This window comes from Necator americanus, chromosome II (genome assembly GCF_031761385.1).
Source record: "Necator americanus strain Aroian chromosome II, whole genome shotgun sequence".
Lineage (NCBI taxonomy): Eukaryota > Metazoa > Nematoda > Chromadorea > Rhabditida > Ancylostomatidae > Necator > Necator americanus.
In genome coordinates this window covers 9,641,010-9,915,631 of record NC_087372.1, presented here as the reverse complement: position 1 = coordinate 9,915,631, position 274,622 = coordinate 9,641,010, and the positions used below count along the sequence as shown (strand labels likewise).

The following is a 274,622-nucleotide window of genomic DNA, read 5'->3' as shown; positions in this document are numbered from 1 at the left end:
TTCCATTATCGTCACGTTACCCGTTTATCGGTAGATTTTCGCTGAATTCACGTTCACGTTGCAATGATAGTCATTTTGCGTTATTCGTTCTGGCAAAATGATTCATCATGGAATTCGTCCACATTATCAGTAGAAGTTATTTTCGTTGATAACTTCCCAGAAAAAAAAAAAACAGATACTCGATTTATGATCCTCTCATGAGGTTTAGTGATTTTGGTGAGAGCGGATCTTTTAAGATGAACGCAAACGAATTTGTGGATGAGTGTTGAAACCACTACAAAAAGATTTTTGGAGTAGGGTTCTCGTTAAGTGTTTCTCGGGAGATTTTTCCATTTGAAAACGAAAAATTAAATCCATTAGGAAAATACTAACGAAGGAGAGTTTTCGAGATGGTGGCACAGTGGAGAATGACATGAATGAACAGAGAATTAGGAGTATGAGGTAATGTTTCAAATGACCTAGAAATTGCTATAAACTACTGACACCAAGTTCCTGTGTGTAGAGGAAATCGAGGAAAGGGTCTCCACTAAACGTTCGCTTATTAGTATTATTATTCGCATTACCATAGCACATAAGAAGTTGAGATAACAAATGAGTTTCTTCTTTTATTTGAGGTTGCCGCATGAAAACACATAGACGATTTTGAGGAAGGAAAACGAGCGTGGAGAACGATGAGATACTTCATTAGAAAATTTAGATACGTTAATCAAATTTCATCGTTCCTTTGATAAAGTTAAAGTTAAAATTTCTGGCGTTAATCAATCCGCTTGGGATGCGCCCCCACATTCACTTCAATTCAGAATCGTTTGAGGTTCACGAACGTGTAACTGGCCACTACAATGACTTGCCGTGGCTAGCCGATGTGTCAAGTCAGTGTTTTTATCCTTCCAGACAAGTCTGGTACCAATTTATCGACCACGGAGGGATGAGAGGCTCAGTGAACACTACGGCGGATTCGAACCTCCGATCGATCGTGCAGGAAGCGGAACTTCTAACCGCTACACTACACCCGCACCCGTTTCCTTGATAGAATGAGTAATTCTAAATTGGCCTATTCCTGGAGAGGAACGTTAGTAGTATGCCAACGTACTTTATTAACACGGTATTTGTGTTTTTTAGTATCGAGGTACACTCTTTTTTTTGTATTTTTTTTTTGCATTTTAAATGTCCTCCGCTCACGCTGGCCTCTGTGCGACCGGCTAGAACGCAGAAATTTATGAATTCTCCGAAAAATCGCGATTCTAATGGACTCGACAACTGGAGAAAAACATCTTAGGTAGCATGCGAGGTCCCATTAAGAAGCAGATCTTGAGGTACAGACGTTTCTGCCCTATCAGTTGTTGCCAGGTTCTTCCAGTGTTTATTTGACTACGTAAATTTTGCAGGTTTTTTCTACTTTAAATTATTTTTGCTTCTATTTCTTGATCTGAGTAGAGTCTTAGGTGATTTTATAAATAACTTTTTCGCGCCTTGTGAAAAGTTTCTACCAGAATTTTTCTGTTCGTTTTGAATTTAAGTTTAAATTAGATTTGTTTGAAAATAATAATTCTGTCTTATGGGTTTCAAGAGGTATTTCCTAAACATGAAGTGATACTGGAAACTTTTCAAATGAATGAAACAAATGTAAGGCTTTAAATGTAGATCTGAAAAGAAAAAAAAGTACTGTAACAATTTTTGACGAAATCGTCGAAACAAGCACCACCTGTTACAAACTATTCGGATCATATGGTTTTTTTACGGATTAGCTGACATCATCTAATTTTTGGCTTTTTGATGGGGCACGTCTCAGCGGTAGTCAACGAAATTTTTGACAGTATTACTTCGTTGGCCGCATCAAACAGAACTCCTACTAATCCGATTATTTTCCATAAATAATTGGCTAGGGGAGCAAAAATATTTCTAGTTAAGCAATTTTCGTAAGAATTATATGTAGGAAGATCGCGGAGTAAACGGAGGGACAAATCGAATGTTTTACCATTAAAAAAAGTTACTATAGCTTCCTTTAAATTTATCTTCCTCGTATTCTATCAGGGTTATGTTTCCAATCAGCATAAACCATTTTCGTGGATTTTGTGACTTTACACAACCCTAATGTACACACTTATTTCCCTTTTTTTTCTCTTTTTTTTTGGCAGCATTGTGTGCTTTCAGGGCGGTCACATTTTTCTATGTAGTCAATTGATCTTTGGAAGTCTTCGAGTCTTGGAAATGTCTTTCAGGAAAACATGGCTCGTTTTCTAGACTTATGTCTTCATGTGGCAAACATAGGCTTAAAATTGGGATTTACTTCTTTTCTTATTTATCACTCTACCGAGCAAAAATAGAATTTTAGGAGAGATGTTTGGATTGTGTTTTGTTAAGCTTTCCCTTTCGGAATTAACTTTGGTGTCTTTAAATTTTTGCTTTTAGTCTCAGTCGCTAGTAATCGAGTTAAAACGTCCTGAAGCGCGATGGGATTGCGCATTTGCTCGATTTGGTGTGCTAGCGATTGTGGTCGAAGTGGGACCCTTAATCATTCTGTAATCCGATTTCGGGAGAAAAGGTCCCACCTCTATCACCTCTAACTCCAGCGCGCAGCTCCGAGCGCAGTCGCTTACGCGCGTGCACCAGACTTCAAATCGTTTCGAACGGACTATATGTTGCACCGCCGTCCGCGCTCGATTCGCTGTGCGCCTTAGGCGCGGACTCTGAACGTAGTGGCTGACAGCAGATATTCACAGTCAACACAGTTCTGAGCTGCAGAACGCGTTATGGTCTTCTTGTGCAACTAAGACATCCCGCACAGTCATCCACAGGATTTCTCGATAAAAATAATGGCAAGGGTAAAAAAAAAGAAAAAAAAGAAATAGTGTGTAGTTCAGAAGAATAAGAAGTGATGTGAAATCTATATTAATTTTTTTTCTCTAAACAAATAACGTGTCATTCGTTTGGAGAAAAAAAAAAGAAAATTCAATTCATGTAGATCAAATTACTCATATAGATATTTTACCAACATTTATTTAGTAAATTTCACAAATAGTTATTCCTGTCATTTGTTTACGGAGAAGAAATTATCTATACAGACAAATATATCATATCATGTTCATACTACGACCATACATTCTTTCTAATCTATACTACGTTCTTTTCATTATTCAGATTTTTCTGGAATAAAATGCGACATCGTACGAACGAAAGTAGAAGTAGTTAGCACCTTTCTGACCCATCCCCTTTTTGGTCAAAGATCAAAAAGCGCGATTTCGAAGCGAGAAATAGTTTTGGATTCAAAAAAAAACTTTGTGGATACTAACATCTGAGGGCTGAGGAACAATCACATTGAATAATCTCAATAAAACTGCGACGGATAAATTATTTGCTCGACATGAACTTCAATCTTAGTTTTTTAGACCAAAAATAAGAGGAATCACATGACTTGACGGAGCGATCTGAGAAGTCACGACGTCAAAGTTGTGGAATGAGTGAGGCCTAAGCGCGGGATTAACTGATAACGTGCTGCACAATGGGCGGGCGGAGTTCCGCTTCAGCGATTTTTTAGACGAAAAGCGAGGGGGAAAAAATACGGCGACACCACTACACACCCACTTGGTTAACGTGGACACACACAAGAACAAGGATGTAAACAGTTGCTATAAGAGTGTCGAATGAGGATTATTGACTGTCCTCCTACGCGAAAACGAGTTATTTTTTCGCTTACAAGAGAAAAAAAAAAAACGAAAGTGCAAAGCTTTTCTCAGAAAGCTTTCTGTCTTTGGCCTTTGAAAACTAGTTGTATTTCAGTGAGTTTTCTTTACAAATACATCTAGCATCAGAGTTGTACAAAAACATAGCGTGAAAACGATAATTTTTGCCAGATTTTTACTGGAAACTTTGGAGCGTCGTTTCAAGTTCTCAATAAGGAAGAACCATCCTGTAATATCGCTGAATTCTCAAGTCCAAAACAAAGGAAGAAATGAAGTGTGTGCAGTAGCTGTTTCTGTAGAAAATTGAATGTTTGTATGAGGACATTGTATGAGAGCATCCAAAATGTGTGCAAAACAACGTTGACAGACAAAATTGCGGTAAACGCGTCGCGGTCGCCTTGAGCAACACAGGTGCGCGTGTTCCTGTAACTTCTTCTCTCGGGTGTTAGGTGGGCGAGAATATGTGTGATTACAGGCACGCAATCGCTTGGCCAGAAGGTGAAATAAAATAATGTGTTGAAAAATACGAGTAGATAGGCAATTTTTCTCCTGAAAAAAAAATGCAGGATCGCAGATTGCAGAAAAGCACGGGCTATTCTTTTCTTATCCTTCCAGTCTATTTTGTCGTTAAAAAGGATTTGAAGGTTTTTATAATTATGGGAGGTTTTTTTTTTCTGAAGTAGCTCTTTTCATGCAAAACCCGTACCCATTACGTGTAATTAAAGAACAGCACGATGAAGTCCCCTTCGTAATTATAAAGTTTCTACCGAATATCACTTTTGGCTCTACACACAGCTACTGGTTTGGATTCACTAAAGGCATCACTCCACGAATCTGAGGTGGTACGGATTTGGAGTGGAGTATTCATATACGGGATCGTGGATTATGGAGAGGAGGTGATTCCGTCCATTTCTTCGTAATTGCCGTAAGAACGGCCCGGAAGATACGGCTCCGGGCGTTCTGCCACACTATTTTCTGCAAGGAGTTCGACTGGAGCGCGCCAGCCATGTGCACGCACCCCATCTTCCAAGCCGTTTTATACGGCAATTAGCAAGAAATGGACGGAATCACCCTCCTCTCCATAATCTACCATCCCTTATAAGAATACTCCACTTGAAATCTGCACCACCTCAGATTCGTGGGGTGATACCTTATATGTGTAAATCATAATTTCCGACTTTGTCTTTGATCTCCAGCCATAATCGTACTGAAACAACTATCACTTGACATTGTAACACTGTACATTATACACCACCACCACCACCACCAACAATTTCGATAAGTGACCTTTCTGTGCCGGCTGGTACCGAAAGCCCGCTGATTTTTTTTTTCAATTGCAGGGACTGTGAAATGATTGCAGATTCGTTAAACTAGTCCGTAATTGCAGAATGAGACAGTAGTATTAAGTGAGTAGTAAAGTGGAATTTGAGCGTACCAAATCTATCCGGATCAGGAATGAAAAGCTCCATGTATGCTGCTGATTTCTATTTCTTACTAAAGCCTCCACTCCCCCATAGCATACACTTTAATAGCTTCCCCTTCGACTTAAGAGAGAACATTTTATTTATTCACTCAACGTACTAGTCATGAAACTAAATCAGTATAGTTTTAAGCTTTCTTTTTAGTTCGTTCTAATTTTTTTAGCAGTTAGTTTTTTTGCAGTTTTTTCCCCTCTATTTTTTTTAAAATCAATTTTGAGAGACTAGGAATCTGAGTGAATCAGTTAAGGTCGGACTAATTGATAAACTCAGCAACACTAAACGAAGAGCAGCCTTAGAATGATTTTGAAGGATTTGAGCAAAGTTTCTAGATTGAAAACACCCAAAGGTTACATGACTTGATTCAGAGACAGATAGATTTTGGAAGAATTACAAAGCAAGAAGATTTGAACAATCTAGAGGAGAAACCTCTCAAATTTCGATTTATCAATCACAGAAGACGCGCACGTTGAGAAATTAGATTAGATCGTCTCCTTGAGAAACTTAAATAAGTCAACGCTGTTTGGTTTGCACCGTAACGGTAAGAAAAATGTAGAAATGTTGACGAAATTGTGTGATGTTTTTGCCCATGATTCACTAATTAAACAGAAATTTTATCGGAGAAATTGGGTTTGAAACGTTTTTGTTGGAGTCGAATACGTACGTCAACAAAGTATTTTTTTTTGTTATCTACATATTCTGCAGAATTGCACTTTTTCCCGTATGTTTTGTAATGCGTACGATGAGTAACCATTTCGACGCACAACGGCATCTCTTTGCGTTGAGTTGAGCTAGTCCTTTCGCTTTTAGGTGACGGCGGAGCTTCCCACTTGCTCTGCGGCTGCGCAGACGTACTACGCGTCGATGTCGCGTAAAGGTTGACGCATGATCAGAAATTTCCAACGATGTTCACAGTACAATCTTCATCGCGGCATTTCTCAGCGATTGGAGGCAACGCATCACGAAACAGCCGATTTGAAGAGTTCTCCACAAATAGGTAGAAAAAGAGGTGTATTTTACATATTTTTTATTATGAGCATAATTGCGATTGCGTCCATTTCTCGCTATCAATGCAAAAAAAAGCGTGTGGAGCAGCATTGTGTGATCCAGTCTTCCCAACGATGCAACATATTACAAGTAATAGAATAGTGGCATTATGCAACGTGTTTACAACTCTGCAGATGAGCAGCTCCTGCCGTTTTTTTTTGAGTTACATGGTTGCGGACAGTGGACGACGACGGACTCGCCCACTTTCTAACACGTAATAAGTTGCATCGTTGGAGATATTGGATCACACCAAGCTGCATTGAACACCTTTTTCTGGGTTACAAGGGTAAATTGATCGTGGCAACAATAATACTCGTGCAACACATATACTTTTACCCTTATCGTGGTGGAGAGGTCTCACATGGTCAACATTTCGCGATAAACGACAATTTTTTGCCTACTATGTCTGGACTCTTTTTTGTTTTTGTTTTTTTTTTTGAGTCCAGGTTTTGTGACAACTTCTACCATTCGGCTCCTGGAGTCTTTCAATTACAAATTGTCATTTTATTATTAAATTCCATTATTTAAACATGAACTCGTGACCAACTTTTACTATATTTCCTGAGAAAAATTTCGATAGCTTTAAATAATAGATGTTATTTCAAGAAGTAGAACATAATTCAAGAGAATACTCAAGAATTGATTCAAATGTTATGTAGGAACGTTTCTCTCCGCGCAAAATTGAGGTACGAGGACTATTCATCAGCATAAAAGCCTCTTACATTCACTAGCACATTCATCACGACGATAAATGCCCTTTTGAAGAAAAAGAACTAAACATCTATGAAGATGTGCGTTGGGCGCGGCTACCCTGCAAAATTATGTCCCGATTTTACATGTCCAGTGAATTTCAATTTTTAGTAAATAATAGCTTTCGCACCCCCTCCATTTCCAAGCGCTGGTATGGTCCATATTATTCTCTTTCTGTATTCGAGCAAAGCTTGTAGCAATACTCTTATTGTAAGCCGAATAAAAACCAGGAAAACTCAGAAAATGGAATATACTTTCATTGCAATATATACATCCACCCAAATAGATGGATGAAATTTCAGACAGAATTTTCTAATGGAATTTCTGAGTGACTAGAGGTTTCCGTTGCATTATAGACTTTCGCCGAATTCTCAGCGGTGATGGAAAAACTGACAACCGATAAGATAGTATTATGATGAAGATAGATTCTCGCTGAAAGCTACTCAGCTTTCCCAGCGGATCTATCACGTTTTTGCGAATCCACAGCATCACTTTTCGTTGAAAATGATGCTCAAATGTTCTGCAAAGCACAGTAGAGGAAATCATTGTTATTACAGCAGAAAACATTATGGGGGTGAAACGATGGAAATTCCGAGATAGTCATTTTTGTATGTTATTTCATATATACTTCCTTACAAAAGTGAAACATTTTAGAACAAAGGAAAACGCTTGTTCTAAATTTATCTAGAGTTTTCAGATTTTTAGGAGTTTTCAGGAGAAAAAAGAAAAGATCCTCTAGAAAAAGTTGATTTTAGGGCTCCAATTGTCGGGATTCGTCATCAAAGGAACCTCTTTTAAATATATCCAGTTAAATATCTGCTTTAGTTGGTTAAAAATCAAAGTAACATTAAGGGTATTGAAGGTGGGGGAAGGGGAGAGGGGGGAGGGGGTTCTTGAAAAGGTGGTGCAGAATTTCGCATACGCGGTCTTTCTAAAACGAAACAAGTTAGAAAACTTTGGGAAAAACATCGGAATGCATTCACAGATGTCAACTATTGTTTAGTTGACTATGATAGCTTGTTCCATTCCTACAATATCCTGATTCTGAATATCAATTCTCTCGATCTCTTGATAACTCCGATTTATCTTTCAAAGGAAGGAAATTGTTGCAGAGATGAAAGCGACTTTGTGTAAATGATGTTCTGCATCTTGACAATTCCCATGAACCTGACTGATATCCAGCTTTCATTACTGGAATAGGATTTAATGCGATCTTGCCTTACAAACAATTTACACGCGTCTCCATCTGTCTTCAACCGCTGAATCGCCAAGCGCCGTCGCTACGCACAGAATTGTGCACTACACACGGAGGATGCACAGACAGAGAGAAATGCGGCAGTGCGCTGCGTTGGCGTCTTCTTGGCATTAAAACCAACAAATTACTCTCCCACGACATTGATACAGTACAGAAAATGATTTTGATCGTAGTATCCGAAAGCAATTGGGCCGCCAATAAACGTAACATTCCACAAATTTGCAGAAGTGCACATTCCACCGGAGCCGAGAAAGATGACAGAATTTTTACAACCTACTGATATTGTAGGTTTTGCGTGAGAAATTTGAAAAAAAGCTATCAGATTACGAGAAGGATAGGTCCATAAAATGGTAGAATTTGCTTCGAAAAAAAAAAATGACAACCACACCAACCCCTCACGGTGAGGAGATATCGGAAGGTGATTTGATGAGTTTGCGATAAGAAATGACTCGAAATAGAACAACATGCAACCCGGCGGTCCCGATAAGGCAAAACAATGAGGAAATGTGCGGTAGTAAAACTCTTAAAACCAAGAGATTTGTCATATGACATGTTGACCAGGTGGATGCTGTGATTTTCGTTTCAGGCCCACTTGAGTCATGGGAAAAGTAGCAAGTGAAACCTGTACCTGTGATGAATGGAGCAACGAAGAACGAACAGACTGATTCCGTTTCTCCGAAATTTTTTAATGGATTTTGCCACGAAATATGATCAAACACTTTCTTTTCCAACGATACGGCTATAGGGGGAACTTAATTGGAACAGAAATAGTTTTTTCACGGTTACGAAAGATAAATTATTGTGTTTTGAGAAAATTCTGAGCCGGTTCTATGCCGTACAGTTTAGTTCACTCGCACCAATAACCCAGCCATTGGAAAAATTACGTATCTTTTCTCTTCTTATTTTTCTTTGATTTTTATTTTCCTTTTTTTCTCCATGTGATGCTCTGTAAATATGAAAGAACTGAGAAACGTAAAATTATCCAGAATAGTTACTATGGAGCATGAGTATATTGTCAGAAGAAAAAAAAGAAAAAGAAAAACTGTTTAAATTTCGCATAAGTGCTATTGTCCAAAGCCACGTTTTTTTGAACTTTTTTTTTTTTTGAAATAACCTTATTTTTCCACGAGCGCGGGGGAGAAAGTGCTGACCTGTGTAAGTAGGTAGATATTGTAGATATGACGTATCTTCTTGGGTATTGTGTTAAAGCCAAAAATTCTGGAAATCTCGTCGTAAATATGCATTTTTTTTGTCTAAAAACGCTTAAAAACATAAAATTCCACTCGAAACGGGAATTAGAACAGTTCAGCGCAGTGCAGTTTTATATATTCGAAGCAAAGATCACAAACATATGTTCGATAATTTTTCCACTCGGGGATTCTTTTCTTGATTAATTCACATAGTTTTCATTTAAAAAAATCAAACATCAGGTGATTTTTTTTGTGTAAATGGTCCGATTACAAACTGATGTATGATCAGTCCAATCTATTAAAAATAGAAGAATCCCATCAGCGGTGAAATGCATCCGAGAAAATTAGGAAATCCACACAGCAACAGCAGTAAATCTAGAAACTTCTTCATGCAATCGCCGTGAATGGAAGGTTTTTCATGATGACAAATGTGGCTGGCTATTCCATCACCGAGCCTGCGGCTTTATGGTGTTCGTCCCCCTAATTTCCATGTTTGCTTCCGTAGGAAATCGGAAAAACGAAAAGGAAGAGGAAATAAGCAAAAGTGCAGACGATTGCTGAGATGTGCGTGATTCCGAAGAAACTGCACATGTATGCAAATGGAAAGAAGGCAAAGGGCCACAGCGTGATCCGTCGAAAACGGAATCGCCGATGCAACGGATGACCTGTTTTGCTGTTACAAACGTTAGTCCATACGTTTTTTTTTGCAGATCCATGAAATCCTGATTTCTTTCTAGAATCACGACATGATTAAGAGAATTCCATCTCTTAATGTTTGATTGAAAGTTAAGCGAGAAATGAGTTAGGTTAAATAGGATAAGTCAGATGATCCGGAAGGTGAGAAATCTGGATTGAAGAGCCAAATGATGTGGTATTCGGCATTGCAACATTGGTTTTCAAGCCGTGCAACTTAAAATCAGAGTAACCGCCCAAGGGCAATGATTTAAGCGAGAACAAAAACGGATTTTAAGCATCCAAAGTAAGCTCTTTAAAGAAAACGATTCTTCCACGTTAAGCTAGCTTTTATCATACCTAAAATATCGATCTGCTAAAAAAGACCCATGCGACTACTATGGGAGCAATTTTTGAGTTGATACAGGACAAATAAATTACGATTTGGTAAAATTGCTCAAATGCGGAAAACGTTTCACGGATTACGCTGGTCTCTGGAACAAAGGCAAAAATGCACCGGCTATGATTACGTTTTAAACCTTAACGAATCATAACTTCATTGGTGAGCAGTTTCCGACAGAGAAAAGTTCGCCATTTTTCTGAATGTCTGCTTTCGTTGATAGTTAGGGAAGGTAGCTAAGCTGGTAATCAATCATAATAGGAGGTGAATCAACATCAATGGCATTTCACTCGTTACTCGTTGGGTTTTCAACACTGTTAAAGGTCGTGTCAAGTTTTTTTCGCTCTTCTTTGAAGGCATCACCCCACGAATTGGGTTGGTGCGGATTTCAGGTGGAGAGTTCCTAAGAGGGGTAGTAGATTATGGAGAGGAGGGTGATTTCGTCTATTTCTTCCTCGTTGCCGTAAAGAACGGCCCGGAAGATGCGCCGCGTGCACAAGGCTGGCGCGCCCCAATCGAACTCGTTGTAGAAAATAGCGCGCCGGAACGCTCGAAGCCGTATCTTCTAAGTCGTTTTTTGCGGCAATGAGGAAAAAATAGACGGAATCACTCTTCTCACCACAATCTACGATCGCGTATACGAATACTCCACCTGAAATCCGTACCACCTCAGATTTGTCGTTCACCTTCTTTCAATCGCAGTCCTGCATGGTTAGTGAAAGAGGAGGACAGTAGGTTATCTTTAACATTGCATGTTGGAAAAATTTCAAACTTTACGTCGAAATATAACCAAGAAGGGAGAGAAATAGATCAATAATCCTTGTGCTTGTTGGAAAATACATAACAGATTTAGAGACTCCACCTGAAATCCGTACCACCTCAGGTTCATGCCTTTGATGATCAAATTTCAAATATCTGCTTGCGATAGATGCATCTCCATTGATTAGTTTATTTGATCATGTTGATGTGATCCGAAGCTTGTCCATAATTGCTGACTAACGGTACGATTCCGTTGTGTTAAATGCCCGAAGGGCTCATTTAAGAACACGCTTTCTCGTTGTCTTTTTGTCGTGACTGCGAAGGCGCTGAAAAACATCTACTGGTAGGACTCCCCAGTGTATATGTTGACACAGTTAACGAATGCTTCTTCTTGTTTGGGTACGCTAAGTAAATCTCTTTTGTTGAGTGAAAAAGCCATTAGGATAGGATAAACTGTCTTAACGAGACAATAATCGACGAAAATTAGTGTAAACGATAGAATCTTCGAATCTTTTCACAACGATAATTTTCAAAAAAATGGGCAATTTCTAAATGGAAATATTTATGAATAAATATGGAATATAGATTTACTACAAGTGGATTTGCAACGGTATTGAGATAAGAAGCATAGCGCTTTCATCCGGGATTGTCCACACGGAGGCACTAAGAGACAGACAAGGGAGACAACTAATTAATCTTTCCTACGGTTGTATCTCCGTCAAAAGCATTTAGTACAAATTATTGAAAGGTAATAAAGTGAACGAGTTGAGAATGAATGTCCACAAACCAAATATACAGAAAAAAAATATTTACAAAGGAAATGAGGATCAACAGCATTGCGTAGCTTGTTCAACACAATAACACCCGCGTTTAGACCGAAATACTCACGTCTTGGTGATCCACGGACCGTTTGCTTTTCACTCGAATGGGCGGAGCACCCCGTTGGCCACACCCAGGGGAGAGTGTGAAATTTGACCGTATAGCAGTGCAATGCATGAATTTTCACACTTTTTTTTAGGGAAGGGAAATACGACCGCGGACGTTTTTTTAGCGCCATGAAGCAATTTCCCGGAGATAATTATCCTTGAACTTTGTGTAGCTGTTCTGAAACCGCTTTGAAAGCGGTCACAATCGCTTATCGGAGATCTCTGAGTTATTGGTTATGAAGAAAATCGGGAAAAAAAGGAATCTGAATCTGCCTGCTGATCCAAAACAATGTGAACAAAAATTTTGAGGAACCACTAAGCTGCGATTTGAATCGAATAACACGTGAATCTAGTGAAAATATGAGAAACAAAGAAAATTTGAAGAGAAATCGGAGAGAATCCACTTTTATGTATTTTAATATATTATACGATATGTTAAATATATTATATTGTATTTAAATTAAATAATAATATGAAAATAAGGGATCTGGCACTATCTACCCTATCCTTTCCCGGACTCCTATCCGATATCACTTATCCATCTGGATAAACGCACTCTGAAGGATAAATGGACCTGGATTGGGTACATTGCTTTAGACATGTATTCGTTCGTGGCTAATTTCTTCGAGCAGCATAAGTACATATCCATTCGTTTTACCATTGGAAATGTCTGACCAACAAAGAGATAGGTCCCGCAGCGAGTTGCCGCTGTACAGAGAAGCTAATAATATTGAGCAAAACGGTAGGAGAGGGACAAAATAGAAGAAGAAAATGATGGTAGAAGTGGCTTCATTTCTATCCTAATTATTTTCCCAAAGACATATGGTGGATACGAAATATGAAAAGAAAACCAAGTTAAGAACTCTTGAGAAAGAGTATATGATCGTCTCAAGTTAACAAAAAGAAGGAATGATCAGACTTCCGGAATTATCCGGAAGGAGCGTAGTAGTAGGCAATGACCAAAACATATGCTTATATACTGGTAGAGCAAATCTTTTGAAAGAATAGAATCGAGAGAAGTAGGATGAGGCCCAGTCTACATATCAATTTCATTTGGTCGCTCGAGTAGTTTTTAATAATTGTTTTCAAAATTTAGCACTTTTTTGTATAGCACAGTCTAATTGATAGAAAAGAATTTTGATGAACAACTTTTATCAAAAACATTTTAAAAAGTTTATGTTATAGCCAAGGTCGAATTTCGAAGGTCTAAACCACAGTATAAGAATTATGCAAAGACTGGCCTCGAACATCTGAAAGGGGTGACGTTGGTTAGCAGTTGATGGCTTGGAAAATATGTACCAATGGATAATTTTGAAGTGTACAAAATAACAAAAAGAAATGTATGGTATGTAGCGAAATAGCATACCATAACGATTACTTCAAAGAAGTCAGTAAAGGTCGGTCGGTTAGTTTTTTTCCGATCGCTTTCAGTCTGGTTATCGAAACTCCCTTTCCCATTACTCATCTTTTTTGGCAAATTCAGAACTAGTTTTGTAATGAGCGTCCCAGTTATTAACTCACTAACTTTTTGCAAGTAATTTTCAGGAAAAAGGGAAATTCTATCAAATGAGGTGTAAATACGAATAAAATACCTTCAAATATTTCCCGTTAGTTGTTTGAATTCATTTCATTTTATTATTTATTTATTTTTTAATTTTTTTCATTGAGATTATTCAGAGCACTTTTTTTTTCCTCAGCTCTGAGGAGAACTTTTTTTTTGCGAACGTCGCTGATGGTCACGGATATGTAGCAGAAGCAACATTACGTCCAAGACAGGTATTTTTTGTTTATAATCTATTAATTAATGTTTTATTGGAAAATTTCACCAAAATTTTGAGCGAATTTTTTCAAAAAAAATTTATTATATTTTATTGTATTTCTTTTTTTTTTTTGTTTAAAAAAACGACTCTTTATCCTTCCTATATTATTTTTAAACTGGGTGTCTTGCAAGGATTAGTATGTTTATAAGTAATTTTGGTTGAAGCGTCTTGGGGAACGTTATTTTCTAATCAGTGAAGATTTCAAAATCGACAGGAAGTTGCACACACAGCACTAATGCTGGAAGAGGGGAAATTTCCCGAATATTGTGGTAGAGATTATGTGGGAAGCGGATATCTGTTTCCCTCATATATGCTGAGACCACTCTGCAACATAGCAAGAACTCCTTTGCACACTTGCAGAATGTAGAAGTTCACAAGTACTTCCAGAAAAACGTATAAGCTACTCTTGGATTCAGCGTTTTCCTATTGATCCTCTGAAGAATTAGCTTCTTTTGACGAATATTATTTATGAATGCCATAAAATTTTAGGTAATCTTTTGTAAGCCAAAATGCCGTTCATTTTTTTCTGCTGAAAATGTTATTTTCCAACCGTGGTGGGCTTTGGAGGATCTGTTCTCGCACTAATGTTTACGGGGAAAAAAAATCGCGCGGCGCTGTAAATAAAACTCCAATTCTCCTCATAACGTCGCACAATCACTAATCTGCTACAGACTGCTTAAAGATAAGAGAAAATGCTAAGATTATGAGAGCGTTCCTCACCGTGGACACCCTTATTCGCATCCATTCATTCGCATTCACGGCACCATCACTGCTTATGACTCAAACATTATATCAGCTCTCATACAATAGATTTAGTGAACTGCTACCATTTATGCTGTTTTATTTTCCTGCGTCGTTTCCGAAAAAAAAAGTTGCGACAGATCGGCTGGGCCTCATCGTGAGCAGCGAAGTCAACTGTCACTATCGCTTAATGTCAAATGAACCACGTAAACTAGTTGACAACGTTTAATCATCAAGTTTCTAGAAGCTCTACAACGTCAATTACGTACTTATTCCGGTGGTAAAACTAGAAAAGAGGAAACTACAGTCATCTGCCGTCTTTCAATCGTAATCGTGCATGGTTAGTGAAAAAGTTGGCCAGTAGGTTATCTTTAACATTGCATTTCAGGAAAATTTCAAATTTTACATTGAAATATGACGAAGAAAGGCGAGAAAGAAATCAATAATCCTTGGAGTTCTTGGAAAATAAATAACAGATTTACAGACGTTGATACCTATTTTATACAATGCGTTGCCGTCACGCTGTGAAATGCAAAGTGCTGCGTTCGAAAGGGAATGGCGCTTATGCTATCAGCTATAGTTATAGAAAAATGTAAAAGTATATATATATATTTATAAATTAGGAAAATAGAAAAGATTCCGAATAAAGTACAAAGTCTCTAACGTACAAATCCAACGCTTCGGATGCGCAAACGCGTTCTTCCGCAATTCAGAATCGTTGGGATTTATGGACGTGTGTTGCCTTTACAATGGCTTCTGGGGGCCAGACTTATCAGTGCTTTTATCCTCCCAGACAAGTCTGGCACCAATTTATCGACCCCACTTGGATGGAAGCCTCTGTTGGCACTACACTGGTTTTGAACCATCGACGGTGCAACCATAGCGGACCTCTTGCCGACTGAGCCACATCCGCCTCGGGAAATAGAAAATAGATAACAAGTAGTCATAGGAAGTAACTCAAAACCATATATCTCACAATTTAAAGGCTTGGATCTGATTGTTGGTGCTCTGTGGGAGAAATCTAAAGTTCTTTGAAACACCAATACAAATAAAAATAAAAATAAAAAATAAAAAAAGATTAAAAGCATCAACGAATTAATCAAAATATGACTCAGAAAAAGTTTGAGAAATTCCTTGTCAAAATCTTGCGGCTGTACGGCAGAAGAGGACTTTTGTTAGCTGGACCAAACCCTGGCACCGATTTCTCAAGGGAGAATTATTTTTTGTTCCTAGGCGTGAACTTTAGTACAAGAGAGACTTCAGTGCTGTTATCACCTTATAAAATAACTTTAACAATAACAAAATTAAATTAATTGAATAGTTTTTTTTGGGGATTGGGAAGAGTGCAGTATGCAGTAGCCACGGCGTTTGTGGAAACGCCGCTGAGTCTGCTAATTTGTGTTTTTTCTTCATCACTTACTCATGAATTTCTCCAATTCTATTCCTCTGTCGATAGTAATAGCACATATTTGAGATATTTTAATTTTTTCTCTAACCTAGTTTTTTTTAATAGAACTCTATAGTTCATAACAACGAACACATACCGAGCAGGGATTATGCACTGGAAATTTCAAGGAAATTTAGATGCTGAGCTTGCGGTTTCAGGTTAGAAAAGAGGATTTATTTAAAGTGTGGTGGTAGTACCGATGCTTTAGGTTACCCCTTATATATGCATCTAAAAGGCTCTAGGGAATCAGAGAGTGGTCAAGGAGTAGTCTATCGCTTCTTTTTGCTGCTATGTAAAGCAGTCATGGAATTGTCCTACTTTTGGGACATTAGTAGATTCATCTCAAAACGTGTAAATTGAAATTTCGTTAGATTTTAATAAGCTTAGAGATGTCTGAATTAAGTGTGAACGAATATTTTCATTCGGATCCGTAGTGAAAGAAAACTCTTTTCTTGGATCCATTAGTGCTGCTAAGGCGGTCCTTATTTTCTTTTCTTAGATTTCAAGGATTGGTGATTAGGTTATAGGAAGTTCTGCAAAAGTTGCAAGATTTTTGCTCAGTCTCGACGAAGAATGAACGCTATTTCCCCAGGCATTCCTAGACGGACACAACTTTCTAACAAAGATAATGGTAATACAAGTAATATATAAGATGATAATATAGATAAATAGTAGTACAGTATAAGGTATAGTAAAGGATTTTTATTCGTAAAAGAAGAAAATTTTGACGCAGTTATATTCTGCAGAAAAAAAAGTAGTAAAAAAGTTCTTAGAAATGCAACGGAACATCTGAGAAAATTTGCAACGAAACAGCACGCAGTGCAGCACTTAGCAAAGATTGCTTCAATAGGGTGCACTTATATCAAAAACTGTGCCGGAAAATCGATTAACAGCCCTCATATATCTCTCCTTATATGCTCTAACTGCGCTAGAAAAGTAAAAAGATTTTTCTAGAATGAGAACGCAAAACTCATCAACTGAAAACTTTCCTTAAAGGCATCACCCCACGAATCTGGAGAGGTGCAGATTTCCGGTGGAGTATTTGCATGCGAGATTGTAGATTATTGAGAGAAGGTTGATTCCGTCCATTTCTTCCTAATTGCCGTAGAAAACGGCACGGCTTCGAGCGTTCCGGCGCACTATTTTCCACAAGGAGTTCGATTGGAGCGCGCCAGCTCTGTCCGGCGCTGTATCTTCCGGGCCGTCTTTTACAGCAATTGCGAAGAAATGGACGGAATCACCCACCTCTCCATAATCTACTATCCCGTGTACAAACACTCCACCTGAAATCCGTACCATCTCAGATTCGTGGGGTGATGCCTTTAAACAAGTGTTATTTTAATAGATTGGAGATGATTTCTATAGATTTTTGAGCAGGTAGCTTTCGACAAATTCAATTTTTTTAAATCACTACTTGAAGCACAACACTGTCTCTAGCAAATCTAACAGTTTCAATTAAGCAGGTGCCAATATCTATACGGTTTTACGACCAATAAACACTGCGATAAGGAATGAGTTTGAGGTCATGGTTCAGCGTAACAGAAAAAAAAAACCAGAAAAATCTATTGAACAGAAAAAGAATGAGAAAAAAAACTGACTGAGTGTACTTTTTATCGGATGGGTTGGAATAGTTCTCAAAATCTTTCAAGTTTTCAAAAGTTTAACCTTGATTATAGTGCTGATGTTTTATTTATGATTGACTCGAAAATCAAACTTCCTTTTTTCGAATATTCGAACTACTTACGAACTCAAATTTTCCCAAATGATCAAGTGATGGATTGTCGAGTGAACTGAATGAATTCGAATCGATTTCTTGTTGATCACTCAACCGATAACAACGATAACTCAAATCCATCTCCGATTAACTGAATTATCTGATCAAGATTGAAATGTTCAAATAGAGGTGAATTTTTTGAGTCAATGGACAGGGGTTTAATTTTACTCGAATTTGTCGAATGTATTCGATTCAGTAACATTCAACTAAGCTCGAAAGTCTTTTCTGGTTGTCACTCCATTGCACTACGTTTCCGACCTCCGGGATTACGTTTTTTTTTTGGATAAATCTGACACTCACCAAAGCTGACTACGAATACGACTGTCCTCACATCAAAAATCGAAACTAGAAACTGCTCTACTCTTATTCGTCGATTCTACAAAAGCCACGCCCCTTCCCCCTCTACGCGCCGCCCCTTTTTGTCGCATGCCATACACGAGTAAGATTCCTGAGACTGCTACAAATGTACGTGTAGTTTTCCTCGTTTCCGATTTCGACGCTGAACTGGATCGATAATAGGGGTTCCCCTATGTTCATAGTTTTATAACCTTTTCTGTGAAGGACACTCATTTTCTAACGTCATTCTTTTTACTTCAATTGCCACCAGTAACAGGAACAAGTAGTTGAACGAGTCACAGAGTTAATTATCTGCAAAAAAAATCTGGACCCAATCGTCAGTGAGTCAACGGTGAAGGAAGTTTTTCCTCCGTTAACATAAATTCGTTCGATTCTTAACCTAGACTTATGAAGGCTACCAACATCGATGTTGATGTTATGACAGTCGAGGGATATTCGACAATTTAACACGATACAGACTGAATGACGGCGTAGAGATTCCAGAAATTTGATCGATGATCTACGATCTTCCGATAGATGTGTCCGCTTCCGTCTTATCTAATGTATAAATAAGGAATTCGAGCAATTTCGGCAATCCGTCCACCGGCAATTTCTCCTTAATCTAGTCGTAATTCTCAAGATAGAAAAAAGCTGTTGACTCATTCTTCGGCTATTTCCAAAAGATTACAGTTCCTGTTGACGATGTTTCGTCGGCAGCTGATAAAAACTATTTCACAGGCTGTCTGCTATCTATTAAGGGATCTAGGCCATTTTGGGGATTCATGCATACAAAATGATGTTTTTGGCAGGCAATTTCTTCCTTGAAATAGTTCAAAAATTTGCATATGTCAACATTTGCAGGAAATCACTGCGATTCGGGTCGCTTCACGAGCGGGATGCGAAAGAATTATATAAGTCGGTGTTTGCGAGAGAATTAGTTGTGCTTAAAGAAGAAGAACCTCACGGAAATGTCCTAAGATTCTTGTGGATACCAATAATTAGGGATATATATATATAAGCTGCAAATTACTCAAAGGTCATGGCAACGATTGAAAATCAATGTAAAATTAGCACCAGAATTGTCAGTTGTAAATTGTGTTGACGGGTTTGTGGCATTCCTCTTGTAGTTTCACATACACGTCAATGCTTCCGTGGAAAACATATCAGTCAGTGGGTCCTGAGGCGATAGTGCTCGCCTACGCTCAGTGATTGCCTTGCCGGTATTTTTCGATTTTTTTCCATTTAAATTCGCCCAGAATGAGGTTTTGTATGGCACAATTTTGTACTTCTGCAGTATTGCATAAGATAACTCGTCCATACTTATGGTAGACTTCACTTTTAATTCTATGGGGAGTGCTGACTTTAGTACTGGAATTGTATTTCAATCCAGGAGAGTAAAATGAGGCGAAAACGATGCGGAGCTCCAGCAGAAGTTGTTAGGAATGTTCGGGTGAGGTGCACTGTAGTGAGGGCACCCCGAATCGCTTAAAGGCATCACCCCACGAATCTGAGGTGGTACGAATTTCAGGCGGAGTATTCGTATACGGGATGGGAGACTATGTACTATGTAGAGGGGGGTGATTCCGTCCATTTCTTCCTAATTGCCGTAAAAAACGGTCCGGAAGATCTGGCGTCGCACAGGGCTGGCGCTCTCCAATCGAACTCCTTGTAGAAAATACTGCGCCGGAACGCTCGAAGCTGTATCTTCCGGCCAGTTTTCTACGGCAATTAGGAAGAAATGGACGGAATCACCCTTCTCTCAATAATCTACAATCCTGCATACGAATACTCCACCGGAAATCTGTACCACTCCAGATTCGTGGTGTGATGCCTTTAATACTACTTCGTATATTGATAAGAAGAGTTGTTGAGAATGAAAGACGCTTCATACGGTAATTGGTTTAATCATCCGGTATTACATGGAAGGATTTTTTCTTAATTGACGGAATATGTTAGAAAAAAACCATTATATTCATGTTGTAGTTTTTGTCATAGTCTTGAAACGCGTTGGAAAAATTTAAAATTATCCAGTAATACGTTCGACATTCTTTAAATCTTGGCATCGTAGAGCTTGATTGTGTACTAACTTTTAAACAGAACCAAGATTGTTATTGATCTTTATTTATTCTGGCTAACGTTTCGGGGTCGTCGCCTTCTTCAGGGCTTTGTTAGCCACGAGATCGTGATGTTAGCGGACCACCAGTTGTTAGAGTTGCGCCCCTGGGTGTTGTTTACCCAGTGATAAAACAATTTTTTGACTCTAACTTCTAGTTGTAGAAGAAAACAAGAAAATATTTGAGATTTTATGGATTCTTTCTCTTTCTATTCATCGATCATTGTTTCCTAGAATAAGTTAATAGACCATTAAAAAGCAATTAATAGCTATCACTTCACATGGCTTCACTTCATAGTGTGACCGGAGGTGAGGTGACACGGATAACGGCTGCGATTTATAGCTTTTTTGGCGCCTTTAGAACAATTAAAGTGATATGGTGCAAGGTACCACCTTGAAGTATACGGGGGTTTTGTCGAAATAGCGCCAGACTGTAAACAGGAGCTGCGTTACTCCATCACATGTCCAGGAAAAACGAGTGGCAGCGAGGGATTAACTTTTGGTCAGGTGACCTCATAAGAAGAGGAAGGAGATTGTGCTTTATTTTCCTCTCAAGTGCACTAAATTTACTTTTTATGGGCAAATCTTTAATATCTTGCATATTTTGATATTGATTCAGGAACAAGGACTCAGGAAAGAGGAGGCATATGTAGTTTGACAAAAATCATAGTGAAGAAGTTAAATGTAACTCCATATTCTTTTCGAAAAAAACCAGCCAGAAGGATATATATTATATACTATATATTATATATTATATATATTATATATACATTAGTTTACTATGTATTATTTTGAGTGCACTAAGTCAGAGCAGCTATTAATCACTCAGTCAAGAATAAATTGTTTAGATTTCTCAATAAAACATTTCACGAATGAAATCTTGAAGTGTTTATAGAGAAATTGCTAAGCCATGCAGTAAAAAAAGACAAAACTAAACACAAAATGACAGCGAATACACGGAGAGAAAAAAATTGCGAGGGGAAAAAAATGAAAAACGACTATCGCTTTTAGGAGGGACGCTCCTCTCTCCGAATGTCATCTTCGCTCTGAGATATAATGAATCCTGTGAAATTCGTTCAAAGTGCGGCACAAATTGATATTAGTCAGAAATACGTGAAACCAGAATGTGACAGAACGTAAAAGAGAACAGCAGAAGCGCTCACGGCTGAGTATATGCTGAATTTTTTTTAATACCTGTACAACAATGAATGAATTCTTACCACCTTACAGATAGCTAAATCTTTGATTCCATTCTTTTGTTAACATTTTTCAAACATTAGTTTCTGATTATTAGGATTTGTTCCTTATTTTATTCGCCAAATTTTTAAGTACAATACGAGCATTCCGCTTTTAATCGTTCCCTGCGTACTTTCCGAGCTTTTTTTTTAGATGAGCTTCATTACCTGTAACACTTCTGGCTGTTTTCTTTGGGTAAGCAGTGAATCCTCAAAACCAGGATGATGAAATGTTAGCCAAACATGGCCAGGTCCACAAATTAGAGATGTTGGTTAGGATCAGCGCTAGCAGTTTCGTTGTGATTCAGGGGAACACAACCACCCATAGAAATGGCTCTAGCTTTCACATGCATCTCGACAGCATTCAGAAAAGCTGTAGTTGAAGATTTCAAACTCCAACTGTAGCTCTTATGAATGCAAAATCGGGAGTATCCAAGAAAGCTATACTTAACCGCTTTGGATAATCTTGAAAGCGTTAAAAAACGGAACTGTATTCTTTCATATGATCACAGAAAAAACAAATCTTCCAACTCTTAAGTGCTGGCCTACAATCCGGGGAATTATTAAACGGTTGAAGGAACTGAACTGAAGGCTAGGCTTAGCTGGTTTAGGTAAGGCTGAATAAATAAAAGTTCCAAACCAGAGACTGCAAAAACGTTTTCTTGGTTTCACTTTCTTGCTGCAATTTTTAGCTGTTTTATTTTCCTAGATGACTTAAAAACGTCACTAAGAAAAAGGATAGAGGCAAAAATCGAAAAGTTGGATCGTTTCGCCTCTACCTAGACAACCCACTTTAGATTAGCCTCCTTTGAGATGTGATGAAAAAAGCTGGATTCGCGGAACTCGTACCATTTACTTACACACAGCACTTAGCGGTAGCCGATACCTTCCCTGGTGAGGTCCTCGAAATTCGTCGCAAGACCATCGGGTTGCATTTTGTATCGAAACGATAAAATCGGCTTTTTTTTTATTAGCAAAGGAATGGAAGGAAATTTCAAAGGTTAAACCGAAAACCTGAGCTCGTACTTAGAGCATCAAATAAATAAATCAACATGAATATCAACCCCAACTTACTATTCGTGAAGAAAAAGGAGTTTATTAGCTTCAAACCGAAAAAGAATCAGGGTAGATGATGAATTTTAATCCAGTTATTTTTTTTTTCGTGGAAGCATTTCTAAGAAACATTTTTAAAATCTTATTAGAACTCAAACCTGTGTTCATTTACAAAAATCTTTTTAAACTCTGTTTACCAAGTGGTCTTAAAAATCCAGCGTTATCGATTGAGGAACCACCGACGGTTTTCGCTTCACTTCTTGACTCAACGAAACACTAAGAAGGAGAAAAAACGTCACATCAAAGAGACCGTGTGCCATCGTGGCAGGTAGTTTTTTATTGTGCCTCAGACAGTTTTATTCCTTCATTAAAAACTAACCACCCAACCGCTGAATATCTGGTTACGATATGGGTTTTTTTGTTGACGATTTTTGAACTCGCCGTATTTGATGGGTTTACACATGAATGCGTAGAATGACTCTGTAACAATATAATATTCGCATTGGCGATGTATTCTACTGTGTTGTTTCCGGAAATTTCTTTCCGAAGAAAAAATCTGGAAATACTGACAGTTCATCTATGGTTTTCGACTTATTTGTCTTATCCCGTCGATTAAGGAATCAGAAAAATCGATGAATTGTATTGATTAGTGTTCATCCGTTTAGAAACACCCATAGCTGTTATGCCTATATGGGGTTGTAGATTGTGGGTAGGGGAAGTGATTCCGTCCATTTCTTCCTATTCGCCGTAAAAAACGGCCCGGAAGATGCGGCTTCGAGCGACCCGCGGCGCTATTTTCTACAACGAGTTCGATTGGAGCGCGCCAGCGTTGTGCTCTCACCGCATCTTCCGGGCCGTTTTTTTTTACAGCGATTAGGAAGAGATGAACAGAATCACCCTTCTCTCCATAATCTACTATCCCGTATAAGAATACTCCATCTGAAATCTGCACCACCTCAGATTCGTGGGGTGATGCCTTTAACCTAAAACGGTCGAGTCCTTCAAAAACCGCGCGAACGGGTACGGGGATGCCAAGCGAAAGTGCTCACTGATTTTGCTATCCTTGAACGCCTAACCTCTACTTGGAGAGAATGAGGACCAATCATAGGGAAGAAGTTTAAAAAGGAGTTTATCAAGGCAGAATTCCAGCTAGCTAGTTTCATGAAAGAGCGACAGGGGAAAAAAAACTAAGACTGTGGGCTAAAAAAAGGTGTTAAGATCAAGGCATTTGTATATGTATGTTTTTTTTTATTCCTCAAAGGGAATATTTCTAGTGCCATTGATTTTCTTCAAAGTTTTCATACAGTGGTATACTTTGGATACTATCTGAGGCGCTGACAGAACGGCACAATATATATGAGAAGGGCGAACCTACACTACACTGCTTATCATGGTATTCGCTTTTTCGAAATTTCGAGTGGTCAAGCTTTTCGAAGTAGTCGAATATTTGGATGACCAATTATCCAACTTACTTCGAATTACTTAAATGACCGGATTTCTGAAGTTTTCCGAACTGCTTGAATATACAATTTGCGCGAACTCCTCGGTATAATTCACCCACGTACGCTCGTAGGAAAAGGAGATACTAGGGTCCGATTGTTGGAGTTTTTACATGAGTAAATGTTTAAGTCTTCCGTAAAACGTTATAGAAACTCTAAAGACAAAGGTGAAGTGCACCGGCACTGCGTCCAACGGGATGCGTCAACGAGTTTGAAATCAATCGTTTAATATTCATGAACGCTTCTTTGATGTATCCACTTCCTTCCGAGGGCCAAGGATCAAGTCAGTTTTTTTCGTCCTCTCAGACAGGTCTGATTCCAACTCGTCGGTTCTGGAGGGATGATTAGCAGGCTTTATCGCGGTTTTGAAGCGTTCAAAGCGCAGTCGCGTGTGACCAACTGCGTTCTCCTCGTCGATCAAAAAACTAAGCTTTTCAGCTTCATAGTTGCCTTAACCGGTGTTTTCCCGCACGCCTTAGCTAGGGTGGTGATAGCGGCAAGAGATAACCAAACCAAAACCAAAATTGGGTTATTTCACCACTTAGGTTGTGCCTAGTTATGGTTTCATGTAAAGTTTTGGATAAATCAGCTATCTGCCAGACCACTATATTTCATTAATTTTCAAAGCAAAATTGTTTAACTACGTTAAAGGCATCACTCCGCGAATCTGGAGTGGTACGGATTTCCGGTGGAGTATTCGTATACGGAGTCGTATATTATGGGGAGAAGGGTGATTCCGTTCATTTCTTCCTAATTTCCGTAGAAAATGGCCCGGAAGATACGGCTTCGAGCGTTCCGGCGCACTATTTTCTACAAGGAGTTCGATTGTAGCGCGCCTGTCCCGTGCGGCGCCGCATCTTCTTAAGCCTTTAAGAAATCACAAGACATGTACAGTCGTTAAAAATCTGATTGTACGTCAGCCTCTTTGCTAAGGAGGATATCTCTAACGTAAAGCGACATCGACATCAACGAAACACGAATTTCAGAAGTTTTCCTGAAGAGATGCTACAAAACGCGGAAAATAGAAAAAAGAAGGTATAACCGTGTTCAACAGTGTTCACCAACAGTACTATTCGATGAAATTTCTAGAAAGAAGCAAAACAATTCCATTGGGAAAACAAAACGCCTTTTTATTTGTGAACGGGCACAATGCGTTTGAGCGGTTTTTCGCTTACAGCGTTACGCCGACAAGTGTATTCCCCGGGGTGCCCTTATGGAGTGACAAGAATGGAAGAATACGAATTTCTTCTAACATCTAAGAGATGCTGGTGTGCACGCGTATGCGAAAAATTGCATGTGCTTCAAAATTTTTCTTGGAAAAAATGTTTTAGAAAAAAGAAGAAAATCTCGGGATCCACGTGACTTGCAAACTTAAACATGTCTTGAAAAAACGAAAACTTGTGGATCTTATAGGAAAAAAAATCGCAAACGGTGGGAATGAACAATTGTGTACGTATGGTGAGCTCTTGTAGAATTCCGGTAAATGTTCGCGTGTCGCCAATGTCTAACGTGATAAATGAAGCCGTTACGAATGAGTAATGGCAAGACAAGCAGTAAAGTGGAATTACTCAGCTGTTCAAGTTTTTTGCGTAAATGCTGGGGACACTTCGGCTTACCAAGGGCAGACACCAAGGGGAACTGAACCCAACCTCCGCATTGCTCAGAGCGCTAACAAAAAGGGATTTTTCTTAAGTTGTGCTCTACTTCTTTTTCTTCCGGGGATGTGCTTGCGAATACTGAATGGAGAACAAAATTAATTCCGAAAGAGAACTCTAATTAGGCAAAGAAAGAATTATTCTATGTTAATGCTGATTTTTTCTGTTCTAAAAAAAATAAAAACAATAATAATAAATAAAATAATAAAAGTAATAAAAAATACAGCTTTTCTCTTTCCCTTTCCAGTGTTTCATTCAAAGTTACTCACCTTAATCGATTATAGATTTCTATGTAACAGATACTTGAAATGCTCTCACTTCAGCACTGATTTCATTTTCTCAATGTTACACTGGGATGGGTACAAATGCCTCAAATAAACACTATTTCATTTTTTTTAAATCTAAGTGTTCGAAAAACCTAGTATTTTTTTTGCTGTCGTGAGAATAAGACCTGAAACACTGCGCTCCAAAGATTTTTTCCTGAACTATGCAAAAGTTTTCCTCGCAGACATACTTTTTGCTCACGGGAAATGACATAGTGGTTTTCCTGGCTTCTCCAAGGAGAGAGAGACAAATGGAGGGAGATTTTCCTGTTCTCTAAATTATTGTCATTTTCTCATTTGTCGTCATCGACATCAGTGCCTTGCAAAACATCCCTACATTGTTAGAAAGCTAGTCCATAGCTATTAAAACTGATAGATAATTCAATTAAATTTCGATTACTTTTATTTAGTTCCTCGGTGGAAAAATTGGCAGAATGGTTGGGTGGTCCCAAAGGGCGTAAGAATGGTGCAGAAGGTGGAGGAGGAGGAGGAGGATTGTGGAGATTGTTTTGAGGTTGACGGAGCAGCAGTCTCTGACAATAAATCCCTTGTCAGATGTAATCGTAGATCAACGTTCCTTATTATCAGGCCTTGTTCCTCAATCAATTTTAGCCCGCCAAAAGGTATATATGCCTATGTACACACAAATACCATACCATTCCCCGAGGTTCCCAAATCCCCCGCTTCCTAGCCATCTATTGAAAAGCGTTTTCTTCTTCGTTTTCTTTTTTTTTTCTCTTTGTCATTCCTCTCCTAATGCGAAATGTGAAGTGATGTTTCGCCGGAAATGCTACTGATGCAACGAATCATTAACGAATGATCATGTGTAACTAAGTTAACAAAGCAACATTAACGTTCTGTGACTTCCTGCGTGGAATTTTCTCGTACTTTCTGAAGCGACTTTTTAACGATTGTTGACGCTAATGTTCTAAGATCTTTGAGATAAACATTTCCGGTTCAAATTGCTTTGCACTTTTTTTTGAGGATTTTTAAAACAACATTAAAGAACCGAATAGACTAACTTCATTATCACCATTTAAATTTGAGGTAAAATTTGAGAAATAGTTGTCCGTGAATAATTTTTATATGGAACGAAGATTTTTTTTCTAAAATTTCTTTTTGATCTTTTCCGTTTAACATCCGTTTGATATTTCTCTGAAGAAATGGCAACGCCATGAACGGTGGAGATATCCTTTTGAAAAATCTCAAAACATCACATTTGCTCACCAGATGAATCACATCAGAAGTGCAATTCTTATGAAGCTTAGGCACGTTATTTGATCTGTTGCGTTTGATTGATTTCTCTGCAGTTTCTGTACAATTGTCGTATTGTTGAAGTGAAGAACGCCCACACACACACACATATCCACAAACACCCTACCCAACGCAATTCCGACCTCCCACGATCGTAAAATACGTCGAGATTGGTCAAAAATGGGTGCTGAGTCACGTTTATTGCTGCCATGAAACATGTGTTGTGGACATTTCGGGTATTGAAAGCGGTAATGGCGGTGAAAATTGGAACAAGAATTGTTGAAATCATGAAGAAACGCGGGCACGGTCCTAGGGAACCCACCGTTTGTGAAAGTTGTCAAAGATCACTTCTTTTTTAAAACTTTACTTCTAATATGGATTTCTTGGGGCGTTTTGTTTTGCGATTCATAAATTTTGAATACGTAAGTACCGGTGAGAAGGAAGAAATGTCCCAGATAACATTTTTTTGTTAAAAATTTTTGTAAAATTAATTAGCTGGAGAATACTGCGGGTGTAAGAAAACAGGTGTGAGAAACAAGTAGGAGTAATGTTGAAGCAATCTCAAATACACATCGATTATGCACAATGAAAATTTTCCTTCTCATATTGTTTTCTAGAAAAGTTAAGAAGTTTATTTTGTTTTTACAAATCTTCACATCTTGAATTCTAATCCTTCATACTAAAATAACCATATATTATATTTGAGAAAAAAAAAACAGATTTTGTCCATCCTGACTTTTTCTATACAGTTCAAGAGAAGAGATTCCAGAACTGTTCGTGTATCCTTATGTTTATATTTATATTTCTTGTTTAGTACATATTTTTGTATTTTTGCTTGTTAGATATTTCGAATACTAATGTTTAGTTTTTCTGCAAGTTTCTCTAAAAAATCCGACGCAGGAGTTTGTGAATTTACGAAAAGATAATGTTGAAGATGAAATGATGCAAGCATTGCACTAATGCAGCTTTGTGTCGAAAAGTTATATAGAATTAAAAAATATAGGTGATATATTAGATAAGATGCAAAAAGATAAGGATATTTATGAAGCTTATCCAATAATCACTTCGGAAAATCTTTTGTCAATGAGAGCGGAAAAAGTTCGCGGGGTGAAGATAAAGAATTCGAGAAGGAATTAATGAAACTTTATAGTATCTGAAATTTCATGGAGAAACTGAGGGAAAAAAGAGGAACAAAAGAAAAAAGATAAAAGAAACGGAATAAGCGGGGATCAACTCTCGTGCAGAATATACATGATCATTTTCTGCAATATATGGATTGGATAATGATGATTATCTGAATTTTGGACCTGTGGACAACGATTTACATGTTCGCAGCTTTTCCAGGAGAAAAGGGAACGACGAGACTTTAAGGTGATAACAGGGAAATGGGTAGGGAAAGCAATAAGAAAGTTGCTAGCAAATTGCACAGAAACTAGTTTACAGAAGCACAAAACGTCGACTTTCCTTGAATCTTTGCATGATGATTGTCGATTATCAGTGATAATCACTTACTGATAATCAACAAACTAATTTACATCAGTAGAATCCTACGAAAAGCTCAACGGGACAGAACTAGACAGACAAAGTATCATCAAGGACTAGGCAATATGGCGGAAAGAACCAGAATTCAGTCAAGTACCGTTCTATTTTTTGTCGAACAACGATTTTCTACTTTGAACAGTTTTGATATGTATGTGTCTATTCCAATTCTATTAGATAGTTTAAGAGTTATTGTTATGAAACGTTGAAAGGAGAACAGAAAAGTTTAGAATTGACGTGGTTTAGGAGAATTCCCGGATAAATACAAATCCTCAGCGGAGCATTAGTAGATTTTTGTTAGGTATGATTCACTTAAGTATGATGTATTGTCGTTCCTATGCAATAATTAACATGTCAAGTTGGTGACTAAACCACTTACGAAAAATTCAAAACACTCTCGTTATGACTCATAGGAAACGTGATGTTATAACGTACTTAAAGGCATCACCCCATGAATCTGAGGTGGTACGGATTTCAGGTGGAGCATTCGTATACGAGATGGGAGACTATGGAGAGGTGGTGCGGCGCGTGCACAAGGCTGGTGCGCTCCAATCGAACTCGTTGTAGAAAATAGCGCGCCGGATCGCTCGAAACCGTATCGTCTGGGCCGTTTTTTACGGCAATTAGCAAGAAATGGATGGAATCACCCTTCTCTCCACAATCTACGATCTCGTATACGAATACTCCACCTGAAATCCGTACCACCTCAGATTTGTGGGGTGATGCCTTTAAAGACAGCGTAACTGTGGGTGTTCGGAACCGTCCACGAAGACAAGGTTAGGAGTGTAGTCCATCAATATGAACGCGATCACACTCAGTTCCCTCTAATTATCCAGAAAAGCGCCGCGGGAGACGGCCTTATAAAACCGAATCCTCTTACGATGCACCTGACAACGTTTCATCTCGACGTGAGGAGGAATACACATTGCGTCCGCGAAAGAGCGAACAATCAGTCTTATTCGGTTACAGAGACGACGTGTATGCTTCCCGTCGCCGACGTAGTATATTGATTATTGATATTTATTTACTGATTGTCTCGTAAAAGATCTGCTGTGACAAGACTGTTTCTCGCCAAATTTTTTCTGGATGAATGGCAAAAAATAAACATGATCGTAGCCACACTCATGAGCTCCATAGCCAATTCTATACATTATATTTGTGGGGATATCCCACAAATTTAGTATATACATAGTTTAGCCTTTACAGGCAGTATACCACGAATCTGAGAGGCGAGTGTACTGTAGCGGCTAAAGATTCCACTACCTGCACGATCGATAGGAGGTTCGAATCCGCCCTAGTGCTTACCAAGCCCTTCATATCTCTGGTGTCGATAAATTGGTACCAGACTTGTCTGAGAGGATAAAAGCACTGACTTGACACATCGGCTAGCCATCGCAAGTCATAGGCTAAGAGACGTTCCAAAACCTCAACGATTCTGAAACGAAGTGAACATGGTGGCGCATCCGAAGCGGACTGATCAACGCCAGACACTTTACACACATACTTCATACCGCGAATCTGACGTGTGAGAGAATCCGCTGGAAAAAGTAGAGGTTGGGTTATAAACTGTGGGATCAGCGTGATTTCGCTCATCACTCCCTCGTGAAAAACACCGTTTTTAGGATGATTTCAGTTGCCACGCGCCAACCATGCGTCCACGTCCTAGCGGTCAAAGATCAATGACTTCTATTCACCAGTCTATTCAAGTGAAACTAATGAACACTATTGAGGGGAGCGGCAAGTCTGCAAGGGTGCGCGTTCTAACGTGCCTAGTAGGAATTAATTCACTTCCCACGTTCAATTGATTTTTTTTAACTTTAGTCAAGATTGGTACTGATCTTCCTTTATTAAACAACAGTTAACGTTTCGGCGTTATCGCCTTCCTCAAAGTCTGGAAAAATCAAAACCATCAGTGATTTATCCTCTCAAGCGCCTCATTACCCTACAGAAAGCATTCAGACGACAGGTAAACTAAAACAGCAACACATTGGCTAGTGCTTACCTCATTAGCTAGACTTGTTAACGCAGCAGACCACCACGTACCACAACTATCGAAATCAAGGCAAAATCGTAGGCACTTCCTCAACGAATTGATCAACGCCGCGCACTTTATGTGTCCTCTTCCTTTGTGGCAGCAAGAAAAGACTAAATCATAAAAAATGGTGGATGGTCTCATCAATCATGAGTACATACCAGTTGTTAACCAATTTTTGCTGAACAAGTTCCTGTGAAGGATAAAGTTTCTGGCGTATCAATCCGTTTGAGAAGCGCCTGCGCTTTTAGCTGCAATTTGGAATCGTTGAGGCTTGTTGAACGGGTATCTGCCTTGACCTGCGTCGGCCAGCCGACGTATCAAGTGAGTGTTTTGTGTCTTCCAGGCACTTCTAGCGCCAATTTATCACCTCTGAGGAATGAAAAGATTAGTTAGCACCAGAGCGGCATCGAACGATCGACCGATCGTTTAATTAGCTGGGGTTTTGCCGACTGCGCCGCACAAGACCCACTGTTCCTAACTGTTATTTAGTTCGACTCTCGTTATGAAATTATAGACCACATATGAATATTGTTCAATAGATGACCAGTAAACTTTTGGATGGTTTACAAAAGACTTCGGATTGTTCTTTCTGTGAACTAATGCTTTTCTTTTTCATTACCTTCCCTTCGTCATTCCGCTAGCAATGTACGCAGATTAGTGTTGTCGGTGAGAGAAAGCGGTCTCTGCAGCTTGGGAAAAGATTGGAACTTGGTAAAACTAAACATGTAACTTTTTTTCTGAATCTTGGAAGGAATATTTCTTTATCTCGTCTCATCTAACAATAATGTCTCAATAGGAAAACTTGAAGAAGCGAAAATATGCAACTGGAGTTACCATGGCTTGTAGAATGTCTAGAAAGTACAGCAGGTTTTCTGAAGAAAATTTTTTAAAATAGTCCTGGAGGATAACTAAACAGCGAAAAAGAAAAGCCGACGATTAAGTACGACACAAGACTCGATAGTGAGCGATGGTTTTAATGATCTCCTATCTAGATCCTGTTTTGTGGTTGTTAAGGAAATCACAGTGACAAATCTACATTACCTTTACGACCTCCGATTACTTTTATAGCTCCTTAACTTAACTAGTGTTTCGGTAGTTCGGTAAGTGCCGTTTGGAAGGAGTAATCAAGATAGAAAACTACGACTGACAGAAAAGTCCCTAGTCTCTATGATCAGCACTTAAAATCCTGTAACTTGTAGTGTCCTGGAACTCGTTAACTCTAACTTCATCATGTGTCATTTTTCTATAGCGGACCTTTGATACTATATAATACTAATATTTAAATGAATAGTAGTATTTAATTATCGCAAGAGTTAATTGTCAAATATGTCAAAATTATAAGAAAAATTCTCGGATGATTTTCGTTCCGTTAGTCTCCGCACTACGACTATCGCTTGTAGCGCAGTCGAGCAGAACTTGTATGAGCAATTCATGCAGAGGTGATTTTTTTCAAATCTCTAAAATTTACAAAGTCGTAAGTGGCAACACAACTAAGTCTAGCATCTGGTTAAAGAGAACACAACGATAAGACGTTATCGAACGAGGCGCTAGTTGGTCGACGTTAAAACCGCGTGTGATGGTCGTAATGCAACGAGCTAAAGAACGAAAACAACAGCAAGAACTGTGTCATCTCTGAACGAGCCTGAAAGCATTTCCATCACTTCAACAAAATAAATAACACAGAGCTGTTAAAAGAAAATAATCACATCTGAGTTCGTGTTAAGGCTTGCGTGGCATGGTGGCAGGAGAGGAACCAGCTCAGTGTAATTGTTAACATACACTTTGAAGAGCCTTTTATACTCTATCAAACTGTGGCTAACACATCCATTTTTGTCGGCTCTTTGCTGAGTGATGATCTCTAGAAATCATCACTACCACATTGTCCGAAAACTTTCGACTCAACCTAATAAAATTGATCTCAAGGACCTGGAAGAAGTTGTGGAATTTTCTCTCATTATAATCAAGAAGCAGTTACTTCGCAGTAAAGTGGACATCAAATTCAGCAACGGAGGCAACTGCATTGTCTGTGGTGTAACCTGTTCAATTCCGTGCCTAATATTTAGATAGAAATATGATGTCAAATTGGGACAACCGCTTTGTGTTGGGATAAAAGAACATCTAAACAGACAGGTGGCACTCGAAGCTCGCATCGGGCGACTATTCCATTGAAGATGAAGACCGTTCGGGACGCCCGATGGAGTTGGATTTGGTCTTGCTGCGGAGATAGGTGGAAGCCGATCCGTTTCAAACCACTCGCGAACTGACAGTCGCTCTTGGGATGAGTCAAACCACAGTTGTTCGCAGATTGAAGTCAATAGGCAAGGTGCGAAAACTAGGTCGATGAGTACCACATGCTCTGACACAGTATAACATAACTGCCGGCATACGGCACATTCTCTCCTCACGCTCAAGCGCACTCACACCTGGCTTGGGCACATAGCCACCTGGGATGAGAAGTGAATTTCCTATTCTAACATTCGCCGGCGTGCCCAATGGGTTGAAAAAGGTACGGATGCAGAAGACGTCCCTAAACTCAACGTACACGCCGAAAAGGTATGCTCTGCATCTGGTGGAGCGTACACGGCGTCGAATATTGGAAGCTGCTTGCTCAGTGATGCAAAGTGACCGCAGACGTCTACATTGAGAAACTAAAGAATTTGAAGACAAATTTCGAAAGTGCACGCTCGCAGCAGCGCGAAGTCTACTTCCAGCACGACAATGTTCGACCGCACATTGCAAGAACAACCAAAGCCAAACTGATGAACTTCGGTTGGACCATATTACCACACCCACCGTTTTCCCCAGACCTGGCTCCCTCGGATTACCATCTTTTTTCCTATCTTCAACATCATCTGGTTGGTCAAGACTTCCAAACTCGCGACGACATCAAAAAGGCAGTTCTTCAAGGAGCAGCCCCCAGCGTTCTGGAGCAAGGGCATCTATGATCTGCCTAAAAGTTGACAGAAGATCATCGATGCCAATGGAGCATTCTTCAAATGACTTACAGTTATCGTTTAAAAATTGTAAAATAAATAAAAATATTGTCAATTTGTCCGAGAACCTTTGACGCAACCTAATACCAAACTATTCCGCATTTCATCCACAATGAATTACCGCCTCATAGTGGAGGCGACTCTGGGCGTCAAACCACAATGCACCGCGGAGGTACTTCTTCTGGCTGCGTCTCCCAGGCTGGAAAGGAGTTCGACGCCTCCGACATTCCGAATTCTTGGAATCGAAAGCCTAGCTAAGAGTAAACCACTGCCAAGATTCACTGCCGTCTTGCAAAATGTCGCAAGGTACATATAGGTTGGGCGACGAAGGTTGGGCGACGACTTGTAGTGAAAGCTAAGCTCGTCATGGCAGGGCTGCATAGAATGGGAAAAAGTCTGTCGGCTACTGCAGCATATTCCTTATTACTCTGCATAAAGGACCTTGCCTTCTCAGACTTTGGCCGGTAGGGTGACCGCTGAGATGCATTGAAATTTCATGTTGTTCAGGACGTCTTCGACTCTGGACCAGAGCGACACGGGGAAAACTCGCCAGGCGCTAAAGGCTACCTCAGATTTTATTCTTACAACATGAGAACAGTGTCCACAGACGCTGACTTACATCCCCTTCTCAGAGCTGCAGAGCGTATCAAATTTCACGTGATTGTTCTGCAAGATACCAAGAGCAGAAGGAGCGACGTACGACAGATGAATGACAGCACGCCCATCATTCGCGGAGAAAAGGTTCCGTCGTAAAATGTCGGCGGTGTTGGTTTTGTTGTGCACCTATCTGTCGTCCATCCTGTTGATTCTCACAAGATCCAGTTACCTCGTTTGGCCATTCATCACCTCCACTCTCAGCGCCAAAACCCCTTCAACATCATCAACGGCTACTCACCAACACCATCAGCTTATAAGTTCGAAATGTACGCGTTTTCTGAGGAGCTTCAAGAAGTGATAGGCAACAAGACTTCTCTAAAGCAGTCCTTCTATAAAATCGGAAAGTTCAACGCAAAACTAAAAAAGGCAACAGAAGAGGAATACAGGATTGGAAAATTTGGACTAGATTACCGAAATGGCTGTTGTTTGCCGCTCGCCTTTTCCATAGAAATTCATCATGAGAAATTTTTTAGTGGTTCTAGTCCATCTCCTTCGTGCGAAAACAAGACTTAACCACGCGATGAAGAAGAACATCAGATGTCGGCAACGAAGGAGGAAGGAAGTCGTATATATGGATTGCATAGTGAGGACTCCTTATACCAATGTGACTGGCACGTCGAGGAGGACTCGAAAGTGGCCTAGGAGCTGCTGCTCAGAAGACTGCGAGCCTGTGCTGAACTTGTCTTGAACGCACGACAAACTTGGATCGAATTTCAAAGACCACCCAAAAAATGTTGGAAAGAAGGACTTGGAGGCTTTTTTCAAATGTATCGCACATTGAGCGCTTGCTAGCAAACACTAGTTGCAGAAGGCCGTTGCAGGAGGATTTTTCAAAACACCAGCAGAAGAAGGTCCTGGAAGCAGCCAAAAGAAGGACGAAACTGAAAAAGTTTCACAGGGACCTCCACGAATATAATACTCCACTTACAGCATTGCTGAGCGAAGACGGGTTTCGCACCTCTTCTCGTCGTGAGAGAAGAATAATTACGAAGAGATTCTACTTGAACTTTCTCCTCTCGTCAGTTCCTGTGTTAACCCCGATCTTTTTCAAGGGTTAAGCTCCACCACAAAATTTCTCTTTGGAAGTACGAGTAGCTATCAACAGCATAACACCTAGCACAGCCTCCAGACCCGATTTTATAGTAGCAGACTTTCTTCTGGCTGGTGCCCATCCGCTTCATGTAGTTCTAGACATGACATTCTATCTTCTTAAAGAAAGGATCCCAGACCAGTGGAAGAACTGGCGAATCGTTTCTATGCATAAGAAAGTGACCGAGAGGGCCCTAGGAACTACCGCCCGAATATGCTTGCTGAGTGTGTTATACAAAGTATTCACCAAGATCATCCTCATTCGCACATTTAGGACGCTGATTGAAGCTAAACCTCAAGACAAGCTAGATTCCGTCAAGTGTGCAGCTGCATAGACCAGATCCAGACCATGTTGATGGTCGTAGAGGTTTGGCGCGAATACTCCTACCCCTTGTACTAACGTTAATCGACTATAAATGAGCCTTCTGTCATCAAGGTGCGGACGCGTCGTATATGAAGACATTAGTCAATTGCTACGACAGATGCAGAACTAGGATACAGCTTTTCCACCGCCCCCTCACCAAACCCTCTGGAAAGGCGCTACGACAAGGCAATAATATATTGTCGAAGCTATTCACGGCTGCGTTGCAATGGGTAATGAAATCACTTGCTCGAGAAAAAAAGGGACATACACTCGTTTCTTTCCCTCGCCATTGTCATCCAAAATGTTCTCAAATTTCGTGAGCGACGTTGACGAGGTCCTTGAGTCGTATCCAGCTGATGCGAAGACGGGAAATTGCTCTTAAGCTGGAGCTGCGAAGACCGACTAGGTGTTGTGTGCACCGGTTAAACTTCAGAAGACATCTCCCAAGGGTTCTGTGGGTAATGAGTAACTTCCTGGACGTGGCGGCGATATCTGCCCATGTCTCCGCTGTGTAACAGAGCGCTAGAAGAACTGCGAAGTCGAAAAGCTGGGCGTGAAGATCTTCTTCTGTTATTTGGTCCGTACCTTACCTGACGGTGTGAATACCGCCAATGCTGCTACCATCTTTCCATTCAGTTCTTCCTTCTAATCGTTTTCCATGTTTATCGAACATCCAAGGTATACGTATGACGAAGTTTCCACGATTTGGGAGCCTTCAATTTGTACCCCTCCGTCCTCGCAGTAAACGTTCTTTATAAACTGTGCCTTCCTTCTGTTTATCTGCAATTTTGTTCTGTTCCCTGCTTCATTGATTCCTCTAAGGATCATCTCCGCTTCAATTGCAAAGAGAACTATTGTCGACCGCAAAAGGAAGGCTCGAGAAAAATATTCCGTCCTTCGCCCTATGGGCAAACATCCGACCTGCCTATAACAGGAAACCAAGCAATGGAATATAGAACACTTTAAGCATTCATTCAGGAGCATCATGATCTGCCTTATAGAAACTCCGTAAAGCTTTAGAGTTAGTATAATCTATCACATGGGATAGAAGGCAGAATTTTTAAGAAGTAATGCTTGGTTGTTGATATTGTCCTTTCTCTTTCCCCATGATGTGTCAGACTGTTATAACATAAACAACGGCTGAAAACTTAGTTATTGTGACAAAATGAGGAGAAAAACATAACTTAATCAGTTGAGAGTTACCCACAACAACACCTGAAAATTGTTTAACCTGCCCATATGCTTGTAAACAAGGAAGCAATTCTAACGCAAACCACTATCACTCACGGTAACTGGTCCCGAGATTGCCCAGTAAATTGCCGTTGATTGGCCTTACTACATCCCTAGTCCAACATATAAGGGTACTTACTGTGCAGATGCATTTACTTGGAATAAAAGGATGCTTGTTGTGGAGCGAGCGGATGTACGTTAGGATTTTTTTTGAAGTCAACTTCCAAATAAAGATCGAGGTGCCCTTCTTCTCCAGCGCATTAGAACAGAACATGTAAGTATAACACTTCTTAAAACCCCGTAATAATACAAAAAACATTCAAGCTGATTTCATACTTATCAAATAAAACATTATGGAGCTAACGCATAGGTACGGGAATACGGTAGCGTAACAGGTTCCTTCAAACCACAATAGCTGACGTTCTATAAGGGACCTTTGCATTTGTTGTTTGTCAGCTACAAAATGGATCCAGATCGTTCGAAAAGGCGATGAAATCATCCCTTCTGGTAATTATTGAACTTTTAACAGTTCTCGAAATCACATGTCGTTCCTTCTGATTGAAGTAGTGAAGACTACTCATCTTTAGCTGACGTAATTCCTTTGCATACTTTCTCAAGTTATTAAATTCTCAGTTCTAACCTCGCAGGAGTCGTATGATAATAAGGATCATCTATTGCATTCCTTCTATGGTTTTGTACGTCTTGGTGTTGGTGGCACTGTTCAAAGAAGTTAAAGCATCAAAAGGACACTTCTACTACTTACTCATGACTCAAGCAGTTCTGGTACTATTTTTCTACTTTATGTGATCATTCCAGCTTGCGTTTTTATAGAGAGATGAATTTCAGAATATTGCTGTATTTCTAAATTCGTTTTATGCAGTCCAACTTGCCAACGTGACGGAGGTAAAAGACTGGTGGAGCGTTATGTATACAAAAGCTCCTACTTTTATAATTTCTATTGTAAGTGAACTAACTTTTGAAAATCTATGAAACTATGACCCAGCTAGTTTGAGGAAGACTGAAACTTGACTTAGTCAAGAAAACAAAAGTTGAAATTACATAAGACACATTTTCAGAGCAGATGCCTGGTGTCGCACTTTGCATATGTGCAAACCTACATGATTTTTTTTATATGCCTCTATCGAACGACTATTATTACGCATCCAACAAAACACGAAGAGGTACACTGGCCAACTCAAAATAAAAATAAATTAGGTATAAAATTATTAATTCGAGTACTCAACTAAAGAAACCGGATTCATCACTTCTGAGATGTGACTACTCAAATTCCGTGCATTTTCACAAATTTCATTGAAACAATTTAAAATTAGTGAAATAATTACAAGAGCAGCCGGGGTTTTTTTTTCAATAGGCTTTTTCTAAAACTGCATCTTCTATGGTAAATGGGTGGTAGTTTAATTTTAGTGGTTTTTTTTAGTGATTTAATTTTGAAAATATCACTTAATCAAGTTTCAAGTTTTTAGTTTTTTTTTCAAGTTTTTTTTTTAGTTTTTTTTTCAAGTTTTATTCCTGATAAAGATATCTGGAGACTACTTTTGCAGGGCTTCCTTCTATTCCATTGAGTAATTTCAGATCCTGTTTTATTCTCATACACCATTTTACTATTATTCAGATGTGGAGCTACGGTTTTCCAGCGGCGATAGTCATCACCCTGTTCACTCCGTTCTTTGCAACATATCAATTTTTAGTTTTTAAGAGTTGGTTCGAAGAGGACAAGGAATCCAAGCATTTCATTTTAAAAACAAATGCAGTAGGTTCCATGGTAATCAAATTATGCGATGCCTATGAAGAGCGATTCCACGATTTTAGAATCTCTACGTTGTCCTGACCGAGCTCTTAATCTTCATGTGTTTATTTTTGGTTCTGACGTGCAGTGTGAATGCCATCTCAGTATTCTTTCTCTGCTGTCGCCGTGCCAAGAATCGAAGTCGAGTTGAACGAAATATGTTCTTACTAGCACTGTTGGATTTGTTGATCGAGGCCGCTTTCTTCATATTGTTTGTATGTTTCTCAGTTTTTTCGTTATGAGAAAACATCAAAGAGACACTAATTTTCCTCTCTCTTAATTTGGATTTTTCTTGTCACACAAAGAAAATATCTGCCAGGCGAGATTTTAGATGAGTGGAGATAAATTCTAAATAAGATTCCTGAGAATCCTATTTAGGGTAGTGGATGCAGAAAAGTTCGCAAAGTGAGCCATTTTACCCGCCCTGGTAAAATAACGAATTTTGTGACAGATAGTCGTCAGTTATCAAGTCCTGCTTTTTTTAAGAAATCTGGCACCATTCCAGTAGCGCACATTTTGCGATTAATACAACTAGGAGCGCAAATTATTAACAACACCTGTACAAATAGAAAAACTACGTCATTCTTCAATAAGGCAAAATAACAGCGGCCTTTCAATTTCACCATTTCTTGCACTCCGACCTTTGCGACTCCGGGGAAGCCTTAGATCAGATATATCTCTGCCAATTGACAGTGGACCACAATGCGAGGTTTTAAATAAAAATGCTATGGTGTTGATGTGGGTACAATCCTTTATCTGCCCCTTCTACGCCTTAGAAATATACTACGATACTTGCAGGCTATCCCTTCACTGCAGGTTCAAAAACTCATCCATTCTCTCATCTCATCCAAGAGAGTACCAATACAAAGTAAACCTTTCCTTACGATAGCGAAAGAATGAACCTCTTTCATGCTTTTATGAATCTGCTCGAATCGTGAGAAGCGGCAAGATTCATCACACAACCAGAGGGGTTTATTAAGCTAAATTGTAACTGTTAGCAAATAAGAAAGAAATTCTTCAATAGACTACAATAAACACAATCAAAGGAATTAAAATTTTCAGGTTATTATTTACCGTCAGTCCCCTGGTAGTGCAGCAGCGCAGCAACTCATCCCTTATGCTTCCGATATCCTTACCTTTTCTAATGCATATCTTCTTCTCTTCCTAAACAAACGGATTCGTAAACGAATCATGAATATTCTACGATGTTCACGTAAGTTTGCATTCATTTAAGGGAAGTTCATTGCTCTCCATCAATTTTCAAGTGCGTATCTTAATGCAACTTCAGCCAAATAATACTATGTGACTAATTTTTTTACTTTAAATGAACAGAATTTGAACAGCAGTGCAGTTGAAATTCCTACTTTAATGGACGGAACGTATACAACATCTACCTAAGTTCTTCCCCTTTTTCTTTTGCTCTCTCCCCTTTTATCCTTCCCTTTATCCAAAAAGTCTGAAGTCCGGCTAAAGACGGACTTCAGACTTTTTGTAGTGTTCGCTTCGCTCGCCTTACCAATCAATAGGAAATAACAGTAGTGACTTTTTTGTAAAATTATAATTGTTTTTTATCAACCCTTTCTTCAATTTTTTCCTCAAAAATTTAAGCATAGATGATGGATTTCACGACTTTCTTCCTGAAGGCTTCAATACTATATTTGGAGAACAATTAAACTTGATTTTACACCTATGTTCCTCTGAAACCTCCACATTTTGGAAGCATTATTCGAAGTATGACTTTCCTCTGCTCTCAACTATTAGCACAGAATGATATGCTTACATGAAGTGAGTGAATATCATCATCGTAATGATGAAGATAAAACTCTACGTCAGATTACGTGAACGTGTGCTAGCTTGTATTGTATCTAAGCAGCCGTTTGTATGTGTGTTTTTGAAGAAAGGATGTTAGCAGCATCAGGGAAACATGCTTTGAAATAGATACGCGAACGCGTCATAGAAACCCATTCTACCGTTGGGGCTCCCGCGCACCAATCCGACGCAGTGTGACCCACCTCACCCCACTCTATGGCTTTCTGGCTCCGGGACACGAATTCGACGTCGTAGGATCAGTGTCACCCAATTTTACCGCGCTGGGTCTTCAGCGCACGAAACCGACTCCATGTTATCCGCTCCGCCTCTTTTTGGAATTTCGTGGCTGAGACACACACATACGCACAGATACAGAATGAGCCCGTTATTATATAGCATGATAGTTTGCAAATTTGGAAGTGTACATTTACATAAAGGTGCATTAACCCTCACTAACATATGACAGAAACTAACTTGGTGCAGAGTTTTGCATCATTATGGAGTATCTTCGTGACACACACACCAACACATACATACATACATACACAAGGACTAAGCGCGTTATTATTTATAGCATGATTTTCCTCCATAAATAATTCGGATACAGAAGTGCGGCATGACTGAGGGTATACAAAGGTAAGTTTTGAGTTCCTCAAAGATGTAGGTGAGATGAAGATGCAAGATGCGCACAGTTAGTCGCCACTTTCATTATGTGAATACATTCCAGACTCAAATAAGCTCAATAACATTCTTAGTTCTTCCTCCAATTTGAGTAATTCTTCTCTTTATTGACTAGTCGTTTGATTTCAGGATCTACCACAAATAACCTGTTCAGTAACCGCACCTCAAACGTCACCATTAGCGTCACTTCACGGAAAACAATGTAGAACTTAGTAAGATCTCATATCTCGCAGAGTCGATACTCCTAGGGACGGTTCTGCTCTGAAAAGACACTCGATCGTACCTCACTCCTTCTGCGCTCTCTAGCTCCTATCGTTATCATCCAACCTACGCTTTTGGCAGTAAATTATTTTTTAATCTTCTATGCTGCATTATCGTGTTTTTGCTGTAGTTATTTGTGAATCATCTAGTCCGCCGTTGAGTTCTCGAATAGCTCCACGTTTTTCTTAAATTTGCAGTTTCTAGCTTCCTTTATGTTTATGCCGTTCATCAAAAGTATCTACATAGCTTGACGCTTTGCCAAGTTTTTAGTTTTTTTTTTCTGCAGAGTATCTGTGCAAATAAAATTTCTCCGTCTATGGCCGCAAGTGAAATACAGTGTTATGATTATTGAAATCACTGAGATAATAGAAACAAATGAGTAAGTAATTTAGTGCCGAAGCTATCTCACAAAAGGTTTCCGAGAAAAGTGAACCTTTTTTACTTTTCTCAGTAGAGCTCATAGCTTAGATCATACCCAAGGAGTGCAGAATTTTCCTTCGAGCCAAAGTTATGATGTACATCTCTACTTGTAGCTGCAGCGTTGAGATCCGAAAGCAAACGTAGGAATTTTCTGCTGGCCAGTTAGGGTGTTTATTTGAATGAACCATGTTCGACTTCATCCTTTTGGACTCTAAAGAAGAGCGAGCTCACCGATATGTGAGCCAAGAATTAAGGATTATAAAGATCTCGAGGCTCAACTTGAGGAGATAAGTACTAAATCATCATCATACCTAGATTTCCACATTTGCTCTCTTCAATAGAGATGGACACCCTAACATTTCGGCAATATCGCTCTGTTCAGGGCCTGAAGGGATGCTTGATCGTACGTGATTTATCCAATCAAACGCCCTATCCGCTTAACAAAGAAACTCTTAAGTTTACTGTTGGGTCTGTTGGGTACAAATAGAAGAGAATATCGTACGTTAGGATCCTAAGGTACGATATTCTTTTCTACTTGTAGCTAAAAAGGACAAGAAGGATAAGCTGAATAAAGGATAATAACAACCTCGTCGCCGCCTCAATTAAAGAAAGCAAATACTGAATTATAACCATGACGAGATTGATTGAAAGTCGTAGATGGAGATTCTGAGGTTTACTGGAAATCGTACATAGACCATAGACTAGTTATTTTTAGGACGTATCGCAAAGAACTTGTTGCTGTTGAAGGAACATCCTCCTCTCATTGCCGTCATTGGGTTCATAGTAAACCAACTTCATTTAATGACCAATAACTGACTGTGATGATTCTGACATTAAAGTGACATATTACTATTGTACACGAGTCGGCAATGGCTACACAGTTGTTTCAGTTAAAATGTGTGGACAATAAGGGTATGTTTGAATAAACAAATTTATAGTTGGTATTCAGTTGAAAGTCTGGATCTCGAACGAGATTGAACCGACTGTCACAGCACGTTGTTCCGACAGGAACAAATAATCCATTTAATAGTGCCCTACAATTTTACACTGAATGTTCGTAAATGTTTGTCGTCAGCACGCTCGCTCCAATCAAAAATGCAGCCTCTTCTTTGGCAGTGTGACTGTTGCAAGATTACTGCGACCATGTTTAAGTTCGTCACGGGCTACCGCATGTAAATATAAGCTTTGGCGTTGCAACTCAGCTACGTTCTGTTGAGCAGCCACCAGAGTTTAGTTCTATAAAGAAAGGTTTCTGATCTTTTTCCTGGATTTGATTCAAAGGCAGCATTCTGCAATACTTACTGGTACGATCTTTCCACGAAAAGATAAGGTTGTATGTCGGGTCTAGGGTCGCAGTTATACTCATATTTCATCTCTTACCCCACAATCCCGTCAATCCTAACATCTTCAATTTCATGGTATGCTATTCTGAAAGCAAAGCAATCCATCGGGTGTTAGTAACTTCAACACTGACTCATTATTATAAATATGTCCTTTCTTATACTTTCATATTTTCATGCGCTCGGATTTTTTTTAAATATATCTATTGTTTTTTATGTTTGATAAACGGTTTACTTCCAGTAACTTAGTATATGTTAAGCAACACCGACTACTCGCATTCCCATTTCTTTGAAATCAGTGATCAAATCAGGCGCCGATCTGTCAAGGTGAAGAAAAATATTAAAAACAAGTTGAACTGAATCAACCGAACACTTCAGATGCAAAGCAAAGAAGATGTGTAGAACACAGAAAATTGTAAGTAATGCATATTATCTTTCCTCTTAAAATTGTAGAAGTTCGACTTTTATTTAATCTTGGCATACAAATGACAAACATCGCAGAATATTGCAAATTCTAATAGTTACATTGCTAATGTATCGCATAGGCCAGGTCTTGTTTCGGTACGAGAATGTGCTACAGCAGATGGCTCGAAAAAGTTCACTTTCTCCTCGTCTTACATAACCGACAATTTGAGTGCGGGGTAATTTGCTGAGATTGCTTTTGAGCACCAAGTGAGAGTTGTGGAATCTCTCACAAATTTCAAGAAGCAATTACTTCAAAACAGGATGCACCATTGCTTCTGCCCGACTTCAAATCGTGCAATATACACATTCGGTAAGGCAGGCGACTGCGTGGTTTCTGGTGTCAGTGGCACCGATCAATACATTGGTGAAGGACAGCCCTTTGTGTTTGTATTGAAGAACATATAAATGTGATGAAATACTCCAAAGCAACCCGTCTCGAAGCTTATCGCAGACAATATAATGAGAATGCTCCTAACTATAAAACTGCCACGTCCTATCGTACGAGCTCGAATTATGGCTTGCAGAACTTTAAATAATCGCTAAAGGTCCAAAAATGAATAAGAGGAAAGAGTGTATGGCCGTGACCAACGAGTCTGCTCTGTACCTAGACCTTTGCGGTTTTGATCTACGGGGTTGCGTGCGGAATGGATTTCATCCCGTATCAGCGGAGCGATTCTATCACGCTGAGATCCGCCAAAATCACTTCAACGCGATGACATAGGTAAGTAGGTAGGTACAACAATCTGGGTTCTTCTGGGTTACAAACAGTCTGACTCTGGCGAAGACGGCAACGTCGAAATATTGCTCGTAAAGAGTTTTAGTATTTTGGCTCTTGCTTTACATTTATAATATATAACAAGCTGCAGTAATCCTTTCTCTATTTGTGCGATGTGTCACAGTGTTGTTAGCATAAACATTACAGCTGAAAATTCGGTTTTGTGACAAAATGAGGAGAAAAGCAGAACTGATCAGTTTAGAGTCATCCACAACAACACCTGAAAAGATTTTAAGCTGCCCTCCACCCTGTAAACAACGAAGGAATTTAAATGCAGTCTACCGTCGTCAACGTTAACCGGCGTAGAGGTTGTCCAGCAAATTGTTCATGATTAACCTTTCCCTTTTCCCAGCTTAACAAATCACGTCATTCACTGCACAGATCCATTTGCTTAGAATGAAAAGATGTAGGTTCTTGAGTTAAACGTTAAGATTGTTCCGTACATGCCTAATGTAAATTTTACATTTTAGAACGAGCAAGTTATGGATGTGCCTGAGCGTTTCTATTTCTCTTTTTTTTTTCTAAACCTGTTGAAATAATTACATTTAAGGAACTTGGACCATCGCTTTCGTGGGAAGCCTGAAACGAGTCACTTTTCTTGACATGAAGAGGAAAAAAAAGAATAGAGATAATAATTGACAGAAAATGACACGGGACAAAATGCTTGTTCGATAACAGGTATGCTCCTCACACAAAATAAACGTCACCCAACACAGGATAACTGAAACGGGAGTGATCCGGATGATTTTCGTGAGACATCATCGACCAAAAATCAATGTACGGTAATGTTGGATCACCGTCAACCACGATTTCCACATAGCCCTTCCTGTTGGGCATCACAGTAAATACGGACAACTTGTACCTGGAAAACAGCATTTTCATGGTTTTGTCTGATATTGCTACAGCATATTACGGTTTGTGATGGCCGATAGGGAAAAATAGAGACGGTGGCGGAAATGGAGGTTAACGCACAGCTGAAACTTCAACCAATTATACTTCGCCTCATTTTTCAAGAAAAAAAAGCGAGAGGAGAGTATGAAGATATTCTCTCATTTTAGGCAGAAATGAAACTTTGAACACGTCTAGAGTTTGTTCTAAGGTTTCAAAATCTATGGAAAATAAAAAAGGAAAGAAGAAGTAAAAAACTAAGATAAAAAGTGGAGATGAAAAAAAAAAGATGAAAACGAAAAATAAATTAAAAAAAACAGATAAGAGTAAAAGAAAAATGATAGAAAGCAAATAATGCCTGAGTTGATAAACGTTGAAAATTATCGGAAAATGATGGTAGGAAAAAATTTCAATATTGCCTTTTTTCGCAGACATCATGGCAAACCACGGATCTCCCTCACTAGAGGGATCACAGCCGGTTAGTCGCGAGGCTACGTGGCGCGTCCCCGGGTGGCGGATAGGGGGCTAATCGCGGACCAAAAACGACCTTGCGCTTGCCCAGAGACGCAGGTGGATTCAGGGGATGGACTCCCTGTTTCTGCTGAGCCAGGACTGACTCATGACATCCTTGTATCCCGCACGTCGGTCCGGCCAAAAGCCTGCAATCAAATGACTGGGAGGTGCAAGGGAGGCGGTTTGGAGTCGCCTCCAACAAATAAGCTCCACATGTCCACACCGGGAGAACGAAAGTTCTCCCAGAAACTCATGGGACTAGAGGCTTGCAACCTGCCCATGGGTTTTAAAATTTTTAAGCAAAACACAGTAATAGAAAAGAGTCTCTTGATTCCGGAGGAAAGCCTGGTACGGTAGCGCCAGGTAGGACGGGGTTGCAGGAGTCATGTAGGCTACCAAAACGGAAAAGGACTAGGATGGCGATCTGTACTTATAACGCACGTACGCTTGCATCGGAAGCGGCCATCGAAGATCTGATGATGCAAGCCAAGAAGATCAAGTACGACGTCATCGGACTGACCGAGACTAGACGACGTCACCCTCTCAACGCCGTATATGAAACTGGAGAAGAACTGTTCTTAGGAACATGCGACAGTAGAGGTGTTGGTGGAGTTGGCGTCCTCGTCAACACGAGTATGGCAAAGAACATCGACTCTTTTGAACAACTTACGACCCGAATCGGACGTCTGCGGATGAGAAGATGTGGCCCAATACCAGCTTTGACTATCTTCGTCGTTTACGCTCCAACATCAAGCTACAAAGAAGAAGAAGTCGAAGCTTTCTATATGGACCTGGAGAAGTTCTACCAAGAAGATCATGCCTTCTACAAGGTCATAGTTGGCGACTTCAACGCTAAGGTTGGCCCAAGAAGAACGCCGGAGGAACTTCACATCGGGACCCACGGCCTACAATGGAATGACCAGGGAGAGAGGCTCGCCGACTTCATCATGACGACTAAGACCATCCATGGGAACTCGCAATTTCAGAAACCCTCTTCTTTACGCTGGACGTGGGAGTCACCCGGTGGAGGGTACCGTAATGAAATAGACCACATCATCGTCAATAAAAGGTTCTGCCTGACGGACGTCGGTGTTGTACCAAAGTTCTATACGGGATCGGACCATCGCCTCCTCCGAGGAAGATTTTCCTTCACAAGGAGAGCAGAGAAAGCCGCCAAGTTCAGAGAGAGAAATCCCAGGACTACCATCAACTGGGATCTCTTCGCTACGCTGGCCGGCTTTTGGGAAGATTCTGCAATGGACAACATCGACGAGGAATATGACCGGCTTGTCGAACACCTTCACGACTGCGCGAAGAAGGCTGAGAGTTTTAAAACCACCAGGAGGCGCCTGTCTCTTGAAACTTTTGAGCTGATACGCCAGCGTGGAGCAGCACGAGCCGCAGGGAACCAAGAACTCACGTCCGAGCTCGCAAGGCTTTGCCGAGAGGCGATAAAGGAAGACCTTAAAGAGAGAAGAGCAGAAGTGCTGGCTGAAGCTGCAGAGGCGGGGAAAAACATCAGCTATGCCCGTCGAAACTTCGCCAGTCGCAAGACGAGGATGACTGCTCTCCGGAGCCCAAAGGGAACAGCCATTGCATCGAGAAGGAGGATGGAGAAAATCATCTACGACTTCTACTCTGATCTCTTCGACAGCCATGTCCACTTGCCTCCTCACCATCTGAGGGAAGATGGACAAGTCATTCCAGAGGTTCTCCCGTCCGAAATACGACATGCTATCATGTCGGTAAGAAATCGTACGGCACCCGGTCCCGACAGAATAAGACCAGAACACCTGAAGAGCCTTCCGCCAGTACTCATCAACACCCTGGCGAGGCTCTTTACACGTTATCTGTCGGAATGCAAGGTTCCTAAACAGTGGAAGACCAGCAAGACCGTGTTGTTGTATAAAAAGGGAGATCCACATGACATCGGCAACTATCGCCCAATCTGCCTACTGTCCGTCATCTACAAGCTCTTTACAAGAGTAATCCTTAATAGGATTGAAAAAGTCTTGGATGAAGGACAGCCATGCGAGCAAGCAGGGTTTCGAAAAGGATTCAGCACGATTGACCACATTCACACTGTTTCGAAACTCATCGAGGTATCACGAGAGTACAAGATGCCGCTCTGTCTCACCTTCATCGACTTAAAGAAGGCTTTCGACTCGGTTGAGACGGAAGCGGTCGTGGAAGCCTTGGACAACCAAGGCGTCCCTACTCAGTATATTAAGGTACTTCGAGAGTTGTACAGTAACTTCACGACCGGAATTTCGCCATTCTACAAGAACATCATCATTGACGTGAAGAGGGGGGTCCGACAGAGTGATACAATTTCACCCAAAATATTCACAGCCACCCTCGAGAACGCAATGCGAAAGTTGGAATGGGACGACATGGGAGTGAAGGTTGATGGTCGGCAGCTACACCATTTGCGCTTTGCTGATGACATCGTACTGGTAACACCTAGCATCAGCCAAGCGGAACGAATGCTGACCGAATTCGACGAAACATGTGGATGCATCGGTCTTCAGCTGAATCTACAAAAGACGATGTTCATGCGGAACGGATGGGTCTCGGATGCCCCATTCACCCTCAACGGAACGAACATATCCGAATGCACCAGCTACGTTTATCTGGGTCGAAAACTGAACATGATGAACGACCTAACCCCCGAGCTGGAGACGAGCGGCTTGGGGAGCGTACAAGAGCATCGAGGATGTAGTGAAGAAGACCAGGAACACCCGGCTCCGTGCTCACCTCTTCAACACCACCGTACTTCCTGCTTTGACCTATGCTTCGGGAACCCGGGCATTTCGCAAGCAAGAAGAAAACGCGGTGAGCGTCATTTGAACGTGCAATGGAGAAAGTTATGCTAAGAGTATCCTGCTTCACGCAAGTGAGGGACGGGATTTGAAGCTCTCTCCTACGTCAACGATCGAAGATTAGAGACGCCGCCGCATTTGCCAAGGAAAGTAAAATAAGGTGGGCCGGACACGTGATGCGCTTTAATGACAACCGTTGGATCAGAGCCGTGAGCGACTGGGTTCCCCGCGATATTAAGCGCACTACAGGAAGACCGCCGACCCGATGGTCAGATTTCTTCACGAAGTCCTTGAAAGAAAAATATGATGCTCTTCGTGTCCCACGCGAAAGGAGGAACCACTGGGCTACTCTGGCACGCGATCGGGACAAATGGAAGAATTACTGGCGCCCGCTCGACCAGTTCGAAGATCAGCGGGAGTCAAGGTGATCAAGGTGATCATGGCAAAGGAGAAAAAAGAACAGTCAAACGAAGCGAAGCAAATTGGAAACAAACAAAACTTTATATATGAAAAACCGTAATCAACAATGATTTTACGGATGAAATCTCCTTTCAAACCTTGCTATGTTCTCGATTTCCATGGCCAAAAATCAGAAAGCACTATCTCTTTACACAACGACCACCTTTGTCGTCGAGAAATAATCACGACAGAAAGAAGCTGGGAGAGTGCATCCTTGACCTACACCCATCGTTCCTTAATATGGTCAGAATAGTTTTATCCTCGAAAATCATGCGAGCACCAACAAAAGTTTGCCGAAAGCTCGAGCATTCAGTCGACGTCGCGACGGTAACAATAGTATGATTGCTCGCCCGATATCTCTTGTATTTCCTCCATCATTCACCACAGTCACATCTTTTCTAGCCACAGAGTCTCGGAACAAGAAAAAATTATGTGGTCACACTAAGTTACTGTATTCCAACGCAATCAATGAACAAAAAAAGGGAAATGTCTCTTGTAGGTGTGTATGGTGCACAGTAACTGAACGGAATGGAATGATCAGCAGCATTTTCCTTTAAAACGACTCTTGAAAAAAGACTTTTGTGCGGAAAAAAAGCATATCTAGAGTTATCCAGGTATACTTAGGAATTAAATAATTTGGAACTTAAAATAACTAAAAATTCGGAATGCTTTTATGTGCGCTATACAAAGGGTCAGTCATCAGTTTCTCCTTCTCAGAATACCTCAGGTCGTTCACTTTCGAGATCACCTCCAACAGAACACAAGAAATTTCACAAACACAGAAAAAAGACACAAAACTTCATAGGCACAAAAAAAAACAAAAAGATCAATTTTGAACTTGTCAGTCTTATGGATTTTGTTTCAGATGCCAAACATGTCAATAAGTGATTAAATATCGGATTCTATGTGCCTCTACAGGAGCCCTGCCCTCTTCCCCTCGTCCTCCTCGTGAATGGTTAAAAACGGTATTAGATTGTGATTGCATTCCGACTTTTGTTTCCTGAGAGCATTTGGTCATTTCGGCATTGGTGATGCATATTTGAATGAATTGATCTTGTCCACCCTGATGAAGAGGAAGCGCACCTAATCGGTGATAAATTCGCCCGTGAATTGCGCAAAATAATAATACACTCCTCTTCTGAACAACCCATCAACTTGAGGATCCGTCAGTGCTATTGTCAGGACATGTGCAAAACTTCTTTTATTTTCTGGACAATTGCTTTGAAGATAATAAATTTGATTTCATTCGTTTGAGGCACTAAGAAGTGCGCAGTGTTCCAAAACAGCACAGATGCGCGTTCCGAGAGTCCAGTGCTGAACCCTAACTTCATAAGCGGCACTGCGTGCACTTTCGTCAATATATATCACCGTAGGATATATCCAAACCTCACCCACATAGAGCACAATCTAAAGGAACGCGGTTGTTCACCAATTCCGCTGCGAGTGAAACCGGTTAGCTTGTTTCGCTGTTCGGAATTTTTGAGTGTATAACTGGAACGATATCGAAGGTTGTTAAGGGTAGAGGAGGATTTTGTTGGGATGCGGGTAGAATTAGAAATGTCAAACCATTTCTAGTTCTGCAGCAGCCTCATCATCACTACTAAACGGAGAAAACAAAGGTCTCTCTCTCTGAAAGGTTCAACAATATCGCCAAACGTTATGACATTTTTCATAACTTCTGCAATAGTGCTTCTTTTCATGTTCTATACGGAACTGTCTGTGACTTATGCAAAATCTTTTTACTGCAAAATATTATGTTTGGACGCATTGCTTCAATGTCATCTGTTCACTGAACCTGGTTTCGGAGTAGCTCGCAAAGTAGAAGAATCTGATGAAGAGAAGTTCTATCGGTTCCTATTTGGGAAGGAACTTTCAATGCGATCTATAATTCTAAATCCGATTTCAGTGTTATCAGCAACTCTGGAGGCTTGTTATCAAATATCCGACATTCGATTGTCCAAGACTCTGTAAATTCACGGCAACCCACTTCAAGAGAGACGGCATCGCTGGTTCTTCAGAATGAAGCTGCGGGGTTCATGAAATTTGTTCTGATCCCTGTTGGATTTCTTCTACTTCTGCTACTCCAACAACAGAAACACCAACGTGGTTGAAAAAACCGCAGTTACGGATTACTTCAGTTGTACAAGCCTATGCAAATACTCATTTTCTGAAATTTATAAACGTAGTAGTTGTATGGATTATGGTCATGCATATTCAGTGAGTGCCAACTTAACTATCAACTTTCTGTGCTGTTTATAAATCCACTTTCAGTGGTATCATAATGATTGCAATATACTCTCTGATCGATGACTTATGGTGAATTTTCCAGAGGTTCTTGAAACCAAATCTGTGTATATCCATGGTAGATTCAATACATCGTCTCGAAACGGTTGGAAGAATGAAGCGGAAATTCCTATATTTTGTTTAAATATTGAATGGACACCAAAGACGACTACAACGCGGTGCGACCAATTATCCTCGTTGTACTTATAGTGAAAAAGATCAAGTGAGTTTTCAGCTAACTATCGACTTTGAAATCCACTTTGAGGGTTGTTATGACAGTTACGTTAAACTTCTTCATAGCGGAGTGACGGTCGCTAGCGGAGATGGCAAAGAGGAATGTCCCAAAATAAGCGGATCCATGGCACGTGAAATACCTCGCATTAACTTAGCTAGAGATATGAATAGGATGGAAGTTTTTGAACTTTGCTCTAGTATTGATCCGTTGTCAAAGAAGACTGTAAATCCTCCAGCAACTGCCTCGCTGACTTATCCAAACAAAGAATTTTCAAAATGCAAAGAACTATGCTGCCACCTGTACTAAAACCCCTAAACCGTAAAAGTTTCTTTGTTGGGATGGAGTAAAAAAATCAATCCTACGAGTTCACACTTGACTAGCTGCTTCCCGTGCTGTTTACGAATCCAGCATCAGTGTGTTCCTAGTTCTTGTATAAAACTTATAAGCCGAACTCGTATGGACAATGCATGCCCCAAAATGTGCTCGTCCATGGCAATTGCGGTGTTTGACGGCGAAATGAATAGACGAACGTTTGGTAGAGAAAAGATTGGTGAATTTTGTTCGGGTATTAAAGAGACGTCAAAGGCACTACAAATGCTCTAACAACAACAGCAACGACCTGTCCATATGAGGAATTTTCCTACTGCAAAGAATTATGCGAATACACATTATGTGAAGCCCTTCGTGATCATCCTCTTCTCTGTTGGAAAGAAAAACCCCAACCAGTCTTGTAAGTTTGCTCGTTGCTCGCAGCATTCATTGTTGTCTATGAATCCACTTTCAGTGTACTCATAATGTTTGCGAGATAGTTGTTCGCCAAAATCTGATGCACGAACATTTTTGTCTTGAACTGTGCCTATCCACGATAGCTGCAGTGCGTGGAGAGAAAAGAATCTCCTGAGGAAATCGGGATTCTTTAGCTTTGTTCAATTGTTAGCTTAAAGCATGCGATATTTTCAAGTTCTCCAGCCACAACCACCGTACAGTCCGGAAGAGCAGTGATATGGTAGCTAGAAGAACAGGTCCCTCATCTAACAAGCAAGAGGAATTAAATCATTCCACTTTGTGATACGTTGCCTTCTTTGGTTAATTTCAGGCTTATAACTACACTGGTGCAGTTGCAACTAAAAAAGACTAATTCTAACTATAAAAATCTAAAATTAAAAAAATGAAAAATAACCTCAACAAACCAACTAAAAAAGAATTGCGTACAGGTATCGCAAACACATTGCCCTATCAGATACTGGTTATAATAGTTGCTTAGTTTTGCACGTTTTGCAACTTGCACCTTATTTTCAGCATTCGATGATGTAATTCAAAGATGTGAAGAGATGGTAGTTATTGGTCGGTTTTGTGTTCCGTCCGGTGTACGTCATAATGCATCAGCACTATTCTCAGGTAGAACGACGAATTCCTTGTTCGCAAGTTTTCGCATTTGACACCATATTGTGAGACGTCGTGCGTATCATGGTTGACGCGTCCACCTTTTTAACTTTTTCGCTTTATGGTGGTAGGACGAATAATCGTCGTGTTTAACAATCGAGGCTTGTAATCCGCGCCATTTTCCGTTGCCTTCATTTTATAATAGATCTCTGAGTAATACAACTTACAGAGGCTAGACGAGTGTCTGTGTTTTAATCCTTCAGGACAAGCCTGATACTAGTACACCGACTCAGGTTTAGTTGACACAAGAGCGTTTCGGACCATCGATGAACCGTGCAGTTACGGCCGAACCTCTTACCGACTCCATCGACTCTTACTCCTTACCGACTACACCCGCCCAACTGTGGGTGATGAAAACTAATACTGAGTTCACAAGAACTGAATATGGGGAAAGGTTATCGGCAACGATCAAACGAGTCTTGTGAAGGTCCCGCTGATAGTAGTTATGGAATAAAGTGGATAAAGGGTCTGGCGTTAATCAATCCGCTTGGGATGCTCCACCACGTTTACTTCAATTCAAATCGTTTGAAGTTTAAGAACGTGCAACTGGCCTATGCAATGACTTGCGGTGGATAGCCTATGTGTTTTGTTTAGCATTTTAGTCAAGTCAGTGTTTTTATCCTCCCAGACAAGTCTGGCACCAATTTATCGGCCCACTTGGTGAGCACCAGGGCGAATTCAAACCTCCGATCCATCGTGCAGGAAGCGGAACCTCTGACCGCTACACTACACCCGCCCCAGTTATGAAATGAATGGAGATAAACTCGCTACTGTGAACAAAGAGAGGACCGTTTCGTTGCGCCGGCAACTACTATAGACAGGTCAGGGGATTGGCCATGGGACAAAGACTAGCTCCCACACTAGCCATTGCATTCATGTCCAAAATAGAACAACCCATTCTGGAACGGAATCCTTTCCTGTATTGCCGTTATATTGGTGACTGTTGCATTATATGCCCCACTCAAGACGAGATGGACACTTGTTTCGAGCTTCTAAACCAACAGTCCCCTTACATACGGTTCACAAAGGAGAAACCCAAAGAAAATTGGCTGTCCTTCCTCAATGTAGAAATACAGTGGTCCAATGGTGAATGGAAGTCACGATGGTTCCGAAAACCTAGCAGCAAAAACATTTTAGTTCATTGTCTTTCCGCTCACCCTTGGAAAACTAAGAAATCTGTGGTTAAAAACATGTTTAGGACAGCCGTAAGGGTGACATCAAATGTCCAGGAGCGGATCGATGCGATCAACCTAGCGCAACGCATCGCGAATTCTAACGGTTACATTGGTAATGTAGCAGGTAGGCCAGATCTTGGTGCGCAGCAAGAATATGCCACACGGGTTGAGTCGAATAAGATCAATTTCTGCCTGCCCTTCATAACCGACGACCTGAGTAAAGCTATACGGGCTAGTCTGGTGAAATGCGGTCTCGAGGACCAGGTGAGAGTTGTGGAAATACCTCCAACAAATCTCAAAAAACAACTAGTTCGAAACAGAATGTACGACCGCTTCTGTCTCACTCCAGACTGTGTAATATGCCCATTCGGGAAAGAAGGGGACTGCATGGTCTCTGGTGTAGTCTATCTAATTTCGTGCAAAACATGTGGGGACCAATACATTGGCGAAACAGGGCGCCCCTTTTGTATTCGCATTGAAGAACATCTAAGGGGGATGAAACAATCGAATGCAGCAACTCCCCTCGGAGTTCACCGCAGACAATGTCATGAAAACGTTCCTTTCTGCGTAGCTGTCACAATTCTATCGTACGAAGCCGAAATTATAGCTCGCAGAACTTTAGAAGCGTTTTGGATAAATGCAAAAGGTCCAAAAATGAATAGAAAGGAAGAGTGCTTAGCCGTGACCAACGAGCTGGCTCTGTATCAAGACCTTTGCGGGTTTGACCTACGGGGTCATATGCGGGTCGCATCCTAATTAGTATCAGCGGAGCGATAGCACCACGCGGATATCCGCTAACATCACGGCAACGCGGCTACTAAGGTAGGCACAACGATTTGGGCTTTTTTGGTTTTTGTTTCCGGGTGTAATATCCTAGGGGATGATGACTTGTTCTGGATGAGGCATTTGAGAGGATATATTGCAAATGTTCTTACTTTCCAGGCTCTGACGAAGGCGACAACGCCGAAACGTTAGCCATAATAAATTTTGTTAACAATCTTGGCTGTTGCTTAAATTCGACTATCAACAAAGAGAGAACCGACATCATATCTTGTCAGTGTGAAAAAATGGGTAAACAACCACGTCTGACGGGAATAATTGACAACGAATGTTGTCCGTTCACTGATTCTTCAGTTCCTAGTATATCCTTCATACTGAGCGGTTGCTCAAGATGATCACTGTCAGTTACATCGTCTTAAAGGTGAGAGTTCTTCGTAGAAAATTGCCAAAAATCCAGCATGTTATGTCTGAAGAGTATTCCATCTCATCGAAGAATTTTCAGATAATTATTATATCGTTAGTTTACATATGGATACTTATACAATGCTCACGTTCTGCCAAGAAGAAGGACTCATCTTCTAAATCAGTAGCGTCCAGTTATATCGAAGAAACAAAATTAGAAGAAAAGTATGTGAGACCGGCTTGGGACAAGCTATTCCCAAAAATTCTACCTCCACCGGTCAGTACCCTTAATAGAGCCTATTTCGAAAATGTATTTTTGCACAAGCAATGAGAATGATCCATTCAGGAATGCTAAAGGCATCACTCCACGAGTTTGATGTGGTACGGATTTCAGGTGGAGAATTAGAACACGGGGTCGTAGATTATGGAGAGAGGGTGATTCGGTCCATTTCTCCTTGTATCACCGGAAACGGACAACTCCGGAACGCAGTTTCTAACGACGTCCTCAATTGCGGCGCCACTCTTGCGCCGCTCCCAGTCTGTGATTCGCCCGAATGGATTTTCGCGAATCGCAGGCGAGGCGGGAGGTGGACGGAGTGCCGTCGTAAGAAACAGCATCTTGGGGTCGTCCGTTTCCACTGACACAGGGAGATGAAATTACTCTCTTCCACACACTGAACCAGGGAGATGAAATTACTCTCTGCAACCCCGTACAGGCATAACCCAAGTGAAACCCGTACCACCCCAGATTCGTGGGGTGATCCTTTTAAAGGCGAGGTTGCAAAAATTTGAAATGAGGTCTGCATGAGGTGGAACGATGAAGACTTAGTCGGGCCCGAACGATATGAAGCTCCTTCCAGCATGCGTGAGCGGCTGCGCTCGAAGCGGGACGGCGTAGATGGTGTTTGGGATCGAGGCGGGATCACCACGAATTGCAGCGATCGGTGGCGCTCGTCCTTCCAACCAGCCGCTAACGTAATGGGATTCATGTCGTTTTGAATCGACTACAAATGGGCTAACTTGTGGCGCAAAATGTGAGTATGGATATGGGTTGCCGCACGTGGGCGGGCCGCGCTGCGCCTGATTCGTGCGAACAGTGTTGTTGCTAGAGCGCGCTCAGCTTACTTCGGGCAGGCAATGGAGATGCTGAAACACTCCGCAAACACGTACTTTCAACGCTTTTGAGTCATACTTCGTTATATTGTTATATCCAGTTTGAAGTTTTTGTTCCAGTTTTGCTATATTTGTGAATGTAATATTACCTGTGCTGTTTTTTTTTGTGGAAGACGTTGAATATTGTTGAAATCCTCGATGTACTTCATTTCTTACATATTGTTTTCAGCCCTATCGACATGAAGGTCTTGTATTGGCTGGATATTTCACCTTGGCAAAACGCTACCCACAAATACGTGTTTCTAAGCTGCTTTTAACAAAATATTGAAAAATCCCACGGATGAAGTGCTTTGACGTGCGCATTTTGCTAGAAGGATAGTCACGCAAACTACTGGAGTGGGACTAAAGCCCATTCAGGTCCAACACCAAACTAAGTGGATGCATGCACACAGTAATTATCTACTCCGTTTGGTATGCTTATTTCAAGAGTTTTTAGAGATATCGAATAAGGAGAAAAAAAATAGGGAACGGAAATTTATTGACAACTATAGTGATATGGAAGAGCAAGCAGAAATATTTTGCGGACCGCCGGCTCCTCTGAACATGTTTCATCTGCGGTGGAAGCAACCCAGTTGGAAACGAAGAGGATCAACGAACACTGAATGATATTCGCAATACAGTGATGTTAATAATGTTGTGTTGATAATAATCATTATTTGTGTTTGCCATATGTTTACGTTTTTAAACGTGATAAGTATATACTGCACATCATTCGTGAAGAGTTATAACAATAATAATAATGTTTGTTACGTGTCTGCGTTTTCAAACGTTTACAGCATTTAGTGCACCTAATCCGTGAAAAGCTAATAAATAGTAGTATTAATTGCAATTGTGAAAACTTTTTTATCGTTGTGCTAATACTACTTGAAGAGCCGAAGTGGAACTCTCCTCCGAATGTGTGGGTATTGCGCGCTCTAGCAACATGATTGCACTCGCCCAAACCATGTGCGGCGCGGCTCCTGCGCGCGGTTGTCCCAAATGATGGTACGTATACCGGCATTCGAACCTCGCGCTTGCGTCCGTGAAGCTAGCGATAGGTTTACGCCATATTACACCATAAAATAATCATGGTGCACTCGGGGAACGGTCAAGAGGTACCCGTATGATGTGCCGCCGCGTATCCCGGAGGCTAATGAGCGTCGTTAATTGCACCTCGCGTCTCCTGACACCGTCATAATCGCTACAGTAGCCTGATTGCTCCTCTTGTGCTACGTCTTCAAGACGCCCCGCCCACTCCCCCCTCCCCTCCCATTCCGCCGCGTCTACCGCTATTACAACGATTTTTTTTTTCGCTGCGCCCACAGCTTTTATAATGCGCTTTTAAAATCGAACAAAAAGGAAAGTACCTGGTATTAGATGTTGTTCGAAGGTCTACATAAAGTGTGCTTGTAAGTTAATATAAAAGAAGGAAAGAATGAAATAGGTTTGTATAAGTGACATGCCATTTAGAAATGCGAGTGAAAAAGAAATTATCCTGTCTCGACTTGTTAGGTGAAAAACACTCATTCATCCCTGGGAGTGCAAGAGATGTTTCAAAAAATGTCCCACTGATCGGTGTTATGCTATCTTCTTTACCTTTTTTCCCTTTCTAAGGATTTCTTTTTGTTCATCTAGCTGGGTAAAACTGGCATCCAACGATTAACGAGGCGCGAATAATGCCTCGCAGACATACACTGTACCTAAAGGTATATCTCGAAAATACAAAGCTCTCTGTTCGCCACTAACACACCTAACCTCTCGTATTGATTTTATGTAGAGAATAGATAAAAATGAAGCGATAAAGCGGTGTTGAAAGAAGTTTGAAGAACCATACAAAGTTCTATTATATAAAACTGTATAAAACGTACAAGCAAGTATTGAAGTACTTGACAGACGCTCGATATAAACATTATATCTAAGTAAAATTTTGAAAAGGTAAAATGTAGAAAGAGAAGATGTAGAAAGAAGTTTAAGGAATGTATACAAAGTAATTAGCGCATAAATTTACTGTTATTATAGGTGCTGCAGTTGAGGTTGAACACGAATTCGCTGAATGACATCGTGACAAACACATACTTATGCACTACTAGTTTATATAGAAAACTTGGGGCATGAAATGTGTTAAATTATGAGATCTTTGAAAATATATGCATGTTATTCTTTTTCCTGGAGCATCTTTTTGAGATAATTTTTACTTATGTAAAGTTACATTGGATAGAAGGATCCAATTCTTCTCCTTTATTCCCAATAATATGCGCTTGGTTTACTATCTCCGTACATCAGAATTCGCTGCGGCAATTCGTTTTTCACTCCCATTCCTTCAAAATTCGCACTATCCGCCGCTTCATCGCGACGCGAACGTCGCGCGCGGCGTTGATCAGAGAGCAATAGGGAGGCGGGGTGTAGGTGATCTCAGACGGTCGTGGAGGATGCCTAACTGGTGGAGCGGCAGCCGTAATTACGCGGAGGAGCGCGGTGCTGAAGGGAGGACATGAGCGGTCAGCCGGTTTTCACGGGTACCTCTTGTCCCGCACCCGGTGCACTCAGGTCATTTCGGCTCTACCCGCTGAGCTAGTAGGTGCTGTGATTAGCAATTTATGACAAATAAACTTTGTTTAGTGTGTCATGAACTATTTTGTGGGAAAGCTAACAGTAGGGACAAAACGAAATAATGCTCGGTGCATTTGCTCGAGCTGTTGCGCCCGAAACGGAGCGGTGAAGCGTAGCGATTAGCATCGTGGTGGAACCCCTGTTAACACCACCCATCTTGCATTTGGATGGACCGACCTCGATTCCAGCCGCTGTCTACACCACGTCGCTTCAAGCGCAGTCACTTTATTTGACCTGACTATATAATATTCTGAATCAGGGAGCAAACTGGATAAATTGTTTTTTTAAAGGTACGTGTTCCTGAGAAAGAAAATAAGGAAGTGGATGTCGAACCAGACTTCATGATAATGAGTGCTCCAAGACTTGATAAAGGTTCGAATCTTGAAAGTGACAAGCACGTAGAACCGGAAGGAAGAAGGTCAGAGATTCTCGAACAAGTTTTCTGTGACCGAACACAGACCAGTCCAGACCCAAGACTCGAAGACGCTGAAGAATCGCGGAAGAAAATGGGAACATCGAAACAACAGCGACGTGATCCAAATCAGAATAAAAAGAATGGAGCTGAGGGAGAGTCAATAAAGTTAGATGAAGGAGAGCCTATAAAGAGTGGCAGGAACGGGTCAGGTGTAGGTGGAACAAAAGGAATATATGGGTCATCAGTCTCTGATACACCTGGCAAATCAGCTCATAATTCTGTTCTGGAAGGAATTAAAAAGAAGAGCAAAGAAACCACACAAAAAATGAAGGAAAACATAAGGGGAAGATCCAAGGAACTCATAAGAACAGATAGAACTATCGATTCGAAGGAGAAGATTGAAAGACGCAGACCCTAGATTGCAAATGATTATTTAATAAATATGTTGCACTAAGTTTTTTCTCAACGGTATGCAAAGGTTGTCAACAACAAACTAGAACAATTGCAAGAAAGATCTAAAGCTCAAAGCAATTTTAGTAGGGAAATTTTTGTTTTTTGTTTTAAAAAGAAGAAATCCTAATAAACTAGTATTGCGAATCAAATAAAAGTCGACAAATTATTTTGGTTTTGACTACTAACAGACTCTGGAGTATTTTCCAGTGCACAACAATGTAAAAGCAGTCATCACCTGTGCTCCCGCTGTTCATCAATTTGCTCGAGCGGACACCAACAATACTTCAATATGTCCCGATCGCCGCAAAGGTTGTGACCCAGTGGCTTCTCTTGTCGCGAGAGACTTTAAGAGCATCGTAATTTTTTTGAAGGAATTCATAAAGAGGTCTGATCATCAGGTAGGCGGTCTTTTTGCGGATAACGTATTCCTCGTCGATGTTGTCCATTGCGGAATCTCCCCACGAGCAGTCCTGTATAGCGAGAAGATCCCAGTTAAAGGCATCACCCCACGAATCTGAGGTGGTACGGATTGTAGGTGGAATGTTCGTATACGGGATCGTAGATTAAGGGGAGGGGTGATTCCGTCCATTTCTTGCTAATCGACGTAAAAAGTGGCCCGGAAGATGCGGCGTGTGCACACAGCTAGCGCGCTCCAGTCGAACTCGTAGAAGATAGCGCGCCGAAAAGCTCGAAGCCGTATCTTCCGGGCCGTTTTTCGCGTCAGTTAGGTAGAAATGGACGGAATCACCCTCCTCCCCTTAATCTACGATCCGTATATAAATACTTCACCTGAAATCCGTACAACCTCAGATTCGTGGGGTGATGCCTTCAATGATAGTTCTAGGAATTCGCTCTCCGAAATTCTCGGCTTTATCATCTCTCCGTGTGAAGAAAAATCTTCTCCAGAGGAGGCAGTGACCTGATCCTGTATACAACTTTGTTTTAACAGGAACATGAGTCAGGCAAAACCTTTTACTGACGATGACGTGGTTAATTTCATTATGGTACCCTCCGGTGATTTCCACGTCCGGGGTAGAGTGGAGGGCTTCTGGAACGAAATTTTAGGTTAAATGCCATTATGTATAGTGTCTTTCTAAAATGCAATTCTTGTGAAAGGGTTGCAAACAAGTCAAAAAGAGAAGCTCCTACGTAACAAACATACATTCACTCACGAAAAAAAGGTCTGCTCTGTCTGAAGACCTTTGAATGGGTTTCTGCTAGTCTGCAAACTATGGTGGAATAAAGTGCGCAGTTTCTTTTTCCGAATGTCGAACTTCTAAACGTCTGAGCGATGACCACACTCTACCACTCTTGAGCCCTTTTTTGGCTCAATAGTTACTGAAAACATGAATTAGCCGTCCCGCTCGAGATATCTACACCTAATAACCATGGCTGCTTACTGACTCGTTCGTTCGGACCTAAGTTGATCACCTAAACCCTGTTGCTCTAATGCAGGAGTTGGGAGAAGGATCTCACATAAACATTTTTCACCTTCTGTAGCAAGAGAATGACCTGTTAACTCACCACAGGAAGGTGCAAAAAAGGCCAACTTTTCTCTACAATGTCTTGGCGGAATTCTGGTGAACTCTGCCGTTTCTTATTGCCGTTTCCAACACACTTATGAGTGTTTCCAAATAAATAAATGAATAAATAATTAAAGTGATAACTAACGATGTGATGAGGGCAGAGCCCTCTTTAAAGCTTGGAATAGTTCATTTCCATTCGCCATAGCTAATAACGTTTCTAAAGGAACTGTTGTGAAAAAATGCATGTGCGGTCTTTCGAAATTTCCCGTACATTAGGTACGTTTTAATTTAGAACTGTGCCTCGTTTTTTTTTTTGAAAAAAGGCAAAAAAGCACACAAAATCAATACCACAACAATTTAAGGTTCAAGAATCAACTATAAGTTGTCTTTGTGGAAGTGCGTGATTTCTATTAAGTCTATTATTCAATCATAAAATTTCCCTAGCGTCATCTAATGATGCTAATGGAGATAATTCTGCAATGCATCGCCTAGTTTTTCTCTCGAGGAGAGTTTCTGATTTTTCAGCTCTTGCTTGTTGTGTTTACTCATCTTAGAAGATTCACATTAAAAAAAGCTTTGAGTTTCACCAAAATAATCATTAATTTTCACTCATTTTCAAAGGAAAGATAATAGTACACATTTTAAAGTATTTTAAATATGTTGAAATAAGAGTTTCGGCTCTTTTTTTCCAAAGTATTTAAGATTGTTTCATTGGAGCATTTTCTTGTTGTTGCTGCGGTTTATTTACGTGCTGGACCTTGCATATTTCATAAACAGTCACTGGATCTAATGGGTACGAGTAGTTGATATAATGACGTAAACCTGACATGTACACGAGAACTCTTTACAGATACTGTTTTTCTTTAGTATTAGATATGTGTTACTAAGCTATAGGTGAAGGATGCTTATGCTTTCCACAAGACTCGGATACTGTATACCTTCAATCGTATTATATATTGTTGTAACGGTGTTACTGTATAAGGAGAGGCGACGACTTTTTGGATCATTCTATTTCCTATTTTTGACACAAGCAATCACTGTAAGTTGTAAGCCAGACCTTCTTCTATTTTTTTTTCGAAGAAATGAGTAAAATTAATAAAACAATCTTTACGATACTCTATTTGATATAGTTTTGATGATGTTCCAGATGATGCAAAAGATGTGATGTCAGAAAATTGCCTTGGTCAGAAAACACTAAAACAAAACACAACAAAACAAAATTGTTCACGTATTTATTTGAAAACATCTATAGGCGTGCCATAAAAAAGAAACAAGAAGAAACAGTTCTCACTAGAATATGACTGAGTTTCAGGGATTTCTTTTCCTTCTCAGCACAAGATAGGTTGGCAGGTCATTTCCTGCCACAGAAGATGAGATATCCTCACGAGAGATCCTTTTTTCCACAGTACGCTACAGTAGACAAACTCACTAGCTTTCTAGTGTACTTCATTGCATTGTATTAATGCTTGTGGTAATATTGTGTATTTTTTTAGAATATTTTCGTCTTCACCAACAGCTTGTATGTGGTTCAATTAGCCAACGAGACTAATGAAAGCAGTTGGTGGAAATTTATTTATACAGAAGCACCTGAATTTATCGTCCGGATTGTAAGTCGTGTCTTATGGCCATGGTCATGATCATAATGAGCTAAGATTTTTATTGTTTGTCTATCGCACTGTTGAAAGATGTATTAAAATTTCAACCCATTTCTATCTTTTCGATAAAATTTAAATTTACACTTCAGTCTATCATTGAGGTTTCGTTTAGGTAATAATAGGATACTAAAAACAGTAACTGAGAATTACCGAAAATCACGGCACATCCATGATCACATCAATCAGTCGTGTGCAGGCTCTCATTTTATGTTCAGGACTATCCGACGGAGAAACTTTCTGAATGTTTCGTGGAAGCGAAGCAAACAGCTGCTTTCTGTTTCTTCGTCCTGTTCTTCCTTCTTATAACTCTCACTTCTTATCGATCTCACTTTATGAGTATCTTCCTTTTTTTTATTCTTGTGTACCGTGATCCCCTTCCATTCTTACGTCCTGCTCTTTTCCTCTTTTTTTTTTGGTTTTCCTCTTTTTCAAGGAAAATCTATGACATCATAATTTGTACGAACAATATTACGACTCGGGTTTTTTTTTAGACTGGATGTCTAGGGAATCATTTTGCTTTCGTGCAAACCTACATGACACTCTTTATTTCGATCAATCGAATGACCTTCATCGTTAGTCCTGGAGCAGATGAGAAAGTGAGATATTTAAAAAACCTTCTTCCTGGCTTTTATTTTTTTTATAGTGATAAGAGCGAATGCATTCGGTTTTTCTTTTTTGAACGATATTCACTGTAGAAATTCGAAGCAATGACTAGCTCCTACCGTTTTTGAAGGAGCATTTCTTATTTAGATTTGGAAAATAGTCGCACCAGTTTGTGTAGCGATAGCTTACTTGTCGCCTTTCATTGCAACATATTCGCACTTGACGAACAAAGCTTCATGGAAGTTTCGTCCTGAATCACGCTGTTTTGTATCATTTTCCGAAGCGGTAAGTTTTAAGGAATTACTTTCAGTGGGCTTTATTCATTCGTATACTGAAGCACGTATCGTACGCGTGAACAAAAATATGCACTTTATATGATGCGATAAAACTAATTAAAACTAATTACGGTGCTCAAAATCATCTTTTTTGCGGTTTATGGTTACACATTCCTATCTTTACTATTAGAACGTAAAATGGTGGAAAATGATTGGATGAAAAACTGTTCCGTGTCTCCGAGAATATTGTCAACTTTAATGTAGAACTTTTGTTAAAATTCTACATTAAAGTGAGTTAACAAGCTAAAGTGTTAAAGTTTTACAAATGTTTACGTATATCCTGAGGGAAACCTTATTATGGTGCTTTCAGTAAGGTTAGCCATAGAATATGTCCTACTTGTGTTATACAGCATTGAGTGAAATGGGTTCTCTTCACGAAGAAAAAGTATTAGATGTTTAAATCACGACTATGAGCGCGATCTCTCTCATTGTCCCAGAAAACAGCGTGGGAAATAGCATTGTCGACCGAATTTCCCTACGAGGCACCCACAATGTGCTGCGCTTGGGAGCGCAGGCGTACGCACCGCGTTCGTCAATAAACCGAAGGGACAATGTCAGCGACTCATTGATTGTCTGCTCGCACGGCACGTGTGGCTGCACGTGCCGCGTACACGTGGGACGTTGTTGGGTGTCTCGTATGAAACTTTTTCTGACAATTCCTCCTCCCACGCCGTTCTTATGACATCTAGGGAGAATTAGGGATGATCACGCGGCATGATACTCCTATACCTCTAGCCCCTGCTTTTTGTGGAGGGATCCCTATATGGTCAATTTCGTGGTGCTATGCTGCCTTCATAGTTCTCGATACTCGAACAGCACCAGTTACAGTTTGTTGTTTTAGAACCTTGGAAGGATTTGGAAGCAACTTCTTATTTTTCTGTGCATATCTTTTGCCGTATCCTCTGCAGTCAACATTACTTTAGTTGTTTTCATGTGCAAGAGATCAAAGCGTATAAAATCTACCAACATGGAACGCAGTTTGATTATCTTAGCTCTGCTAAACTTTCTGATCGAATGCAGCTTTTTCGTGTTGTTTGTAAGTATCAATCGCTTATTATCATTTGTTTTTTTTTCTTTTCGAGTGTGTGCCAGAATGCCAGTACATTCGAGTACACAAATATCCCGAGTGATTCGTAAGATCGTTGAACAGTACCTTTTCCGAATAGTCAAAAACTTAAACTGGCGCACTTTTTGATTTCTTGCGAATAGTTGATGGTTATAATGACTTAAAATTCGAAACTTTTTTGACTCATTTAGATTTGACGTATATTGCTCATCGCAAATTTTTCAGCTCCCAAAAAAAAGATTTTTTCAGCTTAGTTCTTTCCAGCAGTAAACTGAAGCCAGAGGGTTTTTCTCAAATGTCACAGTGAATCCCCGTTACTCCTCACAATTCGAGAGAAGAAAAACACAAAATAGCAGTCCTCAGAGAATCTTTCTTACACTTTACTTTCTTTCCCCATCATGAGGAAGAATGCAGTCAGATGAATGAAAAGAAAAGGAAGATAAGAATTCGTCGGAAAGATTGTAAGGCGTCAACAGGCATTAGTTGAGTCATCAAATTCAAAACTTACTTCTACCCCTCTTCCTGTGAAAAAAGCGACTAATTAGGTTGGTTCTTCACAACGTTTATAACCTCACAAATCATCAAATCATCTTTCCATAACGTTCCCTTTGAAATTTTGTCTGGTGTACAAAGTTAGGAATTTCCCAAGAACAGCGATCTTACGAAATCTTATAAATTTGTGGATATTTCAGAGTCTGATCTTCACCTCTCCATATATCGGAATCGACTCTTCGGTATCCTTAGCGCTTATTCCATATGCATCCGATATACTGACATTATCCAACCCTTATTTGCTTATCGCTCTCAATAGAAGCATTCGAAGTCGTTTATTCCGCCTGCTCAAGTGTAAAAATACCGTTCCGTCCTAATAATCGTGGGAAAAAGTAGTGGATGCCGTAAGAGGGAATATTCCCGAGTTAGTACTGTGGATTCATTGTAATACTAAGGTTTGTTAAAAAATCAAATGATGGCTACATTTAAGTATTAATAGATTTATTTTAAAGAATTCCGTGGAAATCCATAAATAATAAAGATTTCTGGATTTACCCTCGCATTCAGCTTTGCATTCTGCCAACTCCATCCAAATTTACAGAACTAGCGCTGTGTAAGGTACTAGCATGACATTTTTGATAAAATTTTACCTAAAACAAATGATGCCAGAAGCCTCGATCATAAAAAGATGATGTACACAGTTTTCGCAAGAAGAATAGGGAATAGTCAATAATCAATCGACAATCAAACATAAACGTTCTTGGTTGTTTACAACGTATAGCAATTAGGTAATCCAAATCGTATTTTCTGCTGTGTTCCACACAACAACAATGTTCTGGCGGTAATAACTACACTACTTATAAAGAACAGGTATGTACCAGATTACCAGGACAGATAGGGAATGGCTTTATATTAGACTTCATTAAATTCTTTGCTCTAATTAAGAGAAAAGCTAAAATTTCTCTCTTGTAATAGCGTGCCTGCAAGGTTTTTTTTTTAAATGATGATGTGAAATGCGTTATACTGGCTCACGAAACAGAAATATCGGCAAGGAAGACGTTGGAGGCGTTTTGGATTCTTAAAAAAACCATTCAATGAATAATAGGAATGAATGCTTGTCGATAACGAATGAGTTCTTGCCACTTGCACCGCTCTGTGACCTATAACCGCCTGATATTCTGTGTGTAGATCAAATCATCCACATCGCCGCTGGTGATCTACACCCAGCAATACTCATTCGCTGGTACACTGAGTGACAAGTGCGTGCTACCAGCCGCGCCATATCCGGTGGTGCAACACGTAAGACCATTTTCCATATAGATGGATTTCTGTTTTCACTACCCTGAACGATTATCGGAACACTCACCCAGCATAGTGTGGTACTTGACGGGATAAACATAGCATTACTCCAATCATCTCCTATTTACGCCTCTAAAGACGGCGAAAAAGCCGACAAATAAAGAGTTCCAGCTGAAAAACCTCGCAGGCACTCTCTTACAAGATATAGACAGAATATGCCTGAATTTCAAGACAAGAGAACGTTTCAATTGCTAACATTTTTGTTCAATTGCTAAAATTTTCGCAGCAGTTCACAATTTCGCTGTGCATTACTAACCTACTCCTAACTCTTCGATACGTATTTTAGCTTGTTTTTTTTTCTCGATTTCTACCAGATCTCATCTATTTTGCTAGTTTTTTTTTGCTGTTGTTAAAGTTGATGTGAATCTAGAAACCGGTAGATTGCCATTGTTTTGGAAGTAGAGAACTGACTTCGTATTAATGAGACAGATGTTATTAAGCAGGTGATATAAGTGGTCGAGAAACTGTTTGCGGTGCACAGACTCACAACATAGTACAAAATTTAAAACAACTGGAAGAGGGCAGATTTTTTTTTCGTAGAGCTAAACTAAAAGATCTTCTATCGCTTCTCGAATGACTCTTGTACGTGCTTGCGATATTTCCAAATATGAAACATTTTTTTTGTTCCTCAAAGCATTGAATTGCCAATATTGCAGTTGAGAAATCATTGAAATCAGTAAATTAAAAAACAAATTAGTTAGTGTCGTTGGGTCGAACCTGTCCGAAAAGCGTTCTTCCAATCTTTTTTTTTTCTTTTTAGAGTAACTAAGCTAATACTAACTACACTAAAGAGGTCTTGCCTTATCTTACATCATCATAGAAACACTAAGAGCCCTCTCCCAGATTTTACCAATTCTTGACTATGTGGACGTGAAGAATTGTTTAGATTACTTATTTTCTATTTCAGTGATTTTTATTCCATTTGATCGGGCCCTTCAGAGCAGCATGTTTTTATATTTCTGCGAATAAATAAATAAATAAATAAATAAATAAATAAATAAATAAATATTTCTGCATCATTTTCACAGCCTAGCGATCTTCGGAACTATGACGTTCTTTTCTCTGCCTTTTGTTTTTACGTGTCTATCTAAATTGCTAACGTGACGAACAAAAACTCTTTTAGTATCACACCGACGTTGTCGTCGGATATAAGTTGAGCTTTAAAATACCCATTTCTTTCGCTTCTTTTAGATATGAAATGCTGAGGCCACCTCGAATCGCTTATTACCACTTCGCATATTGATGAATAGAGTTGTTGAGAATGAAGGAGAACCCATGCGGTAGTTGGTTTGCCTTTGGTTTATTGTCTGGAATACCATGTGGAAGGAGGTTTTTTAACGAGTTACCCAGTTGACGAAGCGATTTTATGACTCCAACATCTAGCAGTAGAGGAGAACAAGTAAACGTAAATTATTTTAGGTTATTTAGTTATTTATTTTAGGTTATTTTTACTTATTTTCAAAAGTTTCTGCCTTTTCTGTTCACCTACAATTGTTTCCTGAATAAATTAATACGAACATTAAAAAGCAATTAATAGCTACCACTTCGTGACACGGATAACGGCTGCGATTCATAGTTTCTTTGGCGCCTTTAGAACAATTAAAGTGATATGGTGCACGGTACCATCTAGGAGTATAGGGGGGGGGGGGCTTGTCGAACTAAGGCCAGACTGTAAACAGAAGCTACGCTACTGCATCACATGTCCAGGAAAAACGAGTGGCAGCGAGGGATTACCTTTTGGTCAAGTGACCTCACAAGAAGAGGAGATTGCGTTTTATTTTTCCGTCAAGTGCACTAAAGTGACCTTTTATAGACACTTCTTTAATATCTTGCATATTTTGATATTGATTCAGGAACGGAGACTCAGGAAAGAGGAGGCAGATGTAGTTTGACAAAAATCATGGTAAAGAAGTTAAATGTAACTCCATATTCTTTTCGAAAAAAAACCAGCTAAAAAGATATATATATATATATATATATAAATTTTGTACTATACATTATTGTGAGTGCACAAAGTCAGAGCAGTTATTAATCAATCAGTCAAGAGTAAATTGCTCAGATTTCTCAATAAAACTTTTCACGAATGAAGTCTTGAAGTGTTTATAGAGAAATTGCTAAGCCATGCAGTACAAAAAAGACAAAAGTAAACAGATTCTCATCGAATGCACGGAGAGAAAAAAATTGCGACGAAAAAAATGAAAAACGGCTATCGCTCTTAGGAGGCGCTCCTCCTTCCGAATGTCACCTTCACTCTGAGATTTGATGAATCCTGTGAAATTCGATCAAAGTGCGGCACAGATTGGTCTTAGTCGAAAATATTTCAAATTAAAAGGTGACGGATCGAAGAAGAGAACAGCAGAAGTACCCGCGGCTGAGTATGTACTGAATTTTTTTTCTCAAACAACTTTGCAAGAATTAGTGAACTGTTACTGATTTATAGATCGATATGTATTTGAATCTACACTTTTGTCAACATTTTCCAAAGAACCAATTTCTCATTAATTTTTTCCAATTTTTATCACCGAAATTTCAAATGCCATATCACCATTCCGCCTTTAATCGTTCCTTTCTTATGTACCGAGTTTTCTTTTTTTAAATCAGAAGTCGTCGTCCCACTAACGGGTTGAATTTTACATCGCAACAATGAAATCGGCTTCTTTCTAAATAGAAAAGCAATGGAAGAAAATTTCAAAGGTTAAAGGCATCATCCCACGAAGCTGTGCGGGTGGTGCGGGTTTCAGGTGAGTTATGCTTATACGGGGTCGCAGATTATAAGGAAGAAGGTGATTCCGTCCATTTCTTCCTAATTAACGTAAAAACAGCCCGAAAGATGCGGCGAGTATGCAAGGCTGGCGCGCTCCAATCGAACACGTCGTAGAAAATAGTGCGCCGGAACGCTCGAAGCCATATCTTCCGGACCGTTTTTTGCAGCAATTAGGAAGAAATGGACGGAATCACCCTTCTCTCCATAACCTACGATTCCGTATACGAATACCCCACTTGAAATCCGTACCACCTCATATTCGTGGGGTAATGCCTTTAAGCCGAAGACCTGAGCTCGTGCCTTGAGCAGCAGCAGCAACGTACGATTTCGTTTCAGCATCAACTCACGTGAGTTAAGACGAGTTTATAAGCTTCAAACTGAAAAAGGATAGAGGTAATGAAGTTTATCGCAGTTCTTCTACGTGCTTTTCTTCGTTCCTCTAAAAAAGGTCAAGCTTTTTTGAACTCCTAACCTATATTCACTTACGAAAATCATTCAAACTCTATTTGCCAAGTGATCTTAGAAATCCAGGTTTATCGATCGAGGAACCACCGACAGTTTTCGCTTCACTTCTTGAAAAGATGTCGCATCAAAGAGACCGTGTGCCATCGTGGCAGGTAGTTTTTAAAAAATAACCACCTAACTACTGAATATCTGGTTACGATATGGGTTTCTCATTGGCAATTTTTGAACTCGCCATATTTGATTGATTTACACATGAATGCGTAGAATGACTCTGTAACAATATAATATTCGCATTGGCGATGTATTCTACTCTGTTTTTTCCGGAAATTTCTTTCCGAAAAAAAATTTGGAAGTTCTGGCAGTTCATCTATGGTTTTCGACTTATTAATCTTATCCCGTCAAGTAATCAAAAAAATCAGCGAATTGTAACAAAGAAGTAGGAGTAGTGGTGAAGACTGGTAGTAACTCCCGTCGTTTAAGGAATCAGAAAAATCAGTGAATTGTAACAAACAGTCTCGTAGGAACTAAAGGTGTTCCCATGCCGTTTTTCTACGATAAATAGGGAGACATGAGCGGAACCACGCCGGATCTCCAAGCCACAACTCCATCGCTAGCTTTTCGCGCGGATTCCCTCACCATGTTACATTCGTGCTGGCTTTCAGAAAAAGGGAAGCTGTTGTTTTTCTGAACCTTCAGAGTCTCTGCCTGCAGGATTTTTGTCGCTTTACTCACTGGATTGCGATCACTACATGACTGTGGTCGCCGATGATGGATAGAATGCAATTCTATGGCTATGAGGTAACTGAGCCGTACCTCAACTGCTCGCTGACAATTGTAATTTCTTGATCAATGAAACCGAAATTTTGACCGAATCTGGGTTTTCCCCCCAATGTCTGTGAAATTACTCATTCTTCCTTTACATTACATTACGTTACATTTTTACCGTCTTCGAGATTTCAGTGCGAGACAAATTCTAAAGCGCCTCTTCATAGCTCAAATTTGGCGCAGTCGATAGAAGGTTCAGCTGCGACTACCGAATCGCCGTAGCCGTTTTAAAGTCAACTAAGCTTTTCATCTTTCCGTAGAAGGTAAATTGGTGCCAGACTCGTCTGTGAGGAAGGAGTGATTGAGCTGACACTTCGACTATCCCGGAAGTCTTTGTAAAGTCTAAACACGCGTTCATTCACCTCAAACGATTCTGAATTGATGTTGAAATCGTAGGCACTTCCTCAACGAATTGATCAACGCCGTGCACTTTATGTTTTATCCTTTATGGCAACAAGAAAAGACCAAATCATAAAAAATGGTGGATGATCACATCAATTATGTGTACGTGTACCAATTGTTAGCCAATTTGCATATGTTCAGCAATTTTCTATGAAAGATAAAGTCTCCGGCTTATCAATCCGTTTGAGACGCGCCTGCGCTTTTGGCTGCAATTTAGAATCGTTGAGGCCTGTTCAACGGTGTTTGCCTTGACCGGCGGTGGCCAGCCGACGTATCAAGTCAGTGTTTTGTGTCTTCCAGGCACGTCTAGTACCAATTTATCACCTCGGAGGAATGAAAGAGCTGGTTGGCACTGAGGCGGCTTCAAACAACAATCAACAGTGTAGCCACCGGGGGGTTTTGCCGACTGCGCCGCAGGCGACCCGTAATTACCAAATATTATTTAATTCGACTCTCGCTATAAAATTACAGACCACAGATGAATATTCTTCGATAAATAATTGGCGGACTTTTGTGTGGTTTACAAAAGACATTGAATTATTTCTTCTGTAAACTAATGGTTTTATCTTTCATTTCCTTTCCTTCGTAGTTTCGCTAGCAATGTACGCAGGTTACTGTTGCGGGTAAGAAAAAACACCTTGAGAAAAAATCGGAAATAGGTAAACCTAAACATTTAACTCTTCTTCTAGATCCTGAAAGAAACATTTCTTCATCTTATCTCATCTCATCTCACAAACAATGTTTCAATATAAAAAGTTGAAGAAGTACAAAGATGCAACTGAAGTTAGCAGGACTTAAAAGATGTCGTTTGTTAAAAATTTTTTTTACCCATTCTAGAGGATGAACGGCGAAAAAGAAAAGCCGACGATTAAGTACGACACAAGACTCGATATTGAGCGATGGTTTTAACGGTCTCCTACCTAGATCCTGTTTTGTGGTTGTTAAGGAAATCACAGACAAATTAAAAAAGGTGGCTCTGCTTTCATTTTTGGTTCAAAATTTTTTATGTTAGTCGAGATGTTCTGGGCGTAGTCGACCACTGCGATGGACTGATGAGAACGAGCGAGGTATTTGCAACACATGATCATGGTCAAACTTCTTCACCCCTAAAAAAAGCTGCTAAATACATGCAAGGAGGACAGTCAGTTGTATGCGCATTGAACGGCTTATTATTTAAAGGCATCACCCCATGACTCTGAGGTGGTACAGATTTCAGATGCAGTATTCGTAAACAACACAGTAGACTATGGAGAGGGGGGAGAGGAATTCCGTCCATTTCTTCCTAATTTACTTGAAATTTAAAAAAATTTAAAGTCTAAAAAAAACTGCCAGCAAGACATGGCTCGTGCACAGGGCTGGCGCGCTCTAATCGAACTCCTTGTAGAAAATAGCGCCCCGGAACGCTCAAAGCAGTATCTTCTGGGCCGTTTTTACTGCAATTAGGAAGAAATGGACGGAATCCTACTTTTCTCCATAATCTACGGTCCCGTATACGATTACTCCACCTGAAAGCCGTACCACCTCAGATCCGTGGGGTGATGCCTTCAAGAACCACGAATTTTCACGCAAAAACGAAATACTCTCTATGATCGAAAACATTCGCTTTAGAGACTCATTTCACAAGTTTGTATTCACATGGTGCAGTCAGCTATTCGCTGTTGCTGTTTGCGTTAGAAGTTTTTTTTTTTTTTTATCAACTGCGTCCGCCTACGCACACATCTCTGTGTTGGCAGATTCGTTGAACAAACTGACGCATGCTCGGCACGCCCACGAAAGGAAATCGATAATAGAATTTCGTCCTCACAAGGTAACTGCTGAACACTTCGTGAAACTTGTAAAAACGAAGCTAGTTTCAACTTATTCAGAATGAAATTTTTCTGGAGACCGCGGAGAAAAAATACTTAAAACCACCGATCTGCAATGAGTAAACGTTGGCTGATTAGGTCTTGTTTGCTTTATGCCTTTCACTAAATGATCTCATTGAGAAAGACTAAGAGTATCTCCGTTACCTGTTTGGTCTGCTCCTCCTGTCTTCAAATAGTTGGTGGAAAGGTAGAAAACAAAATTCATTATTATGTTATAAAACACCTTCCACATGCAATTGAAATTCAGAGAAGACGATTTTTCCTGAATTTCTATATTACATGCTACGTGTACACATGCTTCAAAATGGAGAATGAGAATCGACTGAAGATTGAAACTTACTTTCCTCGCTATCAGTTTCTTACTTCCACTAACTGTTATGGATAAAGAAAATGATTTTGCTACACTGAAAACACTTTGAATATAAAAGGCGAGTGAAGCGGTGTGTACTTCCATTCTGTTGTCTCTACTTCGCACGTAATCAAGCAGCAATGGGTGACAAGTCGTGCTACATGGGCGCTGGAGGCTACTCGGGCTACATGGGATCAGGAACTCAAGGAACTGGTTATGCTAGAGAAGAATACGCTGGAAACATAGGAAGTAGTTGTGGAGGTGGCGGTGGAGGTGGCGGTGGAGGTGGCCCTGAACGTGGCCCATATTTAGGATGTACCGGTGCATATGGTGGACCATATGGTTCAGCACCATCACAAGATAGTAAGTTTCACATCTTTTGAGAGTCTTTGACATTTCTATGAAGTGTGGTGATTGTATTTCTCATCATCTTCGATCATTGTTTCAGCGACACCCAAACCGCAAAGCAACTACGCAGGAAACGTGTCCGGTTCAGACGCACAAGCATCGTGCTATTTTGCACCAAAATGATCAGTGTTCCTAGCGCAATAAAAATGATTCTAATAATTCTGATCTTCGGATCACGAATGAATCTTTTTTAGCTGGATATTTGTATTAACGATTTTTCTACTGCATTTTTTTCAATGTGTTTCATAGCAAGATAGTGTTCTGAATATAAAATTCTTAGGATTAAAACAGAAAGACGAAAAGGAATTTGAACACTCGCAACAACAGCTCTCAATCTTTGCGCAAGCCTACTCAGAAAAAGCTGCATTTTTAGGAAGAAGGAAGAAGAAGCACGAGATGAGTGCGCAGTTTTTTGAACATATTTAGAAGGACCGCATGTTCATCACTAAACTCATTGAAAACAATTTTGCTACAATAAGCATTTATGCGATGGAAACGCCAAAATCTGTGAATCGTAAAAGTGGACCAGAAATATTTGTTGCCATCTTCCCAAAAGTGAATCTACGACCGCATTCTAACTAAGTACAGGCGCTATGACTTCTTCCGTAGATGGTGGCCACGGCGAGGGTTTGGCCTAAAGTGCGCAAGTCAGACCGAGATGCGGCGCGCTCTTACCATCATGTACTATAGGATACGTCATTCCGCGCATAAACAAAATTAATACTGATTTCCAATCGTTACCGACATGGAAAGTCAAATGATGTTGTCACTTGTGCTGCAGCGCGACGAATTGAAAGGAAACCGTAATCGTGAGGTCAGCACAAAATTTGGACTAACGTGAAGGTCTTACTTGTGTGTCTCTCTCTTCATCAGTCTTAGCATGTCCATCGAGATTGGAGTGGGTGCATAAGTTTCCTTTTACGGGATTTGATGATCGTTTGTCATCATCAACTTGTCGCCACTTCTTCTTTGGCAAAACTAACACTAGAGCGGTGTGGGCTCAGGAAGAGAGATTTTTTTGCTCGAAACATAATGTATCCATGCAGTGCATATATGGACATGATATCATTGCCAAGGGGTTTGTGTAGCGCATCTGGTAAGAGCTTCGAACGCGTTTGTATGCTTAACGGTTCGGAACTTTCCTCCAAACAGGCCTTACATCCCACAATGGTCGATAAATTGGTGCTAGACCTTCGATGAGGGATGGATACGGTGACTTAAAGGCATCACCCCAAGAATCTGGAGTGGTACGGATTTCCGGTGGAGTACTCGTATACAGGATCGTAGATTATTGACAGAAGGGTGATTCCATCTATTTCTTCTAACTGCGGTAGACAACGGCCCGGAAGATACGGCTTCAAGCGTTCCGGCGGCACTATTTTCCACAAGGAGTTCGATTGGAGCGCGCCAGCCTTGTGCACGCACGCATCTTCCGGGCCGTTTTTTTACGGCAATTAGGAAGAAATGAACGGAATCACCCTTCTCTCCATAGTCTACTATCCCGTATAAGAATACTCCACCTGAAATCTGCACCACCTCAGATTCGTGGGGTGATGCCTTTTGGCCATGACCACAGCTAATAACTATCCTCTATGTAAATCTGTATGCGCTTCGAAAACTTGTACAGTACCCTCATTCTATTTATTTTCCCCTTCTATCATTGCAACCTATTTCAACATCTTTAACGTAAGTGGTGCCTTGTTCGTTCTTACTGACACATTGAAGGTAGTATGTTCACTGCCACCACTGATTATGGCCTTAACGAAGTCGCAGAATTGTACTCATCATACCGTTTTGAGTTTGAATGTCCAGGCTAAAGATTTAATTCGAAGCAGTCAAGAAACGTTCACTGAAGCCTCGGAGACGCTTTCAAATATGAATGCAATGGCAACTACTAATTAACTCCTAACAGCTATGCAGGAAAGGTATGCTAATGTATAACGTAAGAATATCACAGGTTACTACTGTGCATATTCATTCAGGGTGAAGTAGACACCCAAAAAAACGTAGAGACTTATCCATGGGCATCGATAAGGAACACTGGCAAACATGATCGGTTCATCCTTGGGTTACACCGTACTTCTTCCATTTCTTTAGCATTTTATAAGACCCCTTTATGCTGCAATTCCCAGATATCTGATCCTACTCCTGAGTACTTACTTTTGGCTACGGGGTGTGAGTTTTTCGTCTTTTTACATTGTGGTACACGTGTGAGTCTGTCTGTTGCCAGCGCCAACGAAGAAATCACAATGAAACGGGAACAGTCCCGAAAATACTTGCTTGAATGTGTTTTATGTATGTTAGCATTTTTGAGTGTACACGAAGACAAATTCTAAACCTGGAAACCAGCCATGGAGATCCTACGAAACATTCGTAATTAAAGGCAGCATACCACGAATCTGATCCTCGTAGGAAATGGTATGGGAATCGCTGTAGTTCCTGTGAGGTGCCTTGCCTAAAGAACGCATCTTTATGTACACGTTCCGCTCTCCTCGGCAGTATATTCATTAGTGTAACCTGAATAGGCTGTCGAAAACACCTTCTTAATCCTTGAAAGCTTCCTCGTTGATGCGAGGTGTGCACAAGGGTGGCGGACCACGGAGTAAGCCGTCGTAAAAAAAAACGGCGGCTTCCGAGCCGTCTTTTGCAGCTACTACGGAGAGATGAACGGAACCACCTGGTTTTCCGCAATCTACGATCCTGTATAGAAGCTTTCCATGGGAAGTCCATACCACGTCAGTTTTGTAGCATGCTGCCTTCAATATAGTTCCTTGAACTTCTGTCTCTACAGTATAGGTCGGGGGATCATTCCCTGTGCATTCTTGTATACGCACGAAGAAGCAACTACCTAGCTAATAACTCAAAGCATCATGTCACGAAATAGACAATCTTTGAAAAAGGCAGGATTAGCTGTGCAGATCGCGAGTATCACCCCCAAAGTCGGTTAATTGCCTTGGAAAACAAAGAGAGAAAGGGTCTCATTGATAGCATTTTCCAACTGGGCATTTAACAACGCAGCAACTACGAACTTGAGAGACATCATCAGCAGCCCGTTGATTATCGGCTCGAAGACGCTGCTCGCGTGACTGCACTCGCATACGTTACACATCTTTAGGTGCTTTGTAAGAGAATTCGATCGATGAGACTGTTTCCCATGCCGTTTTTTTTTCAGGATACGTGGAGTAAATGGAGCGTGACTGCATCTATACTCATGATCTGTATACATAACCCTATCTTCTCTTGGAGAGATCCCGACAGCGTCAATTTCTTGTGATATGTTGCCTTCCACACGAGAGGGATACTAAGGTACAATGGTGTCCGCGTGTAGGACGCTGCACATACTCAGCCATGACGAAAGAAGTTGATCACAGACATCACATGAGTAGTGTAGGCATCATTTAGATTAATTTAGGTACAACTAAAGTTATCTGCAGTGAAATAATTTGAAAAATCGGTGTGTGTGCGGAAGATTTACATGTTAGAGCCTATTGAGAAATAGATTCCATCTAGTGAGAAATAGATTGTTAAATGGACAGTTGTAGAGTAAATATGGGTCCCGTTGCAATTATACGGACTGCTCAGCGAATCGAACTTTTCGATAATCATATCTCGAAGCAAGCTGAATCATATAATTTCTCGATGATGATCCGCGTTACCCGGACCGTTAAAGTGACTCGAATCTTCATTACATCATCACTCGAATTATGCGTTTTAAAAGGGATCCTTAACGGTTACACTATCCACCATCTAAAGATTTCGCCGCAGCCAATCCCTTCGTCACTTCTGCTACAGTGCTATTACATGCTGTTTTGCGGTAAAGATTAATTTCATAAAACAATGATATTTCTTGCCAACTGGACCATTCTTTTTTCAGTACATGCTAGAAGAAACAGGTATTGCACAATTGTTCTTATCCTTAGGCTACGCTTTGGCAGCAAATACCGTTACTGGAGTAGACGGGATCTTTGACATTGTCATATTATCTGCTATCGTTAGCATATTGCTCAGTTGCCGACATCACAATGCATATCGTGTTTAAAAATGTTCACAAATAGATCGGTATTCAAGTAGGGAGATTTTTTTCATTGGTTCAGCATTTCTAGCTTTAGCTGACTATGGCTTCATTAGGATCACTCTAGCTCTATGATTTACTGCCTGTCAATCCAGTCCTTTTGGTGTTATTATTTTGGTGTTCATCATAGATATTTTAACCAACGTTATTCCGCAACACGTCTATAATTTTCCAGATCGCTTACGCTTGAGGAGTTCCATCAATAACGCTTTGATAAGGTCCCATTTATCGATGGAATCACTGAGAACCTGCGAGGACTAGAACCAGTTTGATATGTCAATGCGTTCGACTGAAAATCAGAATCGTTTGAGGTTTATGAGCCTCGTATGTACAATGACTTGCGATTGCCAGTGCATGTACCAGGTTAGTGCTCCTATCCTCTCAGGCAACTCTGGTGCCTCTTTGTCTATACCTGAAGCAAGGAAGGTAATGGCCTTGGTTGGCTTGGAATCGTTTCAGATCATCGATTGTGCAGTATTAATACTGAACGGAAGAAAATGATCGGAAACTGGTCGAATTGCTGTGAACTGGGTGCTTGAACTATCACTACGCACTCTCGTTATCTAACTGTGGGGTTTTTGCATCTCTTTGGCGAAGAGACCAACTAGGATGGCTGTCTGTATTTCAATGAACGTTGAAGCGTGGCTTCGTCGAGTCATGTTTCGACTCCACAGACATATTTGGAGGGGAACGCTCTTCGAAAGAAAGACAGAGTGCGGCGACAAAAAATAGAAATATGTCCAGCTATGTCCACATTCGAGGACACCATCCGAGGACCGCAAAGTGCAAGCGTCGCCGAAGTTCGAAGATATAGTCGCAAGATGTCACGTTACGCGTCTGACAAAGCTGTATAGATCTGATATTGTATGTAAAAATATATATGTATGTTGAGATGTTCTGTAGATTCTATATATTGTAAATAACTGTATTGAAAAGAATAAACACTACACTCAAGCTCTCTCGTGTCCAGAAATAGAACAGCTGAACCTCCGTTTCTGGATTTCCATAAGCAATACATTAAACTCCAATTTCTCCACTTCCTCCAACCCCTCCCCACCTCCTTCCCGTCTCCTACCCCCTTTGAACATTTATTCACATTAGAAGTATTTCAACATATTAGTCTGAAGTCTGAACAAAATCTTTGTCTCCTGCTTCTTTTGTGTCTATCATCACCGTGAACTATGCGACCGACGCCTCCCACCCATAAAGGTCATGTCATCGCCTATCGATTAGCATTACGTTCAATAACAATCTTATATTGTCACTTGATAACGCAAAGAAAATATCTCTAATGACAACACAGCTTTTGGGAGAAAAGAACGCATTAAAGAAAGAAAACAGTATTGTTCTGGATGAATATTAATAGTAGAAATTCTAAGTGGAGTATGAAGAAATTTGATTAAGGATAGAGGAGATGACGCTGATCACCAAAAGGCGCATTGCAGCAGAAGCTGTCGTAAAAGACAGCGTTCCTGTCTTCTGTTTACACTGATACAGGGAGTGGTGAGCGGAATCACCTCCTTCCCCACAATCTACGGCCTTGTATAGGCATTATCCGCCTGAAATCCGTACTCCCAAAATTAGTGGGATGAGGCTTTTAAATGAGCTCACTGATCATGCGATTGCGGAACCATATTCTCAGCTGCGACAGGAATAAAACTTGTTTTATTTCCATCAAACAGAGATTCTCCCTTGACTTTTCGAAAGCTTCTCGAAGGCGTATCAGTAGGAATAGCGGAACCAGAGGCCTCGCAGCTCTCCGGCAGCCAAAACATACCACATCTCAAAGATTCAAGATGGGTCCTGGTCAAGGTTAACCTTCAAGCGAGAGTATGTAGCATGTGCAAATTCAAGAATGAATCGATGATAAGCATGAGATCATTCTTTCTTTTAGCAAGTACATCCTCTCCGCATTAGAAAATGTCAGTCATTTATCCTACTTACTTCAAATTTACTCCAAACCAATGAAGGACTGATATGCGCTCTTCACGATGAAGTCATTTGGATTTTACTTGTGTACAGTTTAAGATAAACCGCCTTATTGGCAGCGTTTCACGGATCCGACGATGTTGACATTATTCTTCTAGAACAAAACGTGTGAAACAGCATTATGTGATCTCGTCTTCCCATTGATGCAACCTATTATCGGATACTAATACCGATGAAAAATGGAACGAGAAGAGACAACGTGTGTCAATCAGTGAGTAGTTACAGTGCACTCTGGTGTTCTTCATTACAACATGAGACCACTTTTGGATGACTTCAGATGTGGAAGAACCATCACTAATCTGGAAGGACAAAGTGTAGCGAGTGTAGCCAAGGAGTTTTCTTACTGTTCACAGCCTTGTTTCACGTGTATGTTGGACTTTGAGAAGCGCAGGAACAGCTGCTCGAAGCAGGTAGACCACGGTTAACTACAGCAACAGAGGACAACTACATTCCGCAAAGGGCAAGAAAAAACCAACGCCAACCAACGGGTGCAATTGTTACTTCATTTAACAGAAGTGCAAGGCACGCAATCGAACGCTCAACAGTGGCACGGCGACTGCATGGAGGTGCTGTCCTTGCCCGGCAACCAGAATGTTGTGTTTCGTTGGCAGTCGCACATCAAGGGGACCGTTTGCGATGGTACCAAGAGAATAGAGACTAGACTAACGAGTGGAGTCTCGTGCTACTCTCGAATGAGAGCAGGTTCATTCTGAACAGTGATTCTGGACGTACCCTCATATAACGAGAGGTGGGAAGACGTCATGGACTCAGAAACGTTATCGGACGTGCATTCATGGTTCAGATGGTAATTTGTGTCTGCGCGCGTCTTTTCATCGGTGCATTCAGCCCTAACTCTATTTTCATGGATGGAAGTGAGGCCGCAGCGAACAGCTTTAAGAGGCGTTGACACCTTTCTGCTTGTTGCAGAACGTGCATTTGCTGCTGCAGTTGATCACCTCCTCTCCTTTGGTCAGCGAAACGCATTGCTCGGAAATCTCCACGCACGTCAAAAATGCTGTTGGTAGTACCAAACTCCTGGGATATTTGACTAGTCAGACCCCGTTTTTCTTCTAGCTTCTCGATGATTCTTCCCTGTTAAAAGTGTCTCAAGCTCATGTTGTAATGAAGAACACCACAGTGCACCGTAACTGCACCTGATTGAAAGTTTTTTTCGTTCCTCCTACTGCCTCGTGTCGCGAGACCAGCTAATTTTAGTGCCACAGTCATACTGACCTCAAGCCATGTGACACTCATCTTGGAAGGACTGGGAGACCGCTGTCAACGCACTTCCGCACTTTCATTCATTTCCACCGAGTTGTTAATATGTTATGTTACTTTACCGCCTACCAGTGTATTTCAGTTAACGAAATCGGCATTTTATATCTGGTGATTTTTTCCAATCCATCAAAAATTAACTTTATAGTTATGGTTAATTCGAATTATTTGCAGTTGGCATTCCGCTGCCTTATATATGGAAGGATGTTAGGTGGAGGACTATTTCTCTCCCAATTCGACTTCTTAAGCGCTCTCAATTACGAAAAGTGGTCGAATATGCGGGCGTACGAGTTTCGTTTCTGATCTTGTTTGTTGGTCTTGATTACCAACGCATAGATTCACGTAAAGGTAAGTTTAATCTCACCAGTTTATTCCTGCAGACTCATTAACATGGATATATAGTTGTGATGTTGTGAACGAATGTGATGTTTCACTAAATACCTGCTTAGAGGCAGCATACTACGAATCTGATGTAATGAGGGAATCGTAATGAGGGATGTAGATTCCAGGCTCATCTCTCCCTAATCATAGTAAAAAAAACGGCAGGGGAAAGCTTTAGTTCTTATGAAGTAAGTTAGAAGTGCACCCTTGTACGCTCTCCTGTTCCTTAAGTAGCCTAGACCCGCATTTATTACGCCCTATTATTTTTTTATAGTTCCAAAGTTTCACCTTACCGTAAGTAAAAATCCGTCTGTTATTCGTCTTGGGTTGGAAATTAGTGATTTTTCAAGGTCAGTGGTTGTTTTTAGTTACATTCCTCCTTTCCATTCATGCCAATGTAATATCCCAGTTTGTTGGAGATCTCAACGTCCAATAGTGACACATGGGTAATTGAATGGGCTGTACTTCTCAAATGCACATCGTGGAACCGGAGAACATGTGTCCATCTTTCATTTTGTCACTTTTGGATGTGAAAGATTTTAACATAGCTTTTTCCCGAACACGGTTTCTTTGGATTTTGCATATCATTTATGGGATCTAATTATTTTGACTTTTTTGAATGGAATCCATCAGTGAAGCATCTGTGAAGGCACCGCAAGTATCAGAGTATGCAGTGTAGGTATGCAAAGCATCTACGCAAGCACGTAAGGTATGGAAGGTTTGGTATTAAGGCATGCATTTTGGCACTCCTTCAAACACTCGAAGTTGTTATCGTTTCCACCACATCCCCCGTAGATAAACGGCACACATTTTCCGAGGTGCTCGTTAAAGGTATATTTGTCCACAAAATTTCATTTATTAAAAAAACAAGAGGAGGCTAATAAGATGTATTGGAATTGGATACTCACCAAGGGACTACTGCACGGCACATGCCATATCGGAAGAGGACATGATGAAGATCGATCTATGAACGGGCACGTTAATGATTACGTATTTAGACAGTATCATCTGTATAGCTAACATGTGACCTTATGATGGTCACATGTTAGCTATACAGATGATAAAAATTATTTCTTTACTCGCTTTCATTGATGGAAGAGTGAACGTAGTACCTTATTCACGAGCCCAGTGAATAAGGTACTACGTTCACTCGATATTAATGAAATCGTCTAATCCATGCAAGTGGAACGTAATTGTGTTTGGTAGAACTGCTCTCGTGATAAGCCCTGCTGAAGCAATGAAAGAACAGTGAGAAGAAGCATGAAATCATACAGAAAGTGATAAGGACTGAACGGTTGCGTTTGGTCAAGAGCTGATGTATTGTGCATGAGAACTAGTACAACACCCTCCAAAACTCCCCAACATCATGATTCATCCATTTTATTATCTTTTTGTGTTGCTCTAAAAAAATGAAAATAAGTAAAAAGAGGACGAGATTGTCTCTCTTTGGAAGCCCACGATCTCGTTCCTAGCGCATCTGATAGCAGGAAAAACTGTGTATTTTGCCTCTTTAAAGCAGTCATTTGTTCTTGACTACTTCAGCAGTACACTTACAAACTATGATTTGATCCTACACTTCACTTAACATCTGTATAGCTAACATATGACGAACATAAGGTTGCAAATGCTGATCCAGCTAAACTCTTTCACAACTATATTTGTGATTTATGTCCATAAAAGGCGAGAGTAACGCAGCCGGTAAAACGTTCCGCTGTTTGCACGATAGATCGGAGGATCGGATCCGTCTTGGTGCTCACCAAGCCCTTCATTCCTCTGGGATCGCCAAGTAAGTACCAGATCTGTCCGGGACGACAAAAACATTGACTTGACCCAACGCCCTCAACATAGGTAATTGTATAGACCGGTTACGCTTTCAAAAAGTCCGAACGAATCTAAATTGAAGGGAACGTGGAGACGCAACTCTAGTGGAATAATTAATCCCAGCCATATTATCTTTATGACTATAAAACTATAAAATATGTCGAACACATTTTCAATAAGCAACTCAAAACACTAAGGAAACCTCTCTAACAAAGAAAGAAGATTTTTCCTACAACAACATTGTTTAACCCATCTCTTCATCCCTTTACTCTGTTCACTAAGATTTGTTAACAAAACCATGTAAAGAAGTGATTCCCATGCAGATCGTTTTCTTTGTACACGTAACCATTAAAGTGTCTGCTAACAGATCGATCAACAACATGCACTCTTCCAATATAAACCGGTGTATGTCGTTCACTAATCCTTCGGTGAGTGCACAGATCCGTTACTTCCTATGAACTCAATGTTGGTTCTTTCGTCTAATTTATGGATTTTGTGGACAGATATGTATTATGAATAGCGATCGTAGTTGAATTACTAACTATAAGGGATAGGAGGATAAAGTGTATGTCCTTAACCAAACCTCTTCGGATGCGAAACCGCGTCCATTTTAATTTAGAATCGTTTGAGGTTACCTAAGCAGTGGAACCTTTAAGTTATCCCTATACAACGACTTGGAGATGTTGGCCGATGTGTAAAGTCGTGTTTTCATCATCCAAGGCAAGTCGGTATCAATTTATTGACTACGGAGAGATGAAAGTCTTAGTTGAACTAGGACTATTTCAAACCAACGATTGCTGGTGCAGACACAGCGGGACCTTTAAGTTACTCCGATCTTGGAAAGAGTGTAATTGTCTAAGTCCAATAGTATACTAATACTCTGGTCTAATAACCCCAGTCGCACATTGTGGCATCTTCATTTCTATGGCTTCAAGACGGCGTTCCACTTCATTGGTTCACGCACAACACTCGACATCATGAAACCCAAGAGGTCGAATGACATTTCCACATACTTTGCTCGCGACTTCAGCAATGTAAAGGTTTCGCGGCAATTACAATGCTACCGTTGGATGCGACCATGAAACAAAGGCATTCAAAACCGTCGGAAGATGTACGCCATCAGCCCTGGTGATGCCTGTGTCGTTTACGAAATCAGTTATGTACTCAGTCTTCTTGAAGTTGAGACGTAAACCACACCTTGCTACTCTATCACTTCAAACTTCAACTTAAGTCACCTAGATTCACCTACATGCTTGGATGGTCCGTCTTCACTGGACGTACGGGCCCCAGCATCTCTTCCACTTGTTTCGTTCCCTCGCAGTTGTCATCCAAGATGTTCTCAAGCTTCGTGAGTGACGTTGACGAGGTGCTTGAGCGATATCCAGCTGAGCTCAGCTTGTCCATCCGTGTAGCGAACACATCACCCCATCTTGTCGGCGGTCTCCGTCAAGGGCGCTTAGCATCTTTTGGGAACCACTCTAGCGCTCTTTTAGTCCATTCAATGCCGATTCTTCTCATAATACGACCGGCCCATCTATGCTTTGTTTTCGATATATATTCCGCAGGATCAGGGCTGCGAAGAACGGCTAGGAGTTGTGTGCGCCGGTTAAATTCCAGGAGACATCTCGTAGGGGCTCAGTGAGTAGTGAGCCCTTTTACAAATCGTTTTCATTATTCACAGAACCTCCTAGGCATAGGTATGACAAAGTTTCCAGGACTTGGAATCTTTGAAGTTGTACTCATCCGTCCTCGCGGAGGGCGTTCTTCATGAACTGTGTCTTCTTTCTGTTTATTCGCAGTCCTATTCTCTTCGCTGCTTCATTCTGTTTCTTGAGCAACGTTTCTGCTTCACTGGTACTTCTCGGATGGAGAAAAATGTACGCAAAACGAAGGTTGGAGAGGAATCTTCAGTCAACACGTATCTCCCGTTCTTCCCAAGGAGGTAATTTCATTTTCCACTGCAATGCTGCCATGAACAGCTTCGGCGATATAGTACCACCTTGTCGTACCCCCCTTCCCAATGGGTAGGTGAGAGGGCGGTGGAAAAGCTGTATCCTTGTGGTGGCTCGATCGTAGCAATTGGATAAGGTTTTCTCATAGTCGACAAAGGTTAGAACGGCGGGTAGGCGGTATTCCTAGCAAACCTCTATGACCCCCGAAAGGGTCTGGATGTGGTTCAAGGGCTTGAACCCTTGACGGAATCTAACTTGTTTGTGAGATTTGGCTTCACTCAGCGTCCTAGATATGCACTTGAGGATGATCTTGCTGAACAATGTGTATAACACGCTCCGCAAGCAGTTTCGAAGGTCTTCTCAGTCATCTTTCTCATAAATAAGAACGATTGGCGAAGTCTTCCATTGGTCTGGGATTCCTAGTTTGAAGATGTCATGTACGCTGCTAAGATTACATGAAGTAGATGGCTTGCATGAATATATGATGATACTTCATTCACTTCATGATTACATGAAGTAGATGGAGTAGATGGCTACCTGCTCGAAGAAAGTCTGTTGATATAAAATAAGGTCCGGAGCTTGTGCCAGGTTTAATGCTCGTGATAGCGATTCATACTTTCAAAGGGAGAATCCGTGGTGGAGGTTCACAAGTGGGGATGATCGGGCTTGACACAGGTATTGATGAAGGTCCGAATACATCCCCTCTTTGATGACTTCCATTTCACGACGAGAAGAGATGCGAATCCCGTCTTAAGTGCCAGTCACCTTGAGACAAGAAGTTCTCGAGTACGCAATCGTCGTAGACGACCTCTTTTCTCTTTCATTTCCGATAGCAGATGTTCTTTTTCATCTTGTGGCTAAGTCGTATTTTAGCGCAAAGGAGACGGTCAGAAACACTACAAGAGAATGGTACTACCAATACGTCAAGTAAACACCATCTTGTTGGGTTGGTGAGTATATGGTCGATCTTCGCACGAGTCGTGGCATTGGGCGATTCCCATGTCCATCGATGATCTTTCTTCATGCAAAAAGAATTTCCGTGAAAGAGGCTTGCGGCGGACAACAGCCCGGCGAGACCATTGCCCTTTTCATTCCGATCCCCCATTTCAAATCCTCCGAACTTGTATTCCTTCTCTGCAGCCTTTTCTAGTTTTGCGTTGAAGTCTCCGACAACAAGTCTGTTGAAGGATTCATGAAGAACCGCCTACATTTCTTGACGGAACCTTCTGCTGGTTTTGTGTAACGCTGAAATACGAGGAACGGAGTCGAACATTTGTAAAAGTGAACGGCTTTGGCAAAACAGTGAATCTGAGATAAAGTATCCACTATCTTCTTTAAAGGCAGCATACCACGAATTTGCGGTGGTGCGGATTTTAGGTAGAGTATTCGTATACGGGATAGTAGATTATGGAGAGGGGTGCGGTTCCGTTCATTCCTTCCTAATTGCCGTGAAAAACGGCCCAGAAGATGTAGCGCCGCACAGGGCTGGCGCGCTCCAATCGAACTCCATGTAGAAATTAGTGCTCGAACAAGTATCTTCCGGGCCGTTTTCTACGCCAAATAGGAAGAAATGAACGGAATCACCCTCTTCCCCATAATCTACGAGCCCGTATACGAATACTCCACCGGGAATCCGTACCACTCCAGATTCGTGGGGTGATGCCTTTAAAAGTTGCTGTTGTAGATATGGTCACTTAATGTTTGGAAATATTCTACCTTACTATGGATCGAGGAGTTTTCAGCATCTACATGCACCAGTAGCAGTGTAAAAAAGACTGAAGGGGCGAGAGTAGAGCAGCCGGTAATAGGCTCCGCTTCCTGTAAGATCGATCGGAAGTCCGAAACCCCGCCCTAGTGCTCAGCAAGCCTTTCATCCTTCCGGGGTCTATAAATTGTTGCCAGGTTTGTCTGGGAGGATAAAAACGCTGACCTGACAGATCGGCTAGCCACCACAATTCATTGTACAGGCTAGCCACACGTATGTGAACTTCAAACGATTTTGAATTGAATTGGACGTGGGATCGCATCCCAAGAAGATTGATTAATGCCTGACACTTTATTCTTTATCCTTGAGACGGAAGGACACCCAAAAATAATTAGTACAATGCCTCTATGCAAATCTTTCACGTCTTTGCCGTATGTTTGTTATGCTTTTCTTCTTTAAAATGCACGTTTTCATATGAAATCAATTCTCACACAAATTCAAGATCCGAAATGATACCAATAAGTTAAGCGTTAACTGCTGTTCAAATCGTTACTAAAAAATATTGAGTAGTGTTGTAAAATTTTGTGCATATACCAGCCACACAAACGATCAACCAAGTCGTCGCACTTGTGGCGTGAAACATTGTGTGAGCCGATGAGTGAATTCTTCGAGCTTGCAACAGAATTGGACAGAGCTTGACTCTCAGAAGTAATCGATGATGCTGATGAATAATCCTAGCTCGTAGATCATGGTCCTATGCAAACGTAGGTCCTATCAGTTTCTTTAGACTTCGCTGCAAATCTTCCACAACGGAAACAGAGCAAAATTTCAGGAACAACATGAGCGTAGACCTTCCGAAATACGTTAAAAACTTACTTGCGCCGGTATATTAACGAGGTGTTAAGCAGTCATGAGAGGGAGACTGTGGAAGAAGGAAAATATATGTGCAAAATAAAAGAAAATAAAAATAAAAACAAAAAATGAAGGAAATATTTGACGAGAAATTCAAATTACACCTCATGGGAAATGATTGAAAAAACAGTTCACGGCAAATAACAAAAAATCTGTTTCGTAAGAATTCTGATAATTTGACTGTGCAAACACAACAGACTGTAATTTTCCTCAATTCGGGAGTGTATTGGAATGCTCGGGTTATATTTCTCACTAAGCGGTGACGGCATCTTCTGCTCACGATCAGCCTCTCAGAATATAAGCCCGCGTCAAGATCCTTCAAAATCCACGATCTCAAGAGAGGAGCTCCGAGCCAGACGAAGAAAATCCCTCGAGGCAAACTCCAGGTGCCTACGACCGAAGAGCATCATCCAAACGCCACGGATATTCTTGATCAGCACAGCAAAAAAAAACTCCGATGCCAATACTTGCTCAATTTCAGATACTCGACGATCCTCTTATTTTTTCCTTTCTTTTTCCTCGTCTTCCTCTCCTTTTCTCGATCTTAAGTCTACACTCTTTGTTACAGCGCTAGCCAACATGTTGTTTCCACGGCTGTTTTAATGTGCTCTCACAGGATATTTTGCACACTTTACCTCAAGACCCAGCCAGTGATGTAGGACTCAAGGTTACGAAGACAAATGAGTGAAAACCATTCAAAGCTGTATGGTGATGGGATTCTTCGAAAACAAAGGTAACAGCAAGGTGATACATATAAGAGGATAATTCCACGAAGTAGTCATACTGAGATCAAACCGGCTGCTTTTTCCACTTTGATTAACCTTTTTGTGCGCAGATGTGATGTAGGGCTGAAAAGGATTAGGTCGTTGTTTGACGCAGATACTAGAAATCTCCAGTACATCAATCTGCTTTGGAAGCGCCAACGCAATCGAGTACAATTCAGAATCTTGGAAATTTAATGAACGAATTTTGGTCCACATGTGCAATTGTTTGTGTGGGGCCCGTGCAAAATGTCAGTTTTTTAACCTCCCACACCATTTTGGCATCAATTCATCGACCCCGGAAGAATAAAAGGCTTTGTTAGGATCCGACTCCGCTACACCCGTCCTAGTTTGGCAACTGAAATTAGAAAGAACGCGACCATGTTTGCATTTGGTTTTTGGTGTATTGAAAAAGCGCGCACGTTGCAATAGCATGATATTCTAATCTGCCGATATTTGAGCGAGATTTATTGGCAGTATATCGGCTCTTAAACCGCCTAACGAAAGCGAAATTTATTTCAAAAACATACATAACGGTGCGAAAGAAAAACTATATAAGACAATACGTTACTTTCAGCTCTAGAATTACTATCAGCACACAAGCATGATGCAATCGGTCATTGCCATTGTGCTCTTCGCAGCTACAGGTATCTAGTGAGCTTCTATTTGGTTAAATATCAAATCAGAAATTTAGCTAGTGCCATTCCCAGTCGTTGTTATGAGGGGATAGTCACTGGTCCCTGCAGGGCAATGCACGAGAGGTAAATTAGAGTTAGGATGTTACAGTAAATTGTTGGTAGCAAACAACGATTCTTACAGATACGCCTACGACCCAGCCAAAGGTGAATGTGTTCGCTTCAATTACGGCGGTTGCGCTGGAAATAACAACAACTTCATGTCAAAACTCGAATGTCAGCTAGTGTGTAAGGAGGCAAGTACTAGTAGAATACATGGTTGCGCTCACACCATAATCACTCCTATATAAGATATTTAATTTTTGACCCGCCATTGTGGACAACTTTAACAAGCTTCTCTTGCAGCAAGATTCCACTTTTCCGGAACACAACGACTTCATTATCCCAGGTAAGCGTTCAATTTAGAAGAAAGAACAAAAGATTTATTCAATCTGAGGTCTAATCCGCCGTCCAACTGTAATAATGACAATGGCACCGATCAGATTACCTAAATACTCTATGGAAATCGAACCAAATCTCAACGTACCTAGCTCCTCAGGTAAGTACTACGATCACACGACAACACGAACACGAACTGTGCTTAGCTAAACTACCCTCATTATCATTATTCCTAGGTCAGTATGTCGGTGGTGAACAGAAATATGAAACTATATAGGGTCATTGTTCCGGTTGCATCCGTTACGGATCTCTTGCGGCCGTAGTGGAATGTGCCACCTGCACCTTATGTGCGATATGTTAGCTCTTTCCTTTAAAATCCACATTCTAGCGCATTTGATAACTGAATTAACTGTGAAATCCTCCACGTAAAAAAGCCAGTCTTTTTAATTCTATCAATCTCATGGTTAATTTTTGCAATATAATCCTATACCTCATTTGGCATTTGAATACCTAAAATCTAACCACCTTTTCGTAACTCCCCGAAGAATATCTTTCTTCTGTAGGTATCTACGTCCAGTTACAAGGTAGGGTAGTTCTGGGTCGGCCTGACGCAATGAGTCGTCCACTCAGCCGGGTACGACAAGCAAAATAACGATAATCTACGCACGATTATGCGTAAGTGAAAAAGAGGTTTCGAAAAAGATTTCTGGCTAGAGTACGCCTGCGAAATAATTCTAATGATGGACAATCACGCGAAAAGAGGAAGTAGGAAAAAAAAACAGAGAAAACGAAGAGGATCTAGTGATGATTTATTGGTTGATTTATTTGCCGTCATTTCGACGAACATCGTTCCGTCCACGATTATCATAGCCGCAAAAGACACAATTATTTCGGCACCAGCTTTATGTAAAGGTTAAAAATTCTTGTCCAGCTAGTTTATATCACAACAATAACTATGATTTATTCCCATGAAACTCAATATAACATTTTGTGCAATCCACTCGCGTTTTCAAGAAGCATCACTCAAAAAACTTCTTTAGCAAAGAAAGACTTTTTTTCTTGAATAGCATTAAGTTATTTGAGCTTTTTGCGCGTTCTAAGCGTTTGAGCTAATTGTTCACCAAGACCTACAAAAACTCGTAAATAATTAATCTTCATGCAGAGCCTTCTGTCTAGGTACGCAATCATTAACGTTTCTGCTTACAGGTCGACCAACAGCATGCGGTCTTCCAATAGAAACCGGCATGTGCTTTGCATCACTCCGTCGGTGAGTGCACAACTCCATTACATCCTGTGGACTTGATGTTAGTTTTTTTGGTCCAATTTTCTGATTTTTGCGTACAGATATGCTTTTGACGATACCCGCGGTAGATGTGTGTCGTTCATCTACGGAGGATGTGGAGGGAACGAAAACAACTTTGAGACTTTGGAGGATTGCGAATATGCATGTCTTAATACCATTACGTCACGTTGATAATTGGATAGATGCCTTGCATAATTACACTGGCTGCTTACTTCCATTGAGCATAGATAATCCACTGATGGATTTCGTTGGAATATCAAAATAAAAGGATTCCAATACTTGACTTACTTGACTTAAACGGTGGAGGTTACAGCCGAAAGCGACTATCCACATCTTCGCCGGGGTGTGTCGTTCTCAAACATACCCGAGCCCATATTAACCTTTGGTCGCGTACAATCTATTCGTTCCTCGCTAACCAAGCTTAACCGACCTTAACAAATCGGCTGAACATCTTGTCAAGGCCAAATGTCCTCAGATATTCCTTTACCACCTCCGTCGAGAGCGTTCTCTTACGACGAGGAGGCCTTTTCCAGTTTGAGTTTGTGAGGATCCTCTGCACAACTCGGACAAGAGAGAAAGGCGGTCACTCATAATGTAACCAAAGGAATAAAGACTGTTTTCCATTACTACTTCGGAAGGCCGAGCAAGGTGTTGATGTTTTTCATCCACCGGTACACTACATCTACTTCCTTATAATGTTTTTCTTCATGGCATATCGCCTGTCAAAAGTACCCTAATAGTCGTCTTAACTGCTTCTTCTTCACGCAGTCAAGCTTCTCCATCACCGTTGACGGCGCTACCCAAGTCTCCGATCAGCTCATCATTATAGGGCGAATTGCGGAATTGTAGATTCGCAGCTTGAATTGGTTGGCGACGACGGATGGCCACAGAAAGTTACTCAATGACTTGAATGCCGAAGTGGTCTCGCCGAATCTTTGCTGAATGCCTCTCTCGTAGCTGCGATCTCGTTTTTCAGCATACGGTCCAAATAACAGAACTCATCCCCGAATTCGATAGGTTCCTTATCCACTCTGATCCCGTTGAGTGTCTTGAGGAGACTCACGTCTGCTTGCATTCGTCAGGGAGGAGTTGCCTTCCGCAAGTTGTAGTAAATTTTGATACGAGGTCAACAACACGCTGCAACTTTGCGCTACTTGAAGAAGATACTGCTACAACGTTGGCGGACTCGAGATCCACCAAAGGACGTCCAGACGGTGCTAAAACGGCATCGGCAGAACACTGTCCAACTGTTCCTCGCATTATGTCATCGACGGCAAGGTTTAACAGAAAGGGTCTCGCCACAGCCCTTTGTCTCAATCCAGTTTCCATTTCGAACGGTATGGTACATCTACCTTGTGTTCCAACTGCGGCAATTCCTCCTCTTTTCATTTTGTTGGTCAAGCATACATATCTTCCAGGGGCTCCATGACCTGTTGAGTAGACGGCTCAGTGAGGAGACTCGAAAACGGTTTCGAAGTCTACAGAATCTAACAGAAAAGGCTACGAATACCTCTTTCACACATCAATCACTCTCCTCACGATAAACAGTTGTTCAGAGGCGCACCTTTACGACGTAGATCCGAACTCCTCCACCAAACTGTTGCACCCGCTCCTAACAGCAATTGAGCAGCCTCCTCCTTTCCTTTCATCAGCATCGCCGCAGTAGACAACGTAATTGACAATGCTGATGATTGGCAATTCCTGTTGCGTGTTTCCTGCAATGCAGCAGCGGGAGTGTGAAGATATCGCGAAAGTTTGGATAGTGCGGTCTGCGGAATTCAAGTTCAATTCGGAAGTTTGATAAAGACCGGCAGTTCATTGTTATTAGACGGATGATTGTTGCTAAAGATTCCATGTTTCCTTCAGACATTCCAATAATAATCTCGAATAATAATAAGACTCCAATAATGTTGAAATAAATTAAAATTAGGGGGAGATCGAGCGTCCCTGAGACGTCCATTTGAAAAATACAGCACATTCGATGAGATGTGTCTCAACAGCGGTCGGTGAGATCTCCAGAAAAGTGAGATAATATGTGAACATAAACACAGAGGAGGAATGCAACTAAGAAAGTACTGCTCTCGGGAAATTATAAATTTTTACCTCAGACAAACAACAGACGATTTTTTACTAACAGTTAAGCGGAATTGAAACTACTGATAAGGAGTAGTACATTAGAATCTTTCACTTGTTCTAGTGAGACCTGTGGCATGTGACCGTTTTTTAAAGCAGGTGTTTAGTTCAATATCACATTTGATAGGTTGCCAAATAAACATATAAATAAATAATAAATATGCAAATATTCACTCTAATGAGGAGATGTGAACAGCTGAGATTAAACTGACCTTCACATGAATCCGTATGTCGTTTTCATTTTTCTTTTTTTTTTGTCCTTTTTTCAACACCAACATGAACAGTAGCAGACATGAATTCAGAAACGCACATTCTACAAATTTCCATAACCGAGGGAGCGCCCAAAAAGTTGTCTATGGAGTTAATTTTTTATAGGTTGAAAAGAAATCACTATATATCACCTTGATCACCATGACTCCCGCTGATCTTCGAACTGGTCGAGCAAGCGCCAGTAATTCTTCCAGCTGCTCCGATCGCGTGCCACAGTCGCCCAGTGGTTTCTCCTTTCGCGTGGGACACGAGAAGCATCATAATTTTCTTTGAAGGACTTCGCGAAGAAATCTGACCATCGGGTCGGCGGTCGCGCTTAATATCGCGGGGAACTGCGTTCTCGAGGGTGGCTGTGAATATTTTGGGTGAGATTGTATCACCCTATCGGCCCGCCTTCTTCACGTCAATCATGATATTCGTGTAGAATGGCGAAATTCCGTTCGTGAAGTTACTGTACAACTCTCGAAGTACCTTTATGTACTGAGTAGGGATGCCTTGTTTGTCCAAGGCTTGCACGACCGCCTCCGTCTTAACTGAGCCGAAGGCCTTCTTCAAGTCGATAAAGGTGAGACAGAGCGGCATCTTGTACTTTCGTGACACCTCGATGAGTTTCGAAACAGTGTGAATGTGGTCAATCGTGCTGAATCCTTTTCGAAACCTGCTTGTTAGCACGGCTGTCCTTCATCCAAGGCTTTTTCAGTTCTATTAAGGATCACTTTTGTAAAATGCTTGTAGGTGACGGACAGTAAGCAGTTTGGGCGATAGTAACCGGTGTCATGTTTATCTCGCTTTTTATTAAACAACACGGTCTTGCTGGTCTTCGACTGTTTAGGAACCTTGCATTCCGACAGATAACGTGTAAAGAGCCTCGCCAGAATGTTGATGAGTACTGGCGGAATGTTCTTCAGGTGTTCTGGTCTTATTCTGTCGGGACCGGGTGCCGACATGACAGCATGTCGTATTTCGGAAGGAAGAACCTCTGGAATGAAATGTCCGTCTACCGTCTGATGGTGAAGAGGCAAGTGGACATGGCTCTCGAAGAGATCAGAGTAGAAGTCGCAGATGATTTCACAATCCGCCTTCTCGATGCAATGGTGGTTCCTTTCGAGTTCCGTGACGAACGTGAGTCGTTGAACACCTTCACGACTGCACGAAGAAGGCTGAGAGTTTTCGGACGTGAGTTCTTGGTTCCCTGCGAGTCGTGCTGCTCGGCGCTAGCGTATCAGCTCAAGAGTTTCAAGAGACAGGCGCCTCTTGGTGGTTTTAAAACTCTCACCAACATCTCTACTGCCGCATGTTCCTAAGAACAGTTCTTCTCCAGTTTTGTATACGGCATTGAGAGAGTGACGTCGTCTCATCTCGGTTAGTCCGATGATGTCGTACTTGATCTTCTTGGCTTGCATCATCAGATCTTCGATGGCCGCTCCCGATGCACGCGTACGTGCTTTATAAGTACAGTTCGTCATCCTAGTCCTTTTCCGTTTCGGTAGCCTACATGACTGCTGCAAACTCGTTTTTTCTAACGCTACCGTACCAGGCTTTCTCCGGAATCAGGAGGCTCTTTTCTGTCACTGTGACATGCGTAAAATTTTAAAACCCATGGGTAGGTTGCAAGCTTCTAGTCCCATGAGTTTTTAGGAGAACTTGCGTTCTCACGGAGTGGGCATGTGGAACTTATTTGTTGGGGGCGACTCCAAACCTTCTCCCTTGCGCCTCTCAGTCACTTGATTGCAGACTTTTGGCTGGACCGACGTGCAGGATACAAGGATGTCATGAGTCAGTCCTGCCTCAGCAAAAACAGGGACTCTATCCTCTGAATCCATCCGCGTCTCTGGGCAATTACAGGGTCGCTTTTGGTCCGAGATCCTCCTATCCGCCACCCGGGGACGCGCTACAACGCAACTAACCGGCTGATCCCTCTATATATGTATATATAAGTTATATATAAGTCTTCCAGTTACGCTACTGAAAAAATATGAGCGCTGGTTTACAAATGTTTTTCAGCTTTATAGTAAGTAATGCACATGGAAAAAAGACATTTTCTCTAAGATAAGCAAAGAAACACGAAACAATAATGACAGAGCACATGAACATGAAAGAAAAATAAGCTCGTCTACGTGTCACAATGAATTTTACTCACAGTTAACGGTGGGATTGACTCCACTTTACATGCGTTCCAACAATTGTTTTGTCGGGAGTGGTCAAACTCAATCACGAGAAACAGACTACAGGATGACGAAAATATTTGTCAGGTATTGACAAAAAATAAAATACATGGAAACAACCTTTTTGATAACGTGAAAAGCTATTTTAGACATGTGGAATATGTTTAGATTAGCACTCCTCGTTGTCGAAAAAACGATAAACCTTCTCTGTGAGTGTTATGACTATCAAAATACCTGGAAACCACATCTTGATATCTTTGCGAGTGCGACAAAACAGAGGAGCTCGATCTTCGGGAACGCGAATATATTGGAGTGGTGTTTGTGCTGGAAGTGACAAAATTTTCAAGCCGAAAAGTAGAACGCATTAGAGTTTTGGCTTGAAAATTTTGCCTAGTGTGTTTCAGTAGAATGCCTCATTATGTTCACTACAACCACTAATCCTACAAAACGTACTTAATTTTCGAACTTCCATCTTGAGCAAAATCCACATACCTTTTGTTACAGATGAATTTGAAGACTAAAATTGTGTATTTTCCTTCTTAGAAGAGGTCATTTGTTTTTGACTACTTCAGCAGTATAATTATAAACTATGATTTGATCCTACACTTCACTTAACATCTGTATAGTTAACTTATGACCAAAACAAAGTTGCAGATGCTTATCCAGCTAAACTCTTTCACAACAATAGTTGTGTTTTATGTCCATAGAAGGCGAGAGTAACGCAGCCGGTAAAAGTTCCGCCGTTTGCACGATAGATCGGAGGATCGGATCCGCCTTGGTGCTCACCAAGCCCTTCATTCCTCTGGGATCGATAAGTAAGTACCAGATCTGTCCGGGACGACAAAAACATTGACTTGACCCGACGCCCTCAACATAGGTAATTGTATAGACCGGTTACGCTTTCAAAAAGTCCGAACGAATCTAAATTGAAGGGAACGTGGAGACGCAACTCTAGTGGAATAATTAATCCCAGCCATATTATCTTTATGACTATAAAACTATAAAATATGTGGAACACATTTTCAATAAGCAACTCAAAACACTAAGGAAACCTCTCTAACAAAGAAAGAAGATTTTTCCTACAACAACACTGCTTAACCCATCTCTTCATCTCTTTACTCTGTTCAGTAAGATTTGTTAATAAAACCATGCGAACTGCGATAGCCGTTGAATTACTGAGCATGTACGTGGATAGCTTAGTTGTGTGAGGTCACATGTCTGCAAATGCAGTAATTTCGACTAATCCCTATCTGTCGGACACATGTTCATGGATTCTGAAATGTTTATTTGAAAAAGATAGCACATCCAATGACCTGTGTATTGGACTGAATCGCCTTATAGATATTATTGCTTGATACAGTTCTTTGAATCATTGTTGGGTGTGTCGTCTTTGAACACAGCTCGGTCTAGACTCCACAATGTTCTGCACTATTCTAACTATCAGGGAAAGAAAGCTATTGAGCGCAAACTTCTTCAACAGTATGACAGGAGCAGTACACTGTCACAGAGGCTATATTCAAATAAGGTGAGAAGAACCAGCATTATTTCAGTCACTCCGCTTGGCCACTTAGCTAATACATTAAGGGTATAAAGGATAGAAGGATAAAGTGTCTGTCTTTAATCAATCCTCTAGGGATGCGAAACCGCATCCGTTTTAATTTAGTATCGTTTGAGGTTTACGAACGCGTGCCTAGACAGCGGGACTTTTAAGTTATTCCTATGCAACGACTTGGAGATGTTCTCCGATGCGTAAAGTCGTGTTTTCATCCTCCAAGACAAGATGGGAATAATTTTTAATTTTTACTAATAATTTTATTGACTACGGAAAGATGAAAGCCTTGGTTGACTATTTCAAACCAACGATTGCTGGTGCAGACACAGGGGGACCTTTAAGTTATTCCGATCTTAGAGAGAGTGTAGTTGTCTAAGTCCAATATTATACTAATACTCTAGTCTAATAACCCCAGTGGCAGATCGTGGCATCTTTATTTCCGTGGCTTCAAGACGGCGTTCCACTTCATTGGTTCAAGCACAGCACTCGAAATCATGAAACCCAAGAGGTCGAACGACAGTTCCACATACCTTGCTCGCAACTTCAGCAATGCAAAGGTTTTGCGACAATTACAATGCTACCGTTGGATACGACCATGAAACAAAGGCATTCAAAACCGTCGGAAGATGTACGCCATCAGCCCTGGTGATGCCTGTGTCGTTTACGAAATCAGTCATGTACTCAGTCTTCTTGAAGTTGAGACGTAAACCACACCTTGCTACTCTATCACTTCAAACTTCAACTTGAGTCACCTAGATTCACCTACATGCTTGGATAGTCCGTCTTCACTGGACGTACGGGCCCCAGCATCTCTTCCACTTGTTTCGTTCCCTCGCAGTTGTCATCCAAGATGTTCTCAAGCTTCGTGAGTGACGTTGACGAGGTGCTTGAGCGATATCCAGCTGAGCTCAGCTTGTCCATCCGTGTAGCGAACACATCACCCCATCTTGTCGGCGGTCTCCGTCAAGGGCGCTTAGCATCTTTTGGGAACCACTCTAGCGCTCTTTTAGTCCATTCAATGCCGATTCTTCTCATAACACGACCGGCCCATCTATGCTTTGTTTTCGATATATATTTCGCAGGGTCAGGGCTGCGAAGAACGGCTAAGAGTTGTGTGCGCTGGTTAAATACCAGGAGACATCTCTTAGGGGCTCAGTGAGTAGTGAGCCCTTTTACAAGTCGTTTTCATTATTCACAGAACCTCGTAGGTATAGGTATTACAAAGCTTCTACGATTTGGAAGCCTTCAAGTTGCACTCATCCGTCCTCGCGGAACGAGTTCTTCATGAACTGTGTCTTTTTTCTGTTTATTCGCAGTCCTATTCTCTTCGCTGCTTCGTTCTACTTCTTGAGCAAAGTTTCTGCTTCACTGGTACTTCTCGGAAAGAGAAAAATGTTGTACGCAAAACGAAGGTTGGAGAGGAATCTTCAGTCAACACGTGTCTCCCTTTCTTCCCAAGGAGGTGATTTCACTAACCATTGCAATGCAGCCGTAATAGCTTTGGCGGTATAGTACCACCTTTCCAATGGGTAGGTGAGAGAGCGGTGGAAAAGCTGTATCGTTGTGGTGGATCGATCGTAGCAGTCGGATAATCTCCTCATATACGATGCGTCTGACTGATAAAAACACTGACTTGATCATCGACTTGATGGCCCTGCAAGTCATTGTATAGGCCAACACGCGTTCCAAAATCCTCAACGGCTACGAATTCCAACAAAACACGTTGGCGCATCCCAAGTGGATTGATACGCCAGTGACTTTATCCTTTCAACCACTTTGATCAGGCAGCATTGGCAGTATTGCATTCGTTCCCACGCTGTCAAAGGTTTTCTCATAGTCGACAAGGGGTAGGCGGTATTCCTAGCAAACCTCTATGACCCTCGACACGGTCTGGATGCGGTTCAAGTCCTTGAACCCCTGACGGAATCTAGTTTGTTTGTGAGGCATCGCCTCATTCAGCGTCCCAGATATCACTTGAGGATGACCTTGCTGCACAATTTGTATAACACGCTCCGCGAGCATATCGGACGGCAGTTTCAAAGGTCTTTCGAAGGTCAGTTAGGAAGAAATGAACGGAATCACCCTCCTCCCCATAATCTACGAACCCGTATACGAATACTCCACCGGGAATCCGTACCACTCCAGATTCGTGGGGTGATGCCTTTAAAAGTTGCTGTTGTAGATATGGTCACTTAATGTTTGGAAATATTCTACCTTACAATGGATCGAGGAGTTTTCAGCATCTACATGCACCAGTAGCAGTGCAAAAAAGACTGAAAGGCGAGAGTAGCGCAGCCGGCAATAGGCCCCGCTTCCTGCACGATCGATCGGATGTCCGCCCTAGCGCTCAACAAGTCTTTCATCCTTCTGGGGTCTATAAATTGGTGCCAGACTTGTCTGGGAGGACAAAGCACTGACGTGACAGATCAAGTAGCATCCACAAGTCATTGTATAAGCCAGTTACACGTCTGTGAAGCTCAAACGATTTTGAATTGAATTGGACGTGGGATCGCATCCCAAGAAGATTAATTAATGCCTGACACTTTATTCTTTATCCTTGAGACGGAAGGACACCCAAAAATAATTAGTACAATGCCTCTATGCAAATCTTTCACGTCTTTGCCGTATGTTTGTTATGCTTTTCTTCTTTAAAATGCACGTTTTCATATGAAATCAATTCTCACACAAATTCAAGATCCGAAATGATACCAATAAGTTAAGCGTTAACTACTGTTCAAATCGTTACTAATAAATATTGAGTAGTGTTGTAAAATTTTGTGCATATACCAGCCACACAAACGATTTACCAAGTCGTCGCACTTGTGGAACGCGAGCAAAACGTGAAACATTGTCTGAGAAGATGAGTGAATTCTTCGAGCTTGCAACAGAATTGGACGGAGCTTGACTCTCAGAAGTAATCGATGATGCTGATCAATAATCCTAGCTCATAGATCATGGTCTTTACACTTCGCTGCAAATCTTCCACAACGGAAACAGAGCAAAATTTCAGGAACAACATGAGAGTAGACCTTCCGAAATACGTTAAAAACTTACTTGCGCCGGTGTATTAACGAGGTGTTAAGCAGTCATGAGAGGGAGACTGTGGAAGAAGGAAAATATATGTGCAAAATAAAAAAAAAATAAAAATGAAAAACAAAAAATGAAGGAAATGTTTGACGAGGAATTCAAATTACACCTCATGGGAAATGATTGAAAAAACAGTTCACGGCAAATAACAAAAAATCTGTTTCGTAAGAATTCTGATAATTTGACTGTGCAAACACAACAGACTGTAATTTTCCTCAATTCGGGAGTGTATTGGAATGCTCGGGTTATATTTCTCTTTCTTCTAAGCGGTGACGGCATCTTCTGCTCACGATCAGCCTCTCAGAATATAAGCCCGCGTCAAGATCCTTCAAAATCCACGATCTCAAGAGAGGAGCTCCGAGCCAGACGAAGAAAATCCCTCGAGGCAAACTCCAGGTGCCTACGACCGAAGAGCATCATCCAAACGCCACGGATATTCTTGATCAGCACAGCAAAAAAAAACTCCGATGCCAATACTTGCTCAATTTCAGATACTCGACGATTCACTTATTCAAAATTCCTCGTCTTACTCTCCTTTTCTCGATCTTAAGTCTACACTCTTTGTTACAGCGCTAGCCAACATGTTGTTTCCACGGCTGTTTTAATGTGCTCTCACAGGATATTTTGCACACTTTACCTCAAGACCCAGCCAGTGATGTAGGACTCAAGGTTACGAAGACAAATGAGTGAAAACCATTCAAAGCTGTATGGTGATGGGATTCTTCGAAAACAAAGGTAACAGCAAGGTGATACATATAAGAGGATAATTCCACGAAGTAGTCATACTGAGATCAAACCGGCTGCTTTTTCCACTTTGATTAACCTTTTTGTGCGCAGATGTGATGTAGGGCTGAAAAGGATTAGGTCGTTGTTTGACGCAGATACTAGAAATCTCCAGTACATCAATCTGCTTTGGAAGCGCCAACGCAATCGAGTACAATTCAGAATCTTGGAAATTTAATGAACGAATTTTGGTCCACATGTGCAATTGTTTGTGTGGGGCCCGTGCAAAATGTCAGTTTTTTAACCTCCCACACCATTTTGGCATCAATTCATCGACCCCGGAAGAATAAAAGGCTTTGTTAGGATCCGACTCCGCTACACCCGTCCTAGTTTGGCAACTGAAATTAGAAAGAACGCGACCATGTTTGCATTTGGTTTTTGGTGTATTGAAAAAGCGCGCACGTTGCAATAGCATGATATTCTAATCTGCCGATATTTGAGCGAGATTTATTGGCAGTATATCGGCTCTTAAACCGCCTAACGAAAGCGAAATTTATTTCAAAAACATACATAACGGTGCGAAAGAAAAACTATATAAGACAATACGTTACTTTCAGCTCTAGAATTACTATCAGCACACAAGCATGATGCAATCGGTCATTGCCATTGTGCTCTTCGCAGCTACAGGTATCTAGTGAGCTTCTATTTGGTTAAATATCAAATCAGAAATTTAGCTAGTGCCATTCCCAGTCGTTGTTATGAGGGGATAGTCACTGGTCCCTGCAGGGCAATGCACGAGAGGTATATTAGAGTCAGGATGTTACGGTAAATTGTTGGTAGCAAACAACGATTCTTACAGATACGCCTACGACCCAGCCAAAGGTGAATGTGTTCGCTTCAATTACGGCGGTTGCGCTGGAAATAACAACAACTTCATGTCAAAACTCGAATGTCAGCTAGTGTGTAAGGAGGCAAGTACTAGTAGAATACATGGTTGCGCTCACACCATAATCACTCCCATATAAGATATTTGATTTTCGACCCGCTATTTTCATCAACTTTAACAAGTCTCTCTTGCAGCAAGGTTCCACTTTTCCGGGATCCAGAAAGGTCATTATTATCCCAGGTAAGCATTCAATTCAGAAGAAGGAGCAAAAGATTCAGTCAATCTGTGGTGTAGGCTATCGTCCGACTGTGAGAGTAAGACCGATCCCATTACCTTCCTATTACCTGGATTCCCCAATCGAACGAAATTTCAACGAACCCAACTCCTCAGGTAAGTACTACGATCACACGACAACACGAACACGAACTGTGCTTAGCTAAACTACCCTCATTATCATTATGTTAGCTGTTTCCTTCAAAATCCACATTCTAGTGGATTTTATAACTGAATTAATTGTGAAATTCTCCACTTAAAAAAACCAATCGTTTCTAATTACATCAAGTTTATACTTAATTTTTGCAATGTAATCCTACACATCATTTGGCATCTGAATACCTAAAATCTAACCACCTTTTCGTAACTCCCCGAAGAATATCTTTCTTCTGTAGGTATCTACGTCCAGTTACAAGGTAGGGTAATTCTGGGTCGGCCTGACGCAATGATTCGTCCACTCAGCCGGGTACGACCAGCAAAAGGACGATAATCAGTGCCATTATGCGTAACACTTCAAAAAATAGTTCTGTCTTGAGTACGCCTGTGAAATCCTTATCATGGATGAGAATTATTTCGTACATGGATAACCACGTGAAAAAAAGAAGAAGTAGGAGAAAAAAAAATCGAAAAGGGTTCAATGGAGAGGGAAAAAGATCTATTGGTTGATTTATTCACCATCACTTCGACGAACCTCGTTCCGTCCACGATTATCATAGCCGCAAAAGACACAATTATTTCGGCACTAGTTGTATGTATATGTTAAAAATTCTTGTCTAGCTAATTTATCTCACAATAATAACTATGATTTATGCCCATAAAACTCAATAAAACATTTCGTGCAATCCACTCGAGTTTTCCAGAAGCATCACTCGAAAAACTTCTTTAGCAAAGAAAGACTGTTTTTCTCTTGAGTAGCATTAAGTTATTTGAGCTTTTTGCGCGTTCTAAGCGTTTGAGCTAATTGTTCACCAAGACCTACAAAAACTCGTAAATAATTAATCTTCATGCAGAGCCTTCTGTTTGGGTACGCAATCATTAATGTTTCTGCTTACAGGTCGACCAACAGCATGCAGTCTTCCAATAGAAACCGGCATGTGCCTTGCAGCATTCCGTCGGTGAGTGCAAAACTCCATTACATCTTGTGGACTTGATGGTGGTTTTTTTTGGTCCAATTTATGGATTTTTGCGTACAGATATGCTTTTGACGATACCCAAGGTAGATGTGTGTCGTTTATCTACGGAGGATGTGGAGGAAACAAAAACAACTTTGAGACTTTGGAGGAGTGCGAAAATACATGTCTTAATACCATTACGTCACGTTGATAATTGGATAGATGCCTTGCATAATTACACTGGGTGTTTACTTCCAATGAGCATAGATAATCCACTAATGTATTTCATTGAAATATCAAAATAAAAAGATTCCAATACTTGACTTACTTGACTTAAACGACGGACAGATGTTACAGCCTAATGCGACTATCGACATCTTCGCCAGGGTGTGTCGTTCTCAAAAATACCCGAGCCTATCCTAGATCCTTTTGCTTGCATAGAATCTATTAGTTTGTCGCTATCCCATAGCCGGCCGAACTTAACGAAACGGCTGAACAGCTTGTCAATGCCAAATATCCTCAGATCTTCCTTTACCACCACCGTCCAAGATAACGAAAATATTCGTCAGATATTGACAAAAAAATAACATACATGGAAACAACCTTTTTGATAACGTGAAGTGCTATTTTAAACGTGTGAAATATACGTGTGGAATATTTTTAAATTATCATTTCACGTCATCAAAAAAAAAAACCGATACACCTCCTCTGTGTGTGCGTGTGAGGTCCACTCAGTACTCTACTTTGTTACTGTACATGGGCGGCCAATATACCTGCAAAGGAAGCTTTTTTTCGGAAAGGATGAAAATGTGATTATCTGTAAGCCATACAGATGCTAGATGAAGTGTAGGATTAAATAACAATAAATAATTATATCACTGACATCAAGAACGAATAACATTTCTTAAAAAAAAGAATTTCAACGTTAGTTCAGTTATCAGATATTCTCGAAGCCGGATTTCTGGACAGCACAGCATCCCCCTCATTTTATTTGATTTCATTTTTCCTCAACAATATAAAGAGATAATAGATTAATGAAAAATAAAGCTAGAAGTTTTGCAGTGTGTTGCATTAGTTATTATATGCAGTTCATCAGCATATTATTGAAATAAATTCCGTTTTTGTCAGACGATTTAAAAGATTAGTCCATTAGAATATCATGCTATTACATCTTCCGCATTTGTTCCACCCCAAAAATCAAATGCTGCTGTGGTCAAGAGCCGGAGTAGTGGAGCTTCACATAAAAAAAAATCAGCCTTGTCGATTTTCGATTTATGTCAAATTAGGACGGGTGTGACGCAGTCAGTAAGAAATCTGATTGTGATCACACTATCGATGGATGGTTCGGAATTGCACTATTGTCAACCGAACCTTTTATTCATCCCTGGTAAAATGTTGGCCTCATATATCGGCTGGCCCAAGTCGTTGTAGATGTGGAAAACACGCGTTGATTAAAATTCAACGATTCTGAACTGTAGTCAAACGTGCTTCCCAAGCAGACTATGCTTGAGACTTCTAATATCTACGTCAAACAACGCCCTAATCGTTTTCAGTTCTGTAATACATCACACCTGCTCGCAGAGAGGTTTATCAAACTGAAAAAAGCAGTTTGTTTAACTCCAGCATAACTACTTCGTGCAGTTATCTTTTCTTTTCTGTGTATCATTTTTTTAAAATGTAACCTGTGTATTCGAAGAAGTTTTCGACGCGTTTCACTTATTTTCGCTGTAACAAGGAATGTAATGCTGAAGACGGAGAAAAGGTGAAGAATGCGAGGAACTTCGCCTAAGAGGATCGTCAGACGTCAGATGTGTTTAGCGATGTTTTTACTCTTGTCATACATGAAATTGAACAAGTGTTGACATCGGACAGTTTTTTCACAGCGCTGATCACGAATATACGTCCGTGGATGTTTCTCTTCGGTCGCAGCCACCTGAAATTTGCCTTAAGGAATAAGATGAAATGATGGATTTTGACGAAGCCTGGCTTCCATGGATTTTTCGTGATGTACATCACGAAGAAGCTGGTGTAACCGGTTAGTCTTACATTGTCAAGCATTATAGTCTCAGCGCTCCACTATACACACGATTTGAAGAAGTTTACGATCAGTTGTGTTAGCCCACTCGCAAAGATGTCATTATGGTGTTTGCATGTAATTTGATTGGTCGTTATAACTTTAAAGAATTTATTGTTTTGATACCGTGAATCGTTGACTTACTTGACTTGATCGGCGGGCCTGATGTCATCGCCTGACGCGAATACCCGCATCTTCCGCGAAGTGTGTCGCCCTTGAACGTAGATCGGCCCAACCTTCTCGATCTTCTGGAGGAACTTGCATAGCATCAATCCATTCGTCTCTATTGCACATTCTGTGAAATCTTAAGTCTTGCCTGAACTGCTTACCCACGCCATAAACCGTGGCACTAAACAGTTATTTCATGGAATGTAGTTTGTAAAGGATGTAAAATGTGATTTGGATTTTCCGTCAATCGCCGACAAATATTTTTGATCTGCTACAGTCAGTCTCTCATAGCCGTTTGACCCTTCGTGATGAAGCGGTCGGTTAGACACACACGAAGGGAAGTCAGTTCTACTGTTAAACTGTTATCCATGATTGAAATTCGTTTTAGGATGTAGACAATCTCAATGTTCGTTGTTCATCTTATCCTTCCTGTTCTTTTTGCCTTTTTTTCATTTTCATCCCTGTTTAGATTTTCTTTTTGGCTTTTTTAAGCACTGAGTTGTTGGTTATTTCTCCATATGTACTAATTGAGGGCACGTATACATGTCTGACTGCTACCTGTACGTGGTTGCTCTGTTTTTACTTAACTTAATCAGGCACTTGGGTATACGACTTGGGCTATAGATATATAACCCGCACTATTATAGGGCAAAAGCCCATATACTGCAAAAAGGTGCGGTCGTCCAGCGCTATGCCAGACTCCATACAATAAAAGGTTGAATGTCCGAGGGAAACGTGGTCTTTTGCAGCAAACATCCGTATTGTAACATCTGTATGCTCCTCGCTACAAGAACTCCAATAAGCCGCTCTGACCAGACTGCGATTTCTGCATGCACCGTTCGCTACACTGCAGGAAACACGCATCAGGGATCGCTCCCCCTTTATTTCTTATTGTCAGTATCGACAATTACACCATCTACTGCGGCAATGCTGATGGAAGGAAGGTAGAAGGCCGCGCAATTGCTGTTAGGAACGATTAAAACAGCCAAATGGCGGAGTTTGGTTCAACGTCGTCAAGATACGCCTTTCTACGATTGCGAGATCGCAGAGGAACCAAACTCTGGGTCATAAGTGCTCATGCAACTATGAGAACCCCTGCAGATTACATTTAATAATGAACTTAATGCGTTGATATCCAAAATACTCAGCGAGCAGGCAGTTATCAACAGAACTGGTGCGAACGCACAGATGTAGTAGCACCGTCTGCACATCCCTGGTGGACCTCGAGTATGCCGACGATGATGTAGTAATACTCTCATCAAGTAGCGCGAAGTTTTAACATGTTGTTGACCTCGTATCAAAATTAGCGCAACCTGTGGACGGCGACTCCGCTCTTATAGATACAAGCAGATGTGGATCTCCTTGAGAATCAGGGTGAACGGAAATCGTTTTAAAATAGTGAATGAGTTCTATTTTTTTTATTTTTTAATATTTTTCTATCTTTATTTTTACTGTATTCTAAAAAACGATGGCAGCTATAAGAGAAATATTCTGCAAAGATTCGAGAAAAAGAAAAATTCGAAATACAACTCATTGTCCAGGCGCCTTTGGTCGACCCCTTCGCTAACGAAGTCTAGCTGCGAGTCTACCTATCCGCAACTTCCCTATCATGATGCACGGATCAGAGGCTTATGTAGCACTGTCAATGGTGATGGAGAAACTTAATTGCAGAAAGAGAAAGGTGTTAAGACGACTGTTAGGGTACTTTTAGCCGATGGTATGCATGAAAAATTTCTTTACTTGGGGGTGTATGTGGGGTACTGGAAAAATGTCAACATCTTGACCGGCCTTCTGAAGTAGTAACGAAAAACCGCCTTCGCTTCTTTGGTCACGTTATGAGGAAACAATTCGATCAATTTCTGGACGGAGGTGGTGAACGAAGATCCGAGGACATTTGGCGTTGACAGGCAGTTCAGTTAAGTCGTAATTTTCTGCTGCTTATGGAAAAGCGACGATTGCATAGATCCTACGCGAACTCTAGCTGAAGGCCTAACAGAATGGGATCGAATATGTTTCCGAACACATATACACATATCCTGGTGAAGATGCGGATGACCGCGTCAGGCCGCAATATTCACTCACCGATTAAGTCAGGTAAATCACAAAAACAACTTGTTGTATCTTTGCCAGCAATTTGTCGATGGCTGCTTGGAGTATCTTCGGAATAGTGAAACGCCAGACGTGTTTGGCGTATTTCGGAAGGGTTAGGTTCAGATTGTTCCACAAATTCTGCGCTGATTTCTGAAGACTTGTAGGGAAGTCTAAGAAGGTGGACGGGAGGTGGGATCTACATTTGTAGAGGATCATTTTTTATGGGGTGCAATTATTCGTGATCAGCATCTTCGAGTGCCTCAAGTGCCGTCCAGTTAAAAAGTTACGAGCTCAGCAACTCAGTCATGGCTTCAGGCAATATTTCGTGTCTCGTTTTTCACAAATGCGATTACTAGGCTTGATCGTTTTTGTGTCGAATATATGAGCAAAATTTAATAACAATACTGAGTATTTAACACTAGCGATTCAAACCCTCCACAACGTTTTACGCCTCATAGTGGCGTGGAGGTGACTCTGAGCATCGAACTGCGATGCACAGTGGAGGTTCGTGTTCCGGCAGGATCTTCCAAGCTGGGAGTGAGTTCGACTCACTCACAACCGACATTCCGACTTCTCGGAAGCCTAGCTAAGAGTAAACCACTGCTCACCACCGTCTTGGCAAAATGTCGCAAGGTGGTTCCCTGATCCATATAGGTTTGGCGACGACCTCTGGTGAAAGCTAAGCTCGCCGTGGCATGGCTGCTTAGTTTGGGGAAAAGTCTTTTCGCCACTTCAGCATATTCACTGCCTCAGTAGCCTCCATACTGAGGCCCTGCCGTCTCAGACGTCGGACGGTATGCCGACCGATGAGAGACGATCAAATCTCAGGCTGCTCAGGAAGTCTTCGATTCTGAACCAAGGCGACACATGCATGACTTTTGTCGGCGGTGTTGGTTTTGTTCTGCACAAATCTGTCGTCATTCTTGTCGATCTTCACGAAATCCTCACCTCGTCTGGCCATTTTTCTCCTCCGCCCTCTACGCCAAAAACCCGTCAGTATCGTCAACAGCTACTCACCAACAACTCACCGAGGAGCTGAAGGAAGTGAGCCGCAACGAGATGTCCTTCTCGATGTCGTCTCCTTAGTGCAAAAATACCACTTAGCCACACGACGAAAAAAAAAAACATCTGCTATCGGGAACGAAGAAGAAAAGAAGTCGTCTACGACAATTGCGTATTCGAGGACTCCTTGTCTAAAGGTGACTCGCTCATCGAGGAGGACCCAAACGTGAACTACAAAGTTGCTACTCAGAGAATTGCGGACCTGTGTTGAACGTGCCTCGAAACCATGTACGACGAACTTGGATCGAATTTTGAAAACCACCAAGGAATTGTAGGAAAGAAGAAGGATTTTAAGGCTTAATCTGAATGCATCGCGCATTGAGCGGTTAGTAGCAAAAACTAGCTGCAGTAAGGTATTGCAAGAGGATTTCTCGAAATACAGGCAGAAGAGTATGCTGGAAGCAGCACAAAGATAAACGAGTCGCCATGAAGAGCAAACGAGTCGCTATGAAGAGAAAAGAGAAAAGTGGCGCCCCGAACCTAATTTTATATCAGCAGACTTTCTTCGGGCTGGTGGTTATCCTTTTCATGTAGGTCTAGCGGCGCACATGACGTCCCTCCTTCAGAGAGAAAGGTTCCCAAACCAGTGGAAGACCTCGCGAACCGTTCTTATCTATAGGAAACTTGAACGAGAAGAACTTTGGAACTACCGTCTGATAGGCCTGCAAAGTAATCACCAAGCTCGTCCTTGCGCGCCTATCTAGGACGCTGCAGCCTCAAGAACAAGCTGGATTTTGTCAGGGTTTCAGCTGCATGGCCCACATGCAGACCTTGTCGAGTGTCATAGAAGTTTGCTGGGAATACCGCCTTTCCCTTCTTCTAACCTTTGTCGACTATGAGAAAGCCTTCGACATGCACTGTGCAAATGAATGCAGCACTGCCAGCGCTGGTCGAACAAGGTGTGGACGCGTCGTATGTGAAGACATTAGCCTAATTCTGCGATCGATGCATCACTAGGATACAGCTTTCCACCGCCCCTTCAACCATATCCATAGCAAAGGGGGTTCAAAAAGGTGATACTATATCGCCGCAGCTGTTCGGCTGCATTGCAATGGATATTGAAATCACCTCCTTCGGAAGAGAGGGAGATACGTGTTGATGGAAGATTCCGCGCACAACACAAACTCACCTTAGTTGCGAATATCTGACCCCTTCTTCACATTTTAGTGACCTTTTCGGGTAAGTTCGTTAATGGGACTTATGGAATAACTACCAAAGAAGTAGATAACCTCTCCTTTGCAGATTTCGGCGACCTGTTCAACGCGTCGAGCTTTACTACACGTTGAACATTTAGTTCACATGGTAGCAATTAGATAATCCGATTCTTGAACAGAAAAGAACACTGTACTGTACTAAATGAAGCTGTCTTTGCAATTATTATCATCAGTTCACCAAGTGGATGGTGATAAAAGAGCATGAAATTATAGAGGAATGTTGATCGCTGACGATCGCACCATTGCCATTCTCCCTCACGGAATTGTGACCGCGGTCTGCGGTACTGTAGTATGCCTTTCGTATTACCGAGGTCATGAAAGGAACTGTAAAATGTCTACCACCAATTTTCATTACCTCATTATCTATCCGCTTTGTTGGGGCAACATAAAACTGTGCAAAAAGAAAATATTTCTTTTTCAGGAATCCCTTTTTTCCGCATCAGAGGCCTGAGCTGCTTCTCTTCATGGAAACAGCTTAACACAGTCAAGAACTGCCTCTTTCAGAATGTGTTAATATTGCGCTTGTCTACTACGAGAAATTCTAATCATGTATAGTCAGTCATAAGGTGGTGTACCGCAGTCGGTAATATGTTCCGCTGTGACTGCGCAATCGATAGTTGGTGCGAAAGCGCCCTGGTGGCAAGCAAGTTCTTCATCCCTCCGAGGTCGATAAATTTGTCGGGAAGAATGATAAGCGCAGATCTGACACATCGGCTATCCTCTGCAGATTATTGTATAGACTAGACACGCTTTCATAAACCTCAAATGATTCTGAGTAGAAGTAGAACACGCATCTGCATCCCATAGGAATTGATCAGAGCTGCACTTTATCCTTTGTCTTTTCTGTAAAATCATGCGAAAAAAAGTGAAGCTGTCGAGGGAAAAATGCAAAAGAACCACGAGGAGATTATCTAATAATGTCTGCAGCGTGAAGACTACTCTACGCCGTTCGCACCTTAGAGAGGTTTCACTGGAAAGAAAAATTGGGGCAGAAAACTCAAGTCACTCAAGTTTGAATCTATTTAATCGATGATCACATCAAATGGCAGTCTTGCATTTGAGGTCACTGCTCCTGTTAAAGACAGCATACCACGAATCTGTGGTGCGGATTTCAGGTGGAGCATCTGTATACGGGGTCGTAGATTATGGAGACGGTGGTAGTTCCGCTCATCGCTCCCTGGATCACTGCAAACAGCCACCTCCAGAATGCTGTTTTGTACGACGCCATCTATTGCAACGCTCCACCCCTTACGCCGTCCCCGCCCTTGCGATTCGTCCAAAATCAATTGGGACTGCTTCCGATAGGCAGTAACGGACGCTACGCGTGCAAAGGTGGCGCGCTGCAACAGAAGGCATCGTACAAAACAGCATTCAGCGGCCGGTTGCTTGCAGTGATTCAGGAAGAGATTAGCGGTACCACCCGGTCTCTACATTCTACGACCGCGTATATGGATACTCCACCTGAAATCCCTACCACCCCAGATTCGTAGTATGCTGTCTTTAATCTTGCGTGGCTGAGGCGGCGAGCAGAACATGTGAAACCCTCATTTGACCTTCAGCACTCCATGGCGTCGAGTGCTAGTCTACGATCAAGGAAGTTGAACGTCATCTTCAAGTCTTGGAAACGAAAATGCCACGATGGATGACTGGAATAACACGCATTGATTATATCTGGCTACATCCTGCAGAGATTAGGCATGGCTTCTGATGCTTCGAAGAAGTGTGAAATTTGCCTCCGATTGTACGGTCACATCCTGTCGTGACATCTGCAGTGTTACCAAGATCGACATAACTTTGATGAACACGCAGGTGACCAAGCGGTGCGCTTGAAACAGTGCAGTGCAGGATCTGGAGTTACCTGATATGTAATCAATGTCTTTCACTACAACTTCTGAAATCTCGTTGAAGAAGTGAACAGCCACTAACTCTACTCTTCCTTATTTGTTAGAATATTCCAGAACATTGTATAGCTTCTGAACGGCAACAATAGAGCGAGATAGGGTGAATAATTTTATTTTCACTATTATGAATATACCGTTTTTTTTAGCAGCCTAGTTGTTTTCGGTTCTTCACAAAGCTTTCTATTGAATGAATTCTTAGTGTTTTCGTGCGATGGTGTTTTTTTTTCAGCTGCAATCACCTCCCTCTATTCACGCTTGGGCGATAGCTCACTCCAAGAGAGTTTTCTTCGATCGTAGCGTATATTACTGGATGATTTATATTGTTCAAATAAATATCTGAAAATGGGAGAACATGTGTTGGACAGACATTGTGCAGTCAAAGTTGCGAACATCATTTAAAGATCTGTGGTCACCTTACACAACGAAACTATCCATGTACACACTTATTAATTCAACGACTACCGAAATTCTTAACACAGATGGAAATTCTTGAGTTCTGGACATTGTTATTGAAATCTGTTTATTTCAATTTCATTAGAGCTCATCAACGAATTATTTTACCAAACACTTATAGAGGCATAGGTGTGTAGGCGAGGCATGTTTTCTGGCATTCCTTCAAAGTTTCGAAGTTGTTTGCGTTCCCACCACATCCTCCGTAGATGAACTTAACACATCGTCCAGTTTTTCCATCAAATCCATATCTATCAGACAAATTCACAAGTTAGAAAAACAAACAAACCACTTCTAATGATCATACGATGCGATAGAATTGGGCGCTTACCGAGGGTTTAGTGCCAGACACCTGCCTCTTTTTATTGGAAGCGTGCATCTTATTGACGAACCTATGGCATATACACATTAATAATTACGCTTTGAGATAACAATTTGCGTAAGAAAATCATTTCCTGGTATATTTGTCATGTTTTTAATGGATTGTATTCATTAAAGGCTTTGTAAACTGTGTTAGTGCGGTCTCTCTTTGCAACGTTTTCTCCGAATATTTTCGTGATCGTTTTCAACATACCACTTATTGTTTTAACAAAAGTGACTGCAAATGGGCATAGGCACATAAGTTAAATTAGCCCTAGAAAATCTGATTAAAAAGTCGGTGAAAGGAGCTAACCGTTTTAGCTTGTGACATCTTAGAAGCACTTCTTTCTCTAATATAGCAACCAAATCAGATAGCATCTCCAAAATACACACAATTATATTTTCGACCCAAACGGTCTGTAAGCTGAAGTAACCGTAGCAGTATCATTGCTCCCTATATGATTTTATGCCTTTTTTTCACTGTCCACTTACATATAGTGGCGTAATGATAGCAATTGTGCAGACACCTGCACTGGACACAGTTATTTTTCGTGTGTATGGATTGAATTATTTCATGGCTACCGAGAGTACAGAGTACTTACCTAGTGAGATCGGCGCGTTGAATAGGTCGTCGGAGTCCGAAAGTGTATCGCGATTATTCATCACATCGGAAGTAATCAGTGAGAAATCGGTATCCCCTACATGTACCAACTGAGCTTTTTCACTCCTTTCATTCATGAACCAAGTACTCACGCAAATAGACGGAGTCGTCGTTGGGTTCCACATAACGAGGCCGGATAGCTCTAATAGGTCTTGGGAGATTACGTAGCTGACGTCTTTTGGTATACGAGTTGGGGTTGTTGAGATAGATGGCGCTCACTAAATGGTCGGAAATGTTGTGTTTTAATGTTAAACAAAGCAGGAGTTTACCACAACTACACGCACCTGTGGCAGCGCAAAGTAGAAAAGCAAAAGTAGATTGCATGCTACTCCTATGTAAGTCCCGTAACTGTTTGCCTTATATATCACTTTTTCACATTAGTGTATGCACATTTTCCCACAAAATCAGCCCACGTGGAGCGATTCAATCTCCGATATAATACCAATAAATTTTGTCTAAATGTTAACCGACTGGAGCATTTGTTTTTACGTGTTGAACATTCGTTGTATGCACAAAAGAGAAAGTGTAGTTATATTGCTGTAACAACCATGAACGCGTAGATGTACATGGGTTGTAAGTACTCTTACCATCTCCAAATAATAAAGATAGCGCTGATGAACGGCTGACCTCAAAAAAAAAAAAACTAAGTGGGTGGGGGTAGAGGGGAAGACTCCGCAGTAGAACCTTTTCTGAGCGTAAAAAAATCATCTCTAGTGAGTTGAAAAATGATTCGTGACCTCAATTTCAGGCTTGGTAATGCACTTAGAATTAATAAGTATTGCCAGAATCTTACATATCATTTGATAGAATGCCTCTGTCTACCAAACCACAGTGCCGTTTTTTCTCTTTCATGTTTATTTTGTTACTTGTTCTCATTGATCGTTAAAATGTAATATCAAGTAGACAAAAGCGGACACCTTTAAATCCATTTGTTTTTCCTTTTTTTTTGCATTTCAACGAGCGGTAAAATCGGTGAAGGTAGACCGATGTTGTGAACGAAGAAAGATCAGTACTTCAGAGCACTGTTTACCGTTGCTCCTCGCTATGCCGATCGACAACGATGTTGAGTTGAAAAATTATTTTTTCTTTTTTTTTTAAACAAAAAGCACTACTACAATCTAGTGTAACTAATTCTCCATTATTGTGTCTCCTATTGTTCCCAACGACGTGCACCCAGCTGTCAATTGGTTTTTTCGATCCCTCACGTCCTTTTCATCAAGTTTTTTGTTTTTATTTATTCAGTTTTTTTATCAACTTTTATGCGTAATTTGGTGTCGTCATCACGAACAACAGTGGCGGATTTATCACTTTGACTAATGGCAGAAGGCAAATAGTGCCAAAAATAGTCCACTATGGTCACTTGACACTCCATTTTAATCGTCTGAAAAAGAAGATTCGATAGAATTTTAAAAAAATCAGAATGCATGTATCTTCTGGAGTAGAAAGTTCTCTAAAGTTCGACGATATACAGGATTTCACCAGTACTTTTTATTTCTGTGTATGTATTTGAGTGGAAGCCTGAGGAAACGCCTATACGACGCTGTATGAAAAAAAATGCTTCAACCCAACCTCTTCAAGATTCTTTCAAGGACAAGGTGCAACTGTGGATTTCTTTCTGTTCACTCTGCAGTCATGTTTAGTATGTTCTGAAGTCTCTCCGAAGCTTTCGGTTTTGTGGCATCAATCATTTCCCAGGAAAGCGGGAATTTGGAAGTGGTCGTTTGAGCACATACGTAAGAAATTTATTCTCTTTTCACACAGTAAACGCGATTTATCATTTTTAAAGTTCCGTCATCAAGTAGAATTTGAATTTCTTGTCAGCTGTAACCTCATCGATCCTACAGGTTCACTTTGCTTTGCAGTCCTTGTTTCAGCAAAGTCAGTGTTTATTCATTATTTACTCTTTTTTTAATATATTGAGTTACTTTATGGAGTTAATTAATTTATTAATTTGGCTGCTGTTCACAGCTGCGGTTGTTTCGAAACATATTTCAACATGAAATCCAGATAGTGTCAGTAACACCTCACCTTTATTTCACACCGGTTTTTGGTCAGTGGTCGTGATGCGGCGGGATTCGGTGTAAGTGGCGCAGCGCCGCAAAATGGCTGTTACTGTAGTAATGTTGGTGACAGTTCTTATTTCCTACTAGGCTCGTATCCCGCTTACGGAATAAGAAAAGGACTTCCTCCTGAGCATACTGGTAGTGTACGGCTATTATGCACTTGTTTGTTAATTTTCTCCACAAGTCATTTACTTTTTCACATTCCGTGGAGTATAATTTCCTACTGGCATATTTCCTGATGAACTCTGAACTGCACTTGGCAGTTCCGTTGCAGAGCACTTTGTGAAGAGAGTATCCACTGGTTTATGTTCGGACGAAGTACTCCTGCCAGAGCAGTTTTCGTGCCACTTTCTCTTGGTAGTTTGCAGATGTGCTTTTAATGACCCACATAAGTGAACCGTTAAATGATTTCGTCGATCTATTAATCTTTATATGTTTTCTTGAGACTCAAATGAAACCACTCTAACTGAGGCTTTAACATTTGTTTATTACGAACATGAACTTTTCTGGGTATAATTACTCTAAGCTTTATTGACTTTGACGTGTTTGCGTCAAAAATCAAAACCATCTTTTTTTCAGCTCGTTATGAAAAATTAGATTTGAAATTGGAAGATGCTACAGTCTATACAGCTCAACAACGGAAAGTGACGTTACCAGCTGGTTGGCAAGGTGGAATAAAAAGTTGAAAAATTCTTTTCACTCTCTCAAATGTACTTTTTAGTACCATCTTTCTCCAACACTATCTTTTTTTAAGCTCGCTATGAAGGAATTGGATCTGAAATTGGATATCCAGTTTCTGTCAATTTAACACTTACTTACTTACTTAGATACTTAGATGGCCCGTCTTCACTCGACGTGCGGGCCCCAGCATCTCTTCCACTCGTTTCGTTCCCTCGCCATTGTCATCCAAGATGTTCTCAAGCTTCGTGAGTGACGTTGACGAGGTCCTTGAGCCGTATCCAGCTGAGCTCTCAGCTGGTCCATCCGTGCAGCGAACACGTCACCCCATCTCGTTGGCGGTCTCCCTCGGGGGTGTTTAGCGTCCCTTGGGATCCACTCTAGCGTTCTTTTAGTCCATCTATCGTCGATTCTTATCATGATGTGACCGGCCCATCTATGTTTTGCTTTCGATACATATTCCGCTGGGTCGCGAAGACAGGACATTCCTCTTAAGTCGGAGCTACGAAGACCGGCAAGGTGTTGTGTGCGCCGGTTAAACTTCAGGAGACATCTCTCAAGGGCTCTGTGGGTAGTAAGTAGCTTCCTAGACGTGGCCGTGGTGTCTGCCCACGTCTCCGCTGCGTAACAGAGCGATGGAAGGACTGTCGAGTCGAACAGATGGGCACGAAGATCTTGGTCCGTCAGTTGGTCCGTAGCTTCCCTGACGGCTGCGAATGCTGCCCATGCTGCTCTCATTCTTCTATTCAGTTCTTCCTTCAAGTCGTTTTCCATGTTCATAGAACGTCCGAGGTATACGTATGACGGAGTTTCCACGATTTGGGAGCCTTCAAGTTGTACTCCTCCGTCCTCGCAGTGGGCGTTCTTCATGAACTGTGTCTTATTTCTGTTTATTCGTAGTCCTATTCTCTTCCCTGTTTCGTTCAATTCGTTAAGCATCGTTTCTGCTTCATTGGTACTGCTCGAAAAGAGAACGATGTCGTCCGCGAAACGAAGGTTCGAAAGAAATCTTCCATCAACACGTATGCCTCTTTCTTCCCAGGATAGTGATTTCATTATCCATTGCAATGCAGCTATGAACAGCTTCGGCGGTATAGTATCGCCTTGTCGTACCCCCTTTCCAATGGGTATGGTGAGAGGGCGGTGGAAAAGCTGTATCCTAGTCGTGCATCGTTCGTAGCACTTGGCTAATGTCCTCACATACGACGCGTCCACACCTTGATCGACCAGCGCTGACAGTATTGCATTCGTTTCTACGCTGTCAAAGGCTTTCTCATAGTCGACGAAGGTTAGAACAAGGGGCAGGCGGTATTCCCGGCAAACCTCTATAACCTCTCGACACGGTCTGGATGTTGTCCAAGCAGCTGAACCCTTGGCGGAATCCAGCTTGTTCTTGAGGCTGGACTTCATCCAGCGTCCTAGATATGCGTGTGAGGATGATCTTGGTGAATACTTTGTATAACACGCTAAGCAAGCATATCGGACGGTAGTTCCGAAGGTCCTCTCGGTCTCCTTTCTTATGGATAAGAACGGTTCGCGAGGTCTTCCACTGGTCTGGGATCTTTCTTTCTGAAGACAGGATGTCATGTGCGCTGCTAAGACTACATGAAGCGGATGGCCACCAGCCCGAAGAAAGTCTGCTGATATAAAATCAGGTCCATGTGCTGTGCCAGGGGATGATTGGTCTTGACACAGGAGTTGATGAACGGAAAAGGTTCGAGTAGAACCTCTCCGTAATGATTTCCATCTCACGACGCGAAGACGTGCGAGTCCCGTCTTCGCTCAGCAAGGTTGCTAGCGGAATATTGTATTCGCGGAGATCCCTGCGGCACTTCTTTAAACTCGTTCTTCTTTGTGCTGCTTCTAGAATCTTCTTCTGCCTGTACTTCAAAAGATCCTCCTGCAACGCTTTTCTGCAGCTATTGTTTGCTACTAACCGCTCAATGTGCGATGCATTCGGATCAAGCCTCAAAGCCCTTCTTCTTCCTAACAATTCCTTGGCGGTCTTCGAAATTCGATCCAAGTTTGTCGTGCGCGACTTCGAGGCACGTTCAGCACAGGCTCGTAATCCTCTGAGCAGCATCTCGTAGTCCACGTTTGGATCTTCCTCGATGTGCCAGTCACCTTGGGACAAGGAGTCCTCGAGAACGCAATCGTCGTAGACGACACCTTTTCTCTTTCGTTGCCGATAGCAGATTTTCTTTCCCATCGTGTGGCTAAGTCGTATTTTCGCACGAAGGAGACGGTGATCAGAACCACTACAAAAGGATGGTACTACTGAGACGTCAAGTAGACACCACCTCCGGTTGGTGAGTATGTGGTCGATCTCCGCACGAGTCGCGCCATTGGGCGATTCCCATGTCCACCGACGATGATCTTTTTTCATGAAAAGAGAGTTCCCATGAAAGAGGCGAGAGGCAGACAACAGCCCAGCGAGACGATTGCCATTTTCATTCCGGTGCCCTAATCCAAATCTTCCAATCCTGTATTCCTCTTCTGTGGCCTTTCCTAGTTTTGCGTTGAAGTCTCCGACAACGAATATGTAAAAGGGCTTCTCGTTGCGGACTACATCCTCCAGCTCCTCGTAAAACGCGTCCAATTCGGAATCATCAGCTGCTGATGTTGGTGAATAGCAGTTGATGATACTGATGAATTTTTGGCGCAGAGGACGGAGGCGAAGAATGGCCAGACGAGGTGACAGGATCTCGCGAGAATCGACGAGATGGACGACAGATGGGTGCACAACAAAACCAACACCGCCTACATTTCGCGAGGGAACCTTCTCTCCACGAATGAAGAATGTACCGTCATTCATCTGTCGTACGTCGCTCCTTCTGCAGGTTAGCGTCTGTGGAAACTGTTCTCGCGCTGTAAGTACACAGTCTGAGACAGTCTCTATGGCGAGTCGTGCGTGTGTCGCCTTGGTCCAGAATCAATTACGTCCTGAGCAACCTGAGATTTGATCGCCTCTCACCGGTCGCCATACCGTCCGGCGTCTGAGACGGCAGGGCCCAGTGTGCAGGGTACTGAGGCAGTGAATATGCTGGAGTAGCAAAGAGACTTTTCCCCAAACTAAGCAGCCATGCCACGGCGAGCTTAGCTTTCACCACAGGTCGTCGCCCAACCTATATGGATCAGGGAACCACCTTGCGACATTTTGCCAAAACGGTGCTGAATCTTAGCAGTGGTTTACTCTTAGCTAGGCTTCCGATTCCGAGAAGTCGGAATGTCGGATGTGTCGAACTCCTCAGCTTGGGAGACCCTACCGGAGGACGAACCTCCGCTGTGCATCGCAGTTCGACGCCCAGTGTCACCTCCACGCCACTATGAGGCGGTAAACCGTTGTGGAGGTAATTTAACACTTGGTTTTGTACTTTTTTAGTCGCTGGATTGCTCTGCGAGGTCCTGCCTTGTCAAAAAAAGGGGACTATAATTCGTGGTCGCGAAGTTGAGCCAAGCATCCAGCCAAAGCCCGCATTTGAGCTGGAACATGAACAAGAGATCCAACAAATATAGTTGTCATGTCAGGAACTTAACGAATCAATGTGAAGTTTAGTGGCAAATACTTGAATGCGTCTACTTCCCTATCGGGAAAGACCCGCCTCACATAATATGGACAGCTTTTAATGATAACATTTGTTTATGTGCAAGACTTTAGTCGCCTTGCGCCGAACAAAGCACCTGTACGCATCACCCTTACAATAGAATGAAAATGAGCAGTTGGCAAATTGAAATCCTAGATTCCCCGCAAGAAGACTAAGTTTGAATCCGATAGAACTAGTCTAGGAGAATATTATTTATTTATTTATTTATTTATTTATTCATTCATTCAAACACCTGCAGGTGTGCCATAAAACAGAGAAAAAAAGAACAAGAGAGAGAGAGAGAGAGTTCACTAGAATTTCGCCTGAATTTTATACAATAAGGCTAGCCCTTTAAAGCATGAGGAGTGGTGGGTTGGCAGGTCATTCTCCTGCTACAGAGGGTAAGAAATCCTCACGCGAGATCCTTTTCCCAGACCCAGAACGCTACGGTAGATAACCGGATACTAGGGTTTGGGTGACCAACTTAACCTCGAACGGAGGAATCCGTACGGGACCCTGGGCGAACGGGTGGAGGGACCTCAAGCGCAAGGGCTCACCAACTTTGCTATCCTTGAACGGCTTTCCACCACCAGGAGAGAATAAGAACCAACTACAGGGACGAATTGAAACGGAGCATATCAAGGCAGAATTCCAGCTAGCTAGTGTCATAATGAACAACAGGAAAAGAGGAACCAAAACTATGAGTTATAAACAGATATCAATCCAATGCTTATTGTGGTCGCTTGTTAGAGGAGGAACTTGCTCCACGTCTCTGAAACAATGAGATTTTAGGCCTCCCTCATACCTAGAATAGGTAGAACATTTAATTTGGATAGCCTGTTTTTGAATATCTTCAAGTTTGAACTAGACATAATTTCAGCTAGAAGTAGATTAATCCGACGCGCAACTTTGCAGGGAAAGGAGTTAAACATAGAACTCTTTAATTTCAGCGCGTTGAGTCGAATTTCATAGGAGGGAAGTGTGTCAGGGTAACCCTTAACGTGTGTGTCCTTAACGTGCACGCTCCTCATTATTATGAAAATAGACGACAGCGCTTTTTTGGTGACAAGGTCAAAATGAGTGGAAAAGTCGAACGATTTGTCAATTGTTACCCCAAGGTCTCGAACTTGCTCTTGATGTTGAATAGTTGTTGAATTGCAGAAGCAGGGAATCTGAGGAGCCTCTCCGAAATGCAATACTACTGTTTTGGAAAGATTTAAAGGGAGATCCCATTCTCTGGATTGCTAGCGAAATCGTGTTGTGGGCGAAAGTTTGCTCATTAGGTCGATACGAACAATATATTTTGATGTCGTCCGCGAACATTTGAACTTTCATGTCAGGATGGGTTTTCAAATAGCTGGGAAGGTCAGCATTGTACGCGAGGAAAAGGAGCGGCGAGAGTGCACTGCCTTGCGGAACGCCGGTTTGCAATGTATAACGCTTGGAGTAACTGTTATATATGGACCTTTACAGTCATGTGTCGTTCTTGAAGATACGATTTCAACCAACTGAGCAACTGTCCGCGAACTCCATAGTTTTCGAGTTTGAAGAGAAGCTTTTTATGGTTTACCATGCCAAACGCTTTAGACAGGTCGAATAATATTGCATCAACTGACTTCCCTTTGTTTACCTCAGTCATCCAATCATAGACCGAATCGGACAGTGGTGAAGTAGTGAAGGATCCAGATTGGAAGCCATGTTGTTCGAAAGGAATGACATCTCTTGATGATAGCCACTCGTTTAGTTTTTCTTTGATTATCTTTTCCAAAACTTTGCTTGCGGAGGATACAATACTTATGGGGCGAAAGTTCGAGAGAGCGTTAGAATTGCTTTTTTTGGGTATTGCGGTAATAAGTGCCTCTTTCCAAATGTTAGGAACTTCACTAAAGATAAGCAACGCTTTAAAAATATGAGCAAGAGGGAGATACAAAACATCTGCACATTTTTGGTAAAATATCTGGGGAATACCATGGTAGGGACACGAAAACGAAGGATTTAAACGTTTCAGAACGGTAAGGACTTCATTTGGATAGATGACAAAGTCGAAGGACCTTTGAGGAACATGAGTGACAGAGGAATCAGTAGTTGGCAATGGAAGATTATGACTTCTTTCATTCAGTTTTAATGAGTAGTTAGAAGCGAAGAGTTCAGCAAGTGCGTTAGCTTTTTCGAGATCGGTTTTGATCAAATTCCCATTGTCAGTCCTCAACAGAGGCAGTTTTTGTGCTTGTTTAATTCTTTTAGCGAGGAAGTTATGAAACTTTTTCATACATGTTTTCGACAAACGCCGCTCACGATATGCAAGGTATTTTTTCATGTGATAGTCAAGATCAACGCTAATTTTTCTATAGAGAGCGTTGTTCAAAGGATTATCAAGTTGGTAGAAGAGTCGATTCTTTTGGTCAAATAGATTTCGTAAATACAAAGGATAAGTAGGTACATAATTTTTGTTAAACTTCAGCGGGACAAACTTGCGTACATCACTAGGCAAAAGCGGCGATAGATTTCTGCAACCGACTGATAGTTGTCGAAAACTTTCAGCCAGTGAACACGAGCGAGAAATTTACGTAACTCGGAATAGTTTACGCGACTGAAATCTGGCAAGGGCAGATAGAGAGATTGATCAGTATTAAAGTCGAACTTGAAAGAAACAACATTATGATCGGAATTGGCAGAGGGAGGCAGAATTTCGATATCACTGATACTAGATCCGGAAGAAAGAATGAGGTCGAGAATGGAACGTAAACGAGTGGGAGCATGAATGTTTTGGGCTAGATCACAACTTTCCAATAAAGTTTTGAAGCGTTTAGCAGTGGAATTACTATGTTTCTTCATGTCAACATTGAAGTCTCCCACGATTATGATTTTAGGAGACGAAAGGCAGAGTTCAAAAATAGAATCAAACAAACATTTGACGTTTGAGTGGAATGAGAACCGCGTGAAATTTGTCTCTAACTAAGCAGCAGACACCTCCGCCTTTTTGAAGCGGCCTGTCTGAGCGAAACACGAAGTATGGTAAATCAGCTATCAGTTCAGAATCGGAAATTGTAGAGCTGAGCCATGTTTCAGTAACGGCTAATACATCAGGTTGGTGCAGATGAAGAAAAGGGTGAAAAAAGTGCAATTTGTTTACTATGCTGCGTGCGTTAAACAAAATACATTTTGTCTTAAAGAGAGGTCCTCGCTGGATTATAAGTTTCCCGTCATTGGTTTGCGGGGAAGTTTGGTGATGTGGGTGAGAGTATCTTTGTAAACCACCCACTCACGCGTAAATGACCGTTCATTTTTCAGACGAGCCTCGTGCCTTAGCTCATAATCCCGTTTTCATTCTGCCGCGGTCATGCTTTTACGTACAAATATGTTCGAAAGGCTTGTGCGGCGTAGGAGGTGCGCTCTTGACAGAGCCTTTGCCTAGTGGGAGCGAGAAGGGAGTCCAACTTTAACAAGACGCGGCTTGTTACCGTTGAACTTTCCCAACCGATAAGCTACTTCAGGCAGGCAGTCAAGCTCCAGCGCGTCAAGGACATTGGCCACTTTTTCTTCCAGGTCCCTCTGTCTTTCTATCAAAGATCTATCAGCACCCATTTCCGCTAAGCCACTGATCACAATACTGCGACCCCTCTTTTCAGCTTCAACTCTATCAGCCACTTCTCGTGTGATTTTTGTTTTCAAGGCAAGAACCATCTTCTCAATGACAGGATCTGTGTTTCTTTTCAAAATTTCGTTGATGATTCCGGCACAAGAGAACGACTCGATATCAATCTCATCATTTTTGGATTGAGAAACGGTTTGTGATGTCGAATGAGTGCTGATAGGTTCTTTCGTTTAGCGGGAAGAATTACGGAGAGTGCGCTGAGTAGATCCAGGCATGTTATCAATAATCAATACTGACGATTTGCAACAGAGAAACGCGAAAAACTGAGTTCGAGACGTGAACGGAAGGAGTTAGCGTGAAAAAGGAGAACGAGTTAGCAGAACCAAGAATAGGATGAAAAGGAATATCCATGAATCAGAATGATCGTAGTTTCAATTCTCGAGTTCTCGATTTTTACAAAGAGTGAAATTAGCTGAATAGAATGATTACTTGGCGTGTAAGCCATACTTAAAGACATCATCCCACGAATCTGAGGTGGTGCAGATTTCAGGTGGAGTATTCTTATAAGGGTTAGTAGATTGTGGAGAGGAGGGTGATTCCGTCCATTTCTTCCTAATTGCCGTAAAAAACGGCCCGGAAGATGCGACGTCGCACAAGGCTGACACGCTCCACTGAAACTCATTGTAGAAAAAAGTGCGCCAGAACGCCCGAAGCCGTATCTTCCGGGCCGCTTTTTACGGCAATTAGAAAGAGATCGGCGGAATCATTCTCCTCCCTATAATCTACTATCCCGTATACGAATACTCCACCTGAAATCCGTACCACCTCAGATTCGTGGAGTGATGCCTCTAACTTGTTTGAATTGAAATAAATAATCATGCTTTATTGAATACTATTAACTATCAATCACAGACGCATGTTTGCTGGTACAAGTATTCACTTGCTCGAATGTCGTAAAGCGCTCCTGTTTGTTTGTTGATTTTGTTCCACATCCAATGCAGAAGGAACTATGCGTTATGCGATTGCGCGATTTCTCGCTGAATACTGTGCTATTAATCTGTAAATAGGTTGAAGCATGGAGAAAAAAAAACTTCTTAAAAGCACATTTTCATAGAAATGTGACAAAGCGTTTGTGCACAGGTGTCCTCTATGAAAACATCAAGGTGGTTTCTGTAAAAAAAAGTGTGTTCTTCTTCTTACATTTTTTCAGTTGCAATACATCTAGAACAAGTGTGTTCTGAAACTTTGAAATTTCGAAAAATATGACGAGTTCTTGTAGTCAAGCAAGTTTTACAGCTTCTAACCGGTCGCTTTTCAGAGAGTTGGAAAATATCGTGCAAAAATGTACGGCAAAAAATAACGTGCCATCCTAAAATACTAATCATTAAATTCCAAGTACAGAAAGCTTTGTTTAAAAAAAACGGTTGAGAAACTTAACCTCCATTTTTTCAAAGCGGCGGTTCCCATTTTTTGCGACGATTAGAGAGGAGCCATCCCAGATTCGCAATCTAGAAACCCATCTCTAGCTTTCCCCGCGAGTTCTCTCAGCACGTCGGATTCATGGTATGCTGCCTTTAAATAAAATTTAACTCTGAATTTAACTCTTATTTGAAATCAGCGGTCCATCAGTTTGCATTTGGTGTCTTTAAAATCTAGTTTTGTCTACTACCACAGCACAGATTTCTACGGTTTGCGGCGGATTAGTCCGTCTGAGACGGATTTTGGGGCACGAGATAGTAGCGATGGTTTTGTATGGTAGGATTTAAGAGACGCGACGAAGAGTTGTCTGCGACGGCGTTTAAAAGAACCTTATAGAGCAAAAGAAACTGAACCGAAAGTTAAGGTCTTCACTAGTGTTGCCGCTCACTCACGGTGCTCGGCGAGTGAAGATAATCGAAATTATGGACTCGGAGGTAACTAGACGTGTCCTACGTGTCTGTTGCTAAGACCAACACTTCAACATGACTCGAGAGCTACAACCGCACTAAAACGACGCAAAATTGTCTGCACGGTGTAGAAGACAAAATATTCTAGTGGCAAAACAAAAGACATTGGAGACGGCTTCCAACTCACTTACAACGGTAGTCCAGACATCAGAAGCGGAGTGACATAATTGACTGTCAGTGTTTCAGAAATTAGAGAAATAACGTTCCACGTCAGATCACGTAACCTGTTCGCTACTATTTAAGCTGCGGGTTTCATTCGTGTTTCCACTTTCTAAGAACGGCATGTTACCAACCTGAGGTAAACGTGTAAGGAAAGGAGTCATAGTGGTCACAGCAAAGCGCACAGTGGCCACAGCTATGAAACGGTTGCAAAGTCCCACTTTTCCTCTTGCGACTTGCGCACGAAGTTACTGGGCAATAATAGTATAACGCAGCAATTCTATGCCGTTGGAACCCCTTTTACTGCTCTACGACGCTGGCGCACCATTCTCGACGCCGTGGGACCCATTTTACCACATTTTATACCTCCCTAGTGTCGGCGCACCATTCCGACGCCGTATGATCCGTCTCACCCCATTTTATACCTCTCTGGCGTCGGGGCACCAATTTGAAGCCGGTGTACTCGTCGCACCCCATTTTGTATAGCTACGACTTTAGCTTATAGCTTTCTGGCTCCACCGCAGCAATTTGACGCCGTTGAACCCATCTCACTGTTTTCTGGAATTTCGATACATATATATTTTTGCACTCATACATACATACATACACGCGCGTGACAGAATTACCCCGTTATTATATAGCATGATACTAAGATAGAATAACAAGTTTGAAAACAAAGTGTTGATCGCTACGGCAAGTGCGTTTCATTGTAGTAGGTTGCACACGTCGAACATGTTCTTCTTTAAAAAGTCCAAAAGAGGACGAGATAGAGATAGTCAGGGTTCGGTCCTAAGGTTTTTGCACTCAATTAGCACCTCACCAATTATTGATCTTAACAAAGCTTATTGCAGAAACCAGACTCGAGCTTACGCAAAGAGAAGATGTGCCGTGAGTTAATTCTTGGATTACTTTAGCAAACACTTGTTTCTAGGCATTACCTTTTAGATCAAAAATGGGAAGGAGAAAAGGGAGACGAAAGGCTGCTCGACGGAGCCGAGGAAAAACCATTGAGGAGGGCTCAAAGAGAGTTGTGCGGAAACGAACAGGAATGACTGTGTTAGTAATCAACGTAGTTCCAGTTAACAGTGGCGTCACTTTATGATCTCTAAACGTATCCATCTTTAGAGAGGAAGAGCCTTCAGTACAGCAGAGGTGTGTTTAACCAATCCTTCATCCAAACATTTTGCTAGATTAAGAAAGTTGAAAGGCCACAAATGCAGCTAAAGATGCTGTAACAACGTGAGTTTGCCAGATTCGAAAGGTACCCGATGTCGATGCATCGGAGAAAATTTATGGGAGCGAAACCCATTCTGGACATCGGATTAGTTTGAAATTCGGTAGCACATATTTTCGCTTTCGACACTTTCTGACAAAGGGAACCCTAAAGACATGGCTAACAAGGTTTATCGGAGGCTAGATAATCTCTCGCGGTATTTGATAATCTGTGATAGATAACTCATGGTGGAGGTACGATGACTCCACGAGTCGTGCATCCTTTTGTCAATCCATACTGAACGGTGACCTTACATCTTCACGAATGGTAGGTCGATGGTTCATTTGCGACAGCGATGTATGTCGGACCTTGGGCGTGCTCGAGTACAGAGACTAGTCATGTCTGCGGGTTCCACAAGACATTCGAGTGTTACCCACACATTGCTAGACTCTGCCAAGTAAGCTGATGACATCGATCTTTCCTCTAAAACGTGGAAGCAGTTTTCGCGGATTCGTCTGCTTGCAAATTTCAGTTATCCGATATTTGCTTCGCTGGGTAACATCATTTTCCAAGTACATTGCTTTTTCTCGAGTCCCGTATTCGCGTTCTCACCAATTCCAGGAATGGCTCACTACCTGTCGGTTATCTTGGACACCTACGCGCAGGTTTTCTAATTGGAAAGCGCCTTTGTGATCGTCTTCAGTTGTTCAGAAGCACGTGTTGGCGATGTTGATACAATTTCTTCGACCAGATTGTTGTAATCGTTTCTCACCCCTATCAGACAACCTTCCACTTTCTTCTTACCAGCACTACCGTAGCAGATAGTGTAGTTTGCGGTGATGGAGCGATCACTGATGCATGTTTCCTGCAGCAAATTTTGCATACAGATATCACGCTAGTGATCATTGAGTAGCATTGTGGAACTATAGTGGCTTTCTGTACATTGTTCTTTGAGATTCACTAGTACAAAGGCATGTCGTACCAAAACGGATTATATGTGTGGACGTAGATTATAAAAACATTTTTATAATCTACGTCCACACATAAACATTAAACATTCAGCCTCTAATTCCTGTGCGCGAGCCCTGGTGACATAATTACTTTCACCGTAAACTTCGCTTCTCTTCCACACAGTCGAGCTGGCGCGGCTTCCATTCTGCTGCTACTGCTGTGTGTATTCCTGTTTCCACTCAATGACTCTACTCGCCATATCGAATTTGCATTCTAAGTAGAAGTGATTAGAATAATTGCGAGAAAGGAGGAGGAAAATATGACACCAAGTTTTGTAAGTACGTAATACAACTGCCAGAAATTGTTACAACGACGCATTCTTCATTGCTGTCAGGACCTTTTCAAAAGGTGACGTGTGACTTCTAATCATGAAAAAACAGCGTCACTGCTTCTTTTGTGCACAAACAGTATTTTCAGTATTTTTGTCTATTTCCAAGAATATGGATAATTCAGCAACAAATTTCTCCTCCACACCTGATATAGTTATACCCAGTGTTTCTCATCTCAAACTAAAGACTTTACAGACCATGGCGTTCGTTAGTGTTTTTCTTGTTCATAAAGTGAACAGGAACAGTAAATAGGGGACAAGATGGTTTTGAATACCTAATAATAAGAAAATATAAATTAACTAGCTTCTCGTTCACCTTTAGAGAACCTAAAAACCAATTTTTGGAATAGTTTTGAAGATATATTCAAGCCCGACATCAGATCTGACAGATTGCTGGTACTCAAGCCTTGTCTGATAGCAGCTTAATGGTAGCAACGATTTGTCTCGTGAAATTAGGCGGTGAGTGGGGTGCCACTTCTCGGATTTTTTAACGAGCACTTTCTACGTTATCCGGGATGCCTATCGGTAGTGAGATGACTATCGGATGGCCCCTTGGCATGATTGAATATGGTAACCTTCTAGAGGGAGATTTGATTGGATTTCGAGAACCTCCACTTTTTCATACTCTTTAATCTCCTCGAAATTTTAGGTTGTATTTGTGGGAAGAATTGAATACCACAGTTAACTTTTCCATTCAGGTAGTCGTGTTTAGGGCGTCATCTGCACAATCTTCAGCTCAGGGAGGGGTACGGCGCAGCTCAGAAGATGTATCACGTCGTGCTTCAAAAGCAGCAAAACGAGCGCAGGTTTTTTCCAGTCCCATTAGCACTAAATAACATGAGACATTTCCTGGTTTTTTCAGGTTAAAGTATTCGTAGAGGAGACATTCAGAAAGGGTGTGAAAGGACTTATAGCAGAATTTAAATCTATGAAACGTATGAATGACTTCACAAAGATGACTGAATTTGTTGCTCAAAATGCTGAAGGAAGGAATCGATACAAGGTTTTCGTGTTCTTGACAGTCTCAATTTACTCGGTCAATAATTAGCAATTACAACAAATTCAGCTTCATTTTTCTTGATTAAGCAGAAGTAAATGTAGCCAAGTTATATTTTCACTGAATTTTCAGGAAATTTGCTTGGTTTTCTTTTCAGACTTTGATTCCCTACAAAAGTTATGATTTCTTATGAACTTTTTCTTCCTTTTCTTCCTAAGGTAGCAGAAACTCGATGAATATGTGATGGATATCCGATTAACTTGTTAAACGATTCAACTCATATATTTTTAGGATGTCGGTTGCTTGGATAACGACCGCGTCATCATACGGATAGGTCCCGTCTCTTATATCCATGCAAATTATGTGTCTTCCCCAACTAATCCAAAACGATTCATTTGTACACAGGTGTTTCTATGACACATGCAAATGAGCAGACACTGTTTTATAATTATCCACATCCAGGCGCCACTTCCAAAAACTTGCCCTGATTTTTGGTATATGGTCGTGCAAGAAAAATCGGTGGCAATCCTAATGCTGTGTAATTTTATTGAGCAGGTCAGTACCTCGTCAGTGAGAGCAAGCTGTAATATTCGTTCTACTTTAATACAGAAATAAGAATGTTATGAAAAATTCTAAATCCTCTACATTACAGAATGCGAAGAAATGTGCTGAATATTTTCCTGTCGACGAAGATAGGCCGGTTACTTTTGAGGGTGTCACCGTATCATTGAAAAAGCAAGAGCCGGTAGGAGATTCCCAGCAATATACGTACACAACAGCAGGTAGAGTCGGCGCCGAATGAGTTTAACTGCTGACCGCAACGCACCGTGCTCTCTTCCTGCGCATGCCACCCTCTTTTTTCCCTCTTCCAAACGAAAGTGCACCGCAGTAACCAAATTGAAAGTATTTCGGCGCCAACTGTGGGTTTAGGTGTCTAATAGTCAATGTTTTAGTTCCCATTCCCTTTTGAAACTCGAATTCGAATACTCGTACGCACATTGGAGGTGAGTGTGCCAGGTCAACCTATGCACACTTGCATGCATTATCATTGGCAAGACTGGCCGGATCGTGGTGTACCGGATGCGGATTTGGCACCGATTGTGCTACTTGCCAGGCTTAAAGAGAATACGTGAGCAATTTTTACTTTTATAATTTAAACCACCTAGTTGTCATGTGATTCATCCTACTCGGTGTGTAAATCTTCTAATTCGATTACGGTTGAGCTTTAATGGGTAGAATACACACCTTAATCCTCTGGATTGACATAGAGGTATGTAAGTAGAAATTGAACTGTGGATACAGTTTGAGGATGAAGGTAGAGGTGAATCGGAATTTCTTGGAGTCTAATGAGGGGTATAGCAGTGATCTTCAAAATTGATCGATCGATCGCATACGATAGGGAAATGGTGCAAATGCACCACAACTATTAAATTCTTGTCAGGATTGCAGCGCGCTGTGCACTAAAAATCGACCAAATCCGCTATATACCACTTTTGTAATCCTTACCAGCATTAGGAATCAGTCATCCTTTTCTTACCTGCTTACTAAAGTCGCTTACATTCCTTAGTTAGGACTATCTGCGAAGACCCCTTTTTTCCTGTACTATTAATATTCCTACCTATAACGTGTTCATGTTGCGTCACGTAAATTAATAGGAATAGAAAATAGAAAATTAATAGAAACTTTAATTAGTGTTGATAAGGACAAAGCCCCTCTACTGTTTTTTTCTTCCAGCGCACCTATCATCGTGCATTGCTCTGCCGGTATTGGTCGAACCGGATCAATAGTATTGATCCAACACGCTATGGAATTATTGCATTTACCAGCACCATTGCTTGAAATTTCCACCTACTTAGTGGAATTACGCAAACAACGCAACAATAGTATACAGGTGAGAAAAGTATCATTTACAGTTAAAGGCATCACCCTACGAATCTGAGGTGGTACGGATTTCAGGTGGAATGTTCGTATACGGGATCGTAGATTATGGAGAGGTATGTGATTCTGTCTATTCCTTGCTAATTGGCATAAAAAAACAAACACCCCGGAAGATGCGACGCGTGCGCAAGGCTGGCGCGCTCCAATCGAACTCGTTGTAGGAAATAGCGCGCCGGAACGCTCGAAGCCGTATCTTCCGGGTCGTTTTTTCACGGCAATTAGGAAGAAATGGACGGAATCACCCTCTTCCCTATAGGCATTAAAATTATGAAGGATAAAGTTACTGGCGTATCAATCCACTTGGGATGCGCCAACGCGTTTCACTGGAATTCGTAATCATTGATGTTTTGGAACGCGTGTTGGCGTACCTGCGCACTGTTTTCTACAAGGAGTTCGACTGGAGCGCACAAGCCTTTTGGGGCTTCGCATCCTCCGGGGCCGTTTTTTATGGCAATTAGAAAAAAATGAAAGAAATCACCTCGCTCTCCTTAATCTACGATCCCGTATACGAATACTCCACCTGGAATCCGTACCACCCCAGATTTGTGGGGTGGTGCATTTAAATGCTAAAATCCTTGTCACAGAAAAAAGTGATTATTTCAGACCGAACATCAGTACCTATATATACATCAGGTACTACTGTTGTATTTAAAGAAGACGAAATATCTTGATGAAAGTGTTACGCCATATCTTGAGGCGTTCACAAGAGATTACATCAATGCCACCAAAGGATTCTAACGTTCAAATTAATTTCGTCATCAACGTTCTTGTCATTATGAACAGATCATCATTACTCGTTGTTCCAAATCAACTATCATCAACGTGTCTTCGTTTTATGTACTGACGTATAATCTTAGCGGTAATGAATTTTCGAACGTAATTTAAATAACGTGAAGAATGTTGAGAAAATTAGAGCAAACACGAATATTTTCAATGAAAAAAAAGTTTAAATTAAAATCATGTGCATCATCATTTCGTAGGCGTTGAAAAAAAATCTCCAATTTTTTAATTTATTGCCGAAAAATAGATGTGAGCAGAAGAAGACTAAATTTCCACAATTATTTTCTAGGGCATAATAAACGTAGTCTTCATTACCACCGTTGTCTTTCGAAGTAAAAACCGATTTCGTATAGTTCTGAAATGTTTTAAATATCATTGTTGATGTATTTAAATAGAATATAGATAGAAGTAGATTACGTAAACAACTTACTCATTAGTCAATATTGCGAGAACTGGTGAAGGACAATATCTGAGAAGATTAATAAGATTGAAAATGTGACCATAAAGTGGACCGGTCCCTGCAGGATTATGCCATAAATACAGTACGATAGCGGTCATTATGAAAATGGTTCCAAAATGAAGAAGCAAAGGTAATTCCAATTTCAGTTTTTTATGGTCGCGCTGAAAAATGAAACACAACAGTAAGGGCTGTTTTGACATAGTTCAGTTAAATCTAGAAATGAAAATACAGAAATATGCGGAAGTGAAGGTCGAACCTTAGTAGTTAAAACTACGAATATATAAATGTAGCACAAAAGGCTGCAAATGACTACAAATTCTGCGAAATACAAATCCATATTGTACAAAAAATCAGCAAGAAATGTCCCTTCTAAAAGACGATAAAAACGATCTTTGTTCAAGTATCTATATTTGGTACAAGATTTTGGTTATTCCTAACCTGTAAAGAAAAATCCTGGGATGTACGCATCCCATATTGTTTGAACTTGCCCAGATAGACAGAGAGCAGCATTGAAAGCTCCAAAAATCCAGCAGCATGCGATGATAGCCTTAAAAATGGCTTTTTCCTCAAAATAATTGTGAAGTCTTGATTCCCAAAATCGATTGATTCTTTCCGAAATTGAAAAACTTTTGTAAAACATATTAAGACAGCGTATAATATTGACTTTTACGTGGTGCGGGACACTGGGTGCGTGTAAAGAGGGTCCCGGCGGAATTTCGAGCACGCTCCGATCACGCCTCGTCAGAGCAATTAGCGATGATGTGTGTCCTGAAGAGATTCAGGCGGACAATGCCTATACGGGGTCGTAGATGATGATGGGGAAGAGAGTGATTCCGTCCATTTCTCCCTAAATGCCGTAAAAAACGGCCCAGAAGATGAGGCTTCGAGTTTCGGGGCGCTATTTTCTACGACAACTTCGATTGGAGCGCGCCAGCATGTGTAGGCGCCTCATCTTCTGGGCCGTTTTTTACGGGAATTAGGAAGAAATGGACAGAATCACCCTCTTGCTCATCATCTACGACCCTGTGCAAGCATTGCCCACCTAAAATCCGTACCATCCCAGATTCGTGGGTGATACCTTTAAGTTACGTGACTCGCTGAAATGTAACGTTTGCGGTTTTTCCCCTCTTGGCAGCATGTGGTGATGTTTTTGATAAACTAATTTCAGGGAAACGTCTTGTCTCTAGTACAATGAAAGCATAGAAATAAATATTTGTACTAACTTCTTTTATAGAGGATATTTGACAGCTAGTACCCTAGGTTGCTTGTAACTGGCTTTTAATTTAGCTAAATCGCATAAGACTCACATAAGAAATTTTTAGACTGCTCAATAGTCTTGCATGGATTGGTAGAGCAATTGCCAAAAACCGTTTTACTGCCACCACTAAGATCATCGGATATTCAACTGCCCAGCTGCCTTGGAATATGGCTCCGTTTATCTGAAATTCGAGGTTTTGTGACGAATATAAATGGAATACATTCACTCAATTTAAATAATGGACTCCTACATCACTAAACGTGAAACTATTATGCGAAACAAAAAACATCTGTGCTGAGTCATTCTTATTCCTTATATTCCCGCGCTTATTTAATTTTTATAATAAGGGACTTACTGAATTAAAAGTATAATTCATATTTCCATGTGGGATTGTCACTGCCGCAGCTATAATTTGTGACAGTAGATTTATCGAGCATGCTATAGAGGCATGTTGCATAATACGGAAAACGGGAAGTTTTGCCAGTGATACTGTGTTTTGAATTATCTGAAATTGATTGATTGATTTGGAAGAAGATTATCGTTTTGTTAAAACTGAAAATTGTTCACAACAACTACCGTTGTTTCTACTTCATTGAGATTCGTTCTTTTGATCATTTATTCAAGTTCATGCGAACTATTTTGAAAAAGAGGAGTCAAAAATAGTCAGCACACACATGAGGATTGAGGCAATACACGATAGTTACGGTCGCTTCTGAACATGTTCAGCTGGACTAACGTAACGCCTCCTGCTGCGGAACCGGACGCTGTTGCTCCGATATGCGCATTGGCGCAGTGAAAATATGTCAAAGAATAGCGATTTTTTTAAACAGGCGGGACACAAACGTCCACCTTCGCAGCGGACCCATCGCATAAGCTCAATCTAACCACGTTAAACGCTGACGATACTTCTAGAACACTACTCAGATAATTCTTGAACTCACCACAATTAAGCGTATATGAAGCACTAAGAATATAAATCCTACAAGAACATAGGCAATGAAGAATGGAGTGTGTAGCTTCGACAGTTCTTCCATGTTATGTCCCATTCTAAATTATATTAGCTGCTTGGGCATAAATAGCGAAGTGAATGCGTGGCGAACCTGATCCTTAAACTTGAGAAACGTTGCATATTTTCAAGCTCGCGCATCATCGACTATTGAAAACCATAGAGGAAATGAAGCGTTTGCAAGAATTTTTGAGGCTGCGATCCCTCTCCTATATGGGAGGAGAGGCGTAATTCACAAGCGTCGCACAATGCTATCTATAGCTCTTGTAATTTTAGACATGAGAAGCATCCTGATGACTGTTGAGCATGCTATAGAGGCGCGTCTCATAATAGGTCTCGGAAAAATTTTAGTGTCTCAAATTCCTAGATTTGCGAGGAGAGCTGCGAGTTTCTTCAATACTACTTGTTTACTAAACAACTGTGAGATCCGTCTCTGCCTACTAAATGATAGATCACATTCTTTGAAATTTCCCTCTCAATGTTGTCTTTAGATGTGATGAGAATAGTAGCTATAAAATAATCAGCGCCAGTTTCAGCACAAATGCAGGTTTAGATTCGCGTTTTAAAGGCATCACCCCACGAATCCGAGGTGGTACGGATTCCAGGTGGAGTATTTGCATACGGGATAGTAGATTATGGAGAGGAGGGTGATTCCGTCCATCTCTTACTAACTGCCATAAAAAAAACGGCCCGGAAGATGCGGCGCTTTCAAGGCTGGCGCGCTCCAGTCGAACTCGCTGTAGAAAATAGCGCGCCGCAACGCTCGAAGCCGTATATTCCGGTCCGTTTTTTACGGCAATTAGGAAAAAATCGAAGGAATCACCCCGCTCTCCTTAATCTACGATCCCGTATACAAGTACTCTACCTGAAATCCGTACCACCTCAGATTCGTGGAGTGATGCCTTTAAGTCGATATTTCTCCCTGTGTGCTGTGCGGTTAAAGGCAGCATACCAGGAATCTGAGATGGTGCGGATTTCAGGTGGAGTATCCGTATACGGGGTCGTAGATTATGGAGAGGGGATAGTTCCGCTCATCTCTCCCTGCATCACTGCAAACAGCCGCCTTCAGAATGCTGTTTTGTACGACGCCATCAACTGCAACACTCCACCTCTTGCGCCCCCTCCGCCCTGCAATTCGTGGAAAATTTATTCGGACTGCCCCGATAGGCAGTAAGGGATGCTACGCGTGCAAGAGTGGCGCGCTGCAATAGAAGGCATCGTACAAGACAGCATTTAGGGGCCGGCTGCTTTCAGTGATTCAGCGAGAGATGAGCGGAACCACTCCGGTCTCCATAATCTACTATCGCGTATATGAATACTCCACCTGGAATCCGTATCACCTCAGATTCGTGGGTGATGCCTTTAAAGCGCGAATCTTAACCTGCATTTGTGCTGAAACTGGCGCTGGTTAAATGCCCATCATGCCTATCACCTACAACCCCATACAAGCATTGCCCACCTGAAATGCGTACCACCCCCGATTCGTGGGGTGATGCCTTCAAAAGTTATGGAAAGCGAGCAACTTGGCTAACTACGTTTCTTGTTGCATACTGGTTTAATTAGAGAATTTTAGGTACAGCATATGCAATTCTGTCTTGCACATGCACATGGTAGGCCTCCCTTCATTAAACGCAGTCAAGCACCTCATTGCACCCCATGTCTTGTTACTCATGCGCCATGTTGCGTAATAGCTTTGAGGAATGACGGCAACAACCAGATGTAGTCTGGAGTTCAACATCGTCAAGATGTGCCTTTGTACGATTGAGGGACCGCTCGAACTCTTAATCGTAAGTGCTCGCGAAACTACGGAAATAATTGAGGACTATAACAAGAGCATCTTTTGTGATGAAATGTGTTGATAAATATGGCAGCAAGCAGTAGTTGTCGTGATTGATGTAAATGCAAAGGCAGAACTCAAACAACAGTATGTATGCTGGGAAAATGGCACTATCCCGAGGAGCAAATAACGGAGACCGTCTGTAGCTTCGTGAGCAGACAGACCTCATCACTGATTCACGTTTACGAGGATTCATCGACGCCGTCAACTTATGTGGCAGCGATGATCCCTTTCGACGCGAGGAGGACGGCGAAAGAGAATGATGCCGACTCATGGGCTTCAACTCGATTACTTTCTTACTAGGAACATCTCTCTGTCGGAAATCCAAAGATCTAAACCTAGAGCTGTCTGGGACATCGCGTTAGATTTCGACGACTAATCAGTCATGATCAGTCTAGCGGTGGAAGACCTTGCACATGTGAAAAAAATAAAATGAAAATTTGAAAATCTTCAAATTGTGGTCTTGGTGATCACAATGTCCCTCCCGGCCATAACTACGTGAGTTGTGTAGTTTCCAGCGCATTTAAAATTCTTTTTTAGTGTGTGGAATCGAGCTCTATCTATTTAGTGCTCTCTAGCACTGCCTTGTGGCGATATAATAAATATTAACTGGGAAATTCAAACAGCATCATAGCTCCTGATAAACCTACCCCCATCCTTTCCCCACGACTCGGATGCGAATCATCGGACTGTTGGTTGCATTCCTAGTTGTGTCGCACACTTGAGAATTTGTCTGCCTAGTTGCACAATTTGTCTGCCTAGTTCGGTGCCGAGTAGGTGGTTGTACTCTATCTATTGCAGTCAGCCAGTTAGACTAGCACAATCCTCAACCATCTGGGTAAATTCTCAGCAAGAAAGGGTACGGAGTTGCAGTGAGTAAGGTAAATCCCGCAGTAACTTACTTCGCTCTCTCCTATCACATACACACACTCACTCGATGTGATTTGATGTTGCGTTGGTGTCGGCTTGACTGTTTTAGGCATGACAGTACGTTCAAATGTGCGTGAACCTTGCGTAAACTTTTGCTTGATCCGCTTGCGACCCAGAAGGACTGAAAACTTGTTGCGCTGTATGGGTGATCGCTGCAAGTTCTACGTTTACTGCATTCCATGCCATTGGGTTGGCCGTACGTTGACAACTGATCGACAACAGGCTTATATCCTCTAGCGTACAGTTGCATATCCGCGTTAAACCAACAGAAAACGTAAAACATAGGTAAACAAATGTGAATGGAGATGGATCTTGTTGAAAGTAAATATGGACAGAGAATACTCTAGGTAAGCATATGCTCAAGAGGGGAACATGAATGTTTTCAAAAATAAAGTGGCATTTGTCGTGACTTTCAGTCTTTCTAATTTCCCCTGTTGACCACGTTCCCCAAAACAAGCATGCAATTTTCAGAATAACCACAAGCATTTGAATAATCAATGTGTAAAAGTATACGGAAGGTAATATAAATAAATAGGTATATATTTTTTGTAATATTAGTTTGTCCTGTAATTTTTATTCCAGCTTTTTTAACATTTCTATTTTTTATTCTACAACAGTATGTTCTTGACAACAACGTGGTCAGCGAAATAGTAACTTCCAGCACGTTAATTGTCGATTCTTGTGGAACAGGCGACTGTGAATTTAGAAAGTCGACGAAATTGAAAGAAACTTATTGAGCGACCACGCAATTTACAGATGAGAAAAATTTGATGATTAGTTCGAGTTTGTTGCTGTGGAGATTTGGACAAGAATATTGAAAAGGACTTGTATTATCTAGTTTAATTCAAGAGCAGAAATTCTCAACAATTTTCAAAAATAATTCACCTACATTATCGAGTACATAACGGAACAATCCATTTTCCATTTTCAATTATGCTTTCAATTATTCTTCCGTTTCCTGTATTAGGTGGGAAAAATAAAACAAGTTTTTAGAAATATGCCTAGAAAGAAAAGAAACTTTCACGTATATTTCGAAAAAATCTGTTTAAAGAAATCCCAAGATTGTTTGTTAATCTTTTTTTTCTTTCAATGCATAACCACTTGTATTTGCTCGTGAAATAGTAAGCAGGAATTTTCTACAGAAATGTACTTGGTTCATGCAATCATAAATTATAAGATTCCTGAGGGAGATTATCGATTAGCAAGCGTATGACGTTATAATAGGTAAATATAAGTATACATATGTATATATACAATAAGAAATAACATGTAACGTGATGACTATTGCACATTATCATCGTGTATAATCATATGTTTTAACTTTTTGAGAGAAAAGGTAAAGAATAGAGGTACATCTTTTCTGAAAGGTCAATATTTCTACGTAGATGTTCTCAGCTACCATTTAAAGCCGCGAAATCCCAGTGAGAATGTCTCGGAAGAAAAAATTGTACCATTCTGAATCTTATCAAATTACCATATTTGCTAGGTAATTGATGTTGTGCCATGATCACAACAATTCACTTAGCACTCACTACAAAACAATGTCTGGCTGTACTCGAAAGCGTCAACATTTCGAAGAATACCCATTGCGGAGCAGAGCTTGTGTTCTCCACGTGTCCATTAGTGGGTTTTCTCTGAGAGCATTCTGATAATGTCTGAAAAGACAAAGGTTGAGCATGTAATCTTGAAAACATTTATTAAATGAGAAATAGTCTGATCTAGGTAACATACTTGCTAGTCGTCAGCTACATGGGACATCGGGAAATTTGGGAATTTTGAAGACATCTAAAGGGGAGTTACACGGAGTTGAGGTAGGAATAAAGTCTTTCATGTACGTGAATGTGGTCGTTCCTTCCGTATGATGTTGTCTTTTTCTCGTTCATTTTCACGTTTCAACTTGAAGAAGATTAACAGTCACTACAGATTAGGAGCTTTATGCGCTCCAGCAATCTACACTTTTGCATTAGCTCGAACGAGATAAATACTTTTAAAATTGGTTCTTTTCACTACTATAATCGACAAGTTATGATATATCGCGTTGTTTTTGGAGAAGAGCGAAAAGCTTCTGCTAGGCTCTAATGCCAGACATGTTCCAAGAATTGCGGTGACGTCATTCACATGAGCCCTGTTAAAGGCATCACAACACGAATCGGGGGTGCTGCGGGTTCCAGGTGGGTTATGCCTTTACGGGGTCGTAGATTATGGAGAAGAGAGTGATTCTGTCCACTTCTTACCACTTCTAATTGCCGTAAAAAACGGGCCGGAAGATGCGGCGTGTGCACAAGGCTGATGTGATCCAGTCGAACTCCTTTTAGAAAATAGCCGAAACGCCGAAATGCTCGAAGTTGTATCTTCAAAGCCGGTTTTTACGGCAATTAAGAAAAATAGACAAAGTCACCCTTCTCCCCGTAATCTACGATCCCGTATACGAATCATCTTGATCACCTTGACTCCCGTGATCTTCGAACTTGTCGAGCGGGCGCCAGTAATTCTTCCACTTGTCCCGATCACGTGCCAGAGTAGCCCAGTGGTTCCTCCTCTCGCGTGGGACACAAAGAGCATCATACTTTTCTTTGAAGGACTTCGTGAAGAAATCTGACCATCGGGTCAGCGGTCTGTAGTGCGTCCAATATCGTGGGGAATTGCGTTCTCGAGGGTGGCTGTGAATATTTTGGGTGAGATTGTATCACCCTATCGGACCGCCCTCTTTACGTCCACCATGATATTCATGTAGAATGGCGAAATTCCGGTCGTGAAGTTGCTGTACAATTCTCGAAGTACCTTTATGTACTGAGTAGGGACGCCTTGGTTGTCCAAGGCTTCCACGACCGCTTCCGTCTCAACTCAGTAGAAGGCCTTCTTTAAGTCGATGAAGGTGAGACAGAGAGGTATCTTGTACTCTCATGATACCTCGATGAGTTTCGAAACAGTGTGAAACGAAACTGTGCTCAGTCGTGCTGAATCCTTTTCGAAACCCTGCTTGTTCGCATAGCTGTCCTTCATCCAAGACGTTTTCAATCCTATTAAGCATCACTCTTGTAAAGAGCTTGTAGATGACGGACAGTAAGCAGATTGGGCGATAGTTGCCGATTTCATGTGGATCTCCCTTTTTATACAACAACACGGTCTTACTGGTCTTCCACTGTTTAGAAACCTTGCATTCCTACAGGTAACGTGTAAAGAGCCTCGCCAGGGTGTTGATGAGTACTGGCGGAAGCTTCTTCAGTTGCTCTGGTTTTATTCTGTCGGGACCGGGTGTCGTACGATTTCTTACCGACATGATAGCATGACGTACTTCGGACGGGAAAACCTCTGGAATGACATGTCCATCTTCCTCAGATGGCGAGGAGGCAAGTGGACATGGCTGTCGAAGAGATCAGAGTAGAAGTCGTAGATGATTTTCTCCATCCTCCTTCTCGATGCAATTGCTGTTCCCTTCGGGTTCCGGAGAGCAGTCATCCTCTTCTTGCGACTGGCGAAGTCTCGACGGGCATAGCAGATGCTTTCCCCGCCTTTGCAGCTTCAGCTAGCACTTCTGCTCTTCTCTCTTTAAGGTCTTCCTTTATCGCCTCTCTGCAAAGCTTTGCGAGCACGGACGTGAGCTCTTGGTTCCCTGCGGCTCGTGCTGCTCCACGCTGGCGTATTAGCTTAAGGATTTTCCAAAGGCAGGCGTCTCTTGGTGGTTTTAGAACTCTCAGCCTTCTTCGCGCAGTCGTGAAGGTGTTCGACGTGCCGGTCACATTCCTCGTCGATGTCGTCCACTGCGGAATCTTCCCAAAAGCCGGCTAACGCAGCGAAGGGATCCCAGTTGATAATAGTTCTTGGATTTATCCCTCTGAACTTGGCGGCTTTTTCTGCTCTCCATGTGAAGGAAAATCTTCCTCGGAGGAGGCGATGGTCCGATCCCGTATAGAACTTCGGTACAATAGCGTCCGTCAGGCAGAACCTTTTATTAACGATGATGTGGTCTATTTCATTACGGTATCCTCCACCGGGTGACTCCCACGTCCAGCGTAGAGAGGAGGGCTTCTGGAATTGCGAGTTCCCATGGATGGTCTTAGTCGTCATGAAAACTCTCCCCTTGGTCGTTCCATTGTAGGCCGTGGATCCCGATGTGAAGTTCCTCCGGCGTTCTTCTTGGCCCAACTTTGGCGTTGAAATCGCCAATTATGACTTTGTAGAAGGCATGATCTTCTCGGTAGAACTTTTCCAGGTCTATATAGAAAGTTTCGACTTCCTCTTCACCGTAGCGACGAAGATAGTCAAAGCTGATGTTGGACCACACCTTCTCATCCGCAGACGTCCGATTCGGATCGTAAGGTGTTCGAAAGAGTCTATGTTCTTTGCCATACTCGTGTTGACGAGGACGCCAACTCCACCAACACCTCTACTGTCGCATGTTCCTAAGAACAGTTCTTCTCCAGTTTCATATACGGCGTTTAGAGGGTGACGTCGTCTCATCTAGGTCAGTCCGATGACGTCGTACTTGATCTTCTTGGCTTGCATCATCAGATCTTCGATGGCCGCTTCCGATGTACGTGCGCCATAAGTACAGATCGTCATCCTAGTCATTTTTCGTTTCGGTAGCCTATATGACTCCTGCAACCCCGTCCTTCCTGGCGCTACCGTACCAGGCTTTTCTCCGGAATCAGGACTCTTTTCACCTCCCAGTCACTTGATTGCAGGTTTTTGGCCGCACCGACGTGCGGAATACAAAGATGTCATGAGTCAGTCCTGGCTCAGCAGAAAAAGGGAGTCCATCCTCTGAATCCACCCGCATCTCTGGGCAAGCACAAGGTCGCTTTTAGTCCGCGATTAGCCACCTATCCACCACCCGGGGACGCGCCACGTAGCGTCGCGACTAACCGGCTGTGATCCCTCTAGTGAGGGAGATCCGTGGCCGTATACGAATACTCCACCTGAAATCCGTATCAGCTCAGATTCATGGGGTGAGCCTTCAAGGTGGGTTACGCCTTTAGGAGGTCGCAGATTATGGGAGAAAGGTGATTTCGTTTATTTCTTCCTAATTCTCGTTTAAAAAAAAAACGGCCCGGAAGATGCGGAGGGTGCTGAGGGATGCTGGCGCGCTCCAGTCGAACTTGCTGTAGAAAATAGGGCCACCGAAGCCGCATCTTCCGGGCGGTTTTTTTTTGCGACGATTAGGAAGAAATGGATGGAATCACCCGATTCCCCGCAGTCTACGCCCCGTTTAGGCATCATATGTTCTAACTTTTTGAGGCAAAAGAGAAAGAAAAGGGTAGGCATCAACGGGTTTTCCATCCACGTGTTACGTTCTATTGTATGTAGCTTTGTTGGACGCACTGTTCACTTTTTCACTTTTGAAGACTATCGAAAAGTATCGAACAGCAGTGTGACGACGACGAGCTGGAACGTACGCTCTTTTTCTGCTTAGAACATTCCCCATCTCTCGGCCAGGCCTCTATCGAATCGCTGCATTTAGATTTTGGAACCGTTTTAAAGGCAACACAAAGTCCTTTGCATTCACTGTGTACTTCTGTGCACTTATTTTTCGCACCAATGGAAGCTGAACAAAAATTGAAATTATTTAGGAGGCTGAGGGAAGTGCCGGCACCGGCAAATTGTGATTTAAAAAATTGGCTCCGTCTCTCGGCCCTTGTTTAGTAATGACAGTAGACCTCCTCCTCGCCTTCCTTCTGCTCGAGAAGTGAAGCCAAAGTTCCGTATATGCATTCTCCAAGAATGATATGAGATATCAAAATGAGTCGATTCCATAAGTTTATCGTCCAATCACGTTAGCCTATTGGCCAATGTTCAGTGTTTTTTTTTTCAAAAAAATTGTAACAATTGAAAAAATAATATAAGCAATAAGCAGGGAAACAAGGATTCCATATATGTTCCATAAAAGGTTCAGTAGAAAATACATTGAGTAATAAAAGTTAGCAGCACAGCGGCCTGTTGCCAATATTTATTTGGTATTAGTTTGCTTCAAAATTATGGTCTTAGTGTCCTCGTGAAGTTTTCTGCAAAAGAATCTTTCTCGGATCGACCTGAAATAGATGGTTATTTTGCTGTTAGTGTAATATTGTGATAAATTATAATGACTTCATATCCACTCACTCATTGGTCAACAGGGCAAGTACTGGAGATACACAGAATCTAAGCAGAACGAAGAGGTTGAAAATATGTCCATAAAGATCATTCTGGCATGGTGGATAATGCCACAGATAGAGTACTGCAGCCGTTAAGGCAAAAATTGTCCCGAAATGAAGAATCAATGGCAATTCCACTTTTATAGATCTTATGGCGTTGTGCTAAAAGTGCGCTTTGCCCTGGCGTTTTTTCAATCGCTAACCGTCTCTCAACTAACCTTTTTGGATAAAATCATAAAAATTGAAATATAGCATATAAGACTGGATAGAATAACAAATTCGGCGAAATAAAAGTCCATGTAGGAAATGAAATCTGCGAGAGCAGTTCCACCTGAGAATCGCTTAATTAGCAGAGCTTGTTTGAGAAGAATAAACGATCCACATGACTTTTCATACATTCCTTTACTCTCTGCCGTAATCAAAGAGCAATTGCGCTCAGATGCTTGAACATATTCGGTTTCCGGTATACTCTTACTTGTAAAAGCAAATCCTGGCACTGTGGCGATCCAGATACTCTGAACTTGTCCTAAAAGACAGATAACGGCATTGAAAATACCAAAACCCCAACAAAGTCCAACCATACCCTGAAAGTAAAATGTATAGTTTAATCCTTTTTCATACTGGCACCACAAAAATAAGAATAAAAAATAATGTAGATTTTTCCCATAGAGTAGCTTACCAGTAACGTTAACTACTTCTTTACTTACATGAAAGTAAAATAAAAAAATAACCAACATTACTGCCCCCGTGAGCACAATCTGGGCAAGTCAGATGACTGAGGTGAGGTCAGTTGCATTTTCTCACGCACTTAAAGGCAACACGAATCTGGGGTGGTGCGGGTTTCGGGTGGGTTATGCCAATGCGAGGTCATAGATTGTGGGAAGGAGGGGGATTCCGTCCATTTCTTCTTAATTTCCGTAAAAAAACGGCTCGGAAGATGCAGCACGAGCAAAGGGCTGGTGAATGAATCCAATGGAACTCGTTGTGGAAAATAGAGCGGCGGAACGCTCGAAGGCTCATCTTCCTTGCCGTTTTTTTTTACGGAGATTAGGAAGAAATGATCGGGATCCCATCCGTTTCTGCAATCTGCGATCCCGCATAGTCTTTGACCATCAGAAATCCATATCACGTCAGATTCGTGGAATGATGCCTTTAAGAAAGATTTGCAATTTGGAGCAATATAATTTTTGCAAACAGAATGAGCTTCAACTTACATTAGCGAAGCTAAGATCAAAAATTCGATTTGAGGTCATAGGATAGGCGACTGACAGAAGTCGATTTGCAGCTAGAATCAAGATCATTGGGTACTCGACAGCCCAACTGCCTTGAAAAATGGCGCCGTTTATCTATAATGCATGTAAGTTGTTTGCAGAATTTACCAGTGCCAGTGATAGGGCTGAAGATAGAAGATGTAGTGGCCACTGTAAATGTTTGCCAGGAATCACAAAATACGCGAAATTAGCTTTTTTTCGTTTTGCTATATGGCTTGCATCAGTATGATATTTTTCATTATATCTGGACTTCAATCAGCTTGTAGGTGTGGAATCTATCGGTCAAACTTGGCAGAGATTCTTAACATCTACTGCTGAAATACTTTTTGAAAAATTTTTGCCTCTGTATGCCAAACAGCGCTGGTATTCCGAGCTGTCTCCGCTGCAGATCTGCCCAACTTGAAGTCGTAGAAGAAGATTTAATGAAAATCTCACTTGTATATATTATCTCCTAATTCTTGGTAATGAACAAATACTAATTCTCGTTAAAGATCACTGAAAAACTAATAACTAAAACGAAATGCGCTACAAAAAGCCATACAGTTCCTAATATTGAAGGTGAGTGTAACCAGAAGAAATTTGTCGTGAAGATATACCAACGTTATTTTTGCACCAACCTAACACATGGTGTAGAAATTTCCAATACCCTTTCTCTTTGTGACAAGCGCATGCTCCTTTGCTCCTGTTGCCGTGCGTAAACTGGCTGAAACGAGTGTTAGGCGTAGTGAAGAGGCAAGACTCTTTCGAATACGACCCCTCACCCTACCTCCTCTCTCCTTCCCCTTCTCCGTTGTTTCTGCAATTGGATTTGTCCTACAAAACGGTCATACTGCGGTTTTCTGGCACCTATTAGAGATGGGAAAATGGCATTTTTTCCTCGCGGCGCAGAAAGCAAGAAAGTCCGCAGTTGCTATCCACGAGGAGTTGAAAAAAGTCGACTCATAGATCACATACCATGTGAAGAAGCGACCTCTTAACTTTCTCCTTTCTTTTTAACTTTCTTTCTTAACTTTACTTCCTAGGCATCTTGAGAAAAAAAATTCCTACTAACAAACAACCACAAAATGTTACTACATGATTGAAGGTATCAACAAGTAACAAATGATAAAGTGATAAGCAAAGTCGCAATAAGCCTGTGCATACGAGCAGTTACTAGACAGAACTAATCAAATCTTCCACTTTTATGAATGAAAGATGTGCATGAAACACATCTTCAATCATTCTTGCCCCAAACTAGACACATCAGAGTTGACCAATCCGTATGTATACCTTCACGTACACATTCAACTTCCGTTCAGAATTTTTGGATCAATGAACGCGTGTGCAGCCTCACAATGACTCGTAGGGGCGGGCAGATGTGGGAATTCACTACTTCTACCTCCCCAGATAAATCTCGTCTCAATTTATTGACCCCGGAAGGATGAAAGGCTTTCCTAGTTCCGAGCCATCGATCGTACGATCGCAGCGGAACTTCTTACCGACTGCACTACACCTGAACGCTCTCACCTTATTGGTGAGAGTTATGAAGTAGAAACAAAAAGAAACACGCAGATCCATCTATTTCTCAATTTCTGGCAAAGAATTCCTGGCTGCTACATCTTCTGTGCACTCTACTAGAACCACGAGGACATGTTATTTTTTTGGAAAACACCTCCATGAAATTAAATATTGGATGTAAGATGTCGGATTGTAACCCCCATCTCATTTTTAACTCTTAACTCTCTCAGTAATGGCCGGAATTTCGCAAAACAGAATTTACCATACCTCTACGAAACCAAAATATCTCAGAAAATTCCCACATTCTTCTTAATCCGCTCAAGGTGTTTGGAGCAACAGCACAGCTTTGCGGATTACCGAACTCCTCTTCTGGTTTAGTTCACGTGAAACATTTCAGGCTCGTAATCTTGCATTTCCCCTCAAGTTGTTTGTGTTACTTACCCAGTTGAGTGTATAATTCATGTTATAATCTGCCAATGTGGATGCTACAGCGACTATTTGCGATACTATGTTTATGGAACATGCAATAGAATCATGTTGTATAATACGAAAAGCCGGTAGTTTCACAAGTGACTTATTTTTTTGTATGACCTGAAATGGAAAATTTGAACCAGAAAATTTAGACAAATCTCGTTGCAAACAAGAAAAATATTTTTTGTTCTCCTGAAGTTCTTTCGGTACTGTATCACAGTAATTATGGAGCCTGCAAACTCACAATTATGAATCGGAAATGGAACATCAGAAATACAACACCAGTAACAATGTAGAGAATAAAGAACGGTGTATGAAGGTTCGATAACTCATGTGTAGTATCGCTCATTCTGAAGAACACAGAAATTATTCCTACATCGAGCAAAATGCTCCTTTACAACGCTGTAATTTTGATACCAGTCTGAATGTCCGGCTAAAGCCGGACTTCAGTCTTTCGGTGGTTTTAGATTCGCTCCCCTTCACTGACCAATGAAAGTTTTAACAACGCTTTCCTTCTCTTCTTTATATTATAAATTAAGGCGAAAGATTACGGAGTTCTCCTTCTAAACGCGTCAATTCTACATTTGGAGAATATTCGACCATCAGCTACAAACACTCCTTCGATGCCAGAATAATGTAGATACCATTTTAAAGCATTACTCGAAGTATGAGTATTCCTCCTGATTTCTCCCAATAGTTATCACAGAATGACGTTTTAACATTAAATGATGTGAAAGACATTATCCTACTGATAAAGATAACGTTCCACGTCAGATCACATAAACATCTTGCTACTATTTAAGCAGCCATTTGCATGCGTGTTTCCACTTTCTGAGAACGGCATGCTACAAACTTGAGGCGAAAGAAGAAGGAAATAGGCACACGGAGTAGTCATAAAAGTGAAGAGCAAAGCGCCAAGTGATTACGGCTATGAAACGGCTGCAACCATTTACCTTTTGCATCATGCACATTAATTTATTGCGCTCCAATGACCGGGTCCACCGACGCCGGTGGATGCGTCGCACCCTCTTCTATAGGTATCTGGCGCTAGCGCACCAATCTGGCGCCGGTGGACCCGTTCCACCCCCTTCTATAGGTATCTGGCGCCGGTGGACCCGTTCAACCCTCTTCTATAGGTATCTGGCGCCGGTGGGCCCGTTCCAACCCCTTCTATAGGTATCTGGCGCCGGTGGACCCGTTCCACCTCCTTCTATAGGTATCTGGCACCGGTGGACTCGTCGCACCCTCTTCTACAGGTATCTGGCGCCGGTGGACTCGTCGCACCCCCTTCTATAGGTATCTGGCGCCGGCGCGCCAATGCGACACCGCGGGACCGGTCGCAACCCATTTTCGAATTTGGTGACACACACACACACACACACACACACACACACACACACACACACACACACACACACACACACACACACACACACACACACACACACACACACACACACACACACACACACACACACACACACGCACGCACGCACGCACGCACGCACGCACGGGACAAGCTTGTTATTATATATCATAATCATGATCATGATAATTATTTTCACGGATTGAATATTAATCAGTTACATTTCTTCGTTGGAGCTAGTGACAGTGACTATCATCCACTTATGGTCACATGCACTAAGGGCCGGAAATCGGAAGAATAAAGATCGAAGAATAACTCATGGTCTGTTTTGAGGTTTTCGAACTATAGCGTTTCTGGCAAAAAGAAAACTATCAAAAAAAACCCCAAAAATCAGGAAAAAAAATGAGCAGCACTTTACAGATGATGATTGTTACCAATCCCTGCTTCTTCAGCAATAAAAAAAATGAAGGCGGACTAATGTCGGGAAGAACTGAAGAGGAGCGTTAAACGCATCACCCCACGAATCTGAGGTGGTACGGATTTCAGGTGGAGTATTCGTATACGTTATAGTAGATATACGAAGGGGGGGGGGGGGAGGTAATTCTGTCCATTTCTTCCTAATTGCCGTAAACAGCGGCCCGGAAGATGCGACGCCACGCAAGGCTGGGGCGCTCCAGTCGAACTCCTTGCAGAAAATAGTGCGCCAGAACGCTCGAAGCCGTATCTTCCGGGCCGTTTTTTACGGCACTTAGGAAAAAATGGACGGAATCACCCCCTCTCCATAATCTACTATCCCGTATACGAATACTTCACCTGAAACCCGTACCACCTCAGATTTGTGGAGTGATGCCTTTAAGGTTAGGCAGGTGATCTGCGTTGTTTCTCTTGGAAAACAGCAGCCTATTCGTGGAGCAGCGTTAGAAGCGACGTTATAAGTGTCGGTGTGAGCAGCACTTTCCTTCAAACTGCGGTGGAAGGTGCTTCTCTGTGCAGAAGTCAGAAATGAGTAGTGATGGTCGTTGAGCTCGAAGCTTCGTTGATATTTGTTATGTTTTGAGGGCTTACATATTAGGTTAACGATTCAGTATGTAACATCCAGTAATATGAAAAGCTGAATTCGAATAGCTCGTATTCAAGTTTTTAGATAGGGATAAAGTGGTTACAAATTGCTCGTATTCAACTGAGAAAACGCGTAACGAAAACAATGATGTCAATTGCGAGATAGACCATAGACAAACGAGAATAACTAAAATATGTAATGACAGCAACGATGTTAACGTGATTATATTTCTGAAAAACGGAAGTACACAGATTTTAGTAGAGAATAGGCAGGTGTATCGATGTAATGAAGAAAGAATGTTATTAGAAATAACCTATTCATCGGATGTTATCAGTAGGGTAGAGCATAGAAGAATTTACTAGAACTGATTCTTATAATCAGCTTCAGAAAAATATGTCTTAACAAAAGGGCAGTGCACTTTCTTGCGACACCTCTTCAAGCGCACGTGAGACGCACGTGTGAAAGACAGGATTGACGTTGATGTTAGGATCTCTTCGCCCGAAGATAGGATAAGGGGCATAGGCTACGAGTTTTGGCGTCCTCACACACAATGCTACCCAAGCGATCACGGAAACGGCTTCCGTGCCTGAATTCTTCTACGAAACACTTCGTACGCGCGCTCATATTTGGTCTGTGTCGCCTGCGAGCGTACCAAGAGCTTCCTTCAGTACCCTATTCAAGCAAAACAAATAAAAAGACTGCTAAGGAAACCGAAAAACCGTGTACATAGGTGGCGCGTTACAAAGGTGCCTCATAGGGTAATTTGAACACAAAGGCTGTTCCCCACGCCATTTCTCAGGATGATGAGGGGAGATTAGGGTTTAGCGTAATCACGTTCATACTCGTGATCTGCACCCTTAACTCTATCCTTCAGGGGAGAGCTCCCAACATTATACAGTCGGGTCAAAACGACATGAATCACGAGTGTAGTTGCAGCGCATTTGCGTACGGGCTCGAAACTTCGTGGTTGTCCAGTAAGTAGGTGACATATGCGCGTGGGTAACAAATGCAAACTCGACGGAAGGCATATATGGAATTGACCTTGTCGGGTTATTTCTCAGATCTGATCACAACTTACTAAGATTAAAGGCTTGGTGACGGTCTTTTTGTTGGCAGAGTTGACTTTGAAGTTTCAAAGACTTCAGAGATGCGCCACCAGGATTCCACCACCACAATTGGAAACCTTTTGAGCGGACTTGTAAGAAAGTCATGGGCAAAAAGCTCTTTCTAATCTATACGACTCTCCATTTTTTCCACTTCTATCTTACTTCCAGTCGTACTTTACGATTTAGACATACGTTTACTCGATACTAAAAGTTTTTATGCAAAGCATAATCGTACCCAACGCCGTACGATTTCGTCGGTTCGTCCGCAAAATCATTATCGATAAAGGAACAAAATAATGGATCTGAATTCCTACGTACCTCCACCTTGTGGAGTTTACGCGTTTTCTGGAGTTGAACTGTTCAGTACTATAAGTTCTCCAGTAGGTAAAAAGGTTTCATGGCTCTCGAACTTCACTTTAACCGATCGGAAGCTACCCGGAGGTTTTTCTCCTCATTTTTCGGAAGAATTTGCTTTGTTTTCGTAAAGACGTCTGACCATCGGGTCGGCGGTCTTCCTGTGCTGCGTTTGATGTTGCATGGTATCCAGTCGCTCGCCTCTCTGGTCCAATGATTGTCATTGAAACGCATCGCTTGTCCGGCCCACATAATTTTGCTTCTCCTGGCATATGCGGTAGCGTCTGTAATCTTCGGTGATGTGCGAGTAAAATTGGACGGAGATTGAATTGGAGTTTCTATAACGTTAATCTCATTCTATTCCTGCTTGCGAAACGTCCACGTTTCTGAAAGAGGAGCCTCGACGCTCTTATACGCTCTCAAAACCGCTCGTTTTCTCCTGCCCAGCTTGGAGGTCAGGTCGTTCTTCATGTTCATTTACCGACCGAGATGAAAATGGGTGTTGCAATCCTATATGTTCGTTCCGTTGAGCGTAAATGAGAGATCCTAGACTCATCCGTTTCGCATAAACATCGTCTATTTCAGATTCAGCTGAAGACTGATGCATCCGCGTGGTTCTCCAATTTGGGTCAGCATTCGTTCCGTTTGTCTGATGCTTGATCTCATCAGAACGTTGTCACCAGCTAAGAGCAGATGGTCTAGCTGTCAACTTTCACTCTCATGTCCTCCTATTTTAACTTCCGCATTGCGTTCTCGAAAGTAGCCGTGAATATTTTAGGCGATATTGTGTTCCTCCCGGACTCCACTCTTCACGTCGATAATGATATTCTTTTAGAATGGCGAAATTCCGGTCGCGAACTTACCGTGGAACTCCCAAAGTACTTGGTTGTCTTAAGCTTCCATGGCCGCTTCCGTCTCAACTGAGTCGGAAACTTTCTTTGGCCCAGTTGAGACGGAAGCGGCCATGGCCAGCGTTTCACCTTCATTAACTTGAAGGAAGTTTCCTTCAAGTTAATGAAGGTGAGACAGGGCAGCACACTGTACTTTCGCGATACCTCGATAAGTTTCGAAGCAGAATGAATGTAGTCATGGTGCTGAACTCTTTTCGAAACGATAGTCTCTCACATGGATCTCTTCCATCTAACGCTTTCTCGATCCTGTTAGATGTCCTTAGATGACGTACAATAAGCAGATTGGACGAAGTTACCGATGTCTTGTGGGTGTCCCCTCTTATACAACATCACTGTCTTGTTGGTTTTCCATTGATAAGGAACCTTTCGTTCCGACGGGTGACATGTAAAGAGCCTCACCAGGTTGTTGATAAGTACTGGCGGTACGTTTTTTAGATGTTCAGATACAATCTTGTGAGGACCGGGTGAAGTAAGATTCTTGACCGACATCAAGGCATGTCGGACTTCGGAAAGGAGGACTTCTGGAATGACATGTCCGCCTTTTCTGGAATGGTGAGGAGGCCAGTGGACGTGGTTGTTAAAGAAATCTGAGTAGAAATCGTGAATGACTTTTGCTATCTCCCTTCTCGATTAGAGAAATCACCTTTGTTCAGGTCTTCTTTCATCACTTCCCTGCAACGCTTCGCGAGCTCGGACGTGAGTTCATGGTTGTGTGCAGCTCTTCGCTTTCCTCGTGTAGTCGTGAAAATGTTTTACTAGCCGTTCATATCCGGGTCGATGTTGTCCATAATCATATCCATCTCCCAAAAGCCGGCAAGCAAAGCGAAGAGCTCCCAGTCCATGATGATTTTGGGAGTTCGCTTTGTGAACCTCGCGGCTTCGCGGCTCTTTGTGCGAAAGAAATTCCTCCTCAAAGAATGCGATGATTCAATCCCGTATAAAACGTTGGTACAACGGCGAAAGGCAAAACCTTTTGCTGACGACGATGTAGTCAATTTCATTATGGTATATTCCGTCGGGTGATTCCCACGTCCAGCGTGGAGGGGAGGGCTTCTGGAATTGCGAGTTTCCATGTATGGTCTCAATCGTCATGATAAACTCGGAAAGCCTCTCTCTACTCATTCCATTGAAGACCGTGGGTTCCGATGTGGAGTTCTCCAGATATTCCTCTGGGGGCCAATTTTAGCCTTGAAATCACCAACTAAAACCTTGCAGAAGGTCACCAGATTTTTAATGGCTGTAAATGCAAGGGTACGTCCGTTGTAAGGACATATCGTGATCCCAGTCTTTTTCCATTATGGTACCCTACATGACTCCTTCGACCCCACCCTTGCTGGCGCTGCCGTACCAGGCTTTCTTCCGGAATCCGCGGAATCTTTTCCAGTACTGTGTCCTGCATATAAATATAAAACCCATGGAGAGGTGGCGAACCTATTCCCATAAATTTTTGAGAGAACGTTACATTCTCCCGGGGGTGGACGGATGGAGCTTATTTTTTAGGGCCGACTCCAAAGTGCCTCCCTTGCATCTCCAAGTCGCTTAATTCCAGGCTTTTGGCCGGACCGATGTACGGTATACAATAGTGTCATGAAAAGAAGAGCAGAAACAGGGAGCCTATCTCCTGAATCTACCTGCGTCTCAGGGGAGGCACAAAGTCGCTTCTGGTCGGGCGAATAGTCCCTATCCGCCAACTAGGGACGCCTAGCCTCATTAATGAGGGAGTTCCGTGGGACTTTGAGGTGGATAGCAAAATCTTTCCTCACTAGAAACGATCTGATCTAAATGTAAATGAGTTTCCATCTGAAATATCGCTTTCTCAGTTTTCTTCATTGATATCTCTCAGCGAATTTAATCAGAATTTGTTTAAAGGCATCACCCCACGAATCTGAGGTGGTGCAGATTTCAGGTGGAGTATTTGTATACGGGATGGGAGACTGTGGAGAGGGGGGTGATTCCGTTCATTTGTTCGTAATTGCCGTAAAAATAGTGCGCCAAAACGCCTGAAACCGTCTCTTCCGGGCCGTTTTGATGCGTTGATCCTTTAGCAATGATAAACGCAAACATTTTCTAAGCGCACAGTGAAATGATGAATTAGCTCCTCTCTATTCCAAATATAGCCTGTAGAAGTTCTATTAGTTTGTCATAAATCTGCTCCATGACCTTTAAACGCTTTGGACAGGTGGCTGGATTTGAAAAGCGCTGTTTTTGACTGAGAATGGACACTAGCATTGAAAAGGAGATGGGCAACGTCGGTAGTGACATCTGCTGTGTTTCTTCTGTCCTTTCTGCCCCCCTTTGATTTGGTTACGCAAAGAACACTGTAGTGGCTCTTGCCAGTCTCTATAAATGAGTGCGCGCCCTTGGAGAATCATTGAATAGTCCAGTGCTGATGCGACAACCCCTTCTACTTAACCACTATAGATTGCCAAATCACCAGTCTCTTTTTAGGAGTCTCAGTCTTTTATCTGTCGCGCGTGCATAATCCTCCCACACGTGTTCTAGTTTTACAAAACAGCATTCTATTGGCGCTGATGCCTCCTGTTGACTTATTAAGAATACTCTCTCAAATCCCGGCGCTCGGCACTCTTCCGTTACTCGTTGATGTCTCAATTTTTTCTCACTTAGAACGCGAAATTGTAGTCTCTTGATTGTTACAAAATCAGTTAGCAGAGTCAACAAGCGTTTGTACGAAGAAAGTTGAGCAGCGATCTACTTGTTCGAATTTTTCCATGAGTCTCGGTAGATAGACAAAGAAAGAGTACGATAAAAGGCAAGAGGTAGCGGCGAGACGGTACAATTGATTTTTCGCTGTTCCGTTTTTCAGGAAAAATCGCAACTCCTCATGAATAAAGATTGATGTTTTAGTGTTCATGCGAAGCAAGCGTGAAGCAAAATCGAATACAAGCAGTCTGCTATTTTTTCTTTCCTGATTGGAGTTTTTAGTTTTGCCTCCACCAGTCCATTGTTTCACCGATGCACTAATTCGAAAGAAACTCTTCTGCTGCTCGCCCAAACTAAAACCTGTTGCTACTCGGTTTTATCAACAAGAAGAGCCCTCAAACATGGATAATTTGACAGTTATACTAAAAAAAGTCATTACGAATGCAAATCCTGAAGAAAGCTTAGATCATATGCTTAAGATCAAAGGAAGAACTAATACAATAACGTGAATGATTGCTTCAACGCGATTGAGCTAGGATTATCGTAAGTGATAACTGTAGCTAAACCAGAATAAGCGATGCGCATAATGTGAATAATATACGAACACAAACGAGACAAATCAGACGTGAAAATACGCGCTGTCGAAAGTCGAAGACCAACAAAGGCGAAGAAGATTGAGGCCGTAGAGCTATTACCTGCTATATAACCGATTTGACCTACTCGCATCGGCTATATATGAAAAGGAATGTATCTGATACCCTTGAAAAACATTGCACCTGCTTCCTTCCAAGCGACGACTACTATCCGCAACAAACAGGTGTTACAGAATCCTAATGGTTTGTGTTGCAAATTTCCGGCCTTACCGATTTAGAACATTAACACTATTAAAATAGATCATGACTATCTTTGTTGACACCTAGCAAATAGTTCTTTCTAGAGCTTAAAATTGACAGCTGGATCCGCAAATTCAGCAGAACAAATCTTTCTGCGGGATGGGTGTGGCGCAGTCGGTCAGACGTGCGTTGTAGCCACACCGTCGATGGTTCGAAAGCCCCATGGTGCAAATCAAGCCTTTTATCCCTCCGGGGTCGATAAATTGGAGTTGTCTGAGGAGGATAAAAACACTGATTATCGAACTTGATTATCGGCGAGCCCCCGCATGTATAGGCCAACATGCGTTCTAATACTCCAACGATTACGAATTGCGGTAAAACGCGTTAACACATCTCAAGACGATTGATTAACGCGAAAGACTCTATCATTTATCTTTTTTGCTAATCTACAACTAGATATTGTTTTGCTTATTTGGTTTAAACGGCAGGCGGATGTTATTGTCTAACGCGACATATTTGCATATTCGCAGAGGTGAGTCGTCCTTGAAATTATTTGAGCCCATCCTATTCGATCTTCCGCTAGAGCTCGCACAGAATCTATCAATCCGTTGCTGTTCCATATTCTGCGAAACTTTACGTCTCGCTTGACGTCGATCCTCCAGTTTAAGTCCCGGAGGATTCTCACGGCAACTTAGACAAGGCGATCCTATTGTCTCCTTACAATGTAACATACAAAGCGAAGACGGTTTTCAGCGAGCAAGCGTTCGCTTGAACAGCTTAGTTGTCGATCACAGACATTTCATCAAGGAATTGAACGCACAACAGACCTTAGCGCATCTTTGCTGAATATCTCCCACATAAATGCCGTCGCTTTCCAACAATCCAGATGATAGAACTCGTTCAGAAGTTCATTTGATTGTCCGTTCACCGTGATTACTGGTGAGGGTATAGCGGAGACCAACAACAATAAGAAATGCGAAATCTTAAGCTACTTTTCGGTCATCTTCGTCACCCCTTTCCCCCAAATTCCATAGAAATTAATAGATTGAAGCAATTCCAGTAGTGATCATTAATTTATCACAGAGGCAAACGATTCCAATGTATCATCTCATACAGATCGGAAGAGCTGTATGAAGTATGTGTGGCGCAACAACAAGGAGCATTTTCTGCGGCCTAGTTTAACATTTTTAGTCTAAAACCAAAAAGACCAAAAATTTCAGTTTAAAACAGTTTCGATGGTTTTGAAATTTTGGTTCAAGGTACTGCGCCAAGTAGAGATTTCCATCGAGCAAATACCATATACAGAAACTTTCTTGTTGCTCAAAAGGAAAACTGCTTTCGAGCAAAACGCTAAATGTGATCCTGTTTCTTTTTCTCAGAACACGGCGAAACAAAGCAAAACATCTGTGAATTATTTTTCTCACGAAATGAGGAAATGAGTTTGCATTACCCTATGTAGATGTCACGATACGCCGCTTTCAAAATTGCCGCCTACCTCATGTTCCTGAAGCTTATGAGAATAATTCCTCTACGAGACGACTTAAAATCGGCATGATGGGTGATCATACAATATATTGTACATTAACGTGAGCGCGTAGACAACGATTGCGCACGATTTTTGAGCAGACTTGCAGCGCTGACAGTGTGGGTAGGACTACAATATCTCAATTTCTTGTTGAATATCTCAAAAAAGTCGTATTGATCAATGGAGAGTTCAAAAAACTTGGCTGAACCTTTAACAATTTCCTAAGCTATTTCGCATTCATCTGTCTTGAACCTGTCGTTATCATTATTCTTAACAGGATTTCAAGCATGATTCAACTAAAGAAAGTTGAAACGTATTAATCGAAGGTTAGTCGTCGTTCAGGAAAAAACTTGAGATCATCCGAAAGGGAGAATTTTTCTGAAGAATATGGAGAGTTCAGAGTTTTTGGAAGAAGAATTAGTTTAGAGAAAAGGAATCAGAAGACATTTTCTTCAACTGCAATGCTCTAAGGTCTACAATATATTCTCGCTTTCTCAAAAAATGACTTCCGGACAAGGTGCGTGAAAAATGACAACGTAAACAAAGAACTGTGCTGCCTCACCTTGTAGGGAATATTATTAACGTTGTTAATGTTTTTGCCACAACGCGCGGGAATCAAATCTCTGATCCTGATTACAATCGCAATGGTGGAATGTGATGAATTGCAATTCGAATGTGTGCAAGTTATTGTTTTTTTTTTTTGCTGCTTTACTATGATTTCCTCCTTATACTTCCTTTTCTGAAAAACAGAGGTTTAAAATCAGCACCTTTTGACCTTCCCGTTGAGTTGGTTTTTATTATGAAATTCCAGGGAAAAAGTTGACAAGCTTCGAATCTTGCTAATTGTGTTGACCTTACAAAGAAGTATTTTTTTATAAGCAAAAAAGGCTAGAACGTCGTCTACATAGATACACATATAATATATAACACATATATTATATAATGTAAGGAAAATGAGGATTATTTTTATACCTCATGTTAATATCCCCTTGAGATGAAAGCTGCATAAGAAATCTGTTAATTAGTAGCTGTCAAAACCGAGAATTATGGAAGAGCGGAAGTAGAAGAATTGTATGAAAATGTTAACAAATTCCTCAGCTTTTCGATTTTCTTCAACTTTGCAATTATATGAGCATGAGTGAGCATGAGTGGCAGTGGTATTCGAAACCGATGCAACTAGCCTTTCTAGGCTTTGTGGCCGTTTTCAAGGTGGCAAAAAACTCTTCGTGTTCTCTACTTTTGAAATATGCTACATATGCTTATTCTGCCACATGTGTGCCTGGCGATCTCGAAAACCCAGAAAACAATGAGATGGGTCCCACAGCGCTGAATTGGTGCACCAGCTCCAGGAACCTGTTAAATGGGTCGAAACGAGTCCCATGGCGTCGGTTTACTGTGCAGGCGGTCGCTAGATACTCGCAGCTGATTATCTGCAGCCGAATAATTGCTTGTAGAAGTGGCTGTCGGTAGACCAGAGCAGGCACATCTTAGACTATTTGCGATCAGTAGGCCAATAACGTAGCAATGTAGAAAGTGCAAAAAAAAACACATATAAAATGAAAATGTTAAAAATGAAGCAAAATATAGAATACTTGAATAAGAATAAAACAACATCAGAAAACATAAATGAAGCTGAAAACGTTCCAGAGTAAAAGTTAAAAAGTGTAAAACGAGAACCTGGTCGTTGGAAGACGTAGATTTGTGATTGAAAAAACTATATAGAAGATATAGATATATTTGTATTTATACAGATATAGATACACCAGTCTGAACGTCCGGCAAAAGCCGGACTTCAGACTTTTTTGGTGTTCATTCCGCTCGCCTGCACCGATCAATAAGAAATAATAGTAGAGACATTTTTTTTTGTAAAATTAGAGTTGTTTGAAAGATTTCGTGGTTTTTCCTTAGACGCATCGGTTCTATATCTGGAGAACAATCAAACTTGATTTTATATCTATTTTTCTCTCAAACCTCCACAATTTGAAAACATTATTCGAAGTATGAGATTCCTCCGTTCTCAACTATTAGCAAAGAATGATGTGCAAACATGAAATGAAGTTAATATCACTATCGTAGTGATAAAAATAACGTTCTACGTCAGATCGCGTAAGCCGATGATATGGTGATATGTATCGCATTTAAACAGCCGTTCGCACGTGTGCTTCCTTTTTTTAAAGAAAGGATGTTAGTAGCATCAGGAAGACATGCTGGAAAATAGATATGCGAAGGATCCACAGAAACCCATTCTATCGCGTTGGGGCTCCCGCTCACCAATCTGACGCAGTGGAACCCGTCTCTCCCGACTGTATAGCTTTTTGGCACCGGCGCACCACTCCGACACCGTAGGACCCGTCTCATCCAATTTTACCGCCCTGAGGCTCCAGCGCAGCAAACCGACGCCGTGGTATCCGTCTCCCTCTCTTTTTGGAATTTCTTGATTGAGACGCTCACATACGCCTACGCACACACGTGAGAGAATAAGCTCGTTATTATATAGCATGATAGTTTGCAAATTTGGAAGTATACATTCACATAAAAGTTCATTTACCTTCACTAATAAATGAGGGAAACTAACTTTCCTTATCAAAACCAACATACATGATTTCATAGCTTTGTACAGTGGTGAAAAGGTAGAGTGCTCGCCTATCAGGTGCGTGGCGATGCTTTAGCACCTCACCAGTGCTGAGTTTTGCATCATTGTGGAGTATTTTCGTGACACACACAGACAAACACACAAACACACACACGTGTGTGTGCCACGAAAATACCCAATAATGAAGCAACACTCTGCACAGGTGATGTGCCGAACCATAACCATGCAACTGATAGACGGGCACTCCAACCACTGGACCACTACCTACATCTAATTGAGTATGTTGACATTGATAATGAAACTTTGCTTCTGCCATATGTTGATGATGGCAAATAAACTTTTATGTGAATGTATACTTCCAAATTTGCAAACTATCATGCTATATAATAATGGGCTCATTCTGTCACGTGCGTGTATGTGTGTGTCTCAGTCAAGAAATTCCAAAAAGAGAGGGAGACGGACGCCATGACGTCGGCGTTGGTGCGCTGGAGCCTCAACGTAAAATAAGGTGAGACGAGTCCTATGGCGTCGGAATGGTGCGCCGGTGTAAGGAAGCTATAGAACGAGGAGGGACGGGTTCCACTGCATCAGACTGCTGCGCGGGAGCCCCGACGCATTAGAATGGGTTTCTATGGCTCCTTCGCATATTTATTTCCCAGCATCTCTCCCTGATGCTGCTAACATCCTTTCTTCAAAAAGAGGAGACACAAGCGCGAACGGCTGCTTAAATACAATACATAGCAGCCAACGTTTACGCGATCTGACGTAGAACGTAATTTTATCACAACGATAGTGATACTCACGTCATTTCATGTTAGCACATCATTCTTTGTTGATAGTTGAAAACGAGGAAACTCATATTTTAAATGTTTCCAAATTGTGGAGATGTGAGAGGAACATAGATGTAAAATCAAGTTTAATAGTCCTCCAAATATAGAACTGACGTGTTTAGGGTAAAGCCATAAAATCTTTCATCTATGCTTAAATTTTCTGGTAAAAAAAATTGAAGAAAGCGCTGATAGAAAAAATTCTAATTTTACAAAAAAAATGTCGCTACTGTTATTTCTTATAGATCGAGGAGGCGAGCGAAGCGAACACCAAAAACAAAAAGCCTGATGTCCAACTTTAGCCGGACGTTCAAGGTGGTATAGATATATATTTACAAATACAAATATATCTGTATCTTCTATATGTGTATTTGTATGTGTTTAATGCACGTAAGGTATCGCAATAGTTTGTAAAAGTTTTGATTTGTTTGTTTACACTTATTTCCTATTTCTGGTATTTTATGTGCAATCGTTCGATGCATCTTTATACGTAAGTGATCAATACTCCGTACAGAAACAATACCAGAGATAGCGTGCTCCTGCGAGGCATGTTTCGCACCTCATTAGATGATGAGGGCAGAAGATGGACGATGTGAAGGGCGGGGCATAACGCAAACGCGGCGCAACGATCTGCAGACGCTATGAACTGCTGTGCGGCGCAATTAACGAACGCCGCTGCCAATCGTTTCCTCAAAGGATAGGTTGTCGCGGAGGCTGCGGGTATCTAACGATACGGATCCCTGCGGCTTCTGGACAGTATCGCAATGATGCGAAGGAAAAATTAGAATCAGCGTAATATCAGTAATGGTTATAATATTGTATTATGTAATGGTATGTAATGGTATGTCATGGTATGTGATCACCTTGATCACCTTGACTCCCGTTGATCTTCGAACTGGTCGAGCGGGCGCCAGTAATTCTTTCTTTCGCCATGGTATGTAATGGTTATAATATTTTGTATATACACAATGTTAAAGGTGAAGGAGTACCGCACAGTAATTACAAGCTGATTCATTAGAAAGTAAGTGAGACATTGTGGCTCGTTTCATGGTCGTGACAACTACATGTGTTGCGTTTCACTTCTGCTCTCTACCCTGTATCTCAATGGAACTCTATTTCCCTGTATCTCTGTCTCATCACCTTCATAGGATAAGGATAAAGGATGAAGTGCACAACGCTTATCGTCTGAGCTTTATGAACGCGCATGCAGTCTTACAATGACTTGCGAGGGTTAGGCAATGCGCCGAGTAGTGATTTCGTCTTTCCAAACAAGTCTGGCACCGATTTATCGGCCCGGAGGGAAGAAAGGCTTGGTTTGCACTAGGGCGGATTCGAACCTCCGATCGATTGTAGCCACAGCGGAACCTTTTACCGACTGCACTACACCGCCCCATCACCTTCACAACATGTTTTATCCAGGAACTGGAAGCATAACAGCTACTTATATAGCATCAAACAGTTTAAGTGATCTGATGTAGAACTTTATCTTTTTCACCACATTCGTGACTTCGTATCAGCACGTCAGTCTCTGCTAATTTTTGGGGAAAAGAGAGGGGGGGGGGGAGAGAATAACTCATCTTTCTGAATTCGAATCGTAGAGATATAAAGGATTAGAGACAACGGATAAAGTGTCGGCGTTAAACAACCCAATTGAGATGCGCCACCGCGTTCACGTCAATTCAGCACCGTTTGAGGTTAACGAACCCGTGCAGTTACTTATGCGACTAACTGTCAAGCCTGTGTTTTCCCGGACAAGTCTGGCACCAATTTATCAACCCTAGAGAGATGAAAAGCTTGTTGAGCACTAGGGTGGATTCGAATCGATCATGCTGCAGCCACAGCGGAAGCTCTTATATACTGCGTAATCTCTGCCCTACCAAATTATTGTAAGTGCAGAATGAAGTTCGCTGTTTTCCAAATTTAGTACTGATGTATTCAGGAAGAAAATGACAACTTTCATTAATTCTTAGATTTCTAAAAAAAGAAAAGAGAACACAGAAAGTGTCACTTCTATTATCTTTTATTGAGTTGAGTTGGAGCGGCGATACCTACTGGCCGATGGCAATAGGCGGACGTTCAGATTGGTATGTATGAAAGCTAAAGTGAAAATTTTAGAATTATATTACGCTCGGGTTTAGTATTATGTAGATGACAATCGCTGTTCTGTGCATCTGTTCTTCCTTAGAATGTAATTAAAAGAAACTCGTTCGCCAACACAGATAGCAGCAAGATTCGAAATTTGGCAAGGAAAGCGATTTAATTTCGGGGAAGAAAACAATGCAGCGGGTAGATAAGGATGTACTGATTCCGAATATCTGTCTTTTTTAGACGGACGTAGTTGAAGCGAACTTGAAGAGAGCGGCGAAGAAGAATGTAAATTTATCACATTTCACCGTTCGGATTGTACGCAGAAAGCAGCAATATTGTAATCGCAAGCGGTTCTAACTACATTTGTGTGAGCAATATTCCAAAAAACGAGAGAATGTCTACCTAATTAAAAAGAAAATCACAGAGAAATGGAATAAGTGTTTTTTTTTCATTTCTTCTTATTATGTTCAAATGCCGCCCTGAAGAATAGATTGCTAGCATCGATCAACTATCTCGGGATGTGATAACATTTTTGAATTCAGTTCAGGATCGTTTGACGTTCATGATCGCATACTTGGCCTAAACAGCGAATTTCTGGTGTTAGAACACGATTGTGCAAATTTGACTTTGGGTCATTGAAGTCTGGTTGTGAAATGCGAGCTTCTATAGCTTTTTGGCAAAAGCTTCTTGAACATCCCACTATATTCAGTCGCAAAGAAAAATTAGTTCAAAGTTCCTGAAATTCTGAGTCGAAAAGTAAATTTTGGTGCAAGACTTTCAGAGTAACCTAATATCAGGTGTTTCAATACTCCAAGAAAGGTATAGACAAGCTTGGTACCAATTCATCACCCCAAAAAGATGAAAACTTGGTTGGTGTCGTTCGGTTTTGATGCAGAGGATGTCCACACCTCAGGAGCCCCCGAGCACCCTCAAAAGCACCAATAAACACAAACTTTTAAACGTGTAAACTGGAAAGTACGTGGAGAAGTTGCATCGGAAAACCTTTAACTGTTGTACAGCTTTCTTTAGAATTTTTATTGTTTTTTTTAATAAAGGTTAATTTTTAGTGGTTTCTAGTTTGGGAAACTAATAGGAATTAAAAACAGTTACAACCATATGTAATAAAAAATGTGACACTACATTCAAATAATTGTTACATAATACATTTCACACAGAATAACTACTTAGCGAAACAGGTCATTGAATTGAATTGTTTAAAGAAAGTTAAACGATCGAGTAAATGCAAAATCCCTATAATTGTTGCGAATAGACAAAAAACAAACAGAATACCAAATAAAACAAATGCGAATTCCAAGAAACACCGCTGAAATCATATCGAATTAATGGAAAAATAAAGCGTATGGAATAGCAAACATGCCGCAACCTTAACGCTTCTTGGTGAGTTTTTATATTTCGTAAAATATTCCTCCTCTACGATTTCAATTTCTGATGCAGTTGCTTGTGTTTCCTCCAGCAAATATTCAGTACCCTGGTCTGATGCGTTTTCTACTTTAGCAGTGCTCGATTTCATCGATTCTGAATATATTAAATGATAAATGCTGATGCATAAGGACAATTATGGAGGATCCGTGGCCCGACGACGGTGATGTGGCCGCGTCGCGGTCGTCTGGATAAACATAGGTGCCGGCAACTACAGGGAAGAAAGCATCAAAATATAACATTATTGCATTAGTACATATATTCCAGTCATTATTGTATTTTAGTTGTACCTGTCTTCCTGGTCTCGGACTTGTTTGAAAGAAGTTCATCACCCTCTCTAAAAGAGTGGTCTTTTATATTCATAATTTCGTAAGCAATAAGAATTACTATTTAAACGATGAAGTCAACTGTAGCGGTGGTCTGCTGACCTATTGTCTTCTACTAGTACTGGCCCTTCATTTTCGGAATATTCTTGATTCCCATCAACCTCCATGTTGTGTGGTGTGAATGAGTTCCTTTGGTAGTTACAGTAAAAGTAGAGTGATAAAAGCTTGGCTGAATAAAACCTACCGGCTTGTGAAGACTTCCGAGAGAAAGTGAAACACTCCTCAAATAGCCGTTAGCATTACGGAAGAATCATCAGCATGCTATATAATAAGGGCTTAGTTTGTCACGTGTGTGTGTCTGTGTGTAAATCGAAATTCCAAAAATGAGGCGGGACGGGTCCCAACGGCGTCAAATTCGTGCTAGCTATGAAATGGGGTGCGACGGGTCCACCCCTTGAATTCGTGAGCCGGGATTGTGGAGCGGTAGAAGGAGCTGCGAGGGCTTAACGACGTCGAACTGTTGCGCCATAGTGCAGTAGTATCGCGCAGTAACTTCGTGTGCATGTCGCAAAAGGTAAACGGGACGTTGCAACCGTTTAATATCCATGGCCACTGCGCGCGATGATCTTCACCACTGCCACCACTCTTTGTATCCTTGCACGTTTCCATCAGGTTGGTAACATTCCTTCCTCAGAAATTGGAAACACGAATGAAACCGGCTGCGTGAATAGTAGCCAACAGTTTACATGACGAGGAACATTATTTTTTATCAGTACGATTATGTTGTTCACGTCATTTTATGTTAAAACATCATTTTTTGATAACTGACGGGGAAAAACTTGAAGAAAATCTGTGCTTAGGGTAATTCTTTCAAATTGTGTCTTTGTTATATTGGAATCGAGGGAAGGTTTGAAGTTGAAGTATGGTTGCTCTCCAAATGCAGAAATGACGCGAATGGAGAGAAAACTATGCAGTCTTTCACATAAATCTATTTAAAAAAAAGAAGGCGTTGTTAGAAAAGCACAATTCTAATTTTGCAGAAAATGCCACTACTATTAATTTTCCTGGATCAGTGAAGATGAGCTAAGGGAACACCACAGAAAGTCTGAAGTCCGCTTCAGCCGGACGATCACACCGGTTTGGAATATTTTCATAGCATATCTGAGCCATATCTAAATTCGAAATTTTAAATTAATAAAAAGGTATGTATTATCATTTGTAGAAAATATTCTGCTAGGAAATTTTGTAATCAGAACATTTTATGGCAACAGTTTCCTTATTTAACTCTGGAAGTTTTTTTGAAATCAACGACTCGATTCTATTCGAATGGTGTTCTCAAAACTTAATTCTGCCCACTCTCAAAGATTTGGACGGTTTCAGACGGATTAATCCGTCGGAGATAAATTTCTTTGGCTACAAGTTAGTAGCAGTATTGTATGTGAGGTGAACCGAAAATTTTATACGTATTTTAGATTACAGGAATCAACCTAAGTTTTTGCAATGCAGTAGCCGGGTTGAAAAAAACTGGCAACAACCAGTTTACGAAGCTGCACCGTGTAGACGTCAAAATAACCATGGGATTACAAAGAGCTGCTCCCAGCATCGCATGCTTTAAGAGTCCCAGGAGATGAGGAGAGAACCTCAGAGCACCTGTAGCTACGTTGAGAGCGCATTTGCATCAGAACTGTGTAATATGTGATCACCGGACCGTAACCGTCGAAGAGGTGCGCCGAATGACTGAAATTCCACTTGAGAAGAAAATCGCTCAAAGGTATTGCTTCTAAATTTCAGAGCAAGGCTTTACTTTTAAAGAACGAAGTTTTTTGTTATTCCGCGGAAAACTTCAGAAGAACTACTAACTAAATCTACTTGATTAGAAAGAGTAATAGAAGGCTTTAATTTACGTAGAACTGTGATGGGTGGTCACGCTAGGTTCGTACTTTTCCGCTTCGTTTTCAAGAATTTCTGGGTTTTTTCTCGCATTTTCTAAATAAAGCTAGACTGGGTGGAGGCCGACATAGGAGTAAGCCCTATGTCGGCTTCAACCTAGTCTAGCTTTATTCGCCATACATCTCAAATCAGAAACTTAGGTTTCCTGCACTGGGAATTTATTTAGGAAAGTTCATGATTTTTGCTTTTTTAATTTCTTTAAAAAGAATAACCAATTAGAATAATTTCATGCCCTTCTGACACCCGTTGATCCAATTTGTTCCTAGTTTTTCACTATTCCTCTTGAACCAAGTTTTTAAAAAAAAAACGAATAATAACTGTGAGTTGTTTATTAGAGATCATACGATTGTTAAGACAAGAAGTGTTGCGTAGAAAGGTAGTACATTGATTGTTATCACGTCAAAATCAATAGAGACTATTCAACACTATATTATACACATTTCACCGGCCTTAACGAATTTATAAATTTCATTATACCCAATAAATGTAGAAAGCCTATTATTGTCATAATAAAAAACATGACGCAGAAAAATAGGACGATCAGGATGGACACGAGTAGAATCTTTCGCATATTCTGAAATTGAATGATATGACTGATCATTGATAAAACTCTCTAAACTCTCTCCCGTTGATCAATCCGCTTGGGATGCGCCCATACGTTCACTTCAATTCAAAATCGTTTGAGGTTTACGAACGTGTAACTAGCCCATAAAATGACTTGCAGTGGCTAGCCGATGTGTCAAGTTAGTGTTTTAATTCTCCTAGACAAGTCAGGTACCAATTTATCGACCCCGAGGGGATAAAAGGTTTGGTGAGTACAAGGGCGGATTCAAACCTCCGATCAATCGTGCAGGAAGCGGAACCTCTAACCGGTACAGTACCACCGCCTTTGATCATTGATGTTAGGACAAAACACTTTCTATTAGTTATCACCAACCAGATCACCTTATCTCTATCTATGCTAGGCGCCGAATTGGTTCAATCGAATGGATATTCTGTGACTTTGTTTGGACCAAGGCAAACAGAGAAGGAATTGTGCGTGTTCGCAAGATAACAGGCCATGTTTTACGACAAGAAAATGCCGGCAAAGATTGCGCTTTCCTTGATTTGTTGCAGCTTTTCCGGTATTTTCCTCCCGTCCGACTCATACTTACAAAGCGTTCTGCAGAAGTTCAGATAGAATCGCCAGCACCTCCTCGAACTGTCATTTGTTGGGGAACTGATGTCATGTCCCTGGCGGATCACAGCATTTTTCCTCCGTATTCTGATTAATTGATGTTTGTATCAATGATTTATTTATAGCATGAACTACCGAACGGATGAATTTCGTCATCCCAGAAATCCCTGATCGAGGTGAATATTTCAACATTTCTACACTTATTCAATCATCTCCACCGGATATTCCATTTTTTATTTTCGGGACACTGACCAGAACCTGCGACTCCGTCGGTGGTTCCTCGTCAACCGCACATGTCCTTCAATAAACGTGCTCGAATTCAGGAACTTGTCGGTTCAGCAAGGTGTTAAAGTGATCCCTCCAAATTGGACCTAACATGTCAGTTCTCTATCGAGGAGGAACTCCCTGGATTCTTTTGTGGGACCGCATCCTAAAGCTGAGAAGAACTAGATGGTGGAAAGCGAAGTTTCAACTGCTCTAGATTCTTGGTTAACCTTCTGATAAATGCTTCTTGTTAGTGCGTAAGCGAGCAGAAGTCTGAGAGTTCTCATTTCTTTCTTGATTCCCACTTATGTGGGCGTCGTCGATGATTTCTGTTAAACTTTAATGCAATGATTAGGCCCACCGGTCCGTTCACAAAGGTCAACAAAACAATTATCGTGGTCTGATGTTTGCTTCGTGTGGCACTTTCCGAGCACGTCGGACTTCTGTTCGAAGCACATTTTTGCGTTCGCATCAATTCCGTCAATAACAGCCAGCTGGCTGGGTATCTTAGCATTAGCGTTGACATTAACGTATTTAGTTCATGGAAGAAGGTGTTTTTATTATTGTCCTGAGCGGTGCCCGAAGGTGCTTGAACCATTACAGTTTAGAGTAATGACACCCTCTGTGATCTCACAGTCGTTCAAAGATGCATGTTGATGACTTTGAACCAAATTTCTCTCCTAGATTTTTGTAGTCGTTCTTCACAACTATTGCACAGGCTTCTACCTGCTTTTGATTAGCATCGCCACCGTAAATGGTGCAGTCTCCGACACTCATGACGAATGTATCTCTGATGCTTTTTCTGCAGAGCAGCAAACAACACAAAAAGATATTCAAGACATTTATACAAAGTGGCTTGTTGGAACTGACTTCTCAGCATGCTTCGGTTAAACGTGACCAAACGGGTAGTGGCTGCGGAAGATTCCATACTCCCTTCAGCCACTTTATTTTTTAGGATCACTTTACTTTATTGACCTTGGATTATGCGCTTTGGCGATGTGCTGTATGAAAGCAACTTTTCGCAACATACCGCAATCCTGCCCTACCCCTCCCCCTAAGCAAGCAGATAACAATCAGACTCATATATGAAGCCTTCGTTCATCGTCCATTCTATCCTGACCGTTATCAGTCCGGCGGATAATTTGACATCACGCCTGCAACATTTCACGAAGTTGGTTTAAACAATAACTTAGTCGTTCCGCGTCACTTCTGGAGCAAAAACACACAGAGAAACGCAGAAGAACAGGTTGTAGAAGGATCACTACGTTACTGCAATGTCGCAAATGCGTTCGTCAACCTCGCAATTGAGAATGATAGCAGTACAAGGAATTCCAGAAGATATAAGCTAGATGGATATCAACTATTGAAGCATCTCATTTCAATACTCAAGTCCTCAAACTGTCTCTTACCGCGGAAAAGCAGATGAAGCGAGGAAGTTAACGACTCTGAGTGTTGAGGATAGCAGTCAGACCCACATCATTGCGCTGGGCTTTCTAGGGCATTCTAAACTTATAGTTCCACATTTACTGGTAACTTTGGTGTGTGCATATCTGCACATTTTGATTAATCCTGCATTCGGAATCCATAGTGGACAGTCGATCAATCAACATAACAAAGTACTCGTTTTTGGCAAGACTTCACTCTCAGAGGATAAAGGTGTTTATAATCTCTACTTATGCAGATTGATGTAACTTGTTTGTCTTCCTTACTGACCTACTTTTTTCGTGATATGAAAGATCATGTTATACTGGTAAATAATGTTTCAACTCTTTTCCATAATAGGGTTGTCCGTAGAACTGACTCAATTCCACCATTCTTCCCACAGAGGGATTTTGTTTGTGGCTAATGCTTTCCTTTTACTTCCATTCACGTTCGGCTTTCCTCATCCCAAATCGTAAGAAAAAAACCAACGACTCTGTAATTTGCATTCACTTACCTGCGCCGACTTAGAGCTGCTCTCCGATCCAGTTTTTGGCGTCTTCCCTCCTAAAGGTCGACCTTTTTTATTCCCCGGGTTCACCTGACCTTTGGGAGGCGGGGCTTCTAAAATTGAAGAAGTCATATTTGCTTAACAACTTGGTATAACTTCTACAATTTGCCTTTCGCAGGAGCGCTTGCTCCTTCTTTCTTTTCTTGAGATTTTTTCTGTTCATCAGATCCAACGTTGATATCATCACTAGATCTAAAATTTTTCATGCCTTCTCCGTTGTTGAAAAGCACTTCTATAACGCCACCTTACGGGCTTTGCTGCAGGTTGTGCACTTTTTCGTTCTTTCGACGGAGCGTCTTTCGACTGAGCATCCTTCAACGGAGCAGGTTTTGGACTAGCAGGTACAGGACGGAAAGAGGGCGGTGGTGGGGGTAAGTCTCCCGCAGGTACTTCAAGGCGTTCATACGTGTCCATTCAGTGCACCTGAAGTTACGTTAATGACCATTGGGGGTTTTCTGCTCCCAACGAGTGATTGCTACTAGTATCGAGCTCCTACTGTTAGAACCCACCTTTCAGAAATGATGATTAAATAGAAATGATGCGGACAGATCTGGATCAAAACATCGCTGACAACTGATGAATCTATTTGATAGATCTACCATATTTTATCACACAAATACGGCTAGTACGGTTAGATGTCCTCGATTGGTTGAGGTCTGTGTTTCGGTCGGACATGTGTATGGAGGGAAGTCTGTGAGAATCATGTAATTCATACCCTTAGCAAGAAGGCACAATGTAATACAAGACAGAAGCCACAAGATAAGAAGCCTATTTGTAGAGTCAACAACGTTTTTCACCTCTTCGGGTTCGACAAATTGTTATCAGGGCTGTACACAAGTCAATAAACTTCAAACGATTCTGAAATGAAGTCGTACGAGCAGGTGAATTCAGAAGAGGTTCATCTACCCTCTGCACCTATTCACTTACTTTAGTTGACTTCGAGTGTAACGTACAATCAATAGGAGATTAGCTCGCCGCACCATGGATCATTTCGCTTCTGACCAACCGGCGTGAGACGTTTGCGCGGTGCTAAACTCTCGTGCTGGAGTCATGGCACTACTTACGCTACGATCATACGTTGGTAACCTCTTATGCAATGTAGCGCTATAAATCAAAACCTGTGCTCACGCTAAAATTGGAGTAGAACGGAGGCTATCTTTCTTCACAGTTGAAATTACAGTGGCGTGACAATAAGTGAAGCCTAGTCTCTTTAGCCTTTTCAAGCACAGACGTCCCCAAAAGAGATCTCTTTCTCTGTGATCAATTCTCTCCTTTTTATCGTATTAAAGGCATCACCACACGAATCTGGGGTTCTACGTGTTTCTGCCGGCTAAAGCCCACATGGGGTCATAGATTGTGGGAAAGAAGCTGATTCGGTTCATCTATCCCTGTATCAGTGTAAACGGGCGAACCCGGGGGCCGTTTCTTACGACGGCCTCTGTTACCATTGGGCCCTGCCCCGCCTGCAATTTGTCCGAATGGGGTTTTCGACGAATCGTAGGCAGGGCGGGGCGCAATGGTTGCGCATTGCGGGGGACGGTAAAGAGGGTCCCGGCGGATTCTCCGCGAATGCCTTTGAGAAATAACGTGCCCAGTGACATAACGTGGATATGCCGGCTAATACGCGAACATATCTCAACGAAGTCACTCTCCAGTCGTTCATGAAGACGCAGACAACCGCCATAGATGTCCTTCCTGCCACAGAGACGCAGAAAACAAGGAAATATGCAAAGAAGAGTGGTGTGAGCTGTCGAAATGACCGAAAAAGTCAAAGAATAATAGTGTTAGATAGAAGTACATGGGATTTTGTATGGTGTTCTAATAAAGAAAGGGAGTGAGTTTGTCTTTATATCACCTTCAGAAAGTCTAGAAATCTTACCAAATGTGGACTTTTTTTCTTCCTATAAGTTCCCAGAAGTCAGAGATACAGAAGGTCCCTCTGTCCAGAAATAAAGTAGGCTACAAAAAAGCCTGGGAGTTACAAGATAAGGATAATTCTTTTGAGTTACTTTTGAGAGCTGGAATGTTCCGCTTTAACAAAAATTTCTATGCACGTACTTTGAAGCTATTAGATACATCCTTATCTCATACTTCACTTGCGGATTTCTCTTGCTTCTGGTACGATTACTAAATTGAGATCACCTCACGTTACAAAATTGCAGTGACTGTGCCTGATTCTCCAGAACAATTTAACAGATAGTGAACTATATCCTAGCCGGTGATGCAGCATATGATTAGCGGTAGGTAAGCAGAGTAGTAAGCTATTTAGATTCCAACGAAAGTGAATCTCTTTAGGACACGCACCATCGCTAATTGCTCTGACGAGGCATGATCTCGTGGCATGGTCGAAATTCCGCCGGGACCCAATTTACACCCGCGCATTGCAACAGAAGCCGTCGAAAGAAACAGCCTCCTGTGTTCGTCCCGTCACACTGATACAGAGAGAGATTAACGGAATCACCCTTTTTTCCCACAATCTACGACTCTGTATAGGTATTATCCGGCAGGAATCCGTACCACTCCAGATTCGTGGGGTGATGCCTTTAAGTATCAAATTCGCAACTTAACTGGATGCTGTTTAGCTAGGATTGTGCTGGAAACACCTTAACGTTGCTCCAATAACTCTCCAAAACAAAACTGTAAGTCTTTATATTGTGATATGCGAACATTTGGACAAATATTATTGCATCGAAGGTAACACGTAGATTTTACATAAGCTAACGATTCTTCACGTCACGTACATTGTCCGGGCGTTAACGAATCGATGAAATTGACGGTACGGCTCAAATGAAGTGCAGCGACAACGATTATCACAAAACATATGTTGCTGAGGACGATAACGATCACGGCCGCTGTCCGTAGGAAACATGGCTGAAACAGTTATGCACTGATAATCATTCGCTGAACTGAAAAACAGCGTGGTTCGCGGGTTTAAAGCAGACTTGTTTTCCCTCTTTTCCTGTATCCGAACTTGTTGTTGTTGTTCTTCTTGGTGGTTGTACATTAGTTTTCTCTCTTGTTCTAACTAAAATAAGACCTATATATAACATAACTTTCGTGAGTATTCATTCTATCTTAGCTCACTTTTTGATGCATTTGAAATTTTTAGATTTGTTCGTTCTGACTGTAGATCGACATCATCTCCTTCCCTGGACAAATATTCTTTTTTAAAAATTACATAAATCAAGGAAATGTTTAGCAAAATCAGTTACCTGAGAGGTATTGTGGGTTGTGTCGCATCATTTTTTAAAGGTTCATTATTAGGAGTAAGTGGCAAATCGAATGCTGGCGATTGTTGAGGCCGTGCGCCATTTCTCTGATCACCGACTGCTTCGTCATTGTCCATTAGTAAATATATTCTGAACGTGAACGAAATTCATTATAGTTTTCTACATTATCTAACAGGAGAAAGCACAACAGTTTCAATGATCTGACTGTGAACGGAGTCTGTTGTCTTTCTTAGATGTTGATATTTAGTTATTTATACTGTTCGTATCGAAAATGCAGCAGAATTTTCTCAGTCAGCTGTAGATCAGGTGCTGGTGTGTCGAGATCGCCATCGCCAGCAACCACCAACAAGCTCCGCCAAAAGTCGAACCAACGAGATGAGCTGCCACCACTCCAGTGACTCACCAGAAACAACAGATAGCAAGGAATGAATCTTACTCAATGAATATCACATCGTAGAGTTTGCTTGTGTACTACCTGTGAATATCACATCATGATATTTTTGCACATGTAAGGAAAACATGACCTAATAGTCATATTGTTCATGCTATTACCACATTCTAGAGTATAAGTTACTTGCTCACCATTATAAGAAACTAAACGTGACCCACCTGTTTCGTCCACTTTTCGTGCTACTAATTCTATCTTTCTGAACTTCGACTTAATTGATTTAAAGGCATCACCCCAGGAATCTGAGGTGGTGCAGATTTCAGGTGGAGTATTCTTATAAAAGATAGTAGATTTTGGAGAGGATGGTGATTCCGTTCATTCCTTGCTAATTGGCGTAAAAAAACGGCTCGGAGGATGCACCGCCGCACAAGGCTGGCGCGCTTCAGTCGAACTCCTTGTAGAAAAAAGTGCGCCAGAACGACCGATGCCATATCTTCCGAGCCGTTTTTTACGGCAATTAGGAAGAAATGGACGGAATCACTCTCCTCCCCATAATCTACTATGCCGTATACGAATACTCCACCTGAAATCCGTTCCACCTCAGATTCGTGGAGTGATGTCTTTAATCGGTGTACTGGTACAATTGCATGAGCGGCGGTTGCCAGCATCATCGCTGAAGCATGTCGTCCTATACAAAAAGTCTGCTCAACTTTCTTGATTCGAAGCAACAGCTCGCATGGAATTCGTTCACTCGTCATTGTTTCAAATCCTGCGAGGCTTGGAATATCGCTCCAATTGTCCTTTATCCTTTTATCTGGGCAGCTTCCGCCATATAAAAATCCAAGTTATAGTAGGGTCAAAACGACATGAAGCACGTACGCAGTTGCATACGCGGCTTCTCTCGAGGCGCTTTGGCCACCCACGCAAATGCACCGTCACTACACTCGTGATTCATGCCGTTTTGACCCGAATATATATAGGTCGCGCCTGCTCGGAACGTATATATAAGATACCGATTGCACTTAATATAAGCAGGGCTACGTAAACCACAGGTAGCAATCAGACTCGTGTATGCAAACCTTTTTCTGGACACAGATGCTAATATGATAAAGCAATGCTTTCAAAATACTCAAACACCAAATCACCCTAAGGATGTCTACAGGTTGCAACAGAAAGTTCGAAAGTTTCTTTGCATACGCAGAAATTGTCATCATTGTATGTGAGGAAACCACAGCTCTCGTTTTCCCACTGTCAGTGTAGCAAAAGTGAGTCAACATCAGTAATATCGCTGACTGCTTGAAAACACGTTCTGCAACAAACCTAGCAATAAAATAAGTTTTTAACGAATCCTGCAACCCATGAATACGAGATCTGCTGCGAATACGTAAATCATCGATGGAACTGATCGTTGCTGAAAGTTGTTGCTGAAACTGCATATTCGAAATCAGCATATCCGATTACCCCTGAGGGATGGGTTCTGTCCATTTCTTTGTCACACAAAAGCAGAACCCCAATCATATCCAGAAGGATAGTTGCACTTTCTTCCTGCCTTGACACGCTTCTCGTCATTGTTCACTACGAACCTATTGATCATATTGCTCCGTCTTTCTGTTCGAAGGTTGACTTCCACGTTTAATCAAACAGCGTCCGAAACGCTTCGTGTGGGATTTACGGTGCTATCTAATGGTCGTTAGCGTCTTATTGTGCTACGCATTCTTTAGTTCGATTACACGAGGTTGAGGAACGCTTCATATTTGATTGTCCGTCGGAATTTTTGTCGGATCGACAAACAATCCTGCGCTCATATGGTAGCAATGTTCTACTTGTATTCGTTACACATGATGTACTCATCTACTCATCACGAGAGTGATCGAAGTGTGGCAGAAGCACCTGCAGCCAATGTATAATAGTTTCCATCGAAGCTGCTTTCGACTCTCCCCATAGAACCCCTCTTTTCAACGTTCCTCGCGTCGATGGTATCCCAGGAAAGTTTGCTCGCCTTATGGGAGCGTGAACCGAAGAACAACTGCTGCTGTTCGAACACCGGCCGGATGAGCTTCACCGTTTGAAGTGGAAACTAGAGTAAGAGGAGGGACTTTCTTAGTCAACTTTGTTGTCGATGATGTAATTCGAATAACAGTTGAGCAACAGTGTCTCTTTAATGTGGTTTCAGCACCACTTCGACGTGCATTTGTCATCTTTGGGATATTCGGCTCAAACTCTACGAAGCATCGTCGATCTTTTATCGGAATTAACTGCAACCTCTGCTTTGGTAAATGTAAGCTTATATGGGTCTCCGCAAGACCCTCAATGGGAACCAGTTGAACTCGTGGTCTAGTTCTGTTATCTCGGCTGAATGCTGAGGTGTGACGTCTACTACGGGATAGATATGAAAAATCCTGCAAAAATGCGTTAATCGCAGAAAAACACCTTCGTTTTTTGTTTTGTTCACATTATGTGGAGGGCATCACAACGCCTTGTCCAAGTTGCTTTGAGGAAGATTCCAGACTCAAACCGCAAAAAAACCACCGGATGTGTGCAGTAGATTACAAAGGCAAAGACTATAATGTGGTGAGAAAGACTGTTATCACTTTCCAACAGTTCTTGCATAAGCAAATATTGGTTGGATCCATACGTCTTAACCTTAGTAGCTTTGTGTTATGAACAGCAATGAATAAAATGTGGATTAGTTCACGTGGTCAACACTGAATGTCAGCAGAGCCGAACCACATCCAGAAAATGAACATGATTTTATGACAGTTTTTCTTTAAGGACTCCAATAACGTCTCCAACCAGAAGAAACTCCGTAAAACATTTAGTACTTCTAAAGTATTGTTATCACTATTATGATTTTGTCTTATGTTTGAATTTTTTCTTTCCGGAATGACCTGTAGCGAGTTTTCTTCAGCTATAAATCTCAATTCGCGCCCTCGTCACTCATCCGACCGACCAAATCGCTGGAACTTAGGGGAATGGCGAGCCGGTTCGCTTTGTCTCCGGCTACTCGTTCGGTTAATCCAAGCGGTCTCTCTCCAGCTGTAGACGATATCTAAAGTGGCGGATTCAAAAAAGTAGGATTGTTGCTGGAGTTTGTGCTTAGTCCGACATTTCTGTCTGCTATTCCTTGACGTTCTCGTGGTGCACTGCGGACTCCAGAAGTTACAGTATGCTTCCTTTCGATGGCACTTTAACCGTAAATGTTTTCCAGCACTGTTTTCCCTTTCTTGGAAACAAACTGCACAGCTTCCTTTTACGCTTATGACATTAGCTTGTTACCGTACAATAATTATTGCAAAAGTTACTCCCTTCAAACCAAACAAGAAATAAATTTTATTTGGTATCGCTGTGCAGTTTGTTTGAAATTTATTAGTAATAGATAGGAAGTAGGAGATCCGGAAAAGGCTGAGATGATACTTAAATCAACACTTTTTGATCTGCTCGAATCCTTACCCTTTTTTTCTGCTTTTTCAGCCTTCAGAACAAAACCAAGAATGTATTATAAGAGGTGAATTTTTGAATTTTCGAGAATCCCTACTGATTAGAAGATGTTCGAATTCAACTATTTATTACTATTCCTAATATTTACTAACACGATCAGAGCGTAGGTGCCAATATTTGGGGAAAAATTGCGAATTTTCTTTTACTCCATTGGCTAAATGCTTAGAAACATAAGCATTTAAACGTTCGAATTCGAGTATATATGTAACGTAGCGATCGTCTTACCATTCAGATCTTAAAATATTCGAATATTTGAGTACTCGAGCTTATCGACAGAATTTTTCTTCTGTGCCAACTTTCAAAATCAAAATAGCCAATTCAGATGCGTGAGCAAGCTTTACTCCAAAGTGCTTGTGTTCTTTCTCTGATATCGTTGGCGGCTCTATACAGGTTAGTTAATCTGTTTTGTGACGATTCTATCATATGACAGTTGTCACAAACATTTTAATGACAAACCATGAAAAATTGACTGATGAATGGTAATAAGGATTTATTTATTCCAGCTTTATTCCTCGTTTGTGGGACCGTATGTCTGAAATTCGTCAACTTCTCAACACCGAGTTGCACTCATTCTCTGAACTTGAGGCAAAAGTCTGGACTGAGTTGAGACTGGAAGCTCCTCGTCAAACTCGCCAAGTCTACAACTATTGTGAATGCGAATACAGTAATACCTGTCCACCAGGACCACCAGGAAAGCCAGGTTGACAAAGATTAAAAATAGGACGAAATGAAATTTAAGATCAATGGATTGATTTCTGAAAGCTGTCGTGGTTTTCAAGGTGAGGACGGTGCAGACGGGATCCCAGGTGCGGTCGGAATACCTGGACCACGTGGTAGTGCACGAATACTACCAGAAGAGTTGTATCGCAGAGTAGACGGTTGCAGAATATGTCCCTATGGACCTAAAGGAGAAACCGGAATGCCCGGAAAACAAGGAGTCCCGGTTTGTATCTGATGAATTTGGGTGTAATTGAGGTTGTTGAATGATAATGTAGTAACGACGGATACTATCAATAAATATGTTTTTTTTTTTCGTTCAAGGGAATACCTGGATATCCCGGACAAGATGGACGAGATGGGATACCTGGAGCGCCTGGTGCACCAGGAGAACCAGGAAAGCTTGGCATAAGCGGTGAAAGTGGCCGTGTTGGTGAGTATTTGGACTAGTATCTATCTCAAAACTACGATATCTACCTGTATCTAAAGTATAAATGTCTAAAGTACAAAATGTCCTCTATCTAAAAGAACGAATAAGAAAGCTATCTAAAAATTAACAAAAACAACAAAAGAAACGAAGAATTTCGGAAAATCACGAGAATATTTTGTTGGTGTGGTTGGTACACAGAAGTAGCTTAAGGAAGGTGTTGAGTTGCATTACATTAGTAATAAAAACAATAAATAGTGTTAAAGCCATTTAGAATAAAGGGAAAATAATTACACAGCTTTTAAATTGCACTCTGAGCACAACCCATCCGTATAAAGTTACAGTAACTCAACAGAGCTTATGTCATCACAGTTTGTTAGCACATTGAACTGATTTTGATTAGATAATTGGTGTCCTCTCTATAACATTCAAACATTCACATTCATTCACTGCTGATTATTAACCTCACCTCTCCATGAAAAAATAAAATTGATCCTAATTTCGATTTATATTTACGAGTAGAAAAACTATTTCCCACATTTTCCAGTACCTCCATCCTACTCTTTAACTTTTTCGGCATTTTCCACCCGCATCAAGCAAGTGAGCAAACAATTCTGCCCCCTAGGCGTGTCTCCCACTCGATAAAATATTGAAACGGAGTGACTATTACTATTTAACCCTCATGAAAATAATTCTTCTTTGCAAATGGGCGGAGTTTAAAGTCAACTATGAGTGAATAAGTCCCTTGCTTCCCTCAGACGTTCTCCACATCAAGGAGCCTGATAAAGGAACCCTGTTTCCTCATACAAGCACTTCTCTAGGAGCTGTTGATCTTGAAAGGATAAAGGTATCACCCCACGAATTTGAGGTGGTGTAGATTTCAGGTGGAGTATTCTTATAAGGGATAGTAGATTATGGAGAGGGCGGTGATTCCGTCCATTTCTTCCTAATTGCCGTAAAAAACGGCCCGGAAGATGCGGCGCAGCACAAGACTGACGCTCCAGTCGAACTCCCTGTGGAAAATAGTGCGCCAGAATGCCTGAAGTCGTATCTTCCGGGCTGTGTTTTACAGCAATTAGGAAGAAATGGACGGAATCACCACCTTTCCATAATCTACTATACCGTATACGAATGCTCCACCTGAAATCCGTACCACCTCAGATTCGTAGAGTGATGCCTTTAAGGGAGACTACGCACTACGTTGATGAATTCTTTAGAAGGCGCCTACGCGTTTGATTTCAGCCGAGAACCGTTTGAGGTTTCTAGACGCGTCTGCGGTGTATACTAATTTATCGGCTCCGAAGGAACGAAAGATCTGGTTAGCTCTGCGCGAGCTTCGAAACATCGACACTCGAGAAAAGAACTACTCTCACAGACTGCGCTACACCTGCGCTTCTGACTTTTATGTTCATTGAAGGCACCATATCGCGAATCTGACAATGTTGAGGTCTCTGTAGGAGAACAGGTCGTACCCTGGATTACGAGCGTGAGAGGGGCAACGCTTAATTCTCCCTAATCGCTCTTAAAGAGGCGTACGAGTCATACCTGACTACGGTCAGGAGCTGCGCCACAGCAACATCTTTGGGAGAGTAAACTTCGAATCAGTGACTAAGATCTGAGCTTCAAATCAGTAACTAGGACCCAAGTTTGTTTCCAGAGATTTTTTGAAGATTAATTCCAAGTTTCCTTTCTTTATTTATTTCTAAACTTTCTCTGGAATTATTTTCGAACTGCAATGTACGACCTTCCCTTTGAGCTCTATGAGCTAAAAATGTGTATTCGTAATTCCGCTAAAGTTCAAATGAACTGCATTATTTACGCCTTTTCCTCGGTTGCAAAAGGAAAATGCCCATACTTTTTTGTTTCGCTTTTCCTCCAAACAAGGATGCTCCTTCTAAACTCTTTTAAACAGAGTTTTTAAACAGGGGTCGATGATCAGTGAGGTTTCCTCAACAGCCTGCTGAGGGACCCGTAGCCTTTACAAGGATGCAGCGTTCTAACGTACATCGTAGAAACTATAAGGCGGTTCCCACGCCGTTTTCCAGGACGAGTGAGAGGTGCAAGGAGGGGGTGGAACTGACCGAAAATTATACGCATACTCCATAACCTACAGTTTGAACTCAATTCTGCGCAACAGGACTGCCAACATCCTCAATTTCGTGGTCCTCTGCTTTTAAAATGTTGTGGTCTTAGAAATTTCAAACTTTTCTGTCTATTTTAAGAAATTCTCAACCCTTAAAAACCCGTCCTTGATTACTTGGAAACAAATTTCCGTTCCTCTGCCTCTTTGAATCTCGTCACTTTACGTCCGAGTGAGCTGAGTGTTCTCATCACAGGAACGGGAGACCACCCTCCCAGTTGGATTCCGTAGGAAACAGGTGCCGTATCTTCCGCGGGTGCTATCGCGCGCTTTAACGTGAAAATATTCGTGACTTTCCAGCAAGCATCCAGAAATGAATGAAACGTATTAGAATGACTAAAAGGCAAAGATGCCAAGCAATCTTCACGTAAATGCGCTGTACGTTTTCCATCAAATCCACTCTTGACGTAGCTCTGTCACAGAAAAAAAACTTTCCTTGAGTGTAACTAGAAATTACCTGAGAAAATCGCGAAAATTCCCAAGTTGGCGCGGCTTATGTGAAATGTATCTTTATTGATCTTTTCATCTTTAGTATACTAATGATCTACTGATACTGCAGCTTTGTTCAGCAGATTTGGGCAGACACGGCTCGATTATTTTCTCCTTTTACTTCCTGTATTTTTCATCTTCATTTTGTAAATTTTCCTCATCGTTTGCTTTTGTTATCTCTGAAATTTGTGGCAAAAAAAAGCAAAGATGAGTAAAATTACCTGTGTTCTGTCCTTAATTATCTCCACCTGTTTACTTTCAGTAATTTCGCTCTCTGCCCTTTGCATTACCGAATTTCTTTCTCTTGTCGTTCACTTTCCATTTTCTCTTACAAACAGTTCCTCTAATCCTCACTTCTTAAGGACCACCTGGAATCCCCGGAACAGATGGAATTATGGGCATAAAGGGACTTCATGGTGAGCCAGGGAAGCCCGGTCAACCTGGATTTCCAGGTGAACCGGGTAAACCGGGTGAGCCTGGACAAACAGGTCCGATGGGTGCACCTGGTGAACCCGGAAGAATGGGAATGTGGGGAAAGCGTGGCGAACCGGGTGAGTTTCTTCTTTATTGAAAAATCATTGAATCTCCAAATAATTTTGAAGATCAAACCAAAACACGATCAAAATGGCTAAATAAATACCCATTAGAAATCGTTTTGTTATTCAGATTTTTTTTCTGGGGGTTTGAAAAATTCAGAAGGTTCCCTCACAAGGCTATTTTCAATTTTTGACCGTTTTTTCTCCTTCCACATGAAAATACGAACCGGTCAACTGTTTGATGATCATGCAATTACGATCGTTAGACGACGTTATCGTTAGACTGAAGTAAAAAAGGCAAACGGGGTTAACCTGGTGTTCAATGGAAATTACGGTAATTAGTGCAAGTTGAGGTAGAGGGTCTTTTGACGAGATTATTTTGATTTACGAACTAGAAAAGCTGACCGGCTGCAAGTGAAAAGTGGACAAAAAACGGTGCCTCGAGAAAGTATCTGTAAATGTTCCCCTACAGTCACAAAATCCACGAAATCCACAAAAAAGTACTTGGAAATCTCTTGCAAAATCTCGAACAATCTCGGTAACAGATCATTTAAAATCTTCTTCAAAAAAGAAACGCTTCTTTCATTGAAAGAGTTGAACTCTTGGCGAGGCACTCTTATGGAACTACAAGAAAATATGGCAACATTGAACCAAAGGATAAAAAAAGCGCCGAGAAACTGAACTTTCAGCGATGACCTCGAGAGTGTAGCACATCTTTTTTCTGGGAAAACATCCGGTTGTTATCGTTTCTTGATCGATCGAGCTACAAAATAATTGCGTTGAGGTCACCACGATCCGATAGTTGATAGTTGAGCGAAAAATTTTCCAAACTCTAAATGGATAGGAGTGAAATTTGTTGATCTACTTTAACCTTGCTCTAATACAACTTATTCGAGTACTTAAATTAGGCTTTTTGAGCTTACAATGGTCCGTAGCCGGCTGGGAACATTAAATCTACTCATTTCTGTCTTTTTTTCCTGCGAAATCTTGGTTATTTTTCAGGACTACAAGGATCTCAAGGCCGACCTGGTTCACCTGGTATAGATGCTGCATATTGCTCATGTCCACTAAGATTTAAAAAACAGTGAAGAATAACGTCACAACGGAAATAACGATAAACAACTTGAGTGTTAACTTATCTTCTATTTCGTATAAAGTTTGAAAATTTTGATGTTAAGAGGGGAGATACTGTGAGGAATTCCATTAATTTCTGCACCGACTTCTCAATGACGTACATACATGACGAGCTATTTGTTCAGTTTTCAACTTGTTTGTGTGTTTGCTTGTATAAGGTGATTCTGTCACCACAAATTCTTATTTATCTATTTATTTATTTATTTATTTATTTATTTATTTATTTATTTATTTATTTATTCACATACATGAATGGTACACCAAAAAAAATAAGGAAACACATTTGTCTATGTCAAAACACTAAAGGAAAAATCGGCAAACTTATCGTCAGTGGAGCTTGGCGCAGTCCTTTTCGTGGCGGATACGCGTCAAACATATGTGAGTGGAAATCTGAAGATTCAGAAAAAGATCCAGAAAAACGATCCATTGTCGTGTTACCTACTCCAATCTTAGGATTGTCCCCTTTATATTCGACCACATCTGTGAGCTCCTGGTCTTACCTTTATATACTTTTTCGTTATCATTAGTGAACATGGTATTTATGGAAACCTTTGAACTATTTACAATCGAGAAGGAGATTTGTCATTTATCTCACAATCATTTTCCCCTTTATTGAAATGATTCCTCTTTAATATTATTTATTTGTTGATGCCCCTAAAGGATATGGGAAGGAAAAATACAAAACAAATACAGTATATACCTAGTGAAAGCCAGAAAAAGCCATACAACGGACATGGATCAGTTCTGTATGACTGTACAGTTCTGTATCAGTATGACTCCGACTTATACAATTTATGATAATCTTTATATAAGAAACAAAAGAAATAAACAAATAGTAATTAATAACAAAATAAATAAATAGTTTTTGTACCGGCAAAAATAAGCTATAACTCATGCAACATCCAATCCAACGAAAAGCGAAATCACTAATGTTTAAAATATATAGAATAAAACGAAAATCTTTCAACAAACATAAAAATTAGGAAAGGAACATATATGTGCATATAAGAATATAGTTTTACATCTGATTTGTTGAGGCGGTGTAGCGCAGAGGTTCCGCTGCTCGATCGAGGTTCGAATCCGCTATAGTGCTCACCAAGCCATTCATCCCTCGATAAATTGGTACCAGTCTTGTCTGGGAGGATAAAAACACTGACTTGACACATCAGCTGGCCCCGGCAAGTCATTGTATAGGCTAGTTAAACATTCGAAAACCTCAAACGATTCTGAATTGAAGTGAACGTGGTGGCGTATCCCAAGCGGATTGATTAACGCCAGAAACTTTATGTACCTTTAAACCTTCAACGTTATCTTTTATTTGATCTGTTGACTTTATTTTGGTGTCGTACGTTGATCTTTCCAAACTTTCAGCGATTTCACCTTCTTCAGACACTGTAAAGATGAAGCCAATTGCAATTTTTTGTTCAAATATTTAAAGAGTCCCTTGTTTTTCTAGTTACCTATCAAAGACTATTTTTCCATCCGTCTACCTACAAAAATTTCAATCATCTGCGATTTCCAGCATCTCACCTTTCTTCTTCGTTCATTTGCATTAATTCCGTATTTCTTCATATATTCGTGCTAATAAATGCACATACGGTGGTGGGAACAGAAGTTAATAATATCACAAACAATGTATATAAAAAAATAAGTTGTAAATAAATATATGAATATAATGTGTACATATGTACTCCTTGAATGAAGTATGATCTTGTCTTTTTATGCTTCTTTGTCGCTTGTCTGGCTGTCCTCCTGCTATGGATGATGATAAGTTCCTGGCTAGATTATTTCCCCAAACCTAGAGTACTATTATAGCACAACCTCAGCTAAGGCTCGCTGTCGATAGCTGAACTCGCTTTTTTTCGGAGAGGAGAGGGTTTTGTTATTGCCGCATCAGGTGAACTTCATAGCTTTTCTATGGCGATTGAGTGCACCGACTCCATATCAGACGTAAGCAGATTATCCACAACTCAGCTCTTTTATCTTTCAAACCGCTTCGCTGTCTGAGGTTTCCGACACCAGAAAAACCAGATTCATGTTCTGCATTTTGACGTTTTAGGGTTGTTAGCGGATCCTTGAGTGTATTTTAATAAACGAAATAAATAAATAACGGAGCACATAAGTGAAAAGTCGATATTAACGTGTGTAAATAGCTCTGTTGGAAGCTCAGCAAAATTTAATCGGCTGCTCAAATTCAGGAGATGAAACAATGCAAAATCTGGTAATATAGTTAAAAGGAAGAAGATTAGACGCGAAAAGAGAAGATGAACCAGATTATAGAAAATAATCTATAACGAAAATGAGAAAAGGATTGAGAAGAAGTGTAAATAATAGGGAATATTTCATTTTAAAAAAAAGCAATGACCCATCACATCCGCTCCACAATTAATTCGAGGAAACAACGAGAGTCCCGTATATTTTATATAGCTGAGCACGTGAGAGCCTTGGAAAAAATAAAATTAAGGAAATAAAATAGTAGCACTAATGATATAGACGACGCGTAATGGTGAACAAAAATACTTGACTACGCTACATACTGCTACGATAATAAGTTTGAATTTGTATAAATACGGTAGTTAGTCATATATGTACGTTCAGCTGGGATTTTTTTTTCTTCCGAGAATCAACCCTCGTTCCTTTTTCGGATTTTTCAAGTAGCTCTTGGACGTTGAAGCGAATTAACATTGCTTGAACCAGTCCAGTACATTCGAAATTTCGCCCACAAATCCGCTATCCTCTTCACGTGTTCCTCTCTTCAAATTCATCTTCTGCTACCTTACGTACGTTCGGAACTATGTCCAATTCAAAGTACCCATTAATATTGTCGAATTAGGGTCATCTAAACATTCAACACAATGAATTTGCTCCTTCAAAATGACATCATCGTTGCACTTATAGCGTGTCGTACTTGACCTGATTTCTACAATTATAAACTAGTAAACAAAACAATTTCAGCTGTCCTAGCGCTAAGATCAATATATCGATTCGAGTTTGTTCCCTTTGGAGTTACAGAAAAAAATAGTGGCATGTTTCTCTCAGACAATTAACGCGTGCGCGTATTCTGTCACTCATCGAGACGTTGCGTAATCGTGTTGGCACTTTTCGGTCGTCTTCGGCCATTAACGTTCTATTGTTGTCGTTTCGGTAAGGATCAACGCTTGTACAATGGAAACATCGTCCTTGTCCTTTAACTTTGAACTTAGGACGTCGTTCACGTGAACTGAGACCACTTCCCTGCACGAATTTTCCCAACGTTACTAAAACAAAACGGAAAGTTCAGTTCTTGCATGGTGACAGGATACCCGCACAAATCTGACCCAATTATTATTGCTTGTTTGTCTGTAATTGCGGACAAACAAAGCAACCGTCCCAATTCTTAGCGTTTCCTTTCTTTTTATAAGCTTTTTAAAAGTTTTATTTTTTAAGCTTACTCAGATTTATTAGCAAAACTCCGTCGAATTGCCGTCGCCTCTGTAGCATTTGCACATGCGTATTTAATCCGTGGGAAAGGTACTAACAGGATAAATTGTTACAAGTATAGAGCGGAGTCCATGCGCCAACTCGTCCAAAAGGGAACGAGTTCCCCTCCCCCTTCCCTCGTTTTGGTTCGAAAAGTGGTTGTCATACAGTATAAGTGGGGCCGATGTATGTAGGCTGCGGACGAGTTCCTCTGGATAACGTTCAGCTTGTTAGAACTGAAATTTTCGATAAGGTATGTAAAGCATGAACCAAGATTTCTATTACTCTTTATTACGGGTAACGTTTCAGGATCGTAGATTTTATCGGAAAGTCAGAACACCTACAATGTTTCTTTTTAAACACCTCATCCAGAACAAATGATTAATCCGTGACATATTACATCAGAAACCATGAACCAAAAGAGCCCAAATCGTTTCGCTTATCTCAGCCGTCGAATTCCGTTATGGTAGCTGTGCACCGTGTGATAGAATTACATCGTTAGTACCAATTAGAATGCGACCCGCATATGACCCTGTTGATCCGAAACCCGTAGAGGTCTCGGTACAGAGCCAGCTTGTCGGTCACGGCTGAGCACTGTTCCTTCCTGCTCTTTGATATTTGTCCGGTAACTAGAACGTTTCTTAAAATCTGCATACCACAATTTTGGATTCATACGATCGGGTCGAGACATCTGCACTGAAAGGAGCGCTTTCATGACATTGCCTTCGTTCAGCTTTTAGAGGTGGTGCTTCCTTCGACTTTAGTTCTAGTCAGATGTTGCTTTATTTGATCATGGAGTGGAACTGCTTTGCCAATGTACTGCTCTCCAAGTGTTTAACATTAAGTAAATGAGCTAGGAGCACCATTGGCGGGAGGAGTGTAGCGGTTAGAGGTTCCGCTTCCTGCACCGATCAGATCTTCCCAACCATCCTGGTGCTCACCGAGCTCTCCATCCCTCCGAGGTCGATAAATTGGTACCAGACTTGTCTGGGAGGATAAAAAAAAACACTAACTTAGCACATCGGCTAGCCACCGCAAATCGTTGTATATGCCAGTTACACGTTCGTAAACCTCAAACGATTCTGAATTAAAATGAACGTGGGCGCATCCCGAGCGGATTGATTAACGCCAGACATTCTATTTGGTAAATAACATCGGAGTTATTTACCAAATAGAATGCCTAATGTGCAAAGCCACTTATATAGGAGAAACTGGAAGGATGGTGAACGTGCGTATCAAGGAACATTTGGCTGGTAAAAGGCGAGGGAGTTTGATGACACCGTTAGGGCACCACAAAAATGATAAGCATGATGGAAATGAGTTTGAAGTAAAATATACGATATAAGCGCACGAGAAAGAAATATCTGCTAGGAAGGCATTGGAAGCATTCTGGATTTCTGTCAAGAATCCGTCCATGAATAACAAAAATGAGTGTTCATCAATTACCAATGACCTCTCGCCGTTCGTAACACTCTCTGCACTACAAGATTGCCCCACATGCAGTTCCTTAGCGTTATCTAGACACCGGTACTTGAGGAAACTGCACAGTACGTAGATCTCATTCGCCTTGGTGACAATCTTTAAGAACGCGGTGGTTTACCAACCCCGCTAATCGGTCAGTTGTTTTCCTTTTGAAGGTCTTGCGTGGTGTACTTGGAACAATATTGAGGCTTGGCGAGAAGAGAGGAGGGGTTTGATGGGATATGCATGGTATCAGAGGCCTCGAACCATTTTTAGGCCTTTGAAAAAGACGAGTTTGTCGAAACGTCAGACCAATAAAAAAGTTCCAACTGAACCGCGTTATCATAACAAGAAAACATAAATACACTTCCAAATGCCGAGCTTTCAGGCGACCGTGTAGTCGCCTTCGTCGAATGAGCAATGCCGAATATAACGGAGTTTGGAGTTAAGCAGAACCACAGATCGTAGATTCTATTCCAAGCGAACTGTTCCTTCCCAAATCACCGAATACGAAAGGCAAGCGGAAATTGATCTTTTGAGCCAAATATGCGGCATTGCGGTATGCTGCGCAGTAAGACCTTAACTGCGCGGCACATTGGCATCGTAACCGTCAGACTTTGCGATATGATGCAATAGATCCACTGCAAAGAACTGGACTGAATATATTTAGTTTTGATTGATTTGCTTGAGCTGTATTGATCTTCTTCATTAAGTAACAGCTACGGTTTCGGCATTATCGCTTTCGCCAGAGCCTGACGAAAAATCAGTTATTTATCCTCCCAAGCGCTTTACCACGCTACTGAAAGCATTCAAACAATGAACAATTTCAAAGGACAGTCGAACATGGCCGCTACTAAGAGATGAACTAAGATGGTTCTATAGCTCAACCTACGTTCATCACTCTAGTGGAACTTATAACGTGGACCTAGAAACGAGAGTTTCCAATGTGGGCAGAGCTTACTCAATTATCATTGTAAAGGCTAGCGCAAAGTTGTATTCGAAAACACACCTTTTCTGAATGCTCATGAAGAAATTTTTATTGCCATACATACAAAGTCATTGCCTAACACACTCAGCGCTGCAGCGACAACTCGTCCACACATGTGGACGAGTTGTCTTTATTTGCGAATTGTCTGAACATTCTTCTACCCATAAAGCAGTATCTGATGAATGATTAAGTGATTCGAATCCAAGGCTAATCTAGACGACTGTGGTCTATCCATAGGTGGTATTCATTAGTAGAAATACTATCGATAAAATGAAAGGAATTTTTAATCGTATGCTATTTTGAAATGGTTGGTAGCGCAGTCGGTAGAGAGTTATGCTGCGATTCCACTCTCAATGGTTCGAAATCGCTCTGAAGCCAACAAAGCTTTCTATATCTCTGAAGTACGCAAAGAATAAAAGAGGACAAAACACTGATTTGATTAATCGGGCTGGTCTCACCAAATCATTGTAGAGGTTATGTACGGGTTTGTGTACTTCAAACAAGTTCGACTTGAAATCGAACGCGTAGGTGCATCTGCAAAAGGGAAAGATCAGCACAGTTTATACTTTATTCTTTATTCTTTGTGTAATTTGAATACATAAAATAAAATGTCTATTTTCAAATATAACTTCGATCCCTAAAGCAATATTATTTCATTTGAAAGCGCTTTCACGCGAACTTATGGCAGATGTCCGGTCCAATAAGTCATTGATAGCACGCAAAAGTGCCTATAAATGATATAGTTTCCGAAGTCGTACACAGGCTCAACGACGTCTTTAGAAACCAGCTTTGTGGGACTTATAGATTTGTTTTTATGGTGATAAATTCGCAAGAACCACGTGCAGCAGAAACGAGAGACTTGTATGAGATATGGGACAACTTGTCCAAGAATGTGACGTGCTAAAGTTTTAAGCCATTTATTTTCAATCCTCAAATCCTTTTTTTTCGAATGGATAGTTGAATCCTCGATTGTTTCGATTTAACTGGTTCGTATATCTAAAAGTGTATACAAACGGAAATTCGGTTATAATCTGTTTCAATCCATTTCTCTTTTTTTTCGACCGATTCTAAAGTAGTGAATGAAAAATATGTTAATAAAATATTAAAGTCCACTTTAGAATCGGTCGAAAAAAAGAGAAATAGATTGAAAAATGATACTATGCCTAACTAGTAAGTTAATAGCAGAGCTACAGCACTGCCGGAAAATTTTAGTTTCTTCTCATTTTTTTTCGTCCATTTATTTTTCCTCGTGAGTACCGTACGGAAAAAATCGTAGCTTTGCTTGCGATCCTGACGGCTATTTGAAAGCAATGCCCTTTTGAGCATTCGGTCGCAAATCGCCCATTTTTGTGTTTGACCTCGCGCCAATGCGGCGCGCACTCAGGACATGGCTCATTGCTGCGGTGCTTACATACACACATGGGACAGTGCTGTTGTCCTCGAAAAAGGCGGGTGGCTATTTCAATGTCGAGCCATGTCCATGTGTTGTCCTCTCTGTGGTTACGTTCTCTTTCTGCTGGGAATGTTCCCTTTACCCATACGATTACAACCTTGAGACACGGCTATTCAACCTCTGCGACAATACACAAACACATGCATGCATACAAATACTTAACGGTTATCGTACAGATCGCGGCCGTAAATCACTTACGACATGCCGACACTCGCATCACTGTAGGACACGTCGAAGAGCAAATCCATTTGGACCAATGAATAGCAATCTCTGCGCTCGACTCATCTTGACTTTGAGGTTACATTGCAACGCTCTACCCAAGGACGTCAAGCATGCCTAACATTCTTGACCGTAACGCCTAAAGGTCACATCTTGATTAAGTAGCCATTAAAGATTTAATGGTACGATCTTGCTGAACGAAAAAAATCCCATGGATAGGACGAAAATAATAATAATAATAATAATAATAATAATAATAATAATGAGACACTTTTTTCTATTTATTATTTATTATTACGATTTAATGGACTTGCTGAACGAATAAAATGCCATGGACAAAGTGAAAATAATAATAATAGTAATAATAATAAGATAATTTTCAATGATATTGAGAAAAATGCTATTACCATAATTATTAATATTGTGAGAAAAACAAAACCATTCAGTAACATAAGGAAGTGCAGTTGAGTATGATACCGTTGAAAAAGAAAACCAAAGAGATCTACTAACCATCTCTCCTTACTCGTCTCTTTTCTCCGAAGAGAAAATTCACGAAATTATTTTTGAAAAGTCTTTAAAAAGAAATACTGTCCGACGATACTACTGTATATTACTGCCAAATGGAAAAATTAAATGTTTAATGTTCAGAAAATAATTTTCACCATATAGTTAGTCAGTAGGAAGTGAAGCAGCCTAAAAAAGAAAAAGAACTGAAAAATAAATATTTGATAGAAGAAAGTCAATAATCTCCAATAAATTAGCTAAAGAATTGCCTAATTAAGTGAACATTTTCAGGTTCAATGCTTTTGCGCATTTGTGTTTGTTGTTCCAAGAGAAAATACCTAAGGAAAAATCTATCTCTTTGATTATAAGGAATTTGGTAGTGACCTACTTACTTCTATCGCTAAACTAAGTACACCGTATATTTATTTTTCGAGAAATAGCATTTCAGAACAACTAGGAACTTGAGAAGTGTCTTTAGGTTGCATTTGACCACAAATAAGTTGACAAAAAAAGAAATCCTAGAAAATTTGTTTCCAAAAAGGCGACAAAAAACCGAGAATGGAAAGATGCTGTTTTTGTAATAAAACATGCTGAATAAAAACCACATTTTTTTTTTCTTTTCGAAGGAAAAATTGGATTGAATATGAGTAGAACAATAACCAGTTGTATATTGGTTTCTATTTACCTGCTTTTTTTCAAACATTTTTGCATATCTTGTAAATATTGTTTTAGTAAAGAAATAGCGATTAATGTTGCCGATTCTGTGCATTTCTCGGTGAATCATTCTCAAGTTGATCCAGATTAGGGTGTCTAAGTAAAGATTCCTCTCTTTTTTTACTCTACACGTTACTAAAAACGTTCTTTAAATGAACATATTTCAAAAATTTGAAAAAAAAGAAAGAAATCCTTTGTGGAAATGTGTGATTTCTGTGTTTGTACACTCTTTAGCTTTTTTGCTTTTGGCCAAATACGGCCAAATATGATCCCAGCACAAGGTTTGCTCTGCCTATTTTCGTCCAGGAGCGACAGATCCGGAATCATTCATCCATGCATGTCTAGCGTGATCATATTTTACAACATCCAGGAAACGGAACGGCCACTTCCAGGATATGCTTCTTTCTTTCTTTTTTGTACATGCTAGAAAACCACCGTTTTATGTACCGTGCCGTGAAGCGGACCGGCGATGATGATTTTGGTGAAACTTTACGGATTTCACCATTATGTAGTCGGACGATGATGATGAACAGGGCATGTAAACATACACGGTGTTCATGAGAGGGAAACGAGGTCAAGCGAGGTATGAACGCAAAAAGCTCCGCATGTCTATGGCTGAGATGGTGACACGGTGTTGAGGCTGCAAACATCACGACACACGTCTACTACCATGCAGAACAATCGGCGACGCATCCACTGTGCAGTTACGGTATGCAGCTGGTGTGTGTCTGTGTATGCCACTGTGTTCGCATATGCTCGGAAGAGTTAATTACCTGCGTAATTAATTTGATGCTGGATACTTGTCAGGATAGCGCGAATATTTATTGATATTTATGGATGTTGAATTGCAGACAGGTGCAGAAAATAGGAGAATATTAGGAGAATAAGTCTGCAAAAGTATGGTCTGAGCTGAGGCGGTGCAATAAGACCCAATTCAAAATTTCAACAATATCCAACAGAATTTCCTTTCGGATGGATTCGGACATAAATAAAATAAGTAATAATAAAAAAATAAATTAAAGTATTAAACAAATATGTAAAATAACCAAGTGGCTAATGATTTATTCATTTATCTGATTCATTGACATTGCACCAATACCAAGAATTATCGCATACAGTATCTTACAGTACATTCACTGGGTTCAACATTATAAATACACATATTGTATATCTATAAAAAACATAGTACATCACACATGATACGTATGAAACATTTAAAAACATTTTAAAAAACAAATATTATATATAAGGATTACAAGAAATATACAATGCATATAAAAAATTTTAAAAAAGTGTTAAATCTACATAAGTAATGTATTATAAATGCTGAACTAAGAAACTATGTATAACAAATACTAACTATTAAGTGTATTATAAATTGTTACTAACTAAATACTGAATAATTCGGTTTATGTCGAGCTTTGCCTGCGTTTTAACAGTTCATCTTAAAGTTCTTAGTATAATTTAGTGTGAAGGTATATCGAAAAGTCGTTGATCTCAAAACTTCCACTTCCACATTACTTTTTTGTAAGTTTCCATTTCTATTTTCATTCATTTCACGCATTCATTCGCTAGATTTCCATTTTCTTTCATTTCACTCAATAAATAAACAACAAACAACGCGTAAATGATGCAGAAGGCCTGCAAGAATGCCGGGTGCAGAATGCATGGGTAACATGTATATTACACGAAACACTAGTTTTGTTGGTTCGATACCTTTTGGTAATTAGACAGTCTATAAAAATTTCTAGCTAAATCAGTAGCAACCAGGATGGGACAAAGTTTTCTTTGTTCTTTTCGCTCCACTTGAAAAACATCATTTATGAACACATCATTCTATCATTCCTCATTGAGGACCAATATATCCAATAAATAATAGAGGTTGCAAAAGTGAAAGTACAGTGACAATCGCGAAAGGTGAGGAACCTTGAAATTTTCTGACAGGTCTTCACCGTTCCTAACATAATGCTGAACTGTTATATCTATTGATTAAGCCGATCGCTTTGACGTCGACTATTCGAATCGATTATTCGAGATTCGAGTAGAAATAGCCGAAGTAAAAAAAAATTAAATTTAAATGTAGAGTGACGAAGCTTTTGACCTATCACTTGGGCGGAGGCGTCGATATGGATTTATTTTTCGATCTACGTCCGCCTTCGACAAATCCCGTTGTCCTATCGCCTCGATTTTTTTTGCTTCCTCTGTGATTATAGCGAATTTCTTTCCTTACATCTTTCATATTTAATTTTTCTTGCAAAGCACATCTCATAAAATAGGTAAAGTTTCTAATTCTCTGGATGTCTATTTTCCTTTTCCTTTTTTTTGGAATTATTTCTCTTGTTTTTATTAAAATCTCGTGAATTTTAGCTAATGATGCACAGAAACAAAGTTGCTATCACTATTTTCGTCACTAAAAAACTGTGAAGATGAGGAAGAATTTAAAAAATTTATTGTTCTATGATTTATTTCCCGCACGAGATACATATCTCCTAAATAAAACACTGACACAAATTTCTAAGAATTTTTCTGGATCCCTTATAACAAAGGAAAGTAGTTTTTCGATTATTGAAAATATTACATTCCCCTGATTGAATCCCCGCAGAAATACGGTTTCAGATATTTAGCTAACAAATTACATGAATTTCACGTTTAAAACCCTGAGCAACTTTTCGAAATCTGGTCCCGGGTAGAACTCTAAAATCACTTTGCCTTTCTAAAAAAGTTCCAACGTGAACTTTTCCAAATGAGGTAGTTGGTAAAATTTGGGTTTACATAGTTCATATGATGGTTGATTTCTCTTCTCTTTATATTATTTGTAGGTTTTCTTTCCACGAAAAGTTTTTCCATGGTGGCAGATTTTCCTCTAAATTCCTATCATGATTGAACCTCAATAGTTTCAGGATATTTCATACGTTACTGGTGTGTTTGATTGGCTGAATAATGAAACTAAGTATACGTACGAAGATGAAAGGATCCGACTGTGGTGGAAAGTGAGTTATTTTCCTATGGAGTTTCGAATGTGATTTTTGTAGATAACACGCTAAAAATGTAGTATCTGTGTTTTGTAGTTGTTTTTGTTTTCATAATTGAGAAAAAATTCCTGAAAACTACTTCTTGGGTATTTTACGTCTGGGCCTAGGATCCAAAAGAATTTTATTTTATGTGTTTTTTGAGTGTATTTATATAGAATGTATTTTATGAGCACCATTTGGAAAAAAAAGGATTGTGGATAGACGGTTGTCGCTTAGGCACTGCTTGCTACGGTAACCTCGCAAACTTGTGGAGCAAACTCCATTGAAGTAATTTGTCTGCAACTACACACAGTGATAAATTTGCTGGCTCAGTCAAAAAAAGACACCAGCTCATCTTCGAATGTTACCGTGATATTTTTCAGCTCCTTTCAAACGATAATCGCAAAAGAAAAGATAGACCGAAAGATTAAAGTGGATATTGTGACATAATCCCACATACCTGACCTGTTCACCAGAAAGTGACGTCATCGCCTTATCGAAGTCTATGTTCGGCTCGTCTCTGATCTACACTCAGCATTAATTAAGGACTTCTGTGAGGATCCTGTCCACCTCCTTCGAGAAGACCTCAATTTGAATAGTTCCACATTCTATTCACCTCCATCTACCTAGGACCATAGGCCTAGCTGACCCCTTGACCTGTGCCGAATGCTAATGAGGCTGGTGGTATTCATGTGCAAAGGTATTGTGGCAATGCCGAAACCCTCCAGACCTCCGGTTGAGGCGAATAACCGCCTAACCGAGAACAATTAGCCAAGGCATCCGTACGTAGCCTCTTACCGGCCATTTTTTTCCTCTCCATATGACAACAGGTACATGCGATTATCGTCTTACGGATCCCTTTGTTCCAGAGATTCTTCTCCTATTTCCCTTCATTCCTTATCTTTTGTCCCCTACTGGTAGGTTTAGAGAATCTTTCTGGAAATTTCTGCTTAAGAAAATTAAGAGTTGGACGATATTTTACGCCGTTATAAATTTCTTGCTCTCAATAATGGATGGAAATTTCATTTTTCATTAATAACAATGAACACCCTCGATCATACACCGACATGATCGAGGGTTTTTTTCCGAAATTTCGTGAATATTATCAAAAAGATCAATATTGGCTTCGGTCGTTTTCATGGAGCTCTTCATTTTCATACGTTAAAAGTCAAATAATTGCCAAAAAAAAGAGTCGGTTACATATTTTCTGACTAACCTACCTTTTCATTTTTCCACGCTTCCGTACCTTACACTTTTGTTGAAGGTATTATGCTTTTAAATATACTCAATAATAATTTAGTATCTTCATATTGTTAACGAGTTCCGATTTTCAGTTTCTAGAAAATATTTCTGAAATTGATTTTTTTTTGGCAATGTGTTTAGTTTTTTATAGTTTGTATGATTTACAACAACTTTTCTAAAAATATTCTTCAAATAATATCTCTAAAAATATCCAAAAATATTCCTAAAATGAGGTGTATGAAAGATAAAATGTTGAGCGTTTACTTTCCACACGTAATGGTTACTGTTTATTTTTGTTTTGAGCCTTCATCATTGAGCATTTTGTGTTCATTCTCAATGATGTAAGTATTTATTTGTCCATTCATCATTTATTGAATTTCCAATTTCATTTGAAATTCATACGATATGGTTTTCGTCGTAAACGAATGTGATCCATGTTGTTCTTACATGAATTATTCACACGTTTGCTTATCTGGTTACCATCTACAGTAACCACGAGAGATTAACAGAGATCTCCCTCGGTCACCAGAAATGAATCGCTTTCCGGATGTAGTCGTGAACGACGAAGTGAAACAAAGTAAGAAGAGAAGAAAAACAGAAGGAAAAATTCTGATTAGTGGTTTTCTTCAATCATGGAATTCTAGTGGTTACTGTACCTTAATGTATGTGTGTGTCCACATACATTGGAGTACATGGGGTGTCTGTCCGTCTTTCTAAAATTTTTCTCGTCTCTCCCATGTTGTTTAGGTATGAAATTATGTATTTCTCTGTTCTGACGGCATGTTTTCCTGTGTAAAATATGGATTTACTCTCTTAGTTCTCCGGAAAAATTTCTTCAAATAAATATTTCTTTCTTTTCTCAACTTTCACGCTAACAGAGTTCCTATTACTTTGCCAAGGTAGTCCTTTTAATATCTTCTTCTTCTTCTTTAATATCCTGCCTTGACATTCGGGTCATTCCTTTGCAATTTTAACTGTTTCTCTTTCTTTTCTATCTATCCTTCTTCTTCATCTTTCTACTAGCAATTTTGTCGATCGTTGACCGTTTTTCCAGAAATATCTTCTTCCATTCAATTGCCTCTTAGTTTTGTTAACATCCGTCCGTGACCTCTATGCTCCCTTCACATTCACATTATGCTAGCATTATATCCTAGATTTTCGTTCATTCCTAGCGTTCCCCTATCGCTCCGCCCATTTTCTGTGCCATGAAATCGCCGTTCAACCTTCGATGATCCGTCACCTCTGCAGGCATCGTGAGAGCAGTTCGGGGGTTAACTCCTCCCGTTCTCCCTCAACCATTCGTGCGCATAATCCCGGAAATTGTCCGATGTCTCAGAAAAGTAGTGTCAATATGTTTATTTTCAAACGATTTTTTCAACATTTGTCCTATTTTCGCCCCACACACGCCCGCTGTCTTCTTATTATTCCCATGTAGAGGGGGCGTGTCGACGGTAGTGTGGCGGCAGCGCGGCGGCCAGGTTCGCCGCCATCCTCAGGGCGGCCATATCCGCCATCTATTCGGCGTAGAAACGACGCTCGGATTCATCCATCTCAATCCAATCAACCCATCTAAGTTCCATAACTCTACAACTTACTGCTAAGTCGTCGTCGATCATTACGTCCGTCTACCGTGTCTTAGTAGTGTTATCCGATTCCGATGCAGCAGTCACTTCCCTGAGGGTAATGTAGTGGGTAGTAGTAATGTAATATGGTCTAGTTGCCCTCAATGGCTTCCCTTTTCAAAAATTCATTAGAAGAAGCAGATCACTTCTGGTACTGTCCCTAATTCACGAAGAAACCTCCACCTCTACGATGTCTACTGCATCAGAATGAAGCATCTCCTAATTTTTCCTACTTAGTGATGGTTCCCTTAAGTTGCCAACCCTACTCTCCTTTTTCCTGTCTACATCAATTCAATACGCATTCTTTTACATAAATTTCTCCCTCTTAGAGTGTTAAGTAGAAATTTTTGTCTCCTGACTGATGACCGTTTTTGATTTTTAGTGAGTGTCTGAATTTTAGCGGAACTATAAATAATTTTTTTTATACGTTTTGGTTATTTTTTGTCTCCAGAGAAGTCTTTTTCACCACAAATATTAGTTTCCCTTTTTACATCATTCGGGCACCTTGGATGCTGATTTTATTTTTGTTTCTTTTTTTTTTAAATTTTTTTGTTGAAGCTTTGGAACAGGGTTATGGGTAGAGTAAACGATTTTGTTAGATATACAGATAGATATTATATACATATAACTTATATGGCAGGTCATTTTTCAAAATATTTAGTTATTACAACCTACTTTTAGTGATTTTATTGTATTATGCATTGCACTTTTCACATTCAGTATATTTCTGGATCTTCTCTGTCTCTATGCTTGCTTCTCGCCTTTCATAGTTATCTATATCACTGACTCTCACTCCCTCGTCACAAAAATGTGGAAGTGGATCCTTATTTAGTTGTTTTTCATCCACTAATCCTGTTAAAATTTAGCAATTAATTTATTCAAAGAGAACGAGATGATCTAGCCATGATTGAAATGTTTTGGTGGATTCGTAGGCATGGATCTATAACTGGAACAATAATAACTCACACTTTTCTTCATGTTCTCCTTCATTTATACTTTTCCGGCACCAGAACTCAGAATCTTCTTTAAGATTTTCAATGGAAGTTTTTTTTTTAAATCATAGAATAAACTAGTTAGGTGTAGAGGATTAGGGAATATTTAAGAACTCCGTTAAAGGTTTGTTTTAAGTGTTAGATTTTCTAGCAATCGTTTTTGTTCCAGGTCTTTTCCATTTTTGTCCAAAATGATCGCCTCTATAGTTTCTAACTCTTTCTATCATTTATAAGTCTGTACAATAGATATTTTATTTGGAAACATCTGCAGATGTGTAGTTAAACAAAACAAGAGCTCAACAGAGTTTTACCCATATTTCGCCTTTTTCTGAAGCCAAATTGGCTCTTTTTAGAACATTGTGTGATGGGTTGATAGGTCATTCTCCTGATACCGAGGGTAAGAAATAATAGTTGTCCGATAGCAAAGCGCTTAGTTGTCTTTTCGTTTGTAATCATACATAGAAATAGAAAATCGTTGAATACATAGGAAATCATACACGTAGAGCACCTAAAGGGGGTCTTTTTTCGTGAGTCTTTGTAATATTTCAAGTGGATCATTGGAATCAAAGTTCCAGAAGCTTAAATGCTTCCTAAGGTTACCACTAGAATGTCACAGATCTGGTTTTGACCCTATGATCAGCGTTCGTTCCTTTTTGTGTTCGTTGTAAGCAAGAAAAAAAGAAGAAGACATACAAGATACCATGTATAATTCTCGTAATTGTTGGTAACATTGCTAACTTCGAGAAAAGGTATCATTTTCCGTTTTCAAGCATAAAAGACGCGTTTCTGCTGTTTTTCTTCCAGGGAATTCATCCCCAAAAATATATCATTTGTAATAAAAATATCATAATATGTCTTTCCCAGAACTGTAGTATTAAAAATATAGCATATAAATAAATAAATAAACACATAAAAATATAGCATCATAAATATATCATTCCCAAAAATTATAGCGCTTCCCATAGAGTCCTGGAATTCACAGTCACATATCTTCGAAATAAATGCAACATTGAACGGCATCATCATTCCACATGTATTATTTGCATTGACCGGCGCTTCCCATTCATGACGACTTCTTTTTTCGTGTTCGGTGCGGGATCAACTCAAGAGCATATCGACACGGCCACTTTAGAGGCAGTTCTTACATGAGACGCACGCTCGCGCGCGAACGAGAAGTTCGAACAAACAGCGCGCACGCGAACGAACGGACGGCAGTGCAATGTGCGTGGCGCCCGACCAGCGCGTTCTCGAGCCTCCTTAAAGGACGCCGGCGTTCCCGACGTCCTGGCACCGCCACGGTCGTCGTCGTGCGCCACCGTGGACCGAGGTCATCACAGTGCTCCGTTGCACTGTGATGTGCACCAAATGGATGTTCTTCAGGGAGCACTTGACCCTCATCGCTGAACACCGCGGTTAAGAATTTCGCAGAAATTTCAATTTTTTCCCAGTGGAACTTCAAAGCGTTTACGGGCGCAGTTCTTCTTGTAACCATTTCGTACGCAGCGTACGAATTCATTATTACATCGCTGTGGCGATCAATACCTATCTTTTAGCACACGTCCACTGTTGACTACCAAACGATCGATATCGTTTTTGTTTTCGTGTAATTCAGACATAAAAACTCATCAATAAACTTTCACCGTAATGTTCCGAAAAAAACTGCGATGATTTTCTGCCGTTGCGGACTTCTCAGTCAAAACATTTCTTTAATTGTCATTAGTTATTTTTTTTACACAAAAAAGAATCACAGGTGATTTCTTGGAAGTTTCTACTCGGTAAAAAAAAACAAAGAGCCACTGATCGTAACAGGACCAATATTTCCGCATGGTGCAAGTATAGGTATTGATTTTATCACATCTTAATGCATGTGCTATCATTATAAGAGCAAATAAAAGCAATCAAACAATAAAATCTTGATTAGGTTGTTAACATCCACAAAGAAAATTATGAAAAGGGTTGTAGCGATCTCCCCATTTTTTTTTGTGGCATTAATTTTCTTATGGAAACTTTCGTGGATATTCATAAGCATGACATCTCGTACTGCCGCTACCGTATTCGAAGCTATTAATTTCAAATTTATTAATAGTTAAGAAAATTTAGCAAGCTCATGAAAATCTAAAAATTTACAATCTTAAAATTCCACAAGCGATAAGCTGTTCGAAGAATGAACTTCCGGGCGCGAAATTCAAATCCAACTCGTCCTCGGGTAGTTTTTTTTTCTTTACTGAAGTAGTTTCACCTTGGTGTGAGACCTGCGTTCAAGGTAGATAGATGTATTTGCCGGAAAAAATGTGTTTTGAGTATTTTCTTATTTTACACAAATGCTCAGAAACGTGAACATCGATGATTTGTTGCAGGTCGCCGATCAATATCCATATTTTGAATGTCGTGTTTATGAGCGGATGTCGTTTATTCGTTAGAAGAAAAAAGCCACAGTGTTGTTGATTACATAAGTAAACTTCTTACTATTCACAAAGTTTTTATTATTATTTACATTTCTTGGGGATTCATTCTGCGTTATTCATTTTTTTCCTTATTGATGGTCCCGAAAGGAAAAGCAATAAATCAAATATTTCAGGAGGCATTTGAATATTAATTTTTGGTTTTAAAAATGCTATTATTGTGATAGTTCACGGGCATCAAAATTCTTCAAGAATTCACGATGATGAGCTGTGGCAAGTGTTCTTTTGGGAGGGTTTAAATTCTTTTTGCGTCTCTACAGGTTAGTCTTGAAGGGATAAAAAGTCGAAGATCGGACAACTGTCACAAAAAACCACTTCCAAATAGGTGATTTCATTGTGGTTTTCCTGGAAATGTCATAGTAACATATCCAATCCATGCTTTTCTTTAAATATAATAGCTTCTTTGGCTGACAGAGGCAAGTACAACTATCACAACTTAAAATTAGTGAAGTTCTGTATTCGGTATGATTAGAAATCGCTCCGCTTCTTTTTTCATGGTTGAATTTGCTGGGTGTCGAATTGTCCCAAGGTGTCTGATTATGGCAGATGTCGCTAGACGTCTTTTCTTTTCGCGTTCACTTTCTTTCCCACTAATACTATGTTGTTTGCGCTTTGTGCCGTATGCTATGCGCGCGCTAATTGCATGCGGCTAGCAAGAAACGGTGCAATCTATCAAAATCCAGAAACTTCGCTGGTTTATCTCAATCCCTGGACACTTTTTGTACACCTTGTCCACCTCAGCTTCCCATGGGGAAGTTTTCCGGGCAGGAAATGCTTGAGCAGGTTGGCCTAGAAAGCCCATAAATCTAGAATTAGACGAGCAGATGTCGCAAAAGATGGGAGCGGATTGCGGTGAATAGTGTGCGAAAATGTGAGGTGAGCATGAGGCGGAAAAAAATTGCGGAAAGACGTCGCCAAGGTTGACCAGCGCATCATTATGGAGAGTGAGGAATGAATGAGGTGAGTCGGCAAGATGGAGGGGATCAGAAAGATAATGGTCACTTTGTTGGGTTTTCTCGAGGGTCTTTGTGCACCGTTGTCCTAGGAATCCTCAGACATACTGCATACAAAAGAATTTTTTCGACTACTTCACAAGTCAATAGAATTATAGTTGGAGTAAAATTCGAATAATATCTTCACTTCTCCCAAAGAAAATCAGCCTGACTATCCAGATCAGCTACCAATGCAGGGCTGCGGTTCAACCGATCACTACCATTCTCTGTCTTTACACCTTTCCAAAAATGCTCACGTACTAATCTAAGTTGAGATGCATCGATTTTCGTCAGGGTCACGCTGTGGAAGAGAAGAGAAGAACATTGAGAAATTTTGTGTATAAACACAATTCTGGTAGAAATTTGCGTGTAAATAATCATCGACCACACATTTCTGTTTATATTTCTAGAGCAATTCTTTGTTTCTATACCGTATTGTCTAAGTTTAAAGTTTTAATGAGTTCACATCAATTCTGATCGAATCGCTCCCCCTTAGTCTTCTCCAAATTTGAATTTAGTTGACTTGATTTTAAATTACTCAAGAAAAAAGATTTTTCTCAATCGTTCCCGGTTTTTCTCAGTTTTCGAAATCACATCATCAGGGAACTACGTACCTATGAGACGAGAAGCAGCCATTTTTGTTGGTACTAAGATACTACTAAGGTCAGGTCGATTCCTAAGACTCATTTAGTTGAACTGCAATTTTTTTCTAATAATTGCAAGCTAACTTGCCATTTAATGGTGTAAGTGGGCAAACTTGCAGCAATTGCTGTCATTCTTCCGACCATCTGACAGATTAGTTGTTTGGAACTGTTGTAACCTGGTTACTCACGCTCTTCCTTATATATTTTATGTTATTTATACACATTTTCTTTTCTGCTTAGTATTTCTCACTCCTTTGTCCTCCCATATGAAATCTACAGCTACCGACACCTCAGTAAAAATGTTGGAGTGCAACAAAGAGTGAACATTGCTAAGATCCTCACAGCAATTGTGGCGATTCCACTGAAACCTTTCCTGGCTTGCAATCTCTCTTACTTTTTGTTTTTGTAATCTCATAACTCAACGTTTTTAAGGAATTCTCTGGTTTTCTTTAAGTTTCTCACCTACACAGCCGTACCTGTCAATACCTCAGAACAGCCTGTTAGCCCACAAAAATCCCAGACACTTAGGTCTTCTAGCATTTACCAGCCATTTTTCCCCCTACGGCAATTCATTCCGCCCACGGGTGCATTCGCATTCAAAAGTAACGCAATTTTAAGATGGCATTATTATTGCCTTTCACCCCGTTCCAGTGCACTAGACAATGTTTGATGCTATGCAATTGTACGATCCTCACTTTAATTGCTGACGTAATGGGGCCTTGGCTATGGGGTCAGCGTTCTCATGATGATTCTCGTCGTCTCGAAATTTGACAACGCATGATGGGTTCGTTCCGCTGAAAAACTTCTTGTATTCATTTATTCCACGCTTTCTCATCGTGTTTTTTTTTTTGTTGATCGACTTTCTTCGCTAATTTTCATCGGCAAAAGTTTTTGAGGGGGCAGTTTGCGAAGCAGAGGAAATAGCCTCAACCCGATCCTGTTCATTCCGTTTATCTCTAGGTTTTGGTCCGATCATTAATCGCTTAGGAATAGCTCACCGATTTTTTTTGCTTGTTTCCTTGCTTGTTGCCTCTCTTTCTATGGTTGTTTCTGTGTCTATAAGCTCTTCGCTCCTCTTTTTCTTCTTTTTTCTTCAATTTTCGATTTCGTACGCCTTGTACCTTTCTTTAGATCGCTTTTAACTGTTTTGGTGATTAGTCTTGTTGTTAATTACTTGCAATATTTTGACAAACGATGAAAGTAGCAAGCAGCGTTATTATTAGTTATAGCTACTAATATTTATTCGTATGAATTTTTATTGTTTATTATTATTACTAATATTTATTTATATGAATCTGAGGAGTTAAAGTGATCGGTTAGGGAGCTACTGACTAAAAAACGCTGTTACTTTACGTTGAAACATCCACGTTGAACATGACGTAATGTTACATTGAGATTATGGGGTCGGGTTTTGCCTCACCATGTAATCACCACAACGTTTCTCCAATCACTTGAATACGTTTACACTCGAACATTCGAATGAAACAGCAATTAAGGAGGAATACTGCCTGATCTGGTTTCTAGGTGGTTGGGCGTCGTGGATCTTTAACAGTAGTGTACACTTACATACGCTAAAACTAGTCGATTAGATCCCCCGCCCACATCTTCACAGTATCATCTGTGATTGGCGCTCGCCTATGATTCGCTGGACGATGTACGCCATTTTGTAGCCTTTTATGTAGGACTCTGAATAGTGTTTTTTTTCTTGCTTTTGAATCCTGCATTGATTTCACGGAAGAGTTCTCGAAGATTTTTCAAACTTCTATGAGGTTCTGCATTTTTGAGATTGTTTTTTTGCGAAATTTTCGTGTTGAATTAGTTGGACTTTCCAGATCGCCGCAGACTTACTTTGACGTTACTTTTAGGGAATCAACACTGTAGAAAATGCTGCTACGATTAGCGTCAACAGCTTTGTCGGCTCTTCTGATGGCATTGACGACCGTGCTGGCCGCTGAAGTAGAATTCGAGAACGCTCTCACAGGTGAGCGAACGGCGTCTGCTGCTCATTCCCTTCCAACAATTTCAGCTGTGTTCAAGTGTCGTCCTTGCACTTTTCGGGTCATCGTCGTCGTCGTCGTCGCCACCGCCGCCGAGAGTTCGCGCCCCTAGTTTCTGCCATCCAGCAGCGGCTGGATTTGTTGGGTGTGCGCGACCTTTGCACAGAAAGTGTACCAGCGTCCGAGAGAAGGCCGTTTTAGTTTGTTGTTTTTCCTGAACACATCGTTCGGCATTCATATTCAAGGAAACCGAAATAGTATTTGGAAAAAAATGTGCACGCGCTTAGAGGTCAGCAGTATTGGAGCACGTAGTAGGCTCCAGCGCGTCGATCGTTCGCTATTACTACGCTGGTGTTTTGCGATTAAGCAGGAAACTACAAGGATACCTTGCTCGATCCGACAACCGTTGTGCTATCGATATCGGATCTCAGAGAATGAATATCCTGAAAAGAAGTCAATTAGAGCCTATTTCTTTTCTTTTCTTTTCAGAGAAGCCAACGATAGAATGTGGACATGGACGATTATCAGTGGGTGTGAGCACCTCAAAAGAACCGCCATCTCACGTGTTCGCTAAAGGACATTTCAATCGACCAGATTGTTCATTCAGAAATACCACACATGTTGTGTTCGATTTTGAGAAATGTGATGTGAGCCGGAAGCGAGAGGTTAGTGACATTGGTGCGATTCTGATTGGTCGCCACTACTATAAACAATTAACCAATAAGAAAGCAGGAAAAGTATGAGCGATGTATCTAATTTCATTCGTTTTTGATTTCTTCCCGATATCCAGGAATGAGACTGCAATAACTATTTAACTTTTTACTTTGATGCTTTGTCTCCGAAAATTGGAGAGAAACACAGAATTCTTTTTAGAAAAATGATTCGAATATTAAGAAAGTTGGTGCTGAATATATATAGAATAATTTTAAGAAAGTTGGTACAGCATCTAAACTGGTGTGTTGACATTTAATCCCGAAAATATGGAAAAAATAGCAGTAAAAAGTCCAACTTCATTTGAAGGAGTAGCTGATGTATACATACATATATAACTATAATATATACCTATAACATAACCATAATATAACAACTAACATAACTATATGACTATAATATAATATAATATAATATGTAGTATAATTATTACAATGATTTTTCTCATGATAACTATTTTAGTGTATTTCTGCATGTAAAATTTTCAGAGAGTTAAGTAAAATTAAATATTGTGGGCACTTTGCAGCTCCACCAGCAATCCATCTGAAGTCATAGTTTTTCTTGATGCGTCTTTCTTGCCATCCTGATCTGGCTTTCTTCGGTAAACCACTATCCCTACACCATCTACGTAATTCTCATTTTCCTTCCGCTCAACGCTACACGCCAAAAAAAGCTGCATTATCGGTGATTTCTACGTCCGCTAAACCGTTCACACCTACCCTTTTGATATATAAATGAATGCGACCAAAAAAGGAAACACATCTATTTTAACTGATCAAGACTCGGAAATTCCTTTCTAGTTGCTGGCTGTTGACTGCTCTACAAACACTTTTTGTTGCCGCATTTCCTTCCTTACCAAGTGATTTTTTTTATTAAATCAATTTACTAGATGTCAGTTCGACTGTTGCAATAGTTTTGAGTCTATAGGATTTTGAGACTCAGAATTTTTTCCATTTTTGTAAAATAAACCACCTCTGTGATTATCTGAACACGATTTTCCTGGAAACAGGGATTCGCCTTCTTTCTAGTCCTATACGGCGCAGTGGAATAGTAGTGTTGCTTTGCTATATCTCACCGGTTTTTCTCAATTTCCTCAAATTATTGGGTGATACGTCGGCTGACGGTGACGTTTTCTTGCCTACACTAAAGCTATTATTACGAAAAGTACAGCACGATCGCAACGTCTTACGGGATGGACGGCGACACTTAGCCAAACGGCTAGCATTAATCGGACGTAGAGAACGCGATAGAAATGACCACGTTCCGCTACATCAGTCGGCCTTGTCAGTCAACATGACGCCTCTCCATCTCTATTTAAATGTCGTTCAACATTGAAGCGAGGATGATGGCACGCGTCGTGGGACGACGTGGTGGAAGACGATTCCGCTACGGTCAACGGAAGGAATGAAAAGAACGAGGATGTTGGCCTTGTCGCCCGCGATCTCCTAATAACATATTAGTAAGATTGGGGGGTGTGCGCCTAGAGAGTTCGTCCAATGCCGAACGGCAAACTTTCACTTTAAGCACTTTTCGATCCACTATTCACTTAGATGAACTTCTCAATCTAAATACTAGAGGACAAAGAGTAGTAATTCTTTCCAGGACCTGTAGATGAACTCGTATCTCAAGGGAACCTGACAAAATTTCGGCGATTTCGATCATGTAAAGTTCCCTTACAATGTAATTTAAAAAAGATATCTTTTTCTCAGACATTATTTAGCATTCTGACATGGAAATAAAATCTTCTGAAAATTTTTTCCGTACTAAAATTATGCAGTTTTTCTCATCTTTTCATGCAATGATATTCACAATATTGAGAGGTTTTTTATGCTTTGCTGCCTTATCGCCAGTGCTCTTCAGAAGAGTTGTTTTCTAGTGTTTCTAAGGATTTATTCTCATAACCGATATAAATAAATAATAGATTTCTTTGGAGATTTGTTGCAAATTTTTACAGATCTCTCCTGTATACTCCAGAGCATTACTGCATTGCACAGTAAAGTAAAAATGGAAATAACTGGTTTTTTTCCACGAAAAATAAATCGGGTGCGGAGTGTTTTTTTTTGCTTGGGCTCAGCCAAAACATGGTTTTCTTTTTTTCATCTTCTCTTGGTGTAGCGTAATTGCATGTTAATAGATAATTAAAAGATCTTATGGTTCAGACCGGAGCAGGGTGAGAACTAGGGAGCCAATATGGTGTGCCTGTGCATGCATAGGCAGAGTTAGTAAGGTTTGTGGAGGCTATAGACTGTCGTAAATACCGTAACATCAACTTTTGTTTCTTTTTGAATTGTACAAAGAAGTTTTCGATTCAGTTCTCAATTTTTCGACGAAAGAAATGGGTGTGGCCTTGGGTTGACAAGCATACTTTTATAGTTATGGAAAAAAAAACTGCTTAATACTAACACTTGAGAATGTATCCTTGAGTCTAGTTATTTCATATAGCCTAAGAAGTCGGTGAATGCTTTGACACTCAATTAATTTGTTTCGAAAAGAGGTTTTGTACTATTGTATGGTAGTGAGACATAAAATTTTTCCAATTACCTCTTGTACAACGATGACGAAGCTCAGGTGGTTTTTTTTTCAACGTTTTTTTTTGTAAACCATGCAAAAGATCGCACTTTTTTCAACCATAACTAGCTTATGATCGTTTTCTATCTGCACTTTTAGTGTCTTCTCATTTCCACTCCACTTTCTTCCTATTTACTAAGGCCATACAGGAGGTTAATGATTCCGGTTGTTGTAGATGTTTTCACAAAAAAAAACGCCTACACTTGTTACGTGTGCGAGTAAATCAAAAGGTGAAACTAATTGAGCGTTTTAAATGAGATTCTCGAATCGAACTGGAACCAAGTATTCAGATTTTCTAGTTACTGCTGTAAACCAGAAGCCCCGCCCATTCCCGTATGAATATACTATGTTGCTCCTCTTTCTTTTTCTAAAAGCAAATAAAAGATGATCCTTTAGGAATGCAGGAACTGATCTTTGAGACCCTAAAATGAGATTATTTGGAGGATTTCTGGCTGTGAATTCCTAGCACCTCCCACTTCTCGAGAGGGTTTCATGAGTTTTCTTACTGAGTCCCTGTTGGGGGAAATTAGAAAGGGCCCACCTTTACGTGTCTTCTGCCCAATTTTGGGATCGATGTCCCCCATCTGCTGTTCCTTCTCAAAATTACAAACTCTTCAAAAAGAAAAAATCGCCGGAATTCTCCCGCTAATTCCACCTCACCCCAGTACTTTTAGGTTAATCCTCGTGGTATGGCGTTTAGCATGACGGTTGTTGTGCAATTGCACCCACTCTTCATCACCAAAGTCGACCGGGCATACCATGTCCGCTGCTTTTACATGGAAGCCGAGAAAGCCGTTGGAGCACAGATTGGCGTAAAGTAAGTGCGATTTTTCTTACACTTGAAGTCAACAATAAATCGCTGTCGGTCATTCGTTCACCATCTAATGAACATTAGTGCGCCGGATATTGCGTATACGTTGCGTGCGCCGGCGATGTTATTGCCTAATAATACATGTTCGTTGCGGCTTGTTACGTGTGCGCGGGAAGCGTGTGCGTTGTGCGTATGCATGTGTGTGTGTTCGAGGGCCTATTGTCAAAGTGTTCCACCTTGACCTTCTCGTCTTCGGACGGGAAGACGATGGTACCTGACCGTTTCGCTCGAACATGTGTTCGGATAATTGATGAGCGGCTACGGAAAGCACCATTGAGAGGGAAATGAAAAAGTGATCGCAACGCGTCACTGTTAACATCCTGTGAGGGAGATCTGCAGCACAATAGCAGCGCAATAACAGCACAACTGAACTGTAAACTCGCCTCCACTGTCCGTAGACAATTGATCTACTCTTAGTATAATTTTGAAGACTTATTCGTTGTTTTCAGCCAGTTTGTGAATTCACCCTTAGAAATCCGCTAAAAAAAAAAACTGGTTAGGGAAAGGTACTAATACATGAAAACTCGTCCAAGCTCTAACCCGCTACTGCTTTATAAGTATATCGAATGGATCGACTCTACAGCTTAAGGTGGATTAAGAAGTACTAGTATTATTGCAGTTTTTTCTCGCTTCAAAGGTGGATTTCCGGCGCAATACTTGAGTCACATGTTTACCTGAAAAAAATGACCTACTTTCTTCCTTTTTTTCAGTTCTCTCAGGGGTAATTTAGAAACTCTTGAGAAAATTTTCTGTCGCGCAGACGGAAATATAGCGCGCATTTTCGGTTTCTTTGCGAAAGTTTCGCTTCTGTGGTTCTTTTTTTTTGGAGTACAACTCTTTTATTACTCTAAAGAATACATTGCCGGAAATTCTTGCTGCTGTACTTTGGAAGCATCACGGCTTTTTTCCTCTTATTTATGAAGATTTGTTCTTTTTTACCATCATAAAGTGAAAATTGTATTGTTAAGCCATCTGTAGAAACTTCCATGAACAGTCCATAGTATGTAGAAGAAAAAAGTTGGATCGAAAACCAGCGTGAACGACTGAGCTATGCAATAAGTCTGAGCTAGTTCCTCAATCCTCCTGAGGTAAAATCTGAAGCCACCAAGATCCTCCACTGCATTCCGAACTCAGCACGTAGTTCACGATCCATATTTCGAACCATTAAGCTGCGGTTCCTTGCTCCAGTTCTCCTACGAATCCGGCAAAACCACTCGCACCAATCATCTGACGAAATTTTCTTCTACTCGGTCAGATTTTCCTCTTCCTCCTCCTTCTATTTGGTGACCCTCAACTGTCAGGTCGGGTGTGTTCAGTTACACAGCTGCAATTATTATGGCGGTGCCTACTGAGATGTTGTGAGAACAAGGTCAGCCAGAGGCTACTCCATAAAGGGATGTCATTTTTGTTTGACTAAGAAAGATACTGTAGTTAAATGTTTCCGTATGAAATGATCTGGATACGGTAAAGCATTCATAATTCCAATGATTTAACTCTGGAAATCCACCGCAAACCGCTAATTTTTCGCTTAAAGTTGCTGAAGCGCATTAATTCATCCTGTTCTGTGTCTTTTGCGGCTAGCATCCATAGAAGTTGACGAATGATGCGAAAACCCGCCCACGTCGATGACTATGACTTCATAGAAACGTTCAATATTTTGCGTAGGGACAGTGCATCTAATAAAATGTGTTTATTTAAGTGAACTTACAACTGCGGTGGTGTCCGGAGAAAGTGAAAAACCTACATGTCGATATACACTTCACAAGGTGAGTAGTAGAAGTTTGTAATTGACCCCGCCCACCACCTGATTGGTCAGCCATTCAGGAATCACCCAATGGACCGTTGGTCAAGTTAGCACAGGTCGGTGACTTGATTTATCATGTCTGGGATTGTCCGTCGGAGGTGTACGGTATGATGATCCATGACTGCTCGATTGTTGACGGACAAGGCAACAATCATACAGTAATCGACTCATTAGGGTAAGTTCATGGATGAATTATCGATCAATTTCGCCCTAATCAACTTTAAATCAGCGGAGACGAGTAAAATTGGGTACTAATTTGAAAAAATGCGAGCATTACAATTATAATATCTGCAGAGTAGCTGCAGATATTATAGTATTTTGAACATGTGACGTCATAACTGTTCATGTTCACTGTAATCTCGCCTTGCGACCCAATTTTCAAGCTCCTGAAATGTTTAGGTCCCACAAAAAAATCCGAAAAACAAGCACGCATTTTAGTCCGTGAAAATACTTCGTTTGATACTGTTCGAGTCAGAACCCCATATCAGTGTTTCGCACTATAACATTGCTTCCCACCTATACTTCTAGATGATTTTTGGGAAAATTCAGGGAAATTTTTAAAATTGTTTTCGGTAAGAAGCATCGTCTGATTATTTTCTTTTTTTTTTGGATAAATGTGTTGGATCAGAAAACACTGATGATTTCAGCTCACAAATATCTAGGCCCACTTTATTGAATTTCTGCCAAATTTCTCCCATACACTCACTTGAGACCCACTTCAACTTTTTTTTTTGCCTAGCTGCATTTTTTTTACTTCCTCTCTTTTTTTTCAAACTGCGAGGAATGCAAACGAATCGAAAACACGCTCCAGCGGTGTAAAAAATCCACTATGACTCTTCCTTTCATCGGTGGAGCAGCAGTGAAACTGATCGGAACGAGTTTTTTCGCCCAATTCGGATGAATCTATTACTTCGCGCTTCGTAAATTCTGAATCAATTCCGAAGCACCTGTTCAAAACCGTATATATACAGTTATTTGAAAAGGCGTGTACATAGAAATGACTCGTTTTAAGGTGGAAAAAAACAGCTACCGTAAAAAGTGCTTTGTAAAGTAGTACGTGGCGGCGGTTGATGGGGCGTGCTAATCCGGAACGTTGTCGTCGTCGGCGAGTAGGCGTCAGCAGCGCTTGACCTCTCCTACGCTAGCCATCCATTGTGGGGTGATTAGCACGTATGTATGATGTGTGAAAGGGCAACGAGAACCTAAAAATCAGTCATGAGATTTTGAATTTTTTGCGCGCGAAATTCAAATTCGAATTGTTCGGATGTTCTGTTTTTTTCCCGAAAATTGTTGTGATGACAACAATTTCTGATCATTTTAACACAATCGATTAACTACGTGAAGTACATCGCCAGTACTCGTCCTGTTTAGAGTATCCTGGATGAAGCTAGTCATTGATTACGGCCTCCTGCATTGTGAGAAGTGCCCGTTTCACCTGTTCCTGTTTTCTATCTTTTCTGTAGACTTAGACGGTCACTTATGTAGAAGAGATTTTCTGAAATATGCAGAGGTTTATGTAGGTCGATTTAAGCTTGAACAAATTACCCGTAATGTCTTTAAAAACGGTGAATAATGAAGTCAGGAAATGACTTCCAACAAAGAACCAAATATGTTATTTCGAACTGGCGTGGACGAGTTTACGCAGCTGGTTTCCACAGCGCACTCCATGCGTGCTTTTCAGTGAGCTTTAGTCGAATTCAAAGAGTTTTGTGCTGTAAGAACGTATGCCACTCACTTTGCATTATATAGAAATCTGTGCAAATCCAGAAATTACCGATTTTGCTCCGGTTTCACATTTGAAGTACTGAATGGTCATTTTGATATGCTCGCGTGTGTACCACAAATTTCTCAGCGTTTAAATTTTTCAAAGACTATTTTTGCATTGCAAACTTATGCAGCTACAATATCCCACACCACCAGTAAGACCAATTCTTCCTTTTATAATCTACTGCGTACATTAAGAATGGAATAGAAAAAGGGAATTTGCTTAAATTCGGACCTTAAACTGTACATACCTTACCGTAACGTTAATTATTGTTGATTTTGATCTACGTAGTATGAAGAAATGTGGTGAAATGTTAGGAATAAATGTGCATTGCTTTTAACCTTAACCTTTTATTACTAAATAAACATAAATATAAATAAATATTTTATGCGTTATCAAAGTGCTATTTTGGCTCTTTTTTCGATTATTTTCATTATTTCTAGATCTATTGATCATTGGCTAACGTATGAATTTCTAATATGACGTTATTTACTTCCTATTCTTCTTTAGATGCTCAACTGATACTTTTCTAATGCCTGAGCTCACCTACTCCGCTGATCTCACAAGGTCTTTCACGGTAAGTGGCCGAGGGTTGAGACCGTTGGAGAAACGCGATCCTTACGTGGTTTTGCTTCAATATTCGAAATTCAATCGAATATTCATCTGCTCTTGCAGGCTGCAAGCGCTTTCAACTTTCCCGATCAACAATCAGTATATTTCAACTGCCAAGTGAGAATATGCTATAAACTTGATGATGGATGCGCTAGTATCACGGTACTGTAGACCTTAAAGAGCTGAAACACAAACGTAACAATCAATAAATCGATTATTGTAGCCACCACAGTGTGGGCTCATCACTGCGCAAGAAGACACGCTCGCAAGTGATCTCGATAACGATCAACTGATCACTTCGTCAACTGATTCGACAACAACTAGCACAACCCCGTCGTCAACGACTGCATCTGTGACAACCGAAGCACCAACGACTACAAGCACACCTCGAACAACTACGGTATTCACGACGGTTACAGAGCTGATGTCCACTAGTGGTATAAATTTTGGTTTTCTTCGAGAATCTTCACGTGACCTTCATTGATGTCTGAGTAATTTCAGCCCCAACGACGATTGCCACAATTCTCAACGCCACAGAATTCCCAACGCCTGAATCACTGCAGAATTTCCTTAGAAACGCCGACATTAGTGACACCGGAATCGCAGCGTTGGAGGATAGCGTAACGGAAGGTTCAGGTTTGTTTGATCACTTCAAATCATCGACAGATTAATGGTTTGAAATGGATCCTCATATATCGTAGGAATTGAAATCGCTCAACCGACGCCTACGCCAGTGTCATTGATTCGTGCCGATCACATCCCAGAACATGATGGTGACGTCGTCGAAAATGATGTAGTACAGCTGAAACGTGAGATGCGACGTCGAGATGCCGATGCCATCGATGTGGACATCACGTCACCCGAATTAACTATCATTGATAAGGATATTGGTAAGAATTTTTATTAAAATCACACCAATTTGCACAAATCACAGAAAAAATACGAGAAGAACCGCAGTCAATTTCTGGAAATTTCCGGTTGCGCAGTCACTTTAGAAGTCTCGAAGGCGTCCCTTAGTAGTTTATGAATCGATCTTCTCTCTAGAGAGTCCATTTGCTAATGTTCTGCATATCGTCTGTTGTGGATGCCGGTTGTTGCCCGGCGTTAGACTACGTTAGATGTCAGTACCTCTGATCCATTGTGTGTAAATCGATCGATATTTTTGAAATATTGCGCCCATCCCCAGCTACTGTGTTGACATTTATTTTATGTGGCCGTGGTAGGTTCTTACTAAATTAGTCTGATTACTAGTTGAATTTCCTTAACGCCTGCAAAAACGCTTGACTGTTCTAGAAGCCTTTAGCCATTTCTATTTCTACGATGAAACAAACTCTAATGTTTTTTTGGTGTTCTTTATCGCCTCGAGCGTTATTTCTTAGAATGGCATCTGTATATGCCAGTGACAAATGTCGCGTCATACCGTTGTAACCTGTCATACAGCAACTGTCACTGCTATGAAGATTTTTTACAGAAAATTGTAGAGCTCGGCGCCCATTTCTAAGCTATTTTCACTACAATGTTAGCGTCGCTGATACCTGCTTAGGGCCCGTTAGGTGTTACTTGTGTGAAAAATTTAGCTGTTACTAAGTTGACAACGTTAAACCAATTTTTCTTCCTACCTGTTATCCATTTGGCATGGAAGGGCATATCACGAAAAATGCAGTATATCTCGAAACTGCCGATGATGGGGTCTCTGTGAGCAAATGTAGCATTCTGGGTGCAGAGTACGAGTAGAAGCTTGGCCACGCTCAATCTCCCCGAATCGTCTTGGAAAACGGGGTAGGAACCGCCTGGTTTCTACGAGTTACGTTGGAAAGCGCCCCACCATTGCGCCTGTTCCAGTTCTTCCAGCTGTCTATTCACTGGTTTTAGTTGAATACGCTGCCAAGAAGACCTCATTGATTCTCGACAGCTCGCTTGTTGGACGCAACGCGTGCCCAATGATGGCGCGTTCTTACGTACCTCATAGGAACAAACGCGGTTTCCTTAAGTTGTTTTTCAAGACGATTAAGGGGAACTGAGATAGAAAACTATGGAGTTCGGGGTGGAGATTTCGAATATGAGTATAGCCGTCCTCATATTCGAAATCTCCACCCCGAACTACATAGTTCCCCACAGACATCTTCTCGTCAGATTTGTGATGCGCTGTCTTTAACCGCGTATTTTGGAACATTTCTAGGAATAGTTTTCAGACGTTTATAAGAAGATCGCTTTTATTATCTTATTGCTAACTTGTCGGATTTCAGCTGCTGAACTGCCGGAGGCCCTTCATTCCACATCGCCGCCCGCTCCGACGCCTTCCGTCTGCGTCCCGCTCATCGGTTTCTGGTTACTTGCAGCTTTGATCGTTCTCTGCTGTTCGATAATCGCTGCCTCGTTGTGCTACGCTCAGAAGCAACGCGACAAGTTCCACATTATGCCATGAACTTCTGTTATTAGGGAATTCTGTGGTATTACTGGTAATCAACTATACCTATATAGTCGATGTCAATTTGTGTTGTTTTATGCCACGCCGACTAACAGGAGCTGCTGCCGTAAATCCGCCGGGTGTGCCACCGCTCTTGGCGGCGGAACTTTCACCAAATTGTGATCTAAATAATAATGCATTCCATTAATAATTCTCAAACGACCCTGCCGCGATTGCGATCTGCGCAGTTTAGCCGTTGAGCCGAAGGCTAGACGCAGAGATGCAGACACTGCCCAACACTATGCTCACTAACAGTGCACGCCTTGCCGACATATCATGTAGGAAACACACGCTTTAATTTTATCCTGTTTTGACTTCATAACCAAGACGATTTCGCTTCTCCTACAAGTGCTTTAAGCATCGCTTCCTATCTATAATTTCTTTTGTTTTTTCTTCCAGTGCAATTTATTTTGTAATTGCACTTCATTCACACATTAGTCATTGGTTGGCTGAAATGTCGCCTATCGATCGTTATTGATTACTTGTGTACAATGCTTTATTTTGTTCACTTTCAATTCTAGTTAATTTAAAAGTGAATTTTAAATTTCCATATATGTCTTACTTCTATGGCATGGGTCTACGACATGTTTATTTGTTTGTGTGTGTGCTTCTCTCTTGCCTTCTCTCCCCTCGCACAATAAATACTCTGTCTGTACTATTAAGATCAGGTTAAGCACGCATACGTACAGTATGTAATGTTAATTAAAATACACATAAATTTTCTTCTGTTTTCTTTTCTTTTCAACAGATAATGAATTTTTTACTCTAATATATAAAACAAGGACGGGTGTAGCGCAGTCGGTAAGAGGTCCGCTGTGACCGCACGGCCGCAGTTCGAAACCGACCTAGTGCCAACCATGCCTTTCATCCCTCCGAGGTGGTTCTCGACGTAGTTCTGACTGCCATTTTCTGCGCGGCATTGGTTTCTTCGGTGTCTGTAACTAGCAGCTTTCAACTCCGAATTCACTGATCGTACACAGTGCACGATCAGTGAATTCGGAGATGAAAGCTGCTATTTCTTCTTCGGAATGAATTCGGAGTCCCTCATCGATCGTTTCCTGTGCTAACTCACAACTCTTTCAACAGTTACGACTTGCAGGAAGAACGCTTTGGCACATCCCAAGTGGATTGATTCGCCAGAGATTATTATATATTATTATTAACAAAAGCACCCAGTAACTGGCAAACAAGTGCTATAGATGGATAGGTAGCGATCTTTAATTATCACATGCCAATTCATGCTTAAACGAGCAGAACATACAAAGAAACATTAATAAAAACAGATAACCAAATACGAGGGAAGAAACCTCTATGTGGTACATAGGGAAACCCTCAACAGTTTGCTCACGATCAAGGAGCCGCAGCTATTTCTATGTTTACTCCATACTTGAAATGTGCTAACCTCATTGTTTCGATTCCATTGAATGATGATCCTAATCGTTAGACTGATTAAGGATGATCGTGAGGACGACGAGGTGGGAGGTTCATTCTATAACCACTTCACATCGAGAGCTGACGCTTCAACAGTAAACAACATGTTTCTAATTAGGAGGATGCTGAATATGCCCGGGAGCGCCGTGAAAAGCATGAGGAGTAAGTTATGCTGTCAAACTGAAATCTGGTGCAATTGCGTAAGAAGCTGCGTTTAAAGACATCACTCAACGAATCTGAGGTGGTACGGATTTCCGGTGGAGTATTCGTACACGGGATCGTAAATTATGGAGAGAAGGATGATTCCTTCAATTTCTTCCTAACTGCCGTAAAAAACGATCCAAAAAATACTGCTTCGGGCGTTCTGGCGCATTATTTTCTACAAGGAGTTCGACTGGAGCGCGCCAGCCTTGTGCACGCGCCGCATCTTCTGGGCCGTTTTTACGGCAATTAGGAAGAAATGGACGGAATCACCCCCTCTCCATAGTCTCCCATCCCGTATACGAAAACTCCACCTGAAATCTGCACCACCTCAGATTCGTGGGGTGATGCTTTTAAAGCAAGGCGACGAAACTAACGGCTGGAATCGAGGTAGGAACATTAGTTCAACTCACACCGCATAGATAAGTGGAGCTGGCGAGATCTCACCTTGGAACTCTAGGTCCACCGCGACAATTTGAGCGCAGCTGCTTACGCAACTCCACCAAGCTTCGGGTCGTTTTGGCCCGATGTCGAAGGAACATGAGTTAGTCAATTAAAATACAGTGTTGTACAAACACTATCTGTAAATACCTTCCGGTAGTGCCATCTAATGCAGATACAGAAATCCTCAGGAACAACCAACTACCCCTATGAATGTGTTCATTGCGGCCACATGAACTTTTCACTACTATACAGACCCTTTTCATCCGATGATTAACTGCAGTGACAACAGTGGTCTTTGGGATAGCCATGGTTTCTGTCGAACATGGACTGACAGTACCGTTCTTCCGAGCACTCCAGCACCACTGGCTGGTTGTATGGTTGCGAGAACCATGATTCCGACCCATGAACAACTCATTCCAACCTCGGTCTCCTTGGCCAAAGCTCACTGGACTTTATCTCTAGTCGCAGCCGTACCTGTGGCCGGCACAGGCGATGACGAGTAACCTTAACAATTACCGACTTTAGTCTTGACATATGTTGACCGTGATCACGGTTCCCCCTTATCTCAACTACACGGTCATGATGATATGTGATACTTCTCAGCTGCGGGTGGGGATTAGATGACGCAAAAAATACGGCACGTCTGGAAAAAATGGCTTATTTTTGCTTCCAGCAGGTGGACGTCATCACTCCCATCCTCAGAAAAATTGGCAACGAGTTAAAGGCAGCATACCACGAATCTAAGGGGGTACGGATTTCAGGTGGAGTATCCGTATATGGGGTCGTAGATTATGGGGACCGAGGTAGTTCCGCCCATCTTTCCCTGCATCGCTGCAAACAGCCGCCTTCAGAATGCTGTATTGTACGACGACATCTATTGCAACGCTCAACCCCTTGCGCCGCCTTCGCCCTGCGAGTCGTCGAAAATTGGACTGCCCCGATAGGTAGTAAAGGACGCTACGCGTGCAAGGGTGGCGCGCTGCAATAGAAGGCATCGTACAAAACAGCATTCAGGGGCCGGCTGCTTGCAATGATTTAGGGAGAGATGAGCGGAACCACCCTGGTCTCCATAATCTACGACCCCATATACGGATACTCCACCTGAAATCCGTGCCACCCCAGATTCGTGGTATGCTGCCTTTACGTTCCTTACTTCTTACGGAAAGGTAGGCCAACAAGCCGCCCACTAATTTTCTCGTCTGAAATAGAGAATATTTCTTCTATTCGAAGGATATGCGCCGCACGACAACACCTGGAAAGGAAGAGCTGCATAAGTCAGACCCAGACTGCCAAGAAGGAGGATTGTGTTGACGACGAATGCAGGCGCTGGATACTCGAGTCTGGAACTTCTGCAGTGGACTGGAAGATCACGGCTAAAAATCATCTACAGCGCTGGAAAAAAATATTTCTTGGAGTATATGACAGCGTGGAAGTTGATAGAATGCTTATAAACATTTAGACACTCTTCCAGGCAGCTAATATCCTGGATCGGACGTGTACGGTTGAAGCCATATAGAACAATACCGATTTTCTTTGGTACCTCCTCAAAATTGAGAGAGCAGCAAATCAAAATGTTTACGGAAAAGTATTTTTCGTACTCAAGATCATTTCTACATCATTTTATTTTTCATCAAAATTTTCCCCAAAAGAACACCCCAGGCAATTCAGATCGGGACTGACTGTTTGGATAATGAAGTAGAAGGGAAGGCTTAGATTTTATCATGATAACTGTGTAAGTGGAAATTTGCGATTCTAAGAACTCCCTTCTCTAAATTTGACCCTTTTGAATGTAGGCCTTTCTGATGTACTCGAAGAATTCACACAGAATCCATCCATTCGTCACACATCCAGATTCTGTGGCAGTTGACGTCTCGCCTGAACTGCCTACCGACTCCGAGTTCGACAATGTCCGGCACTTCAGCAATTCGGAGAGGAGAAATGTTCCCAAGGATTTCATACTTCTTCCAGGAGTTTCACTCGTAATGTTATAGACATTGGCGATAGCTGAGTATACAACACCTTTTTGTAATATTTGAATAACTTTTAACTCATAATAACTTGAATAACTTCATAACTGCGCAAGATAAACAGCTCATACCGCACCCGAATGGCTGATTGCGTTTAGTACATGTAAGGTCACCGAGAGAAGTAGCAGCATGCGTGGTCCTGATATCAACCGCATCATCGTCAGGCAACCACAGACGTAGCTCCAGAGTTGTGGGAGAGACTCCCAGGAAAGGAGAGAAAGCTTAAAATTCAATAACAAATGTTCTCAAACTATCACAGTTGGATCACCAAGCTTTATTAGCCGGTCTTTGGTAAGATACTACACTAGACAACAGGCAAATAAGAATGAATACACGTCTGTGCTCGCAAAGATCTGCGTGGAAAAGATCAAAGAATACTTCGGTGAGGAATAAGGAGTAGTATTAACTGAAGCTGTAAAGGTGGAAAAGAAGAATTAATGTTCCCTCAAGGTTTGCTCATCAAACCTTGAACAACAACAGTAACGCAATAAAAACCTTAAGAACCTGAATGTGTAGTCAGGTCAAAACGACCTGAAGCACCTAAGCGGTTGCGCTCGAAGCGCTATGGACGCAGTGGTTGAAATTGAGGTTGGACCATCGGAAACTACAGCGATGCGTGGTCCTAGCGAGGGTTTTACAACGATTCCAACCGTTACGATCCACCGCAGCGCTTCGAGCCCAGCCGCTTGCGCAACTGCACCGTGCTTTATGACCCTACTGTAGTAATGGCGTTTCGGAAAAGAGGAAGATGAAGAAATTCATTAAAGATTTCTATTCTGATCTCTCCGACAGCCACAGTCCATTTCTTTTTAACGTCCTACGGTGAAAATATGTCATAGAAGCCTTTTTTCCTGAATCGTAATTCCATAACTCTGAAGAATCGTGCGTATCGAAACGTAATCTGAGATTTCTAACCAACACGCAACCACGGAGGTCCATTTATTGTATTCGAAAGAGGATTTTCAACATGCCAAGATGATACAGTATATACAATAGATTGGAGCTTGAAGTTGCCTCTCCCCCTCTGCCCCCTCCCTTCGGAATTCGGAATCATTGTCCATCAAACATCAGAAAATAATGCATCCTGAAACGTAAACAATTCCTAGCATGTCGACTTTCGGAGCCTTGTTAGATAAGTACTTGTGCTTTTTGACACTCAGGTATCAATTCTTTTGTTTTCAGATCGAGGAGACACACCAAGCAGCGAGTATGTCTCATTCATTTAACTTAAACTACAGCTAAGCTTAAGTTTAAATTCTGATGAAGACTAACAGTTCTTTCTTTTTTTAAATCCATTTTTGACAGAAAAAAAAAGCAAACGAAGATGAAAAAGTGATTTGAAATCGACTTTAGAAGAGTTTGCCCCAGTAATAATCCGAACATATTTAAGAGAGGCGGCTAGAATAAAGCTTATGAGGAGGAAGAAAAGGGAATTAGATTCCAAAGAACGTACCTCAAAGTATCACTTTTCTTCTACAAGTTATTATATTTCTTCAAAGATTCAGTCATCTTGTACATCCATTGGTTATATTTTAGTGATGAATGTGAAACACAACAGAAAGAAGATGATCCGTGAGAGTTGTTGTTTATAAACGTTTGATAGTGACTTTGAACTTCTCTATTTAATAGAACCGTCAAAATTGCTGTTCAATCAGAACTTTCATCAAATAAGATTCAGAACGTCCACACAATCTGGTATGCCTCTTCATGAACCTGGAAAAGGGTCATCTATCAAACGCCGAGATCGAAAATTAAAACGCGCTCAGGCTAGTCGTGATTGAGGGCCTAATTTCTGAGCGCCTACACAAAATTAAACAGTAACTGTGATATTTAAGGTGAAGGTTTTTGTAGAAGCAACCTTACGAAAAGGAGTTAATGGTTTAGTAGCCGAATTCAAAAGTATGAAACGTACAAATGACTTCACAGTAATGACTGAATTTGTAGCACAAACTGCTAATGGTAGAAATCGATACAAGGTTCGTTATCTGAAGTTCCTTCTTTTTTCTCAACCTTGTATAGAAATCAATAGTTTTAGGATGTTGGTTGTCTTGATAATCGTCGTGTTGTGTTGAATATTGGCAATGTATCCTATATTCACGCGAATTATGTATCAACACCAAACAACTCTAAACGATTCATCTGTACACAAGTATTAATTAATTTCATAGGAAGTTTATAAGATTAAAGCATTTCAAAACGCGGCCGCCTAAAGAACGCATTTTTTGAATTGTTTTGACACATTTTCAGTTACTTTACTAAAATATCGATTTCCGACACTCTAATCTCATCACTATAGTAGAGTCAAAACGATGTGAAGCACGGTGCAGTTGCGTAAGCGGGTCGATACGGTGCGGAGGAGCGTAGCGATTCGGATCGAGTGAGGACCCTTACTACTACCGTTCATTGCTGCAGATAACGACGGTCCCACCTCGATTCCAACTGCGCCGGCAGCGACAAGCTATCATAATTCCACTCCACAAGAAGCTATCTGTCACAAAACCTAATAATTACCGAGGAATATAACTGCTTCGTGTACTCTGCAGGTATAAGGACCGGATTATGATAATGGTTGAAGTATGATAGTCAGCTCTTAACCCTTAATATGACAGTCAAAAGCAGGTTTGAAATCTGAGAAAGCTGACCCTATGCGGTCAGCTTTCTCAGACTTCAAACCTGCTTTTGACTCCCTTAGTCGAGATCTGCTTCTTAACGAGCTTTGCGCTAATGGAATTCAAAGGAAGTTAGCGCGTTCAATTGGGCATGAAGAGAATGAACCGATGAACAGCTGAACATGAACACCAGCCGGATGCACTTTAAAGTGAAAACTGGAGTGAGACAAGAGGATGAGGTGGATCCCTTCTGCTCACTTTTGTTGTTGATGACATCATACAGAGAACAACTGAGCAGTGCTCTGTTGATGTCATTTGAGCACCACCAACACGTCACTTAGTTGATTTAAATTACATCAACGTTGTGGTAATATTCATTTTGAGCCCAGCAGAATTACAACATGTTGTCAACCTTGTATTAAAGTTACTGTAGCCAACGTAATACAGCTCCGCTCTGATGATTGAAGCAGATCTGGATCTGCTCGAGATGTTCAACGGGGATCAGGGTAGACCGATAACCCATTGATTTCATGTTGGGTGACTGTTGTTTGGATGAATTAGGTTGTTCGAGCTGTCTGTTTAAAAATGATCGCGGCTACAAGAGAGATTTCTGGCAATTTTAATCTTATTCGGCTTCTCAACCCTTGTCCATTTTCCTGCTGTCCACCTCCAACGAAGTCAAGCTGCGAATCTACTTATGTGCAATGTGCTATTAAGGTGCAGGGATAGGAAACATGGGCAGCACTACCTACCGTGATAGGGAACTAGAGAAAAACTGCGAAGCTACTTTCAAGTTTTAAGAATTCTAGGTAGAAGTGGATATGATAGTGCCACCGGATAATGTGTGCAAGGCATCAACATCTTGCTCGGGCTTTTGAAGTAGTCTTGTCCCCGTTATCTCGAAGACAGGCTCGCAGTAGAAAAATCCTTCTAAGGAAGGAAGTTTTGAATGATAAAAATCCTGTGGACTCTTGGTGATGATAGGCAGTTCATTCAAAATGTAATGTCTCGCAATGAGGAACAGGGACGAATGTATAGATTCTATGCGAGCTCACGTTAAAGATCAAACAGCTCGGATGTGGTTAAGGACGACTAGAGATTGGATTGTACACTGCGGAGCAGTTTCGCTTACGTCTCCCTAATCGTCGTGAAAAACGGCGTGGATTTTTCTGTTTTCACGATAATTTCAGTTGCAACGCACCACCTTTGTGTACGCACCGCATCCACGTGCGAGCAGTCGTAGATTAATAAGGTATCCTCAGTAGTCTATTCAAGTGAAACCAATGAGAAGTCTGCTTAGGGGACTGGAACGTGTAATAGAGGAGCGTCCTAACGTCTCGTAGGAACTGAAAAGGCTCCCCCATCATTTTTTTTAAATGAAGATTGGGGAGAGATGAACAGAACCACCCCGGATCCCGCAATCTACAATCCCATCTTTAGGTTTCGCCGCGGATTCCTCTCTCACGTCAGATTCGTCTGTGCTTGCTCTGAGTCATGTTTGCAGAGTAATTGTGGTTAAGGTTTCACTGTCATCTCCCAACTTTGACGGTGACGACCTGTCGTCGATCAGGACGAACGAATGACCATGCATAGTCCCAGTTTTAAAGTCGCTCGTCTTTTGAAGTGTTCCGCATAGTGTTGAAAGCACCAACTGAGAACCAACCATTCTCGACCAAGCCCCGCCATTTCCCAGCATCAATGCAGGACTAAGAAGAAACGCATTGACCGCAACACCAAAAAAACTAGCCATCGAAACATTACGAGGACATAGATGGTAAAAATAGTAATGGGGGAGCTTCTGATTACCTCTACAAATTTTTGAAACCCTATAACTCGACTGTTGTGTAAACTTAAAAGAGGCTAGGCCACCTCAGACTCAGATGTACTTCGGAAACCGAACACCTCAGTCTCATATAAACCTGAGTTGCAAGTTGTACTGCAAAGGTAACCAAGTACTTGTTTGCAACGTATGTATCAGATCTTAACACACTTGACTGCTATAAAAACGGAACTGATCTGGAAACTAAAGGAAACTACTTTGGAGACTGGGCCTACAATCAAGCCATTTGCGATTATAACAAGTGCTTCCCACCCATTTTTGATATACGGAGTGCGGACGAGCGTAGAGAGAAAATCATGGACTTGTGATTTCTTAGAGGGTTGTAGTCTAATCAGACGACCCGAGCTCAGCGCAGCTGCGTAAGCGACTGCACTCAAAGCAGATCTCGAAGCAGATGATCCCATCTCGATTACAACCGCTAGCTCCAGCACGTCGCTTTGAGCGCTACTGTTTACACAAGTGCACCAACCTTCAGATTGCTTGTCCTGATTACATACATACATACATACGTCGTTGACACCGTGCTGAAGTTATTGAAGTACAAACAGTAATTGTTGTAGAGACAAAACGACATGAAGCACGATGCGGCAGCGGAAGCAGCTGCTCTAGAAGCGGCACGATAGAGCGGAGCGGTATGATCGAGTGAAGACCCTCGCTAACACCATCCAGTTTGAACGACGACACGTGGGACCATAGCTGTAGTTAGCGACCACGTCGATTCCAACAGCAGTAACCATCACGCCGCTTCAAGCGCAGCCGCTCACGCAACTGCACCGTGGTTCATGTGGTTTGACCCTTCTATAAATGCATTACTGTCGCAGATGTGACAGCACTAATCTGAATAGACTCACACGAACTCGCTTGGTATCGGAGTCTACCCTCAACCAGGTATCTGCTTAGAGTTTAGATTAGAAGAGGATGAGTGGCGAGACTATAAAAAAACTCCAGCCAGCTAATCTCCGCGAATCTACCTATGCTTTGCGGTCACTCAAGCATAGGAAGCACGTCTGGCGTCAACGTCATCATCAGTTTTTTTTTAGCTACGTTGCATAGATTAAAAGGCTATCATTTTAATTCTTGTACAAAAATGTACCCGCAGTAGAAACAAGTTCACGCTCTCCTCTCTATTCCAAAAAAGCTGACAACAATTATTTTCCAAGGCACCGCTACCCAAGACATGTCCAGAGTTTTGGTGTATGGTTGTACAAGAGAAGTCCTCCTCAATTCTAATGCTATGCAATTTCATCGAACAGGTAAGAAACCCAGAAATAAAGAAAGATTTTTTTCAAACTTCCTTCCTGTTTCTTTTTTTTTAGAATGCAAAGAAGTGCGCTGAGTATTTTCCAATGCAAGAAGGTCAGAATCTTCAGTTTGGGGACAATGTTACGGTCACCTGTAAGAAACAAGAACCAGTATGTTTGCCGTTTATTTAATCTGTGTAGCATGTGAATGATGAGTACTGATTGGTTTAGTTCTCGTTTCCATTTGAAACAAAAGTGAAAGTCCGTGTGACCAGTCTGGAAGTTAATGTTAGTGGACAACCTACACACATGTGTAATCATTATCAATGGATAGATTGGCCAGATCGTGGAGTTCCAGAGGCGGATCTTGCTCCAATAGCTATTCTAGCGAAACTGAAAGAAAGCACGTTAGTTATTCCCACATATTGATCGAAATCTTAGTTTTGCAATATGTATGTTTCGTGCTCATTTGGTACTGTGCACGTGTAACCCAGGCAAGAGGTTCAGTGCAACTGCGCGGTCAATATTTTGAAATCTTTCTATTGTTGGCGAAACCTTTGGTCCTTTCTAAGTCGATTAATTGTTGCCAGAATTGTCCGGGAGGATAAAAACAGCGGAACATCGACTGGACCTCGAAAGTCGTTGTATGGGCTGCCCACGCGTGCATAAATCTCAAATGATTCCGAGTTAAAGTCGAACCCGTCAGCGCATCTCAAAGAGACTGATCATCGCCAAGAACTTTATCCTCTTTCAAAGTCGGCGCCAAATCTGTTCAGCTCGGTGCGCGCTACGCATCTACCGCAACGCGTGCGAACTCCTTGCCTGTTCATTCGTACACACTCCCTCCTTTTGATCTGCATCAGTTCACAGTGCTCACATTTCATTTTGAACTAATTTTACTTCATGTTTCAGTGAACCAATAATCGTGCACTGCTCGGCGGGTATTGGACGAACCGGCTGTATGGTACTGATCCAACATGCCATGGAATTACTGCACAAGAATGAACCTCTCCTAGAGATTAATGGTTACCTATTGGAACTTCGAAAACAGCGAAATAATAGCATCCAGGTTGACTTTTTTTCTCTTACATACCGAATCCCAAGACTAAAGACAAGGTGTAATCAGACCAATCCAGCTCATCATGATATCCTGAGTAGAACAACGCTGCCGCACGATATTTTCTTCCTTTTGCTGTTTGTACCTCCAAGAAGTAGAGCTATTTCCTAGTGACTTCGTTAGTCTGGGTTCCTCGACGACGCGCAGGTCTTAACGCTGCTAAGATGCCGAGTAACATGTATCAATTCTGTTGCTTTTCGACCACTATAAGAAAAAGAAAAGTACAGTAGGGTCAAAACGACATGAATGACGAGTGTAGTCGCGGTGCATTTACGTACGCGCTCGAAACGGCCCGATGGAGAGCAGCGGTTGGGACCTAGTTGGGGCTGTCGCAAACTGCAGGGATGGGTGATGCAAGCAAGCGTTTCACCACGCTATCAGCCACTATGCTCCACCGAAGCGCCTCAAGAGGAACCGCTTACGCAATTTCTTACGTGCTTTATGTCGTTTTGACCTTACTATAATTCTTATGATTGTCCAATGTGAGGCGTCTGAATTGCAACTCCTAGTGCAGCTGAGTTGGACAAGGTGGAATTGGGCTACCACTATTGTCCACACTTGCTATTGCATACCGCGAGTCAGTAAGAGTCTGCGCAGTGGAAGCGGCCCTCATCCCCTAGATCTAAGTATCCTCACCTTAAGGCCAGCATACCACGAATCTGACATCTATCTGGCGAGGGAATATCTGAAGATAGGTCGTATATTGAGGGATCCGCCCATCTCTCCCTAATCGTCGTAAAAAGTGGCGTGAGAACCCCTTTAGTTCATACGGGATACGTTAGAACGCTCCTCTACGACAGCCCCTTCAGTGGCCTATTCAATGTTTTGCTTCAATAGGCTGGTGAGGAGACATCACTGATCTTCGACCGTTCACAATAGATTGCGGCGCATGCACGAGAGGTGCGCGTTGCCACTGAGATCGTCGAGAAAAGCGGCGTCTTACATGCCATTTTTTACGACGATTAGAGAGAGATGAACGGAACCAGGTTCTGCAATCTACAACCCCAACTCTAGCTTTTTCCGCAGATTCCCTCACCACGTCAAATTCGCGATATGTTACCTTTGACCTCTGCTGCCGTCATTAGTTCCCACGTTAAAGGCATCACCCCACGAATCTGAGGTGGTGCAGATTTCAGGTGTAGTATTCCTATAAGGGATAGTAGATTATGATAAGGAGGGTGATTCCGTCCATTTCTTCCTAATTTCCGTAAAAACCGGCCCGGAAGATGCGGCGCCGCACAAGGCTGGCGCGCTCACGTCGAGCTCTTTTTAGAAAATAGTGCGCCAGAACGCCTGAAGCCGTAACTTCTGGGCCGTTTTTTACGGCAATTAGGAAGAAATGGACGGAATCACTTTCCTCCTCATAATCTACTATCCCGCATACGAGTACTCCACCTGAAATCCGTACCACCTCAGATTCGTGGAGTGATGCCTTTAAGCTCGAATTGAGCGTCGACGATGTAGTGTCATGCATCCTTGAGCGCACACCGTCGAGCAGGCAGGGTGTTCTAGCTTATAAGAGAAGAACATTTCCTTTCAGGAGCGGAGATTCCTTACTTTGGAGGCGCGGTTTTGTCCGCCTCCGCCGTCAGGAATCTCCGCTCCTGAAAGGAAATGGTATAGCATTAATCGACTAGCGTTCGATGTCTATAATTCACACGTGAACCACTACCAGCTGGTGATTTTCGAACGAGCTCTATGCCTCTGCCAATCGATAATCAGCAAGTGGTGGAGAAGCTAACGAACCACACGACTGTGTTCGGTAACTCTCCTGGGGACCTCGATGCCAGGGCATATATTATTGCCACTTTGGCCAAAGGGTGGTTAAAGCGACACGTCTAGATGGACGTTTCCTACCAATATCCAGAACATTTTCTCTAGCACTGCATTTTCGATTCATGATTCTGCTAAACTTTCTTTTATTTTAGACTGAGCAACAGTATCTCTATGTCCACCAAGTGATTTTATTGTACTTGAAGAGAGCGAAATTTCTCGACGAAGTTGTATATCCTTACTTAGACGCGTTCACAAAGGATTATGCAGTAGCTACAAAAGGTTTTTGAGTGAAATCTGCTATAGTTGTGATCAAATGCTTCACGTATTATTAATTGGTTACTGAACAAATTTTATCCTTTCGCCATACCAGACGAATCATTCACTATTAATAATCGGCGTATGTCTTCATTACAGGATTATGAAGATGACAATGTAAATAAAATTTTCATGGGAATTCTGTGTTTCTGGTTTTTAGGAAAACAATCTATTAGTCAAAAGATAATAAACAAACATCGTATGATCATTAGTGCAAAGGGTATCGCATAATCGCCTCATTCCTAAAGCCTTCTTGCCTTTTCTTATCAGTTACTCTCCTTTTTCGGTCCTCTTTCGTAAAACCCTTCACATTCAAAAGAAAATTAAACTTCTATATCACTACTTATAATCGTCACAGGACGACTAACGGAACGAAAACTTTACACCACAGAATGCTCAAGGCAGGTCTTGCCGTCGCGTTGCGGGCGCGTCGTGGCTGCTCAGCGCAACATAGCTAACTGCGCTTAGAAAAGAGTTTTTTCTTCCTGAAAATTGGTTTCCACTTACACTTAAACCATGCCGTGGGTGCGCCGAAAGATTGATAGGTATTCAGAACTATCTTACAATGCTAAAACCTTAGCTATATGCCAAAGACCAGATCTCGTTGATGTGGTAAAAATATAAGACTACTATGTTGTGCTAATTTTCTTTGTTGTAAGCAACTGGATAAACCGCTGATAATGAGGTTTTGGATTTGAAGCATCGGTCTTAGAAGAGCATGAAAAAAAAAGAGAAACACAGGAAAGGTTGTTGCGACTATCCGCCCGGCAGGTGAAGTAAGTTCAGAAATATGCTGCAAAATTCGCGCATGCATTCATGCACGCGCGTGATTTCGTGCGGGGAAAATTTTCTATGACTTTGAGTTTTGTAGGAATTGATTTATTTATTCCTACAAACAGTGAAGCCATAAAAAATCATTCCTACTTGCATAATTCTGCTACCGAATCTTTACTCCTGACGTTTGTACGAAGCAGTGAATCATTAGTCTACCGTATTCTTTTATTACCTTTAGAACTTTTCCTGGAATTCCTTTTTTTCAAACAAAACTACTCCTCTGCATGATTTTCCTGAGGGTTTCTCATTCGTAGAATTTTCCTTGAAAAAATGAGTCAACGATCCGGTGGATTGTTTTGTTACTACTACAATTTTTATTCTCTTTATACCGATTTTCAAATAGTTTTTTTTTTGCTCCATATCGATTTTTTTAAGAGACGAATAATCATGACGAATCAATGATGAATAATATGGCGTAGTGCGTTGGTGTGAGGCTTATCAAACTTCCGACGTTTGTGCTGAGAGACGTTATCGTAAAATAGTCGTGAAGACGCAGCAATAGGCATAAAATCATCGAATCATAAGCGTTCACAACTCTTTCCTCTTCCCTGGTGTTCATCATTCCTTGATGAACTTTTCATTCAGTTACTCTCATAGAATTTTGACGTTGGCAGAGACCACAAATAAAGCGGGGTTTTCGACTTATTCACTGATTTCGATCATTTTACCGACACGACACCTGCTTGACCTGTGCGCAAGTCGCGCTCACGGAAACCCACATATTCTGGATAGAGAAAATTACGCCAAATTTCCTGCATTTTGTGGCAACACGTTTGCAATTGTAAAAAAAATGTCGCGCATCTACAAAATTTTGTTCGTTGCAGAAATGTTTGGCATAGTTTTACTACTTCTGGTTTTGCAGTCATCCAAGGCCGAAAATGTGAATAAAGCGGTTAGTGAATGTCTTATTGCTACGCTAAAAAAATTTGAAAACTAGTATTTTTGGACCTATGAGCAATTTTAAAGGTCCAAACCGCCTACGCATTGGATTTGAATGCACCGACAAGTCAAACATCGTTCACGTGCATAAGAATCAATCAATACTCGGTGGTTTTTCTCAGGTGAACTTTGCACGTGCTTATCTTCTCCATACGTTTATTATCAGTAGAAAAGATTTGATCCCTATGTCACTAAGCTGGAATGCTGGAGTAAACAAAGCCTACGTGCCATATTTTTCCTTCTCTAACTTCTCTGCTAATCTCATTTGATTGATTGTTTACATGTTTATCTAACTCTTCATTTTAGAGGATACTCACCTGATGGACAAGGCGCTTTCGATTCGAATGTGAGCGACAACATACAAAATGCTTACAACGGTGAGTAATTTGCGTCTGTTGACTTCTGTTCAGCCGCATGACTGCTGCATGCGTTTGGGCTGCGGTGCGACCGTGCTACGAACGCGTTGCAGCCACCTAGCGCAACCAAAATAAAAGTGTAAATAATACAAAAAGTAACGGAGAGTTGTCCAAAATATACGTATTGATCCACACACAAAAAAGAAAGCCTATTGGTGCAGAGCCCGCTACGATTATCGTTCCCCATTAAAAACCATCAGTTCGTGGTTGATAGGAAGTTCATGGAGTGAAAATCGTCTTCATAAGGTAGATGTCAATAAAAGCACAGCAATTTAAGCTTTTCTGCCTGTACTCTTACAAACTGAGTTGTTTGCTAATGCTTAAAGGGTTTCACCCCACAAAACTGGGGCGGTGCGGGTTTCAGGTGGATTATTTCTATACGGAGTCGTAGATTATGGAGAGAAGGGTGATTCCGTCTATTTCTTTATAATTGCCGTAAAAAAACGGCCGGGAAGATACGGTTTCGAGTGTTCTGGCGCGCTATTTTCTACAACGGCTTCGATTGGAGCGCGCCAGCCTTGTGTACGCGCCGCATATTCCGGGCCGTTTTTTACGGCAACTGGGAAGAGATGGACGGAATCACCTTCCTCTCCATAATCTACAACCCCGTATAGGAACTCTCCACCTGAAATCCGCACCACCCCAGATTGATGCCTTTAAATTCAAATTTTAGCTGGTCTCGGGATTGAAGTCTATATGACGCCAAGTCTGACATCCACAAAAACTGGGCCAGAACAATTTCAAGAAATGTATAGAAACCTGGAAGGGAGATTCGATGTCCGAGCTATATGGTTACAGGTACGTACAACAACATTCACATTGTTCTAGAAACACTTTTTTTTAAATTTGTATGACTTTAGCAGATGTCTTTCATCAACTCCAAATCTAAAATTATTAGAAGACTTATCTGTTGATGTTTGCCCAGTGTCCATACTAGGACTTCTGAACTTTCGACTTTATCGATTTTGTGCATTTGCGGACCCGATGTACCTGACGTAGAAAATGGAATGCAGTCTCGGCACTGCAGTTCCAAATCCAGACTTACATAAAGCAAAATCAAAGCGTGAGTGACCACTGTTATCTGCCGCTCTAGAGCACGTATTGAATGGCAAAACTGTATCTGTTCATACTCATGAGCTTTCCTAACCGTAAACGGTGCGCTTTATCTTCGCTCGCCTGTCTCTTTTTCATATTTGCGTTGATGATCCACTTAGCTTGGCTTAAGACAACTAGCTTTCATTTCACATCTAAGCGTCCGTACCACACTACCCTATGACAGCACTTTGGTTAGGAAAAGTACGCGCTGCGTTCGGTCAAACATGCACAATTACCACTTTATTAACTACGATAGTTGATGATACATTCATAGAATTCTACCGGAGTAGAAACTGCTCTAGATTCCCAATTACTTCCTCCAAATTTTTTTTCCACAAGAATAACATTAAAAACCATCACAGGTAACGATGCCAGTAAAATGGGAGCCATACATCTCGAAGAATGTAGAATTTATCAGCAGTATCATCAATGCGGCTAAAGTACGTAAATTTCCATCTCCTCCGCACGGTTTCGATTTCTTGGTTTTGCTAATGGACTGTAACCTTAGGCAAATGGGTTAACGGTCGGGATCTACACAAATCCATACGATTGGAAACAAATCACTAACGATTGGACAGGTCCCACCAGCACTCTACTATGGTACCTACTACTTTTCATTTATTGATTCTTGCATACACTGTGATTGAAAGAATTGTACAGGTACTGGAATGTACTCGGAGCAGGTCCAATGGCTGAGTCATCAGATGACTTCGGGGACTTCCATCCATTCAGCATATGGTCAAATCCGTCCGTTAAACAGTTCGGACAACAGGAAAACATATGTGGACAAACTGTGAACAGGTATGTGTGAGAGAGGAAGAGTCTCAAGTAAGATGGGACCAGTGCAGAGACACAGAGGAATTGCGCGCGATAAAAGTTGAAATAATGAATTTTCGAGCACCGTGGCAATGTATTCTACGCAGCACCTAAGGAGTGGAAATGAGGATACGATAACTTACTAGTGGAAAGAAAATACGAATTGTTTTGTTTAGTGTTCATCGTTCATTTTCAGGGATATCTACTCCATAACCGCTAGCGTCGCTTCAAAACCGTCGACTGATCAAAATGGTCGAATTCGAATTGGTGGTTATGTCTGAAATCAATGAATCAATAAATGTGCATAATGACCATTTTGTTACACCATCATTGATTCCTATATATTTGCCACAAACTATGGGTTGCTGGAACAAATTTGATCTATAAGTGATCCAGAGGAATGGGATCAAAATAATCGATATGAAGATGGCGAGCGTCGCGGCAGTTGCTAACGAACTTTTCGCCTTCTTCTTCAGTAAATTTTCATAAAGTTATAATTGTAATTTTGCTGTGGCATCCTTTTACCTTTCTTTAGAACAGATTTTCTGTTCTCTTACTTTTACTATAGGTTTTTTGAAATAAAATTATCATAAATCTGCTAGAGAATCTCTTTATCCTTAGAGAGCATAAGTGAATTGTGGGTGGTTTGAGAGTGAAATTCCAGTAAGGAGTCAAAAAAATCTTGAAATTCATTTACTTTCGACTCCTTCAAAATCGATTCAACAAACGATTTGACTATGGGAAAAATTTGATCCAAACTTGAAATTTTCTTCTATTTTTCGAACGATTCGAAGGAAAGGAAAGTAGAAGGAAAGAAAGGTTTTTTTAGAAAGAAAGGTTGCATGGGACAGTCATATGAGCGTTTATTGAGTTTTTTGAATGTGTTTTTGTGTGGATCCAACTGTGCACCTTCTTAACTCATATCTCTTTTTGATTGTATGGTCATCCAGATCACGGGTATTCAAAAATTTTATTTGAATTCAGAAACACACCTCAGCCCGGTCAAGTTATAAATTTTTCGGCAAATTCTTTCGAAAAAAAAAAACGAGTGGCGAGCAATAGGAGCGACTGAGGAGGGAATGTTTACGGACCAGCTTTTAAACAGTCAGCATTCACGAAGACGGAACATTCCGATGACAAACAACAGATTTTTCTGTGCAATCGGAAAATGATGATAAATATATTGCTATGAACGGATTATAGAAATGAAAAGGACATTTTGCGCCGTGCAAGCGTATTTGTCATCATTTCCGTTTTTACACAAAAATCTGTGCTATTTAAAATCGCAATCTTTCGTTTTTGTGTACGTTGACTGTTTCAAAGATGAATTGGTGGCGGACGACGCTCGCTTTGGCTCCTCGACTGGTCACTCTTCAACTCACTTTTTTTCTCGTACTTATCGATCCACTCTCAATGGCAACTGCTGTTCTATGCTGCTTCAATGCTTTGGTTAGCTGCATAGTCACATTCAATCGAATGTTCGGAGTCCTCGAAATAAGCCACATCCATTAACTGCTAAATTCGATCCCGATTTTGCTCAATACATTGGGCTTTTGCTCTTTAAATCACTGATTTTTCCACCTGTTCGATCTTTGTGTTCGAATTTTCACCGGTTATTCGATCGCTGGACTTTCTCAAACCTCCGTCACTTGAGTAATTCAAAATCTAATTTTTTTTTTTAAATTTGGACTGATTTGAGTCGGTAGAGTGTTAGAGATTAGTGTATCCAACTGGCACAGTTGTTGTTCACCCCTATAACAGAGATATTATGAGAGAATATTCGAGCACATCGCTTCAATCCACACTCAAATCACTAGGATTCAAGAAGTTCTGTGGATATAATTTTATTATTTTGCTTTTAAACTTATAATGGGACTCCTTTTAAATTTGAATTCTTTCTTTTGAATGCATACTTTTGAGTGGAAATATTTCTTCTTTCTCTTTCTTCTTATTTTAATTCCCCTTCTTTTAGTTGTTTTTTGATTGACTTCTGCTACTTCTCTTCATGGATACAACGATCAATGATCTACACAAGTTCAAACTACAATGTATACTTTTCGCTCTTTCCGTTCCCCTTATCGAATTGTTTGTGAATGCTTCGTGCGATTACGCTCCGTTAATCACTCGCCTGTCTTACCTTGGTATCACTTTCTTGCAACAACAGTCCCTTTCTTATTTTGTCATCAGTCCAATCGCCTATTTTCTTTCTTTTTTTTTTCTTTTTTCGAATGTACACCAACAATATCCTAACACTAAGAGCTTGTGCTTTGGTCTGATTAATTATTGTTTTTCAAATGTGAATTTATTAGGTAGGGGAATAAGTTCTTTCCGTTTTTTCTTTATTGAAAAATCCTGATATTTTACAACAATTATAACAAGCAATTAATCAACTATGTATTCTCCGTCATTGTTTACGACCTGCTCCCACCTCTCGACCAACTTGTTAATACCGTTTTGCCAAAAACCGCCGGGCCTGGACTCGAAGAAGTTGTTGAGCCAATTTTCGAGGTCCTCGTTGTTGTCGAAGGTAACACCTCGCATTTGGTTCGACAGCGAGCGGAAAAGGTGATAATCTGTTGGCGCAAGGTCCGGAGAGTACGGTGGGTGCTGAAGGACTTCCCAATCGAGCTCTTGGAGGGCGGCTTGACGATGTTTGCTGTGTGAGGCCGTGCGTTGTCGTGAAGCAGGATGTTTTTCGGCAAATCCCATCGAGTGAAGATGGTTCAAAATTGTCTTTTGGTCGCAGTACATCTTCTCGGCCAATTCCCGACTTGATCGACGGCCGTCTTCCTTCAAAAGCGCTTTGAGACTATCCTCGTCGAAGTCAGAAGGTCGACCAGAGCGGAGAGAGTCGTCCAGGTCGAAATTGCCATTTTTGAATTTGGCAAACCAATTTCGAGCAGTCCTCGCAGTTATAGCATCCTCTCCATACACGGCGCAAATATCCCGAGCAGCTTCGGTGGCTTTTTGACCTCGGCGAAAGGCGAAGTAAAGAAGGTGTCGAAAATGTTGTTTTTTACCGCCTGGAATGTCCATTTCAGAGGCCTGAAATTAAGGCAACATTTAGTTATCGAAAAAATGGTTACAACAGGTTTGTAGAGCAGAAAAACCTCTTTAAAATGGTCTATTACGATTGGCCTTACGACAAAAGAATCGCTGTAAACAAACGATCGATTAAAACGGCAAGAACTTATTCCTCAACCTAATATTTCGAAAATGTGTATGCTTTCCTAAGTTAACATTACTGCATAGCTATTCAGGAGGAATACTCTCATTCCTAAGCCCCACCTCTCAGCGATGGTCTCTTTCAAACAGGTGAAGATTCGATGGAATATAAACATTCTGAATTTTCTAATCTGTTAAAATTTACCACGGCGGGTGTAGTGTAGCGGTTAGAGGTTCCGCTTCCTTCACGATCGATCGGAGGTTCGAATCCACCCTAGTGCTCATCACGCCTTGCATCCCTGCGGGGTCTATAAATTGGTACCAGACTTGTCTGGGAGGATAAAAACACTGACTTGACATATCGGCTAGCTACCGCAAGTCATTGCATACGCCAGTTACACGTTCCTAAACCTCAAGGATTCTGAATTGAAGTGAACGTGGGAGCGCATCCCAAGCGGATTGATTGACGCCAGAAACTTTAACTTTAACTTTATTAAAATTTACCAAGAGAAAATATTGTGCTGCTAACGGTTCCATCAAATCTTGCATTTTCAAATGTTAGTAAATTCAAGTATAAACGACAGCAGTGAAGTATAAACGATGCGAGCAATAGTTACGAGAATCAGAACAGACTAAAGTGAATGGAAATCAGAAGTAGAAGGGTAGTACATAGTTTCTAGAAGCTTGTAATACATAAAATGTTTTCTTTATAATTCTTCGTCATTTCGCAGATAGAGCTCACAGAATCTGAATTGTGCGGGCAACATCTAGTGACTGAGTACCTCCAATCTTGTTATAGTCTCATAGCTTGTTTTAGTTAAGCTTTTTTGGAGGAATTTCAAGGCAGCATACCACGAAATGGACACGAATCTTTCAACGAAAAGATACGGTGTCGGATGTAGATTACCAGTATGTCCGTGTTCACGCTCAATTTCGCCTGATCGTCCTGAAAAACGGCTTGGGAACGGCCTTCGAGTCCGAATTTTCCTTTATAAGCTAGGCACTTTATAACGCGCCACCCCGTATGCACGTTCTCTATCTGCGGAAGATACTCAGTGAGGTTTTTCCAGAAACCTATTCAAGTAAAACCTAAGGATAAGCTACTGAAGCGTGTTAACAAAAAAAGCCTTATAAGGTAGAGATGCGAATACCGTCAGTTTCGCGGTATAGTGGGATCAAAAGGACATGAAGCTCGGTGTAGCTGCGTAGGCGACTGCGCTCAAAGCGTAGCGTAACATCGACGAGGGACCATTGCTAGCACCACTCTACGTTGCGGAAGATACTCAGTGAGGTTCTTCCAAGAACCTATTCAAGTAAAACTTCGTGATGGTTTCACCTCAATCCAAACCGCTAGCTGCGCCGAATGCACCCGCCTACGGAACTGCAACGATCCTTATGTCGTTTTGAGCCGACTATGTGCTGTCTTTAACAAAAACGGAAGACCTGCAAAATTGTACTTTCTGTAGTGTCAGATAGGCACCAGTCCTACTATTCCTGCTACTTTCAGCTGGTCGACGCTCAACGGCAATTCTTTAGAAGTGGTGGGACGCGATGTTTGAAAGCGCGACATGCGACATTAACGACAGTGAAGAAAATGATCGAAGATCATCATGAGGAAATCGTGAAAGCCATTTTCAAAGACCTACACAGGGTGAACATTCATTTACTTTTACAGCATTCCTATACGTTCCTAGAAACTTTATTCTTTAAAGGATGGAACTCGTGAAGTAGGTAGTTCGATAAGAGCAGTTGACGAGCTATTAGATAATCTTGATCAATGGAATGCTCCCACAAAGGTGATCTTATCAAGTATACGGTATGTTTGCTATACAATCAGTAGAGATTTTTTCAGGTGGATACACCTTCGAACCTCACCAGTGAAGATGACGTCGTGATGATGCCAGAACCGTTGGGTGTGGTGTTAGTGATTAGTCCATGGAATTTCCCGCTGATCACTTCAATGCCGTTCGCTTCAGCTCTTGCTGGAGGTGTTCTACAGAATTATATTCTGTATTTTCAGCCGATTCATAAATGAAAAATTCATATGGTTTAGGTAACACCGTGATTTTGAAGCTGTCAGAATTCGCACCTGCATTTTCGTCCCTGTTTTCGGGTCTAGTGACAAAGTATTTTGACAAGGTTTGTCCTTAGTGTTGAACTGAGCTAAATTGGTGGCACGCAAATAAGAACTAAAAGCGCCATTTGGCAGCCATGCATCTCAGTATCCTCCTCGTTCCTCATAGAAAAAAGATAAATCAATGAGGGAAAGGAAATCAATGAGGTCTCTTCGGTAGCCTCGGTAAGACTAACGAAAAGGCTGCTGGGGGAACCGGAACGAGTCCAAAGATTGGGGGAAATCTGAAATAACGCTCATAATCCCTTAATCTATTTAATCTATACCCCGAACTCTACGTTTTCCATCGGGCCTTCACACTACGTCAATTTCCCGATGCGCTGCCTTTAAAACAATGCTATCAGCAAATACAAAAAAAAACTGAAAGATCATTTTCAGAACGTATTCGCAACTGTGGAGGGAGCAGTGCCTGAGACAACAGCGCTTCTTGAAGAGCGGTTTGATCACATTGTATACACTGGAAACCCGACTGTTGCAAGGGTGGTCATGGCAGCAGCGGCCAAAAACCTCACACCAGTCACACTCGAACTGGGAGGAAAAAAGTAAGATAATTCGAGATATAGCAAGAAATGCGCGGTTAATGTAACTCCCACGTACTTCTGATCGATTCAACAATGATCGTGTAAGAAATGCTAGAAGGATGAGCTGAGATATGTAAATGGGTTGAAATTCCCTTAATCTGATAGAGGAAATCCATTTGAACCGTCTCTCATTCCCGAATCTTCTGATAATTCTTAGAAGGATTTTCTACCTACCGAAATTTGTATTTCATTTCTTCAAAATGTCTCCCACCGACTTTGAATCCATTCTGAATCGAGGATTTGAAAAAAAGATAAGATGAAACAGAAAAGACATGGGGAGAAATAATATAATTTGATAGAGAAAGAATTGCCCACGCGATGTTGCACGAGCGATGACAGGCAGTAGGCGGCTGTGAACATGTTTTTGATTATAAATTATAAATTACACATAAAATTTTGGTTTTGCTGCCGTATTGGCATCATTATTTCTTTCTGATAGATCAACATTTCCAACCAAATACTATTTCCTGCTTTGTTATAGTGTGCCTGCGAGGTTTTTAGATGGAGCCTTTATTTGCCTGACGTTTCGGCTTTTCGCCGTCTTCAGAGGCCTAAATAAAGGATGACTGGAGCAATGCTATGTTTATCCCGTCAAGTGCCACACTATCCTGGGTCAGTGTTTCGATAGTCGTTCAGGGTAGTGTGTAAACAGAGACCCATCTACATTGAAAATGGTCTTACGTGCTGCTCCACGGGATGTGGCGTGGCTGGTTGTACGCACTTGTCACTCAGTGTACCAACGAATGAGTATTACTGCGTGTAGATCACCAGCGACGATATGGATGATTTGATCTACACAGAATATCAGGCGGTTATAGGTCACAGAGCGGTACAAGTGGCAAGAACTCATTCGTTACCGACAGGCATCCATTCCTATTATTCATTGCTCCAATCATCCTCTATTTAGGCTTCTGAAGACGGCGAAGAAGCCGGAACTTCAGGCAAATAAAGGTTCCATCTAAAAACCTCGCAGACACACTATAACAAAACACAGACAGAATATGCCGAGGTTTCAAGACAAAAGAACATTCGAACTACTATTTCTTGCACTTCAGCCCCGTCCTGGTGGAGCCGGACGCCGATCTCGATGATGCCGCTAGGAAGATTATCAATGCAAAAACTATAAATTGTGGACAAATATGTTTGTCAGCTGATTATGTGGGTTATTTACTTCCATGCTTCATTATGAAATGTTTACTTTATCCAAAGACACTGAGGGTAGCCTACTTGAGATCTTCAGGTTCTTACGACTGAAGAGGTGAAACCGAAATTGATCGCGGCCCTCGCTAAGGTGCTTGACGCTATGGCTCCGATCAAAGAGAGCAAAACTTATGCACGTATAGTGAATGAGAGACATTTTGAGTGCGTTTTTTTTTGTTTTTGTTCTGATTATTGAATTCTCCATTTTTCTATCGAAAGTCCAACAAGAACTTCCAATAGACTTCAACCCGGAAAATTTCTACCTAATTTTCCAACAGTTCTACGTACGTAAAGTAGGCATAAATTTGTAGCTCTGTTCGCTGAGACAAAACGTTTTATGATTGATTCTTTCTTTTTTCGTGCATTACTTCATCTCGACAGATTCCTAATTGATTTTCATCTGCAGCCGACTTTCGTCGCTGTTGTCCAAAACCAAAGGACGCGTCGTATACAAAGCCGATGGTGAGTTGGATCGTGCGGATAAATTCATCCCTCCACACATTATTGAAATCGACAAGGATGACGAATTCATGAAAGATGAGGTGTGCATTGTCATATCCGATCATCTCAGCCGAATATACATTCCAGATTCATTCACACATTTTCCAGATCTTCGGACCATTTCTACCAATTTTGACGGTAAAATCATTCGACGAATCGCTCGACTACGTTAACGACCACGAAAAACCGCTAGGCGCATACCTTTTCACTAAGGATCTAGAGAAGGTCGTACGTGTAAACCCCTACATTTTCAGAAGTCATTAATTCTCTTCAATTTCTAGACAAAACGTTTTCTAAGGGAAACTTCAAGTGGTGGTGTGACAGTCAATGACGTTATGATGCACTCTTGGGGTCAGTTTTAATTATTGTCCATAATTCCATCATACACCGCCGCCAAGAAAGAAAAGGAACTTTGCTCGCTCGAAAAATCCTTTGTCGATGTTTTTTTGGGCGAACGGTATCTCCGCGCAACCCTTACGTGATAATGACAGTTTGTATGGAGCGGGCGTGACTTGTCTCTCCATCTTTCAAAAATTTAGTTACAAAACAGTAAATCTCGCAACTTCGATGCATCAAAAAAACTGTGTAGTACTGGAAAATGTTCATCGTAAAAACTAGCGAGAACTGATCCTCATCAGTTTTTTCCTTGCTCTTTGGCCGCCTACACAACCATTGCGTGCATTTATGGAACCAACCAAGTTATGATCATGAAGTGATCCTTATTGAGTTTTATTCATCTCCGCTGCACCGTTATAATCCTGGTAAATTGCAAAAAAAAATATTACTTTCAGTCAATAGTGTACCATTTGGTGGCGTCGGCAATAGCGGCATGGGACAGATTGGCGGAAAATTCGGTTTTGATAGTTTTGTACACCGTAAACCGATTCTTATTAGAAATGGTATCGGTAAAGATGTTGTCTGTAAATTATGACTTTCAAATAAAATTTTAATCACTTTGGTTAAGAACCTCTGGTCGTTTTTAATCGTTAACAAATTACAGTCACTTATTCCCTCAATTGTTCGACCAAGCTATTCGTTTCTGAAAATGTTCAGCTCCCAGAGAATGTTTCGGTTGGCTGTAATGGATATTAGTTTGCCAGATAAATTTGAACAAACAAATCATCCGTCAAATAACAAATGTCAGTATACAACACCGTACTATTCCTGGCAATTTAAATCCCAGCTGTGTGCAAAAAAAAAATGTTTTTCAACGTAGATGTCAAGACGAACATGAGAAAGTATGACCGGGACTAAAAACACACATAACTGTGTCCTAAAGAATCTTCCCTATGTTTGACACTAAAAAGAAACATAGCTACGTACCAAGAATCTCCCTCTGTTTGACATGTGCTTAGTTCTGCCTAGACGCAAACTGTTGCACTAGGTCTGAACTACTTTTTTTCGGAACAATTATGTGAAATAAAGGATACATGGTACTGGGAAAAAATGTATAATAACAAAAAAACGGATACAATCTTGGGAAACAACCGTAAAGTAAATTAAAATATAGCATATCCAATCGGGTTTAGTATGTGCGAATTCTCGAAAACACCATCGCTCACATAGACGCTTATGGGAATACACTATATATTATACACGTATGGGAACACTTTTACACTGCACACATGCAGTGAATGCTGAGAATGTTTAGTCGCGTGATCGCAGCTCGCTTTGGATTGGGATGCGCTGTAGCGGACGCGTTGCGGTCACCTGATTGAACACATTCGAGGGACACTATATTTGTAGCGTAATAATGCATTGAGTACTGTACTGTACTGTACGTAGTATATATTTCGACCTTACGTTATGTTTAAGGAGGTCAATAAATATCTCCTATAAAGCTAGTTAACAGAGAAGTGGCGTATAGTCCTGGATGGTTGGAAGCTATGAAATACACACCTAACTTGCACTATTAACCTAATTGCGCAATAAGAACCTGTTGTTTAGTGTTTTTATTTATTGCAGACCTATTTCCAGCTCTAAATTAGGATAGCGATCTATCAACAACTTAAACAGCGAAATATTTCTATGCTCCGACACACTCTACTCACTGCTTCTAGCCTTCAGTTACTTTTTTTAATCGTAAAGTGCAAAACTGTGCTGCGGAGGTGGCATTTGATATTAATTGAGAAATGACGTCACTGTTTTAGGGTTTGGAAAAACACGACTTTCGAAGGCGACACTGAGAGGATGTGCTTATCCCATCTTCGCTTTAAATAATAAAAGTGCAAAAAATCGAGCCTAACTGGTTGCACAATTACACCAAGCTTCAGGACATTTTGACCCGGCTGTACGAACATGTGATGCGCGTACGTGTGTTTGAGTCACATTAGTTTTTAACCCGGGTTGAGAACAATCCACACACATCGCGTGCTCGCAATTACCGCAGTTTTTCAACTTCCGTTCTCAATGAAATAACGTTGACGTTTAGAAAAAAAAAATCTCTTTGAAACCATGACGCATACAAGCTTCACGTCCGCTGCTCGTTGCACGTTGCGGATGATTCAATTGTGTGACGTTTCGAGAAATGAGCCAATGAAGGACTGGACAGGACTACAGGACTATACACTTAGCCGTTTCCACGTAGTCATAGTTTTCAGTGTAAAAACATGAATCATCTGTGAAACAATGGAAAAAAAAAACAACACCTCTCCTCTCGTCCCTTATGAAAACAAGGAAAAAAAAGAACAAAGGAAAAAAAGGAAGAGAACGTGGAATTATTTATGCAACACTAGGCATAGTATAGTAGTCACTATTTACAGGAATCCACTTACTAGGATAACTAACGTACATAAAACCAACCACATTATCCTCCAACGTACCAACCTATGAATTCTATTCCGTTCGCTAATCGTAAAAGAAGACACCTTCTTCAATGTCAATAATAACAAAACCGTATGAGGACCGAAAAATCCTGGTATTAATCGACAAATCACATCCAACCTGCCCTATCCATTTCGAAAAGTCCAAACGTTTCGAGAAAAGAACCAAGCAATAACCATCCACTAAACTGACGAACCTCTCGCTCACGTCGCCTTAAATGTTTTGCGTGTAATCACAGATACAGTAATTAATTTTTCCCCTAAACAAACATGCATAGTTCGTTTACTACTCGTATTTGCATTACGAGTAAATTTAATTGTTAGTAGTTTTACATTGTTTTCACTATCCCGATGAATTTGTTGGAAAATATGATTGTGATGGACTAGAGTGAAGTGAGTTGAGGTATACTGTTGTTGTCGAGACTTTGCTTTTATTTTCTTAGAATGAATTATTTCTTATTTGTACTACTGCCTTCCTCCCCTCATAGAATCTGTCCTTTTCCACACGCATTGCGTGGCTTTGCTTTTTTTCTGGAATGGAACTATTGATTCAGAAGCGTGCAAGCAGCTGTGCTATATGTGCGTCGATTATTCAATTTCGTGTACATGCTTTTATTTAATGAGGAGTTGTGTTTATCTCCGTCAACACAAATCGTGAACCGTTGCAGAATTGACCTTTATGTTGACATGCATCATTTTTATTGCGTAGGTGCCGACCGTGATGCACACCCGCGTGCACTCGGAGACAATCTTGTTCTCCTACGCATGAGGTACTCCAGTCCCATTAGTGTTCGTTTACTGTAAGTTCTGCGAGTTTTTATCCGCAAGACGTTTTTTCTTCTTTCTCATGTTATGATTCTCGTTCACACGTAACCAATTTTCCGTTTTGGTTCGGTTACCATAGACATGATGTTGATAGAGTCTCAGTCTAATCGAGAAGTCGTTGATAAGTCATTCAAAGATTTTGCTTGTTTCAGTCATATGTTAGAAAGTGCATGTAATATTACGGGCCAGCGGACGAATTACGCCGAAATCCTTCAGAATTTTCCCATACGTCAATTTAAGGTGTTCAACTTATCATTCATATTCAGAATTAAGGGAATTTCACGTGAAGTAGAAGTTTTTTCCGTCCCAGAAATCTAATATTGCTTAGCGACCTTGGGCAACAAACTCGAAATGAAGTACAGTGGTCGGAGGAAATATGTACTAAAGGAAATTAGATTTCTAATGCGCAGCACTTTAGAATTTCGAATGAATGAGAATGAAAATTACAACCCATGTGAAAGCGGAAAGCAGTATGGCGTGTACTAACGTATTCTCTCTCCCCAGCTTTCCAATTTTCGTAGTAGGATGGCGGCCTGACGACACAGCAATAAAAAACATATGAAAATATCATATTCGTTCTTTTTTTTCACTTATGACCGAAGTTAGGTTTATTGCCCATGTTCGACTGTCTTTTGAATCTCGGCATGTTGAAACGTAGTTTCAATTGATTTCTTTGAGCTGTAGCCAAGATTGGTATTGATCGTCTTTATTTAACAACGGCTAACGTTTCGGGGTTATCGCCTTCGTCAGAGCCTGGAAAACTCAAAGCCATTAGTGACTTATTCCCTCAAGCGCCTCATCACCCTACAGAAAGCACTCAAACGGTAAGCAAACTCAACGGCAACACATAGGCTAGTACTTACCTCATTAGCTAGACTTGTTAACTCAGCAGACCACCACGTACCACAACTACGAGTCACAAGGGTTTTATATAGGCACCTATTAGGTCTATTGTTTCTCTTTTCTTTTATAGGAACTAACACGTGTCCTTCACAACTAGTCGTACACGACACTATCATGCTATGATCGGAAAAGCATGTTACAAATCAGTCGATACTGCTTCCTGACACTTTGATTGCTCATCGAAATTGACTTGTTTAACACATTCAAACTTCTTTTTTTTCCTAAGTTCTTTTTGGCTACGAGAAACTCTCGCATAATTATCATCTTTTTCTTTATCAATAGTTGTTTATCAGTAGATTCCTATCATCGACGTTTCTCGAGACCATTGTATACAGTTTTTCTTTGTAATTCTTTGTAATTAAGGGAAATGCTATGTTAGTCATTGATTCCCCAGTGTTTGTAAAATTGTCTCTTTCTTCTGAAATTTGAGATTCTGAAATCAATTTTGAAGTGTTTTCGCTGGTAAGTGCTAATCATTGTCACTTACAATTAACTGTTTTCGATTTTAAGATGTGCTGAAAAGTTCCGATTGGACACAGTTTCTTTTCTTAGTTGAAAAGAAAAAACATGAAAATCGGTGCGGTTGTTTTTGAATATATCTTTGTCTTCATGCTTTTTACAACGAAGCGTCTTCGTAGCATGTTTTGTCACTATATTTTTCTAATACTGAAAACTTTTTTTTTCAAAATTGACTGCTTGTTCAAAACTCTGCTCCAGCCTACACTTGCAAGGAGCGCATCTATGTAGATTTTTTAACGCCTTTCTAATGCTCTCATAAATTATTCAGCAAATCCATTGCACTTGCTGAGAACCCCTTCTTTGACTTTATTGGCGATTGTGTTCTTGCAGATAACTTTACTAGACGTCAAAAAAACGAAAAAAAAAATAAAGATAAACTCTTATCTGTTTGATTCTCTTGCTTAATGTGTCTGACTTGTTCTTATTATTTATCTTAGTATTTTTAAGTGAATCGGAAGGAGAAGTGCAGTTTTTTTTTTTTGTTTTCACTCGTTTGCTTTCTTTTACACGCTAGCCGTTCGTTCATGTTCAACAAGTGGAGAGCAAACAAAATTATTTTCTTGACTTGTTTCCCTGTTTTAATTGCTGACTGCTGGTTTTATTCGAATGCAAATTCTTGCCAGTCCTTTTTTTGTGCTTTCTTCTCCTCAGAAAAGCCGTGCCAATACTTTGAAGGCGAAAATTTTTCGTTCCTTATTCGTTTTCATGCCAAAATTTTGCATTTTTACTTGTCCACCCTCGCTTCATAATTTTCACTTTTATTGGCTCTAACTACTTCAATCCTTTTCGTGAGATCATTCATACCTCGAAATACGAGTAAAATTGAACATAAACTCTAGAAAATTAGCATGTGTGTGTTTTTTTTCGAATTTACATGGAGTTTCCATTGTATTGAACATGAAACTCTCATTAAAATTCAGTTGTATCAATATTATCCACAAGATTTATTTTTCGTAGGAATCAGATTCAGTGAATACGAATTCGCCAATAACCGTAGAAATCGGTTGCTTTTTTTTTGGTTGTCGACAAAAACCTTGAAATTTGCCTTGTAGATCTATTCCAATCATTTTATTACAGGCTTAGAAATCAGGGTTACTCCTTATCGTAAAGTTGTGAAATCTTCGTTTCGGATCAATACGCAGCGAGTGCTCATTTAGAAATTCACCGCCTCTCTATGCGTTTCACTTCTCCCCGCATGTGCTGACTTCTGAATTTTTGAATTTTCTTGTGAAAAAGTTTTTTTTTTTTAAATAGAAACTGGAAATCCACTAACAATAAGTTTATTGATTGTTTCCCAAACTTTCTGTCCTAGACAACTGAGTTTCCTGTAACACAGTGACACAATGACAATACATGAATAGGATTAAATAGTCTTAGTGAAGTCTTCTTCAGCTTTATCATTTACTTTGCTTTTATGACTCCTCTAAGATAATATTTCTCATGGACTTATATACTATCCCATTTTTATGGTTAATTGTGCATAATTCACATCTTTTATAATCATAGTCCCAAGAGTCCCAAACCTTTATAGCTAGTTCAATAGTTTCTACGGTTTCTATAATATCTTCACAAAGACTTCGTTCTGCAGTGAATTGGATTTGTGCCCCGTTTTTTTGAGGAGCTTTGTCCTGTCCCACTCAGCCTTCTTTTAACAGGAATTTAATTTTATTATGATCATGGTTTCCACAAACGATAACTATGCACAATTACGAAAATAGGACAGGAAATATATTCGTACGAAATAAGATCCTAGAGGGTCCCTAGGAGCAAAATAAACGATAAAATTGATGGAAAAGGACTTTGTCAAGACTACATAACCGTATTAAGCCCATTGATGCACTATTATGCGAGAAAATAGTTAAACACTATAAAATGCAACAAGACAAGAGGTCCGCAGAAACTTCCCGTATCCGCCTTCTTTAATTTTTGTGTTCTTGTTGTTTTCGTGTTCAAGGGAAAGACGGAAAAAGAACAAAAGGAGCTTGAATAATCAATAACGTGGAACATGAGAGCTGCTTTTTTTAGTACACGTTAGAATTCGCAATCCGTTTCGGTGGGCGATGGTGTAACGCCAAAGCTGTAACGGCTAAAACGAGTCATAGCTTTCTTCCATGTTTGTAAATTTTTAGCGAAAAATACCTCCGTACAGAACAATGCTTCTGGATGGACTAATCTCAGTCTAATGCTACAGTAGTGCTTCTTTTAGCTTTTGATTGATCGAAGATACGGTGGAATAGAAAGGTAATTGTGGAAACAGCGTCGGTTGAAAAAGATGAATTGTCTGTGCTTTGTCTCAGAAGAGGAATAACATTTGCTGTTGCCGTCCACCTCCTCCCTCCTCCACGAAATTGGTAGGATTTGGGAGGACTTGTGAATAGTGGACAATCTCAAATTCATCGACTCTGACTGTGCCTTTTTTCTCTTCAGAACCCTCTTTGGTTCATTACATAGTATCGAGAACTCACTCATAACTAGTTTTTTCCGCTGTTGTGGACGTCTTAATCACAACTGTCGAGCGATTTGCAATTAAGCGCCTTACAGAGTGTGACGAGGTGTTAGTCACGAGTGTACTGCAGTTTTTCCAATAAACCATTTGCTCTGCTGCAGTTTTATTAGATTTGCTCACTGGTGAGTAAAGTGCTAGCAGCGTAGCCGTCGCTATATTCTTTTTTTTTACCACCAATAACTCGCATCGACATCTTTGTCATTTTTCACGATTGATTCGTACTTAGAGTGGGTTGCTCCTGCTTCATTGCTTCTTCCCCCCGCTCGAAATATTGGCAGTTGGCGTGTTTCTAATCAGTTTTTTGATTGCGTTTTTGTTTTTCGATACAGATTATTACGAAAGTTTTTCCCCGTCCATAGTCCTTTCTTTCGTAATTGCTCCAGAACAGGCCGTCATTAATCCTCCTGATTCTAGGTCAGATAGTCAGTCATGTGGTCTTTTTTGTGGTCATCATGCTTGTTATGTGCGGCAATATTGGATTTGGGGTGATGCGTATAGCGCCAGATTCGCGGCTGAAAATCCATAAGACCAGAGAACCTACATTAGCATTACAACTGGCGGTTCATTCGAGATCTTTCTCCAGTAAGTAGATATCCAATGTTCTGTGAACTATATAACAATTTGATTTGTTTCTTTTTCTTCTTTTTTTGGCGGTTTGTACTATCTGTTTATCAGTTACACTGCTATCACATAGGTCGAGGTTAACACCATCTTATTCAGGTTGTAGTGTAGTGGCAAGCTGTTTACGTGCAAAAAAATCTAGTTTGTTTCCTTTATTTGCTACATTTTGAATAATCCGCTGATGCCACATTGACTTTACGTTTGATTAGTCAATTCCCCTCTTCTCCCCTCGCATACCGCAATTTTCTGCGAAAAGAAAAGTGTTGGGTTTGGCACTTAAGCATAGATTAAAGGCAGCGTATCGGAAAACTTACGATGTTGAGGTCTCTGTGGACAATCATAGAGTTAGGAGTGCAGATGACCAAAATGAGCGTGACGGCACTTAATTTTCGCCGATCTTCCTGAAAAAAAAAGCGTGGAAGCAACGTTTTACTACAAGGTACATGAAAATGTGCTACCGGCGGTTTCCTCAGCAGCCTATCCGCTGGTTTTATTTGAATGGCCTGGCGAGGAGACCTCTTTGATCTTCGACCGCTCGCTGGTGGATGCGATGCGTGCACAAGAAGTGCACGTTCTAACGTACATCGTAGGAACAAATACCGTTTTCCATGTTTTTAATGAAGATTAAGGGAAAATGAGCGGGGCTAATGTTAATTCTTGCCCACAGATACCTCATCATAGTCTGTTTCGTACTGCGTTGCCTTCAAAGAGATGAAAACTGAAGATAGTTTATTGCGAAGCATAATGATTCCATTCGGGGAACGATTATTTTTGTTTCTTGAGCTGCAGTTTCTCTTGTGAAGCCCTCATTACCGAAAAGGAGCGTTTAATTCGTAATCGTCATCTATAAAATATTCGAAAAGCGGGGTTACTTCTAGTATTCTTCCCTCCATTTCCTCATTCTTTTTCGGAAAATACCCTCAATATAAAGACTTATTTATCTCTGAATGTTTTACTGAACTGCACCTCAAGTGGTCTTGAGTGGTAGGTCTACTGGGCTGCCCTATTCCGCACAAAAGGATAGATGAACATTACGCAACATAGGTGCGATGAAGAGATAACGGACACATTACGCGACATGGGGGCGATAGAGAGGACCCCTACTCTCCTCAGTTGAAGGGGGATATAACTTATGGAGTGCAGCTCAAGTGATGAGGAACACCGCCAACCGTCCAAAAGTGAAGGCGGTCGGAGCGCAGACTCCGACTATCACATGTACGTTAGAAATTTGGAAGTTTCACTTTTTGCTACTTTTATTTCACCTCTTAGAAGAAATATTTTTACTTCACCTCTTCGATAACCCCGCGGATCTTTCTCCAATTCTCTACAATCACACTTGAATTCCTGTTCCGAATGATGGTGCCTTAATTAATACTTTCTCGTGGGCTCAGTAAACATCTGAATTTTGGGTTCAAAAATATCTCGTTCGTTTAAATTGTTGTTACTGCGTGATGATATTGTTTAAAAAGTACTTGTCAAATGTACAAAATCCAGAACGTATATAAATCATGAGCTGGCCTGTTTTTCAAATGGGTGACAATGAACGATCATGTTCCAATAGAGAAGGTATACTTTCGAAACTGCTCTGCCATTTGTTCCACATTCCTTTTCGCAAATGAAACACCATTCTATAATATAATACGAAATTATTGTCTTATTATTATTTGTCGCAAAGGTCTTCCTTGTCCTTTTTTTTCGCACGGAAACGTTTTGATGTATTGCAATATTAATGCATTTGTTCTCAGTAACTGGCTGTTCTCGGTTTGATAAGTCGTTTTGATTCTGTAAACTGGCAATTCGTTGATCCATCGGTGAGCGCAGACCAGTGTACGATTTCGGCGGAATGGGCGCGTTTACTGATAAATACTGCTCGCGTTTTTTTTTAGAATATTCGTTGTATTAATATAGTAGTTATCTGCATCGACAACACAAAAATTCGAGATCGAAGATTCCCGTGGATGTTTTTTTTTAACCACTACCGTTGCCTGACACGTGGTTCTATTTCTACGTCAACTCCCGTTCACCAGTGGGCGTTGCCGTGGTTGGCGTGGGTATCGAGTTTCACGTCTGTTCGTATTAAAGGTCCTCGAATCTTTGCAAACAGGATCTATGCCCCTCTTTTGTTGATTTGCTCGATTTCTGTTAATCTCTCATCCTCCTAAGTGTTGAAAGAGGCTTTTTCGTTGTCATTGTGCACACTTGTGCAGGTGATGGTTCTTCATTCATCGACGACATTTACGTAAGTATAATTTGAATTCCATTGTTGACTAAGCTGCGCATCGGAGATGTGTACATTCCATCTCATCGACTAGACATCGGTCACGTGGTGTACTGGTATGTGGTATCGCGTATAAAAGGCTTCAGATCTAATATTGCAATTATCCTTTAGTTATCGTTTATTGCATAACTACTATTCGAAAACTTACAGTCCTGAGAATATACGTATTGTCGGCTTCTTGCAATACTTCTTTTCGTTAATATTGTCTTTTCCAGTTCACTATACAGAAATCCACAAATCCTTCTAGTCATGGTGCTTGATGATGCAATACCGAACAGCGGAAACACAGCGCGTGTGAACGCCTCGAGGGTACTCTTAGTCGATTTTCCCACCTTCACAGCAATTTCTGCTTGCACCACGGCGAGCGAGCAATCCAAAGTCTTAGTTCTTACGCAGCTCTCACTTGATACGATATGCTACTGAGATCTTCTAGTTCATGTCTCAACGTCATTCTTCAGTCCGTTCAGGATCCCCTATGCAACTTCTATTTTCTTTGTTGCTACTTTAGATAAGAGATGAAAAGCTCACTGGACTGCATTATGATGATAAGAGTCAAATCCGGTGAAAAGAACTTTCTTCCTTATTTCTGTGAGAATGCCTTTCACTGACGATTTCAAGTGACCGAAATCCCATTTTAACTATGGTCAGACGAAGGTAAGTTCGTGCCATCAATGAAGATGAATAATAATTTTGACAACAACAAGTGACGCACCTAGAGACCCTTCATACCATTGTTTGATTTAGGGATTTTTATTGTTTACCTTAGCGATTGCTATTTCCTAGATGCTAACGAATGTAGTCGAATCAAAACGTTCTGAAGCTCAGTGCATTTGCGTAAGTGACTCAGTGAAGCTAGCGATTGGCGAGGTTGGACCATCGCTAACTTCACTTGGACTGCAGTAATGATTGGTGTCAACGTGGGACTCGCTCGGTACGAGTCGCTGCACCACTACGCTGTTTCGAGCGCGTGCGATTACGCACGCGCGCCGAGCTTCAAGCCGTTTTGGCTCGATTGTATAGTAGGGTCGAAACGACATGAAGCACGTACGCAATTGCGTACACGGCTTTTCTTGAAGCGGTTCGGTGAAAGGTAGAGGCTAGGAGCGTGGTGAAACCCTTGCTGGCATCACCCATCGCTGCAGCTGGCGACGGTCCCAACTCGGTTCCAGCTGCTGCTTCCATCGTGCCTTTTCGACCGTGCACGCAAATGCACCGTAACTACACTCGTGATTCATGTCGTTTTGACCCGTCTACATATCGTTTTGGGTACAGAGAGCGTAGCGCGTTTGAAGAGATGATTAAAAAAAGTGGTCATTAAGAGTTTGAGATAATAACAAGATTTTGTTCTAGAATACAACAACACAGTGCCACCCGTATCACCTATGCCGTTTCTCTACGAATTGCTCGAGCGGGTGCCAATAATACCTCCATTAGTTCCAATCACGCGTAGGAGTTCACTGTTACTTCTTTCTTTCTTCATGTGTGGACACGAAGAACCTGAATTTCATCTTTGAAGGGTTCCTCGCAAAAAATTCGAACCGTCACGTTGGCGGTCTTCCTGTACTGCGCTTGATGTCACTCAGTCGCTCTTGACTTTGGTCCAACGATTGTCGTTGTAACTTGTCGCACTTCTGTCCATTTTATTTTTTTTTTTTTAGCAAATGAAGCAGTATCTTTAACCCTTGATGGTTTAAGTAGGAGAGAACATGGGGTCTCCCTTTTTTTGCATCTGTAAAAATATTATGCTCCTAGCATCACTTTTTGACTTGATTGCACGTTTATTGACACCCGTATTTTCCTCCAGTTTCTTCTGTCGATCTTCATATCACATATATTTATTTATATTTATGTTTATATTTATATATTTCATTCATATTTCAATTTGTAATGCAATTTTTAGTGCCGAAAACGTATTGATCTGCAGATCTATGGAAATTTCCTCTATAGCGTGAAACTATTCATAGTGTCCATAGTATGCTTCATCTTACAAGCTTGTCGTCGTTTTCACATCGAAACATTTATGTGAGAATTGTGGGAATGAGATGAATTATGCTGCGCGTCCGAAATATTCTTAACCGAAACGCCACGTTACATTACATGATGTGCTGTTGCATTATACATGGAAACTGCAATTACTCCTTCACTGTCTTTACTGGTGTACTCGTCATATCATATATCCATCTGCTTCATCATGATAACTAGCGTTTTTCGATTCAGGGTTCAACACTTGAAGACTTGGTTAACAGTAGCGTATCATGAAATTGACGTAGTTGGGAGACCTGTAGGGAAATATAGAGTTCGCGATGTGGATCACGAGAATGACCGTTACCCCGCTAAAGCGCCATTAATCGTCCTGAAAAACGGCGTGGAAAACTGCGTTTGCTCGTACGAGGCATATGACAACGCTCCACCTGTTTGCATACACCGCGTACGCAAGCAGGCGGTTGAATATCAATGAGGTCTCTTTTTCACCCCTACCCAAGTAAAAGCACAGAATAGGTTGCTGAGGGGACAGAAAAGGGGAAACGTGTTCAAGAGGACACGTTCTGACGTACCTCGTAGGAAAGAACGCCGCTCCTACGGAGTTCTTCATAACGGCTAAGAGGAATTGAGCGGAGGGACGCTCATACTTGTGATTTACATCTCGAATCTCTATATTCTCCTCACAGGTTTCTCAGCTAGGTCAATTTCGTGGTACGCCGCCTTTAAGGCTTTGTTTGATTTGGAGTTTTTTTTTTTTCGTTTCTGGCCGTTCATTTATTCGGTTATGAATACATTCATAGATGCGATAGTCTGAGCCGGTGCTCTGACCCCCTTCACTTTTGAACGGTTGGGGAAGGGTTCTCCTTCACTTTTAAAGGCATCACTCCACTAATCTGAGGTGGTACGGATTTCAGGTGGAGTATTCGTATACGGGGTCGTAGATTATAGGGAGGAGAGTGATTCCGTCCATTTCTTCGTAATTGCCGTAAAAAACGGCTCGGAAGATGCGGCTTCGGGCGCTGTGGCGCCCTATTTTCTACAAGGAATTCGACTGGAGCGCGGCAGCCTTGTGCGGCGCCGCATGTTCCGGGCAGTTTTTTACGGCAATTAGGAAGAAATAGACGGTATCACCTTCCTCTCCATAATCTACTATCTCTTATAAGAATACTCCACCTAAAATCTGCATCACCTCAGATTCGTGGGGTGATGCCTTTAAATGGTTGCCGAAATTACCCGCTTCACTTTCGGGCGGTTGGCGAAAGGACCCCCTTCACTTGAGCTGCACCCCATGAGCTAAACCGCCTTCGCCTGAGAAAGGTCCGGCTTCTCCCTATCGCACCTGTGAGTACATTGCACTCTGCTATTGCTTAAGTCCCTTATGAGGCTTCGAGTGCCATCCTATTGTCGTGTTTACCTTGTTTAAAGTACTCGGCATTTGCAATTTCGTTAATTCTTAGCAGCAAACGTAATTCTTCAGGGTTCTAATCCACTTTCTGTTCACAAATGTTCTTTAAAGCAGAATATGCTGAATATGAGTACAACAGTTTACTTTTTTCTAATTTCTGCTGTTTTTCCTCTTATCTGACTACATTCTATTACTGGAGTTTACTCCTTCAGCGCTTATGTACTCCGAGCACATCTGGAACTAGTCCGGTCTCTTTACTATAATTGCTGCACGTCGCTGTATAATAGTGCATTGACTGCCCACTTTTTTGTTCGGACGTCTACTCTACACAGCAACTTTTTTGAGCTATCATCTTTTGTGAATATTTCATGTATTGCTTATTGTTGACGACGAAGCGTAATCTGCCGAAATCTTTGGATTTTTTCAGATTTTCTCAAGAATTTGACAATCTCTCTTGATTTCTATGCTTTGTTGTATGCCTGACCTCTTATGGACTCTCACCGTAGATTCTTTAGGGATTTTTCTCAAAGACTTTTGGAAATGCCGTACTTTTTGTGTTCGTTGTTTTTCATTTTCTGTGCAGGATAATTTTGGTTCACTTTTCGTGAATTTTTTTCCCAGTCGCTTTTTTGTGTTGCTAGTGCTTATAGTTTTCTAAGTTTTCTTGTTTGAGGTTCGGCATAAAGAAGTTAGGAGTTGGTTGGAGATTTTTTGCGATGATCATGGCTAATGAAGATGAAAAAGGTCGCGTACCAGCGGCGTCATCCTCTTCCAAGGGCACCAGCGCTCGTGATCCTGCCGATGATGAGAAGGGTGCGCTGCTGCACAAAGAACGAGAAGCCGCGGAGAAGCTAAATCCATCCGGTAAAGCTGGCGAGGTACTTTTTTGCATTTCTAATCCCTTCCTTTTCAAAATCTGTTCCGATGCTCTTCGTACAGAGGCATGTTAATTTTTTTTCAAAGATTATACTTTCGGTACCAAAAACAGGCTCATTCCATTTGAGTCATTGTTGTAAGAGTTCTGTGTTCGACTTTTTTCTATGAATCTTATGTTCCTTTCACTTTTTAATGTTCATAATGTTTCACCATTTTTTTAAAACGTCATCTACCCTTAGCCATCATACTAGGTCGAACACAGAGCTCATTAGCAAACTTCTGTTCCTCTAGCAATGTGCTAGTGCTTTGTGAAGCGAAATACTTGATGGAGGAAAACTGCAGCACAAATCCATATACATCCAGTAATTCGATTATGTTTTACTCAATGCACAAATTATTGCTCCGCTCCGCTATCTGTTGTAATTACAACTAGTATTGGGATATCCTTTTCTTCAATCAAGTTTCCAGAGTGCGAAGAACAAGGATATCAGTACCTTTTTGGAATACTAGATGCCTTGATTGCTCTCCTCTAGGAAATTTTCGATATTTATGAGATCGAGACATAAAAAAATGGTTAATTATTATTGTTAAAATTAAAATTATAATTAACGTCTTATTATGTAATGCTATTTAACTGCTGCAAGAACTGCGATTTGAGACGATTTGATTCTAAAAATTGAATGAAACATGGCTTTAATGTACATAGAATCATTGTGGACAGTCTATTCCATGCAAATAGTCACCTAAAACATCCGAGAACATTACGTGACGAAGGAGAGTTCCTGAAAGTGCTGCTTAGAATTTTATGAGGGAGATTTTATTGGAGAACAAAGCTCTCTCTCCTCAACTCTTACATGGAAGCAGGAAAAAAATGTTATCCAAAGTCTTTGTAGTCCTTTTCTACGTAGAAAATACGAATTACTTATGTTAATATGTTCACTTTTTTGTGTTGTTTCCTTGTATTTCAAACTTCTCAAGTCGTAGCAGAGATGAGTAAATTTTGTTTGCATTCTACCCGTTAAAAGATTTTTCTGCCTGATGCAAGTTTAAGAAAACCGCTCACACTGCCCTTAATGCGACAAATTTTCATGAATTGACCAAGATCAAGGTGTCTTTCAGTTGCCTGTGGACTACGGTAGCTATTGGTGCTAAGATTTCTTTTTTTCGATAGACTCAGATGAACCAGATGTTCACCTCACTTTCACTTACTGACTCGCTCCAACATCGAAAATTTATCCAAGAGTGACCAATATTCACGCTCTGCGGCGCAGAAGACTACAGTTCACCTTCATTCTCGACATACTGAGGCTTATAGGTTTAATAGTTCGTTTGAATTAGTACAATAACTTCCAGGATTATTTGAGCGAAAAGAAATTTAAGAGCTACTGAAAAAGTCATTCTCGATTTCGATATTCCCGTGGCAAGGAGTAGTCACATGGCGGGATCCGAATTTCCGTCTAATTCTTTGATTTGAAAAACCGGAACTTCTTCTTTCTTGTTCTCGCCAGTCAGAAGAAATTCACGTCAACAATTGAATTTGATTGAATGGCAGGGGAAAAACGATTGATCGGGTAGGGTAGCGAGACGGAGAACACAATCAGCGTGTCAGTTGGTTGCTGTTCGGCATCTGCTCAACCATGCAGCGTCAAGCACAACAGTTCAAAGTGAGTTCCGTGTTTTATATGATAGCATCCAGAATCTAGTTGAGATGTCTGAATCCAGAAATGAGCTGATGAGTGCTAGGGAAACCGTCAGGCGCTTTTCTCAAGCGAGTTTACGTGGTAACTTCATGAACTTCATGAACATACAAGGTTGCAAATTACGGTCACGCGAAGTAGCAAACCTTGGAAAAAATAGCAAAGGTAGATTGTATTATCTATCTTTGATGTCCCTTCCATGGTTTTTTCGTACCTTCAAATAAAACTGTTCAGTGCAGTTTCCTTTTCTTCCATCTCAATGAAGAAACAAAGTTCCGCAAAAGTAATCTCGTCCAAAGGAGAAATTTTAAGGCACGCCAACACTCATACAACACCTAACTGTCCTGAAAACATAGTAAAGTAAAAGTATATTGATCTTACAGTTAAACTGTTTGCAATACCGGTAGCTCGTGAGAACAAGTAAATGTACATGTCTACATTGTACAAACATTCGTTTCCATTCGATTTTTGTTAATTTCGTTTTCGTTTCCGGCGATGAGAGCTCTTGTGGCGTCGATGCGCACAAATGGTTTTTTTTAGCAGATTTGAGAGGTGCGCCTGGCTGGCGATTGATTCCGTTGGGAAGCACTGAGGGACAATATTAAAGCACATAGTTTGTGATTGTACTCTGGAGTTTAGGCTGACACCAGAATTGACTACGTTGAGATTTCTCTACGAAAATATAGCGTTAAGGGTGTAGAACAGGAGTATGAGCGCAATCGCGCCCAATTCCACTTAACTGTCCTGAAAGCACGGCGTGGAAAACGGCCTTGTCGATCGAATTTTCCTACGAGACACCTAGCAACATGTCATGGTTATGTGAGGTGTATTGTACATAACCGAAGACTTTTTTTGTGTACTTGTTTTGGCGCGGTTCCACGGCTCTTCACGCTAAATTTTAAATATCGTGATAAGTGTGAATATTTAGTATTTTAATTATATATAAAATAATTGTGTGTAACTCTGGTTGATCTGGTTGAGAACATGAAACATGGTTGCTCATAGCGAGATTTTTCTTTAGGAAAAAAAACACGCGTAGGAGAGAAAATGGAGTACGTTGTGGTTGAAAATGTCTGAAAAAATGATACAAATCTTGTCAAATGTGTAGAGCCTTTAGGTAGCTATCTTTTATTCACGAGTCTTTGTTTTGTTTGAAATCACCTTCGACATTCACATCGTTGTAACCAATGGTCGTTCAATGAATATTCTCGATTACAATAGTCGTAATTGCGCAGGCACGCATGTCAAGTGGTGCTCGGTAATTTGTGGCCTTCGACGGCAACGAATCACTCAGGGTAACTAGTTACGTGCCACTGAGCGAAATAGGTAAAAATACTTCTTTAGAGTGGATGTAATTTCTGGGGACTTAGAGTTACTCGGTGAATTCGTAGACCGTATGGAATCTCCCTACCATTTTTTTCGGCTCCATTTCACTCATTTTAGCTGGAATTAAACTAATGGAATCAGTTCCCAAGACCCAAGAATAGTTTCCCCTCTAACGACATGGCTTCCCGTACAATTTTCCTGAAAAATTTGGGTTTTTCTGTAAATTTAGATTGGCTTGGAAGCACTTTGTGCAAACGGGAAGTAAAAAATTAGGTGAAAAAAATGGAATAGAAAATAGAGGAAGAAAAAATGAAACCCTTGTAATAAAGAGCATTATCATAAATGTGTAGTTGTATATCCCCTCACATATGCAATGTTATATTTGAAGAGGTACACAACTAAATCACCTCGGAGCAGCACCAACCACATACCTTTTCTAAAATATTAAATCGAAATCGTATGAAATCAAATTATTCAATCAATTTTTATCCTGTATAGTTATTTCGAACCTCAATGCTTCCACGATTTTGAGTGGAACTCTCGATTTTGATTTTTTATTTCATTAAACTTTCAAGGAAAGAAGTAAGAGGACATCTTCTATCTACTGTTTAACTGTATAGTTCTTTCCAGTAGTAATATTCTCCATAATGCATCTCTCGCCTTCGACCACTTGTGATGTTGAGAAGCGCAGCATTTGTTTACGATTTCTTTTTTTAGGGTACGCTTCAATCTTTGAAAGTGATAGCAATTATGCCGCTGCTCTTTCTTACGGATGAATTTCGAAGATTTTCAGAATAGGCAAAAAAATCTTATGCTTTTTGTAGAGAGATTTTCGCAAAAAACGTGGATTCAAAACTCAAATTTGGCGATCTTAATGAAGGGACCATTTTGAGATCGCCATGATTACAATATGGAGCTGGTTGAATCTTGAGAACCCCAAAATTTGTACCGCTTATATTTGTACAGATGTTATAGCGGATATCTTGTACCACATGCAGATGGCTAATCAGGAAAAAAAGGGAGAATGACGGCTTCTCAGGGGATTCACGTTCCAGATGTTTTAGTGTCGGGATGCGTTGACAGTGATGTAGCACGTAATAAAACGCTTCTTGATTGCACATTCTTTGTAGAAAAAGCCTGCCGCAGTTCGAGCGACTGCGCCATCAAGGTTTCTTTCAATTCTAGTGTAATGTAACTGTATATTATCTTAGACGACCATCACTTTTGTGTGACTGTCGAAATTTTTTTGGTGTGAACTGGTTTCTACGAGTTTTTTTTTTCGGTCGTTCACATGCTGGACAGTCTTCATATTCGACATAACGTCTTAAGGCTGAAGGGGACTGCTTTTTGTTATAAATTTGAAAGAAAGGTTGTGATTTTTGGATGACTATCCAGTTACATATTTGGTTAATGATTACTGTAGATAATGTTATAATAATGGTCCACTACCGAATCCGAGAAGTGACGATTTTTAGTCGTAGTAATAAAAAGTATGGCGGGTGTAGTGTAGCGGTTAGAGGTGCCGCCTCCTGCACGATCGATCGGAGGTTTGAATCCGCCCTACTGCTCGCCAAGCATTCCATCCCTTCGGGGTCGATAAATTGGTACCAGGCTTGCCTGGGAGGATAAAAACACTGACTTGACACATCGGCTAGCCCCGCAATTCATTGTACAGGCCAGTTACACGTTCGTAAACCTCAAAAGATTCTGAATTGAAGTGAACGTTTGGGCGCATCTTAAGCGGATTGATTAACGCCGGAAACTTTATCTTTTATCCTTTAATAAAAAAGTAACTCTTGAGAGATAAACATCTACTGCACATATTCAAATATTACTAACTATTCAGTGATTTCGTATCACTATAATAAAATTATGGATTTATTTCGCCACAGGGAACTACGAGCTTTTTTCATAGGCAGCAGAGTGAGTAATTACTGGGGTTAAAGGATTCTTTGGTACGAAAGCCTAATTGTTTTTAGCGTTTCAATCTTTTTAAATGAGCGGAACGCTTCAGGAAAGGTTCGCTGATTAGGTGTTATTTACGTGACATCAACTGATGTGGTTGTGACTCTGTAGATTAGATTTCTTCCTTTCGTGCATAAGCTCTCTGCTCTTCTTCGAATTACTTGCGTAGTTTCCGGAATAAACGCTGCAGCGAATCTTAAACGTACAAAGTTGAAAGTTTTGAAAAAAGTTATCCAACGAAGGTTGTACTGAGAACAAGCTAACATGATATAAGAACAAACATGAAGTTAATCCACTTTGAACGAATGAAAGCGTGGGATGGAACAGTTGAGGGCATGACACGCCCCTGCTGAGTGCTCAGTGGTCTGACGATCGCACAAACTGTGGGCGCAGAGTGGTTCGTGTAGCTATTTGCCTACTACTGTAAAAAAAAAGTATCATCGTAGGCGCAATATGGGTGGGTGTAGAGCACTCGGCAAGAGGTTCAGCTGCCACTGCACGGTTGATGGCTGAAGATTGGCCTAGAGGCAACCAATACTTTCATTCCTCTGAGGTCGATAAAGTGGCTCCAGCAGTTTCTGGGAAGATACAAACAATTCTATGGTGTCTGCACATCCCGAAGAGGTTGACTAACATTATGCACTTTATCCTTCATGGGATCCTTCATAGTAAATGGTCTCATGGAACTCCGGACTTCTTTTGCTTTAAATGCCAGCAAAGTAGAATTATAAAATATTACTTCCTCTGTGAGCATCGCGTTTTGATAGGAACGGGCGAAATTTGTATACTATGATGAATATTCAAAGATTTCAGCTCGGTCTGATTTACCGTTTTCGTTAGAGCTCACTCTTTTTATCAGCTCTACTGCAGATATTATCTTCATGGAAAATACTAAAAATATTGGAAAAAGCTTCCTTATTATCTATGCTCTGCTGTATTTTCGAGAAGGGGATTTTGCGCACACAAAGCTAAAAAAAAAACTTTCGCGTGACTCGAGTGCTTCTTTCTTCTTCAAAGAAAGGACGAATGTGCAGAATGCGAATGGAAGCGCGTCATTACTATGACGTCATTCTGTCGCATGTCCCTACGACACTCCTACTGTGACACCTTCGTCCAGCGGAAGAACTTAGTCATTGAAAATTGTCGTACCAGCGGAAAAGGACAGTTATGTTAGCAAGTGGGGAAGTTTTCCACGCATACATATTATCAATGACGTATAGCACAGTGAATAGATATTTCCTTCTTACCGATAAATTCGACTTTAAAGGCAGCATACCATGGATCTGACGTGTTATGGATTTCCCATAGAAAGCCTCTATACGGAATCGTAGATTGCAGAGAACCACGTGGGTCCACTCATCCCTGCTTGATCGTCGTAACAAAGGCATGAGAATCGCTTTACTTCCTACGAAGTGCGTCAGAACGCGTTTCAATGTGCACGTTTCGTTCCCCTCAGCAGTGTATTCATTAGTTTAACTTGAATAGGCTAGTGAGGACAACTTATTAATCCCTCGTTGATGCGACGCCTGCACAAGAGTGTCGCGTTGCAGTGCAAGCCGTTGTTAAAAAAGGCGGCTCCCGGGCCGCCTTTTTAAAGCGACTACGGAGAGATGAGCGGAGGCACCTGGTTTTGCAGAATCTACGGCTCCGTAGAGAGGCTTTCCGTGGGAAATCCATACTGCGTCAGATTCGTGATATGCTGGTTTTAATTTAAGGAATGTAGCGCAGTTGGTAGGAGTTTCTGCTGCGACTGCACTTGAGGTCGGTGGTTCGAAACAGCCCTGGTGTTAAGAGAACAAAAGTACGGTTTGCTCAGTAAAACAGCTTTATTATACTTCACCAGCATCGCGTTAGACAGAAACCTTGTTTTTTTTAAGAAAAAAATCTCTGGAAAACTTTAGTAAGGCTAAAATCAATCATTTGATCGAGAACAGGTTGAGAAAGCTCTCACAACTCGAAATAACTAGGAACTTATATATAGTCGGGTCAAAACGACATGAATCGCGAGTGTAGTTGCGGTGCATTTGCGTACGCGCTCAAAACGGCGCGGTGGAGGCAGCAGTTGGGACCGAGGTGGCACCATCGCCAGCTGCAGCGATGGGTGGTGCCAGCAAGAGTTTCACCACGCTCCTAGCCGCTACGGTGCACCGAAACGCCACGAGAGAAGCTGCGTACGCAATTGCGTACGTGCGTCATGTCGTTTTGACTCTACTATATATGTAACCGATCTTTGTTCAAACGCGGCTCTTAAAAAATGCTTAGCGGGTCAACAATCCATCATTTTCAAGTTATCCGTCACGGAGTGTAAACTAACTTCTGCTGCTGTAACAGCTTTGTCGAGGTTTACAAATTCCAGAACTGGCCACATAGCTGGCTTCGATATCGCTGTCATACTCATTTTAATTCTTGTTTGCGCATTTTTGAGCGATTGAGGCCTTTCCATAATTCTGTCCTTTAGTTACTAGATGCTAGATTTTGTTCATCTAGCGGTTGTGTAATTTTTAATAATATTTGAAATTGAAGCACATAAAAGTCTTGCCATCCTTATCAGAATATTCTAGTCTTAAAATCAGGTTTTCTCGTGGATTTTGCTACGACTTTGGAACTGTTGGTTTAGTAACAATTCAGAGTAAATTTTTTAAATACTAGATCATTCGTATCTTCCTCTTTTGCTTTTGTTTCTTTTATTTTTAACTTCCTTTTGGAAATTCCCTCTCCTGTCCTCTAATGTAGACGAAGCATTCCTTGAAACCGAACTGCTTGCATCACAGTTGTCTGATTCGTTGGTGAAAATGTATTACTTGGTTCATACATGGATGAAAAAATATTAAGCATTAAGCATTAAAGGCATCACCCCACGAATCTGAGGTGGTGCAGATTTCAGGTGGAGTATTCGTATACGGGATGGGAGACTATGTAGAGGGGGGGGTGATTCCGTCCATTTCTTCCTAATTGCGGTAAAAAACGGCCTGGGAGATGCGACCTCGCACAAGGCTGGCGCGCTCCAGTCGAACTCCCTGTAGAAAATAGTGCGCCAGAACGCCTGAAGCCGTGTCTTCGAGGCCGTTTTTTACAGCAATTAGGAAGAAATATACGGAATCTCCCCGCTCTCCGTAGTCTCCCATCCCGTATACGAATACTCCACCTGAAATCTGCACCACCTCAGATTCGTGGGATGATGCCTTTAAGCAAGGAAAGAGCTACCAAGGCGTTGAAAGCTGTGAGCGTTTGTACTCATTAGTTATTTAATTAAATACAAGGTATAAATTCCTATGTAACTTGGGGCGCAGTCGGTAAGAGCTCCGCTGATGCCGCACGGTCGTTGATTCGAAACAACCCTATTGCCAACCAGGCCACTTCTCCCAGGCAAGTCCGATGCCAAATTATCCGGAGGAATCGATAATTTGGCATCGGACTTGTCTGGGAGAATACAAACACTGACTTGATCGTCGGCTGACCCCCACAAGTCATTGTATATTCTAGACATGACTTTTAAAACCTCAGTGATTACGAATTGAGCGTTGGCGCAATCCCAAGTGTATTGATATGCCAGACCTTTATCGCTTATCCTTCTAATTTGTGACTCAATAACTCCATACTTGTAGCAGTGTTGCTCGATGATCAATTCCACCGCAGGAACAGGAGCAACTGCTGCTATATCTATTCTTGGGCATAAAAGGTTCTACCTGATGAATAGAAAAATATTTTTGAACAAGTGTTCATTTTTATCCGTATTGAGGGAGGAGTGAGGACTACTCTCAAACATAAGATGAAATCGATACAGCAGAATGAAATCTGCAGATTTTTCCCAGTTTGTGTGCGACAGAGAAATTCCTGAGATGCTTGACTGTTGGAAGTTGAATTGCCGATAATTATTTGATGATTTAATGGTCTGCTAACTTCTTCCGATTTGATTTGGCGTGCTTCATTCTCATCCACTTGAGAATGTTCCAGAACCAGAGCGCGACGTTTTTACGTCCTCAGCATTTATGTTCTACCTAAATTCGATAGCATTTAAGGTGACTGCCGCTAAATGGCTTCATCACAACTACAGCCGCCTTAAATTCCGATATTTTTTAGTATGCCGGGACAGGGATTTTCTTCTGCTTTTTTAAAATTAGAAATAGATTTATGGGTGGATGCGCCACGTTTCCTGTATTTAGTGTTTGAACAGCAGTTAGTATTATCCGTATAAAAATGATCGACGTTTTGAATTAAAATTTTTGCTGGAAATATTCCTGGAAGTATGTGGCTAATGTGCAATTTATATTGTCACAGTTTAAAGCGGAGTGTAAGGGATGTGCTGTTTTGCGCATGTCTACTGTAGTTCTACTGTAGCTGTAATTATTTGTCATTTTTTGGTGGAGTGTTGAGGACGTAGTCTTAGAGTTTCGTGGTCCCTCAACAGTTTTGGTTCACTTTTTCCTTGTTTTTTTTTTTTTTTTGAAGAGAACTACTCAAACTCGCTTACTCCGTCTTTTTTTTTTCGTGCACTAATCATGTTGGGTGACCGAAAGGATATCTAAGCAGACCTGAAAGAAAATTAGAGGGTTCTATGTGAAGACGTTGATCGGTGGAGGCAGAAAAGGGACAGAAATGGGACGGACATCAATTTATAGCGGCTTAGAATTGTTTACTGCAGGATATAGAGCTGAGAAGCTGTAATTGTAGATTTCCTAGACAATGTAACTCTTCAACTTCGGCAAACGATAAGTTATTCATGACATTGTGGATGAAACGTTCCGAGCGCAATTGAGACTTTCTTTTTTTTTTACTAATGAATCTATTAAATAAAAAGAACTATCACCCCCTTGCAACATCTAACTTGCGTCTCAGTCCCGTTCCGAAATCGTGATCCGCTTTCCGAAGGATTGATCCTTGGAAGTGAGCAAAATCTTTTTTTTTTTTGAGCGGAAACCAGTCGAAAGTATCTGTTTTCAGATATAGTTTGGAAGTTTTCTTGCCAAGTACGTCGTTCGAAAACGGATAAATGTTTGCGATCCTACGTCGATTGCTTTCGTACCTTGCGGTATAGCCATTGAGAATATGTCGTCGTAGAGCTGAAGTCACTGGGCCCAGATTTTTTTTTTGTTCCAAAATTTGAGCAAAATTCTCAACACATTCGTGATCGAAGTTGTTACGAACATTTTGGTACCCCGCTCATTCGTGAAATCGTGGTTTCTATGGTCCTCAGAAATTGACGAAAGTGCAACATTGGAAATTAAAAAAAGGTGTTTGCTCGTATTTGGAGAGAATTTACTCAGAAAAGTACTCGTGATATGTATGAGAGAAAAAGTGAAATGAGAAGAGGGTGCAGCGCAGTCGGTAAGAGGTTTAGGTGTAGCTGCACGATCAATGGTTCCAAATCGCCCTAGGGCCAACGAATTCTTTGATCGCTCGATAAACTGATACCAAGGAACTTGTCTGGAGAGGATGAATACACTTACTTGATACATCGGCTGGCTCAGGGCATTGTAAAGCCTCACACACTTTTATAAACCTTAAACGATTCTAAATTGAAGTCGAACGGTCTATTCGTTCGTTCCTGGGGGATTCATCAACGTCGTGTACCGTATCCTTTATGTACGAGAACGAGGAGACGTTTGGAATGTGATAAGAAGCAAAACTGAAACACTGCAGTCCAGAGATTCTGAACCATCCGACTGACCACTGACCTGCCTGTGTTGCGCTTCTGAAATTCCCAATGAACATCATGGGAGCCACCTTTTCCTTATTCTAAAGATATTGAGTGTTGCGCAATAGTTTGCCGAGGAATTTATTTATGTTTGCACATCGATACTTTAGCCCTTCTCTTAAAGTTTCTTTCATTGTTTGAGTAGCACGTCAAACTGATCAGTACCGTGATCCACGGAAGTTGTTGAATGGGACTGTATGAGTCAATATGCGTCTGGCTTGGTGATTTCTTGATCCAGCGATGTGTGCTTGTCGCATGGGGCACCGCGCATTATTGATATGCAGTGGGTCAGTATCCTAACCAGTCACCTGCGAAAAAGCATAAGGTACACGGCATTGACCAATCTCTATGAGGATGCGCCAACGTGTTTCACCGCTATTTGGAATCGTTGAGATTTACGAAGGCGTATGCAGCCTTACAATGAATTGCGGGTGCGACCCGATACGTCAAGTCGGAGTGTCAACCTTCGCAGACAAGTGTAGTACCACTTTATCGACTCAATGGAATGAAAGGGTTGGTCGGCATTGAGGCGGATACGAACCATCGATCATGCATCATCACAGCCGAACCTCTTACCGACTGCGTTTCCTCCGCTCTTAGTATTTTGTACACATATGAAGTATTCGTAGTCTCTTTAAACCTAATGATGAAAATCTAGACGAAAGTCGTCTTTGCCGCCCCCTGTAAATTTCTCGATAGCTCTTTGCTTTGAGCAGTTTGCTAAATCGAACTCCGAGTGGAATGCTGGACAAACATTGTTTTAATGAGCGAATAATCAGTTCGTTCAGTTGAGCTCCCTCCCTATAGCTACATTAGCGCTCTTGTGCACTTTTTTTGAAATCATTTTCTTCCTTGGTCGCGCAAATATCGGCGAAGCACTGAGTAATCACGTTCAAATTTTTTATAACTTGTTACTACGGTACGCTTTGCCTTCTCGTCTCATTTTCCTGTTTTCTCCACACTTTTCACGTAGATTCCTATTCTTTCATGGATTTCCTCCAAGGGAATATTCACAAATTAACGAGACAATTGCTATTTCTGAACAACGGTAGCAAATTTCTTCCTTCTTATGATTTCTTCAGTCATAGTTCTGTAGAATTCTCATTACGTCGTAACACCACATTGATCCTTCTGGTGGATCTTTGGCAGAGGTTTTTTGTTGCGTTTCTAATAGGTCTTTGTTTGAATTAGCATAACTGTTTAACGGTCGAGGATCTGTCAAAGCATTTGCCATGGAAAAGGTGACCTTATATAGCATAAAACTAGATACTATCCGTACGCTACGGCGGTTATACTATAAGACGGCTGAGCTCTTGTCAGTCTTGTGAGTCGAATTTCGACATTTGCCTAGGCTCTCTAGCCAAAGAAAGTCGTCGAAGATTATTAAATAATCTCCTCCTTCGTCCAGAAAATGCGAAATTAATTGTAACATCTGCATTAGGGGCTCGAAAAGAGATGATAAGGCCAGAGATTCCGCTGCGTCTGCACGGTCAATGACTGAAAACCCAGCCATCGACCTGAAGGTCACCAAGCCTGAAGCTCACTGAGCCCTTTATCCCTCCGCTGTTGATTAATTGGTCTGCGAGCACAGAAACGCTGACTTGATACTCCGGCTAGCCCCCACAAGTCTTTCTATAGGCTAGATACCCCTTTGTCATGTTTGAATGATTCTGAAAAGTGAACGCGTTGGCGCAACGGAAGTGACGCTTTATTCTTCAAGTAGGCACACCTTCAGTTCTGATAGTCTGAAAATTAAATACTTGTGATGTAGTTCTAACAACTAATCTAATTCGGCTCGATGTGTCCGAACTTTAGTGTCAAAACCCCTTTTCTTCCTGCTTGCTTTTTGAAAGGTACCGTTGAGGTAGTTCTAGCCTTCAAAGAGTTCTTGCTTACGCTTGAACGATGTTACGATTAACCTCATCAGAAGTACACCTCAACTGCCTGCCTTGCGCACAACTGCTTCCACCCAGTTTTCATCTCGCGTGAGCGTACTCTTTTTCTTGTCTGGACGCAACTTTCGCCATTCTCCACTTGAATGCCAATGAACGCCAGAGTCTCGACGTTGTGGTTGATGAACGTGTCCTTGGTCACGTGCGGATTTTTTTATGCAGAGATTTACGTAACCAACGGAGGTCGTTGAGCAAAGCAGTGACGTCAATGCAGCATGGCGCTCTTAGTTCCTTTTGCTTACTCGGTCATAGTTTTTACGGTTTTTCGGTATAGAAACAAGGGGAGCAACGTTTACATCTGTGGAGCAGTAGGATTAGAGGTAAATAGAGAAATGAAGGATGATTACTTGAGGTTTTTCGGATGCTTGACAGGAGGCGGAGTTCGTCAGCAACCGGTCAGTTGTTCACTTGCCGCATCTGCCGTAGGCTAACAACGCTGCTATATTTTTCCATCTCCGCTAAAAGCAATACTGACGTTCATTAGTTGAAGACGGCACCCACCCGTTAATTTTTCTTCTCAGCTGTCTTTTATGTAATATAGCTGTCGAAAGGTTTTTTCTCCACTTTGTAATAATAAGCAGCTGTTTCTGTGAAATGAAAATATTGCCCTCAAAGTAGAATTTTCTTTTTCTGCTGAACAAGGCCCAGGAGAATAACGCTAGCCTATGCATTTTAGAAAGCGAAATGCTAGAGAGAATAGCTTGTGATGCATTATAATCCATGCGTTCTCTCGCAATGAAGTCCCAATGGCCTATTCGCGTTGAAACTGCTATTCATTTCGTTAGGAATGTGAATTGGCGCTTTGTCAAGCCTTGCGTCGGATAGTTTTTAAGACTTGTCTCTTATTCTGGGGAGACTGCTCATTATAATTCCTGTGTGGTTTGACACCATTTCCCCCTCATACCTTATATCTTTCATGAATGATCGTGAAATGAAGAAAAGAATACTTTTCTTTTACCTCTTAGTGTTTGTTGCTCGTTGACTTCATATTGTTGCTCTTAAATATATCACATTAAATTACAATGATTATTCCATTATTTTTCAAAAATCTTCTACCTTTAGATAATGCTAGAATTTCACTATGCGTAGCTAAAAACTAATCATCTAATTTTCGTAACGTCAAATTTCTGACTTTTGTTACCTAAAATCAAAAACTTGTGCGACTTGGGAAATGGATGACGCGTAGCAAAGTCAAATGCCGTTGGGTGTCACTCAACAGCTGCTAGAACAGCTATCAGAAAAAAACTCTCTGAATTAGCCGTACTTATGGGCAAGGTCAGATGGAATGTACAGACTTCTTCCAACACGTCGTTTAAACTAATTACGTTCTCTAGGGCTAAAACATAATGAGTTAATCATGTACACAAAACGACCGTGGTTTCTAGCTTTAACAAGGAATCTTGAGAAAATAGAGTGGTTTTGGAGCCGGAGGGCGATTTGAAAATCTCCAGTTGAAGCGGCAATTTGTGCAAACGAAAATCATGCGATTTTTCTGAAACTGAAATAGTTAGTGATTGGGAGAGATTTCCTCATCTCTGGAAAGGAGACGTCATTTCCTACTTATTTTCATGCTTTTAGTTCATCTCTTAGGTTTACACTTGAAATATTTACGGGAACACATAGACATTCGTTTTCTTTCCACTCTTGTGGATATTTTTACCGGAGTAGGAGAACTCTCGCTTGAAAATTGATATCTTTTAAAGTAATTTTCATCAGCATGACAGGTAGCTCAATTGAAGAGATTGAGAAGATAGCTGTAGTACTAAACAGTAGCTGTTTTCAGAAAAAAAAAGTTCTATTTTTATCCGCTTCATTATTCGTTTCTATCCTTTTGCATTCCAATCAGTCCTAAAAATCGATGATTCTGCTCCTAATTCATATTCCTGTGAAAATTGTCATCTGTCTAAAATATTCTGAAGTGTGGAATGTCATTTTGGGCTAATGAGACTGCGGTTGACAGTTTTGTTTCTGATACTACTCTCGTACATACATTCGCTTTCGGGAAGTACAAATTTCGGGTAGTTATTTCAAAGTAAGCTTCTCTGCTTCAAACGGTGTCGGCGCTTCAGTACTGCAAACGATGTTAGCGCTTAGTCTTTCACTTCTTATAACACTTAAGACACTATACGTTCTATGTGGGGTATAATCTCTTTCTGGAACCCAGGTACTCAGGTGTGCGGCTTTCTTAAAATTCCGGAGCAGCCTCTTGATTCTAGAATTTCATACGGTTCGAATATTTCTTTTATGGATGAATCATTCAATTGTTAACATATCTTTCATTGTTTCCTGCACATCCAACAGCTAAGATAATGCGAGCTATATACGTGTTTATTTTTGCCCAAAACTCCTTATGCCCTCTTTTTATTAGAAAAAAGGACGGTCTCCAAATGGCAATAGAAAGTGGAGCGGCCGAAGCGCCATTAAAGGTGCAGAATGTGGAGGTGAATCTTTCGAACAGGATTTAACGACTATTTTAATTAACAACGAATGAAGTTTTTGAATAATTTCCGTCCAAATATGATGTTGAATTTTCTATGTCTTTTCTCAGTAAAAAAAAATATGTGTCACAAGGATTTTCTTTCAAAACGAGTTTGAGACAGAAAATCCCCAAAGTTTTTAAAAGTGTTCTTCCTGCAGAAAAATCATGTAAATTATTAAATCATCGTGTTTAGGGTCGAATGACCGGAGCCTTAGCATTCGCTGTCTTCTCAGTTACTCTTGGATCATTTCAATTCGGGTACCACATAGGATGTGTGAACGCACCCGGTGAGGTAAGGTATTATGAATTCTTTTAAAGTTCTTGGGTTTAAGTACTTTTTTGAACCCAGTAGAAATTAGTGTGTGTGGTGTTACTAATTCCCGCATCGCTATTGTACTCAATCATTTGTTAAAAATTTACTTTCTCTTGGTTATTCATTTGGATCTATCGGTTGGAGTTTTTTTTTTTTTAAATACTTATCAAGCATGTTTTAATGCAATTCAAATTAATATAATTCTTCTTTCGTTAAGATGATCACGGCTTGGTTCCAAGAATCCCATCAAAGCCTTTTCAATCAGGAGTTACCGAAAGCAAGCGCTGATTTGACATGGTGATTAAATGGTTTTTTTTTTCTTGCTGATGATATGTAGTTGAGAGTGGCACCTCAACTGGTTACTAGCGGCTTCTTTTTCCTTAATTTCACTGGATTTGAATCGTTTCGTTGTAGGAGCATAGCTGTGTCGATGTTCGCCGTCGGTGGAATGTTCGGTGGCTTGCTCTCCGGATGGTTGGCTGACAAAGTTGGTCGACGTGGTGGCCTCCTTTATAATAACCTCTTCGCTTTCATTGCTGCTGCCATGATGGGATTGGCAAAGCCGTTGGGTGTATACCCGATGATGGTCCTAGGGAGATTATTCATTGGATTTTATTGTGGTACGTAAAATCAGGATTTTCTGTTATAGCTAAAAACCTGTGATATTCGTTTCTAGGATTGACTTGTATCGTACCGATGTATCTTGCCGAAACATCACCCACGAATCTGCGTGGAATGCTCGGCTCTCTGCATCAACTTCTAGTCACCATATCCATTCTAGTCTCACAGGTCAGTTAGTGGGTGTAACTCGAACGATCCGATTTTTCGCCGTGGCTCAGAGAGCCATGATTGCACTTTTGCCGTTTATCCGGACAAATTTCCATTCATTTACGTTGCGCTGAACCGAAATCGTACAAAATTTGCGATCCTTGGGATTAGACGCGACTGGTTGACGCTAAGACTTAGAAGTAAGGTCACAGGCAGGAAAGATGAACGGATGCAACACATAGGTAAAATAACTACGGAATCCTTCTGTGTTGGTTGTTAAAAGAGGTCCTATCCTGAGTTTAAGCTGCTAGCAGGAGAAAAAAAAACGATGCGAAAGTCACCGGAGGTTCAGGTTTCTGTCTTTTTTTTAAAAGAGGGCAAACCTTACCCTCTTCAGAAGAATGATGACCACTTACTTGGGCCTTTTTTCTCCTACGTCACAGTCAGTTTGCAATTATAATCACTTAATGGCGGACTATACATTACATGATTGCATGTATAAAAATTAGCATTTCTAACGATATTATGCGTGAACGATGTAATTGCTCCACCCACTGGATCATAATCGCTGCAATACTTGTTCCTCATTTTCTAGGATGTTACTTAATCTGGTTTTGCGGACTTTTTACAAGTTTAATCGCAGATGGTGATCGGGAAAGGGTTTTTTCGTCCTCTGAACCTACGGACAAAAGTAGAACATTGTCATTATTTGTTTCCTGGTCAACTAAAGTTCCTGCAATTGGTCCTTAATTTCATACTTCTCATGTCGTTAAGGATTTTCTCACTTGAACATTATTTGAACATTATTATCTTCTTTTCTTTCTTTAGAATTCCGTGTCTCAGCGTTAAAAATAATTGAACTTCAAATTCCAAATCATTTTTCTTTATCACTTTAATTCTCTTTTTTTCCTACTTCCTCCTTTCCTTGACATACGATATCTCGCAAATGCTTTGTCAGCTGACTATATTTACAGCCAAACTCAATGTTCGGCAATGTCCTCTTAATAATCTTTAGAATACGGTATAAGTAAGTTGGTGGGGCGGGGAACTTCCTGTTAGAATTGGAATCACTGCAGGAGAATACGGCGACATTTCTGATAACTTTACTGCAATACCGCCCGGTGTATTGACAAGAGATCAAACTTTCGTTGGTATCTTAGGTCCTCGGCATACTTTTGCGCATGTTTTCTTGGTGTGCCTAAGAGTTTTTTTTTTCTAAGATGTAACGTTATTAGCCCAACGTTTCGGCTTTTTCGCCATCTTCAGAGGCCTAAATAAAGGTTAATTGGAACAGTCTTATGTTCATTCTGTCAAGTGGTCGCACTGCCATGGGTCAATGTTTCAACAGTAAACATACACATTATATACATTGGAATTAGCCTTACTTGCTTTCCCAGCGAATATGCGGCCGCAGATAGCATTCACTTGTCGCTGCTCAGTGTACCAACGGAGGAGTATTGCTGTGTGGGGGGTCACCAGCGACGACATAGATGATTTGATCTACACGTACAATATTAATTTGCTACAGGTCAAAGCGCGGTACAGGTGGTTCCGCTTTTTACAAGTAACAAACAGTGACAAGAGGTTTCGCTGCGTTTTTGCCACGCATTAGATCGCTTAACACCGTCCTAGGTAAAATATACCTGCCATCTCTCGGCAGGTCATGATTCAGTGATCACAACTCTGCTTCGTGCATCCGTCAGTGGTCATCGCAAATCGTTCCATAAGGTGCATGGTGCGTTAACATCCACAATTCTGAATTGAACCACGCACAAGAGCATTCCAAAATGAAGCTGAATACAATCTTTTAGCAATAGTGAGATGTAGGTGTACGTTTTCGTTCAAAATGAATCGTGGCAACTAAATATAGCACACATGGGAAACGGACTAATTTTTTGATCGTTTATCGACATTAGGCGTCATTGACATGTAAACATAAAGTGAAGCGACAACAACTATGACAATCCCACATCCCAATTTTTCTTACTACTAAAAAGTTCTGCGGGCATCAGAAAAGCACAGTCGCCCTTCAGTTCTCCATAGATTCACTCAGTTGACTGTATTCCCACTGCATTGTTGGAAAAAGAAAAGAAAGCAGCTCTCAGAAGTTTCAAGAGTTTCTTCACTTCTAGTTCAAAATTGTGAATCTGCTTGGTTTTTGAAGTAGACTAATTGCTCATGATTGGGAATACTTATTTTTCACCTCAAGGCTTCAATTTCAGATTTTCGGCCTTCCCTACATTCTTGGCAACGTGGACCGATGGCCGTTCATATTCGCATTCACAGTAGTTCCATCTGTGATACAAGTAATTACACTTCCCCTCATCCCAGAATCACCAAAGTACACGCTTTGTGTTCGTGGACAGCCGGAGAAAGCTACCAAAGATCTCAAGAAATTAAGAGGAATGGATGATGTAATGAATTTAAAATTTTGGCGACTTTGTGTAGATATTGTTGTTTTGACGCTTCAGGTAAGCGCCGAGATAGAAGTCTTCCGCGAAGAAGCTGCGGCAAGTGGTGCTGCCGCCCAGGCGAAACCGACTATGCTGGATATGTTCCGTGGATCGCTGTTGTGGCCAATGACAATTGCGATTATGATGATGCTTGCGCAGCAGTTATCCGGTTTGTCAATTTTCGTTTCCTTTTTCCATGCGCACCTTCAGTTTAGCTCACTAGCTTTGCTAGAAAGCTCCTGCGAGCCTCTGTTGATCGAAGTTTTTTTCTAGGTATTAACGTAGCAATGTTCTACTCGACAGTTATTTTCAAACAGGCTGGCCTCAGTAATGAGGGAGCTGTATATGCAACGATTGGCATGGGTTCCGTGAATGTTATTATGACTGTTATCTCAGTTTGGCTGGTGGGTATTCGTAAATTGTAGAGTTGGTGAACTTTACTGATTGCTTCTCACTTTGATCAGGTCGATCATCCGAAATTTGGACGTCGATCACTACTACTGATGGGGATGATCGGGATGTGGATTTCGACGATTTTGTTAGTAGGGGCACTTTCTTTGACTGCTCATGGACACCAGTGGGCTAGTTATGGTGCCATTGTATTCGTCCTCTTGTTCGTAATTTCGTTCGCTACGGGACCAGGTTAGTAAAATTGATTTCGTAACTAGAACAAGTCTCACTTTAAAAACATTTTGTTTTTTTTAGGGCCTTAGAGTATCGGGGACAAGAATTTTTTTTTGCATGTATTAAACATATTTCCTTTGCCAGGATCCATTCCATGGTTCTTTGTGTCCGAGATCTTCGCCTCCAGTGCTCGTGGTAACGCAAACTCGATTGCCGTGATGGTTAACTGGACAGCTAACTTGATTGTTGGACTTACCTTCCTTTCACTTAATGTAAGTTAAGTTTGTTGTCTACATTGCCCATGTGCTACTAAAGTTGGTTTTTATAGAACGCACTTGCACAATATTCGTTCCTTGTATTTACTGGATTCCTTACCTTCTTTATCTTCTTCACATGGCGGTTCGTACCAGAGACCAAAGGCAGGACTGTCGAGGAGATCACGGCGTCATTCGAGAAAAGGAAGCGCTAATTTGAGCAATTGGGAATATTGCGTACAAGATGTGTTTTGTTTTACAAGTACTTACTCAATAAGTTTATATGTTTTATGTTTATATTACTCAATGTTCTATAATTTTGCATAGTACGATAAGTGTAGGTAGTGATCTTCTGAAGAAGAAGAGCTTTAAAAAGTTAAAGTAAGGCTCATCGCGGTTATTTCGTGCGTATCTGCCATGTGTCCGGAATCTTTGAATTTTCACGTTGTATAAAACAAGTGTTTTACTAGCATCCGAAATGTTTACTTTGTTAACCGTATAGCATAGCTGATTTGACTTGTTAATGTTTGTAATTGTACCATCATTTAATATCTCACATTTGATAAAGGCATTAGATGAATTATGTCCTGTTCAACTTAAGTATTGTTTTATTATTTCTAACAACTGTCTAACTATTTCCCTTCATCAAATAAAATCAGTCTAAGTCTCGTTCTCATCAGGTCTGGGCATTTAGCGTGGCCATGAAACATTTCCACCCATATTTTCTGTCCGTGTGCCTGCGAGGTTTTTAGATGAAAACTGTTAGCCTGACGTTTCGGCCTTTTCGCCGTCTTTAGACGTTTAAACAGGAAACTAATTGGAACAAACTTTCCTTCTTTCCGACAAGTGGCACAGTACTTTTGGTCAATGTTTCAAAAATCGTTCAAGACAGT

General features: G+C 41.0%; 38 protein-coding genes across 59 annotated transcripts; 24 read left to right on the top strand and 14 right to left on the bottom strand.

The window, feature by feature from the left end:
- Positions 1-37,968: 37,968 nt before the first annotated feature.
- Positions 37,969-39,363, top strand: RB195_017341 (uncharacterized protein; the record flags this gene model as incomplete). Its single annotated transcript, XM_064184296.1, has 4 exons — positions 37,969-38,097; positions 38,161-38,274; positions 38,948-39,085; positions 39,145-39,363. 4 exons carry the CDS (start codon positions 37,969-37,971, stop codon positions 39,361-39,363), a joined length of 600 nt encoding a protein of 199 aa, XP_064040177.1.
- RB195_017342 (uncharacterized protein) lies at positions 38,447-39,272 on the top strand (the record flags this gene model as incomplete). The annotated part of the gene is made up of 4 exons (XM_064184297.1): positions 38,447-38,495; positions 38,948-38,977; positions 39,032-39,085; positions 39,145-39,272. 4 exons carry the CDS (start codon positions 38,447-38,449, stop codon positions 39,270-39,272), a joined length of 261 nt encoding a protein of 86 aa, XP_064040178.1.
- A 7,326-nt stretch (positions 39,364-46,689) lies between the features above and the next one.
- Positions 46,690-49,149, top strand: RB195_017340 (uncharacterized protein; the record flags this gene model as incomplete). Of its 2 annotated transcripts, none has more annotated exons than XM_064184294.1 (1): positions 46,690-49,149. In XM_064184294.1, the coding sequence occupies one exon, from the start codon at positions 46,690-46,692 to the stop codon at positions 49,147-49,149; it is 2,460 nt and encodes an 819-aa protein (XP_064040175.1). The 2 variants fall into 2 exon arrangements, with proteins under 2 accessions (XP_064040175.1, XP_064040176.1); XM_064184295.1 differs by having other exon boundaries at positions 47,833-49,149.
- A 2,064-nt stretch (positions 49,150-51,213) lies between these two features.
- RB195_017339 (uncharacterized protein) lies at positions 51,214-51,525 on the top strand (the record flags this gene model as incomplete). The annotated part of the gene is made up of 1 exon (XM_064184293.1): positions 51,214-51,525. One exon carries the CDS (start codon positions 51,214-51,216, stop codon positions 51,523-51,525), a length of 312 nt encoding a protein of 103 aa, XP_064040174.1.
- Positions 51,526-54,351: 2,826 nt separating this feature from the next.
- On the top strand, positions 54,352-55,446 carry RB195_017338 (uncharacterized protein; the record flags this gene model as incomplete). Its single annotated transcript, XM_064184292.1, has 1 exon — positions 54,352-55,446. One exon carries the CDS (start codon positions 54,352-54,354, stop codon positions 55,444-55,446), a length of 1,095 nt encoding a protein of 364 aa, XP_064040173.1.
- A 415-nt stretch (positions 55,447-55,861) lies between these two features.
- RB195_017337 (uncharacterized protein) lies at positions 55,862-60,467 on the top strand (the record flags this gene model as incomplete). The annotated part of the gene is made up of 3 exons (XM_064184291.1): positions 55,862-55,891; positions 55,973-56,149; positions 59,925-60,467. The coding sequence occupies 3 exons, from the start codon at positions 55,862-55,864 to the stop codon at positions 60,465-60,467; spliced, it is 750 nt and encodes a 249-aa protein (XP_064040172.1).
- A 2,462-nt stretch (positions 60,468-62,929) lies between these two features.
- RB195_017336 (uncharacterized protein) lies at positions 62,930-74,244 on the top strand (the record flags this gene model as incomplete). Of its 3 annotated transcripts, XM_064184290.1 has the most annotated exons (8): positions 64,244-64,279; positions 64,434-64,571; positions 65,463-65,657; positions 66,380-66,533; positions 73,728-73,801; positions 73,860-73,918; positions 73,980-74,046; positions 74,107-74,244. In XM_064184290.1, 8 exons carry the CDS (start codon positions 64,244-64,246, stop codon positions 74,242-74,244), a joined length of 861 nt encoding a protein of 286 aa, XP_064040170.1. The 3 variants fall into 3 exon arrangements, with proteins under 3 accessions (XP_064040171.1, XP_064040170.1, XP_064040169.1); XM_064184289.1 differs by lacking the exon at positions 65,463-65,657; XM_064184288.1 differs by lacking the exons at positions 65,463-65,657; positions 73,728-73,801; positions 73,860-73,918; positions 73,980-74,046; positions 74,107-74,244 and adding exons at positions 62,930-63,067; positions 63,522-63,635 and having other exon boundaries at positions 64,175-64,279; positions 66,380-66,556.
- Positions 74,245-74,348: 104 nt separating this feature from the next.
- RB195_017335 (uncharacterized protein) lies at positions 74,349-74,739 on the top strand (the record flags this gene model as incomplete). 2 transcript variants are annotated; one of them, XM_064184287.1, is made up of 3 exons in its annotated part: positions 74,349-74,469; positions 74,521-74,571; positions 74,657-74,739. In XM_064184287.1, the coding sequence occupies 3 exons, from the start codon at positions 74,349-74,351 to the stop codon at positions 74,737-74,739; spliced, it is 255 nt and encodes an 84-aa protein (XP_064040168.1). The 2 variants fall into 2 exon arrangements, with proteins under 2 accessions (XP_064040168.1, XP_013301778.1); XM_013446324.2 differs by having other exon boundaries at positions 74,349-74,571.
- Positions 74,740-78,493: 3,754 nt separating this feature from the next.
- RB195_017333 (uncharacterized protein) lies at positions 78,494-92,031 on the top strand (the record flags this gene model as incomplete). 4 transcript variants are annotated; one of them, XM_064184284.1, is made up of 9 exons in its annotated part: positions 78,494-78,607; positions 79,000-79,051; positions 79,148-79,219; positions 79,433-79,536; positions 82,201-82,300; positions 90,062-90,245; positions 90,304-90,407; positions 91,764-91,824; positions 91,902-92,031. In XM_064184284.1, the coding sequence occupies 9 exons, from the start codon at positions 78,494-78,496 to the stop codon at positions 92,029-92,031; spliced, it is 921 nt and encodes a 306-aa protein (XP_064040163.1). The 4 variants fall into 4 exon arrangements, with proteins under 4 accessions (XP_064040163.1, XP_064040167.1, XP_064040164.1 ...); XM_064184282.1 differs by lacking the exons at positions 78,494-78,607; positions 79,000-79,051; positions 79,148-79,219; positions 79,433-79,536; positions 82,201-82,300 and adding exons at positions 88,568-88,575; positions 88,644-88,695; positions 90,525-90,567; positions 90,616-90,717 and having other exon boundaries at positions 90,068-90,131; positions 90,179-90,245; positions 90,304-90,415; XM_064184283.1 differs by lacking the exons at positions 78,494-78,607; positions 79,000-79,051; positions 79,148-79,219; positions 79,433-79,536; positions 82,201-82,300 and adding an exon at positions 89,429-89,456.
- On the bottom strand, positions 84,099-85,558 carry RB195_017334 (uncharacterized protein; the record flags this gene model as incomplete). Its single annotated transcript, XM_064184286.1, has 2 exons — positions 84,099-84,171; positions 85,404-85,558. 2 exons carry the CDS (start codon positions 85,556-85,558, stop codon positions 84,099-84,101), a joined length of 228 nt encoding a protein of 75 aa, XP_064040166.1.
- An 888-nt stretch (positions 92,032-92,919) lies between the features above and the next one.
- Positions 92,920-94,845, bottom strand: RB195_017332 (uncharacterized protein; the record flags this gene model as incomplete). 2 transcript variants are annotated; one of them, XM_064184281.1, is made up of 3 exons in its annotated part: positions 92,920-93,290; positions 93,425-93,629; positions 94,735-94,845. In XM_064184281.1, 3 exons carry the CDS (start codon positions 94,843-94,845, stop codon positions 92,920-92,922), a joined length of 687 nt encoding a protein of 228 aa, XP_064040161.1. The 2 variants fall into 2 exon arrangements, with proteins under 2 accessions (XP_064040161.1, XP_064040162.1); XM_064184280.1 differs by having other exon boundaries at positions 93,425-93,575.
- An 83-nt stretch (positions 94,846-94,928) lies between these two features.
- On the bottom strand, positions 94,929-98,901 carry RB195_017330 (uncharacterized protein; the record flags this gene model as incomplete). Of its 2 annotated transcripts, XM_064184278.1 has the most annotated exons (3): positions 94,929-95,455; positions 95,540-95,754; positions 98,747-98,901. In XM_064184278.1, 3 exons carry the CDS (start codon positions 98,899-98,901, stop codon positions 94,929-94,931), a joined length of 897 nt encoding a protein of 298 aa, XP_064040158.1. The 2 variants fall into 2 exon arrangements, with proteins under 2 accessions (XP_064040158.1, XP_064040159.1); XM_064184277.1 differs by lacking the exons at positions 94,929-95,455; positions 95,540-95,754 and adding an exon at positions 98,550-98,694.
- RB195_017331 (uncharacterized protein) lies at positions 95,040-95,567 on the top strand (the record flags this gene model as incomplete). The annotated part of the gene is made up of 1 exon (XM_064184279.1): positions 95,040-95,567. One exon carries the CDS (start codon positions 95,040-95,042, stop codon positions 95,565-95,567), a length of 528 nt encoding a protein of 175 aa, XP_064040160.1.
- A 3,533-nt stretch (positions 98,902-102,434) lies between the features above and the next one.
- Positions 102,435-104,272, top strand: RB195_017329 (uncharacterized protein; the record flags this gene model as incomplete). 2 transcript variants are annotated; one of them, XM_064184275.1, is made up of 7 exons in its annotated part: positions 102,435-102,477; positions 102,525-102,591; positions 102,650-102,761; positions 102,871-102,916; positions 102,971-103,066; positions 104,004-104,064; positions 104,143-104,272. In XM_064184275.1, 7 exons carry the CDS (start codon positions 102,435-102,437, stop codon positions 104,270-104,272), a joined length of 555 nt encoding a protein of 184 aa, XP_064040156.1. The 2 variants fall into 2 exon arrangements, with proteins under 2 accessions (XP_064040156.1, XP_064040157.1); XM_064184276.1 differs by lacking the exon at positions 102,435-102,477 and having other exon boundaries at positions 102,581-102,591.
- A 4,918-nt stretch (positions 104,273-109,190) lies between these two features.
- RB195_017328 (uncharacterized protein) lies at positions 109,191-109,433 on the top strand (the record flags this gene model as incomplete). Its single annotated transcript, XM_064184274.1, has 1 exon — positions 109,191-109,433. One exon carries the CDS (start codon positions 109,191-109,193, stop codon positions 109,431-109,433), a length of 243 nt encoding a protein of 80 aa, XP_064040155.1.
- Positions 109,434-113,139: 3,706 nt separating this feature from the next.
- RB195_017327 (uncharacterized protein) lies at positions 113,140-114,366 on the bottom strand (the record flags this gene model as incomplete). The annotated part of the gene is made up of 5 exons (XM_013452243.2): positions 113,140-113,272; positions 113,353-113,413; positions 113,984-114,079; positions 114,135-114,260; positions 114,327-114,366. 5 exons carry the CDS (start codon positions 114,364-114,366, stop codon positions 113,140-113,142), a joined length of 456 nt encoding a protein of 151 aa, XP_013307697.2.
- A 2,585-nt stretch (positions 114,367-116,951) lies between these two features.
- Positions 116,952-118,370, bottom strand: RB195_017326 (uncharacterized protein; the record flags this gene model as incomplete). 2 transcript variants are annotated; one of them, XM_064184272.1, is made up of 1 exon in its annotated part: positions 116,952-118,370. In XM_064184272.1, the coding sequence occupies one exon, from the start codon at positions 118,368-118,370 to the stop codon at positions 116,952-116,954; it is 1,419 nt and encodes a 472-aa protein (XP_064040153.1). The 2 variants fall into 2 exon arrangements, with proteins under 2 accessions (XP_064040153.1, XP_064040154.1); XM_064184273.1 differs by having other exon boundaries at positions 116,952-118,193.
- A 64-nt stretch (positions 118,371-118,434) lies between these two features.
- RB195_017325 (uncharacterized protein) lies at positions 118,435-119,598 on the bottom strand (the record flags this gene model as incomplete). 2 transcript variants are annotated; one of them, XM_064184270.1, is made up of 1 exon in its annotated part: positions 118,435-119,598. In XM_064184270.1, one exon carries the CDS (start codon positions 119,596-119,598, stop codon positions 118,435-118,437), a length of 1,164 nt encoding a protein of 387 aa, XP_064040151.1. The 2 variants fall into 2 exon arrangements, with proteins under 2 accessions (XP_064040151.1, XP_064040152.1); XM_064184271.1 differs by having other exon boundaries at positions 118,435-118,992.
- Positions 119,599-120,009: 411 nt separating this feature from the next.
- RB195_017324 (uncharacterized protein) lies at positions 120,010-120,299 on the top strand (the record flags this gene model as incomplete). The annotated part of the gene is made up of 2 exons (XM_064184269.1): positions 120,010-120,133; positions 120,166-120,299. 2 exons carry the CDS (start codon positions 120,010-120,012, stop codon positions 120,297-120,299), a joined length of 258 nt encoding a protein of 85 aa, XP_064040150.1.
- Positions 120,300-121,820: 1,521 nt separating this feature from the next.
- RB195_017323 (uncharacterized protein) lies at positions 121,821-122,636 on the bottom strand (the record flags this gene model as incomplete). Its single annotated transcript, XM_064184268.1, has 1 exon — positions 121,821-122,636. One exon carries the CDS (start codon positions 122,634-122,636, stop codon positions 121,821-121,823), a length of 816 nt encoding a protein of 271 aa, XP_064040149.1.
- Positions 122,637-123,778: 1,142 nt separating this feature from the next.
- On the bottom strand, positions 123,779-124,051 carry RB195_017322 (uncharacterized protein; the record flags this gene model as incomplete). The annotated part of the gene is made up of 1 exon (XM_064184267.1): positions 123,779-124,051. The coding sequence occupies one exon, from the start codon at positions 124,049-124,051 to the stop codon at positions 123,779-123,781; it is 273 nt and encodes a 90-aa protein (XP_064040148.1).
- A 2,748-nt stretch (positions 124,052-126,799) lies between these two features.
- On the top strand, positions 126,800-132,292 carry RB195_017321 (uncharacterized protein; the record flags this gene model as incomplete). Its single annotated transcript, XM_064184266.1, has 12 exons — positions 126,800-126,848; positions 126,919-126,955; positions 127,013-127,123; positions 127,193-127,219; positions 129,332-129,425; positions 129,482-129,622; positions 129,908-130,021; positions 130,079-130,171; positions 130,269-130,361; positions 130,570-130,745; positions 131,351-131,507; positions 132,158-132,292. 12 exons carry the CDS (start codon positions 126,800-126,802, stop codon positions 132,290-132,292), a joined length of 1,227 nt encoding a protein of 408 aa, XP_064040147.1.
- Positions 132,293-132,944: 652 nt separating this feature from the next.
- RB195_017320 (uncharacterized protein) lies at positions 132,945-140,828 on the bottom strand (the record flags this gene model as incomplete). Its single annotated transcript, XM_064184265.1, has 6 exons — positions 132,945-132,955; positions 133,233-133,341; positions 134,102-134,233; positions 134,408-134,557; positions 139,358-139,480; positions 140,736-140,828. The coding sequence occupies 6 exons, from the start codon at positions 140,826-140,828 to the stop codon at positions 132,945-132,947; spliced, it is 618 nt and encodes a 205-aa protein (XP_064040146.1).
- Positions 140,829-141,164: 336 nt separating this feature from the next.
- On the top strand, positions 141,165-141,614 carry RB195_017319 (uncharacterized protein; the record flags this gene model as incomplete). The annotated part of the gene is made up of 1 exon (XM_064184264.1): positions 141,165-141,614. One exon carries the CDS (start codon positions 141,165-141,167, stop codon positions 141,612-141,614), a length of 450 nt encoding a protein of 149 aa, XP_064040145.1.
- On the bottom strand, positions 141,474-141,893 carry RB195_017318 (uncharacterized protein; the record flags this gene model as incomplete). Its single annotated transcript, XM_064184263.1, has 1 exon — positions 141,474-141,893. The coding sequence occupies one exon, from the start codon at positions 141,891-141,893 to the stop codon at positions 141,474-141,476; it is 420 nt and encodes a 139-aa protein (XP_064040144.1).
- A 1,879-nt stretch (positions 141,894-143,772) lies between these two features.
- RB195_017317 (uncharacterized protein) lies at positions 143,773-147,544 on the bottom strand (the record flags this gene model as incomplete). Of its 2 annotated transcripts, XM_064184262.1 has the most annotated exons (7): positions 143,773-143,854; positions 143,925-144,118; positions 144,175-144,287; positions 144,432-144,540; positions 145,171-145,302; positions 147,166-147,315; positions 147,440-147,544. In XM_064184262.1, 7 exons carry the CDS (start codon positions 147,542-147,544, stop codon positions 143,773-143,775), a joined length of 885 nt encoding a protein of 294 aa, XP_064040143.1. The 2 variants fall into 2 exon arrangements, with proteins under 2 accessions (XP_064040143.1, XP_064040142.1); XM_064184261.1 differs by having other exon boundaries at positions 144,175-144,540.
- A 4,943-nt stretch (positions 147,545-152,487) lies between these two features.
- RB195_017316 (uncharacterized protein) lies at positions 152,488-152,918 on the top strand (the record flags this gene model as incomplete). The annotated part of the gene is made up of 2 exons (XM_064184260.1): positions 152,488-152,544; positions 152,646-152,918. The coding sequence occupies 2 exons, from the start codon at positions 152,488-152,490 to the stop codon at positions 152,916-152,918; spliced, it is 330 nt and encodes a 109-aa protein (XP_064040141.1).
- A 10,781-nt stretch (positions 152,919-163,699) lies between these two features.
- On the bottom strand, positions 163,700-170,379 carry RB195_017315 (uncharacterized protein; the record flags this gene model as incomplete). 4 transcript variants are annotated; one of them, XM_064184259.1, is made up of 12 exons in its annotated part: positions 163,700-163,843; positions 163,904-164,055; positions 164,250-164,296; positions 164,388-164,474; positions 164,530-164,566; positions 166,713-166,809; positions 169,613-169,719; positions 169,776-169,858; positions 169,911-170,000; positions 170,057-170,089; positions 170,176-170,216; positions 170,281-170,379. In XM_064184259.1, 12 exons carry the CDS (start codon positions 170,377-170,379, stop codon positions 163,700-163,702), a joined length of 1,017 nt encoding a protein of 338 aa, XP_064040137.1. The 4 variants fall into 4 exon arrangements, with proteins under 4 accessions (XP_064040137.1, XP_064040138.1, XP_064040140.1 ...); XM_064184258.1 differs by having other exon boundaries at positions 169,916-169,978; XM_064184257.1 differs by lacking the exons at positions 164,530-164,566; positions 166,713-166,809; positions 169,613-169,719; ... (3 more) ...; positions 170,176-170,216; positions 170,281-170,379 and having other exon boundaries at positions 164,388-164,452.
- A 1,517-nt stretch (positions 170,380-171,896) lies between these two features.
- Positions 171,897-172,233, top strand: RB195_017314 (uncharacterized protein; the record flags this gene model as incomplete). Its single annotated transcript, XM_064184255.1, has 2 exons — positions 171,897-171,906; positions 171,962-172,233. 2 exons carry the CDS (start codon positions 171,897-171,899, stop codon positions 172,231-172,233), a joined length of 282 nt encoding a protein of 93 aa, XP_064040136.1.
- A 166-nt stretch (positions 172,234-172,399) lies between these two features.
- Positions 172,400-173,012, bottom strand: RB195_017313 (uncharacterized protein; the record flags this gene model as incomplete). Its single annotated transcript, XM_064184254.1, has 4 exons — positions 172,400-172,537; positions 172,609-172,691; positions 172,751-172,815; positions 172,879-173,012. The coding sequence occupies 4 exons, from the start codon at positions 173,010-173,012 to the stop codon at positions 172,400-172,402; spliced, it is 420 nt and encodes a 139-aa protein (XP_064040135.1).
- A 4,092-nt stretch (positions 173,013-177,104) lies between these two features.
- Positions 177,105-182,179, top strand: RB195_017312 (uncharacterized protein; the record flags this gene model as incomplete). The annotated part of the gene is made up of 6 exons (XM_064184253.1): positions 177,105-177,172; positions 177,286-177,482; positions 177,562-177,725; positions 177,824-177,932; positions 180,918-181,106; positions 182,094-182,179. 6 exons carry the CDS (start codon positions 177,105-177,107, stop codon positions 182,177-182,179), a joined length of 813 nt encoding a protein of 270 aa, XP_064040134.1.
- A 21,693-nt stretch (positions 182,180-203,872) lies between these two features.
- On the top strand, positions 203,873-214,741 carry RB195_017311 (uncharacterized protein; the record flags this gene model as incomplete). Of its 2 annotated transcripts, none has more annotated exons than XM_064184251.1 (11): positions 203,873-203,969; positions 204,475-204,650; positions 207,939-208,081; positions 209,835-209,901; positions 209,960-210,114; positions 212,215-212,281; positions 212,380-212,478; positions 212,540-212,753; positions 212,818-212,952; positions 213,018-213,206; positions 214,563-214,741. In XM_064184251.1, the coding sequence occupies 11 exons, from the start codon at positions 203,873-203,875 to the stop codon at positions 214,739-214,741; spliced, it is 1,521 nt and encodes a 506-aa protein (XP_064040132.1). The 2 variants fall into 2 exon arrangements, with proteins under 2 accessions (XP_064040132.1, XP_064040133.1); XM_064184252.1 differs by having other exon boundaries at positions 203,915-203,969.
- Positions 214,742-216,207: 1,466 nt separating this feature from the next.
- Positions 216,208-232,165, top strand: RB195_017310 (uncharacterized protein; the record flags this gene model as incomplete). 3 transcript variants are annotated; one of them, XM_064184250.1, is made up of 20 exons in its annotated part: positions 216,208-216,376; positions 220,069-220,093; positions 220,277-220,345; positions 220,423-220,458; positions 220,565-220,652; positions 220,722-220,862; positions 220,922-221,035; positions 224,496-224,588; positions 224,652-224,747; positions 224,808-224,983; positions 225,489-225,645; positions 227,622-227,748; positions 229,443-229,510; positions 229,585-229,679; positions 229,864-229,934; positions 230,647-230,771; positions 231,431-231,508; positions 231,577-231,668; positions 231,729-231,869; positions 232,081-232,165. In XM_064184250.1, the coding sequence occupies 20 exons, from the start codon at positions 216,208-216,210 to the stop codon at positions 232,163-232,165; spliced, it is 2,046 nt and encodes a 681-aa protein (XP_064040129.1). The 3 variants fall into 3 exon arrangements, with proteins under 3 accessions (XP_064040129.1, XP_064040131.1, XP_064040130.1); XM_064184249.1 differs by lacking the exons at positions 229,443-229,510; positions 229,585-229,679; positions 229,864-229,934; ... (3 more) ...; positions 231,729-231,869; positions 232,081-232,165 and having other exon boundaries at positions 227,622-227,756; XM_064184248.1 differs by lacking the exons at positions 216,208-216,376; positions 220,069-220,093; positions 220,277-220,345; ... (7 more) ...; positions 225,489-225,645; positions 227,622-227,748 and having other exon boundaries at positions 229,445-229,510.
- Positions 232,166-234,266: 2,101 nt separating this feature from the next.
- Positions 234,267-234,920, bottom strand: RB195_017309 (uncharacterized protein; the record flags this gene model as incomplete). The annotated part of the gene is made up of 1 exon (XM_064184247.1): positions 234,267-234,920. One exon carries the CDS (start codon positions 234,918-234,920, stop codon positions 234,267-234,269), a length of 654 nt encoding a protein of 217 aa, XP_064040128.1.
- A 261-nt stretch (positions 234,921-235,181) lies between these two features.
- Positions 235,182-244,112, top strand: RB195_017308 (uncharacterized protein; the record flags this gene model as incomplete). Of its 2 annotated transcripts, XM_064184246.1 has the most annotated exons (16): positions 235,182-235,199; positions 236,557-236,700; positions 236,762-236,845; positions 236,902-236,962; positions 237,026-237,037; positions 237,103-237,188; positions 237,562-237,725; positions 238,820-238,922; positions 239,005-239,126; positions 239,371-239,506; positions 239,574-239,690; positions 239,747-239,816; positions 240,257-240,364; positions 242,997-243,087; positions 243,265-243,352; positions 244,086-244,112. In XM_064184246.1, 16 exons carry the CDS (start codon positions 235,182-235,184, stop codon positions 244,110-244,112), a joined length of 1,431 nt encoding a protein of 476 aa, XP_064040126.1. The 2 variants fall into 2 exon arrangements, with proteins under 2 accessions (XP_064040126.1, XP_064040127.1); XM_064184245.1 differs by lacking the exons at positions 242,997-243,087; positions 243,265-243,352; positions 244,086-244,112 and having other exon boundaries at positions 236,902-237,037; positions 240,257-240,396.
- A 3,357-nt stretch (positions 244,113-247,469) lies between these two features.
- Positions 247,470-251,558, top strand: RB195_017306 (uncharacterized protein; the record flags this gene model as incomplete). Its single annotated transcript, XM_064184243.1, has 2 exons — positions 247,470-247,525; positions 251,456-251,558. 2 exons carry the CDS (start codon positions 247,470-247,472, stop codon positions 251,556-251,558), a joined length of 159 nt encoding a protein of 52 aa, XP_064040124.1.
- Positions 249,191-251,532, top strand: RB195_017307 (uncharacterized protein; the record flags this gene model as incomplete). The annotated part of the gene is made up of 3 exons (XM_064184244.1): positions 249,191-249,227; positions 251,290-251,385; positions 251,456-251,532. The coding sequence occupies 3 exons, from the start codon at positions 249,191-249,193 to the stop codon at positions 251,530-251,532; spliced, it is 210 nt and encodes a 69-aa protein (XP_064040125.1).
- Positions 251,559-254,043: 2,485 nt separating the features above from the next.
- Positions 254,044-273,944, top strand: RB195_017305 (uncharacterized protein; the record flags this gene model as incomplete). 2 transcript variants are annotated; one of them, XM_064184242.1, is made up of 11 exons in its annotated part: positions 254,044-254,205; positions 269,511-269,609; positions 269,848-269,927; positions 270,045-270,250; positions 270,307-270,419; positions 272,621-272,812; positions 272,870-273,020; positions 273,125-273,255; positions 273,316-273,493; positions 273,620-273,747; positions 273,804-273,944. In XM_064184242.1, 11 exons carry the CDS (start codon positions 254,044-254,046, stop codon positions 273,942-273,944), a joined length of 1,581 nt encoding a protein of 526 aa, XP_064040122.1. The 2 variants fall into 2 exon arrangements, with proteins under 2 accessions (XP_064040122.1, XP_064040123.1); XM_064184241.1 differs by lacking the exon at positions 254,044-254,205 and adding an exon at positions 269,226-269,279.
- Between the last annotated feature and the right edge of the window lie 678 nt (positions 273,945-274,622).